The sequence below is a fragment of the Epinephelus lanceolatus genome, chromosome 13 (assembly GCF_041903045.1).
Source record: "Epinephelus lanceolatus isolate andai-2023 chromosome 13, ASM4190304v1, whole genome shotgun sequence".
NCBI lineage: Eukaryota > Metazoa > Chordata > Actinopteri > Perciformes > Serranidae > Epinephelus > Epinephelus lanceolatus.
The window spans coordinates 43967216-44255573 of NC_135746.1; the positions used below are offsets into that span (position 1 = coordinate 43967216).

The 288358-nt window shown below is 41.3% G+C and overlaps 2 protein-coding genes, 3 long non-coding RNA genes and 2 pseudogenes across 11 annotated transcripts in view; 4 read left to right on the forward strand and 3 right to left on the reverse strand.

Annotated features, from left to right (window-relative positions):
• Positions 1-2695: 2695 nt before the first annotated feature.
• Positions 2696-225794, reverse strand: opn5 (opsin 5). Of its 3 annotated transcripts, none has more exons than XM_033620292.2 (7): positions 225600-225794; positions 124674-124820; positions 68185-68304; positions 15933-16103; positions 13365-13699; positions 12991-13235; positions 2696-4560 (listed from the first exon to the last, which is right to left on the reverse strand). In XM_033620292.2, the coding sequence occupies exons 2-7, from the start codon at positions 124795-124797 to the stop codon at positions 4494-4496; spliced, it is 1062 nt and encodes a 353-aa protein (XP_033476183.1). In that variant the 5' UTR covers positions 124798-124820; positions 225600-225794; the 3' UTR covers positions 2696-4493. The 3 variants fall into 3 exon arrangements, with proteins under 3 accessions (XP_033476183.1, XP_078030239.1, XP_078030240.1); XM_078174113.1 differs by lacking the exon at positions 225600-225794 and adding an exon at positions 131846-132335; XM_078174114.1 differs by lacking the exon at positions 225600-225794 and adding an exon at positions 122060-122229 and having other exon boundaries at positions 124674-124811.
• Positions 29514-31362, reverse strand: LOC144466582 (zinc finger BED domain-containing protein 4-like; annotated as a pseudogene). Its single transcript, XR_013493188.1, has 2 exons — positions 30551-31362; positions 29514-30245 (listed from the first exon to the last, which is right to left on the reverse strand). The product of XR_013493188.1 is annotated as a zinc finger BED domain-containing protein 4-like (transcript).
• On the forward strand, positions 100690-102487 carry LOC144466507 (uncharacterized). Its single transcript, XR_013493101.1, has 3 exons — positions 100690-100742; positions 100854-100901; positions 102430-102487. It is a non-coding gene; the product is annotated as an uncharacterized LOC144466507 (long non-coding RNA).
• On the forward strand, positions 102743-103505 carry LOC144466577 (uncharacterized). The gene is made up of 3 exons (XR_013493187.1): positions 102743-102802; positions 103145-103237; positions 103461-103505. It is a non-coding gene; the product is annotated as an uncharacterized LOC144466577 (long non-coding RNA).
• LOC144466508 (uncharacterized) lies at positions 151232-154009 on the forward strand. 2 transcript variants are annotated; one of them, XR_013493103.1, is made up of 4 exons: positions 151232-151296; positions 151608-151762; positions 153170-153320; positions 153618-153672. It is a non-coding gene; the product is annotated as an uncharacterized LOC144466508 (long non-coding RNA). The 2 variants fall into 2 exon arrangements; XR_013493102.1 differs by having other exon boundaries at positions 153170-154009.
• An 8857-nt stretch (positions 225795-234651) lies between the features above and the next one.
• On the forward strand, positions 234652-235918 carry LOC144466494 (uncharacterized; annotated as a pseudogene).
• Positions 235919-264506: 28588 nt separating this feature from the next.
• The window catches only part of cd2ap (CD2-associated protein), a 260040-nt gene continuing 236188 nt past the window's right edge, over positions 264507-288358 (reverse strand). For all 3 annotated transcript variants that reach the window (XM_033619722.2, XM_078174115.1, XM_078174116.1), the window contains 3 exons: positions 278093-278304; positions 277639-277702; positions 264507-266269 (listed from right to left, as the gene is read on the reverse strand). In XM_033619722.2, coding sequence (XP_033475613.1) covers positions 266228-266269; positions 277639-277702; positions 278093-278304 — 318 coding nt within the window. In that variant the 3' untranslated portion in view covers positions 264507-266227. The remainder of the gene's footprint in view (positions 266270-277638; positions 277703-278092; positions 278305-288358) is intronic.

A 288358-nucleotide genomic window follows, 5' to 3' on the forward strand; every position in this document is an offset into this window, starting at 1 on the left:
TTACGGATGAGTGACACGTAGCATCGCTATGCTAACTAGCTTGCTATGCAAATCAGGCGTGCATGCGTAGACACGTCATGTGATCACAGGGGTCAAAAGTGTCAACTCCTGAAGCAACAACGCACCGTGTTACAGACGTGTGACACATATATAATATATAGGACAACAAAAGCAAAGATATAATGTATTTTTTAGAGCATTTATTGTGCAGAATGCAGATCTCAAAACTCAAAATTAAAACCCAGTACTGTATGGTGCAAAATGTCCCCTGGGATCTATATCAAAAGGTAATTTTCTTCTTTTAGCAAAATCCTAAATGACTGAGTTGTGTTTTTTCCACCTGGACCTTTATGCTCTGCCATTTCTCCTCTAATCATCACTCTGTAACCTGTGACAGGCTGCTATGATACTACAATTATCACACATTCACATATGGAGTTTTTTGTGGAGCCCCTAGCGTCACATAGGTTTACATTACCAAAGGTTTATGACAAACAAACAAGAATTTCTTTTGTTGGATAAATTAAATGTAAATCTTTAAAATAAATATCACCACCTTTATTATTGACTATATACACTGAACAAAAATATAAATGCAACACTTTTGTTTTTGCTCCCATTTTTCATGAGCTGAACTCAAAGATCTAAAACATTTTGTATACATACAAAAGACCATTTCCCTCAAATATTGTTCACAAATATGTCTAAATCTGTGTTAGTGAGCACTTCCCCTTGGCCGAGATAATCCATCCCACCTCACAGGTGTGGCATATCAAGATGCTGATTAGACAGCATGAATATACCAGCCTGCCCATACCATAACCCCACCGCCACCATGGGCCACTCAATCCACAACGTTGACATCAGCCGCTCACCCACACGACGCCACACACTCTGTGTGCCATCTGCCCTGAACAGTGAAAACCGGGATTCATCCGTGAAGAGAACACCTCTCCAACATGCCAGATGCCATCGAATGGCTTATGGTAGAGAAATGAACATTCAATTCACGGGCAACAGCTCTGGTGGACATTCCTGCAGTCAGCATGTCAATTGCACGCTCCCTCAAAACTTGCAACATCTGTGGCATTGTGCTGTGTGATAAAACTGAACATTTTAGAGTGGCCTTTTATTGTGGCCAGCCTAAGGCACACCTGTGCAATGATCATGCTGTCTAATCAGCATCTTGATATGCCACACCTGTGAGGTGGGATGGATAATCTCGGCAAAGGAGAAGTACTCACTAACACAGATTTAGACAGATTTGTGAATAATATTTGTGAGAAATGGTCTTTTGTGTGTATAGAAAATGTTTTAGATCTTTGAGTTCAGCTCATGAAAAATAGGAGCAAAACAAAAGTGTTGCGTTTATATTTTTGTTATTTTTTGTAGTAAGTCAAACCACTTTCCAGTTAATGTAACTGTATAACTGAGGTTGTCTGGAATCTGTCAATATCAGTGTGCTGTTGATTAAAAGCCGAATCTCTCAAAAATACTTTGGTTGATCTGCTGTTTATTTATGATATGCAACAAGTCACAAAGTGATTTGAACTTTTCCATTTATACAACGGAGAGACAAGTCTGTGATAACAGTTAAATGGGAAATTAGTAAACCATAGGCTACTTTGCAGAATAAGTTTGATCTGTCCTCATAACGTGTGAATCATCACAAAGCTGCTTCAATTCTTCCTCCATTTGTTTCATATCTGTGCAAATGAGTTCATAAGTTATGTAAACAAGTAGGCTAGCCTGTGTAGGCAAATGTGTGTGCAGACGATTTCCGTTACATTAATTCAGTGCTGTATTTCTCAGCACTGGGATGTCGCTCCAAGAAACAACTCACAGCTATGGAAAGTTCAACTCTTCTAGTTTCTTTCAATGTCCGCCCTATCTTGCAGTGAAGGCTATTTCATGAGCAATTGCCCACATCAGCCTCATAGCGTGAACAATTTGATTTAAGATATTGAGGTAGGCCTAACTCACATTTATACATTTAATACATTAATTCACCATTAACTCATCATTAATTAATGGTCCACACCATTAGCCTAATTAATTAATGGTTAGGTCACTATGACTTAACCCACTTAATATATCATTATTTAAAGGGCGATATTTAATTCATACATTAATTCATATGCGATCAAACTATGTGCCATGGATGGTGAGTTTGAGTCCTCAGACCCCCCTGGGGTCATTATTGTTTACTTACTACTTAATTAGGCTACTGTGGCCTTTTTTTCTTTAAAAAAAAAAAAACAAAACAAAACGTAATTGCAACGTCAAACACACAGACATCTTCAATCATAAATTGATTAATCATTTAACAGTGGAATTTCAGCAGGGAGGCCAAGCTGCAGGAAGCGAGCAAAAGCTATGACATCACATACGCGACCTCCTCCTGTTTAGTCTTTATAATTAAAAAGCTTATACCTCAACAGTTTTACCACAAAGTATGACTTTCTTGACCTTAAAATTATAGGCTAACAAATGATCTGTTGTAGAAGTGTTAAAAATAGTGCCTGAACAAGGAAATAAAATAGATAGATAGATAGACAGATAGATAGATAGATAGATAGAAAGAAACTGTGTAAATATATATATATATAGCCTAGGCTACATATATCTATATCTATATATATATATATATATATATATATATATATATATATATATATACATAACATGACGCGTTGTTGCTTCAAGAGCTGACACTTTTGACCCCTGTGACCACATGACGTGTCTACGCACACACTCTGATTAGCATAGCAAGCTAGTTAGCATAGCAATGCTACGTGTCACACGTCCGTAACACAACGCGTTGTTGCTTCAAGAGCTGACACTTTTGACCCGTGATCACATGACGTGTCTACGCCCGCATGTCTGATTAGCATAGCAAGCTAGTTAGCATAGTGATGCTACGTGTCACACGTCTGTAACACGACGCGTTATTGCTTCAAGAACTGATACTTTTGACCCCTGTGATTATATGACGTGTCTACGCACGCACTCTGATTAGCATAGCAAGCTAGTTAGCATAGCGATGCTACGTGTCACACGTCAGTAACATGACGCGTTGTTGCTTCAAGAGCTGACACTTTTGACCCCTGTGATCATACGACGTGTCTACGCACACACGTCTGATTAGCATAGCAAGCTGCCAAAATAGGCTAATTTGACGCGTTCATGTGTTAATGATGTGTACATGCACATGTGCACGCAAGTGTAGTGTACGTGTGGCGTTTGTAACGCGCTGTGCATGTGTACTGATAAGACATATAAATGCCTTGGTTTGACTGATTAGAGTCACATAACATCTCCTTGTGTGCAGTTTAACAGCTGAAGAGAATATAAGCTGGTGTGATTCTGTGTTTTTTTTTTTTTAGATAAATCTACCGTAGCCTGTACAAACGGTAAAAATACATCTTTAAGCTCAACAGTCAGATCCTAACCTTATTTGACATGGCACATATCATTGATTTTTCTGCTGTAATCTGCAATTCAGGGTTTAGACATATTGTTGAAAATATATTTAACATATGTGATTTTTAAAGCGGGCGGCACGGTGGTGTGGTGGTTAGCACTCTTGCCTCACAGCAAGAGAGTTGCCGGTTCGATCCCGGGCGTGGGAGCCCTTCTGTGCGGAGTTTGCATGTTCTCCCCGTGTCAGCGTGGGTTCTCTCCGGGCACTCCGGCTTCCTTCCACAGTCCAAAGACGTGCAGATTGGGGACTAGGTTAATTGGTAACTCTAAATTGTCCATAGGTGTGTGATAGGTGTGAATGTGAGCATGAATGGTTGTTTGTCTCTATGTGTCAGCCCTGCGATAGTCTGGCGACCTGTCCAGGGTGTACCCTGCCTCTCGCCCGATGTCAGCTGGGATAGGCTCCAGCCCCCCCGTGACCCTCAAGAGGATGAAGCGGTTAGAAAATGAATGAATGAATTTTTAAAGCATTTTCGAGCTTTTGTAGGTTTTGGATTCACAATAAATTATAGCTTCGTGTAGCTAGATGTGACTTGATTTTCAGTTGGAAAAACCTTGAGTTTTCAAATGTGAGTTGAGCTATTTTATGAGGCAAACATTGTAGTAAGTCAGTCAGAAATATGAGCATTTTTTTTTATCATAGCATTGACAGATGTGTCTGTAATACTACAAAAACAAAATCAAGATGCTCACAGAGGACATCACGTTGTAACCACTGAAAAAACAAGCCAACTCCACAGATTAAGGAAAACCTTGTGGGAAAGACGTGCTTCCAAGGAAGAGGAGGTGGGGAGCTGTGGGAAGCACACGGCGGTCCAGCATGGTTGTAGAGACAAGCAGCAGGACTCAAGAACCACTTGTAACAATGGTGCACTGTTGATAATGTAATAGCAGTGACAGGCAGCGTGTGATTCTGTGATTAAGTAAGTGTAGGGCACTGAGGGCAGGGAACAAGGCAAACTGTCCAAGGCAGATAGGGTAGGAGGATCACAAAGTCTAAAAAGTCTGTCTCACATCTCCACATGAGCTTCTTTGGCTGGTGGAGTGTCCCGTAATGAACCAGAGATGGTATAGAACCTGCAGGGACATAAAAAAAAGGAGCAAACAAGGACACCAGTAAGTTCTTTTTACGCTAAAATTCATGCAAATTCACTTGTAGCCACATTTTGTTTATGGTCTAATGACATTATTTGATTTTGAGCTGAGGTAGGGAGTTTCATTTTGATGTCAATGGGTCCCAATTTAAATATTAAACTTTGCGCATGTTGTAATTCAAGTGGACTGCGGTAAAAAAACAAAACAAAACAAAAAAAAACGTATGCACCTCCTCTTGGCCCTGTTTGCAGGCTTTAGAAAATCTAGCCCCCAAAGAGCCCTTGGGCATTCCTATTGGCTGTTCTACAAATGCAGATGCATGTGTATGTTCCTTCAGATGGAGAAAGCCTGATTCAATAACAAAGAATCCTACAAAGAAAGTTGCTGTTCCAGCATTGGCATAAACTGCTTACACTGCAAAGCAACCCAAAAAAGAAAGACAGACTTATCAAACAGAGAGTCTGTGTCCCAGTGTGAGCAGGTAGCAGGACTGAACCCAAACACAGATGAAACAGATGAGGAGACAGCAGGATGAATTCAATATTTGATACAGAAAATGAAAAAGTCCATAAACAGGTAGGAAGCAAAATGAAATCCAAGAAAACCTCCAAAAATGCTTTTAGTTTATAAAGGATTTGAATTTCAAATAAGTCATCAACCATCTATATGTGCTTAAAATAGCTGCTGAAATTAGCAAGGATTCTTTTTTAATATTTTTTGGGGGGGCATTTTGCCTTAAATTGACAGGACAGTTAAGCATGAAAGGGGGAGAGAGACAAAGGGAGTGACATGCAGCAAGGTGCCACAGGCCGGAGTCAAACCCAGGCCGCTGCAGCAAAAGCCATATATATGGGACGCCTACTCTATCCACTAAGCCACCAAAATCCTGTCAAAGAGGATTCTGCTTGCTAAATTTCACATGCCGCCTCTCTCTCCTTGGCAACTTTAGCGGTGTTACTTTTTTTTATGAAATGTATGCTCATATTCACTGTAGGCATTCATGAGCACCTCCAGTTCCACAGGTGTAAAATAAGTTGATTGCTTTTTCTCTCTGGTTGCCATGGTGACTCGAGGTATCGGGGCTCCACTGATGATGGCTTTTTATTGTGGTTGTGCAAGCACTTAACTCAAGGTGTACCTACTCAGAGTTGATTGAACTAATTCAAATCAGCTGTTCTGGAACCGGATACTAAGAGTTTCAGGATTAGACTCGGAGTTTGCTGGACCGCCTACCTGGAATACCCCTCTGACACTCAAACAGGGAAAACAGACATACTAACAAGGTTAGGGAGTAACATAATACAAGTAAGTAAGTTATGTACAAAATATGAGGAACAGTATCTTCTAACACTTAACCCATTTAAGTCCACCGGCAACAATAGTTGCCAAAGTGTATTCTTGTTATTTTCCACTTATAAATACATTTCTAAATACTATACATGTTTTGTATATCAATGATATTAGAGTAGACACCTTAGAAAATCATATTAAGAAAAAGTTTCCACATACTTCCTGTCACATGGCGTTGTTGGGTTCCTGACACATCTTACTGAGGGCATGGCGACCACAAACCCCCACAAGTAAAGGTGATTTTCATATTATAATAATATTTTTTTTGTTGACATATGTATATCTACTTAATCATAAAAGTCTCTAGAATCATCCAAACAACAGAAATATTAAATTGGATATATAGTTTTTTCTGTATGTAATCATTTCTCCAAGCGGCAACTATTGTTGCTGGTGGGCATATACCTTGTCAGTAGATAATAATGTTAGCTAACATTACCAGCATTACAAAGGGCTAATATTTGGTAACAATACAGTTTTTGATAGTGTTAGCTTTAACATTTGGTAACCAACATTACTAGTGTTTGGTAGCTAGTGCTAGCTAACTACCTAGCTAACTAACTAGCTAGCTATTAGTGCTGGCAATGTTAGTACTGACTGTGTTGCACTGTGTGGTAGATTAGAAGGACTGAATGATGTCAAATACAGGGAGAACATCTTTAACACTATTGTACATGAACAGGGATATAGAATTGGAATTGTTTAAACAATACAAAAAAATTTAAAAAAATATCCATTTCAAATTGCGTTAATTTCACAAAATGGTTGCCCCTAGTAGCCATGGGAGCAAACTCTTTCGTGTTTTCCACAGAGATAAACCAGGAGGATTAGAGAGGTATACTTTTGCAGAGGTTTTGGACATCCTTGATGCAGATGATCCCTCTGCAAAAATCACAAGCATTTCAGTTGTGCCAGAGTCTGAGAATAATGCCCGTGAAACAGACTGTGACAGCGATTTTTCTGATGATGATGATGTGACCTGTGATCCCAAACGCCTACCATCTAGGATGCTCAAAGGAGACTGCTTTGTGTCTGATGGTGACACGCAACTACCCATCATTGATGATGGACAAGAACCTGAGTAGCTATGTTTCCATCCAAAAGTGATTCGAATCATTGGGAAATGCGCATTAAAAGAAATACGAATCCTGTGTGTTTCCATTAAATGTACGGACTTTGGTGAAAACTACGAACTCACACGAGTTTTCCGCAGAACCGAAAACAAAACAAGTCTCACATTCTTCTTCTTCTACGTTTTCTGGTGGTTGGCAACCAGCTTGTAAATGCATTACCGCCTTATTAAGGCTAGAAATGTTCTTAAGTTTTTTGATGACAAAATTCATGAATCAAATTGTTCTCACACTGAATTACATGTTGTTTTTTGTGCTCTAATTCACTTTTCACCATTAGAGGGGTAGATACAAGGTATGTGCCCACCGGCAACTATAGTTGCCGAACATTCAAATGATATTTTGAAAAATGGAGGAAATAACTTTAGAACACATTCATATGGGACTCAGTTAACATGATTATATGCATAAAAACATTGAGAAAAATTTGGGCACAAATGGGTTAAAGTTAGTGATGTGACTTGCCGTGCCGAGGCTTCAAAGCATGTATCGAGCAATCCAGGAAGTGTTTCCACGATGCGCGTATCGAGGCTTGTGTCGTTTCAGACGAGTGACGTCACTGGTGACGTCCGAAGCCTCGCTGGCCGGCTGTACCACGTGACTAGTTCGGGAAGTGGTTCAGATCTATATAAACAAACCACTAATTGTAATAGCTTTTTTGTCCAGTAGATGGCTTATAGCAAATGAAGCATCAAGAAGCTTTGCCCTTGAGTGAACCAATTTGATGAAAAGCTTCAATGCTTCATGAAGCTTCATCTGCCCATCACTACTTAAAGTTTAAATTGGTGGTATTCTTAATGCAGTTACTGTCTTTTAAAAACATTAATTAAAGGGATTATTCTTTTGTTATTTAGTTGCTGAGCAGATGAACAGACAGGGCACTGTCATGTGTTTCTGGCATGGCAAGATAGGACCTATACAAATTAGCTCAGCAAGACAAATTAGAAGTATTCTGAAAGTACTCAAGAGTATTTGAGTAGTTTAGCTGATATATGTGATGTATGCCATCAAATGTAAACAAACTGACCTGGCAAGCACAAATGACATGGAATATATTGCCATATCCAGCACCTTGGCTCAGCAAATGTCATTTAATATGATTGGTGTGTATAGACCTTCTGACATTATGTTTTATGACCATTTTAAAAACCAGCTTAAGGAATTGGATACAAAGGCGAATGTATAGTTATTGGTGATTTTAATTTGAACTGGGCATAAAATGCGGCGAAAAAGAAGCTTAAAGCAATGACAAACCAATTTGAACTAACTCAAGTAACAAATGCACCCACTCTCAAATAACAAATACTTCAAAACCACAAATTGATCTAATTTTTAGAAAATCCTCAATCTTCTCACTTCTCACTTATTAGATCACAATATGACACTAATTGCAAGAAAATTAACAGAAAGCAGATTAATTTATTATTTATTTAACAGGACATAAAAAATACACCTATGGAATAAGGACATGAGATATAAATAAATTTAAGGAAGAACAAGGCCATATTGATTGGAGTGATGCTTTACACCCAAATGATCCAGAACGTACAATAAATGGACTTTAAGACAAATACACCACAACTTTGAAGAATAAACGCATTAAGAGTAAACTACCTTGGTTAAATGAGCAACTGTGGGATTTGATGAAAAAACATGATTTTACTTTAGCACTTAAGTCAAGATCAATTATTGACGGACGAGTTTTTAAAAGACTTCATAACAAAGTAGTCAATGAACTGAGAAAGGCAAAGACCAGTTTTATTATGGATATCATCAGAGAAGGAAAGGGTAATAGTAAATTAATATGGAGAATATGAATAAACTAACAAAGACGACATTTAACAAAATCAGGGAAAGGGGTATGAACTAAAAGTACAGGGAATTTTAACTAATGATTTTAACAAATATTTTGCTGCTTGGTGTAAGAATTAATCTAATACCAATGCCAAATCCCACTTAACCGGTTTTTAACATAACTGGAAGTTTTCCAAGGATAGATCTGTAAAAGCCTGAGTATTTTAAAGCCCTCACAGGCAAAGACATGTTTGAGTGGGATTCAGCATTTCAACAGTGAGACAATACTCACTCCTTCAACGCTCCTATTGCACACTTGGTAAGTTTGTCAATAAAACAGTCAATTTCCTGAATGCATGGAAGTTTGCAGTTGTGGCTAGTTTTCAAGTCAGGTGACACAACTGAGGTGGTAAACTATAGACCCATCTGTATGTTGCCTGTTGTATCTAAGATCACCGAAAAAGTGGTAACTGAACAATTAACTGACTTTTTAAACCTAGGACAAGCTGCACTTCATCCCATGCAATTTGGCTTCAGAAAAAAACTGCCGACTAAAAATGCTATTTCATTGAAAAATCTAATTAAAGTTGGACAGTGGTAGTGCTATAAGAGCTGTATTTTTGGACTTGAGAAAAGCATTTGATACTGTAAATCATAATGTTCTTTCTAAATTATCCACTTTTAATTTCTCTGTTGATGCAATGAAATGGATGGAGTCCTATCTCACTATGAGAAGGCAATGTACTAGAGTTGGGAAAAGGACCTCATCGTTTGTTGATTGCTCTGTTGGTGTTCCACAAGGCTCAATCTTATGACCTATTTTTGTTTAGCCTATATGTTAATGATCTGCCACTCACATGCCCTGAAACTGAAACCCAAATGTACGCGGATTACACGGTCATCCTCACACATGGGAAAGACGGATGTGAAGTGGCAGCCAAATTAACAGCAGCTACGGCCAAAAATTTTTCAGCTGGCTCTCCAGGTCTTGTCTGACAGTAAAATTGTTTGCTTGTATTTTTATATTAGGAAAAATGGAAGTCAGCCAGATATTGTCACAAAAGGAGAAAGGATCCAGACTGTGTCACATTTTAATTATCTATATTTAAATAATCACAGCTGACCTTTAAGAAACATGTGAAGCCGGTGTATAAAACTGTAAAATTCAATCTAAGAAACTTTAGGTTTACCAGATCCCCTAAGATGCAGCAAAAATATAACTGCACTCAGTGATTTTTTTTTTTTTACATATTTCTCAATGCATTACAAGTTGGTCACAATCTGGAAAAACCACACTTGCCCCACTGCAAATACTTTACAAACAAACACTCAAGGCACTGGACAAACAACCATCGTGCTATCACCACTGTAAGCTCATTCAAAGGCATAATCTACTGACCTTTGACAGCTTTGTGTGTCTTGCTGATGCTAGTCTAGTGTACCAAGTGATTAATGATCTGGCTGCTCCACCTTTAAAAGAGTTCATACAATTGCGCTCAGACAATGGGAGGGCATCTAGGTCGACCAACAAAGGCGACTGTGAAGTACAGCACAGATTTACGGAGTTTGGTAGATCAGTCTTCTCTGTTAGAGCTACAAACTGCTGGAACTCAGTACCAAGTGAGATAAGACAGTGTAACAGCTTTGTTGGTTTTAAATTCAAGATGAAATCATGGCTAAAATCAAACCAATTGTGGCATTGGTGGCTTAGTGGATAGAACAGGCGCCCCACATACAAGGCTGTTGCCACAGCAGCCTGGGTTTGACTCCAGCCTGTGGCCCTTTGCTGCATGTCACTCCCTCTCTCTCTCCACCTTTCACACTTGACTGTCCTATCGATTAAAGGCAAAATGCTCAAAAATATCTTAAAAAATAAATAAATAAACAAAACCAATCATGTACCCATCACACATGAACTCAAGCACTTGATCTAACACTGAAATATTGTTATACTGTATCTTAATGTTATTGCTTTATTGTTGTTGTTGTTGTGGTGTCTTAGTGTTGTAGCTTTTTTGTTGTTGCTTCTTTTATTGTTGCTCTGATTTGTTGATGTATTGTCTTGCTGTTGTTATTCCTGAAGCTGTTGTGTGATGAATATGTTCTCTTTTGTAATTGTGTTTTTTATACAATAGTGTCTTTTAGCAGAGAAATTATTCTCTGTTTCCTGCCCAGGGACTACAGATGAAAATGAGCTTATAGCTAACTCTGGGAGCTGTGCACTGTCCCTGTTGAATAAATAAATAAATGATTAGTTTAAGTTACCTAATGGATGTTAAAAATTACATTACATTTTAGGGCATGTATTAAGTAATCTGTGCTGGAATACATTTTAAAAGTAACCCCTTCAACACTGCACACTAAATACACAAGAGAAGGAAGTTGTTAAAGAGTGCTTCAGCTCCCTGACCGTGGTGAGATATGTTCACCTCCAGGGCCGAAGTAACTTCAGGGTTAATCCCCACTCACTTTATAGGAAGCAACACACGGGAGCTCCACTTTGCCGTCTTTATTTACAGAAACTGTGACTTACACCGCACATTTACAACTAACTTGACCTTAGAGACCTTTAGATCTTTGCGTCAAAAGGGGTCAGCTGAGGTGGTTTGGGCATCTGACTAGGATTCCTCCTGAGCACCTCCCGCTGTTAGGAGGCCCCGGGGTAGACCCAGAATACGCTGGAGGGATTACATATCTCGTCAGGCCTGGGAACGCCTTGGGGTTCCCCGGGAGGAGCTGGAAAGCGTTGCTGGGGAGAGGGATGTCTGGGGAGCTTTGCTCAGCCTAATGCCCCCGTGACCTGGCCCCAGATAAGCAGATGAAAACGGATGGATGGATTGATGGATTGACCACCTTTTAACAAGCCGTGCTCCTACACCCACTCATGGCATCCCCATGGCATGACTTGGCTTGGGAAGCGGAGGGTCCCCATCCGGACCAAATATGGAGCATGGAATGGTAGCTGGAGAGGTGCCCTGGGCCTGGGGACCTGCGCTGTTTGTGCATGTGTGTGTATTTCAGACCTGTGTGTAATTGATAATTGAGTGGAAAAAACTGAATTTCCCCTCAGGGGATTAATTAAGTATATAAGATTGAGTAAAATAGAAACTGCCCACTGCTCCTACCTTTAGTTGCACACATTACAGTAATATAATGAAATCAACCTTTCAGCCATGTATTAGTTTTAATGTGAAAATGGCAGCTTAAAAGTACAGGAGTAAATATAAAAGTATTAGTTTTACTGAAGTAGAGCTGGTTTTAACTTCTTTAGACATTTAGTTACTTTAGTCATCAGTAAGGACTTGACCCGAAAGTTGGCTACCACAGGGGCAGGCTGAGTCAAATGATTAACCTCTGAATTTTTTTAATGTAATGTTGTAAATAATCCATTACCTGCCTTTCTGCTCTTTTTAAATCAAACTCTTTTATGTCTTTAACTCAAAAGCTGCATTATTAAGCTGCACTGATCAAATTCACTTCAGGAGATTTAATTACAGCGGTTAAGTAAATGAATGTGCAAATTCATAAGTAAAATTCAAGTAAGAACAACTGAAGCTCATTGTGTTTATTTTATTTTCAATCAAAATAAAGACTGAAAGGTGTAGGTTTTTCTACATCAATTTGGCATAGTGGACAGAATCCCAACAGAGATGGACACTGGGTGAGTAAAAAAAGAATTATTTTTCTTTTCCTTTATTCTACCCTGTGTGCCACCTAACAGGATCAAAGAACAAGACAACGTTGTACTGAATTGAATATTTGACAGAAGTATATGTGAATCAACTAAGTGCTGTTTTGCAGATCGTTTAGGTTGTTAATTTGGTGTAGCATACTCTTACTTCCCACTCCCGGTTACTGACCAGTAACACAGGAGTGTTCTGTTAAATTGAGGTTTTCGGGTGTCTCTGTTTGAGGGTCATCAAGATTTTATTCATCAAAATGAAGACTGATGAGAGTAAACATTTTTCTCTATCATAATTTAAATTAGGACAATCATATTTTTGTTTTTTTGCTGGTAGCCACACAACTGGTGAATGGGCCAGTGATAATAAAACATGACTGAAACAGCTGCCTAAACTAACACTATGCTTATCAACAGTTTCAAAAGAATAAACAAAGATAACACATTCTGTTTTACCTTGAATTTCTACAATGCCTGCGTTTCTTCAGGATCTTAAAGCAGGAGGATTTTGTGCAGGAATTTTTCAGGTCCACCACCTGGTAAATGATGGGGTTGTACATGGCTGCAGACTTGGCCAGCAGCGTGGGAATGACAGACACAGGAATGGGCACCGAATCTGGCTCACCAAATGCTGACACTACAGACACCACTGCATAAGGGATCCAGGCTATCAAGAAGCCTGTACAGATCAGCATTGCCACCTGAGAGAGGATACAAAGCAATTTTCAGATCACTACTTTATCCTTCACAAAATTCCCCCAGAAACAATACTGAAATGTCTCCTTTGCTCTACTCTCTTTGCCACACTTTTACTCCAAACTCTAACCAACCTTTGTGAGTTTCATTTCAAGGCTGTGGCTGTTTCTGATGCGAGCGTCAAAGTTCGAAATCTCCTTTGCAGAGGACTTGACCTTGAAGATAATCATGACATAAGAGAAGACAATGATGCCTGTAGGGAGGACAAGACAGAAGGACAGGATGGCCATGACAAAGATCTGGCCGGACACAGAGGCTTGTGCCAGCCACCAGTCCAATGTGCAGGAGGTCCCAAAAGGCTCTGGGGCGTAGTTTCCCCAGCCGATCAGGGGCATGGTGGCCCAGAAGGCTGCATATACCCAGACAAAGGCCAGGCACAGGAAGGCGTGGTGCCGTTTTAGCCATGTACCTAACAGTGAAGAAAATTACAGGAACAATGATGGACTAGTAGTGAAAGGGACAATAAAAACCTTGTTTTAAAGCTTAAAATTCAAGCCAAACTCTCTGACTCCAATCTCATCTTCTTACTTTGACTTTAGCCTCAGTGTGTGGATCATGTACACTGATCAGTCAAAACATTAAAACCAATGGCTACCTGACACACTTCACCATTGCAGACCAAGTACACCCCCAAATGGTAATAGCACTTCCTATTTGCAGTGCAGTGCAGTGCAGTGCACCATGTCACAACATAAAAACTTCTCAGGAATGGCCTGAAAGGGTAACATAGAGCTTAAGGCATTGACCTGCCTTCCAAAGTCCCCAGATCCCATTCTAATCAAACACCCATAGGACATGCCGGTACCCCACCTCCCAACCCACATGATTCAAAGGATCTGCCACTAATGCCCTGGTGCCAGACACCACAGAACACCCCTCAGGGGTCTGTGTCCATGCCTCGACAGGCCAGAGCCAACTCCAATCCAAGGGGGCCCTACCATGGATTGGGGGTATCTGCAGTACTACTAATACTCCATCAGATTGGGATCTCAGAATTTTGGAGGACAGATTGATGCCTTGAGCTCTTTGTTACCTTCCTTGGGCCATTCTTGAGCAGTTTATATATATATATACAGTACAGGCCAAAAGTTTGGACACACCTTCTCATTCAATGCGTTTTCTTTATTTTCATGACTATTTACATTGTAGATTCTCACTGAAGGCATCAAAACTATGAATGAACACATGTGGAGTTATGTACTTAACAAAAAAAGGTGAAATAACTGAAAACATGTTTTATATTCTAGTTTCTTCAAAATAGCCACCCTTTGCTCTGATTACTGCTTTGCACACTCTTGGCATTCTCTCCATGAGCTTCAAGAGGTAGTCACCTGAAATGGTTTCCACTTCACAGGTGTGCCTTATCAGGGTTAATTACCTCCAGGCTGTGTAAGGGCTATTTGACCAAGAAGGAGAGTGATGGAGTGCTGCGGCAGATGACCTGGCCTCCACAGTCACCGGACCTGAACCCAATCGAGATGGTTTGGGGTGAGCTGGACCGCAGAGTGAAGGCAAAGGGGCCAACAAGTGCTAAACACCTCTGGGAACTCCTTCAAGACTGTTGGAAAACCATTTCAGGTGACTACCTCTTGAAGCTCATGGAGAGAATGCCAAGAGTGTGCAAAGCAGTAATCAGAGCAAAGGGTGGCTATTTTGAAGAAACTAGAATATAAAACATGTTTTCAGTTATTTCACCTTTTTTTGTTAAGTACATAACTCCACATGTGTTCATTCATAGTTTTGATGCCTTCAGTGAGAATCTACAATGTAAATAGTCATGAAAATAAAGAAAACGCATTGAATGAGAAGGTGTGTCCAAACTTTTGGCCTGTACTGTATATATTTTTTTTGGTTGAATAGTGTATTGTCCTGCTGGATAGGGGGCCAGCGCCAATGCCATGAGGTGGGGTACCTGTAACAGTATTTGGGTGGGTGAAGTGCCTCAAGTGGCATCCACATGAATGCCAGGACCAAAGGTTTCTCAGTAGAAAATTGCATTGTAACAAAATGATCAATATTATTCACCTTACAAGCCAGTGGTTTGTGTTTGTGTTTTAACTCAAATTCGTGTAAATCTTTACTCCCTGATCCTTACATTTATATGACGATTATCCTGAACTTAACCAAATCCAAGCAATAGTGAATCAGTTATTTTCCAGTTCAAGGAACATGTCTGTTCAAATAAATTACATTGGACGCAATATCATTGTATTTCAGTTTATATTTCCTTAAACAAAAAGTTAGGAGAGTTCATATTTCAGTTTGACTTTAAATTAGCATAACATATGCAACCCATAATTCAGGTCTAGGGTCATTCACATGGGGGTCACAAGATGCCCAAGGGTTCCTTGAATGAATTCGAGGATTTATTTCATTTCACTTTGTAATTACAATTTATTTCATTATTACATTTGGCAGTATAATGATTACATATTATCTAAGAATGAATATTCCAGTCATCGGTTTGGGTCTACATTGTGGACAGCTGCTAATGTTATTCAAATCAAACTGCCAACCCATACATACATTTGTGGCTGCTGGCAAGAACTTGTAACACTGTAACTCACCCTAAAGTCTGTCTGGATGGGTTTACATGGAATTTAAATGTTTAGGAGACTCTGTTAAAGGACATCCTGACATACCGTATCTGAGATGACAGATCTTGAGGTATCGGTCCAGACTGACCAAGGTCATTGTGATGAGGCTCCCACAACCAAAGAAAAAGCCTGCCCAGCCGTAGAAACGACAGCCCTCCCAGCCGAACAACCAGCGATGAGACAAACTAGAGACAATGAAAAAGGGTTTTCCTGTCACTGTAGGGACAGAAAGGGGAAAGGGGGAAGCATCAAACAGAAACAGGGGCCGGGGGGGGGGGCAAAGACAAAAAGACAAGAGAGTTTAATTTTCTCAGATAACTAATAACTATAGATAAGTGTGGTTTTGTGGAGTACTTATCCATAGTCAGTGTATCACATACAGTAGATGTCAGTTGGTGCTCCCCCAGTTTGGAGAAGCAGGCTGGAGTCTGACGTGGAAGCTATGTACCGCTGTGGAGGAGTCTGCAACAAATGTTACTCTAGCCACCTAGAAAAATCAGTATCACTTCAATTGTATGCTATATTGAGGGTATTTTCACAACTTTACAATTTCGTTACAAGGCTTGTTCCAACAAGTAAGCCGTTAACGGCTTCAGTCTCCCATCTATGATTTTGTTAAAGCCACCACACTCCACTGGGAAAAATTAATTTTAGCTCCCTAAACACGAAAGCTGCTCTTGTAAGTCTGAACTAACCATTTTAAATGCAACAGTCAGACAAAAACATGAACAAAATAACTGATCGAAGCAGCAGTAGACCAGCAGCTCCTGTGTTCAGTAGATGGCATTGCTCTGGCCTCTAACACTACCGTAAGAAACCTTGGAGTAACATTTGATCAAGATTTGTCTTTTAATTCTTATTTAAAACAAACCTCACGGGACTGCATTTTTTCATCTGCGTAATATTGCGAAAATTAGGCCTATCCTGACCGAAAAGATGCAGAAAAATTGGTCCACGCTTTTGTTACCTCAAGGCTGGATTACTGTAACTCTCTATTATCAGGTAGCTCTAATAAGTCCTTAAAAACTGTCCAGCTAATTCAGAATGCAGCAGCACGTGTACTAACAGGAACTAAGAAACAAGATCATATTTCTCCTGTTTTAGCTTCTCTGCACTGGCTCCCTGTAAAATCCAGAATTGAATTTAAAATCCTACTGTTAACTTATAAAGCTCTAAATGGTCAAGCTCCATCATATCTTAGAGAGCTCATAGTGCCATATTATCCCACCAGAACTCTGCGCTCGGAGAATGCAGGGTTATTCGTGGTCCCTAAAGTCTCCAAAAGTAGATCAGGAGCCAGATCCTTCAGCTATCAGGCTCCTCTCCTGTGGAATCATCTTCCTGTTGCGGTCCAGGTGGCAGACACCGTCTCCACATTTAAGACTAGACTTAAGACTTTCCTCTTTGATAAAGCTTATACTTAGGGCTGGCTCAGGCTTGCCTTGTACCAGCCCCTAGTTAGGCTGACTTAGGCCTAGTCTGCCAGAGGACCCCCTATAATACACTGGGCACCTTCTCTCCTTCTCTCTCTCTCTCGTGTCCTATTACTGCATCTTGCTAACTCTGCCATTCTGGATGTCACTAACTCAGCTTCTTCTCCGGAGCCTTTGTGCTCCACTGTCTCTCAGGTTAACTCGTATTGCAGCAGTGCCTGGATAGTGTGACGTGTGTGGTTGTGCTGCTGCCGTGGTCCTGCCAGATGCCTCCTGCTGCTGCTGTTATCATTAGTCATACTTCTACTGTTATTATACACATATGATTATTGTCACACATGTATACTATCAGATAATAATATATTATTATTAATTATAATATTATTACTTTCATTAATATTGTTGTAAGCTACTGTCATTACCGTCTGTCCTGCATCTCTGTCTGTCTCTGTCTCTCTCTGTCTCTCTCTCTTTCTGTCTCATTGTGTCATACGGATTACTGTTAATTTATTATGTCGATCTGTTCTGTACGACATCTATTGCACGTCTGTCCATCCTGGAAGAGGGATCCCTCCTCAGTTGCTCTTCCTGAAGTTTCTACTGTTGTTTTTTCTCCCGTTAAAGGTTTTTTTGGGGGGAGTTTTTCCTTATCCGCTGTGAGGGTCCAAAGGACAGAGCGATGTTGTATGCTGTAAAGCCCTGTGAGGCAAATTGTGATTTGTGATATTGGGCTTTACAAATAAAATTGATTGATTGATTGATATTATATTCTCATTTCTCTCAATGGAATGTGGCTTTGAAGAGAGGAATATCTAATAATATTAGGCTGTGAATATATTCTAAATATGGCATACACTTAAACTGAAATAAAAAATTTTAAATGGAGCATATTTTAGGTGGGGCGGTGCAGTGGTGTAGTGGTTAGCATGGGTTTTCTGCAGGTACTCCGGCTTCCTCCCACAGTCCAAGGCGTGCGGGTTGGGGATAGGTTAATTGGTGACTCTAAATTGCCCATAGGTGTGAATGTGAGTGTGAATGGTTGTCTGTCTCTATGTGTCAGCCCTGCAATAGTCTGGCATCCTGTCCAGGGTGTACCCTGCCTCTCGCCCAATGTCAGCTGGGATTGCGACCCTCAAGAGGATAAGTGGTTACATAAATGGATGGATATTTTAGGTTGCCGATCCCTCATCAACAGTACATTACTTAGCTTCCAAATCAAACTCCAGCCTGCTTCTACAAACTGGGGGCGTGCAAACTGACATCTACTGTATGTAATATACTGACTATGGATAAGTGCCCCACATAGTAAATGAATGAATAAAGTTTGTATTATTTTGTGTTTCTACTACATTATTTATATTATTGGGAGCAGAGGAATATGACATGCAACAAAGGTCCAAAGGCCAGAATCATACCAGGGACATTATGGTAACATGGAATGCACTGTAACCACTCAGCTACCAAGCCACTCTAGAAGACCAATTTGAATAATTTTAATAATCAGATTTTCAGACCTTCAACAGCACATTATATTAATCAGTAAGAAACATCTACTGCATAATGTTGGAGAAATTATTGAATACTGATGGAATAAATCCATTTTTAACTTTTTTCTACAATTTTTGAGACTTAAACTTAAATAAATCAAAATAAACAACCCTCCCTATTTTTAATGATCAGGTCGATTGAGCCATATCCCCAAAAACTTTACTCTCAAATCATCATAGTCTATCCATCATCAATTGGGAACATTGGGGAAATCTGTTTGAGAACGTGTTCCATGTATAATTGATGCTGCTAATGCTTTTGTTTTGACATTTGTGCATTGTAAAATAATGATATCAAAGCAATTTTGTCTCACTGCTGGAAATCTGCAAAAAGAAGGAGTCATGGTAGAGAGGAAGAAATGTCTCAAAGTGTGGCCTCATTTTGTGAGAAAAGATGACAACAGTGCAGCTTGTAAGGTCTGTAAAATGGTCATATAAACATGGGCTTAAATTCCAGGTGGGCCATGTATTTGACACTCTACACATGAGTGCCTCTGCTTCCCAACAGAGAAGCATGTCGGTTACTGAGGGTAAATATCCTGTGTTGTAATAACATTAGCAGTATGCAGGCATGCTTAGCAGACTGTTTCTTTGACCAAGAAAACCTTTGTGAAAACGAATACAGTACAAATATTCTCTCATGTCATCTACACTGTGTTCTGATAATAAAAGAGTTGAATTGACACTGACAACTTGTGCAGGCCTACTTTTTTCCACACAGCACACTAATCAGGAATCAATAGGGGATTCATCTTAAAAGCTGCATTGCAAACAAAAGCTCTTCACCAGTTTATAGATACATTTTAGTTGACGTGCTCAATACTTTTATTTTTTGATATTCCACTTAACTGCAGATAACTTTGTATTTTTATTTTATTATTTACAGATTGTGATGTTATGATTTCTTTATCTGTATAGTTTCATTACGTTAATAACAATGTCTGGTGTAAATGTCATGTGAATAGCTGCATTGGAAATATGTCCAACTGTGTGAGTGTGTTATAGTGCTGATGACAAAAGCCCCTTTCTCCCTCCTCAGTGTCTTCAAAGGAAAAAAAGCAGGATATGACAGCTTTTGTCTCATTAATGAACATAAAAGGGAACTGATAAAGGGGAGAAAAAGGACTGCTGATTGTTGACATTAACACTAAACAATACCAGTAATTCTTGTAGAAAAGGTTTAGAAGGTAATAGTCCTATCTTCAGTGTGAATGCTATGGTGCCAGTGATATTTCCATGGGACTTGGGTCAGCTTTATCCTTGAAACTGTGTAAACCCTTGTTATTTTTTATTGCAGCAAAGCACAGTGGCTTTATGGTTGTTGTAGTATGTGTCGGATGTGGGCCCTCACCCTGAAAAGCTGGACAGGCCAGGGCCATGTGGCATTCCAAGTCCAAGTGCTACAAAAGGGGTAAACATCAAAATCTCTCGAGGCAAGACTGCATGAGATGCAATGAGTCAAATCTTTTCCTGGAATCAAAGAAAACCCAGCGGGGCATGCACACGGTTGCTCACATGTTTGGAGGCTTAACAGTATTTACAGATTGTGAGTCACGGCAATAACAGAAACTTTCAGCTTAACAAATCAGGCAGTTGTTTTGTTTGCCCTTTGGCTTGTCTAGCCCATTACTGGTAACCATTGCTGTTATTCATCTTCCAGCTCACATGGAAAGGATTACTGTGTAAATGGAGAGTGAGTACAGAACTAATGTTTGTATCTACAGAAGGCTCTGACCCTGTCATTCCCAGCATGCATGCACAGTTTGTTTGGGGTGTGACAAACTTCATGTATGCTTCCTCCCTGCTTCACTTAAGGGGATTGCTCCATTTTCTATGAGACCTTTTCTTCCAAGATTATCTCCAGTGTTTCCTCAACATTTATTCAATTGGTGAAATGTTCCATCATGCAATCTTAAGAAAAATAAAACCATCCACATTAGCTGTCCTTGAACAGTGTAATACGATTTGATTAAACCTCTGAACTCTAACAATAGAGATGGTCTGCCAGGGCCTTGATTAATATTTCTGCTTATCGTGATATCATTTCTTGGTGTATCTTCAAATGCTTTATATCCCTAAAATCTGTACAACCCAGGTTAAACGGTTATGTAAGTCAATAAACCATAATAATTGATAAAAATATTGAATTTGTCATTAAAAAATACATAAAATATATATAATATCTATATCCATATATACACATATACATATATATATATATATATATATATATATATATATATATGTATGTATGTATGTATGTATGTATGTATACAGAAATCAGATGCTTCGTCAGATTTTAAAGCTTTATAATATATATATATAATATAAATATAACATCATTCATTTCTCTGACGCTACTACACATTTTTGCACCACACTTAAAGTCACTATGAGGATACATTGTGATGACACAGAAGACAGAAGCCTCAGTTTTCTACTGAAAAAGAATGAATGTTATAGTTGTTATGGATTATGGATTATGTAAACTACAATGTTCCTCGGTCATTACCAGGATATTCCAGCATAATCACAACGAAATACTGCCTTTGCACCACATGTAAGGTAAGGTAACATAAGGTGATGATATAATGACAGGAAAGACAGAAGTCTAGGCTTTCTGTGAAAAAAAAATAATGTTCTAACTATTGAGATTTCTATGTTAAATTGATATATATATATATATATAATCTACCTTTTTGTTGTTCAGACCTACAGTTTACACAGCTTAATTTTTTTAAAATCAGAATCAGAAAACAAATAAAACTTGGGAGTCATACACCACAATTCAGTTTAATAAGCTGCCAGGACACTATTGTAATCCTAGGTATTCTTTCTTCTTCTTCTTCTTCTTCTTCATTTTCTCCTTCTTCTTCTTCTTCTTCTTCTTCTTCCGAGGAAATCATACTTCCCATGGGTGAAAACTCACCAAACTTTGCACAAAGGTCCAGTCTCATGCCAGATATCCTCAGCTGTAAACCCAAGCCAGTAGTCCTGATGGTGGTGCTACAGCAAGCGTCTAAAGTTCAAAACTCTGAAAATTCATAACAAATCAACCATACGTGCTACAAAACTATGTTACTCAGATTTTTGATTTATCAAAAATTGAGCCTACACTGCATCAAAATGTATGACTAAATGGTACTGTAAACATATACATGCAAATTCTTGCTAAATAAATCTTCTATGTTCATAAAAAAAGACAAAATTCTAGAGTCATGGTAGATGATGTGTGGCAAATTTCAGAATTTTATCTCAAAAACTGAATTTTTGACAGCATTTTGAATTTTGCTCCAATGTGAAAAATTGGAGTCAATGTAAAAATGGCAATTTTAAACATCAGTTTTTCACTTATGGAGCAAATCAATCATTGTTACAAACAAATTACCAACATCTCCATGCTGTCTAGATGCAATATGTGTATTTTCAGATTTTTGTCTTATTAAGTGAACTTTTTACAGTGGTTTCAAATCTGCCTTTCCATGCACGGATGGCTGCTTTCCTACACAACAATGAATGGCTTACTCAATTTGTGAAGCCACTGTTGAGTTGCTTTTTGCCAATTAGCTCAGAGCAGTAGATGAGTGTCTTAGGTTCCAGAGGTTGCGGGTTCGAGCCTCAACTGGTGCAGAATCCACATTGTAATGTAAATATCTTCTTGTGCTCCAGCTTATTGCTTAAAATTGCCTGAGCGTTACTCATCACTGTGCAGCATCTTCAAGTCTTTTTTCTGCTAGAAAATCTGCCTTCTCATGCTTGAAAATAAATCAAACTTTGCACAAAGATCCAGTGTCAATATTTCAGTGTGAAACCATGTGAGGCTTCTCACTTTGCACATAGCTCAACTAGTTAAACATCAGTTTTTCACTTATGAAGCAAATCAATTATTGTTAAGATAAATTACCAACATCTCCATGCTGTCTAGATGGAATATGTGTATTTTCAGATTTTGGTGGGGTTTTTTTTTACAGTGGTTTGAAATCTGCTTTTCCATGCATGGACGGCTGCTAAACCTACACGTCTGGCTTAGTCAATTTGTGAAGCTACACATGAATTGTCACTGACTAATTAGCTCAGTGAGATAGAAATTGATTCTTAGTCTCAGAGGTTGTGAGTTCAAGCCTCAGCTGATGCAAAAGGCAGATTGCGTTGCTAAATTCCTAAATGTCTTCCAGTTCTTCTGCTTGTTGCTCAGAATTGCCTAAAAATGCCTGGACCCAACCCACTGCTGCGCAGCAGCTATAATCTCTTGTCTGTCTTCACTGCAGTATGAAACTCCACGGATGTTGTGATGTATCAGATCAGTCTCATCTGCTGCAGGGTCCAATCAATATATCAGAATCAGAATGCTTTATTGTCATTGAACATTTCTGTACAACAAAATTCTCATGCAACCCCTCAGTGGTGCGACATAAAAAAACAACACAAGCAAGACAGTATAAAAGAATATACGAATATATATATATATATATATATATATATATATATATATATACTAGTTAAACATCAGTTTTTCACTTATGAAGCAAATCAATCATTGTTAAAATAAATTACCAACATCTCCATGCTGTCTAGATGCAATATGTGTATTTTCAGATTTTGGATATTCATGTATATATATATATATATATATATATATATACAGTACAGGCCAAAAGTTTGGACACACCTTCTCATTCAATGCGTTTTCTTTATTTTCATGACTATTTACATTGTAGATTCTCACTGAAGGCATCAAAACTATGAATGAACACATGTGGAGTTATGTACTTAACAAAAAAAGGTGAAATAACTGAAAACATGTTTTATATTCTAGTTTCTTCAAAATAGCCACCCTTTGCTCTGATTACTGCTTTGCACACTCTTGGCATTCTCTCCATGAGCTTCAAGAGGTAGTCACCTGAAATGGTTTTCCAACAGTCTTGAAGGAGTTCCCAGAGGTGTTTAGCACTTGTTGGCCCCTTTGCCTTCACTCTGCGGTCCAGCTCACCCCAAACCATCTCGATTGGGTTCAGGTCCGGTGACTGTGGAGGCCAGGTCATCTGCCGCAGCACTCCATCACTCTCCTTCTTGGTCAAATAGCCCTTACACAGCCTGGAGGTGTGTTTGGGGTCATTGTCCTGTTGAAAAATAAATAATCGTCCAACTAAACGCAAACCGGATGGGATGGCATGTCGCTGCAGGATGCTGTGGTAGCCATGCTGGTTCAGTGTGCCTTCAATTTTGAATAAATCCCCAACAGTGTCACCAGCAAAACACCCCCACACCATCACACCTCCTCCTCCATGCTTCACAGTGGGAACCAGGCATGTGGAATCCATCCGTTCACCTTTTCTGCGTCTCACAAAGACACGGCGGTTGGAACCAAAGATCTCAAATTTGGACTCATCAGACCAAAGCACAGATTTCCACTGGTCTAATGTCCATTCCTTGTGTTTCTTGGCCCAAACAAATCTCTTCTGCTTGTTGCCTCTCCTTAGCAGTGGTTTCCTAGCAGCTATTTGACCATGAAGGCCTGATTGGCGCAGTCTCCTCTTAACAGTTGTTCTAGAGATGGGTCTGCTGCTAGAACTCTGTGTGGCATTCATCTGGTCTCTGATCTGAGCTGCTGTTAACTTGCCATTTCTGAGGCTGGTGACTCGGATGAACTTATCCTCAGAAGCAGAGGTGACTCTTGGTCTTCCTTTCCTGGGTCGGTCCTCATGTGTGCCAGTTTCGTTGTAGCGCTTGATGGTTTTTGCGACTCCACTTGGGGACACATTTAAAGTTTTTGCAATTTTCCGGACTGACTGACCTTCATTTCTTAAAGTAATGATGGCCACTCGTTTTTCTTTAGTTAGCTGATTGGTTCTTGCCATAATATGAATTTTAACAGTTGTCCAATAGGGCTGTCAGCTGTGTATTAACCTGACTTCTGCACAACTGATGGTCCCAACCCCATTGATAAAGCAAGAAATTCCACTAATTAACCCTGATAAGGCACACCTGTGAAGTGGAAACCATTTCAGGTGACTACCTCTTGAAGCTCATGGAGAGAATGCCAAGAGTGTGCAAAGCAGTAATCAGAGCAAAGGGTGGCTATTTTGAAGAAACTAGAATATAAAACATGTTTTCAGTTATTTCACCTTTTTTTGTTAAGTACATAACTCCACGTGTTCATTCATAGTTTTGATGCCTTCAGTGAGAATCTACAATGTAAATAGTCATGAAAATAAAGAAAACGCATTGAATGAGAAGGTGTGTCCAAACTTTTGGCCTGTACTGTATATATATAAAAATAGTCACCATATAAAACATGGTCGTAAGTGTAAAACTTGCAGTCTGTATTGCACATTTTATTGCATTTGTTAAATAAGTTATTGCACATATTAGAGTCTATTGGTTGCTGTTCAGCTCCTTGATGGCACAGGGATAGAAGTTGTTCAGGAGTCGTGAAGTGCGGGTTTTAAGGCACCTGTAGAAAATAGGTGCGCTGCTGTGCCTTCTTCATGAGAGCTGTGGTGTCTGTGGACCATGAGAGATCCTGAGAGATGTGTGTACCCAGAAATCTAAAGTCACTGACCCTCTCAACCTCGACTCCTTTGATGTGCAGGGGAGCAGGTTCCACACTCCTCTTCCTCAAGTCCACTATCAGTTCTTTTGTTTTACTGGAGTTTAGTGCCAGGTTGTTGTTTGAGCACCAAACTGTCAGTTTGTGGACTTCGTCCCGGTATGCTGACTCATCATCATTTTGGATCAGCCCTACCACTGTTGTATCATCAGTGTAGCACTTAAGTTTACTGGGACCAGAGTCTAGATTCAGGTAGAGTGGTTACTAGTACTAAGAATAACAGACCACAGACCAGTGAGTGATTTTTAACTGCCGGCTTATTTATATAGAGAATTATTAGAAGAAACAATGATCATATGTTGGTACCAAACATCTCACATACACACATGCAAAGATAAATTGTTCAATATCCCTTCAAACATTCAAAATGAAACCAAAATCTCAGAAAAATAAGGTTATTTATCCCTATTTATCTCCTTTATGTTTACCCAACCTATTTGAGTTGACATATAATTTTATATCTGCGTTTCTTATTGGTTGTTTAGTTACTGGTATCTCCTTTAAGTTTACTCAGTTTAAGTTCTCATTTTATCTCAGTTTAGGCCTATTTATGGGTTTTAGTTTTTCTACTTTCTCTTTAGTTTGATTAATCAACTCTATTTAAGCTTTAATTCACTTTTACACGACCCATTCATGTAATACCAATTTGGCACACAATGAGGAAAAAGTGAATAAATAAAAGAAGAAAAAAAAACAACAGTTCAATAAAATAAAAATTACAACTCAATCTCAGAGCTCACAGATCAATGTAAACAATAACTCAAATTTCCACAGTTTGGTGTATTACCAGTCTTTCGGTTATGTCCTTTATCAGTCCATATGAAATTCACTGTGTTGCTGCAAAACCTGTCAGTTTTGTTCTACCACGATCCCAGTGTCAGAATCAGTGTCTTTGTCCACGGTGTGCAGGTGAGTTTGCAGAATAGGTGATTCTCTGCTCCGACTCTCTCTCTCCTATGGGTGGCTCGCCATCTTCTTGCCACAGCTCCAGGTGTTTTCACACACCGGCGATCCCAACTAAAAAACCTGGCCAAATCCTCGTTCAGAAATGAAATAAAACAGAATCCAGCAACACGGACAGCAGGTGAATACAATATCCTCCCAAAAATTAAAGGAAACCAAGGTGTTGAATCTCAAAATACACTTCTTTTACTCCTATTTACTTTCTCCTTTCCTCTCGTTCTCGACTTTTCCGTCTCCCGTCTCTGGTGTTCTGCTCTTACTCTAGTTATTCACCCTCCCTCCAGCACGCGGCGCTTACGTGCTCGGCTGTTACCGTGATCGACTGTTACTGCTGCACTTGTTAAAGGAGCAGTACATATAAAATTAACAACAGTTTGAACAGTGACTTACTTTTATAACATTTTGTTACTTTAAACACAATTATTATTGTATTTGCTTACATTTAGTATTGATCTAAGCTTCTATTAGTTTGTTTTCATATTTGCCTAGGTTACACCAGCAAACTTAAATATGTTGTTTGTATTGTAGGTTCGTGTACAATCAAAAGTGTACAGTGTGTACAGGACTGGGGATAGCACACACCCTTGCGGAACTCCAGCGCTGAGGGTCAAGGCAGGAGAGTGGTGGGATCCCAACCTGACAGTCTGGGGGCGGTCTGTTAGGAAGTCTTTGATCCATCTGCTCATGCTCTCAGCAACACCCAGATCGAACAATTTGTCTACCAGTCTGCTGGGTATAATAATACTGAATGCAGAACTGAAGTCTACAAACAGGATCCTTGCATATGAGCCAGGGTGTTCCAGGTGAGTCAGTACAGAATGAAGAACAGTGTTAATGGCATCCTCTGTTGACCTGTTGGCTCTATATGCAAATTGATATTGATCAAGGGAGGGTGGGAGTAGTGATTTAACATGTGTCAGGACCAACCTCTCAAAGCATTTCATCACAGTTGAAGTAAGTGCTATTTAAGCTGCTGATGTGTGTTTTCTTCGGGATGGGTACAACAGTGGTGGATTTGAAGCATTTTGGAACAGTGCATGTTGCCAGTAAGAGGTTGAAAATGTTCATGAATACCTCTGCCAGCTGATCTGCGCAGTCTCGGAGCACTCTCCAAGGGATGTTGTCTGGGCCCACAGCCTTCCTGGGGTTGACTCTGCTGAAGACTTTCCTGACATCCTCAACATTCACAGAAAATGCCGGTTTGTCAGTGGCAGGTGGTAGTGCAGGTGCAGAGTTGGTCTCAACCACCTCAAATCCGGCAAAAAAGTGGTTGAGCTCCTCAGCTAGTGAGTCGCTGCTGCTGCTGGGGGCTGAATCCTTGTTGCCCTTGTAGTTGGTGAGGTGTTGTATGCCTTGCCAGATGCGCCGGGGGTCTCTCTCATTGAAGTGTCATTCAATCCTCCTCCCGTAGGCGGATTTCGCCTCTCTGATGGCTCTCTTTAATTTGGATCTGGCAGTATTGTAGAGCTCCATGTTGCCGGACCTGAAAACAGAGTTGCGTTCTTTTAGCAGCAGTTTAACATCACTGGTCATCCATGGTTTATTGTTCCGATGGCATCTGGTCCTCCTGACACCTGTGATGCTATCAGTGCAGTGCTGGATGTAAAGCATGACTGTGGATGTATGCTCTGCTACATCATGGTGTTCAAATAAGTCCCATTGAGTCCTTTCAAAACAATCTTGGAGTTGCATGGCAGCGTTCTCCGGCCAGATCTTTGTATATCTCACAGTAGGCTTAGTTGTTTTAATAAGAGGTCTGTAAGCCAGGGTGAGAAATAGAGAAAGATGGTCAGATTGGCCTAGGTGGGGGAGCATGGAGACTTTATAACCGTCTCTGATGTTTCCATAAACATGATCCAGTGTGTTCCGATCTCTCGTGTGCGCCGCCATCTCACCACCAAATGGTCAATATGGGGGCATGTCAGCCGATAAAAGGCTTCTGTAAAGTCTGCTCTCATGTTTCCTCCCTCATCGCTCCTCAGAGCAGAAATAAGAGCTTTGAGACAGTCTTCAAAATGGTGCACCAAGAATGACCTCAGGTTCAAGCGAGGAGCAAGGACATGGCAATTAAGAGACTTGAGATACACCTAGAGCCAGAGGTGGGAGTAAGTCACTCATGTGCAAGTCACAAACAAGTCTCAAGTCATAACCTTCAAGTCTCAAGCAATTCCCAAGTCTCTGTGTTGAGAATCAAGCAAGTCAAGTCGAGTCCCTGCTATAAGTCAAGCAAGTCAAGTCATACAAAAATCTGATGATCTACCCCAGTTTCCACATTTAAACCAGTAAAGACAATGGTACACAAGTTGAGATTTATTTCAACATTAACAATAACTCAAACTATTGCAGCCTGCTTACAATTACCTAACTTACTTAACTGCTTATTTCCCCCTTCAGGAGGGTCACGCCATTTCTCCATGGCCTGTTAAGGCATCTGTCTAAGGTACTTCTCATTCACATTTCTGTGCACAAAAAAGTATTGCATCATCAACTGAATAGTACATAAAATAAAAATAAGTATATAGAAATAAATAAAAACATATTGCCTGAAATGTAAACATTACTGACATGACAAAACATTACATCAAACCATGAAAACTTATTCACATAATGGTTTTAGTATGCCACGTGCTATTCATGTTATTTTGTCCAGTTCATATCCACACTAGCAAGCATCTCTGCCACAACATTAAAGGAATATTTCAAGTTTAACTTGTCAAGTTTAAGCAATCTTATTTTTATCTAAGTGTATCTACAAGTACGCTAGATGTCCCTGTCATTTGCTGTCAACACCACCATTCCTCCCAGGTGTCAGGGTCCTCATGACAGGGACAGCAGTGGTTGCTAGCAGTGATCGCTAAATGAGGCTTCATGAACCACTGTCTTTATTTTCTGAAGCCACCAGATGGTGCTGTCTGGTCAACAAAGGTTTGAAAGCACATTTCATTGCCAGTCCCTCTGCCTTTACCTTTAAACCAAGAGCGCCATCTGGTGGGGTCAGAAAAAAAAGACAGTGGTTCACGAGGCTTCATTTGGCCATCACTAGTTGCTAGCTTGTTTGTAGATAGATGTGTGGCAAAGTTGCTAGATAGTGTAGATATGAACAGAACAAAATAACAAGAAAAGCATGTGGCATACTAAAACCATTATGTGAATAGTTTGAATACATTTTTATGATTACTATCTGCAACCTATTAACAGAATCAATCAGAACCTCTAGGTGGCTGTATACAAATGAGAACAGATCAAGTCAATCAGTCAATGGCCCTTCATGTTGTAGAACATTATTTGCCACACATGGCATCGGACATGAAAAAAAGGAATATTTCAAAAGCAATATCACAAGCACATACCGTAGGAAGTGGACTTACACAAGCCTCAAAGCTGGTAGCGATCTTGCTGCCTCGAAACATAAGTCGACTTACAATGCATTGCATTTGCAAAAAATTTTATTTGATAGTACTTTGTCACTGAGTTGTGAACGATGGGGTCGCATTATCACCCTGCCATGGCTGAACACACGTTCAACAGGTGCACTTGATGCAGGGACTGCCATAACTTTTACCGCCACCTTGAACAAAGAGGGGAGGGTGCGCCTGTTCATGGCCCAAAACTGAAGGCAGCTCTGCCCATCACAAATGTCCAAATAGTGGTTCAGCTGAATTTGGGGACTGGAACTTGAATCCATCCTCTGTTTTTTTGCGGTATGCTGATAACAGCCCAGACTGACGCTCTGGCTCTGATGGTGTCATTTGGTCCTGCTCATCGGTGGTTGGACTGGTCGTGCCTGCTTCTCTGAGAATCAAGTCTGATAAACAAGCAAAAATGATAGTCACAAAATATTTCTATCAAAATATTTTGTCCAATTCATTAACACAAATGTGGGAGGCAAAATATTAGGAACACTTTTCAATATAACATACTCCAGTACACCACTATCACCCACTACAACCTCAATAATAACTATAAAGTAGAATTATCACCTTTCTGACAATGTCAACAAAAACTGAAGTGCTCAGTGAGTGTATATCAACATACTGAAAATTTCTTTTACAGCTTATTTCTTCTTAGGTCTGACATTAAAATTGGGTTACTACTGAAAACATAACATACTTTTTATCATCACAGACACATCCTCCTTGATGTTTTCAGGGGCCAAAACATCATGGGTCAACCACATGGTGCCAAATGAAGGATCCAGCAGAGCAGCTTTTAGGTATAGAGGGTCAGAGAAGGGCAAGGTTGCTCCATCACTTTGGTCATCTGCCATCCTCACATTTACAAAGATCCCCCTGAATCTTATTTGGAGTTATCCTTGCAGGCTACGGATCAAGCCACCCAAGTAGCGCACGTTCTCTTTTTGATTTTCCAAGTGATGATTAAGAGAAAGGATACAGGGTACCACAGCACTTATAGTGACAATTCTTTCTCCTTGTGTGAGATCCGTGGCTTCTCCAAAAGGTTGAAGAACATCCACTAGTTCCCTTATCTGATTCCACTCTCTAGCTGTGAATACTGTCTCTTTGTGTCCCGCATCTTCAAGAACTGTAGACAGTTTCAGGTGGTCACAGTTGAGCACTGATTTCAGTTGCCTCAGTGTAGAATTCCAGCGTGTGGTAACAGAGGCAGGAATTCCACGCTGTCCAAACTCCTTCTCAAATTTGTCTTTGAAAGAGGTGCTTGTGTGGAACAAAGAGCTCAACCTGGAAGCTTTGGCGCTGAGTAATTTAGTCTCTTTAAGGCCATCACCTATAGCCAATTGAAGAGTGTGTGCAAAACACTGAAGTCTTGTCTGGGACTTTGCACTCAAGACATTTTCAACCCTCTCTTGCTCTTCCAGTCAGGTCGTTCCAAATGTCGAAATCATCAAGGTCGTCATCTTCATCTCCCTGTCCAGGAAAACATGTAGTGAACGCCTTTTTCATGTTTGCGGCACTGTCACAGATGATATGGTCGACTTTTTTCTTAATCTGATATTCTTCGCATATTTGCTCAAACTCTTCACAAATTCTTTCCCCTGTATGGGAACCTTTGAAGCAGTTGCATGCAAGCAACTGGGATTTCAACTTAAGACTGTCATCTTCGATGCTGATCCAATGTCCTATGACTCCAAGAAAGCCTGTCATCCTGTGGTCTGACCATATGTCTACAGTCACTGACACATTATCTGCCATTGCTAGTTCATTTTTCATCTTGATTTGCCTATCTGCCACCAGACTGTCAAGCTCTGAAGTAATTATTCTACGACTCACTGGAGAGTACTTGTTGTCCACTATTGACAAAAACTGATGAAAGCTTTGATGTTCAACGATGGACAATGGCATGTTGCAATTTATAATGAGGTCTGACAGTATTGAGTTTGTAATGGCTTTCTGCTGGGGATGGTTGCAGTTGTATAGTTGCACACCCCTCGATTCAATGAATTGGGAGATTGGAGGCTGATTAAGATCCAAAGTTGCTTTGGTATGGATGTACTCTTCATATCTGTAGACAGTAAAAAGAAGAGAGAGAGAAATATATTTAGCCCACATTATGATCTTCATTACATAGTAAATCATTAGAAATATAGTTTAGATCTATGAATGCAAGAATCAAATCAGATTAATATTAATTCTGGAACTGCAGACAATATAGCTAGGACACAATCAGGAAGTCTTCAATTTCTGTGAATTGGCTGTTTTAAAATGCACTGAAATTTTCATACATGAAAACAAAATCTGTTAATATGCAATATGAGATGGTAGCATGTGAAACAAATGGTCACAGTTTGTCACAATGTTCCCCTGTGATCTCCACTGAATAAGTCCTTTTACATTATTATCCAAAGATGATTATAGGCATACTTTTATAGGGCTTACGGCAAGTCAAATTAAAATGCTCACAATGGCAAATTTAAAAAAAATATTGCAAGTTAAGTGTCCTTAGAAAATATTGACTTTAGGATAAATTTATAATGTTAACAAAATCAATATTCTTCACTCCTCTTTTTTGAGGCTGCTTTACAATGTAAGGTAATAATGTACTAATAGCTTGATAAGTGAATATTACAAATTCAAACTAAACATTTACAAACCTGATGATTATTATTGTGCATGTGTATGCTATTAAGTGACCCTTAACAAGGCCTACATTTCATGGCTTTCAGAAACTTTCAGAACAAAAAAAACAAAAAAAAAACTTTTAACAATGAATTTTATTATCAGAAAATAATGTATGTAATTATTAATGAAGCAATGTCTGCCATGATAAAATCAGGTGTCTGGTGCCCTGCTGTCCGCCTGGTCATCATATCAAACCGTATATTACTTCATGTAACGTCACGTTAATCTTATGCATATCTTAAACGTAACGTTAGCTTAATAAGCTATATTAGCATTCATGTTAGCAACGTTCAACCTGATCTCACAGAAATACATGAAATGACCACAACCTCTTAACACCGCATTCCGTGGTGGCAGCACGTAATGGGTTGAAATTACGTGCTGCCACCACGAAAACAATGCCAATGTAAAGTCAATTAGGGTCCTCTCCCGTGGTGGACACACGGATTCCCTGATTCAATCACGTCACGTCAACCTCGTTTTCCTCAATGATATCTTTAACATTCCTGTATACACACAAAAACGCGGAAGTGTTCTTGATATTAAAACGGCAAATACATTCCCGTTATAATTTCCCACCAATAATAATAATAATAATGATAATAACGTGATAGTTCAGCTGTTCTAGATATTTGTTATAGCCTATTCAAATGTTCAATCACAAAAACGCCGTTTCTAGAGAACTTGCTAAAATATCTGAAATGAACCATCATGCCTACTTTTTCTTAACATATTTCATCTAGGTGCCGTGTCATTACTAGTTCAGCTTTACTAGACATTTGATATACTCGGTAGATGTATCTTTTTACGACCCTGTTTTACAACAAGCCGCAAAAAACCTACCGTCCCAAAAACGCTGTTTTTAGAGTACTATCTAAAATAACTACGATTAGCCAATATCCTTGCTTTCTTTCTTAACATAGTCCATCTAGGTGCAGTGTAATAACTACTTCGGCTTTACTAGATATTAGATTTATTCAGTAGATCTAGCTTTTTACAACCCTATTTTACATGCCGCAAACGAACCTACTGTCCCAAAAACACCGTTTCTAGTGTATTAGCTAAAATATCGAAAATTAGCAGACATCTTTACTTTTTCTTACCATAGTTCATCTAGGTGGAGTGTAATAACTAGTTTGGCTTTACTTGATATTAGATATATTCAGTAGATATATCTTTTTACAACCCTATTTAGAGCCCTACTTTGGAAATCAGAAGAACTACAACTATGTTGCTGATATGTATCAAACTGCATGGCGCGGTCCCAGGGAATTGTAGTTTTTTAAAAATCTAAGTGTTTTTCCCAGATTTGGAAGTTGTAAATATTGAATTGAGAGTACACTGTGAACTTTAAGGGGATGGTAAACACATTTGTGAAATCAGATTTTAAATATCTAATTTCTAAATGGGTGAAAATTAATTTTATCCATATTTTATCCATATCTGACAGCACCCACAGTTGTTGACTACACTCACATGATAGCTGAGGTCAAGAGCTCTCTATAACAGTTGGTCCCATGTCTGTACCCCCTTTCATTGCTGAGTTATAAGCCCTCAAACATGCACTGAGGTCAAGGTTCAAAGGTCAATGGCTGAAAGCAGGAGCCATGTAGAATCTTCATACTGACATATGTTACTCTCCAGGTTGAGACCTTTCCAATGATGTATTTGGTTTAGCTCTACGACAAAGTTTAGATTTTTTCATTTTTTGGACACAAGCCATGCCAGGTGTAGTTTCAGAGAGCACTTTGAAGGCCCCGTGTATAAAATGAGTTTTGTTTGTTTCTTTGCTTGTTTTTATCTTTTTCACTGTAGATAGTTACTAAAATGAGTCATCCTCAGACAATACAATACTACTAAAAAGTAAAACCAATAATAACAATAATGAAATAAGCAAAAATAATATTAAAATCATATTGAAATGTTAAAATCTATTTACAGAGTGGAATGGTAGCCTAATAGATAACTTAGATAATATTTATTATTGTTTAGACACTTTATTATTGCTTAGATACTATTTAGCCTATTATTGTATTTACTTTTAGCATGTTCTACTTTTGAGTAGTTTCTGAGAAGTTATGATAAAAAAAATAAAAAATTACAGACTATAGGAGACAACCTCTTCAATGTCTCACGTCAATTAATTAACATGATTTGTCAGCTGTTTATAATGCCTTTTTTTTTTTTTTTTTTTTTGCTGCTGTCTCCAGTTGAGAGTGGTGATTTGCTAAATACATTCTACAATAATAATTAGATTAACATTTGGTCTATAATATTGTTGGCTATATTACGCATTTTAATAAAAAAAAACAACGGAAGAATAAAAGAAATAAACACCGAAATAATTACTTTTTTTTTATTGATACTCCTCTCTGACACACACACACACACACACACACATTGAACACGTGATTGAATGAATGAATGAATGAATGAATGAACATTGGAAGTGGTTCAGCCGCAGTCCCGCCGGCTGGCTCACATTGAGATTACATTTGTTTTTTATTACTAACAAAATGTTTTATATTGACCGTATGAATGGTTTCGTTTTCAAATAAATATTTGGAAACAAAAATATGCTTTGGTGTACTTTTACAGAGTTTTGCAATATGTATATAGCCTACCTGTATCAAAATGTATAATTTTCAGCAGCGGTTTGTGTGACAGCTGCCACAGTCGGATGTATAACCAGCAGGGCAGCCGTTCTGTGGCGCTGGCTTGGGGTCCACTCTCCCCTGGTGGAGTGGAGGGTGGCCGGGTTGCCAGGGGCAGACGGCTCCATGTGATGGTGTTTCCTCTCTGGTTCTTCCGTGCTCAGCCTTATTTTTATCTTCTTATTTATTTATTTATTACTGGCGTTTGGATTCAGTTACGGCAGACGGATGGCAATCTGAAATGGAATGAAGCCCACAGACGGCGGACAGCAGCTACAAAACAATAGTGGAACGCGCCCCATCCGCCCACAGCACAATGCTCTTAAAGCCCCACGCTATCAAAAGCTGGCAAAATACATTTATTTTATTTTATGGCCTTGACATTAACCTGTCATATTGTTGAGTTATCAAGGACACTTCCGCGTTTTTGTGTGTATACAGGAATGTTAAAGATATCATTGAGGAAAACGAGGTTGATGTGACGTGATTGAATCAGGGAATCCGTGTGTCCACCACGGGAGAGGACCCTAATTGACTTTACATTGGCATTGTTTTCGTGGTGGCAGCACGTAATTTCAACCCATTACGTGCTGCCACCACGGAATGCGGTGTTAGTAGGTCGTGGTCATTTCACATATTTCTGTGAGATCAGGTTGCAAACGTTACCTTTCTAGTTAACATTTGACCCATCTGACCAGCCAATAAGTTAGCTAAAGACACTTTTACTGCACATTTTATTGAGAAGACATATACATTAGGTAGCTTTTTAGCCACATTAAGTTTAAGCTATGTTATTGTTAGCTAACGTTAGTTTCTAACAGCCATAACAGCTAGCGAAAAGGACACATTTCACGTAGCTTACCTTTCTTTGTGGGTTTTGTAGTGAAGGATGAAGTTGGATGTTGTGGTGGTCGTGTCACTGATTTTTGAGCTGCAGACCTTGCATACCGCTGTTCTCTTCTTCATACTATCATCGACAACATAATCCTTGAACCCAAACTGAATTATCTTTGGTCTAGCCGCCTCCATGATTGCTGCTCCTGTGTTGACCTGCTGACCGCTGTTGGTCCGTGCAGCGTGCTGCGTGCATTGCACTGTAAAATCACCTGATCGTGTGAAAACATAATTTCTCTAGCAATCTACCTTTTAAAAAAGTTGCAAAAAATGCAGATATTTAAAGTAAAAAAGTCAAGTCCTTTTGAGTCATCTGTCTCAAGTCTAAGTCAAGTCTCAAGTCATGAAGACCAAGTCAAAGTCAAGTCGAGTCTTTTATCAGTGTTAGTCAAGCAAGTCTCAAGTCCTCAAATTTGTGACTCAAGTCTGACTCGAGTCAAGTCATATGACTCGAGTCCCCCACCTCTGCCTAGAGCCTAATCTTGACACCACTGGGAGCAATTTGGAGTTCATTATCTTTCCCAAGACTACTTCGGCATGCAGACTGGAGGAGAAGGGGACTGAACCGCTGACCTTCCAATCAGTGGACAACACGCTCTATCTCCTGATTCACAGCTGCCCACTGAATAAATGCAGTTAACTTTTTTCAAATAAGAAAGCTTTTACTCTGAAACACAGTTTTCTTTATATTTTGGTTTGTTTGGTTAGAAAGTGCCCATCAACACCTGTTAGCTTTACTGTCAGTTATGTTTTATATTGAATTTGGGTGTTGGACGGGCCTGAAAAAAGTGCCACCCTTTCACGCATCAAACTTAAATCTATTTTGCATCAAATCATGACCAAAAATCAGGACCAAATCATGACATACTGAAAGGTTCCCATTATTGGTTTATCGCAACAATGCACAAACTATGTAGTACAAATACTCATGTCTATTTTCCCCTCTTTGATCATGCCTCTGTGTGTGCTTTTTTTAAAGACACAAAGTCAATGAAGTTCTGTACAACTGATGATAGCAATCAGCAACATCCAAAATTATCACCAGTTTCTGTATAATTTTACATGGCTGAAATAAAATGGTAGCAATTAAGATACTACATTGATCAAATGTCATCATGCAGATGACATTTTTGCCATTTCATCACTGGTAGCAGCATAACCTCTGCATAGCTCACACTGTATAGTATCAATACCTGCAGATGACAGCTGCAGTAGAACACAGTTGTGTAGAATGAATGTAAGTGTAATGGCTTTTAAACAGAATTAAGTTTAATTAATACAGAATGATTAATCAAAGGTGTAGTTTATAGAAACTTTATTTTAGTGTTGTTGAAAAGATTTCAATATCATGGATGAATATTTACCTGATTTGCACAATGTGGCTCAGGCCTTTGAATTCTATCTTCGCCCGTATTTATTTGTGACGGAATATACGCACAAAGAATGGACGAGAGAGAGAGAGAGAGAGAGAGAGCGAGAGAGAGAGAGGGGCAGCAAAGGGTTTTTATTTTACCATTTACATATACATTACATCTTGCTGATGCTTCTTATTATTACACTACTCCCCTTTGCTGCTGCAACGCTGCAAATTTCCCAGCTGTGGGAATAATAGATGATTATCTTATTAGAAAAGACAGTGTATAGGGGCTTGTACCATAACTAACATTACCATCGTCATTCAGTGCCAGTAGGTATCTAATTGAAGAACAAATATGGGGATAAAATATAAAAATATATTATAGGTCATATAATACCAAAGCATAAATACATTTTTCCACCACGCACACACACTGTCAGCTTGTTGATATCACTTATTTCATTATTATGAATGTCAGATGATGAAAATGGAGAATCTTTTATAATCAGTGTTGAATTAGTTGATATTTTGCACCTCTCAATTGTTTATTGATTGATTGTTATTGCCGTTATCCTGCCATGCTTTCATGTGTAATGTTATGCAATGTTAACAACGTAACTTTAGCTAATAGCCTACCTCCACTCATCTGCAGCAGGTAAATCCATTCTTGGAACAGCCGTTTTCTTTTGGAAAATCTCTTCAAGAAATAAAGATTTCTACTCCTCTTTGACAGGTAGTCGTCATTCCAGTGGTCAGTGCAGACCTGCAGGTCTGCATGCTCAGTGTATGGACTGTAGTGTTATGATATATTTGTAGCACAACTAGCCAAAACCTCAGCATGTCCATCTCCGCCAAAGAGCCTCAAAGAGGTGCTCAGAGTGTAGCTCATCATTTTGTCAGCACAGGTCGGAAATACACAAACACAAACCGCTCTTTACAACACTGGCATTTTCCATCTGTGGGCATAGAGTCACAGTACCCACAGGAACACCAACAGTCTCCCAGCTTCATGGCCTCGCAGCAGCTACCCTCCACTACCTTTTTTTCTTCTCTCTCTCCTTGTCTGCTCCTCATCCATATCCTCCGGCTTACATACATATGGACAGCAGTCAAATTCAAAAACCTCATCCACATGACTGAAATCCAGTATATAATCATCTATGATACTGAGAATCTTTTACATAACACTAAACTGCATTTACTGTAAACTACTCTGGTTATTATACTCTCTCCAGATCTCACACATGTTTCTACTGTTATTTTCCTGCAACAAGTGACATCTTGTGATATTTCAGAAAGAGACTTCTCCTTCAGGAGGCAAAAACAAACAGACCGGATCAAGGTCGAGGAAAGGTAAAGAGACATTTCAGACACTGACAATAATGTGAGCCGCACTGTGGCAAAGATGAACACTTTTCATGGACATACAGTCCCCCACTTGCCCTGTGTGCCTCCATTGCAGCTTGTTCCATGCTTATACCAGCACTCTACTGGTGGGATGACCCATTTTTCAATAACACTAGAGTTTTTCTCAATATGCCATTACAAGGTATGTTTATTAACACTTATTTTGAGCCAGGACCAGTGCATATGTAGCTACAGGGCAAACAAATGAGCAGTTAACCTGGCTTTACTTCCTGGGGACAAATTATCTTTGTTGACTTGACAGTGTCTGCATAGAGTGGAGCATACACAGGTCAAAATCCTGCACTGATGTAACCTGATGCCAGAATCCATACAAGCCAGACAAACAGCATAAAGGTCAAAGATCATTAAATGCCACTAATAGTTTATAATAATTACTATTATGAAATAATTTTTGCGATCAACACATGTATACAATAGACAGCTTCCACCTTTCAGGCTGCTGCTGTGTCCCAATTTTTAAAATCCTGAGAGCTCTTCATAGTTCTGTTTTTGCATTTTTTGAACTCTTTCTTGGGAAGAAACAATTTAATGCAGAAAGTCATTTGACTTTTACCTTAAAAGATCTCTGATCATTAGGATTTTGTGGTTTCTAGAGCTGCACTCACATCATATTGGAAAAGCCAAAAAAACAAGATATGATCTCATTACTGCTACTTCGAATGATTGTGTTGAATTAATCTCTTCATTTACTGCAATGTCTGCTGCTTAAGTTTTTACACTTTGATATATAAGACACCTCCTCTGCTGGAGGATGAGAGAAACAACATGAAAAAAAACATTGGTAACACTTTACAATAAGGTACACAAAATTAGAGTAGTTACTGAGGAACTAATGAGTAGTTACTGAGGAACTAAGGTACACAAATTTAGAGTAGTTACTGAGGAACTAATGAGGAACGAATGAGGAACTAATGAGTAGTTACTGAGGAACTAAGGTACACAAAATTAGAGTAGTTACTGAGGAACTAATGAGGAACAAATGAGGAACTAATGAGGTGCTACTGAGGAACTATGGTACACAAAATTAGTGTAGTTACTGAGGAACTAATGAGGAACTAACTATTAGTTAATGGTCAGTTCTTCATTAACTCATGATAAAATTTCATAGAGGAGTTAATCATGACTTAATGATTAGTGAACTAGTTACTTCATCAGTACAGAATCATTACTCAATAACATGTCCATTAGTTAACCTTTTTATGTTCTAAAGTAAAGTGACACATAATGAGTAGTCTTTCATTACTTCATCATCATCTTTACAATTAGTTCCTTAACAAAAAAATCACAGACAGCAGGATTCTTGAGAAGAGTTTTATTCATTATTTTCAGACCACATACACATTAATATGACCATCCATGTTATTCTTTACGATGATGCCTTAAATGTGCTGACACACCAAACCGACATCAAAGAACTAGCGAACTAGCCAACTATTGCGTCATCTACGTTGCCTCACGTTGCCTCATGTAGCCCTGTGTCAGTTGCATTTGAACACACTACAAGACTACATCCGATGGCCAAGTAGCACTGACGTTCTGCGCCTGCATGAGAGGAAATAATGCAAAAAGGGAAACCGGAAGTCTGAGGAATGCATGAGATAAACAAAGTAGCGGAGTGAGAGAGTGGTACATCCTGTCAGCCAAGGGGTTTCCTATCTGTGCAGCCGAGTTCCACGGACTATTACATCCATGATATGAGAAGTGTAAGAAAGTGTGCTGTCATCCTTGACAGCACACTTTCTTACACTTCTCATATCAACCACATAACCCGGTCAGCTTACTTCCATCTCCGCAACCTCAACCGTCCACAGTCTCGTCACCTCCCAGCTTGACTACTGCAACTCCCTCCTGTTCGGCCTTCCACAAAAAACTCTCCATAAACTACAACTGGTACAGAATTCAGCAGCTCGCATTATCACAAGGACCCCATCCACTCACCACATCACACTGGTCCTCCAGCAGCTCCACTGGCTCCCTATCACATACCGTATCCAATACAAGATTTTACTGCTCACCTTCAAGGCCATTCACAACCTAGCCCCTCCATACCTGTCTGATCTCCACACTGCCACACCTGTTCGCACACTCAGATCCTCTTCCTCCATCCACCTCTCCGTTCCCCCCGCCCGTCTGGCTACCATGGGGAGCAGAGCATTCAGCTGCTCTGCTCCACAGCTCTGGAATTCACTCCCCCTTGACCTCCGCAACACCACATCTGTCAATCTGTTCAAATCCAAACTCAGAACACATCTGTTCAGACTTGCCCATTCCACCTGATCATATGCATTACACTATCTTACTGTCATCCCCTCTATTTTAATGTATTGTATGATGTGTTATGATGTTTTGTATGCTGTGTTTTATCTTTGCTGTAAGGCGACCTTGAGTGGCTTGAAAGGCGCCCTAACAAATAAAATGTATTATTATTATTATTATTATTATCCAGGCAGTCCCGCTGTTTCCTCTGCAGGCTCCACTTCACTCAGCTTTACTCAGCTGCCCAACAAACCCACTGTTTCTTCCCACTTTAACCTGAATAACAAACAGGGACTTGGTGCTACGGTTGGATCCAAACGGAGAGCTGGGGCTAGCTGGGAGGCTAGCGGAGGCTAACTGGTTGTGCTTCCCTCTGATCATGCTGCGGCTATTCAGGTTAAAGTGGGAAGAATTAGATTAAGAAGAAGATTAATAAAGTTATCTATCTATCTATCTATCTATCTATCAATTAATCAATCTTATTTATAAAGCCCAATATCACAAATCACAATTTGCCTCACAGGGCTTTACAGCATACGACATCCCTCTGTCCTTTGGACCCTCACAGCGGATAAGGAAAAACTCCCCAAAAAAACCCTTTAACGGGGAAAAAAAACAGTAGAAACCTCATGAAGAGCGACTGAGGAGGGATCCCTCTTCCAGGACAGACAAACGTGCAATAGATGTTGTACAGAACCAGGGGTGAAAATCCCATTTCATAGTTGGGGGGGGACAATAAACAGTAAAATTTTAGAGAATAATTCCAGGGAGGGACAAGGAAAAAAAGTTGTAGCCTGTCTTTTATACAGCATCTTTTACCGCAATTTGACGCTTTAATCTTCTCTCTATCTTTCCAACAGGCAAAGTGAATGTCTATACTAACTAAACTAAAACTAAACATTTCCTGCAATTAAACTGGTAAACTGTTTTATAAACAGTGTGCTGTGAGATCTGCCGTTGCGCACCTCACAACCGTGCGTAATAGTCGCGCGTAATGACCGCTCCTCGTCTGCACGTCTTTGATGTTTGTCTCACTGACAGGAGGAGAGTCTACAGACAGGTACCCATTAGCTACGATCCGTCACAACCGTGCGTAATAGTCGCGTGTAATGACCGCTCCTCATCTGCACGTCTTTCATGTTTGTCTCACTGACAGGTGGAGAGGCTACAGACAGGTACCCATACGAGCCACTCCGCCACAACCGTGCGTAATAGTCGCGCGTAATGACCGCTCCTTGTCAGTTAGACTGCACACCATTCATGTTTGTCTCACTGCCAGGTGGAGAGCCTACAGACAGGTACCCATTGCTCCGCCACTGACTGCTCTTGTCCTGTCCTCTCCCTCTTCTTTCTCTCCTGTCCTCTCTATCACTAAACTCTGAGCTTAATCATTAGCTTTTAGCTTAGCAGCACTCATAATTGAATAGGCTTTTGAACAATGCAGGAGAAATGTTGCAGACAGTTTATATTATCAGCCTGGGCCTGGGGCAGTAAATGGGATGTGTTGTAACATGTGTAGCCTAAGTTAAACTGTGTCTGTGTGAGTGAACATCTTACCCTGCGATGCGCGATGTGGGCAGCGGTTCCAGCCATACGCTGCTACTGCTGCCAAGCAGCCCCACCCATTGGAAGGAGTGTGGGATAACCACTACTAGGGGGGGACTAAATCTTTTAAGATTTAAATAGCACATTATTGCGCGATTATAATGAGCACCGCTTACATTGTGCTTTCAATAAATACTACTGCATTGTTCAAAAATTATTAATTGTGTCTCAAATGATTCTAGGGGGGTACAGCTTTACTGAAGGGGGAGTCATGCAAAGTGCCAACGGCAAAGTGCCAACGGTGCGGGACACACCGCAAAAACTAGGGCGACAGACGTTCACCGACGGCCAACTGTCAGCTTGGTGTGTCAGGGCCTTTAGAAATAAATATGGTAGTGTGTCACATTTTAGGTAGGCTAAGCTTAAAGAATTTATCATGGGGGCTGCATGTAAAGTAGGCTACTGTATACTGATCACACCGTTGTTCACAGTACAGTTGTTTGAGGTGCACAAAATTTAGAGTAGTTAGTACGAAACAAATTTGAATGAATGAGGAACTAACTATTAGTTAATGTTCAGTTCTTCAGTAACTCCTAATCAAATTTCAGAGGAGTAGTTACTGAGGAACTGAGGAACTAATGAGGAACTAAATAGCCTATTACTTAATCATTACCTACCCTTTTTGTGTACCCTAGAGTAAATTGAGACATCAAAATGAGTAGGTAATGATTCAGTACTCATTACCTATTCATTTTGATGTCTCACTTTACTTTAGTCTAGCACCACTACAACCAGCAGGTCCATGCCGAAGGCCCAGGGCCCAGCAGCTGGATGCATGTGTGGCAGGATATCGCTACACTCCCCGCCGTGAGGGGCAGTGTGGCAGATAATTAGTGAGCGATCACCTATAAACAGACCCGGTCGGACCCTTCCCCTTCCTTTCCGCTTCCTCTTCCTCCTTCACGGAGCCGACAGCAGTGTGTGGCCGCATCTCGCTGGTTAGCAGATCGAGTTTCAAAACAAAGCAGTGTGGTGTTACCGGGCTGCGGGCTTCCTCCTCCTGCCACTGTGTGACACCTCAATCCTGCTCTCTGCACGGCCGTCATTTGCCACTGTGAGCCTCGCTGCTGTTTTGGTTCTTCCCTTCTGTGTATTTACTTCTTTGGTTTGGCTCTTCTGAGACTCCAATCGCCTTAACTCGGCGCTTTGATTCGGCTCATATCTGACTCTATCTGTTTCCACTAACGGCGGCCAAAGCCGTGGCAGTACAGCCTGAACAAAAGTTGCCAACATGATCCAGGAGAGGGCGTCCTGACCCTCTCATAGATGCGGAGCTATCCCCTCTGGAGGTGCTGAAGGCCCAGAGCGGCAGCGGTTCCTCTGGTGGTGGTTCCTTGTTCACGTTTTTCTGGTTTGCTGTGTCACGGGTGCGGTGTAGTTTTTTGGATCCCTCCCCCTTTTTCGTTACCGCTGTCGTGGTAAGCCCCAGCCCTGTCCCATTTTCCTTTTGGTAACTCCTCATACCACTCCTTATGATTAGATTTATTATTATTTATTAAGTCTGTTGCTCATTTTAAAATAATTGTTTAATAAAGGTATTTTTATAATTGGAAATCACGCTCTTGTCCTGTGGGATCTTTTGAACTGTGTGCCTTTGTTTCAAATTGAAGATTGGTAATTTTCAAATCCTGTTTATATTCTGGGGTGAAAGCCCCCAGGTGGCGTTGTCTGCAACTTTTCCACACCGCTCACCTTGCCACACATGTATCGATCAAAGGCTAGCGGGACATTATCAAAGTAGTGGTGGGTGAGTCTAGGACCAGAATCTACTCTAAAAACCCCGTGTTTAAAAACCAATGTTCAATAAAATTATATACTACCTTTAATCAAGCTAAAGTAATCTGGGACCCACAATGTAAACCAAGGGGCCTACTTGGCGGGCATTTAAATATTCTGAGCATCTTGCCCAAGAGTGATCAAGTCCACCATTTATTAAGTAACTCAAACCTGGACTTATTATGCTTGTCTGAGACCTGGCTAAACACCAATTCCCTGATGGCTGGGCTGCATGTACCAGGCTACAATATTTTTAGGAATGACCGGGTAGGGAGCAGTGATGGAGGGGTAATGTTCTATGTAAGGGATCACCTAAGGTGTAATCAGATAAAATGGACCTGTGCACACAACCTTGAATACATCGGTCTTAAGATAGTTCTCTCTCCACAAATGTCTATAACTTTGATTGGATGTATAGACCTCCAACAACCTCCAGTGTTTTTTGTGAGGAGTTGCAGGCTCTTCTCAAGGAATGTGATACCACAAATGAAATTATACTGTTTGAAGATCTAAATATTAACTGGCTAGATAAAACTAATAGGAGACATTTACAATCACTATCAAATAAATTTAGCCTTTCTTAGCTAATCAAAGGACCCACCAGATTGACTGCTTCTTCAGAATCATGTATAGACCTTGTTTTCACAAACAAACCTGAGCGAATTCAAAAGACTCTTACTCACTGGTTTGTCGGACCATAACCTAATTTTATTTTCAAGAAAATTATCCAAGAAGAGATTCACTTGCCCCCAGAGAAGACCTGAGCAAATGAGAATACCGAGGTGGGAGATCCCAAATTTGACACAGGCGCTGAATAACATCAGTTGGGCTGATCATCACACCCATGAACATGTCAGTGACAATTGTAACACTTTCATGTCTGTGATTCAAGAAACAGTGTCTACATTCTTAAGAAAAATTAAAGTAAAACCGTCAAAAAAGAATCACCTTCCCTGGCTAAATGAAAATATATGGTCACTGATGAAACAAGGAGACCACGCTCTTAAAATATCACTTCAAACTAAAAGGGTAAAAGACAGGCAGATATTCACCTCGCTCAGAAATAAGGTCATCAATGAAATCCGAACTGCAAAAGCAAACTTTTTCATCAATATAATGTAATGCAAGAGGAAATGCCAAAAAAAACTTGGATGAATATTAAAAAACTGACAGGAAATTATGCAGTAAGTAGAGAAATTAAGGAGCTACAGTTAGGGAAAAAAATAACTCATGATCAGAGGGACATTGCAACAGCTCTCAACAATTATTTTATAGATTCTGCTGAGGATTTGGCACAAGGCTCCAATGATCAGACGCACCAAATTTTATCAATGCAGCTGAACATTGCTGCACCTGTTTTTGATCTATGCATTGTGTTCCAGTCACAGGTTGACAAGGTTATTTGTGGTCTCAAAAGCTCTAAGGCCAAAGACGCATTTGGTATGGATGTAACATTTCTGAAAAATCAAAAGGAATCTCTCATAGCTCTGTAACTGTAATTTCATTTTCTTTGTGTATTCTTTGTGTTTTCTCTCTGCTCCCCGCTGCAGACAGAAGGGTGTGAAACACACCGTAAGAGGCGTTCCTCAGGTATAAATGCTTAGGCTTTCCTATGCTCAAGGTCTTTCGTCATTCTGACCGCTCGTGTGATGACTGACCTTTTCTTTGCAAAGAAAATAAAAACCTTGTCGGCTGGCAGAAGTCTCTATTTCATTATTCATCAGCAGCAGAGAATTTCCACAACAATTTGGTGTCAGAAGTGGGATCCCTCGAGCATTCGTCTGGGACGGAGCGCGGACAGTGACAGGCCATCCTGGAAAGAAAAAGATTTCCAGCCTCCAACCTCAAATCCTCTTATGAGAAGGGAGGACTGACCGCAGACGTCCCAGATTGCAATTCAGCAAAATTCATCTGGTGAGCACTGAAATATTGACATTTAAATTATTTCTTTTTTTTTTTAAATTTGGGTTTTTAATTTGGCATTACATTTCCATTTCTCATATTATCCACAATTGACCGGCTTTTGTCGCTTGTAGCCTAAACGAAGCGAACGGCTTTTGTCGCTTGTAGCCAAAACGAAGCGACCTGCTTTTGTCTCTTGTAGCGTAAACAAAGTGACCTGGTATTTTTTATCACTTGTGGCCATAACAAAGTGATCCTTACAGAGACGTCTGTATTGTAATAGTCGTGCACGACCTCCACATTTGGAATGGGGAGATTTCCGTCGAGGTTGGACCTCCGGAGGGGCCTGTTGTGGATGTTATGAGAATGAGAAGGAAATATGGGGATAAAAGTCCAAAATATTTAAATGTCTGGACAGCTGAGTTTTAGATTCCCAATAGGGGGATCCCTCAGTTTAAAAAAAAATATATATATATCAATATTAGAAGAAAAACTGAAGGGAAAAGAACAAGAAATGAGAAGGAAAAGGAGAGTTTCTGTTAAAAAAAAAAGAATGTTTACAGATTTGGAAAGGAGAAGCTTTTCTTGTGAAAAAGGTGAAACCAATGAAAAGCAAAATTCACACACGCAAAGAACACCAGACTCGCAGATCTCCTCTTCTTTGTTTCCACAGTTGGCGGCTTTGAAGCTGGATCCAGATCTCAACGGCAACCCACCATTTCGTTCTTCATTCAACACCTAGAGTGGCCTTCAACTACCTGATGAGTCAAGCAATTCTCCAGATGTGTGGGAAATTCATCTCTTTAATTGTTTCTTAAACGGACTAAAACCGGACATTGCCTCAGCTGTTGAAAGTTCCTGCATCAGTTGGAATGATGCACGCCTGTCCAAACTTGGCAGATGTGGGCATGTATGACGTATACATGCCCATGACCAAATACACTCTAAGATAAAGAAAAAAAAGAAGAGACAACACAGAAGGAGCTTCACATGGCAGCAATAACCATGTATAACACAGTCCGAGAACATGGACAACCAGGTCATGAACATAGAGGGAAAGAACACGGCCGACACAAGAACTGGGGAAGAAAACCTCCAAGTGATGTCTGTTTCCTCTGTGGCCAACGTGGACATTGGAGACGTGATTGCCACAGAAATACCTCAAAACTCTACAGTAGACAAGTCAGACTGAAAATGGTTGAGGGTTGTTGGAGAGAGATGGACTCCCGCTGACAAGCCAAACCAACTTGTGGGGCCGGAAGAAGGTACTGCACCACACACACACACACACACACACACACTGAGCCGATTAATACACAAGCTATTGAGAGTTCAGACAACACATATGCAATTGCTTATGTGTACTCTATTGGTTCACCAGGTCAAACAATTAGAGAAAACATTACTATCCCTCTCAAATGTGCGGATGAGTCAAATACAAGCTCCAAACATGCATTCTTGGTCTCTGAAGTCTGCCCCATTAACCTGATGGGCAGGGACTTGATGTGCAAATTAGGCCTTTGTCTGATCTCAACCCCAGAAGGTGTCAAAATTCACAGACTATCTGATCTGCAACCAAATTTTTCACACTCCTTTGTCCATCACACCCAAAACCTGAGATATGCATATCAGTGAAAATTGCAATCATCAACAACCTCTGAGCTTGTTAAGCTAGGAAAACAGTTTTAACAACTTCAACAGATTTTATGACATCAGAGGACCTGCACTGCACCTCTCATGTGTCACCAGGACCTGATGAGCCATATGAGGAAGGTTGGTTGAGGGAGAGATTTGACAAACTCACATTAACACACATTTATTGAACACAACACAAATGTGCTATATCAGTCTCTCTCACACCAGCTCAATGTATCATGTACACCATGGACCATTCAGTCCCACACATCACATTTGCAAAACACACATCAGATAACTGGGAAGATTTGGGCCCATTTATAAAATCATATCAGCGTGCAGCCGATTGGCAAGAAACATCTGATCGATCTATTTTATTTTCACCAACACTGCAGTGCTACTCTAAAACTTTTACATCTGTTGTGCACACTCAAAGAAAAATCCAGCTGGTACCTAAAAGCACTTCTAAATCTTTTTGTTTTTTGTCCGAAGAACAACCTACACAGCCCTACAGGAGGTCCCTAAGACACTGTGGGCTGTCCGTAAGTATGATGTTGGCCTCATCAGGCTGACTGAGAGTCAAAGCTCTATTGAGCCTTGTATTCCTTTAGCCCTTAGCAGTAATGATTTTATGAGCTTTTTTAATGACAAAATTCTAACTATTAGAGGCAAAATTCATGACCTCCTGCCCTCAGATGGTAGGCCTACCTATCTAACCTCAAACACAGCTGTAGAACCTAATATATATTTAGATTGCTTCTCCCCAATTTCTCTTCAAGAATTGACCGCAGTGATTTCTTCATCTAAATCATCAACGTGTCTCTTAGACCCCATCCCAACTAGGCTACTTAAGGAGGTCTTTCCTTTAGTTAACACTCATATATTAGATATGATCAATATATCCTTATTAACAGGCTATGTACCACAGTCTTTTAAGGTAGCTGTAATTAAACCTCTCCTAAAAAAGCCCACCCTGGATCCAGAGGTGTTAGCCAACTATAGACCAATATCTAATCTTCCCTTTATGTCAAAGATCCTTGAGAAAGTAGTCGTAGACCAGCTGTGTGATTTTCTCCAGGATAATAATTTATTTGAGGAATTTCAGTCAGGATTTAGAGTGCATCATAGCACTGAGACAGCTCTAGTTAAAATTACAAATGACCTTCTGATTGCTTCAGACAAAGGACTCGTCTCTGTTCTTGTTTTATTAGATCTTAGTGCGGCGTTTGACACAATTGACCATCAAATTCTACTGCAGAGACTGGATCACTTAATTGGCCTAAAAGGTTCAGCACTAAGCTGGTTTAAATCTTATTTATCTGATCGTTTTCAATTTGTTGACGTTCGTAATGAATCATCCTTACGTACCAAAGTTTGTTTTGGAGTTCCGCAAGGTTCTGTGCTCGGACCAATCCTATTTACTCTATATATGCTTCCTTTAGGTAACATCATTAGAAATCACTCTATAAATTTCCATTGTTATGCGGATGATACACAGTTGTATTTATCGATGAAGCCAGAAGAAAGTAATCAATTAACTAAACTCCATAACTGCCTTAAAGACATAAAAACTTGGATGAGCACCAATTTCCTGATGTTAAATTCAGACAAAACTGAAGTTATTGTTCTTGGCCCCAAACAACTCAGAGACTCTTTATCTGATGACATAGTTTCTCTAGATGGCATTGCTCTGGCCTCTACCACTACCGTAAGAAACCTCGGAGTAATATTTGATCAAGATTTGTCTTTTAATTCTCATTTAAAGCAAACCTCACGGACTGCATTTTTTCATCTGCGTAATATTGCGAAAATTAGGCCTATCCTGACCCGAAAAGATGCAGAAAAATTGGTCCACGCTTTTGTTACCTCAAGGCTGGATTACTGTAACTCTCTATTATCAGGTAGCTCTAGTAAGTCCTTAAAAACTCTCCAGCTAATTCAGAATGCAGCAGCACGTGTACTAACAGGAACTAAGAAACGAGATCATATTTCTCCTGTTTTAGCTTCTCTGCACGGGCTCCCTGTAAAATCCAGAATTGAATTTAAAATCCTACTGTTAACTTATAAAGCTCTAAATGGTCAAGCTCCGTCATATCTTAGAGAGCTCATAGTGCCATATAATCCCACCAGAACACTGCGCTCTGAGAACGCAGGGTTACTCGTGGTCCCTAAAGCCTCCAAAAGCAGATCAGGAGCCAGAGCCTTCAGCTATCAGGCTCCTCTCCTGTGGAATCATCTTCCTGTTACGGTCCAGGAGGCAGACACCGTCTCCACATTTAAGACTAGACTTAAGACTTTCCTCTTTGATAAAGCTTATAGTTAGGGCTGGCTCAGGCTTGCCCTGTACCAGCCCCTAGTTAGGCTGACTTAGGCCTAGTCTGCCGGAGGACCCCCTATAATACACCGGGCTCCCTCTCTCTCCCTCTCTCTCTCTCTCTCTCTCTCATCTTATTACTGCATCTTCCGAGCTAACTCGGCCATTCTGGATGTCACTAACTCGGCTTCTTCTCCGGAGCCTTTGTGCTCCACTGTCTCTCAGATTAACTCATACCGCAGCGGTGCCTGGACAGCGTGACGTGTGTGGTTGTGCTGCTGCCGTGGTCCTGCCAGATGCCTCCTGCTGCTGCTGCCATCATTAGTCATTAGTCATACTTCTACTGTTATTATACACATATGACTATTGTCACACAAGTATACTGTCAGATATTAATACATACTTTCAACATATTGTACCACAGTAGCCAGAACTATAACTATAATATTATTACTTTCATTAATGTTGTTGTAAGCTACTGTCATTACCTGCATCTCTCTCTCTCTCTCTCTGTCTCATTGTGTCATATGGATTACTGTTAATTTATTATGCTGATCTGTTCTGTACGACATCTATTGCACGTCTGTCCGTCCTGGAAGAGGGATCCCTCCTCAGTTGCTCTTCCTGAGGTTTCTACTGTTTTTTTTCCCCGTTAAAGGGTTTTTTTTTGGGAGTTTTTCCTTATCCGCTGTGAGGGTCTTAAGGACAGAGGGATGTCGTATGCTGTAAAGCCCTGTGAGGCAAATTGTGATTTGTGATATTGGGCTTTATAAATAAAATTGATTGATTGATTGATTGATCAAAGACTGTGAACCTGTTGACATCACTCCAAAATCAAATTTTAGGCCTTGCAAGACTCAATATCCACTTAAACAAGAAGCCATCGATGGCATAACACCAGTCTTTGAGTTTCTTAAAGCAGCAGGAGTAATTGTTCCCCGTGATGACTCTCCAGTGCGCATATCTTTGTTCAATTTTGCTCCCAAATTCAACTGCTGTTTGTAAATGCCTTGCTCATACTAACAACTCAGATTCTGTCTCTCTAGGAAACACAAGAGCCAATGCCGCTGCAAAAAGAGCTGCACTCCAACCCACTATCCTTGATACTTTGTTTGTTCCAACTCCAGTCTCTATTCCCAGCTCTCTTACAGCAATACAGTCCTTTGCCACACCACAAGAAAAGACGTTGTGGAGACGCTGCAGTGCCACACAGAAAGAAGCAGTGTGGCGGGGAACCAATGACAAACCTTGCCTGCCCAAACATTTCTTTCCTCATTTTGCAAAATTTACACATGGATTGGACCATGTGTCAAAAGGGGGGATGTTGGATGCCATAACTCAACACTGGTTCACCAAAGGGTTTTCAGTTCATGCGCAGAAGTTTTGTCAATCATGTATGGTTTGTGCAACAGATAACGCAGGTAAAACCAAAACAATCACACACACTGCTCACCCACCACCAGACAGACCATTCGAACATCTGAATACCAACTAAACTGAGCAGCGATAATGGTTCACACTTTGTCAATTCTGCAATAATCCAAATCAGTGATTTTCTTGCCATTGACCTCAAACAACATTGTGCATACCGACTTGCCAGTGGAGGTGCTGTCGAAAGAGAAAATGGCACTCTGAAATCAAAATTGGCTAAGTGTCGTGAGGAAACGGGACTGCCATGGACAAAAGCTCTGCCTATTGTTCTAATGCATTATGAGAATGAGAAAAAGGTCCAGAGTGAACATGAGTCCCTTTGAAAGTCTTTTTGGGCAGACCTCCATCCCTAGGAGTGGAGCCCGTAACCAGGCCACTCCCCTCCACTGGCCTATGTGAGGATGACATGTTACAATATTGCAAAAACTTATCTTCCACTCTCTCTCAAATCTCTCAGCAGGTGAAATCAGCCCTTCCACCACCAGCTTCCACATCACTCCATGATTTCCAACCTGGCAACTGGGTGGTGATAAAGGACCTAAGAAGGAAACACTGGCACTCCAAATGCTAGCGAGGTCCATTCAAGGTGTTCCTGACAATGCGTATAGCCACTGCAGGAAGGTCCCTGAGCCAACGGAGGAACTCAGCTGTCGATCCGAGGACGGACAACGCGAGGATGGACAACGCAAGAACGAACAATGCGAGGACGAACGAGCTCATCAGAGGACGACACGAAAAATAACTCCATGAATTCAACAGACACCAACTAGACGTGCAGGACTAACAACGCAAAACCTTTTCCCACCAGACTACACCATGCACCACCTGATCCTGACCCTATCATGTGATCTTGTTTCTTGTATCTTGTTTTTGTTTTGCTTTTTCTTTCTCTCTCTCTCTCTCTCCCCTTCAATTTTTATATACATATTTTTTATTTCCTTTCTTTTCTTTTTTTTGTTTTAGTGATTAATCAATGATCAAAAGGGGGGATTGTAATTGTAATTTCATTTTCTGTGTATTCTTTGTGTTTTCAAATACTTCAGAATGTCTAGACATCTTAACCTCACACCTAGATACAAAATTCTGCAGGATACGCCAAGTGTGAAACACACCCTAGGGGGTCAGAGCCAATACCTGCGGCAGACAAAAGAGTTTGAAAACAATGGGTAGGGGCGCTGCTCCCCGCCGCAGACAGAAGGGTGTGAAACACACCGTAAGAGGCGTTCCTCAGGTATAAATGCTTAGGCTTTCCTATGCTCGAGGTCTTTCATCATTCTGACCGCTCGTGTGATGACTGACCTTTTCTTTGCAAAGAAAATAAAAACCTTGTCGGCCGGCAGAAGTCTCTATTTCATTATTCACCAGCAGCAGAGAATTTCCACAACAGCTCCCAGCATTATAAACACCTCTATAAATGAAGGCATTTTCCCAGATTCCTGGAGGTACGCAGTCATCACACCAATCCTTAAATCAGGTAATCCTGCAATAACCAGTAATTACAGACCTATAAGCATACTTCCTGCAGTTTATAAAATAATGGAAAAACTAGTCGCAGAGCAAGTCATCAAACATCTGAACAATAGTCTATACATCCTAAACTAAATGCAATTTGGCTTTAGAAAATATCATTCCACCGAGACGGCCGTATGCTTTCTCTTGGAAAACATAAAATCCAAGTTGGACGCGGGTGGCGTGATTGGTGCTGTTTTTGTTGATCTTAGAAAAGCTTTTGACACTGTTGACCACCAGATACTGCTTACCAAGCTATCCTATTTTAATTTTTCTGTGAATGCCCTGACCTGGTTTGAATCATACATCTCAACAAGGACTCAGTGTGTTAGGGTACAGGATGTAAGATCAATGTCACATGACAACAGTCTGGGGTACCACAAGGGTCAGTTTTGGGACCACTGCTCTTTAGTTTATTTATCAATGACCTCCCAAGTTGTTGTCCACCAAATGTAACATGTCAAATGTACGCTGATGATGCAGTTTTGTATGTTCATGCAAAAACAAAAGGCAAGCTGCTCAAGAACTGATTAATGCCATGACTAATGTATATCACTGACTCGAGAGTTCACATTTGCACCTCAACAGCTCTAAAACTGTTGGTATGTACTTCTCAAAAAAGGCGAGTATCAACAGTGACCCTAATATTTTTGTACAAGGTAAAAAGATCGAGGTAGTACAGGAATTTAAGTATTTAGGAATCATTCTTGATTCACAACTTTGTTTTAAACAACAGGTGAAAAAGACTGAACAGAATGAAATTTAACTTGTCCAACTTTAGATTTATTAGGAATAACCTAACCCCAGAGTCAGCCAAGCTATACTTTGATGCCATGATTATGCCACACGTCTTATTGCATAACAAGCTGGGCCACGGCCTGTAAAACAGCTCTAAAGCCAATTGAAACAGTCTATAAACAGGCTTTAAAAGTATTAGATAAAAAACCTAAATCCTTCCACTATTGCCAGATATTGAAGAAACATGAACGACTAAATTGGGACAACATAGTAAAATACACTGACTCTGTGTTAGTTTATAAAGTTTTTCATGGTCAAGCTCCACCTCCACTACAAGACTTTGTCAAAAAGAACTCAAACAGGTCATCCAGAGCATGCTCTAGAGGTTACTGTGTTAAGTGCTTTTGGACAAGTAATATTCTCCTACCGTGCATCCCAGACCTGGAACACAATATCAAGTACAATACGTAAACTTCTAACTCTCATTTCCTTTACAAAACATCTCAAAGCATGGCTATTGGAAAACCAGGACTGTGATCATTAACTATGTTTAAATTGTTTGTATTGTTTATTTGTCTGTGAGGCAAATTGTTGGGATGCCATTGTCAATTTTATGCAGTAGTGCGTACATAATACACCTATGTATGCTAATTTTGTGCAATATTTAGATGCACACCTGCATTCATGTGCTATGGGCATTGTGCAATTCAATCTAGCACTTTACTATTTGGTGCAATTTTGAGCAATGTGCAGTATAACAAGTACTTCGCCCTTTTGCACTTGACACCTTAGCAATCATCACTTTAACTAGCACTCAAGCACTTTATAAACAGATATCTAAAAATTCCATCATGAAATGGTGGACCACGGTCCAGACCTGGGACCTCATTTATAACCACTGTGTATGCACAAAAAATGACTTAAAATATGCCTATGCAACTTTCAAAGCATAAATTGGGATTTATAAAAAATAAAAAATAAAAAAAAAATGGAAACAACTGGACCCTACAAGGGGAAATAAATAAACTGTGATCTGATGACAATTCACTTAATTATTTAAACTCCATTCAGTTTAGAAAACTTGCTTGTTAGAGCTGTAAGAGATTTTTGTTATTGTGGTTATGTATAACTTAATTCAGTTATGTTGCTTGTCACCTCACAGCAAGAAGGTTCCTGGTTCAATCCCAGGAGGGAGCCCTTCTGTGCAGAGTTTGCATGTTCTCCCTGTGTCAGTGTGGGCTTCCTCCCACAGTCCAAAAACATGCAGTAGGGGTGACCCCGAATAGTCGATGATTTGGTGATTTGATTCGGAGAAGTCTGATTGGACTGCCAACCTCACCGTCGCATCGTCGCAAAATGTGGTTATGTAACAAGACCGTACCATGCTGACTATATGGGGTGCTCACTGCTGCTGAACATCTTGATTTGACATAGAATGTACTTGTTTTCTAGTAATTCATGATAAATAGCCTATTTTGATACAAACATCAGCCTAATTTCTGTTAATAAAAAATTGAAAATGACGTGTGCGTGTTGAACCCTAAAGTCCAATTGGGGGACCTCTAGAGCTGCTAATAAATGCCTGGTGTGTATCAATACACTGATCAGAAGAATATAGTGATGTTGCCCATCAAATTTAACTGCAGAACCTCAGCTACAAGGCTGTAAAAAACTTTTTACATGCCCTAAACACAGCTGAAAGAACAACTAAATAAACAACAACAACAACTAACTCCAACAACTCCAAACAGCACCGATATCCCGACCCACTCAGTCCAAATCACTCTCCCTTTAACCATCACAGAGCTACAGCCCAAAGAACAACAACAACAGAAATCTCTTTGCCAAAATATATTTGTAATATGGCTCTTACCTTATTAATTTCACCGTAAAATCCGCATTCTGCTGTTGATTCACACTCCGTTCGCGTACAACCGGAAGTTGTCCGTCATTCAAATTAATCCAGGCAGAAAAACAGGTTCCGGGGGAACAAAAACAATGACCACTCACAGCAGCCGACATCTCCCCACAACACATTCTGCTGACTCTGATTGGCTTACATTACTGTCAATCTCGTTTTGGTGGGTATAGCGCATTCTATTGGCTCTAACGAATCAAACAAGGTGTCAATCACTCAAATCGGCCAAGCCGTCACAGAGATACGGGCCTCCAAAGCTCAGAATAGAAACTCAGGTTCAAATGTAGTAGGTGCATATTGGTCAGTTTGGAGTGGGAAATAAGATTAAATAAATGAAACAGACAGTTCTATGTGTATACCATAAACATCAGGAGGGATTTACAGAAACAAAAAATTAAAGATATAGAATTGTACATGACAAAAATCACATGGAAACATGGTACAATTTTGGAGAGCTCGTCTGAATTTTCTGTACTAAAACCTCTCTTATATTGTTCTGCTTCACTTTATCAGAATCAACCTTTGCAGAGTTAATGTTCACATATTGTACTATGATGTGATAGAGGTTTAGAGCTGCTGCTGCTGCTGCATCATTCCAAAGGGATACTTTGCATTTTTTTTTTTTGTAGGCGAACCTCAAAATATTTCATTTGTGCTGTGTGCCATCTTCATTTACTCTTCACATATAACACATATACTGATATTTACACATCTTAATAAATCTCACAAGTGTTCCCTTTACCATGACACCAAAAGTATTCAAATAGACCTTGTGGTTGCAGAGATATATTCATTTCATTATGGATATGCAATTTTCGAGCAGAGGCCTATAAAATAGGGTCAGAGTTTAATTAATCAGTAGGCATAATCATTACTATGCATGAATAAATCACCCAGTTGCTCGATCCAAATAAGCTGAGTTGAGTGAGCGCGCTGCAGGACCATCAGAGCGGTTACACCCCACCTTTCCAAAACCCCACCTTTCCGAAAATAGACCTCCATTCTTCGTAATGGTGGGGTTTCTCATTTTTTCTAAAGGCCCCGTTATTCCAAATATTGGGGACAACGCCCGCAGTTCGTCAACAGGTGCCTCCAATCAGCCGCACACTCAATCACAGATCCAGCCTCCCCCTACAACTACCGCTCCACTCGGCTTATTGTTGTCATGGATAGGCCTACATCGTTGCTTCTAGCTGGTGATATGTTTTGATAAGGCTTTAAAATTGTAGCCATGGGTAGTCTATATGCTCATTATATCACAGTTAAGAAACAATCAGATTGACTGATTTCACCTTTCCGTTTTATAAATGCATTTAATATATTTACTCCGACCAGAAGCCAGATTATCACTAGTCTGTCTGACCAGAGGGGGGGACAACACGTACAGTACAGGCCAAAAGTTTGGACACACCTTCTCATTCAATGCGTTTTCTTTATTTTCATGACTATTTACATTGTAGATTCTCACTGAAGGCATCAAAACTATGAATGAACACATGTGGAGTTATGTACTTAAAAAAAGGTGAAATAACTGAAAACATGTTTTATATTCTAGTTTCTTCAAAATAGCCACCCTTTGCTCTGATTACTGCTTTGCACACTCTTGGCATTCTCTCCATGAGCTTCAAGAGGTAGTCACCTGAAATGGTTTCCACTTCACAGGTGTGCCTTATCAGGGTTAATTAGTGGAATTTCTTGCTTTATCAATGGGGTTGGGACCATCACTTGTGTTGTGCAGAAGTCAGGTTAATACACAGCCGACAGCCCTATTGGACAACTGTTAAAATTCATATTATGGCAAGAACCAATCAGCTAACTAAAGAAAAACGAGTGGCCATCATTACTTTAAGAAATGAAGGTCAGTCAGTCCGGAAAATTGCAAAAACTTTAAATGTGTCCCCAAGTGGAGTCGCAAAAACCATCAAGCGCTACAACGAAACTGGCACACATGAGGACCGACCCAGGAAAGGAAGACCAAGAGTCACCTCTGCTTCTGAGGATAAGTTCATCCGAGTCACCAGCCTCAGAAATCGCAAGTTAACAGCAGCTCAGATCAGAGACCAGATGAATGCCACACAGAGTTCTAGCAGCAGACCCATCTCTAGAACAACTGTTAAGAGGAGACTGCGCCAATCAGGCCTTCATGGTCAAATAGCTGCTAGGAAACCACTGCTAAGGAGAGGCAACAAGCAGAAGAGATTTGTTTGGGCCAAGAAACACAAGGAATGGACATTAGACCAGTGGAAATCTGTGCTTTGGTCTGATGAGTCCAAATTTGAGATCTTTGGTTCCAACCGCCGTGTCTTTGTGAGACGCAGAAAAGGTGAACGGATGGACTCCACATGCCTGGTTCCCACTGTGAAGCATGGAGGAGGAGGTGTGATGGTGTGGGGGTGTTTTGCTGGTGACACTGTTGGGGATTTATTCAAAATTGAAGGCACACTGAACCAGCATGGCTACCACAGCATCCTGCAGCGACATGCCATCCCATCCGGTTTGCGTTTAGTTGGACGATCATTTATTTTTCAACAGGACAATGACCCCAAACACACCTCTAGGTAGTGTAAGGGCTATTTGACCAAGAAGGAGAGTGATGGAGTGCTGCGGCAGATGACCTGGCCTCCACAGTCACCGGACCTGAACCCAATCGAGATGGTTTGGGGTGAGCTGGACCGCAGAGTGAAGGCAAAGGGGCCAACAAGTGCTAAACACCTCTGGGAACTCCTTCAAGACTGTTGGAAAACCATTTCAGGTGACTACCTCTTGAAGCTCATGGAGAGAATGCCAAGAGTGTGCAAAGCAGTAATCAGAGCAAAGGGTGGCTATTTTGAAGAAACTAGAATATAAAACATGTTTTCAGTTATTTCACCTTTTTTTGTTAAGTACATAACTCCACATGTGTTCATTCATAGTTTTGATGCCTTCAGTGAGAATCTACAATGTAAATAGTCATGAAAATAAAGAAAACACATTGAATGAGAAGGTGTGTCCAAACTTTTGGCCTGTACTGTATCCCGGGTTGCAGCCGGGAGTGCGGCCGGGAGTAGGGATTTCAGCACCATGGACAGCGCGCGTAAGAAGACTTGACAAGCGTCTCCTTTTAAATGTGTTTGCTGCTAGCGATATTATACATAACAAATGAAGACAGTGACATATTTTCAATAAAAAACAATGAGTTGAACGTTCATTTCAAGCTTTTGTAGTACAACGAATTTCAGAATTGCGTTGAGTGTAGCCGGAGAGCAGGCGGCAGTGTTTGATGCAGGAAACTTGATATGGACTTGAAAATCAGTTTCAGACTGGGGGTGTTTCGGAACGGTGGTGTTTCGGAATGGAGGGCTGTCCCCCATCAGAGCAGCATCGAGGCCTACCGGTGATTAATGAGTGAGATAAGGAAAAGGATGGATGGAGATGAGTATGTCCTATTATTCGTTTACCTGAAGTGTCTGGAAACAAATTTCACCGCTAATTGTTTTCTTGATAGACTCCGATTTTTTATTTGGCTACTTTTTGTCCGATGTGGCCAAACAATTGAGAGCGGTGATGCACGATCCGTGTGGATGAACTTGTATGAACCTGAGTTGATTAATGAAGTAACTTGAAGTCAGAAAGAAGGAAAACTGTTTCTAAACCTTTTGATGATGTTTTTTGATGTTTATTTGTTAATGAAATGGCAAGTTCTGACGAGTCAGAAACGATTCCTGTTAAAGACATGGATGATGCTGCAGCGTGTCTGCGCTCATCTAGAGCATCATACCTTGATGAAGTGAAAGGAATAAAGATGAAGATAAAATGATAACCCTTTTACTTTTATTATTATTAACTTATTATGCCAACTGAAGAATTAAATATGTTTATTTGGGTGTTTTAGCTCTTTTCTCTGAAGTGGAAACTGACGCAAATGAGCTCATTAATCAACGTGGGGTAAAACAACATGATTCGACAATTAGTCGGCTAAAGGAAACATCTGTCAAATCAGATTAGACTATGAAAATTCTTAGTCGGGGACACCCCTAACATGCAGGTTGGGGATAGGTGAATTGGTGACTGTAAATTGGCCCTAGGTGTGAATGTGTGTGTGAATGGTTGTCTGTCTCTATGTGTTAGTCTGGCGACCTGTCCAGCCCCCCCGCGACCCTCTAGAGGATAAGCGGTTACGGAAATGGATGGATGGATGGATGGATGGATGGATGCTTGCAGGCAAATACATAACACAAGTTGAACCATTTCGACATAGTTTCTTGTTTTTTTTTTTGTTTAATATGATATAGATGACCACAATGGCTGCTTAAGCAGTATTGGAGGATTATGCCATTGGCAGGCTTTGGGTGGAAAGAATGTTCAGCGAGCCTGAGGACTCTCTGGCCCCTGATGATGACTGGCTTATGAGCCGAATTTAATACCCATTCGCAGCTGTCTTGTGTGCTGAACTAGGCCCAACTCTAGAGCAATCAATGTCCAGAAACATAGCAATACCAGTTACTTTACAGGTTTCGACCACTTAAGCCAAAACCTGTAAAGGAGCCTGGTCTGGGATTTAACAAGCACTCCTTAATCCTCATGATAACATCAATGTGGGATGGCATAATTGGAATGTCCCAGCAATACATACAGTTTTCCTACACTGCCAGTTAACAGGCCAACATCAAAGTGCAATTTACAGGATAACATAAGTATAACAGCCAAAATAAGGGTCTTTTTCTGGACACGTTGTCCCCAACCTTGCCTCTTGCCAAATATCAGCAAGGACAGGCTCCAGCTACCACTCCGACAACCAATGGCTCCACTCACCTCCCCATCCGGCTGTGTCAGCTGCCCCCGCCTGGCCGACAAGGTGCTGGAGCTGGAAGGGAGAATTTCCACGCTCTACGGGATCCAGGAAGAAGAGAAGCCATCATGACACCATCATCTTTGGACCAGCACAAACCAACACAACAAGTGCCTGCCCGGCTTCTCCGGCCGACTCAACTCCGCCAGCCACGGTGGCTGTCCTGTCCGCTGCCTCCACTCCGACCGCTGCTGCCGCCTCTCCGGCCGCCTCCCCTGTACCTGCTAAGACCCCTGGCTCCAGCTTGGTGCCAAACCCAAAGCCCCAGTCAGCTCCACTCCGTCTCACCCTGAGACCTGGGTTGTGGTTGGTGCTGGGGATCACAAAAAGCGGGGCGGACTCGCCTCTCGCATCCCCACAAACACTGATATCCACCTGGAAAATTGGTATGCTATTCTCAGTGTGCATGAATTTCCTCCACTGCATAATACCACGGAGACCCGGTTACCTCCTCCTCTACCGACGGGACTTGGATCTTTGTCACCACCGGACCCACTTGGGTGTCCTGCTCGCCCCACTCCTCATCGCTCACAGCCGAACTTCACTCCGGCTCCGCAGCGCTCTGCTGCTGCAGCTGCCGCCACCTCTCTCGCTGGTTCCGAGCAGGTGGCTCATCACACTGGGAGACGCAGCACAGCCGCTCCTGCCTCCTGCTACTATCCGGGAAACGAGCACCGCTCCGGACCTCCACCTTTCTCCTCTGCACGCCCAGAGACATCCACCGACGCTGTTCGCGACAGTCCAACCATGCTTGTTGACGGGTCATCTATGGTCCGACACATGCACATCAAAGGGGGCCGCACCTCCTGTCACCCAGGTGCGCTCATTAAGGACATAAATAGCTCCACCCTTCAACTTCTACATCATCACCAGTTTGTATCAACTACTGTCCTGCACGTCAGCACATGTGACCTCAAGCTTCAGCAGTCTGAGAAACTCAAATATTACTTTGTCCGCCTCATAGACAGTATTGCACACACAAACAATCAGTGCATCATTTCTGGACCACTTCCCCCACCCTGTTTTGGGGACATTAAATTCAGCTGTCGGAGGCAGCTGCACATCTGGCTGAAGGGTTACTGCTGCACCAGAAACATCCCCTACGTCGACAACTTCACCACCTTTCATAACAGAACAGATCTGTTTAAATACGATCGTCTCCACCCAAATCATGCAGGTTCATGTCTATTATCAATGAACACTGAACTGACACTTCGCTCCGACAAGGCACTCGGTGCATGAAGGCATGGCAATCATAACACACCCTATCCTCCACTCTCAGTCTCTGCTCCTGATGAGAACATTGTTCTCATTACAAATGGTCCTCATAGACACCGCCTGTCTACTTCCTGAGGGAACTACAGGTCAAAAAATTTAATAACTATCAAACCAAACCCCAAAATAAGTATAAATCCGAAATCAACAACAAATGCCTCTGATGAGTCCAGTGAGCAGCTACTCAACCCCCATGTCTTCAAATCAAGATGTGGCTTAGGATTGATACACTTAAACATAAGAAGTCTGTGCAACCAGGTAAAATTAGACCAACTAAAAATTCTTATTTCACAGACTGACCCTGACATCCTGGTCATTACAGAAACCTGGCTTAAAGACAACATCCATGACACAGAGGTTTCCATACAGGACTATAATTTACACAGAACAGACAGAGTCGGAAGAAAAGGGGGTGGTGTGGCTGTATATGTCAAATCATGTTTATCTGTTACTGTTTTAAAAACTGTCAGTACACCTCATTCTTTTGAATTCATCGCTCTGAAAATCAACACACCGAGTAATAATTCCATTAATGTTGTGGGTGTATGCAGACCACCTTCAGCTATCCCCAGTGCAATCGCTGAAATAACCGACCTACTCTCTCAGTTCAACAATTCAGAAACACTGGTTTTAGGTGACTTCAATTTAAACTGGCTATCACCCGACTCAGATGGCTTAAAAGAGATGTGTGTCAATTTAAATCTGATGCAGCTTATTAATGAGCCAACCAGACCTAACCTGAAGGCCCCCTTAAAATCTACCCTGATAGATTTGATTCTGTGTAACAGGAGGGATAAAATAACTGCATCTAGTGTTTTTAGCCTTGGTATTAGTGACCACTGCCCTGTAGCCTGCGTCAGAAATACTAAAACACAAAAATCACACTCTAAAATCATCATCAAAAGAAACTTTAAGCACTTTAATGAGGAAGCTTTTCTCCGCGACCTTGCCAACAGTAATTTACATCACACATCTGACTCATCAAATATTGATCTGGATCTGGATTATTTCACAAACTGCTTTCTGTCAATCATCGGTAATCATGCACCCTTCAAAAAACTCAGGGTTAAAACAGGTCAAGCCCCTGGTTCACTACTGAACTATCACAGTTGCTCAAGGCACAAGACAAAGCCTGGGCCTTAGCAAGGCTCACCGGTGAAGCTGCGCATTGGCTAACATTTAAACAATTACGAAATAAATGCATGTCCGCCTTAAGAAAAGCAAAAGCCAGTTAACACATAGAATTAATTTCCAGCTCTAATACAAACCCATCAAAATTTTGGAAAGCAGTAAATATAAAGAAAAACAAGTCATATGCATCCATTCCTTCTCTTATCACAAGCAATAACTGTCCAGTAGACAAACCATCTGAGATCTGTGATGCTTTTAATGCATATTTTACTGCTGCTGGAAATCAATTTGACATGTTGTATTCTGGTCTTGCTTTTAATAGTCAGCCACTGTCTCACACGTCCTCAAACCACACCTCTCTGTTTACACTGCAGCCTTTCACTTACCCCACTGTTAAAGACGCTCTTCAGAATATAGACTGCAGGAAATCAACTGGTGAAGACAACATTGATCCTTATTTTTTAAAGCTCTGTGCTCCATTTATTGGAAACCACATCACATACCTGTTCAACCTCTCAGTTACTTCTGGAGGTCAAGGGTGGTTCACAAGGGTGGTGATAAATCAAACCTCAACAATTATCGACCAATCTCCAAACTGCCCTGTCTCGCCAAGGTTTTGGAATCTCTTGTCAATAACCAGCTCAAATCATTCCTGTCACAAAACACTGTGTTATGTCCCACCCAATCTGGTTTCAGAGCTAAACATAGTACCATCACTGCAGTCACATCATTTACAAATGACATTACATGTGCTCTGGACAAAGGGAAATATTGTGCCGTCCTTTTTGTTGACCTATCAAAAGCATTTGATACAGTCGACCATGATCTGCTCCTACAAAGACTAAGTAATATTGGCTTCAACCTCAACTCCCTTAAATGGTTCAAAGATTATCTATTCGACAGACAGCAATGTGTAACATTAGGAAACAACTGCTTTACATTTCTACCATTAACAAAGGGTGTGCCACAAGGTTCAATACTGGGTCCTGTCCTGTTTACCATTTATATTAACAACATGACATCCTCTCTAACAAATTCTAACGCCCATCTTTACACCAATGATATCTTTCTTTACTGCACCTCAAACACTGCACACTCAGCCATTGAAAAAAAAAAACTACAACATTCACTTTTCAATCTGAAATTAGTTCTTAATGCAGACAAGACCAAATACATGATATTCTCAAGAGCCAGAAATATTACAGATGACAGTTTACACATCACCACTTTTACAGGACACAGTATTGAAAGGGTTTCAGAATATAAGTATCTGGGCATCTGGTTGGATCAGAAACTAACATTTAAATTCCATATTGACATACTGGCAAGTAAACTAAAACACAAAATCGGATACTTATATAGACACAAATTAAATTTCCCCTTACTTTGTAGGAAACAGATCATTGAGGCTGTATTTTTATCAGTTCTGGATTATGGTGATGTTATCTATAGACATGCTTCTGCCTCCGCTCTCACTTCATTGGACTCAATCTATCACTCTGCACTCAGATTCATCACCGGTTCCAGTTACTCCACCCATCATTGTGTCTTATATGATAAGGTGGGATGGGCACCGTTATCTGTGCGAAGAGATATGCACTGGCTACTTTTCATTTATAAAGTTTTGAACGGCAGCATGCCACCATACCTCAGCATTTTATTGAACTGGTTGCATAGTAATTATTCTACACGTTCAACTGATTGCTTAATGCTCAATGTTCCCTGCGCTAACACTGAATTTGGTAAAACTGCTTTTAGTTCTTCTGCAGCATCATCCTGGGACATCTTGCAATGTACACTCAAACTCAACACAATGGTTACTATAGGCCAGTTTAAAACTATGATTACCAACTACTGTACTTTTGAATGTAACTGTTTTTAAAGGTGTTCGGTCTGTTGTTGTTTGCTCGTTCTTTGTGATTTTTAATTGTTGTTTGTTGTGCTCTCGACATCATTGTATATGAGGGCTCGCCCTCAGTGATTCCTTGAGATTTAAATAAAGGTTAAATGAAAAATGAAAATGAAAAAAGGACTGCGTCATGGCGTTTGCATATGTGAGTGTGTTTGAGAGACAGAGTGACAGAGAGGGAAGGAGAAGGTGAAGTTAGTAATACCCTAGCCCAGCAATATATTGAAATCTTCATGATGGTGACAACAAACTTGGTCGCTAAAAAGGTAACATTATATCTGGCAACTCACAATTCATATGATAGATAAGTCAGAGTTGTTGCACTTTTTAAGCACGCAGTAGATGCCAATAGCACCACTGCAACCCATGGTCAATGGGTAATGCTAGCATTATTAGCTAAGGCCTTGACATTTCCTATTGCATAAATTAGCCTAGTGACTAACAGATTTTTTTCTCTATTCACATGAAGCCAGGATAAATCACACACAAGACTTAAAAGGCTATGTTGTGGAGGCTCGATTGTCTTCACAATTCATTGTTTTTTTTATCTGTGGAAGAAAATAAAATAAAAGCTTTGTTTCCATTCAGCAAAATGGTTTAAGTTTACGATATTAAATAGGTGACCTGAGTCACTGCAACCTGTAGTTACATTTCCGAGGAGGTTCCCATTAGTCCCTGCATGACAAGTGAAGGCTGCACAGCCATTGGCCACTATCATAGCGTGTTATAGTTTTGCAGTGAATGAACAGTGGTCATAAAAAGAATGTCTGCAACAACAGTGTGAGGGAAAAATTCAGGAACTGTCCTATATTTTGTCCTCATGGGACTCTGTCCTGTCTCTCCCTATTTATTTCAAAAGAGCAACAGCCGACATCAGTCACTCCAGGAACTGCCCATTAGTTCGACAGCCCATTGGTTCAACGTCCCATTGTTCCAACCATATTAAACTCATTGTTCCGAAGTCCGTTCCGAAATCATCATGATGCCCTGTGGTTAAGGTCTGGTTAGGTTTAGGCACAAAAACCACTTGGTTAGGGTCAGGAAAAGATCATGGTGTGGGTTAAAATGAAAAAGAAAGTGACAAACACATAAGCCGTGAGCCTGCTTCGCCTCAAGCTGGTCACGGCGCACCATACGCCCGCCGCAAGCCGTTCAGCACCGCGGACAGTCGGACTAATGGGATGTTGAACCAATGGGCTGTCGAACCAATGACATGGACCCGTCACTCCAATCAGCGGTATAACTTTATTGCTCACTGACGGACAGATTTTTGTTTTTATAGGGCTTACCTTGCATTCTGCGATCCAGAAAAAAACTGTAAAGTGATAAAGAGAAAAGGGACTGCTCAAAACTCTGTTTTAACTTTTTCCAAAAGAGGCACTATTTATTTATTTAATTCAGAAGATTCTGTAGGCCTTAGGTTCATTGTGCTAGGACTATTTTTTTTTTACAGTAAAGATAATTATTTGTTTTCCATACAAATGCCATACAAGTTCAAAGTGTCTGTATATTGAAAGTACACTTTGAAAACTGACAATGATGTGAAAAATTAACTAAAATGCAAGATGAGGATTTTATTTGATAGATTTAGGGAGGGTAGAGTATAGGACACAGTGTAGACATTATGTGGTTCGTACCTTTGCTGGGACAGAATTTTGGTAATTGGACCTCTTTCTATCTTTAACTGAATAGCCCTGCTTCAGGTATTCTCTTCTCTAAGGGATACTCAGTGTTGCACTTCCTCAAATGTGTACAGCACTATGCAGAGTTTTCCTAGAATAAAATGTATAGACTCATACAATAAGTAATCCCTCTTAATAATCACTTCTGACCCACTAGAGGTGAGTAGTGGTGTATTCATCTGCGGAGACTCTACCCTCTGTCTGGATTTCCTTATTTTCTTCTTGTTGTGCTGTGTGTGGGACATTCCTGGTCACAAGGCGCAGGTGAGTTTTGCGACTTTACAAAAAGGTAGCGACCAGGGGCCAGACCATAGGCATCATAAATTCAAAAAGAAGCTACAAAAATTGAGGACACAGCACAGAAAAAATGCAAATATAGCAAGGGGATACACCAATTTGGGGTTGGCCTTTATTTTCACTTTAACAGGCAATACTGTTTACAAACAGTAACTGAGAATCCAATGACTAAACACAGTCCAATTTTCAGCTTCTGCTTTTGGGCTGAATGAGGACCAAATAAGACAACTAAACACATCCCAATTTCAATGTCTGTTTTGGGCTAAATCAAGGCTATGACAGGCCAACCAGATTTAGCCCAAAAAGTCTTTAGACCTTTAAAGTCACATACAGATTTTAAAAAGAGTGGTCAAAATGGATGCAGGAGAGGCTGGGATATCCTGAATTTTAGTCCCTAATATGGGTCAAAATGCAAAAAAGCTGATTGAAGTGGAATAAAGACCAGAGAACGGCGATTAATAAACACGCTGTCAACCAGTCACATCACCAGAGCCACAAAAGACATTATTCAACTGAGTTGTGTTCCCCCATGACAAATACAGTGACCTCTACATTAAGAACCAGTTTCTCTTTTAGTAGCTGTAGGAAAAATGTGTTAGCCATTGTTCCATAATGTGGCAGTGTCTACAGAAGAAAGAAAAAAATCTAAATGTCAAAGCATTCCTCTAGGTTCAAAATGTGTGCTGACAAAGTCAAGTCATTCTTAAAACAGAATCACTTTACAAAAGTTAATAATAGAAAAAGACACTAGATTTAAATTGATACCGGGTATGCATTATGAATTGGAACAATTAAGTGGGGACAACAGTATTTTGAGATGCAGTACAAGATCATGAATAGGTTTGCTGAAATAGAAAGACAAAATGAAAAGCTTAATGAAAAGCCAGCCAAAAGACATCCCCATCTTATCAAAAATGGAAACAATTATGGGAATGAAAATCATCTTATTCCTCTGACACCCTGCAAATGAGTAAATTAACAGATGAAAATGCAAAGAGTAACCTTGTGCAACAAGAACTGAATTGGGTTGCATTAAAGAGTAGGAATAAACAACCCATGTGGTCGTATGGGAAGACCTACTAATAAACTGCACAGATAAGCCAGTACCTGATATGCCAAAATCGAAGATGGCTAGATTAACAGTCATGAGCTCAGGAGGCTTCAACTTGGTCTTGCGTTTGATGGTCATATAAATGACATAGCCATTCCCTGTTGCGGACATGATTCCTGTAAAAGAGAGAAAGAGAGAGGGAGTTTGACCATTTGCACTTCTGAGACACCAGTCACATTTCTTTTTTCACACATCTGAATGCACTCGGGGTGCTTTAAATTGAGTTGATCAAGTCTCAGAGATGGGAGCAAGTGATTGTTTTGCAAGTCACAAGTATGTCTCAAGTGTTCAAGTCCAAAGTTAAGTCCCATGTTAAGACAGCCAATTCAACTTACAAAAATCATAAATGCTTTTTAAAATTTGTATTTATTTGTTAAAACAACTTTTTTTTTATTTTTTATACTAATAAAGCACCTTGTTTCCAACTTAAAGTCCACGGCATGGCACAGGAGCACAACAGACAGCGGTGCATGCAGCACAGCAGCACACAACACACTCACTATCACACCAGTTTACATGGCATATGCCCATATCAGTCAGAATGATAACTTGTTACAATTTACAAGTGCAACGTCAGTAGGCCACTCTGTATTACAGTTGTATCTATTGTGCAAACTGGTGGCCGGCACTGAGTCTCCGCATTTTACTTAGTCTTGTAGTGAGTATGGATATTAGACGATTTTTTTGGAAAAAAAAAACAAAAAGGCAGCAGGAAGAGAGCAAGTAGTATATCCCAAATGGTGTTCAATATATACACACACAACTGTCCGTTTCGGTTTTTCATTTATTTCCCACTCCAAACTGACCACACACCAGGGGTGGAAGTAATGAATTACTCACGTTACTGTAATTAAGTAGATTTTTTGGGTACGTGTACTTTTATGAGTATTTTTTTTAAGTGTGTAATTTTACTCATACTTCAGTACAATTTACACCATGTAATCTACTTTGCTACTTTTAAAATCATAAGTCGCTACTGAGTACACCCACAATTTGAATTGATATTCAAACCTTTCATCTGCATCTTTGTAGCCAATAAGGCTGTCCGATCGCGACCATGCCAATTAATCTATGACATAAGGAAAGGACAACTCTACTGCAGCAGGCACAGGTGTCTGGCGGTAACATACCTACACAGCGGAGTAGAGACTAAGATTTGGAGACAAAGAAGCCAAAATGGAGACAGAGGACAACGCTGTCAACAGTGAAAATGATGAAGAAAAGACGGAGGACGAGTGGCCGTACCTGGAGGAATTGTTAATGTACAGAGGGAGAAAAGGAGACAGCGTCCAGACACAGTGAAAACTTTGTTTGACCTCTACGGTGATATCAGCTTACAAGACTTCAGCGTCTAATCTCAAAAAACACATTAAGAGGTAAATAAGAGGTTTTACAACTACACTTGATTGATATTGCTTTCTTATTTTTCATGCGTGTTAGGGTTATTAGTTTGGCTAAGATAAGTCTGCAAAGATATTGTCACTGCCATTGGTTTGCCTTATATTAAAATAAGACGGAGCTAGCTAACGTGTGCACATGGGTGCATGCATAATTGAGCTACAATTCTTAGAAATATTTTTAGCTTAATATTTGGACAACCACCGTCATTACAATAAATTAAATCTGTAGTCATTTAATACTCACAGGCCTACATTCAGCAGGCCTATATTTTGTGCTAGAGTGACGCTATGTTATATGAAACATTAGCCATGAAAATTAACCATGTCATGTTAGCTTGTCAGTAAGGGTGGGTAAATAGTGCTCCAAATTTAGGCTAACATTTAGCATGGAAAACAGGGCACAAGCAAGGGGTCCCTTGTTCTCTTACTTCAAGATACCTGAATGAAAATGTTTTCGTATGATAAGCGTTACCCTTTTACAGACACATCCACTACACTTTCCCTTGCAGTTTTATGCAAAACCCATGCGGTTATTTTGCTTGCGGTATTTATGTAATTTCGCCTATTCTATTTTATTATTCCTGTATACTGGGGTCCTTAAACAGTATTACAGTTGGATAAATTGGGGCTGACTGGAAAGCTGTGACTCTTGTGGAGTCAGTGAGCCCAATGTATTCATGTGTATGCCATGTGTTTACACTCTTGCCTCATAATAGTCATATCATTGCAGTAATTTCACTGTATAAGGTGAGCTGTTTTTGATTAAAAAACCTGGCACACAGTGCTGAGCTGCATCTCAAATTAATCTTCAGGTTCCCAGCTCTCAGTTGACATATAGCACTAGAGCCCGACTGATGTATCAGTTGATCAATATCATTGGCCTGATAATGGTCTATCACAGTGACATGGATCTTAATCAGTATTGGCTTATATGTTGCCCGATATGTTTTTTTTTTTTAACATAATGTGGATTGTTTTTATTTGTTAGCTCTATGGGAAGCATTTTTTGTGTATTTGATCCCTTTTCTTAATTTAGTTTTGGTATATACATATATTTTGCTCTCTTTGTTTTTTTTAGGACCTGACTGATACTGGATTTTTTAGGCTGATACTGATAAAAGGGAGTTAAAATATTTAGATACTGATACATTGGTCGATACTCTTTTTACAGATAGTATACAGATTACAGAATTTAGAATATATATAGAATTTTTTGCAATGATCCTTTAAAATTGGTTTACGTTTGTAAATAAATACAGCAATATATCTGCAAAGTTTAACCAAATTTACCACTCTTTCATACTATGCTAAACAATCAAAGATTAGTTCAAATTGTTACTCTGGTTGAATGATTTTTTTTAAAAATGTGTTTTCCATTGGTGTTAATCACAGTGATGTAATGAAGTAATGTTTGAACCTGATGTGTGATAATATTTATCTCTACAGAGGAAATATCCATCAAAGATTGAACAGTACCATGACATCACTGTGGCAGCAATGTCTTGTCAGCGAAAGACCACAGCCACACCAAACAAGTTCTCAGCAAATAAACAAGCCAAGTTACCAGACATGATGTTGAGAGCTGCAAACATACGTGTTCCTCAAGCAACTGTTGACAAGCTTGTCATCAATTTCATATGTGAGGGTCTACAGCCATTTGCAGTGGTAGAACAGCCAGCTTTCAAAGAATTTGTTACCACATTACAACCTCAAGCCAAAGTCATCTCCAGACCCACTGTCCGTGCCAGAATCTCTGAAGCTGCTGATCACGTGAAGAAGACTTTGGTTGCAGCATTGGATAAAGTCAAATTTGTTGCTACCACTACTGATTGTTGGTCAGCTCATCAGAAAAGTTACCTTGGGGTCACATGCCATTGGATAGAGGAAGAGTCCCTGGAAAGAAGATCTGCAGCACTAGCGTGCAAAAGATTGAGAGGGTCTCACACATTTGACATGCTTGCTGGTGCTCTTGATGATGTTCATTCCCAATACAAGATTAGAGGCAAAGTTGTAAGAACCACAACTGATAGTGGATCCAACTTCATCAAGGCCTTCCACATGTTTGGGGCACAAAATGATGCAGAAGAAGATAAAGATGAAGCAGACCCAGATGCTCTTGACCTGACTGACCATATTGAATACCATGATGCAAATGCGATGCTTTGGAAACATCAGCGATGTGCATGTCACCTGCTAAACCTTGTGGCAACAACTGATGCTGCCCTGGCAGAGAGCATGAATGACATGACTACAAGACTCTCCCATGCAACCTTTGCAAAATGCCAGGCCATTTGGAACAAAACTGGCCAGTCTCATTTGGCAAATAAAGTGGTAGAGGACAAGTGTGAGCTACAGATCATTCGTCCCAATGCAACACGGTGGAATTCAACCTACCTTGCCACTGAAAGGATAATACGCATCACTGATGAGAAGGGGGAAGATGCCATCAGAAGCATTTGTGAGGAGTTCAAGGTGAAAATGTGAGTGAAATTGGACACCTACCAATATGGTTGCAAATTTTGTGCATTTTCTTCTCTTAATAATTGAAAAGAACACAAAACATATTATGCTCAGTTTAAATTTTTTTTTAAACAATTTTAGCGGTACATTAGTAATGTGAAACATTAATTCATGAGCACAAACAATTTAAACAAACAATAATAAAACAATAAGGCTCTCACTTGAAACAGCTGCTCAAGTCCACCTGTCCTTATTCAGCCAATAAGGCTGCCAAACAAAACAATGTCAAATGTGGCGCTGTTTCTGCCATTTTTGGACTAACAAGGCAGACCAAAGCAAACCTTTGCCCTCCGGAGAAATGGTATACAAAAAATACATTATTGGTTCATGAATTTTTAACCAGCTAAATTCTTAATGGCAATTAATAGATTAATAATTAATCACATATAGATAACATCCCTATCATCCATGTTTCCAGTCTATACCTGTTATAGTCATGGTGGGCTTTGTTGTTGTATCTTACAGATTGAGTCCTGCAGAAGTTGCATTCCTAAGGGAGTGCTGTACCACCATGAGGCCACTGGTGAAAGCTTCAAACATCCTCCAGTCTGAGTCCACTTCCAGTTCCTTCATGGGATGGCTGCTGCCAGTAATCCACCAACTACTGTCCAAACTTAGCAGGCTGGAGACATCAAGCAAGACATGCGTGTCACTCATCAGAGCCCTGTAAAATGGCCTTCAAAAGCGTTTTGGACCGATGATGGAGGATCCAGAGTTGGCTGCAGCTGCAGTCTTCTTACCCAAGTTCAAGACTTCCTGGACTGACAGAGCAGATGTAATAGAGGCTGGTAAGGCCAGATTTTTTTCAAAGATTCACATGATCCCATTTTTGTGTATTGTTATGTTTGAACACATGTATAAGTGAGTATACTTAATAACATCTCACCTAATAGGTTGTCAGTTATTGATGGTCTGTCCTTAATACTAAAGAATCCTTTTTGTGAATTATCTGATTTATGTGTGTGTGTTCAGGAATATTCACTGAAATTTAAATAACAAAATTGTGTTTTCTACTTGCAATTACAGCCTCAACATACATCAAACAACATCTTGAAACAACGGAGCATGAGAGTGAGGATCAGCAAAGAGAGTCATCTGATGAAGATGATTTCTTCTCCAGACCAATCTCCGGAAGGCTGCAAAGTCCAGCTGAACTTGATGGTTATCTTGTTATACTCTGAGTAGTTTTTGAGAAGAGTACTTTGTACTTAAGTATTTTTTAAACACCAGTACTTTTACTTGTAATTGAGTACAATTTAAGCAATGTAACAGTACTTGTACTTGAGTACAAATTTTCTTTCCACCTCTGCCACACACACACACCATCTAAATGTGAAGCAGATTTTCTCTTCTGTGCTTTGGAGGCTCTATCTCCACAACGGATTGGTCGATTTGAGTGATTGACACCTCATTTGATTCCTTAGAGCAAATAGAATGACGCTATACCCACACGAGATTGACAGCACCGTAAGCCAGTCAGAGTCAGCAGAATGCCGTTGCGGGGGAGGTGCTGGCTGCTGTATGCAGTCATTGTAATGCTTCCCCCTGGAACCTAAAGCCCGTCAGGTTCGCCCAGATTCATTTGAATGCAGCACAACATGTTGGTCTACCAGGATGTACCGTGTTTTACGGGTAGAAAAAACTTTTCACAGCAAAACAACAAAGGTAAGAGAAATTTTACAACTATCATTCGGCAAAACGATTTCTGTTGTTGTTGTTCTTTCACCTCTTTCTCTCTGATGCTTTGGTGTAGTGTGCTTTGGCAGATATATGTGGAAATGGCGGAGTCTCTGCTTTCATTTGAGGTGTATGCTGTGTGTTTTGCATAATGTGGCGTCGAGTGAGAGCCCGAAATATGATGAGTGGGTCAGCACATCAGTGCTGTATGGAGTTTGATTTGTTGTTATTCATTTAGTTGTGGTTTGAGCTGTGTTTGGGGCATGTAAAAAGGGTTTATGCAGCCTTGTAGCCCAGGTTCTGCTGTTTAATTTGATGTGAAACATCACTATGTTCTTAAGATTAGTGCATTGTTTCACACTGTGTTTGCAAAGTCGTTCTCAAAGTCCCCCAAATGGGGGACGTTCAGGTTTCCAACAATTTGGGCAACCCAATAAAAGAAGACGAGTGCTCGTTCTTTGTCAAAATATATTAAAATCACGTGTTTAATAGGGAATTATTCAAGAAAGTTTTCTGGGGGAGAAACCCCCGGACCACTGGGTAAAAAATTGTTCCCACTTAAGCCTGAAGCCCCGAATGTTTTCAGCTCCTAGCAATGCCCCTGCTATCCACCTACATGAACAAAATATATTTCATATAATTTTTCCAACTGGCTCTCGCAATGCAACATTAGGTCCTCTTGGTCCTCTCCTGCAACTTGATTGGATGCTGTCAGAATGATTCAAACAAAGTGGATCTGGGGAGTTAAAGGGAAATTTTGGTTTATTTCAACCTATTTATTTCTCCTATTGTCCTAAATTTGTTTCAAGTGACTAGTGACATAAAAATAATAGTTAGCATGTTAGCCGTTAGCCTAGATACAGCTGGGGCGCATAGTAGCGTCAGGCCTGTTAAAACGTAAGTGAACCGGCATACTTCAAGTGCAAAGTTAGTCCACTAAACAAGCTTGTTTTCCACAAAGACCGCCTCATATCGTTAGGATAAATGTCAGAGAACATATAGAAAACGACATATAAACGTGTTGTCTTACCTTACCGGTGTGCTGCCATGTTTGTTTACATTTAGCTCTGCTTTCCAAAGCGCGGCCGAAATATGGTGAGCTCTAGATAAAGCCCAGCTGGATACTACTCCAGGTGGAGGTGTCTCGTCCTCAGTCACATCCAGACCTTGAAAATAAGGCTGCAACCGGTCCCATTCGTTGCAACAGAGGCATTCCTCTTCTGTGGGCATTGGGGCACAGCATTCACAGGTACACCACCAATCTCCAGAGCTACGCAGCCTTGCAGCAGCCATTCCTCCTCTCTCCTCCTCCGTTCTTCAATTTCACAAAGCTCTTCGTCAGTGTATGTATTTGCATATTTAAGGGCAGGGCTTGCCTTGGTCCTCCACATCTCCACCCTTTCGTACAAATATGGTTACTTCTGCCACCATCTGGCAGTTTCAGTTTACACAGATCCAAAGTGTCTTTCAGTACAATGAACACATGATGTTGTAATGTGGGCTGATAGAAATATGACAGTTTGCCTCATTCTTGAACAACTGAAGTGTAAAATTATGCCTTATGTTGACTAGCTTTATGTTACCATAACATATGACACCATATAATATGGAACAGTGTGAGAGTGTGTTTTTTTGTAGCTTGTAAGAACAAATAATAAATCAACTGATAGTGTGTTATGTGAAAGGGGCTATTTGCATTTACAAACCCACAGAGAAGTGTCAACTCTACTTTTTAGCCACTTGAAGCTCTTTTTTTTTAAGAAAAAGTATATAAGATTAAAAATACTTTATGTAGTGTACAACTTTACTGCCACTCAGATTAAAGTAATTCCCTGCACAATGGCAGTTTTAGGGGGGGGGGCCAGCAGGGGCCAGTGCCCCCGTAACTCTGAGTCCGGCCCCCCTCTGTGAACGCATTTCTAAGTGGAATACTGAGGAATACTGACATCCACTTCGTGAAGCATTCTTGAAAACACCTGGAAAACATCAGTAGAGAATTGTGTGGCTATATTTAAGACTGAGCCTGCACGACAACACACAGCACCATTGAAGTAAGCTCTGAAAATGTTTTCTTTCTCATTTGGCTCATGGTAGTTACATCATGTTGATGTAGCAATGTGAAATAAGATCCGGAGTTTTCATGGGTGTTTTATTTTGAAAATTGACTGGATACTCTCGTCCGTCTCTTCTGGGCCTGACCTTCCTGTTTGACTCATTTGGTCTGTGCAAATTGTTGTGCCGTCGTGCGGAGTCCGTCAGAAATAGACCTTAGGTGTATTTTTAGCGGAGTGGAGTGCCGAGCCACTTCTAGGCCGTGGCTGGTGGAGCAGCTTACATTGACTTGAATTTTATATTATTGCATTTGCTAATATTTGCTCTGGCACCAGCGCCTCAGCTGGATTGCGCATGCCACAGATCCAGTGGGTTGCCATAAATGTAGTCTTGCCACCAGACAATCAGAGATCTCCGCCTTCTGATAGTCTGGGGACACTCCTTTCTAAAGTGTGTTTAACACACTGGAGAAAACGGCCGGCAACAAAGCAACGCCTCTTGCATTTTTGAAAAGAACACGCCCTCCCGGAAATGTGCGCTCCCCCTTTTCTCGTCTGCAAGGACACAAACACACAGAGAGCTTGAAAATGGATGCCGAGAGATATAACTCTGTTTTATCAAACGTGTGCTCAGTCCACAAGATTGTGGAAATGAAGGACTTACAGTGACTTGAGCCATTTTGTACCGCTACACGTTTCTAGTCGGACTATGTTTACAAGCACAAAAGTTCAGCGAGCTACTGAAGGACCGCCCTGCGGATTTACTATTGGTTCTGCAACATAGGGAGTTTTTTTAAACTCTGAAATTGTATCCGCCCATCTAAACACAAAATCAGGGAGAAAGTCATCAGTCTTTAGTTAAGCAAAGCGTCTAAAGACTGACTTGTGAGTCTACCATAAATGGGCCTGTCCCAGAGGCATTCAACTACCAGAGGGCTTTTGAAATCTTCTTTTCGAAGCCGCGTAAAATGAAATGCTATGATTCAGGGTGCCATACTTGCAAATCGTGAGGGAGGGACGGGGAGAGAGGGAGGAAAGTGTTTTTTTCCACAAGAAACAACACCTGCCATATATAGTGTTAAGGGGCTGTAATTTTTGTCAACATGTCACTTACACTATATATATATATATATATATATATATATGGGATTCAACATTGAGAACACCTGACTTTACTAGAATGTTGCTGCATGAGACCCCTTATTATTCAGTAATGGAAAGCAGCACATCTTTTTATTTATCATTTTAAAATAAACAGTGCAATCTTAAATAGACATTGTCTTAATCTGTCCTATTATAGCTTGCACATGCCTTTCTTTAGCAGAGCTACACAGAAATAAATGCAGGTACATCCTCAAAATCTTTTGCACAACACTACTATTACTACCACAATCAGTTCACTAAGTAGCTCAGCAACAGGTGGGGAAAAACTCATTTTCTAACACCCAGGTTTTCTAAATGTTCTTTTATTTATTTTATTTTTATTTTTTTTATCTTGGCCTGGGTTTAAGGCTTATAACTCATAAATGTGGTGCCCTGTCAGCTGCTTCCCAATAACCTTGTTTGATTTGCATAAATATCTTTGTCACTGCTGAATAAACCTTATTCATTCCATTTTTTTACATGGTCACTTGAAGTTAAATAGCAAATTAAGTTAATGAATTGCACAATGAGTGTACTGTACACCACCTAATTTCCATGCAATCATATGATGCACTGCGTCAGGAAAAGACAGAAAATCTAAGCGAAGACGTGGCTCTTGGATCATTCCCACATGGAGAAAAAAAAGGAAGAATGGATCTTCAAAATGAAACAACATGCAGGAAATTTGATTTGACAGAAAATAAATTACATCTCTCCTAAAACATATTGTGCTGCCCCCGCTTCCTCTCTCCATCTCTTTCACTCCTCAAATTTTATGGAACAGCTCTATTTTTATAAGTGAAATCATAAATTGTCTTTTAAAGAGGGTGAAGTTTCACGCATGACCATGGGAACAGAATTATCAGCTGATCCTCCCAGACCTCCATCACATTAACCTCCTGATTAGTCTGACTTCCTGTTTGCTGAAGATGGCACAGGCAGCATATGCTATCTGTGTCTTGACTGCTAACAGCACCAACACTGGGGCATGTCTAAATCTGTAAAACAGGCCAAAAAGACACATGCATGGGGGTTGTATTCTTGGATTCATTGATATAGTGTTCTTACAAATTGTCATTGTTTATTACTGTCAAATGTGGTCTGGCTGACCTGTATACCCACATAGCAATCCCTCACAGCCTCTCTGTTCTTCTGACTGTTGTATTAAGGTTTTATGTTTCCAGTGAATTCCTGCCTGTGTCTCAAAAACGGCACCAACCAGGGTTGCTAGGAGATTCCTGATATGTGAAGGTGCTAGGGCTGTATACTGCAGCCATTTTATTTACCAGGCTTCATGTATACAAGCTGTACACACAATTGCTGTCTACAAATTCATGCTGATTGAAATAATGCTATTGGCTAAATTTCCATGCTGACGTAAAAAAAAAAAAAAAAAAAACAGGGGAGAGAAAATAGAGGCAATAACAGCCTATTTATACTAGGGTCTATGATTGCTCATATTCAATACATTTATACTCTATCACCACCTCCACTCAGCCCACTGACAGATATAAGATTTCCTGTGAAGTGTTTGTGTGGGATCTGTATTTACTTATTTACTGTATTTATCTGTATTTCGCAGTTGGATGCTTCTGTGTACCAGTCAAGTTGCACTTAAGTTCACATTCCTTGTTGGGATTCACTGGACCAGACGATTTGTCATTTGTGCAGATCTAAACTGGACATGTAAAGGTTCTTTGTTATTCAAACAAAACAAAGCCATTTGGCCCTTATCTCCTCAGGATGTCCCATTCTCACACCTAAGTGAGAGACCAGTTGTCAAACTTGAATGGACAGTACTTTCACAGTTACATGTGACTCTGTGATGTCACCAGGCAAACTGCAGGAGAAGTTCTGCTCTCCCCTCTCTCCGTCCTCTTCCTCCTGAGCAGTTGACTGGCTCAGACTCCTGCTTTTTTTCTCCTGAGCCGCTGACCAGCTCAAACCTCAACCTGGAGACCAGCAAAGTAAGCGTGCCAAACACAAGGTTTTTAACTAACTTTCCAGCACGAAGGAGAACCAAGTTGATTTAGCACCCCAACGTCTAACTCGGAAAGGACCCAAAGTGACTGACTTCCTCAGATCTGCACCTTCGGAACAAGGACACAGCAAAGACAGCTTCTGGAACCACAACTCTTTCCAGCTTTCATCTGCTGGCTGACAAAAGCAAGCACACCACAAAGCGACTACTCCTTCCATCCATTCAAGGATTGGTATGTAACAACTGGGCATAGCATTATTACAGTTGCACAGACTAAGCAAGACAACAACCAGACATGAAAGATTATGGCAGGAATTTACAACAGTAAATTTTCTTGCAAGGATTTGTTGTTTCTTAAAGTTTTAACTTTGTCAATTGTGATTTATTGCTGTTTATTGAGTTATTGTTGTGATTGTTTGCAGTTATTGGTTAGTTGGCTTTGCCAAAGCTAAGAGATGTTAGTTTGCTAATGCTTTTCACGGACAGTCTTGCATGCGACTAAACATCCTCTGTACTAACCCAGAACCTTTCCAACACAAATCTCATACACATACTCATGCACTCATTGGCTTTCACCAGAGCTACACCCAAAGAGGTAACTCAAAGTTCCCGCTTCTTTTCCCTTGTCTTTGTACTGATCCCCCGATCTGAAGCCAGCTTTGATTCGGTCATCTTGTAGTTCACTGCTGTCAGCCATTTCTCTTCTCTGGTAAATGGTAAATGGACCTGCATTTGTATAGCGCCTGTCTAGTCCACCCTTTCGCCATACAAAATGATACTACTCGGTGTTTTTTTAAGTCACTCACACACCAAAGGAGCCATCATCAGGAGCAATTTGGGGCTCAGTATTTTGCTCAAGGACACTTTGGCGGAGGAGCCAAGGATTGAACCGCTGATCTTCTGATTGGTGGACGACCCACTCTACCTCTGAGCCACAGTCACCCCACACACACATATACACACTATGCTTGTATGTAGTTAGATAGTTAGAATTTGTGTGTTTGTTTGTTTGTTTTGCTTTCTTTGTGAATAAATATATTTGGAATCATACCTGCTACACTAGAGTGAATGAACAGTCAACCTCTGCTATGTCAAGAACTCTGAAATCCTTCCATCTTTACTGTTAATATGGTAATTGTGATTATGGTTAATAACTTAATTATTAATCAAAATTCAAAATTGATAGTTTAGTGAACTTTATGAGACTGATATCATCACCTGGCTATCATTTTTTCCCTTTTCAGAAACACACCACAAGGTGATTTAGGTTAATTAACATAATTAATGATTATTAATAATAATTATTAATTATTTCCAATAGCCAATTTGATACTTTAATTTAAGATCTATTACAAGGTTAGGCCCTTGGTGAGGCATAGATCCCAACAACATGGATATTTCACGAACATCTTCCCCCAAGTAGCACAGAAGATCTAAACAGTCAGCCCAGCTTCAAGATTAGTGTGACCTATTCAATATCTGACCAAATGTCTCTCCTTCTGTTCCTCAGTTATGATGTAGAGTAATGGCCAGAAAAGTGTTTTGAACAACATTATGATGTAACAGTTACATTGACCTTTGACCTTTTGGATATAAAACGTCATCAATTCATTATTTTATCCTTTTAGATATTTTTATATTTTTTTTTCCATAATTAGCATATGAATTTTTGAGGTATGGTAAAAAACATGTTTATTAAGGTTACAGTAACCACCAAAATCTAATTAGTTACTTGTCGCTGTTACTGGGGGTGACCTTTGTAAGCCCTACAAAGTTTTTTCTGGCTTTGAATATTTAGGTTTAACTTTATCTCTAATGTCAAATTATTTTGTTAGTTATCATGAGTTATACACTTTCTAAATATTTAAACTTTACAGGTGTTATGAGTTTGTTGTCCATTCACACATATTGTTTTTTGTCCTTGTCATACATTTCTTACAATATACACAATATATAACAATTCTTATTTTTCACTGTTGTTTCCGGTCTACTTATTTGGCACTGAACCTTTTTTGTTGTTACTAAATATGACACTTATTTATACATTTATGTCATTTTCATTTGCAATTTCTGATTAAGGGCCAGCTGATTAAGGGGGGCGATAAATTACAACAAATATGACTGGAGGTGAGCCACCAAGTTTAAATGTGAGCACTTCAAAGGAAGAAAGGTTTCTACAGGCTATGAGGCCATTTGAAATGTTTCTTGAAGATGGTAACAAGGCCATCACCTCGACCACAGTTCCTTGGTCGGGTAAAACAGTATGGCAAGCCGTTTTAACATTTAATCGCTAAGTCTGACTATCCGGAATAACCAGTATAGATATCAACAACATCATTTTGACTAATTGTAATGTCATTGTGACTAGTATGCATTTTAATTGAAGATATCTATGACGTCATTCTGACTAGTCAAAACTACAGTTACAGATATCTATAACGTCATTCTGACTAGTCAAAACTACAGTTACAGATATCTGTAATTCAGTTTTGACTAGTAACATTCAAACTATTTTTGCCATTAATGTGTATGGAGTTTGTCATTATAGATATCTCCAATGTAGTTGCGGATATCTGCAATTCTTATTGCGGATATCCGCAACTGAATTGGAGATATCTGTAATTCAGTTGCAGATATCTACAACGTCATTTTGAGTAGTCATAATTCAGTTGCGGATATCTACAACGTCATTTTGACTAGTCATAATTCAAGTTCAAGATATCTACAACGCCATTCTGACTATCTGAAACTTAATTCAAGATATCTAGAAAGGACCATGTAGATATCTTCAATTGATGATAATTAAAAATATCTTGAACTTGAATTATGACGCCTCTCGCCCAATGTCAGCTGGGATAGGCTCCAGCCCCCCCGTGACCCTCAAGAGGATGAAGCGGTTAGAAGATGAATGAATGAATGAATGAATTATGACTAGTCAAAATGACGTTGTAGATATCTCAAACTGGAATTACAGATATCAAGGAATCTTATACTGAGAAGAATCAGATTTAACAGTCTGTGCTGGGTTAAAACTAACAGAAACACAAAAACTCATAAACCAACCATAACTGTCTTTATTATTGGCTGAGAAACTCCTGAAATTTTCGGATGACACCACAGTCATCGGTCTAATACCGGACTGTGATGAATCTGCATACAGAGGTGGAGCAGCTGGTCCTCTGGTGCGGTCAGAACCACCTGGAGCTGAACCCGCTCAAGACTGTGGAGTGGACAGTGGACTTCAGGAGAAGCCCCCCAACACTGCCCCGCCTCACCATCCTCAACAGCACAGTGTCTACTGTGGACACCTTCAGGTTTCTTGGTACCACAATCTCTCGGGACTTGAAGTGGCCCACATAGACAATGCCCGGAAAAAGGCCCAGCAGAGGCTGTACTTCCTGCGACAGCTCAGGAAGCTCAACCTGCCTCAGGAACTGCTGATCATGTTGTACACAGCCATAATCCAGTCTATTCTCTGCACATCCATCACCATCTGGTTTGTATCTGCAACCAAACTGGACAGGAACAGACTGAAAAGGACAATCAGGTGTGTAGAGAGGATTATTGGGATTGATCTTCCCTCCATCGAGGACCTGTACAGGTCAAGGGTAAGGAAACGGCCAGGAAACATCACTGTAGACCCCTCACACAATCTGTTTAAACTCCTCCCCTCCAGCAGGCACTACAGAGCACTGTTCACCAAAACCACCCATCACAAAGACAGTTTCTTCCCCCAGGCTGTCGCTCTGATGAACACCTAAACAGTCACAGAGTGGCAGGTCAAACAACATTGCATCCTTGTATATTGTATTTTGTTTTTATATATATTTTTTATATTTCATGTATAGTTGTATATTTTTTGTATATTGTATATTCTGTATATTCCACTTCTTGCCTAAATTTGTGTACTTATGTCATTTCTGGTACATTGAGAGCTAGTCTACCGGAGTCAAATTCCTTGTATGTACACACATACTCAAAAGCTGCATTAAAAGTGCATGTAACTGGCCCTCAGTTCATGCTGTTGATGCTTTGCAATTTAAGCAGGTCAAATACAGCAGTACTCTGTCACAAAATTCAACAGTTTTTAAGTCAGCTTTATTTAACTTCAAGGTTTGTGTTGCTTTCTCTCAACAGTGGTCAAAAAAATACTTAAATCACATCATATCTTGATGAACGAATTATTCAAGTTGAAAATCTTTACAGATGTGTATTGTATAATTTGTTTAGAACACAATGAAGTAACAAATCATCACCCTATTGAGGGATGGATTCAAAATCAGAATGAAAATCCAAGTAAGAAACTGAAATCACAGGCTGATCCAACTTGCGTGAATTTTATCACGGCAACTCATAATGTGACGCAGTAGTGTGTATGGCCCCCACGTGCCTGTGTATGAGTTTGCGGATGGTGTCCAGGGGAATCTCCTCCCAGACATGGAACAGGGCATCAGTGAGCTTCTGAACAGTCTGTGGCAGTACTTGGCGGCATCGGATGCACCAACACATAATGTCCCATAGGTGCTCAATAGGATTTAGGTCAGGGGAATGAGAGGGCAAGTCAATGGCATCAATGCCTTACTCATCCAGGAACTGCCTACACACTCTGGCCACATGAGCTGGGCATTGTCTTGTACCAGGAGGAGCCTAGGGCCCATAGCACAAGCGTAAGATCTGACAATCGCTCTGAGAATTTCATCCCAGTACCGAAAAGCAGTCATGGTACCGTTGGCTATGACATGAAGATCTGTGCAACCCTCCAAGGATATGCCTTCCCGGACCATCACTGTCCCACCGTCAAACCGGTCGTGCTGGATGATGTTACAGGCAGCATATCTTTCATCATGGCATCTCAAGACTCTTTTATGCCTGTCACAAGCACTCAGTGTGAACCTGCTCTCATCTGTTAAGAGAAAGGGGTGTCAGTGGCAGACCTGCCAATTCTGGTGTTCTCTGGTGAATGCCATTTGAGCAGCATGGTGCTGGACTGTGAGCAAAGGTCCCACTAGAGGACGTCGGGCCCTCATGCCACCCTCAGGGAGTGTGCTTCTGACTGTTTGGTCAGAAACATGCACAACATTAGCCTGCTGGAGGTCATTTTGTAGGGCTCTGGCAGTGCTCCTCCTATTCCACCTCACACAAAGGAGCAGATACCAGTCCTGCTGCTGGGTTGATGCCCTTCTATGGACCTGTCCAGCTCTCCTTGTGTAATGGCCACTCTCCTGGTATCTCCTCTATGCTCTTGAGACTGTGCTGAGAGACACAGCAAACCTTGCGACTGCATGTATGGATGTGCCATGCTGGAGGAGCTGGACTACCTGTGCAACCTGATTGGGCTGCAGGTAAGATAAGATAAGACAAGATAAGATACACCTTTATTGATACCACAACTGAGAAATTCCAGTGTTACGGCAGTCAAGGGGAAAGAGTCAGATTAAAGATTTAAACATTTGAAAACTTAAAAAACTAGGCAAGCAAAAAAATCACAAAAAATACAAGAAACAGCAATAAATAATAATAATAATAATAATAATGAGCAGTGGATATAAAAGTGAGCAATGGATTAAAGTGATTTTAGTACGTTTTTAGGGAAATGTTGTAAATTTGCAACATTGGGCATAGTTGGGAGCAGAACTTCTGTGTTTGTACTCACTTTGTCTGAACAGATATACAGAACATTTAAGTATTCATTTGCAGGGTTGATTGCTTACTTAGCCCCATAACAGTATATATCATGAGTAATAATCACACAACAATCATAGTTTTATGAATAAGCATTTATAAATAAAAATATTGGGAAAAAAATAGCTGCTGAGCTCACTTTATCACTTTTGTATTAGCCTCTGTTCATCAGTTAGTTTGAACCAGCTGATGTTATTACACTTTGGTGTAGTGGTGGGCAAAGCAGTTCTTTAGATGTTACTGAATCACTAAAGGAACACATACATCCCCCCAGAGCACTTACAGGTTTACATTCAAGACCATTCGCACCTGTCCCTGAACAATGCAACAGGCATCCCCCCAACAAATCCAGAACATTCAGAACCTGTTTTTCTATCTCCTAATGCTACAAACTGCTGCTTGGGCAACACTGAGAAAAATAGCTCAGGATCATTTAGAAGTTAAAAAACAAACAAAAAACTACAAAGATACAGGGAGTTTCAAATACTGCTATAGATGTTGGAGTTTCAAATACCCCATACAATTTATTCATGTGTTTAATTATTTTATTATTATTTAGAGCTTAGTTACAATGAATCATCTAATACTTTAAATTTCTACTACATTTTTTTTCAATTTGTGACCATGTTAGAAGTGCAGTGACCTTATGTAATGTGTAAGGAAGCACAGGCTATTTTGACTACCACACTGACCCAATGTTGTAGAATTACAACATAGACATAACAAGCTATAAATCAAATTTGATGAATGTTTTCCAAAATAACTAAATATGTACATGTTCTAGACATTGTAATAAACACAAAAAAAATTTAAGGAATTTTACTTCCTTTAATCCTGACAAATCCAGTCATGCAAAAAAAGGAGATGAGCTCAACGGGAAGTTTGCAGGTAGAGTGAGTTCATGGCCAGATGACCAGACCTATAAACACTTCTTCTATCCAATAGCATTGTGAGGACAAACAATAGGACCCATTAACTATGTAAATGTGGTCTTGAGAAAAAAAAACATTTGCAGGCCTTTTTTTAGAATTGTTAAAAGTGATGTTGTAAATTTGCAACAGTGGGTTTTACAGGGTTAATAACCTGGTGTGGAATCAGTATGAGGTATGAATATGTTTGACAGTCAGCAGTTGCATTGCAATTTCTTATTCTTTGATGTTACTACTGTAACATTTTTATTTAGACATACTTGTCAAAGACTACTTTTTTGTAGTCCAGATGTTAGTGTGGGTGAGGTGCTGGTCTCTGTGAGAGTGAGATGGTTTATGTGATCCTACTGCTAGTTCTAGGTCTTAGGATGAGCTTAGGAATGTTTGATGTGTTTCTTAGCTCTCTGTACTGAGAGTTTTGTTCTTGGGGAAAATGAGTGTATGGTCCTACAGGTCTGTTTTTGTCTCATTTTTCCCCCTTTCCCTTTCTCCTTTCAAAAAGGCTCTATATTATCTCTTCATATAATGTTTGGCTATGGCTAATGTAACAGAAAGCTGAGGAGCATGTCTGTTTTGTAATAGTTTCAGGTTCCCTCACTAATGCTGCTGTTGTTCTCCAATCTCCACCCAACTGGTATGATGAAGCATTCACTGGAAAGGTGATTTCATTTTTACCTCACCTCAACTCTCTAAACTGTGCAATAGATCCATTATTATAAGTCTTGCAGTCCCTTTTCTAGAATGGCCAAAAGCAATGTCATTGTTTATGAATCCAATAAGAAGAAAATGTTCTCCCTTTACTCACAGAATTACTTTTTTTATGGATAACTATTTTCTCTTTGCTGCCAATAGCACAGAATATTCAAATGAAGCTCAGCGTAAGTTCAATCAGGAAAGACCTTTCTGTGCTTATTCATTCACAATTCTCCCTCTCTCACTCCCACTGCTTCCTCCAATCAGCTGCCACCGGGCGTGCACTCTTCTAGCTGTCCTGTCGTAATTAGCCACGGCCTCCATCAGCCAATCAGTTTCCCTAATTGGATACGGATCTATCACCCCCCTCATAGCTCTCAATCTCGAAGGGGTCTAATCGCCAAAGACTTTTCACATTTTCACATTTCATTCTCATGTGCATTTGTAATTAAATATTTTCTTTCCTAACCAAAAAACGTGTCTCTCCTGATTGAACTATAGTTACATCAGATCACGCTCCATTGTTACTTGACCTCTCATTCATTCTCTTGTCCCCCCCTTTATTTGAGATCCTTAAGAGGTTTTGCATTAATTCCAAAGTTATATCCTGGATAATACTTTTATATATTTTATTTAAGGTTTCCCTAAGTACTAATACTAGTACTAGTCCCAGTAATTCACACCAGGTAGAGGATCTCGCCAGGGGTGCCCCTTATTTGCTTTGGCAATCGAACTTCTGTCTGTTGCACTTAAATCTGTTGGTTTTGGTCATGAAATCCTCTAGGGCTGTACCCAAATATTCGGATATTCGAATATTCCTTTCTATGGGTACGTATTCTTGATGAAAATTTGGTATTCGATATTCGTTTTTTTATTTACTTTTTTTTTTACATATTTTTTTGGTGCTAAATGTAGTCTTTTTGTTGTTGGTAAATGTAGGTTATCAATAAAAATCAAAACTTTTACATTGTATTGTTAAAAATGTGAAAATATAGTATAGCCTTCCAATGGAGCTTGTGCGCACGGCATGCTTGAGCGCATCCATCTGAGGCTGTGGATCAATGCCAAGTTTTACCACTTTATCACTATTCCCTCTAACTTGTAGCTGTTTTTTCGTTATCTTTTGAATTTAATATAAATTATGGAACCGTTTTTGTCAACATTTGTTTCCCCCGTTTTGTACAATAAATTATTGTTTAAAGTTTCAACAATTTTCTTTTGGAGTGCGTGACACAATTGTGTTTTGAAAACAGCCGCGGACTGTCACCCGCTCAATGCATCAGTACCTTCAGATGCCATGACAGTAATAGCCAATAATGTCAAAATATCATTTACAGACCGATTTAACAGATGATCACTGCTGCCTGACCCGCAGGTCCATTTGCGGGTCCCGCAGGTTATGGGTCAACCCGCACATCACTACTCAGCTCAGTCTATAAAGGCTGTATACACAACAGTAAGGCTATAGACATTATATTCTATTCAGGCCGGCAGAACCAGCAGCGCATTGGCTCTACAGTGCACGGCACTGCTGATTAACCATTTATTGCAGCACAGAGTGTCTGCCAGCAACCAATTACTTGCAGAGGCTTCCTACAACTTGTTTCAACAGTTCCGATTTAATCAGAAGACAAATTAAACAGGATGACTAGCCAATGTGAAAATCAAAAGAAAGCATAGAATAATGTACTGAAGGAGACTGTTGTGCCATCACATTTTTTTGTGGTTTGAGAGCAAAGATCCGGTCGCTGTTGTGCAAAACTCCGCAATACAATTAGGTAAAAAAAAAACCCGGAGTCCCGGAGTCCGCTTTTTGTACCTCTTCAAATGTCTGTCCGTCTTTTTACGCAAATCTTTTTACTGTACAATAAACAAACTTGAAATTTGCTCTTTTTTATGGAAAGGCAGGAAAAGTCCTGCATGTAACATTTGGTTGGACAAATTTATGGAAAATGACATTAAATGATATTTGTTGTTCAACTTTATGTCCAGGTATCTCTGTATAAATAATAAAAGCTAAAATGAATACACTTTTTACTACAGTTGTGACACTACATTGAACACAATTTCTGAAGTGCTGGTGAGTCGAGCTGCTATCAGTTAGCTGCAAACTTACCACTGTATAGCTGTACAACTAACTGGTAATGCATTCCAACATAAACAGTCAGATGTCAGATGAAGGACAATCTATCCTAAAGGAATATAATTCAGTTTTATTTAGATATTGGATGGAAAAATGTCAATATGCGCTGGATTATGCCTGTTTTCCTTTTTTTTTTTAAGATATTTTTGGGGCCATTTTTGCCTTTAATTGATAGGAAAGCCAAGCGCGAAGGGAGTAGAGAGAGAGGGTATGACATGCAGCAAGGGGCCACAGGCTGGTGTAGAACCCGGGCCGCTGCGGCAACAGCCTTCTACATGGGGGGCCTGCTCTATCCACTAAGCCACAGACACCCCCGTTTTCCTTTTAACATGATGCCATCTTTGACTTCAATATTCTATGTTAAAGATTATCTAACATGTGTTAATCAGTGTGCATGAATTAAGTAACTAAGGAGTAGATATTAAAGCCACAAGCAGCATTAATCGGGTCCAAGCAGTTTGCAAGAATTTGAATGTTTGTTTCTTTTTAAATTGACAAGAAACAAAACTCTTGATATTCTTTAACATTATTGTTGCTGGTCATCACTATATGCTAATACTCTGTTGACATTCATTCAAATTAACACAAGAAATTTGTGCTCTAGATAACAGATCAGTGCTCAGTGAATTACCTCCTAAGCCCTATGAGAAGCTTTTATGGCAAGGCTTAACTATACAGACTAATAAGCAATGATAACTAACACATCTTTGGGGTCATCAGGTAGGAACCTCCTTTCACCAGTGTTTCCTCTAGTTGGTCCCACGACACCTCCAGGAGGCTAGACAGTGATCTCTGGCATCCCAGAGACACTGCCCTAATGCCACCTCTCACTCCTTCCCGCACCGACCCAACAACCTCCTTTACCTTACATTACACATGGCTTTCTCAGCCCAAACAGCACTGCCACCTTCAACAAACTCACACTGAAAAAACTGACTTTTTGGTGCAGTAAACTTTATTAGAGTAACTGTCATAATTTCTACCTTGTATTTTTAAGATTCAGTGAGAACTAGAGTTTCTTAGGTAAAAGAAAATATTTTATTAACGTAATACATTTATTATGGCAGAAGAGTAAATTTTATTTTGGTTTCCTCATACTTTTTAAATGTTTAATAGCTGTATGTACATAAACCTAGAAATACTAAATAAACTTTACCTGAATGTGAAGCACCTTTGAAGCCGCGCAGGCGTGTTTTGACCGGGTTGACGCCCATGCACGACGCATGCGCAGAGTACTCTCCGCCAAAATACAGAAAAGGACGGCTCCGACGTTACAGGATCAAAGAGCAAGGTGGCTTCTCAAAAGAAGTACAAGTTACAGGATCACAGAGCAAGGCGAGCACGCACGACAGTCATTTCGCAGGTAAGTTATGACCTTTCTGTTTTAAATTTGTGATAACACATGGGTCTACGTGTAGTTTGATGCAAGATATGTTCCTGTTACCGTTTTTCAGGATAAAAAGAACTTAAGTTAGGCTATTAAAAAGCACTAACATAACATTATAACGTTTATCAACTGATGTCAGCATAGTAGAACATGGTTTTGTTCTCTATAAAACTTTTGGTGACGACATCGAAGTAACATCAAGTTAACTAACGTTAGCAACAGGCCAGAGGCCTGTGAATTAACGTTAACTGTTATGCATTGAGAATGAGGGAGAGAAACCGATGAATGTTTTAGAGAGAAGTTGTTTAAGTATAAATAAAAACGTCCCAGACTAAGTTTTTAAAACACACGTTTACTGACTGAAGCGCCTCAGGTCTTTGAGAGCATCAGCGTGCGGATATAAAGAGACTTCGCCGGCGGGCGATGGTGACTAGCGGCTAGTTAGCATGGCTAGCATCGTTAGCATGGCTGTGCCATGCGGTGTTGTGCGAACACAACACTGCATGGCACAGCCGTGGATACTTTCGATACCAAACGTGTCCGTTTTAGTATCGATACTCATAATAAAGTGTCTATATTTTCACCAGTCTACACTAATTTGGGGTTAAAAATTTTTTTCGTCACAGTTGACAATTATTTCACTAGTTTTAAGACCTATTTTCCGCTGATTGTGTGCGGTTGTGGGCGAGCTACGGTTGTGTAAATCAATGCGCCCCGCGCGTGGCTGAACTCAAGTGACTGCCACCACTTCGGAAACACTGCATGGCATGAATAATATTTTACTGAGCATTCATGTTTTTGTTGTTCACTGAAAGACTCGATTGTTCAATACAAGTTTAAAGTTCTACTCGCAAATAAATCTGTTGAAATATCATGTGTTAATTGTTTTATTTAGCATAGACAAAACAAAATGTTCATTTACGTTTGTTCGTGATACGGTTTGTTTAAATTGCCCCCAATTTCCAGTAAAATTCCTAAGTTCCCATTATTCCTATTTGGAATATTTCCAATATTCCCCAGCTTAAAAATAGTATGGAAAGTTATTGGGAATTTACTGGGAATTTTCTGCCCCTTTGCAACCATAATCTGTAATTTGTCAATTTAAAAAAAGTCTTATTAAAATATGTTTCTATCTGTCAACAAGAAGCAACGCAGAACAGAACATTCTCATCTTTCAGGCAAGTAGAAAATAATGTATGCATAATATAATATTGTTTGTTATATCCCCTTATTCATTCCTCCATAATGTAAAAAAAAAATTGTGGCTTAATGTTTTAGACCATTGTTTTAATATCACAAATTGTGTCTGTTCATTTTCAGGGTGCCCTTATTATTTGGAGGAGCCAGTGGACTGAGTGGACAGTTGAGTTGAGGTCTAGGGAGGAGAAAATCATCAGGGAGAAAGAGTAGGCCCCATGTGGTATGAGATGGTCATGCAAAAAATGCAATTTTAGGTCATCAAAACGTTTAGAGCTCATAAAACATTATAGATTGAAGCATCCACACACTGGTCAAGGCCGGTCACTACCCTGCTGGTACGCAGATTGTCCTTGTTTATTTAAAGGTTGGGGGGCACTTCACGCACATTTGTCGAGAAATCATACACAGACTGAACAGTCAGAGCAGATAGTTTCATTTTCATGTCTTGTATGTAATTCATGTAGTTTTAACACAGAGAGGCAATATTTTGAACACCTCGGGACTCATCTGAAAAAGAACGAAACTGTTAATTGTGTTTTTAAAGATTGTGACTACAGTACGAATATATATTCAACTTTTGCTTCACATAAAAGTAGGAAGCATAATCCTCACTGCATTAAAGATTTTAAAAATACTGTACTTACGACAAATTCAAGTCAGGCAAGTGAGGCAACAGAGGATAGTAGTTTGATTGAAAGTGAAGTTACTTCTGATGAAACATTTGTCAAAGAGGGTGAAGATTTAGTCCAGGTTATTGTTGATGAGCTTGGTTCCTTATTGCTTAACTTAGACTGTATATTCAATGCGCCTAGAAGATGTATAGATGAGGAGCTTCAATTTATAACTTGTTCAGCATCTGCACCTGTTATCAAAAATATTGTCCATAGCACATTACAAAACCATAACGGCAATGTTGGAGAAGTGGTAATCACAGATTTGGTAAAAAGCCTTTGCCAGTTAAATCCTCTCAGTGTAGCCTTTAGTGAAGAATGCCCTCTTGGCATGGCATACAAGAGAAATGGGTATTTAAAGGAACATTTCTCTATTGTTGAACCTGTAGAGTATATACTAGATGCGAAAGAGGGAAAGACCTTTCAATATATACCAATTTTGTAATCCTTGTCACAAGTTCTGAAAAATAGTGACATCCAGGAGAAGGTTTTGAAAAGTGCAAGACATTGTGGTTCTCCATGTCAGTATGCTAGTTTTCATGATGGTTCCCACTTCAAGGAAAACACATTTCTTTGTGGAGAGGAGTTAAGGCTTTCACTTCTACTTTACTGTGATGATTTCGAAATATGTAATCCATTAGGAACCTCTTGTAAGAAGCACAAGGTAACAGGTGTTTACTGGGTGTTTGCTGATATTCCATCTGTATTAAGGTCTGCATTATCATCTATTTACTTAGCTGTTTTGTGCAAGGCAGATGACATTAAGAAATGTGGTTATCCCCAAGTGCTAGATCCATTATTAAGTGATTTGAAAAAACTTGAGGAAGATGGACTTTTTGTGCCCTGTTTAGGAAAAATAATAAAGGGCACTGTATTTTCTGTGATTGCCGATAACCTTGGTGCCCACTCAGTTGGGGGGTTTGTTGAAAGTTTCAGTGGGTCACACATTTGCAGATTTTGTGTAGGAGAGCGATCCCAGTTTCAGGAATTTCAGGTCAGGACAGGAGCATTCCCAGGTAGAACAAAACAGCAACACAAGTTGGACATTGAAGCAGCATTGACTAGTAACACCCATAGTCACGGAGTTAAAAGACAGTGTACAATTACTGAAAGATTAAATCATTTTCATGTGGCAACAGGTTACCCACCTGATGTACTCCATGATTTACTTGAGGGTATTGTACCTGTAGAACTGGCATTGTGTTTGGATATTTTGATAAAGAAAAAATATTTCTCTCTTGAAGAGCTCAATAGAATAATCAAACAGTTTCCATACAAGTGGAAAGACAGGACAAATTGTCCCCAAGCTATACCACCAACCTTTGCCTCCCGTAAAACCATTGGTGGTAATGCAACTGAAAATTGGTGCTTATTGAGGCTACTTCCACTTATGATTGGCTCTAAAGTACAGGAAGAAGAACAAGCATGGCAGTTGTTGATGACACTCAAAGATGTTGTTGAGCTGGTTATGTCACCTACCCACACAGATGAAAGCATTGGTTTCCTCGATAGCCTGATTTCTGAGCACAGGCATAGATTTAGCAGTGTTTTTCCACAAGCGAACCTGATCCCAAAACACCATTTTGTAGAGCATTACCCACAGCTCATTAAATCATTTGGCCCACTAGTGTCCTTATGGACAATGAGGTTCGAAGCAAAGCACAGCTTCTTTAAGAAGGTTGTAAGACAGACTAGCTGCTTTCGGAACATTTTGAAGTCTATGGCAAACAAACACCAGTCCATGATTGCATGCCATCTCCATGCTTCAGTTGTAAAAAATCCTGCCGTGTCAGTATCCAAGATGTCAAGAGTTCCATTAGAAGTTGTAAATGAGAATATACAGGAATTTCTATCACAGAAATTTCCTGAAGAGACAGGTGTTAATTTGACCAACCAAGCAGAGTTTCAGGGCACCAGTTACCATGTTGGCATGATGTTGGTATATGGCTCCACTGCTGGGTTGCCTGACTTTGCTGAAATACTACAAATCATCATTGTTCAGGACACCTTAGTGTTTGTAGTGAAATTGCAAAGTGCATGGTACTCCGAGCATTTTAGATGTTTCAAGTTGGAGTCCACAAGCGTAGTCAAAGTAATTGAGCAGTCACAACTCACTGACACATACCCATTGGCTACCTATGCAGTGGAAGGCGATCGAATGGTTTCCCTGAAACACCACATCTGCTTCTCAAACTAGGTAAAGTAACCTAAGTCCTTCCTACATGTCTTTCTACTTATTCGTTCAGTTGACTGTTAGAGCTTCACTGTGAGGAAGCAGATGCCATTTTAAGATGTTAAACAAGATACTGGAACTTTTTGTGGAAAAAAAATATATAGGACACAAATTAATATTATTTTAGGTTTTTGATATTGTCTGAAAAGTGATAATTCTACTTTAATTTTATTATTGATGTCATAGCTCCAGTACACCAGCACCACTCACTACAGCCTCAATAAACATAAAATAGAATTATCACCTTTCGGACAATGTCAACAAAAACTGAAAATGTAAAAGTAGAATTTACGGCAGAGTTGTTGCATTAGATTGCATGGATGTAACTAATGAAGTGGCTGGTGAGTGTATATTTACATCTTAAAACATGCCTGGAGTGGACCTTTTTAAATAGGATGAATCTGGATTATGACTTATTGTTATATAACACCTTGTCAGGACTTATTTGTGTCCTTATTCCAAATTTAAACTTAAAATTAAAATATTATTTTATACTTTGTCTGATTGAATTAATCAGGCTATCGTGAGGAAATATATGATTTGCTGTTTTATCACACCCTGTCTTTGTTTTTTTTTTCTCTTGCAGTTCTGCTTGCCCAAGACTGTGATCATGTCTGCCCCAACTCACCTACGTGTTATTATTGAAGAGACACAAGTTCAGAAGTTAACCCTACCACATGGAATCCCTAGCACTGTAGACGAACTTTTGGCAGCTGCGCAGAATCATTTTCAACTTGAAGGGAGTTTTACTGTAATGCACATGGACAAAGACTTTGATAACCAATTCTTCACTCTAACATCAACCCACTGAGCAATAGATGGATATTAGACGTCTAGTTATTTTTTAGACCTAATTTCAACCGTCTGGATTCCATCTATTTTTAGACGGAATTTAGACGTTGCACTTTAATCCAGTATTCGATAACTATTAATTAAAAAAACAACTGTAAGGTGCATAACTGATCTCCAAATACTTAACTAAAATAATAATGATAGCCGTTGAGCGATATACAGTATAGTATAGATATAGTCGAGATTTAGACGTCTAGATATAGACCGAATCTAGACAATTGAATTTAATCCATTATTCAGTAGTTGTTTATTTAAAATAATAACTGCACGTTGCAGAACTGATCTCTAAACATTGGACTAAAATCATTTTAATAGCCATAATCGTTATAAGGTGTAGTTTAGATGTAGACGTCTAATATCCCGCATTTCAACGTCTATAATTAGACCATGTTTTGTAATTATATATTTTTTTATTTTAATATTAGGAGAGAAAAAAACAAACAACAATAATCTGATGGAATAGCCAGCTCTTTCTATGTGCAGTGCCCAAGTACAGCTGTGGGAGGCAGCAATTGCTTTTTCGTGGGTCGAGCTCGTCGTTGTAGCATTGTAGCCTTGTTTACACCGTAGCGTGACCGGTGTTTTCACCTTATCCGGTCAAAACGTATAAATCCCAAAAAATCTTCGGTTCATCTGGAAGCCCGGGTCCTGCTGAGCACTCAACAACAAAGTTGGTCGGTGAAATTCCATTCGATTATTTAATATCGGGGTTTTTTTTTTTCTCCGTCTCAGTAACGCTGGCTGTCGCCATGTTGCCTGCGCTGTTGACAAAAATGCAGCCACCTTATTGGTGTATCACGGTCACGTGACGCACCGTGCAACCACTTCTGGGAAAAATCTTATTCCGCTCAGAGCGAAGTAGTCCGTGATAAAAGTTATCGGCATGGCCGCAAGGCCATGAGATCAGCAACGAAAAAAAAATTTGGTAGCTCTGCAAGACCCCTGCTTTACACCCGTATGGAGATCGTACGACCATAACATGAAAACGGCTTCACCTTGTAGACTGCGCAACTTCCGGCTGAAGAATACTTGTGCACATTGACTCGACTCAACTTTGCGTCCGTCGGACTGAAAGACCGTCGAAGTTTGTCGAAGAAATCGTCGCTTTCTGCGAAAAAGAGGTGGGTGCTGAAGGACATATTATAGAAAAACTGTTTAGTTTTGCAATGTTTGGTCCCGTCATGCATTTAGCATTTGCTTGCATGTAAGCCTAGTGTGTTGGTTGCTACCATGAGGGCTAGCTTGTTGCTAGCTTAGCCAGCGTGGGCCCAACAGCATCGACTACTCACTGCTAACTTGGCGTTCAGTGGCTTGTTTTTCTTTCAAAGGTGTTCAGAGCAGGCCCTTAATAACAGACGTCTGTTGGAGACAAGGTTGAAAGCTTCTAGTTAGGCTAATTTCCAAACATTTTACTATTTAACTTCGAAAATGAAGTATATTTTGATGCCAATACTTCATTACTTTTACTCAAGTAATATTTTGAATACAGGCCTGTAGTTGTAAGAGATTATTTTATGTTGTGATATTGATTCTTTGAGTGTGTGGCACATTATAACTTGCAGATATTTTTCCTTTTGTTGTGGCCCAGAATGTAACACAAGATTAATTAGTATCAATGGGAATTCATTTTGAGGTAATGGAGCCCAATTCCATGTGATTAGGCCAAAATACATGAATATCAGTAAAATAAAAAGTGAATTAAGCACTTATGGCCCAATTAAAATACAGCTACATGTATGTGGCACATGATTGCTTGCAGATCAGGTATTGGAGCTACTATACAGTTCTGGGGGTAAATGTTTACCATTGTGTAAATTGTTTAATACATATTATGTATTCATACAATGACATTGAGCTATGATAGCATAAGGAATACATCAGATGCTGAGGTTATCTACTTACATTAAAATACTGGGTATCTTCTCAAAGTTGTCTAATAGATCCCAGCATTAAAGAATACAAAAAGCAATATTATTATTACATAATTGCATTGCCAAAAAAAAAAAATATAATGAAAATGCAGGCCAACATCATTATGAAAATACCCTTTTAAAGCTCTAAGATGTTAACTTGATGTCACACTCCCTCCTCAGCTCTGCTCAGCCCTAGCTCATGATAAGAGAGTGTGTTTTTGCAATACCTGATCCTTTAACTACAGAAGCTATTGATAAGCCACACGGTACATATGTGCTGGGTTGGTCAACCAAATTATAATATTCATCCTTATTCTTTTTCCTCCACGGCAGCACCATTGCATCTTTCTGCTTGCTGCTTCATTGAATATCTCTTCACTTACTCCCTTCCAGACTGTATATTTTGTTTAAGGAGTAGTTCACCCCCCAAATGACTTTTTCTATTGATTACTCATGCCATGGAGACTTGGATTCAGTTATATTGTTTTGTTTTTTTTTCACGTTCCTAAGACAATCAAATGATTGTCTAAATATATCCCCATTGATTCTGGATGTTTAGGTCCCCATCCGGAATCACTGGAGGTAAATTTACTCTAAACAATTTTTACAGTAGTACATTAAGAAAATCGAATAAGTTATGCCACATTGCTCGTTATCTTCTGAAAAATATTTCAAATTAGCGTTCAATACTGATCTTTTTTCCTTGTGTTTTCTTTCCAGCCAAATTGAGTATGGCCTCTAATTATTTGAAAGATTGGAGAAGAAAACGAGCTAGGATAGGTGATTTCTTAGATGATTTTGCCAGTGATGAAGATGTGTCACAGGAGGACACACAAGAGGAGGGTGGGGCAGGTCAATCTGGCCAGCTGCCAGATGAGACCTTAGGAACTACATCATTTGAAGCACAGCATTTGGAGGACATGCAAGAGGGTAGGGCAAGTCAATCTGCCCAGCTAACAGATGAGACCTTAGGAACTACATCTTTCGATACAACCATGGAAGAAGAGCCTGATGCACAGGAGGACTATGGTTATAGGGAATACCCAGACAGAAGTGACGAAGAAACCGAGCTTGTTGACTTAGAATCCCAAACCGAAGAGGAACTGTCAAGCCTAAGAGAGGATGTGGCATCTTGGGCCATAGACATAAAGCAGACCCACAGTAGTGTTAATAAGATACTAGCGATCCTCCGCAAACATGGCCACAATTTGCCCAAAGATGTCCGCACACTATTGCAGACTCCATGTTTTGTGGAGAGTAAAAAGAAATGTGATGGGGACTACATTTACTATGGATTGGAGTCAGGCATCCGCAAGTACCTTGAGCAATGCCCTACTTTAACAGGAGCAGTCATCTTGGACATTAATATTGATGGCGTTCCCCTGTTCAAATCGAGTCAGACACAGTTTTGGCCAATTTTGGCCAAATTTGACAAGTCTGACCCTTTCATTGTGTCTCTATTTTGTAGGAATGCAAAACCTGAACCGGTAGAGGATTATCTACAGGATTTTGTACAGGAGTTGGTAGACCTTCAGGAAAAGGGCATTGTTCATGAAGGGATCCGGTTCGAGGTCGAGATTAATGCCTTCATCTGTGACTCTCCTGCAAGGGCTTTTGTCAAGTGCATCAAAGGTCACAATGCGTAACAGGCATGCGAACGCTGTGAAGCTTTGGCCAGCCATGTGGATGGCAGGATGGTGTACACAAACCACACACCTTGTGAAAGAAGAACTGATGAAAGATTTAAAACTGTTCAATACACTGTCCACCAAAAAAAGCTACGCCCCTCATTAGGACTGGAGTCGGGTGCGTCAGCCAGTTTGTCTTGGACTACATGCATGTGGTTTGCCTAGGTGCAGTAAAGAGGCTTCTGACATTTCTGATTAAAGGTCCTGCTGAGTGCAAACTACCCAAAAGGTTAATAGAACAACTATCCAGCCGATTAATGGCACTCAGAGGGAAGATGCCATCAGAATTTGCCAGGCAACCAAGGTCAGTAGTGGATCTGGATCGGTGGAAAGCCACAGAATTTCGGCAGTTCCTACTCTACACAGGCCCAATTGTGCTGAAAGACATACTGTCACATGACCAGTACCACCACTTCTTGTGTTTGACAGTAGGTATATCTATCTTGCTTGAGTCGGATCCTGAGCAGAGAGAAGCATATCTGGAGTACTCAAGGGATGTCCTGAAGCACTTTGTAGAGAACTCTGTTGAGTTTTATGGCAACACCTTTTGTGTGTACAACATCCACAGCCTGCTGCACCTGTATGAAGACGTGGAGGGTTTCAAATGTTCCTTAAATGACATATCAGCATTCCCCTTTGAGAACCATTTGCAGTCTATCAAGAGAATGGTTCGAAATGGCCAAAATCCAATTGCACAGGTCACTAAAAGAATTGTAGAAAAGGAGCAGGCAAAACCAATACAAACATTGTCCCACAAGAGGTACTATGTCTCAGACAAAACTCGAGACAGTTGCTTCATCCTGGAAGATGAGATCGCGTTTGTGAGGGAGAAGAGGGCTGATGGCAAGCTGGTGGCTGATGTTGTCACGCTGGATGATGCAAATGATCTGTTTGAAAAACCATGCAAGTCGAAGATCATCAACATTGCCTATGTGGACAGATGAATGGATCAAGCACATCGGCGGCTGGTGGATAAGAGAGAAGTGATGAGGAAGGCTGTTTGCATTCCACATTCAGAGGGATTTGCCATCTTTCCTCTGTTACACGCCATGGACTAATTGAGCATTACAACTACAGCACTACATTGAACTATGGAAGCTTTACAACGAAACTTTTCGAAATGGATAAATTGATACTTTGACCAGTCAATTCAACACCTTTAGTGGGCTTGCACGAATGGAGGACTCTAGCAGTCACCATAACGGACTTGATAACGTAGCAGAACATACCATATAGGCAGCAAACTGTTCAGAGACTAACAGCTGGTAACTCGCACAGTCACCCATTCCTTTGTAAATAATACTTATGGACTAAAAGTAGAAGAAATAAATGAGCCTGCACCATTGGAGAAGGGCCCTAGTTGCAGAACAAACCTGTCAACAACCCCTGCAGCACAGCAGACTATTATTGGCACATTAGAGTTTGAGAGGATACATCAAAGAGCCCAGCTGACACGCACCTTCAACCACCTGCAATGCCGAGACCATGCTGGCAGCCCAACGACAATAATTGTCTGTTACAGCGGTAAGGGCAAAAAAGAGGTATGACATCGCTGATTTGCTGTTCTCAAAACATGTAATTGCCTCAAAATATTAACAACCCAAAGATGTGATTGTAATAGAACATTGCAATATCACAATTCTGAAAAAAACACCATCAAAAAGCCTTCTCTACGATTTCAGAGAAAATAACCCTAACCCACCTAACCCTTGACAGCCATTCAACACCAATTTCAATATGTTGTAATCTAACACATATTTATAGAGTTACAGCGGGCAGCGGCTTATTTAGCAGATGTAGTGGGCCAATGTGCATCTGGCCACTTATTTTTCTTTTCCCCTTTTTCAGCATTTCCATTTTGAAATGTGTTCACTATTTGTCTACTATTGCATACAAAATTTCATATCTTTTTCTGTTTGAATATCAGTAAGGAATTGATGAGCACAGATTAATTGTATATTTCAATTCACAGAACATGTCACAGCGGAAGACAACCCGGGTCGTTAAAAAGAAGACCTTTCCTGACTTTGTTGAAGGTAGGCGTCTGTTGTATTTTAGTTGGACATCTCACATAATGTACACTTTTTGACTACTGATTGCTAGCTTTGTTTTTTAAGTCTATGCACATGCCGTCTGTTTCTAGGTCCCACTTATCCTTCACCCCCGAAGAAATTTCGGAAGGAGTCCAATACAGTGGCCTCAAATGGTAATTTAAAATACATCTTTATTCACCAAACAACCAACAGAATATTCATATATGTGCAAAGTTGATTGTGATTATGTTTGTGTTGATTCTGAGTAATGTCAGCCTTTTTCTTTTTTTCTCCCTTTCAGCCCCTGGTCCATCTCAGCAGCCACAACGGGTAAACGTGACTACTTCCACCACCACTGGTAACTATCAATGCTAACGTATTGTTTTCCATGTCCAACTATAATAAGCCATGAATGTATTTGTCTGTCATTGTTAAACAACTATACAGAATTGGTTGAATCTTGTTACAGGTCCTAAAGATGCCCTAGGCAAAAGAGCCCTACCCCAGCCTTTTCCACGTGAGTAATTTGATTATGGCCATATATTTTTTAAATTGTCTTTTATGATTATCTTTATAATAGTCCTTTTTAATATCAGTATTGAAAACCCCAGGATATCATTCTCCCTCCTGCCCCCCGAAAATGTAGAATAAACTCCCGTTGCACTTAGAACAGCAGAGTCACTCCTAGCTTATGCCAGTGGTCTGAAGACTTAATGCAAACTCCACTCTAGCCCAATAGTGCTTGCCCACCCTTGATGACCACACATATCTTGGATATTATTAAAGGGGAGAATAAAGGATAGCGTTGAGTTTCCTTTTGTGTATGAGTGAAGTTGAGCTGGCATTTTTATATGGACCGATGTCAGGCAATGTTTTACTTTGCACCCTATCGTAAAGGAAGCCATTGTGTGTATAGCTTTGAGGTAAAGATTAATGATCGTTTCATTCTTCTTTAATAGGTTTTCTGCAGAGTGGTCTAGCTTTTTTTTGATTATTTTTTCTATACATTTTATCCAGGGCTGCCCCTGACCAAATTGGGGCCCTAAGCGAAATTTTATTTGGAGGCCCCCATCCCAAATGTATCATAGGTACAAAATGACCATACAACAACTTGCCATTTAACTTGACAACCTTTACTGGCAATAACAAATGTACTGTAGATACAGTAGTTTGGCTGTATGAGTCAAATAAAATAAAAAATTCAACCTGAAATAAATAAATAAATATTAAATAAAAATAACTTCAAACTGAAATAAATAAATAAACAAATAGCACAAATAGCCATCAATTACTCATCAAAAGAAAGTAACTTCCACCACCTCAATCCCCCACCCTTGATGAAACACTGAAAATAAAATAAAAGAGGGAGACAGGTTTTTCCTATTTAATCTTATTTTGTTATATTTCTCCCTCTCCCCTCTCTGGAGGCGTCAGATCTCCCTCAGCCCTCCGCCTCTCCCACCTTAATTAAACACTGAAAACAAATAAAATACAGAGACATTCTTTTCTATTTTCATCTTATTTAGCTATACAGTATTTCTCCCTCTCCCCTCTCTGGGAGCACCCCAAACCTCGGGTCTCCCCCTTTGTGGAGCCCGCCCGCCCTCCCGTCCCCGCACATACTCCTGAGGCTCTTTTGGACGACATGTCGACAACTCTTCACCTGCTGCAGCTCTGCAAGTGCCTGCCAGCGCACCCCTCTGATTGTTCAGATGTCGAGTGCTGTTAATCATTGCAGCGACGCATGGGCGGTCAGGTCTCTTCTCTCCTTCCTCGAGCTGATTCTACGCGCGCCTCATGGTAGCGCATGTGCGCATCCATTGTGCATATGCGCAAATGCATCCCCTCGCGCAAAATGTGGCCCCCCATGGAAGATGAGGCCCTACGCACAGCGCGTGTTCTGCGTTTAGGGAGGGGCGGCCCTGATTTTATCTATAAATGTTGATTATTGATGTTACCATGTGCTCTCCTTGCTTTGTACAAAGCCCTCTGGATTAAGAGGATCAGCTAAATGCCAGATTTGTAAAACAATTTTATTTTTGTAGGCCAAGAGTACCCCTACTCTGAGGATTTGTTCGACGATCCACCTGAAACATCAGCAGATCTTTCAAAATGTAAGACTAAGGCAATTTTCAAATTGTATGAATTCCAATCATTGTTTTATCAAAGGTGACCATTTCTTTTCTCCCCCTTTTATTAGCTTGGCAGCCATCACCCGACAGTTCATTAACACAGATATCCTGTGAGTTTGTAATCTTGTCCTCTTTATTTATATTCTTTTTTTTGTTCTATCTATTAATACTTCTAATTTAAATTAATTCAAACAATATACATCTATAATAATTATGTCTTCCCCAGGCGGGTCACCAGCCACTCCAAAAACAATTTTGACGGCACCTCTGCATTCCTCTACACCAGGTATAAATTATATGTTTATTGGACTCAAACTATCCCCCTGGTGAATAGATATTTTAGATGTAAAGTAATGCTATGCTGAATATAATACTTTTTGTATCTGTTTTTGATCCCAGCTATGCAAGGTCAGACCACATCAGCAGTCCCTGAGAGGAGCTGTTATAGAAAAAAAATCAGAACACAATGTTTTAATAAGTGCAGCAAATACACGGGCACCATTGTGTACAACTAGTGAAATTATTAAATTACTTATCCCCCGCCCCCAATAGTGAATGGGGGTGGCAAGACTTCAAGTCCACGCATGCAGCCAGGGCTGTTTAATTTTTGTATGTGTTTCTCTCCCAGCAGATGATAGCGCTCCAACCACCCCAGTAGTACCTGGGAGGGCCCGTGTTAGACACCGCAGTCCTGTGATGACCCGTGCCCGGACCCCACAGGGTAATCCTTAATGATTATAGCAGCGATCACAATGTTGATTGAAATTAATTGCCTTTGCTGCCCCCGCCCCTGTGTACATTGTAATATAATATATTGTAGTAGACATCTGAAGTTGCAAATTTTCAGATTATGACATTGTTTTTAAGCCTCTACTGAATATACCGCAAATGACAAATGGTGTGAGTGAAAAGGTTTGATTTCAATGGGCTTTCTCTCCCAGCAGATAATCGCTGGCACACCCCACCAGTTAGAACAGGAAGGACACAAGGTATGTCTTGATACAGCAGTGTTCAGAATGGTGCCTGTGTAAGATAGAAAAAATCTTAACTACTTTATCCTCCACTCCCAATAGCTAATAGTGGTGGCAAGAGGACTCCAGTCCATGCATGTAGCCAGGACTGTTTTAATTTTTATGTGTTTCTCACCCAGCAGATGATCGACGGCAGAACACTCCAGTATTAACTGGAGGGGCCAAGACCCGTGTCCGGACCCCACAGGGTAACATTTACTTGATTAAATCATGACTGGAATTAAGACATTTAATTGCTTTTGCTGCCCCTGTCCTGTGTACATTGTAAGTGATTAGACATCTGAATGTGAAAGATGTCAGATTAATGACATTGGTTTTAAGCCTGTACAGAATATACCACAAATGACAATTGGTGTAAGTGGAAAGGTTTGATTTCAATGCGCTTTCTCGCCCAGCAGTTCATCGAGGGCAGACCACCCCAGTGGTCCCTGGGAGGGCCAATACGTGGGCTCGGACCCCACAGGGTAAACTTTTATTGATTATAGCAGTGGGATTTTAAACTTGTGAAACAGGTTATGATTTTGTGTTTAACAGCCAAAGTGAAGCATTACACTCAGCATCCATTTATTGTTTCGTTCTCTGATTTTGCAGCCAGGAATAGGGTTTATTCCTACCCCATGACGGAGAAAGGTAAGAAAGGAATAACTACTACAATACAAAATGCTCTTACGTAATGTTATTGATTGTTAATAATTAATTTCTTTTCAAACAGAGTTCCAGCGGGTGGTAGTCGAAACCCTCATGGCGATCCTGGACGAATTTAAAAAACCTGAACAAGGGGGGGGACAGCGAGGATGAGGGTCTCACTCAGTTACCCCTAATGACCGTGGAGGAGGTCGAGGGAATGTCGAGTGAACTTCAAAAGCGCCCAAACATTAAACATTCACTGGTAAGTCAAATAGAGATGCTAAAAATAATACAAAATCCATACATTTGACACTCTTGATAATTTGATAATATCATACAGATAAAATCAATGTCTCGCCTTGGTGGGTAGGATCTCAAGACCTGCACACGTAGGATCCTGTCCAGGATTGAATAGAAATTGAATTTTTCTAACGTGAAACTGTACACAAGACAATATAACAGTCAATGGTTTTAATATGCTAGTGTATTATTGGTGTTTCTTATCAATAGTCTTTATCGTGAATTGCAAGAGTAAGCAGTATAAGATTTTTCTGTATGTTTGCTATCCTTTTCAGAGTTTTCAGCAATGCAGTGCAGAGGCAATACAACCTGATGGGTGGAGGACGTCAGGGAAAGAGGGCTCTGAAGAAAACGGCCTTCTTTTCTGTTGTTCTCGGTAAAAGAATATCTCTGCAAGTTATTAGTTATTCTATGTCATATGTCATATAACTGACACAATTATAGCATGAAGCAATAAAAAAATAAATCCTTCTGGACAATACTAGCTAATTCCTACAATTACCACTGTAAAGTCTTTTTTTTTTTTTTTTGCTTGTTTGCAGAGGCTGTTCGCGTTGCCTTCCCACAGGCGACGGAGGAACAGGTTGGCGCAGCAGTAGGAGACCATTTGAAGCAGGCATCAGCACGATGTGGTGGGGGGGGGGGGGCTACAGGAGGCCAAGACCATCACCCCGCTAATTTTTTTTTACAACGCCTCGCAAAATAGTTAATATAAAAGAGAGTTTCTATCAATAAAAAATCACTTTATTACTTTATACTTTTGTGTTCATTTTATTTTTTGTGCAGCACGAGGCATAGGTAATATAAAAGTTAAGTTAAAATTTATTTAAAAGTAGTTAGTAATAGTTTTCTATCACACTGGTTTTTTTCACTTTATTACTTTATACTTTTTAGTTCAGTTTATTTTTAATTGTATTTGTATTTTGAAAAGTTTCCTGTTTTAATGTTTTTATTGTCGATGGGTCTGATATTAAAAAACAATTATGCCCACTCCATGATTGTAATGGTTATATTCTGAATGAAAAATGTACCGTGATTGCAATTACAGTTGACTGATGATTGCCAAATGTAGATCAGTGTTAAATTATGAATAAGCATGACAGAGTAAAAATGTATTGTAAAAGGTCCAGAAAGAGAAACAACATTGCCAAAATAGTCAGAACATCCTGGGAGTCCATGTATCAAGGTAAGCATTGCAGGTAAAGTTTGGTGTCTTTGTAGAGAATCTGGGTCTACAGTACTTTTTTGGCTATTTAAATGTTTCTTGTGAATATCTTCATAAATTGACAAATTGTCATTAATGTATTAGATGTTTATGAAAATATGCATTAATGATATTTTGTCAATTTATTAAAATATTGACTGAAACCATTGAGCTTTTTTTTAGGTCTGTTAGACGTCTAATAGACGTCTACTCTAAAAATGGTCTAACAGTGGTATAGAAATGAAAGTTTATTAGACGTCAAAATTTAGACTAGACCTCTAATAGACGTCTAATCAACGTCTAAGTCTATACCTGGGTTTATATTTGGTATAAGCATGAACGTCAGGTGAACGTCTAAAATGTAGACGTCTAAATGTAGACGTCTATTGTATGTGATTTAAACGTCTAAGAGGTCTATATATACAGTATATAAGTTGTTTAGACGTCTAAAAAACTTTCATTTCTATACCCCTGATAGACCAATTTTAGACTAGACGTCTAAGGAACATTTAGACGTATATTAGACGTATAATAGACCTAAAAATGCTCGGTGGGAACTGATGTGGTTAATGACAAGGACACAATCAAATTAGTTAAAACTGAACCATCTGTTACTTTGACAATGACTCCTATCAGTGAGCCTTCAGCTTCCTCCACTCCAGTACTGGATCAGTCTTTTCAAGATGACAGTTCCTCAGCTAGCTCATCCGACACCATCATTTTACAACAACCAATTTTGTGATACCCATCTTTTCATATAGTGTTGAAATGATCCTTGAAGCAGGAAATCAAGCTTATGAATGTGATGGCTCACTCCTTCAGAATCCAAGTATCTACTCTGACATACTTGAGAAACTTGCTGAAGCAATCTACCACTACCAGGCCTATCCCAGTGCTCTTCAACAACTGGAAATTGTAGAAGCTTTGCTTAAAAAGCACCCATGCTTAAGGGAGCCTGGAACCTCATTTTCAGGCACATATGGGTGGCAGCAATGTCTCAAAATGAAGATGGCCAATTACCGATGTAAACTGAAAAGGCGCAATGTCCCTTGTCCTGAGCTTCATATCAACTCCTTGAAAAGAAAGGCCCCTGGTGAGAGACATCCTGCAAAAAATTGCAGGAAACCGAAGAGAGCAGAGGTGAACTACCTTCCTCCACATCCAAGTGGAGAAACAGACGACAGTCTGGAGAGGGAGAGACAGGAGCTCCTTAACGAGGTTAAGAAGAGGAACAACGCTAAGGTGATTCAAGAAAAAATGGCCAAGACATTCTCCTATCGAAGACTCGAGGTTGTGAGTGGTAGTCCTGCTGCTGCTGACTTCAAAGACAGATGGCCTGCTTTGTTTTGTGAAGCTGAGGTAGGTGAATCTGTAAAGCCTTAAATATTTCACCTGCTCTATTGAGCTTCAACAATAATTAAATGAATGAATTTTTGAATGAACTAATGAATTTTCGAAAAAAGGAGTATAGTAGCACATTCAGGGTTGCTCGATTAATTGAATTTTAATCTAGATTACAATTTGGGCTTCCAACGATTATGAAAACAAAATAATCAACATAAAACGATTATGTGCTTCTTGTCAGTTTACTCTTGTTGTCTCGTGTTGCAAATCAAACGCACCCGGAAGCCGTGCGTCCGCAATACTTCTCCTCTCCTCTCCAGCCAGTCAAGTAGGTGAACTACGAGTAATGCAAGGGGCAAGTGATCGCGGAAGATTTCAAAAACAGCTTGCAGGAAATAGCAGAGGGAGAGCAAGAGAGGTTGGTCTGTGTGTGCGCATCGGGGCCGAACTCCGCCGTGCGCGATACTACGTTGTTTAAAAAAAACAATGACAAAGTTATCACGTGCGCCGCATATTCGTGATTTCAATTTTGACCAAAATAATTGTGATTATTATTTTTTCCATAATCAAGGAGTCCTAAGTACATTTCAAGCATACACTTGAAATTTGTTTTTATAATGTATATTATGGAGTACTGTTATGATTGGACCCATGAGAATAATGAAACTTGGAACACTTGTCAGTTAAAATTGGAAGCCAAATAAATGTTTGTTTGCGTTGATCATTGTTTTGTTTTTTTGTTTTTTTTTAAAAAAGCGTTTGCTTGTTCATTCCACCATTAGTATCTACAGGGTTAAACGCCCTATACAGAATTTACCCTCCCTTCATTTTGCATTAGACTATTTGGCTAGTTATTGATGTACTTGTGAATCTTTTGTCCATTCAGATCAAGGAGGAATTCAGGAAAATAACTACAATTCCCCTGGAGCAAACCTTCATGCACAAACTTGACCACTACACACCAAAACTTACTACGCTGATGAAAGCCAAGGGAGGTGTCGTGGGGACCAAGATGAGGCCGTTCCTGGGCAGACTGAGTCAGGTGTGCTTGTTTTGCTTGTTAATAATTTTTTTACAGGGAGATGGACCTACTTTTTCTCTCACTCTCTCACACACACACACACACACACACACACACACACACACACATACACGTATAAAGCACAAACCTCACACTTCAGAGATTCAATGCCCCTGCATGCTCTGGCTCCATGCACTTAAAGGGAAATTTCGGTTTATTTCAACCTGTCTCCTATTGTCCTAAATTTGTTTCAAGTGACTAGTGACATAAAAATAATAGTTAGCATGTTAGCCGTTAGCCTAAATACAACCCAGGCGCACCTAGTAGCGTCAGACCTGTTAAAACGTAAGTGAAAGGGCAACCTTCAAGTGCAAAGTTAGTCCACTAAACAAGCTTTTTTCCACAAGACCGCCTCATATCGTTAGGATAAATGTCAGAGAACATATAGAAAACGACATGTAAACATGTTGTCTTACCATACCGGTGTGCTGCCATGTTTGTTTACCATTTAGCTAAGGCTGCAACCGGTCCCATTCCTTGCAACAGAGGCATTCCTCTTCTGTGGGCACTGGAGCACAGCATCCACAGGTACACCACCAATCTCATAGGAGACAGGTTGAAATAAACCGAAATTTCCCTTTAAATCACAAGAGCTAACATATGCACTTGTGTTGTCACTTGACAGTTCATTGTGTATGTATAATGGTTATGTTCATGTTCTTAATCTGTTCACAGAAACAGAGCATTGAGATGAGACGTGAAACCGTTATCCGCAGCCTTATACTGTACCTTGGCGAGAAAGAAGAGGAACTTTTTAAAGACTGCTTGGTATAGCATTAATAATTTTTAAAATAATTTGTAATGACACGGGTTAAGAATTTTATGTTATTTAATGTTCAAGTTAAGAGGAAAGCAGACAAAGGAACAGAGATATTCTTGCAGCGCTTGACAGTGGGAGCATTTCACTCGCATTTGCAACTAAAATTGGTGTGTGCGAAATGTAAAAAATATTTAGGGGCATGTGCACATAAAAAAATCAGCCGAAGCAGCCTATATTTCTGTCAATAAAAAATATGATAATCTAACCGCAAATGTTGGAGGAACTCCAGCCGCCTTCCTTCTTCCCCATGTGACACGGTTATGGGCGGTTTTCCAAGCCACTGTCGGCGCAATGAATATAAGTCCCACTGTCGGTAGGGTGGAAATAAATCAAAGTGTGGAGGAGACGGACCGGGTTAAGCGGCAGACCTCTGGGGAAGCCTGCTCCGTTCTCCTCGCAGTTAGGGACCGGGCAGTAGGGCTGGGCGGTATACCGGTTTGTACCGAAAACCGGTATTTATTTTCGTTATGATATGAATTTTTCATATACCACAATACCGGTGAATAGCCCAAACAATGTCCGGAACGTGCGCGGCGGGAAAGTGTTTCAGCGGGGACCCATTTCACCGCTGCCTACCACAGGCACCCTTGAGCGGGTGAGAGTGAGAGCATAGAAAAGTTTAGAGGCGAGAATGGCTGCCGGAGAGAGTCCTGAAAGCAAAGCAACTGTATGCGATGACCCAGAAGAACTCGTACCAAAAAGAGCAGTGTTTCCCCTATATGCAACTAGCAGCGGCGCACCGACGTTTACAATTCTCCTCTGTCCTCTGTATCGCGCACGGCGGAGTTTCGCCCCGATGCGCACACACCCACACCCACAGACAAAGCACACACACACAGGTGAGCACACTAGAGCACGGCTCGGGACGCATTTTCCTGACTGAAGACGACCCGTCCCAGGTCCGAGACAGTTACGGCCAGGCTCCACCGGGCACGTCAGCAGCGCGACACGTCTGCAGCGTGAGTCTCGTAGCAGCTCGCCCCCCTGTTAATCAGCGGCTCCACCGGCAACGGGAGCGGCGCAACAACCCCCGTCTGTCGCAGCTCTTCTATTTTTGTCGCGCTACGCTCTCCTACGCGACCCTCCACCAAATAAAAACTACATGAAATAGTGTGCTAAACGAGCACAATGTGTTTATAAATGAATAAACCATTATCAGAGGTGATATATGGTGACTTTTTTCATGCATTTACCCATGTTTATCCGTGACATTGTGTAAATGTCTGTGGCGGACATTTGAAAGCGAGTAGATGACCAACCGTACAGTAAACTTGTAGATAACTCAAATATAGCCTATGTAATAACTTAGGTGGAAAATGCGTTAACATTTCATGCAACCTACATGCAGCCTCTCGGCTCGGCAAATGGTAAACAACCCCGCTGGCTTCTCTACGTGTTGCTTCCGTACGCAGTCAGTGGAGCCCAAATGAATGGAGCGGAGCGTGTGTTGCGTTCAGGCGTTGTCAGGTAAATAACAAATTCCGGCACTTGAATAGGCCATAGCACAACACAGCAGCATGTCAAGTTGGCTGAACCTGAGCAAAATACCATGAAATACCGTGAAACCGATATGATTTTTCTTAAAACCGTGATATGAAAATTTTGTCATACCGCCCAGCCCTACTGGGCAGGGTGGAAATAAGTCCTGCAGAGTTTCAGAGGACCTGGAGAATGTTTTAGGATAGTAATAACATTATATGTGATAATCATATTGCAAAGAAAATTTTATATACATATATATATATATATATATATATATATATATATATATATACAGTACAGGCCAAAAGTTTGGACACACCTTCTCATTCAATGCGTTTTCTTTATTTTCATGACTATTTACATTGTAGATTCTCACTGAAGGCATCAAAACTATGAATGAACACATGTGGAGTTATGTACTTAACAAAAAAAAGGTGAAATAACTGAAAACATGTTTTATATTCTAGTTTCTTCAAAATAGCCACCCTTTGCTCTGATTACTGCTTTGCACACTCTTGGCATTCTCTCAATGAGCTTCAAGAGGTAGTCACCTGAAATGGTTTCCACTTCACAGGTGTGCCTTATCAGGGTTAATTAGTGGAATTTCTTGCTTTATCAATGGGGTTGGGACCATCACTTGTGTTGTGCAGAAGTCAGGTTAATACACAGCTGACAGCCCTATTGGACAACTGTTAAAATTCATATTATGGCAAGAACCAATCAGCTAACTAAAGAAAAACGAGTGGCCATCATTACTTTAAGAAATGAAGGTCAGTCAGTCCGGAAAATTGCAAAAACTTTAAATGTGTCCCCAAGTGGAGTCGCAAAAACCATCAAGCGCTACAACGAAACTGGCACACATGAGGACCGACCCAGGAAAGGAAGACCAAGAGTCACCTCTGCTTCTGAGGATAAGTTCATCCGAGTCACCAGCCTCAGAAATCGCAAGTTAACAGCAGCTCAGATCAGAGACCAGATGAATGCCACACAGAGTTCTAGCAGCAGACCCATCTCTAGAACAACTGTTAAGAGGAGACTGCGCCAATCAGGCCTTCATGGTCAAATAGCTGCTAGGAAACCACTGCTAAGGAGAGGCAACAAGCAGAAGAGATTTGTTTGGGCCAAGAAACACAAGGAATGGACATTAGACCAGTGGAAATCTGTGCTTTGGTCTGATGAGTCCAAATTTGAGATCTTTGGTTCCAACCACCGTGTCTTTGTGAGACGCAGAAAAGGTGAACGGATGGATTCCACATGCCTGGTTCCCACTGTGAAGCATTGAGGAGGAGGTGTGATGGTGTGGGGGTGTTTTGCTGGTGACACTGTTGGGGATTTATTCAAAATTGAAGGCACACTGAACCAGCATGGCTACCACAGCATCCTGCAGCGACATGCCATCCCATCCGGTTTGCGTTTAGTTGGACGATCATTTATTTTTCAACAGGACAATGACCCCAAACACACCTCCAGGCTGTGTAAGGGCTATTTGACCAAGAAGGAGAGTGATGGAGTGCTGCGGCAGATGACCTGGCCTCCACAGTCACCGGACCTGAACCCAATCGAGATGGTTTGGGGTGAGCTGGACCGCAGAGTGAAGGCAAAGGGGCCAACAAGTGCTAAACACCTCTGGGAACTCCTTCAAGACTGAAAACCATTTCAGGTGACTACCTCTTGAAGCTCATGGAGAGAATGCCAAGAGTGTGCAAAGCAGTAATCAGAGCAAAGGGTGGCTATTTTGAAGAAACTAGAATATAAAACATGTTTAATATTATATAATAATATTAAACATGTTTTATATTCCATTCCTTCTAGTTGAAGAAACTAGAATATAAAACATGTTTAATATTCTATTTTGAAGAAACTAGAATATAAAACATGTTTTCAGTTATTTCACCTTTTTTTGTTAAGTACATAACTCCACATGTGTTCATTCATAGTTTTGATGCCTTCAGTGAGAATCTACAATGTAAATAGTCATGAAAATAAAGAAAATGCATTGAATGAGAAGGTGTGTCCAAACTTTTGGCCTGTACTGTATATTAAAGACAAAATTAAATTGCAATACTTTTTCAAAACTTGATGATTTTACCTTTCTGTACATTTTGTATAAAAATTCATTAAATAATTTTGTTTGTAAATGTCTATTTGCATCACGTTTATTAAGGAAGACACATTTTTTGTTCAATTTACATTGTGCCCCTAAAGTTCTTTGTGCGCTCCTTACTTTTTCAACTTAGAAGCACATGTGCTCCTTGGGAAAAAAGTTAGCATCAAGCCCTGTATTGTGTTCATTCTTCCCTGATAATGAAGTCACTTTGAATGATTCACACAATTCTATTATTTGTTTCTCAATAGAATTATTCTTTTTTGTTGTACATTGTATGTAGGAGGACAGCCGGAGTGATGTCAGTCAGCACATCCTCAAAATACTCGTCGTCCATGGTGCTGATGAGGATCCAGTCGATGTATCCATCCTTGTCGAAGGCCATGAGATTTTGCCAGGATGCAACAGTACTGTGAAAGCTTGCTCACTGCTCATGGGACTGATTCATGCCCTCAATTTGGCATACCCTCCCACTTTGCGCTACACTTTTGAAGTATTTCAAAAACTCTTGCTGGAGCTGGATGGAGTTAAACTGTCCCCAAAAGTAAACACCTTGAAATTGAGGTTGCTTTCCTAAATGCATGTCATGACAAAAAATGTAGCATCATGCATGGACCCTTTTTGAGGATGTATCATGATGCATGGACCCTTGTGGAGAAATGCCAAGAATTAGCACAGAGTTCAAGTTCATCTTGGCTTACTAGTGGGAAGTTGCCTGTCATAAATGTTTTTCATTTTTTTGTCAAATAAGGTATCTGTTAATTACAGATAAAGGGTGAAGGAAAAGTTAAGATTTTATTCTTCATCGAGAATGGTTAGACACCATAAGCTGTTCATTTTTAATTGACTCTGTTGATTTATTTCATGTTTTAATTGCATTCTTAAAAGTGCACTAGTCTAGAGGACTGGTTTGAATGTTGAAATTGTACTGTTTCAGAGTGTAGGTTTGTAAGATTTTAATTGCATATTTGAAAAGTGGTATTCCAGATCTAAAGTGTGTTGGACGAGTGTATATTGTAATACTGTGTATTTGTTTGATGCCAGTCAAGCCAACTTAATTTGGAAACATGGATATCTGATTGATAAATATGCCATATTTCTGTACTTAACTGTTTCAGAGGGTTGTAAGGTTTTCCCTGCATATTTGAAAAGGGCTATTCCAGATCTATGTTGGATGCAGTGTATATTGTGTATTTGTTGTTTAATACCAGTCATACCAACTTTTCAGTTGTATGATACAAATGTGGTTATTTTTCTTTGAAAAATTTTTTACTTAGTCTACTTTAAATAGCTTTTGCTGGAGACACGTCTTTAATTTACTGTTGGTACAAATTCTAATGCAATACAATTTAATGCACTTTTACTGTTAACGAGGTACTTGTACATTCGTATGTATGTATGTATGTATGTAGGTAGGTATGTAGATAGGTATGTAGGTAGGCAGGTATGTAGGTAGGTATGTAGATAGGTAGGTAGGTAGGTAGGTATGTAGGTAGGTATGTAGGTAGGTAGGTATGTAGGTAGGTAGGTAGGTAGGTCACCACTGCTCAAAGCTTAAGAGACTGTTTTTATGCTGACCCTCTCCCAGAAGTTGTTTTGAGCTTGTTTGTGTGTGTTAAACGTTCTTGAATATGTGAGTATCATATTCCTGTAATGAACGTTGGAACTCTGTTTCAGAGGGTTGTAAGGTTTTCACAGCATATATGAAAAGCACTGTTCCAGATCTGTACTATATGTACAAAAGTATTGGGACACCTGCACAACCTAATGCAATATTTATTTCCAGTACAACAGCTCTGCCATAAATTCTACTTTTATGAAGCTTCCACATGTTCAGTTTTTATTGACATTGTCATAAAGGTTATAATTCGACTTTGTTTATTACTGAAGTTGTGGTGGATGGTGCTGGTGTACTGGAGTGCATTTTATTGACAGTGTTCCTAATGTTTGGCCCCCTTATGTAGGCTAATGGAATGGCCAAAATATTAGGAACACTTGTCAGTATAATACACTCAAGTACGCTTCATAAAAGTAGAATTTATGGCAGAGCTGTTGTACTGGAAATAAATATTGCATTAGATTGTGTAGGTGTCCAAATACTAAATAGTATATTGGATGTTCAAATAAACACAAGAAGTTTGTGCTCTAGAGAAAGGATCAACACTCAGTGAAAAACCTAAGCCCTATGATAAGCTAATATGGCAAGGCTTAACTATACAAACCAATGAGCAGTGATAACTAGCATGTATTTGGGGTCATCGGGTGGGAACCTCCTTTCACCAGTATTTCCTCTAGTTGGTCCCACGACACCTCCAGGAGGCTAGACAGTGATCTCTAGCGTCCCAGAGACACTCCCCTAATGCCAGGTCTCACTGCTCCCCTCCCTGCACCAACCCAGTAACCTCCTTTACCTTACTTACGCATGGCTTTCTCAGCCCAAACAGCACTGCCACCTTCAACCAAACCCAGGCTCCGTACATGCGAGCTCTAGGTAGAAGCAGGGCTGATACTACCTTTCCTAGCACATTCACCACACTCTATTTCACACGCTACATAGCAGAACTACAATATAAGCTAAAGTTAAAGGAGCTAAATAAACTTACAGGATCAGCAAACACACTCACCTTGCCGCATGGCCTCAAACAAAATGGATTCAAATAGGCCACTCCCACACTTAAATAACCTTCCTCTTCCTGGACTTCCTCCTTACCTACACATGGCTCTCTCAGCCCAAACAGCACTGCCATCTTCAACCAAACCCAGGCTCCGTACATGCGAGCTCTAGGTAGAAGCAGGGCTGATACTACCTTTCCTAGCACATTCACCATACTCTATTTCACACTCTACATAGCATAACTACAATATAAGCTAAAGTTAAAGGAGCTAAATGAACTTACAAGGTCAGCAAGCACACTCACCTTGCCGCATGCCTTCAAACAAAATGGATTCAAATAGGCCACTCCCACACTTAAATACTTCCTCTTCCTGGATTTCCTCCTGAGAGGAAGTGGATCTCTCCACCTGATCTCAAGGAGTTATGTGCCCTGTTTAGTAGTTCCCCCTGCTGGCCCCCAACTGACATTACTTCTTCTCTTATAGATGAACTGGCTACATTTAATTGCTTCATCTGACATTTCCCTCACTGTCTTCCTCAAACTCTGTCCCCGCACTCTGAGTTCCCCCAGGAGCGAGACAGCTGATCTTGCTATGAATCCCCTAAACCCCACTTCCACTGGACAAATCCTAGTCTTCCATCCTCGCTGCTCAGCTTCTGCTCCTAAGTCTGCATATCTAAGCTTTTTTCTTTCATAGGCTTCTTCCACTGAGTCTTTCCTAAGGAACTGTCAGCTCAATGAAATAAACTATCCGTTGACTCACTGACCGTATACTGTGCAATATTGTCTGTTCTGTCTTTGATGCCAGTCAGGCCGTTGTTAAGTTTATGGCTGCCCGATAAAAGATTGGGCGATTGCATCCACAATTGTAGTAGACTGACTTTGACAGTCTTGTTTGTTGAACTGTTATAAAAAAAAATAAACGGTTTAATTGTATTGTAATTTAGTTGTGTGATATGTGATAAATATATATTAAATGCATAGAGTATTGGTTAAATTTATTTGGTAACATTTATCAAAAGAAAATTGGCAAAAATTACATACATTCAGTGAGTAATATATCTTAATGCAAACAAGTAAATTAAAATGTCAAGCACAGGAAAATAATTAAAATCTACTTATTTACTTCATAACAGTAAATACTACAGATATATAAAATTTACTTAAAATTTTGAGGAAAATGATTTTCCTGCCTATGAAAAAACAAGTAGACTTTACTTAATTTGTTTAAATAAATATAACTTTAAACTTGGATGTAATTAAGTAACATTTACTTGATATCTTTACAACTGTTATGTTTTGTGGTAAGTAAAATTTACTTGATAATGGCAAGTGAGTGTTACTTGATATCGCAGCATTAAATTTTACTACAGCATTTGCGTGCAAATACTTACAATAGATTTTTTAAGTAAATCTTATGAGTTATTTTTTTCAGTGCAGGTTCGGTTTATGCGAGCTCCAGGTAGATACCGTGCTGATACTACATTTCCTAGCACATTCACCATACCCTATTTCACACGCTACATATCATAACTCCAATATAAACTAAAGTTAAGGGAGATAGAAAAGATTAACTCACATAATCAGCAAACACACTCACCTTGCTGCATGGTCTCAAACAAAAAGGATTCAAATAGGCCACTCCCACACTTAAAAAACATTCCTCTTACTGGATTTTCTCCTGACAGGACTGATTGGTGGATCTCTCCACCTGATCTCAAGGAGTTATGTACCCTGCCTAGTATGTCCCCCTGCTGGCCCCTAACTAACATTATTCCTCCTCATCCAAATCCACTGACTAGATCTTGGTACAAACTATTTCCTGGGGAACAGCAAGCATTCCCCCTAAATCTACTTGCATTTCCCAATTACAAGCACCTTTGAGGCGGCCACACCCTTGCCTCCTTACTAACTTATCACTTCTGTATTTCTCCCCCTCACAAACAAAATATGCTTTAAGGTTGCAGTACCTAAACACAATGGGCATGATGGGTCCCCATTTAGCCACAGTTTTAGGTTCTGAGGGGTTGTGCGTATGCGCCCATGCGTGCAGCCTGTCGCAGTCGCTCCTGCTTGTTTTCTCGGTTTTCTTACTTTTTTGCTTTATTAAGTTTGGTATTTGTGCTGGCTTTTTGTGATTGTCATTTTGAAACTGCGCCCTCTCAAAACATGCTGATTGAGAGAGTTGTACTCATTTTCCTCACCCTGGAATTACTTATTTCATTTGGACCCGGCACCATTGCGCAACAACTTCATGGCCGCATTGTTTACTCCAGAGATCAGCTGATCGCGCTGAAGCCGGCCGGCTTGGCGGCCAGAACATCGGAGATACCAGCTGAACTGTGGAGGAAAACACACAGAGGATGCAGGGGAGGAAGTAAACAGCGGCGGAAAAAAGCAGGGTTGAGACAACGGAGGCTTATGGAGAAGAGAAGATATAAGCCGTGTCTCCCCTCTCTCACCATGGGAGACGTGAGGTCACTGGCAAATAAGATGGACGAGCTGACAGCGGTCGCCAAAAGTCAGAAGGAGTACCGGGAATGTAGTCTTATGTGCTTCACTGAGACATGGCTTCACCAGGACATTCCCGACAACAACGTCTCCATCAGCGGCTTCCAGACTGTTCGGGCCGACAGGGACTGCACCGAGAGCGGTAAGCGCAAAGGAGGGGGGCTTGCTGTTCTAGTAAATAACCGCTGGTGCAGTCCTGACCATATTTCCATTAAGAAACGTATCTGTTGCCCGGACATTGAACTGTTTGCTGTTGGACTCAGGCCGTATTATTTGCCCAGGGAGTTTTCACATGCAATTATTGTAAATGTTTACATCCCCCCCTCTGCCAACCCAACGTCGGCATTTGACGTCATTCACTCCGCCATAGCCCGCCTGCAGACTAAACACCCGAGTGCCTTCATAGCTATCTCGGGTGACTTCAACCATGTCACCATGGCAACAACATTGCCCACATTCACACAGTATGTGAGCTGCCCTACCAGAGAGGAGAGGACACTGGACTTACTGTATGCAAACGCCAAAGATGCATACAGCTGCTCCCCCCTCCCCCCTCTGGGTAGGTCAGACCACAACCTGGTGCACCTCAACCCCTGCTATGTATCACTCGTCAAGAGCCAGCCTGCGACCATGAGGACAGTGAGGAGATGGTCGGAGGAGACTTATGAGACACTGCAGGGCTGTTTTGGTGTGACAGACTGGCAGGCACTCTGTGAGCCACATGGGGAGGACATCGATGGGCTCACAGAATGCATCACGGACTACATCAGTTTCTGTGTGGACTCCACTGTCCCAGCCAGGACTGTCCATTGTTACCCAAATAACAAACCGTGGGTAACAAAGGACATCAAAGCCATCCTCAATGCAAAGAAGAGGGCCTTCAGTGCTGGTAACAGGGAGGAGGTGAGAACAATACAGGGGGAGCTGAAGATGAAGATCAGGGAGGCTAAGGAGAGGTACAGAAGGAAGCTGGAGAGGAAACTCCAGCAGAACAACATGAGAGAGGTCTGGAGTGGAATGAGGACCATCACTGGCTTCAGGACCAACAACCACAGAGGAGTTGAAGGCAGCATGGACAGGGCCAATGAACTGAATCTGTTTTTTAACAGATTTGACACTGCTGGACCTGCCCATCCCCCCCCCTGACTCTTCTGCTGTCTGTCTTGGTCAACCATCTCCCACTCCGCCCTCCTCCCCCACTCCTCCCTCTCATACCTCAACACCCACCTGCTTGACCCCCCATCCTCCTCCTCACACCTCATCCCCCCGTGGTCAGACTGACTGCTCTCTCCATCATGCGGACTACACCCCTCCCCCACGTGTCGTCACCTCCACAATGTGCTTCACTGCTGACCATGTGAGAAGACAGCTGATGAGACTCCACTCAAATAAGGCTGCAGGCCCTGATGGTGTCAGCCCCAGTGTGCTCAAAGTCTGTGCCCCCCAGCTATGTGGAGTACTTCAGCATGTCTTCAACATGAGCCTGAGTCTCCAGAGGGTCCCCTTGCTGTGGAAGACATCCTGCCTCGTTCCTGTGCCAAAGACATCACGTCCCAGTGGCTCCAACGACTACAGACCCGTGGCATTGACCTCCCACATCATGAAGACCCTGGAGAGACTCGTCTTGGAGCAGCTCCGGCCCATGGTCAAGCCACTTTTGGACCCCCTCCAGTTCGCCTATCAGCCCCGACTTGGAGTTGAGGACGCCATCATCTACCTGCTCAACCGTGTCTACGCCCATTTGGATAAGCCGGCGAGCACTGTGAGGGTCATGTTTTTTGACTTCTCTAGTGCGTTCAACACCATCCGTCCAGCTCTACTGGGTGACAAGCTGACAGCAATGCAGGTGGATGCCCCCCTGGTGTCCTGGATTGTAGACTACTTGACTGGCAGACCACAGTATGTGCACTTGCAGCGCTGTGTGTCAGACAGAGTGGTCAGCAATACCGGGGCCCCGCAGGGGACTGTCCTCTCTCCCTTCCTCTTCACCCTCTACACCACGGACTTCAGCTATTGCACTGAGACCTGCCATCTTCAGAAGTTTTCTGATGACTCTGCTATAGTTGGATGTATCAGCAAGGGTGATGAGGATGAGTACAGGGCTGTTGTGGATAACTTTGTCACCTGGTGTGAGCAGAACCATCTGCAGCTCAACGTGGCAAAGACAAAGGAACTGGCTGTGGATCTGAGGAGGACCAAGACACCGGTGACCCCTGTTTCCATCCAGGGGGTCAGTGTGGACATTGTAGAGGACTATAAGTACCTGGGGGTACACACTGACAATAAACTGGACTGGGTTAAGAACACTAACGCTCTCTACAGGAAGGGCCAGAGCCGTCTCTATTTTCTGAGGCGACTGAGGTCCTTCAACATCTGCCGGACTATGCTCAGGATTTTCTATGAGTCTGTGTTGGCCAGTGCTATCCTCTATGCTGTTGTGTGCTGGGGCAGCAGGCTGAGGGTGGCGGACGCCAACAGACTCAACAAACTGATCCGCAAGGCCAGTGGCGTTGTGGGAACGGAGTGTGACTCTCTGATGGTGGTGTCAGAGAGGAGGATGCTGTCTAAGCTACGAACTATCTTGGACAATGTCTCACACCCACTCCACCATGTGCTGGTCAGGCACAAGAGTACTTTCAGTGGGAGACTCATACCACCAAGATGTACCACTGAGTGCCACAGGAAATCATTCCTGCCTGTGGCCATCAAACTGTACAACTCCTCCCTCTGAGTGGCCCTGAGACTTTTTCACACACTGCAATAATTTAATTTAACTTGTGCAATAACCCCATTCACCCTGACTGTATATATTCTGTTTGTGTAAATAATCTTGTTCAGTTTACAATATATGTATATGTATATATATATATTTATTCACGTTTATGTTTGTTAATAATTCCTGTTTATTTAACTATATATTAGTTAATACTATTGTTTAAATTTCTTATATTTTCACATATCTTTCCTCTCTTGCAAGGAGCACCTGTAACATAAATAATTTCCCCTCGGGGATCAATAAAGTATTTCTGATTCTGATTCTGATTCTGGTAACACATCGTATGTAGCCCCTACCAGGAATCTAATACAATTCTCCTCCATATTCCACATGTCCCTCCAACTAAGCTTCTTCTCTTCACTTTCCCAATTCAACCACTGTCCCTGCTTAGCCTGGGCCACTACCTTTGCACCCCTTAATATCTCCTCCTGTCTACGTATCTGTTCCACAACCAGCTTGCTTTTATCTTTGGGACCTGCTTTATTCAATACTGGTTTGCCTGAGCCAAGTCCCAGGCCTCCATGGCCAAACTGAACATTACCTACAATCTCTGCATGCCTAAGAGCTGCCTCTGCCTCCTGAACTGCCAATCTTGGCTTCCATTTCCTCCCCTTGGTTGGATTTGGAACCACACTCCTAACTACCATGTCCTTACTCCCAGATAACAACAGCTCTGTTCTGACCATACTACATTTAAATTCCTCTGTTAAACTAGATACTGGCAGCTGAAGTATCTCTTTTCCATACAATGCAACACTACTTAAGACACCTAGGAGTGCCCAACCACTTCCTAATATAGGAGCTAACTGACCTTTCAATTCTCTCCACAATGGATATTGGAATTTCATAAATTGACAGTGGCCACATTAACCTGGCATATATGAATCTACTGTCAGAAACATTTGGTTATGACCTGTTGTAAAACGTTTCACATGACTACATATGTATTAGATTTTTTATTTTGTTAATCACCTGGAATGCATCCCAAGTCTATTAATACACAAATAGTCCTGTTATGTGAAAAGTGTAACTACAGTTATCTTGGAAAATGCAAAGATTCAGACTACCTTCAGGACTGCACAAACAGGGTTTGAAAACTTTGCATTCAAAGACAACAACCTTATTACTTAAACTACTCAGCAGGTCATTGTGGATCACAGATTTTTTTTTTTTCTTCAAAGATTATTTTTAGGGCTTTTTGCCTGGAGAGTGACAGGAAAGTGGGGAGAGAGATGGGGTATATGTGTCAACTCAGTCACAACACTGAATGGTGAAAACTGAACTACGAATCCCTGAAGCTGATTATGAGATATAATCTTTTCGCATTTGTGGCACCCTCTATTGGCAGAATATCCCAAGACTGTTCAGCGAGGCTCAGACAGCATCTGCACATGTGCACCAACTTTGGTTACAAGAGCTTAAGCCATTTTTGATTTATGAGTAGTTGTTTAATGACAAATGTTTAAAAATGTACAACTTAAAAACAGTTTGACTTGTTGAAATTTCCTTGATAGATTTAGATAAGCAATTGCTGTAGATTATCCTGAAAAAAAATCGAAGTTCGAAATATATTCGAATATATATATTTTTTATAAGTTTGAACCTAAATTTGATAATTCGAATATCATTAATAATTAATGAATACTACCAATAATGTTGTATATCACGGCGAATCCCGCTCGGGCGGAGATGGCTCGTGCACAAGCCGGGCCAGAGAGGGACGCAGCGATGGAGGGAGAGGCGCCGACGGAGGGAGAGGCGCCGACGGAGGAGCCCACTGCGCCAACACCACCCACTGCGCTGTCTGCGATGTGTGACCTGTTGGGGGAGACATATAGGGAGAGTGTTGCACCTGCTGCGTCCCTTCCTACCCTTTTTGAAGAAGAGATGAAATGTAACCAGAATGAGACACCCCTCCCACTTGTGGTAGATGATATTTCTTATCCCGTGCGAATTGGCCATTAATATTACCAACGTCCTGTGGTAAAGTGACATTACCCCACGTGCCCATGTAAAACTAATCCCGTCCGAATAGTACTTAAGCCATATTTCAGATAGTCAGTCAGTGAGTGTCATTTAGAAGAAAAAAAGAAAGAAAACAACAGAACTCCAGCAATGAGTGTGCTGCCTGGACCCCTAATTAGTAATTTCTGCACAAAAACATTTTTTTCCCTTGAGATTAAATATAGTTGACTTGCTCTCAACTTTCTCTACTCATATATTTTGCTTATTATTCTTGATATCTCTTAAATATACTTACACTCATGTAGCCTTTATCTAAACTAAGCACAAAAAGTAAAGACATTTGTGTTCGGTAGCTTATTTCTTTGTTGTAACAATGCTTCTTGGCAATAAATCCTATACCACTGGAAAGCCTGTTTATTTTCCTTTTAAATGGTGCCACATTTGTAAGGAACATGCATTTGTGAGCAGCAGAGCTGAGTATGTGGGTTGTGCCCATGAAAAATATGCCAAATCTTCTCTACAAATGCCAAACAGCGTTTTTTGCTGTTGCTATTTACTCTTGTTTGGGGTTGTTTGGTGGATTGGATGATTGAAGTCTGAAGAAACAAGACATATTGGCAATTTAACAATCCATTCATTTAACAAACAGGAGCCTCAGTAGCATGTGGAAGAACCATACACAGCCACAACAGCCTGGCACCTTCTCCTCATGCTGGTCACCAGCCTGGTCACACACTACTGTGAGATGGCATCCCATTCTTCAACCAGCATTTGTCGCGAGTCAACCAATGTGGTTGTGTTGGTCACTCTGACACGAACAGCACGCCCAAGCTGATCCCACAGGTGTTCAATGGGGGTGAGGTCAGGACTGCTGGCAGGCCATTCCACCCTCTCCATTCCTAAATTCTGGAGGTAGTCTCTGATAAACCCCACTCCCCATTCGGTCCCAGACTGTGGAGATATGGGATTGCCACTGGTTGCAGAATTTCATCTCGATATCTCTCTGCATTAAGATTGCCTCAAATGATGACAAGCCTCATTTTTCCAGTGGGGGAGATGCCGCCCCACACCATCACACTTCCTCCACCAAAAGATGTTACTCTATAGGTGCAGCAATCAGCAAGGCATTCTCTGTATCTTCTCCACACTTTGACCCTATGATCCAACTGCTCTAGGCAGAATCTGGACTCATCGCCGAGTCGTTCCTCCAAATGTTCACGTTCCAGCGCATGTGTTCCCGACACCAGCGCAAACGGGCCTGACAGTGAAGGGCAGTCATGACAGGCCTCCTGGCAGCCCTATGATCCTGGAGGTGGCTGTGTGCAGTCTGTTCCAAATTGTCAGCACCTGTGGGTACCAGAAGCTCAAAACAAGAGTCAATAGCAACAGCAAAAAAAAAACTGTTTGGCATTGGCAGAGAGGATTTGGCAAATTTTTCATGGGTGCAACCCACATACTGAGCTCTGCTGCTCATCCCACAAATGCATGTTCCTTACAAATGTGGCACAATTTAAAAGGGAAATACACAGACTTTCCAATGGTATGATTTATTGCCAAGAAGCATTGTTACAACAAAGAAATAATCTACCAAACACAAATTTCCTTACTTTTTGTGCTTACGTAGTTTATTTATTGTCTCCATCTGAACATTTTGTGCCACAGAACACACTGTATTATTTTTCATCTCATACATTACACTTACATGGTGTTGCAAGGTGTTACAAAGTTTCTTATTTTTTTAGGAACCATTGTATGCTTCTTTTACAGTCAGCCTAAGCAACCCCACTCCTTAAAGACAGCTTCCTGTATGTCATGTAGTTTTGGACCACTCAAAGCACTTTATGCTACATGTCACATTCACCCACTCACATAAACATTCATACACTGGTGGATGAGCCTGCCATGCAAGGTGCCAACCTGCTCAACACGATCTAATCTAATGCTCATTCACAACGTATTCGCATCCATTGGCACAGCTTATGGAGGCAGTATCTTTGCCAAGGACTGCATGCATAACATGACAAACAAAACTGAAAAATTGAACTGAACTGCTTCTCAGTGGTTAAAATTGTACATCTTTTCTAAAATGAATGTACAAGAGTCACTTCAAACATTTATTGCCTGCCACAGACTTTTATCATCTGTTCTCTTCCTTACTGCCTCACAGCGAGATGTTGTTGAAAACACATGGTGGTATTAAGCCTGACTGCAGCAACACTTGACATGACTTTCAGTAAAAAGATATACAATAAAACATGAAGAGATGAAGAGAAAGCAATCTTTGCAATCAGACTGACCTATGACACAGATGTAAAAGGCTGCAACAATATCCGCCTCTCTTGAGAGTCTCGAGGCGAAGGGGTCACCATGGAGGAGATAAACAGGGATGTACGGAGGGTGCGACCATGTCTCGTTCTCCATCACTGACAGCAGTGGGAAATGTCCTGTGAAGTGGAGGAAAAGGCTAAGACAATGAAGCTGCTTCCTCAAATGAAAAACAATTCACACACACAGGCATCAGGTAAACACATAGACCGCGGAACCGGGGTGGCCAGGGGGGCCATTGCCCAGGTAACTTTTGTACTCTGACATAGAGGGCTGCATTGGGATTGGGTTCCGCCGAGTCCCGCGGGTCCCCATTAAACAGTAGAAGAAGAAGAAAAAGAAGAAGAAGAAGATGTAGCCTAGCGACAGGATGTCAACACAGGAACTTGGTGCACATCCATGAGCGTTTCCACTCCATATTTATTCATAAATGGACAAATATGCCCTGAACCAGCTTTCATACCAATTTGCCGCTTGCTCCACCTGTCTGTCTGTCTGTCTGTCTGTCTGTCAGCTCCATCTGTCATGAGACAAACATGAAAGAAGACGTACAGTTTATTGTGTTTCACTGGCGACGAACTGTCATTACGCGCGACTATTACGCACGTCTGCGCGCTCTTTATAACTCCATATGTGAACCTATATTGCATAATAAAAATTTGCGCCCTCATTATTTTTAACCGCCCCCTCAGTAACTTCATCCTGGCGCCGGGCTTGCCTTAACCTCAATCACTGCGTGATTATATAAAGGTAGAAAAATAAATAAATGCAGAGGAGGAGAAAAGAATATGAAACAGCCTTTATTTCATTAAAAACTAAATGAAAACAACGAAATAGGAGCGCTATTCCTGACCAGTGCGTCAAAAGACATGCAGGCCAGGGAAATGAAACAAACAACCCATGAATCTCTTTATTAATAGCCTATAAAATGATGTGTTTTCTCCTGCAGGACGGGAGAAGACACAAAATCAATGCATCTCAGTGCTGACTTGTGATGATAATGAATATGATGTTGATTTAGATTCAAAGCAGCAAGATGAGTTTTGGTTGTGGTTGTGGACTGGATGTACTTTGTTGTTTGCTATAGTTTCATCTGTGCGTTTATGTGTAAATAGGCTTGGCCTGTTGTGTTTGAATGTTAGAGTGGGATCAGAGAGGTTAATCTGAGCAAGCATGTGTTCGTGTTCATGCGTGTACTGTAGATGTGACTGTGTGGCGTCGGAATAAAAAAAGTGCTCCACAATGTTATCTAATACATCAGTAATATTGTCTGTTTCAATGCATATATCCCCCCACCCCCTCCGCGTGACTTGAAATTATGGCCCCCCCTTGTTCAGATGCGTTCCGCGGTCCATGGGTAAACAGGACACATGATTATTACATTAATGAACCTATATTAAGGCGTAAGGCGTAAAATCATTCATAACATCTGCTAGTGTCCAAATGTCGTTGACTGTATTGTCCAGAGTGGGGCACTGACTTATGCACTGGTGGTATGATGTACATTGTGGAGCGAGCACACACACACACACACACACACACACTTAAGAATAGCATTAATTAACAACTAACAAACTAAAAGTATCTCACAGTACTACTCCTATGTGCTGCCACCCACCACCCATTCCCGTGAGATATGTGTTGGGTCCATTTACTTTTTATATCCCTGCTCACTGTTCTACATTGTGCTAGTTCTGCTACTCAAGATTCAATATCTGTCCTCCCTCAGAGAAGTAAGAAGACCTGGGAAGTTATAATTGGCACCTGCAATTAAGGTAACAGTCTGATTAAACTCTTTAGAAGACTCTTTAAAAAATATGTTCTTGATAATTTTTAGACTTGACAGGGGCAGGGTCAGTTCACTGACACAGTGTGAAAAGAAAACATAATTAGGAATGAGATTAACAAAATGCTGTGTCCAACATGTCCAAGCTGTGCAATATAATGGTCATCAACCTGGTGTGCACAAAGCAACCCTGTAACTGTACAGGGCATTATTAGACATTAGATGATTCTGCTAAATATATACGTACTGTATAACTTTTTTTTAACCAAGTATAAGTCTCACTGAGACTAAAAATCTCTTTTTCAAGAGGGACCTGGCCAAGTGGGCAACGTGTTTGACTTTAGAATATAAACACAAGCAGTACAGACAGACAATACAACTGTCACACAATACACAAGTGAACACAATATCCAGTTAAAATGTATTACAAATGCAGATATAATACATAAAAAGACAGAATTGTCTGAAATGATTTCAGTGAACAATTTGGAGCAATCACAATGAGGGCAACATTTTCTCAGTCTTCTGTACTGCACTTAAATGTACTTTAATGTACTTAAATTTCCCCATCATTATCAGCTCCAACAATTTCAGGTCCCTCTGAACGACATTTCAGGAAGAAGGAATGCTTTTCTGCCTAGTGCTGTTCTAACCCTGCAGGGGACCAACATTATTAATACCAACATTGTCAGAGTGACCTTTTAGGCCCCTAGTCCTCTTAAACTGATTGATGCTAGTTGTGCAAGATCTACACATATGACACTGGATGAGATGTGCATCACTGTCCAATCAGATGAGAATAAGATATACCACATAGTACATGTTATATTGTAATATTCTACATTTACAACTTTCTAATGTTAGTTAGGAGCTCAACTGTATTACTGTACCACAAAGGTAGGCTACACAATGTGATGTTTCATTTACTCAACTTTTTGTCTCAATTACAAGGTTGCTTTTGAGGGCTCCTATTTGTAGAACAAATTAAACATCAAGATGCTGCACACACTGTATTTTTAAGATCTTTCAATTGTAACATGACAAAGAACATTAATAGAGAGACACCAAAGAGTGAAGTGAATATATTTCAAGTCTAATCCTGGTTGCACTACAATTCAAAAATTCAGTCTGGCGCTATGGGAGACGGCTGTCTCTCCAGTAGCTCTTCAGTTTTAGCTCTTTTTTCCTATCTTTGCTACCTTTCTGCTCTTCTCACAAAGACATTGTGTGTTTTATACATATCCCATGGATATTTTTAACTTTCCAACACCACCAGGAGCCAGTTTTCTCACTTATTCAAGAGAGGAACTACTGGCTCTGAAAACAAAGAGACAAGCTGGGATACAACACCCCATCCCGGAAGGCTAGGCTAGCGGACAATCGGAGGCGCTACAAACCATCCATTCCCTCTGTGATCATGGGGAATGTGAGCCATTCCCTCTGTGATCATGGGGAATGTGAGCTCACTGCCGAACAAGATCGACGAGCTGTCCGCACTTAACAACCAGCGGATTTACTGTGAGAGCAGCTTGTTTATCTTTACGGAGACGTGGCTAACCCACCTTGTACCGGACGCTAACGTGGACCTGCTGGGATTCACTGCTGTGAGAGCTGACAGAGACACTAAAGCCTGCGGGAAAAACAAAGGTGGGGGACTCATCATGTACGTTAACAACCGCTGGTATAACCCAGGACATATCTCCGTAAAGACGGTCTTGTGTTGCTGGGACCTTGAGCTACTAGCCATTAGCCTGCGGCCATATTATCTGCCGAGGGAGCTTAGTCACGTGATCACCATCTGTGTTTACATCCCTCCGAGAGCGGACGCAGCCACTGCATGTGAGAAGATACACTCCATCACAACAAGGCTGCAGACACAGCACCCTGAGGCATTTCTGATCATTTCTGGGGATTTTAATCATGAAACTTTGGACTCTACATTGGCTGCTTTCCACCAGGTTGTGGACTGTCCAACAAAAAACAACAGGACAATTGACTTGCTGTATGTTAATGTGAGGGATGCATACAGAGTCACACCCCCCCCAGCTGTGGCTGGACAGCAAACTGGACTGGACAACCCACACTAACCATCTGTACAGGAAGGGACAGAGCAGGCTGTACTTCCTGAGGAGGCTGCGGTCGTTTAACATCTGCAGGAAACTCCTGCGGATGATTTACCAGTCCGTGGTAGCCAGCATCCTCTTTTACACTGTGGTGTGCTGGGGGGGCAGCACATCCAAGAAGGACAAACTGATGGACATTACGGGCGATGCCAGTCACTCTCTGCACACCGTCATCGGCAACCAGAGGAGCCTGTTCAGCTCCAGACTGCTCCTTCCCAAGTGCAGGACTAACAGACTTCTTTGTCCCTCAGGCCATCAGACTGTACAACTCCTCACTCGGGGGGAGGAGGAGTAACAGGAAGACAGAGGACGGGAAGGAGCAGTAACCAGAAGCCAGTAGCCACCATTTTAAGGAATATAATAAGGAATTACTTATTTATTCCCCGTATATATCATATCTGTATCATATATCTTATATTTTACAAATTGTTTTAACTTTTTTACGTTTTGATACCCTGTGTGCTCTTTACCCTGTGTGCTGCTATCCAATGCTGCTGGAATCTTTATTTCCCTGAGGGAGTCTTCCCAAGGGATTAATAAAGTTCTATCTAATCTAATCTAATCTAGGGCGTTTTCAGATGTAGCCCAAAGATGTAATTTGTCATCTAGCTTTTTTTTTGAGAATTACTCAAATAATGAGCTGCACAACTCATATCCATAGCAACAGAGTGTCTGGTCTAAATCATATCCATAACATGTGCTATTCTTGTGAACAGGCAGTTGTTGGCCAAACAGGTTTCCTGGGCTGCTGTTACCACATATGGCCTATCAGGGTCGGGAGTCACATTATGCTCCTGTTAGTAAGGGATGTTCTTCTATAAAAACTAACACACTGACCACAGAACCCAGTGCTCTCCAAGATGCAAGGAAACAATAGCGTAAAGAGGTTGCTGTGTCTTGCTTTTCAACTGCTGGTTTGTTCATTATTGTTGTAATGTTCATGATTTATAACATGTGATGTTATGATGTTATAGTTGTTCCACATGTGATGTGTCTTAGGTTGTAAACAGACATTGTTTTACTCAGTCCACAAGGGGGCGTTTTAGTTTCACTGTTTGGTGGAGACTGCAGAAGCAGTGACGTAATCAGAATCAAGATGGCGGCGATAACAGAAATGTAAACAATTGTAACGGAGACTTATAAGTTCACTAAAGAGACTAAAGGCTACTTTTCTGTGTCAGAGTTTTATTCTAGAACTTTACACTGGCAACAAGGATTCAACTTTTATTCCCCCGCCCCCTCGAACATGGCGGCTGCACTGCCGTCGTTCCCTGCTTTTGATATCAATGAATATCAAAACTCATCCATCCGATGGAAGAAGTGGTTACAGCGCTTTGAAAACTTTATAGTTGCTCTGGATATAAAGGATGATACAAGGAAATGTGCAATGCTTTTACATTATGCTGGGGATGGTGTACAGGACGTCTTTGACACACTTACTGACACCAGAGAAGCAAAGGACTATAAATGTGCAAAAGACACACTGAGTGAGTACTTTTCCCCTAAAATCAACATTGCCTATGAGACTTACAAATTCAGACAAGCTAAACAACTAGCAGGGGAAACACTTGATTCCTATCACATAAGACTACGGCAATTAGCAGCAACTTGTGATTTTCCAGATGTGGAAAGAGAGATCAAAACTATGATCATTCAAACGTGCACGTGCAATAAATTGTGGCGTCAAGCGCTACAGAAACCAGAGATGATGTTGACTGAACTCCTGTCACTCGGCAGAACTATGGCTCTTGCTGAGATTCAAGCATCAGGAATGGAACAAACACAACAAGGTGCAGCACAAGAAAATCCACGGGAAGACGTTATGGCTGTTGAAATGGGAAGGGGGTGGGAAAGAAAAGATGCTACAACTGCTCTGGTACTTTTCCCCACCATGAGGGAATGGTGTGCCCGGCACGGGGGAAAATATGCAATGCGTGTGGAAAACAAGGACATTTTGCCAAATGCTGTCACTCTAAACGGCCACAAAACAGCATCAGATGTAGACATGAAGTGTATTATGTACACACCGGTGGAAGCAGCAGCACTACACCTCAAGCACCAGGTACTGCAGACACAGAGTCTTCTGAGGAATATGTGTACACAGTTACCCAATCAAAAACAAATCTCCCACATGCAAAGATAAAGGTCAGTGACTGCAATGTAAAAGTGATGCTTGATTCTGGGGCAACTGTAAACATCATTGATGAAGTAACTTATCAGAGACTGAGACATAAGCCCTCACTCATTAAATGCACAGTCCCCATCTTTCCTTATGGTTCGTGCACCCCACTGCCTACCCTGGGAAAATTCACCTCACTGGTGGAATCCAAATCAGGGTTCACAAACGCAACATTCCAAGTACTCCAAGGCAGTAATGGCAGCTTACTTGGCTATGACACTGTCAGTCAACTGGGACTAATCAAAGTTGCTAACACACTCCACACAGCTCCACAGCAGCCAGTGCAGCCTACGACAACCTCAAACCAGACAGATGTGAATGCAGTAGGTGATCTCCTCACTGAGTATGCTGACCTCTTTCATGGGTTGGGAAAATTAAAGGGCGTTCAAGTCAAGCTGCACATAAGGAAAGACATTCCTCCAGTCACGCAACCTCACAGAAGAGTACCGTTTCATGTCAGGAAGCAAACTGAAGCTGAACTACAACGCTTAGAGGAACTTGACATCATCGAGAAAGTGGACGGGCCCACTCCATGGGTTTCTCCAATTGTTCCTGTTCCAAAGCCAAAAGACCCAGAAGGAGTGCATGTTTGTGTGGACATGAGGACACCAAATCAAGCCATCGAATGAAAAAGACATCTTACACCTACAGTAGATGACATAATACAAGCGCTCAATGGAGCAAGGTTCTTCTCAAAACTGGATTTAAACTGTGGGTATCATCAGCTGGAACTGGAGCCATCATCATGATATATCACAACATTCTCCACTCATGTAGGACTGCAACGCTACAAAAGACTGAGTTTGGGAGTTTCCTCGGCAGCAGAGGTATTTCAAAATGCCATTCAGCAAGCCCTGGATGGTATCCCAGGAGTCATCAACCTGAGTGATGACATTTTGGTGTTTGGCAGAACGAAGGCTGCCCTTGATCAAGCTCTAAGGGCAACATTTCAGCAACTTAAGGAGAAGAAACTGACTCTCAACAAGGCCAAATGCTCCTACGCACAAACCACTCTGGACTTCTTGGGCTACACATTCTCAGATGGAGGTTTCTCACCTGATCCCTAGAAGGTTCTGGCACTGCATGATGATGCTGCCCCAACCAATGCCAGTGAGGTCCGCAGTCTTCTTGACATGGCAAATTACAGTGCCCGCTTTATCAAAGATTTTGCCACTATAACTCAACCTTTGAGGGAACTTACCAAAAAAAATGTTTCCTGGACTTGGACAGAGGAACACCAGAAGTCCCTTGATAAAATGAAACAAAGTCTAACAAGTCATGCTGTCATGACCTACTTTGATCCGTATAAACTAACTGAACTGGTGGTTGATGCAAGTCCAGTGGGTCTTGGGGCCATGTTGCCACAGAGAAGTGGCCCACATGAAACAGCCAGAGTGATAAGCTATGCAAACAGAACCTTGTCCCCCATCGAGCAAAAATATTCACAAACAGAACGTGAGGCTCTCGCCATTGTGTGGGGCTGTGAACATTTTCACTTGTATCTTTATGGGGCACCATTTACCCTTGTCAGTGACCAAAAACCTTTGAAATGGATTTTCAGTAACCCCAAATCCAAGCTGCCTGCTCATATAGATGCTGGAGTCTACGTCTTCAGCCTTACAACTACACAGTCCGATACAAATCTGGCAAGGACAACCCAGCAGATTACATATTACGCCACCCCGCACATGTGTCATGTCTTTCAGGATGTTTCAAACACTGAACAACAAGTGGAAGAATATGTGAACTTTGTTACTGCAAATGCTGTCCCTAAGGCAATGACACTAACAGAAATTCAGAATGCAACCAAAGCTGCAAAGCAGCAATTCTTTACAAGTCAGGGCAATATCACTTGCACACGAAGGCCACCAGCGGCTGGTCAAAACAAAAAAGCTGATCAGGGAGAAAGTCTGGTTCCCTGGCATTGACAGACAGGTAGAAACCATGATAGCTAGCTGCATCCCATGTCAGGCCGTTGTGCCCAATCACACACAAGAACCTCTCCGCATGTCTGACCTGCCATCATCACCATGGGAAAAAGTTGGTGTAGACTTCTATGGTCCATTCCCCTCTGGTGATTACTTTTTGGTGGTCATTGATGAATACTCCAGGTATCCAGAGGTAGAGTTTCTGCAGTCCACGTCAGCCAGAGCCACAGTTCCTAAACTTGATAAAATATTCTCGACACTGGGAATTCCGCTTGAGGTCAAAACAGATAATGGCCCACCCTTCCAAAGCTCAGAATTTGCAGATTTCGCAACATACCTGGGCTTCAGACATAGGAAGATAACTCCACTCTGGCCTCAGGCCAATGCAGAGGCTGAACATTTTATGCGCACCCTTGAAAAGGCTATACGTGCTGCACATGTTGAAGGCCGCCCATGGAAACAGACTCTGTACGCGTTCCTCCGCAATTACCATGCCACACCTCACTGCTCGACTGGAATAGCTCCTGCTGATGTGCTGTTTGGGAGGCCCCTTCGAATCAAGCTACCTGGATCTCCTCTTCCCTTCCAGTCTCCGACTGATGTGCCACTACGACAGGCAGATGCCCTGGCAAAGAACAGGATGAAACAAAATGCTGACTGGATGCGCCATGTTGCTCCTTTGGCTCTGAGAGTGGGCGACATGGATGGTCCTGTGTTGTCAAAAGAAAGAAGGGGAGCTATGCCCTGCCTACAACCCCGACCCATACAAGGTCATTGCTATCAAAGGTTCCATGGTGACAGCCAAACGCAACGACCATGTCATCACCAGAAACTCATCCCACTTCAAGACTCTACCAGCAAATGAAAATCACCCCTGTCAGTCAGGTGGTTTGGTGGACGAGATGTCATGGACTGGACTGAAATCCTTCCTGAACGAACCCCAGAACCCTTAGCCTCTGACCCCCCTGACCCTCCTGGGTCACAGTCACCTGTGCGCAGATACCCAGTCAGGATGAATAGAGGACCCCCATCATACCTCACTGACTTTGAATAATGTGGACAGTTTTCAAAGAAAAAAAAGAGTAAAGAAAGGAGGGTTGTAATGTTCATGATTTATAACATGTGATGTTATGATGTTATAGTTGTTCCACATGTGATGTGTCTTAGGTTGAAAACAGACATTGTTTTATTCAGTCTACAAGGGGGCATTTTAGTTTCACTGTTTGGTGGAGACTGCAGAAGCAGCGATGTAATCAGAATCAAGATGGTGACGATAACAGAAATGTAAACAATTGTAACGGAGACTTATAAGTTCACTAAAGAGACTAAAAGCTACTTTTCTGTATCAGAGTTTTATTCTAGAACTTTACAACTGTCATGCGATGTAACCTGGTCTGCTCTGTTTAATAAAGTAACTCAAACCATTGCCTCTCCATTGTGCATTGGCATCAAGCTGTAACCTCTGGAGTTGAAAAATGAAGCTGACACAGAACTCCCAAAAACTGCAGTTGTTTGAACGGCCACTTGAGGCTGAGCAGGACAGAGGCAGGCAGGGTTGGCAAGGGGAAATAAGTATACTGGATGTAAATAATCAGGAACAGGTGAAGTGAGCTGCTTTGATGAGGTGTACATGACTGAAGCTGAGTCGCTGAAAAACCAGGATGAATGGGAGGCGGGTCACTGGGCAAGCTGAAATGAGCAGGTGACCAAAAACAAAACCTTATGTTTAATCTCAAAATGGATTTAAAAAACTGCTTCACAGATTGCATATAGGGGCAAGTGTCATGGCGGCGGAGTGGAAGCCTCGCGGACTCCACTCTTTTTGTTGATGATCAAAACTTTCAGATCAAACTTTTCAAACCATTAGAGTTCCCTTTCTGACGCGTCAGTTAGGGGGGAACATCTTTACTAAAGATTAAACAGAAAGATCCCAAGGCAAGCGCAATATCCGAGATGGATGAGATTAAGAAATCGCTGGATGCTGAAAGAGGTGAAAGGTCTGGTGAAGGAAGAGGTGAAGAGTCTTAAGAAACTGATCAAGGAAAAAGATGATAAGATTGCTGCCCTGGTGCGGAGAGTCGACGATTTGGAACAATATACACGCAAGGATAATGTGGTGATTAGTGGATTGACAACCAGACACCGCTCTTACGCATGAGTTGCCAGCGGGGAGTCAGGGGGCGAGGACGCTCCGCTGACCGAGCTACAGACTCTCGAGGAACAGGTGATTCAATTTTTCCACAGTAAACAAATAGCCATTCAAAAGGAAAGTATATCAGCCTGTCACCTATTGCCAAAGAGAGCCTCAAACAGAGCAGGACAAATGGAGCCAAACATTATCATGCGGTTTGCAAATCGGAAACACAAGACGGATCTTCTGAGACAAGGAAACAAGCTGAAAGGGTCAAATGTCTATATGAATGAGCATCTAACGAGAAAGAACGCGGACATTGCCAGATGTGCGCGTTTATTGAGAAAACAGAAAAAAATCAAATCAACGTGGACTAGAGACTGTAAGATATGGATACGTACGAATGGATCATCCCCCGAAGAGGAGAAATCCATTGTTATTCGGGAGATTGAAGAACTGGAAAAATTTCAATGAGACTGAATGGACAAATTGAAATAATCACAGTGAAAGTTTGTCGCTGTCTGTTCAGATTTCATTGCAGGAGTAGTATGGATGTTTTATGGGAAGTTTATCGGCAATAGAAATTTGTTTGGACTGTGCGTGTATTGGTTGGCCGACAGTGACTGGAGCTTTCTTCCGGGTGAGCTGGGGACTTGGAGTGGCTTGGAGCTGCAGGCCTGTCGCGAGTATTAACAAGGGAATGGGCCTATGGAATTGCCGTGCTAGTTGCCCTAGACTGCTTTTTTTTTTCTCTCTTTCTTTCTTTCTTTTTTCCTCTTTTCCTGTTGCAGATGTTGGACTGCGGGGACATTGTGGAGGTACAAACGAGTGGAACTCTGGAAATGAGTGAGTTCATTGTCAGTGTTTTGGATATTTCATTTATTTATGATTTACTCTTACCAATTGTGGACTATGAGAGTGACGATCAAGATGTAACGACTGGAGGAAATGATATGACCACTCTTCTAAATTCATATCTAGATTTTAATTATGAAACATTTGATTACTCTGGGAAAAGAACACGACATGGACTGTGACTTAGACCCAGAAACACATTTTTTTCATACCATGCAAAACAAATGTAGGTATTATACTGAACAGCAATTCAACGTAAAGGTTAAAATGATAGGTGTGTTCTCAATTATACATATAAATAGCAGAAGCCTAATTAAAAATTTCTCAAAGGTATATGATTTTTTGGGGATGTTGAAAACCAAATTTAGTGCTGTAGCTGTTTTAGAAACTTGGTTGAGTGACGGAATAGTAAAAGATTATGAATTGCAGGGGTATCGCATGTTTTATGTTAATAGGAGAAGAAAAGGGGTGGGGGCGTGGTCCCATATGTTGATGAGACCCTACAATGTAAGCAAGTGAAAAATATGTCTAAAGGGATAGATGACAAGTTGGAATTTATAACAGTAGAAATTGAGATGGAGAAAGCTAAAAACATAATCATAAGTTGTGTTTACAAAGCTCCTGTATGTGGAATAGGAATTCTTAAGGAACAAATGATTGACTTGTATGAAAAAATAATTAATAAGAAGACTGTATTTGTATGTGGGGACTCACTAAACCAAGTAGAATTACTAGGTCCATTGCAACTCTAATGGACAATATTTATTCTAACATCATTGATGCAACTGTAGGGGGGTTGTTCATCCAAGACATAAGTGATCACTTACCAATTTTTACAACTTTTCACTATAATCTAAGGGGAAATCCTGGGGAAAAAAAACAAACAACACTTAGATTGAGAAATACAGAAACGGTGGAGTCATTAAAAATGGATCTGATGAGACAAACCTGGGAATCTGTTCATGTTGCTGATGTAAACGAGGCTTATAATTCATTTTTAAGTATATTTAAAGAGTGTTATGATAGAAATTGCCCCTTGAGAACACATAGTGATAGAAGTAAAAAAAGAAAATAAGCCACGGATATCCAAAACCCTACAGGATGCAATTAAAAAGAAAAATATACTATACAGAGAATTTATAAGAAGTAGAACAGAAAAAGCCGAAAGAAGATATAAGCTACACAAAAATAGATTGACAAAGATAATTAGGATAAGTAAGGAGAATCACTATAGTAAATTAATGGAAGATAGTAGAAACAATATCAGAGAGACTTGGAAAGTAATTAACAGCTTAATTAGAAAGAACACTGGAAAAGCTGATTTTCCCCAATCCATCTTAAAGGGAGATATTCATATTTACAATGAGGAAAATGTTGCAAACGAATTTAATAGTTTTTTCGTAAATGTAGGACCGAGTTTGGCAAGTAATATTGTACAACCAATTATCACGGATGAAGTAAGTAACCTGACAGAAATAAATGTAAATAGTATGTTTCTTACAGCCATTCATGAAACAGAAGTTATGGGGATTGTCAGTGCGGTCTACAGATAATAATGGTTTTGACATGGCCTTAATTAAGGACACTATAGAAGGTGTGGTTAAACCTCTGACCTATATTTTTAATCTTTCACTCACAACTGGAATCTTTCCAAATGAAATGAAAACAGCTAAAGTAATTCCCTTGTATAAGTCTGGGGGAAAAGATCTTGTGTCAAATTATAGACCAGTTTCTTTGTTTCCGCAATTTTCAAAAATTCTGGAGAAACTATTTGTTACAAGATTGGATAGTTTTATAGAAAAGTATAACATCCTGAGTGAGAACCAGTATGGTTTTAGAACAAACCAGTCTACTGGATTAGCACTCATGAATCTCATGGATGAAATAACCACCGCCATAGACAATAAATTATACACAATGGGAATTTTTATTGATCTAAAAAAAAGCCTTTGATACAATCAACCATGGATTATTAATGCAAAAGATGTACAAATATGGCGTCAGAGGGGTAGCTCATTCCTGGTTATGTTCTTATCTAAGTGATAGATGGCAATATGTCTCTTGTAATAAAACCGATTCTGTAAAATGCGGGGTCGCACAAGGGTCAGTGATTGGGCCAAAACTATTTATTTTGTATCTGAATGAACTTTGTAAAGTGTCGAAATATATGAATTGCATCCTCTTCGCAGATGATACAAATTTTTTCTGTTCTGGGGAACAGTTAACTGATATAATAACCACTGTTGAAAACGAGATGAAACTGGTAAAAAAAAATGGTTTGATGTAAATAAGTTATCTTTAAATACAATTAAAACAAAATTTATGATATTTGGGAATCGAAAAATAGATACAGTAGTTAAACTGAGAATAGAGGATACAGAAATTGAAAGAGTGTTTGAAACAAAATTTTTAGGTGTCATTATGGACCATAAACATAATTGGAAAATGCATATCAATCATGTTAATTCAAAATTAGCCAAATCAATTGCCATATTATTCAAGGTAAAGGATATGTTGGACCAACATGCTATGTATATTCTGTATTGTTCAGTGGTTGTCCCTTACATAATGTATTGCCTAGAAATATGGGGGAATGCATATTCTACCCATACTAAACCTATTTTTATCCTTCAAAAAAGAGCTGTAAGGATTATCACAAAATCAAATTACAGAGAACCATCAAATGAATTATTTATTAAATTAAGGGCTTTCAAATTTATGGACTTAGTGGACTACAATATAGCATTGATAATGTACAAAGCATATAACAACCTGTTACCATGTAAAATAGTGAGTATGTTTAAAAAAGGGAATGTAGGTATGAGCTCCGAGGGAAACGTATGATCGAGAAAATAAAATCCAGGACTAAGATAAAAGATCTATGTATTTCTGTAAGGGGTGCAAATTTATGGAATGCTCTTGACGACGAATTGAAGATGTGCCAGTCAATTTATGAATTCAAACGCTTGTTTAAAAGTAAGGTATTTGAAAAATATGAGAAATGTAGTTGATGTTACTGATATCATTCTGGAATTATATTTGGGATTTTTGTGTAATATGGTATTATTTTCTGTTTAATGTTTTAAATGATTTAATCTGAATAAGGTGATCATGTAAGAAGGGTAGGCGAAAATAAGCGTTAGCTTCAGCCTATGCCTTTTCGGTTTGGTAATTTTCTAGTTATACTGATATTTTCTGTTAAACTGTGTATTTTTGTTAAATGACCTGACCGAAATAAACATTTTCATTCATTCATTCATAACCTCTATTTAGTGCCTCTGCAACATTAATAACCATATGTCCGCAGCGCAGGAGGTGAATTCTCATTGTGTTTAGTGTAGTTTATTATATTAATTTGACATAAAAAACATCAGCTGGTTCCCTTCATGAACGATTTTGGCACAGATATTTCCATTTTTACCTGTCTGCACTAAATTTGTGCACCACTTTGTGCAAAGCCTATGCTCTTATGTCTAATTTGCAAGTGTTGGCAATGTTTTTTGTGTTGGTGTCTGGCACCTCATTGTAATAAGGAAATCAATCCACCACTCTCTAAACTCTCCTCCCACCGAGTCCTGCTAGCTAACCAGGATGAGGTTTTCAAATGTTAACATTAGTGAACACCACGAAAAAAGATTGAGAAGATGAGCACCAACTGAACTAACATCCTGCTAGCCATTGTACAATGAACTCACTGAGTCTTGCAGATATAATCTGTAAAACAACAGAAGCAAAATCTACACCCAAAACTACAGTTAAATCATTTCACAACCGGAAACCATTAATTTCCAGAACCATCCCGGATGCCATAAACACAGACACTGCAGCCTGTCTGGAAACATGAACAATAATAAAACAAAAGCCTACAAATAAGGCAAAAAAGTGGAACAATTACAAGTGGAAGGAGCTGACATGATCACATTTCACTGGAGTTGTAACCTTGTATGATTTCATAAGGCACATGATTGACTGACAAGTACATTAATTTCACATGAGGAGAAGAGATAATTTTGTCCAAGATTGAACAGCTACCTTATGCCATCTCACCAGGGGCAGGGCTTAATTTTTTTTGGCACTCAGCTCAGGTGCAATAAAGGCTGAAAGTTTTTGTAGCACAGGCCATAAAATTGGAGCACAAGTACAGAAGTATGGCGTAGGTCTACTGTAGCTTGAGGCTATTTAAATTCAGTGTTACGGGGAGTAAAAAAGTCATTTGATGATCTTTCAAATGAATAAAGAACTTTAAAATATGCAGACTTTGTTTTTATTATCTTTAGGGTTTTTATAGTATTATTATTATTATTATTATTAGGGCCCGAGCGACGACAAAGTCGTCCGCGGAGGACCCTAATGAAATCGCGCTGTTTGTTATTAGGGCCCGAGCGACGACAAAGTCGTCCGAGGACCCTATTGAAATCGTGCTGTTTATTATTATTATTATTCTTGCGACATTTCCTGTCCCAATTTCGCCTCTTTCCCAAATTTGAAAATGCTTCTAACTTTCCACATTTGTCCGGCCACATCCGAAATTCGATATTTTTGGGCGGTTGCACATGGTCGGCGCAAAATGCCGAAATAGCGCCCCCTACAAATTTTCAAAATACCTTCCCCATTGGGGTTAGTTTGTCGTAGGCAAACGAAATTTGGTACACACATGTATCATACCCAGACGCACAAAAAAGTCTCTTGACGTCATGGTAAAATCCCAACAGGAAGTCGGCCATTTTGTTTTGAATTTTTTCGTTACGGCGATTTCCACAACTTACATTTGAACGAACTTGTCCTAGGGATTTCGTCCTATTGACTTCAAAGTTGGTACAGATCATTCTGAGAACATGCTGATCAAAAGTTATTAAAAGCTTTTCTCTATATCAAGGGGCGTGGCCGCTAGGGTGTGACGAATTTCGAACGGCTCTCCCGCCCACATACTTGATCTCAGCAGCTTCAACCTTGCTGGACATGATGATGGCTCTGCCCCGAATGCCCCGATATGTTAATATCCCACCTTACTCATAGCACCCCCCAGTGGTAACAGGAAGTGACCAGTTTTTACTTTAACATGTACTAATGCCACAAACTTGACCGCATCAACTTCATTCCACTTCTAATGCATGCAGAACAAGTTGGTGAAAGTACCTTATAAACGCTGTGAAGCTACGTCTAATGGTGTCCATGTGGCGGCGTGGCGACTATCGATCCCTCGCCACTAAATACGTTTGGCTTTTTGATGGCTTCAGCAACCTTGTTTCCTCATGAAAATTGATACACAGGTCAAGAATGGCAAGCTCTTACATGTGATAGGGGTGTTGCCCATGGGGGGGACAAAATGCTTCTACGCACATAAAAGTCTCTGGCACCAATGGTCTACTCCGAACAGGAAGTCGCCCATTTTGATTTTGACTTGTCACCTTGGCGTGATTTCCACATGTTGTATTTTAACGAACTAGTCCTAGGGATTTCATCCAATTGACTTCAAATTTTTTACAGATCATCCAGAGACCATGCTGATCAAAAGTTATTAAAAGCTTTTCTCTATGTCAAAGGGTGTGACCGCTATGGTGCCTCGCTCGCCACCAAATATGTTTGGCTTTTTGATGGCTTCAGCGACCCCATATCCTCACAAAAATTGATACACAGGTCAAGAATGGTGAGCTCTTGCATCTGATAGGGGTGTTGCCCATGGGGGGGACAAAATGCCTCTATAGCGCCCCCTTGAAATTTTCAAAAACCCCTTCACATAGGGTTTTTTTTGGAGTTGGAACATGAAAATTGGTACACATGTGTATGTTGTCCAGACGTACATAAAAGTCTCTGGCACCAATGGTCTACTCCAAACAGGAAGTCGGCCATTTTGATTTTGACTTGTCATTTTGGCGTGATTTCCAGATGTTGTATTTTAACGAACTAGTCCTAGGGATTTCATCCAATCAACTTCAAGTTTTTTTACAGATCATCCAGAGACCATGCTGATTAAAAGTTGTGCTCTGCATGTCTGTAGGTCAAAGGGTGTGGCTGCTATGGTGCTGCCATTGTTGATGCATCGCCATGCATATTCAAGCAGCTCTCTCTCCCACATAATTCATCCAAACTGCTTCAAAATTTCTGTACATGATAAGAGCTCCGCCCTCAACGCATCCATATGCTCGTAGGCAATTTTGCTCATGGCGCCCCCTTGTGGAAACAGGAAATGCCGTCTTTTACACTGACAAACACCAACCTCAAGCTCCTGACCTGATCAACTACATTTTGTGGCCACATGACAATCAAGTTGATGAATCTCCACAGTGAAACATGTGTCCTGTCATGTTGCAGGCTGCCGTGGCGGCATCCTTCGCCACGGAACATCAACTTGGTATAAATCCTTCATGCATTGACCGATTTACTTGAAATTTCACGTGTTATGAGGGTCCGCCCCTGAACGCACCTGGCCACATCTGGTTATGCTTGTAGCGCCACCTGGTGGATGAACGAAATATTGCGTTTTTTAGCTCCTGCCAGGTTTTTTCTCCCTTCTAGCTTCACGCCACAGCCCTCACGTGCCTCAGGCCCCCACGGTCGCATGGGGGAGCGAGGGCCTGATCATAGCTGCTTGCAGCTTTAATTATTATTGTTATTATTATTATTATTATTATTCCGACATTTCGTGTCCCAATTTCGCCCCTTTCAAATTTTCAAAAACCCCTCCCCATTGGGGTTAGTTTGTCGTAGGCAAACGAAATTTGGTACACACATGTATCATACTGAGACGCACAAAAAAGTCTCTTGATGTCATGGTAAAATCCCAACAGGAAGTCAGCCATTTTGTTTTGAATTTTTTCATTACGGCGATTTCCACATCTTAAATTTGAAGGAACTCCTCCTAGGGATTTCGTCCGATCGACTTCAAATTGGCTACAGATCATCCTGAGAACATGCTGATCAAAAGTTATTAAAAGCTTTTCTCTATGTCAAGGCACGTGGCCGCTAGGGTGTGACAAATTTTGGCAACTTTTCGTTTTCTTGCCATCGAATTTCGAACGGCTCTCCCACCCACGTACTTGATCTTAGCAGCTTCAAACTTGCTGGACATGATGATGGCTGCGCAAATCCCACCTTACTCATAGCGCCCCCCGGTGGTAACAGGAAGTGACCAGTTTTTACTTTAACATGTACTTGACCGCATCAACTTCATTCCACTTCTAATGCATGAAATATAAGTCACACCTGGCAAAAATTTTTATAATCTATTGGTCTCCTGAATTTCCACCACTAGGTGGCGCTATTATTAAGGAAAATGCGTTTTGGCTCATAACTCCCATATACTTTGTCGCACATTCAAAAACCTTATATCCACGCGTTCAGTGAATTATGCTGAATCTCGTGATATAGGCCACGCCCATTTCCGCCTACCTTTTTTTTTTTTTTTAGCAAATTCGCAAAATGTTGCAAACCTACTTTTTCGAACTCCTCCCAGGCAATTTCACCGATTGGCGTGAAACTTTGCACACAGCATCTGTGGACCCTCCCGACAAACAATTATTAAAAGAATTTTGATATTCCAAACAATACTCAAGTTATTAAATAGCAACTTCCTGCAGAGTTCGTTCTAAACAGAAAGTGCTGCATATCTTCACATTGGTGTATCCGAATAACATGAAACTCAGGTTACCACTTCCCCATGAGCCCTTGAGGCTCTGTCCAAAATTTCGGGTGAGGACCACAAGGTGGCGCTCTTTAAATTGAAGTATTTTATATCTCAACATCGGTTGGGCGGATTAACACGAAACTTGGTATAATTATTGTCAATGCCCTCCTGAGGATACCTGATGAAGGACTTACCGATCCGCCACTAGGTGGCGCTCTGGTGGCCGTCTAATTTAATATTTGGCACTGTGCCAACACCATAACACTCATGGAAATAAAATTGATAGGGGTGGTATAAACTGGCCCCTGTAACTCACACACCAAAAATGACCAGCAGGTGCCGCTATTTTCAATGCAAAAGCGTTTATGGCTAATAACTCCCACATAATATGTCGCACATTGTTAAACCTTCTATTTACGTTTTCTCTGAATTCAGCTGAATTGTGTGATGTAAGCCAAGCCCACGGTAACTTTCCATTCGCTAAATCGTGACAAATGAAAAACGTACTTTTTCGAACTCCTCCTAGGCGATTTGACCGATTTGCACCAAACTTTGCATGTAGCATCTGTCAACCCTCTGACAAAAAGTTATTAAAAGAATTTTGATCGTCCAAAAACTGGCCAAAATATAAAACAACAAATTCCTCACAGAGCAGTCCTCGCCTCGGACCCTATTGTTTTTGCTCCGTTTATTATTAGGGACCGAGCCCTAAGGCAGAGGACTGCTCACAGAGCAGTCCTCGCCAAAGGCGAGGACCCTATTGTTTTTGGTGTGTTTATTATTATTTTTTTCTTTCTTTCTTTCTTTCTTCCGCCGCCTCTTTGAACTGGAATTTGACCCCCTAAACATGCTCAAAAACTCACCAAAATTGGCACGCACATCAGAACCGGTGAAAAATTTTAGAAAATCATGACATTAACCCCTAAAGTGCCAAAATGGGCTCTCTAGCGCCACCTAGGCACACAAAAATGGCCGCCACGGCCTGTAGGAACGTCGTAGAAACATGAAACCAAAAGTGGCGTGTTCGTCTCATGAAGGCCTAAAAATCACGCGCTGACACCACTGACCTAAATCCAACAGGAAGTGAGCTATTTGCCCTTTCAAAGTAAGATTTTGCCTTAAAACTGCCTTTCCTAAAAAATCTTCTTCTCATACAGCGCTTATCCAATTGGCTTCAAACTTGCACAGATGACAGATCAACTCCTTCTAATCAAAAGTTATTCGTAACTTTTCCATTACTCGCTTAGTTTGGATTTTATGGCCTCCATAAGGTAAGATGTCAGAAAAACGTCCTGACGATCTTCGAAAGCTGTCCCATAGGAAATGAATGGCAGCAGGGGGAAGAAAGACACCAATCTTAGGGCTTTTTCTAGCATTTACAGCGTCTCCATACTTTGTGTTACAGACTCCATTCCAACTCTCAAATGTTGCCACAGGTCTCATCTATTCACTCATGTTTTCATCTTTTCCATATCTTTTACCGTTTTTCATCTGTGCCTCTCAAAGTACCATGAGCAAAAGTGGAGAAATTCTCAGTTTACAATGGGTGTGTATTGCACGGAATGCTGTGAGCTAGAGTGGAGAGGGCTCTAAAAATCGTCTAAAACTTTTGTCTTTAACTCACTGCCATGGCCACAATTTTCACTGTACACACACAATTTATACCACAAAACGTAGGAAAATTTGTCCAGCTCACAGATATGTTGACATGGAATCTCTCACACGTACACATTTTTGCTGAGTGGCTCCAAAGCGAAGGGAGCGCTGATTTTTTTCTCATTCACTCCCATGTAAACTCAGAGGAGAAATTTCTGGAAACAGCTGGGGTGCAACACATTTTAAACTCGCTCCCCTGACCACATTTTTGACTCGAGAAATATAAAACGCGACACGTGCGTTCACGAGATGTGGCTGTCTCTCAAAATCACTTTATTTTCTTGCTTGGACCAACGGTTTGGGTATGCGAAGCATTTGTTCGAGGAGTTAAATCCCTTTATAAACAGCCTTTGGTGATCTGCTCTCCTGACGTGTCTGTGTCTGCCACAGGTACGGGCAAGTCATTAATCGCCATGACAACGGCTGCACACACAGACACAGCCACAGGGTTCTCTGGTCTGTGTGTCTCACAATCTTTAAAGGACAGATTACAGCAGCAGAAACTTCATTTGAAACAGAACACACACATTATCAACCCCTAAAGTGCCAAAATGGGCTCTCTAGCGCCACATAGGTGCACTAAACTGGCCACTGCAGCCCGTAGGAATGTCGTATCAAGATCAAACCAAAACTGGTGTGTTTGACTTACAAATCATGCGTTGACACCCATGACCTAATTCCAACAGGAAGTGAGCTACTTGACCTTTCAAAGTAAGATTTCACCTCAAACGTGCTCTCAAAAAAACACATCTCCTCCTACATTGTTTATCGTATCGCCTTCAAACAGGGACACGTGCCAGCTCAACTGCTACTAAACAGATCTTCTTTATAACTTTATCTCTCTCACCATTACTTTTTTTTGATGACTGGACCAACGGTTTGGGAATGGGAAGAATTTGTTCGAGGAGTTAAATCTCCACTAAAACAGGTCTCCTGTGTGTTCTGTCTGTCTCTCTATGCTCTTCTGCTAGGTGCACTTACTTAATTACCATGGCAACCGCTGTCACACACAAACTCAAAGAAACATGATGTCTGTGCGTGTCTACATCTTACATGCAGACATGACAGGGGCAGCATCTCCATTTTAACCCTTCAAGTGTCACAGTTTATAGAGGAAAATATTCCATTTTCATTTCAACATTTCAAAAGGCTGTGGCTTGAAAGTGGTGAGAGATAAAGGCATACTGTAAATGAGAAAAATATTCATCATGACCCAAAGTTTGTCACTGGAGTAAATTCACTCATCTAATTTGCATATTGTGGTGTCATTAGGCGGTGACCATATTGGATTTCATAAAGCTCAGTAAAACAACATTTTGAACATATTTACACAGTAGATTTCTTTTGTTTTGTGCTGTTTTTGTCATTTCATCCTCAAAATAAAGGAAGAGGAATCTGATGGGAAGAAATTCGCTCATTTAATTTGCATATTGTGATGTCACTTCTCCATACCTACAGCTACAGAAAGCATTCAAACATCAAAACGTTCAGTTCTGTAAGGATTTTCTGATGTTTGTGGCAATATGTTTGATATTTCTAAATAATTCACAGTGACAACATAATCTGGGGGCCGAAACGGGCGCGAGTGCGAGGTCCTGCCAAACGCTGCTTGCAGCTTTAATTATTATTATTATTATTATTGTAGTGATTTAATGACAAGAGCTTCTTTGACACTGAACTGAGCTCGGACTTGCACTAATATTATACTTGTGGAAAATTCACACATCAATACTGTCTGCAGGAAAGATTTATTCCAGTAATATGATATATAACATACAGTACAGGCCAAAAGTTTGGACACACCTTCTCATTCAATGCGTTTTCTTTATTTTCATGACTATTTACATTGTAGATTCTCACTGAAGGCATCAAAACTATGAATGAACACATGTGGAGTTATGTACTTAACAAAAAAAGGTGAAATAACTGAAAACATGTTTTATATTCTAGTTTCTTCAAAATAGCCACCCTTTGCTCTGATTACTGCTTTGCACACTCTTGGCATTCTCTCCATGAGCTTCAAGAGGTAGTCACCTGAAATGGTTTTCCAACAGTCTTGAAGGAGTTCCCAGAGGTGTTTAGCACTTGTTGGCCCCTTTGCCTTCACTCTGCGGTCCAGCTCACCCCAAACCATCTCGATTGGGTTCAGGTCCGGTGACTGTGGAGGCCAGGTCATCTGCCGCAGCACTCCATCACTCTCCTTCTTGGTCAAATAGCCCTTACACAGCCTGGAGGTGTGTTTGGGGTCATTGTCCTGTTGAAAAATAAATGATCGTCCAACTAAACGCAAACCGGATGGGATGGCATGTCGCTGCAGGATGCTGTGGTAGCCATGCTGGTTCAGTGTGCCTTCAATTTTGAATAAATCCCCAACAGTGTCACCAGCAAAACACCCCCACACCATCACACCTCCTCCTCCATGCTTCACAGTGGGAACCAGGCATGTGGAATCCATCCGTTCACCTTTTCTGCGTCTCACAAAGACACGGCGGTTGGAACCAAAGATCTCAAATTTGGACTCATCAGACCAAAGCACAGATTTCCACTGGTCTAATGTCCATTCCTTGTGTTTCTTGGCCCAAACAAATCTCTTCTGCTTGTTGCCTCTCCTTAGCAGTGGTTTCCTAGCAGCTATTTGACCATGAAGGCCTGATTGGCGCAGTCTCCTCTTAACAGTTGTTCTAGAGATGGGTCTGCTGCTAGAACTCTGTGTGGCATTCATCTGGTCTCTGATCTGAGCTGCTGTTAACTTGCGATTTCTGAGGCTGGTGACTCGGATGAACTTATCCTCAGAAGCAGAGGTGACTCTTGGTCTTCCTTTCCTGGGTCGGTCCTCATGTGTGCCAGTTTCGTTGTAGCGCTTGATGGTTTTTGCGACTCCACTTGGGGACACATTTAAAGCTTTTGCAATTTTCCGGACTGACTGACCTTCATTTCTTAAAGTAATGATGGCCACTGGTTTTTCTTTAGTTAGCTGATTGGTTCTTGCCATAATATGAATTTTAACAGTTGTCCAATGGAGCTGTCGGCTGTGTATTAACCTGACTTCTGCACAACACAACTGATGGTCCCAACCCCATTGATAAAGCAAGAAATTCCACTAATTAACCCTGATAAGGCACACCTGTGAAGTGGAAACCATTTCAGGTGACTACCTCTTGAAGCTCATGGAGAGAATGCCAAGAGTGTGCAAAGCAGTAATCAGAGCAAAGGGTGGCTATTTTGAAGAAACTAGAATATAAAACATGTTTTCAGTTATTTCACCTTTTTTTGTTAAGTACATAACTCCACATGTGTTCATTCATAGTTTTGATGCCTTCAGTGAGAATCTACAATGTAAATAGTCATGAAAATAAAGAAAACGCATTGAATGAGAAGGTGTGTCCAAACTTTTGGCCTGTACTGTATGTACATACACGATTTGAACTGTAAACATAACATAACACATAACAATAACGGAACGATCATTGATCAATCAGTTAGTCAGTAGAACTTGTTAAGGAACTTATTATTTATTGTTGTTCTTTCTGCCCTCAGTCAGCTGTGTTATGGTGCTGTCAGGATGTAAATCTGCTCAGGTGCTTTGCAACAGACAGTGCCTTCTCTGGTTTTTCCACACCTTTGTGCTGGGCCACGGTGATAAGACTCTCACTTTTCAGCTCCTGTAATGTTGCGCGGATGGATGTGGACTTAGTGATCACTCCTGCCAAAATGTTCTTCCTGAACGAATAATCCTTGTCCACTTTCAGTGGGGTCACCACATACTGTTGAGTAGTATTTGAGTACTGGTGTTTATGTTGCTCCTCACCTTCCTTTGTTGTAGCTGTCTCCCCTGCTGAAAAAAACAGCTTAGACCAGTTTAGGGTGGTTGATGGTTTTAGATGGTTTTAGCTGGTTTAACAGGCTGGTTGATGGTTTTAGATGGTCTTAGCTGGTGGGTTTAGATGGTTTTAGCTGGTAAAACTGGCTGGTTGATGGTTTTAGATGGTCTTAGTGGGTTTAGCTGGTTGATGGTTTTAGATGGTATTAGCTGGTTGAACAGGTTGGATGATGGTTTCAGATGGTCTTAGCTGGTAGAATAGGGTGGTTGATGGTTTTAGCTGGTTGATGGTTTTAGCTGGTCTTAGCTGGTTCAATAGGCTGGTTGATGGTTTTAACTGGTCTTAGCTGGTTCAATAGGCTGGTTGATGGTTTTAGCTGGTTGATGGTCTAAGCTGGTTGAATAGGGTGGTTGATGGTTTTAGATGGGCTTAGCTGGTTGATGGTCTAGAAGCTGGTTGAATAGGGTGGTTGATGGTTTTAGATGGTGTTAACTGGTTGATGGTCTGAGCTGGTTGAAAAGGCTGGTTGATGGTTTAAGATGGTATAAAATGGTTGATGGAATAAGATGGTTGAACAGGCTGGCAAAGCTGGACCAGACTCGTCAACCAGCCATGTTACGCTAAGAAGGTAGGGTGCTGCTGTAAATTCATCTAAATCCTAAAAGACACTATCTACCACCCACCTGATGAATCTCACATGAATTAGGGCTGGTGGTAGCACCTCACGACCGAAGAGTCCTGAACATCTTTTCCCCCAGGCTCAACCAGCAAAAGCAACCTCCCCTGAGCTTGCCAACAATCCCCCCTAGCTAACACTATTTCCAATAGCAATGCCTGAATACTGTCAATGTTCCTTTATTACATGTGCCACAGTCTTTCCAATTGGATTGAGTAAGTAGCTTAAGTGTTACTGCACCGACCAGACTGCTGCGATTGTCAAATGAAAACAATAGTTTGGTAGATTATCATATTGTCAACTACCAGATTGTCAATATTTGTATTTATAGTTGACCGCACATTGTAGGGACAATCTGTAAAATGTGACAATAAATCGATTCCATGTTCCAACACTGGAAGCAGTACTCCTGAGCTGATCCCTGCCCATTAGTGTATTTTTTCTGTGGCCAAAGTGTTAAAATATGGCAGCTGGAGCTGTGTTGCATCTACCTAGAGGTCAACTAAAATCACCTGGGAGGATGGGCTTGAGTGTGACTGGCAGACACTCCAATGCCTTCAAAGGAAAAGTCAAATTACAACTGGACACAGCAAAAATTGCAGACATTCTTGGTGAGCACCAACTTGGAGGAAATAACTTGATACATTAACCCAAAAGTCTTTGTGTTCATATATAATCCAAAAAACTTTGACCAAAAAACTTCAAAATAAAGGATGCACACCATTGTGCCATGCGCAAGCCATATCCGAAAGCTTAGGCCGATCTGACAAACAGTCAGAGAGATGCGAGCCACAGACAGACACACAGGCGCTTCTTGCTTTATAGATAGATAACCAAAACAATTTAAGCCTATAGGCCTTTTGCGCAACAGCCATTCTGACAGCAGATACTTTCACATGTGAGCCAGACTGACCTATGTGTAAATTTGGAAATACAGGCCGGGCATTTTATTTATTTATTTATTTATTTTCTATTTAACACAATAATAACACTAAAAGAGCCAGGAGAAAACCAACATTTGGGGAAATTAGCTTGTCTAATAACTTTTGCAGAGTAAGCTACACTGACATAGTACCATCAGTGCATTTTGGCACTTTTAAGGAAGAAAGCAAGTCAACTAGCTGGTTCAATGTTAAATGAGCTAGCTAGCGAATTTAAAGGTTTTGAACAAGCTAATTTCCCAAAATGTTGGTATTTGCCTTTAAGGATCAAAATGACAATAGTAGCAGTGATGCATCCTTAATTATCACTGTTTCCAGATCAACATTCTCAGATAGCAAAAGATGTTAAATCAACATTGAGTTATGGTCAAAAAGGTTGATTTTTAGTTAAGGTTTAAAAATCAATGGTTGATCAACCTTCTAAATTTTTATGTTGAAAATATATCATTGAATCCACATTGTATGATGGTTGAGATTGTAGATTGAAATGCCAACACTGAATCAATATTGTTTTACTAATGCTGTTTCAATCATAGACTGAACTAGGTGAGACCATATAATGAGAGGGTGGGGGGGTCTCATACATTTTAATTTAAACACCTTTTGCTGTGGACGTACCTTTTTACTATGTTAAAGTCTTCTGAAGGTTTGTGTGTAATTTATAATGACAAAGACATCTAAAAGGTGCTTTTGAACAGTGACAGCAAGGAGTGGAACAGCCCAACACTCCAAACTTTAAACCTAGTGAAATGGTACATCCCAGGTAACGTTAAACAGCCGCCAAGAAGGAGCTGGGTTTGCCGTTCCGTTTGCCAAGAAGAAGAAGCAGCCATTTTCTTCCTCCTCCCCTTTGCCCATGCTCGGCTACTGCTCAAGTAAGTTGGGAATATTACTGATTTTATTGATTCTACGAATGATAACTGCCGCTTTTGTGCTTAACGGAGTTTATTAAATTTTTTAACGTTTTGTTTTAACGTTACCTGGCACATTTCGAGCATACAGCATCAGTTTAGCCACATCAGTTTTAGCTAACAGTGCATTTTGGCTAACGATAACTTCCCAGATAGCACACATACATCTGGCCGACGTCGGCCTGAGGATGACACATCGGCCCTGAATTTATGACGTCTGACAAGCGTCGGCCGCATGGGCGGATATCTTTAAATTTAATACTCTTTTGTCCCAGCTCATCAAACGTCTCTGTTACGTCGGCTTTGGGTCGGCCCAGTGCCGTAGAATGTCTGCCCACATACGGAAGTCGCCGCAGAGGCGGGATTTCATCTCCGCGATGTTTGTTCGGAACTGAGCTCGCACACAGCATCTCATTGCAGTTGGTTTCAGGTAAGCTAACTGGAATAAACTGGCAGAAAATAGCTTTGTTGTTTCTTCTGTGACCGTTAAAAGAGGTTCCTGGTGAGTGGCGAGGCACGACTGGGTGTATATAGCTTAGCACATGTCCCCACCAACTAACGTTATCTTTCGTTAGCTGTTAGCTAGTTTAGCGGTTTAGCTCATGTTATGCTAACAGGCTACAACTGTGGTGTTTTCATTTTATTTTCCCTAGTTGACGTTATCTGCTCATCTGGTTATCGTGAGCACTCGTTTTGGGTTAAAGTGGAAATGCCCGGAGCTGCCACCCGTGGTCCCGCGGCCCCCCGGCCTGACCTCCGGGGCCCTGGACATGTGCTCAAGTGTCTGGGAGAGGAGCGGAGAGGAGCACGGAGGTCAGGCGGGGCGGGCCGACACTGTGTATCCCAGAACGGGTGCTGAAGTGTCGGTGAGACCAGCAGAGAGGAGCGCGGAGGAAAGTTGATGTTGACACTTGTTAAACGTTAGCTTGCTAGCTCGCTGCTGCTGCTGCTACTACTACTCAAATCCATGTTCACCCACACCTGTTCACACTGTGCGGACTTGGGACACAACAACGCGAAATTCCACACCGTGTCCGTACCGCGCCTGTGTGTATGGTTTGAGCGCGGAAAAGCGCTGCGCAAATATTCCGCAAATCCGTCCCACATTTCCGTATCGCGGCAGTGAGAATGAACCTTTATGCTTTCTAAGATAGCAGTGAGGACCGGTGAGGACGCCCTGTGCTAAGGTTACTGTAGGACAGTGTGTTTCAAACTTGGGGTCGGGACCCCACGTGGGGTCGCCTGGAATTCAAATGGGGTCCTCTGAAATTTGTAACAAGTGAAATAAATAAATGGAATAAATAGAATAAAATAAAATTATAATAAAAACCACACATAATTTAAAACAACTGTATACTGCATTTTCATACATGAAATAGCCTAAATGTAAAAAAAAAATAAAAAAAATAAAAAAAACTATTACATGATTGAAAAATCAATTTTCGCATAAGATTGTCTGTGTTTTGAATGTCTTAAGTCTTTCTAACTGTCACTCAGTATTTTGATGTCAGTAGTGTGATTTAATTTATGGAGGAAAGTGAAAAAACAGCAGATGTTTTTGCTTTATTTTACGTTTATTCTATTTTCAGTTTATATTTGTTTTGTTTGTTCATTACTACTGTGACTACATGCTACTAAAATGCTGATGAAAAATCACATGAGGCCATAATGATATGTGTATAGCAAATTAAAACAGTAAAAAGCAATTCACTGGCACTGGACACTGATTTACATTGATTACATTACATTGATTTTGTCAGATAAATCTCTTTATTGCAACAATTATTTTTTGTGGTATTGCAACATAAAAAATTAACCCATTCTGTTTTTCTTTCAGCCTCCAATACAAGCCACTTCCAAGAGGAGCAGAAGTTACAGCCAAGTAAACAATTTGGATGTGTGTATATATATATATATCCCAACAGATATAGCAGGATCCAGTTCGAGGCAATACACCCCCCACAGTCGCCCTCAACATCCACAAAATGGTATGTGATAGCACTCCTCACTAATAACCACAATTTATTAATTTAGAGCATGTAAAATAAAATTATTTGAACAAATTAGATTAGTCTTGTTTTTGTGTATCTGTTGGAACCTTTGTTTTTCCTACCTCCAGACATCTTAAGAGGGAACTAAAATATGTATAGAAATGTTTTTTGTGATCAAAACTAAAGTGGGCTGAGGTGGGGATTATATGTGGGTGGCCATGGCAGACTTGAAGTTAAATAATGCCTTTCAATGTGTGCAGTGATTAAGGTGCGTGGATGCTTGTTTTATACTAGGTGTTAAGCACACAGATGCAAGGTCAAAGTCAGTATACCAGGCAGCTTTTGAAAGGCAAGTCTATTTCAAATTGTGTAATTCCTTAGTAATTTGCAAGTTTTACTTTCTCTCTTACTAACAATTTTCTTTTTTTTTTTTTAAGACCTTTCCATCGAGAAGATAACCACAATGCTCGCTGAAGTAGTAGTGGTAGTAAAGGAAATGTCAAGAGATGTGCAGTTCATCAAAAGTGAACTGGCAGATGCCAGATTTACGCCAGGTGGTCACAGGGGACCAGTGCCAGGCACAACCCTTGAGATGACTCCCATTGACCTGCCGATCATGAATGAAGACAACTTCAATGAGGCAGAATCATCACTGAAGAATGAATCAGTTTGTCAAAGTATGGTAATTTATTTGACAAACTGAACTGCAATATACTTAACACCTTACAATCTACTGCCTGTACAGTATCATAGGAAAAAAAACATAAACATAGGAAACAACTTCATATATCACAGCCCAGTATGAGCTAAGGGTGGGAATCTCTGGGTATCTCACGATTCAATTCCTTCCTTACCTGCCTAGGGACTATGGGTGGAAATTAGCAAAGCTGCTATAACCTGGCATCTTTTCTTGTTCCTACAAGATTAATGTTTATTTGTGCATTGTCCCTGTTTTAAATAAATACATTTCTATTCTATTCTATTCTGATTGAGAGGGCCACAATTCGATGATAAAATGATTCTTGATGCAAAAATAAAAGGATTCCAGTGTGGGCAGCATCATGATGACAACCACTTCTCTCTCTCATCTCTAGATTGCTCGCTTGGCTTTGGTTGGGGGCACCTCATCAGACTCTATGATCAGACGGATGCTGTCACCTGCCTTGACCAACTCCCTGGCCTGTCATTTCAACTGGGCTGGCAAAGGAAACAAGCAGCCATTCAGTTGAACAGTGATGCAAGGCTGCATGTTTGGTATGTTTGCTCACCTGAAAATGGTTTACTGGCAGGAGGTCCGCGGGGTCTTGCAAAGTATTAAAAGTTGATAAATCAATTTTGGGGAAATTAAGACCCTTAAAGTATTAAAAAGTCTTATCACGACTTAAAGAGGTCTTAAATTTTGAAGGTATTTTTCTGAATTAGCTGTCTAAAGAGTTTGAGTCCTCAAAAACATTGTGAAAGTGCGTGAATTTATTTGTTTTATTAAAAAACAACTATTATGTGTGCCAGAGCGCACTAGGGCAAAAATTCAGAGGCACAAACGACTTTTCAAAAGACCAGAGAGCACACAAAGTACACTCTGGCGCTCTCAGGGCATATCACGAATAAAAAAAAAAAAAGTAAAATAAACTTTGCCTTTGATTTATTCTCCCAGCCTATTTGAATTCTGTTGTATAATAGTGGACTATAGTCTTTATCACAAACTAAAACTGTTAAGTTAAAGGTGTCACTGATGTAAACGGTTACAGCTCAAAGTGGCGGTGAGGTATTGAAATTAACGTCAAGATTCCTGTGTATTCCCTGACTGGGTTAAGTTTAGGGAGGTGGTGTTTGTAGTTAATGACTATTCGCAGATTATGGATTTGTACAGCAGAGTGGCATATTTTCAAGTAAGAGGAAATTATAATATTAGACAAATACAAAGAAACACAAAATCCAACCTAAAGACACTACATTAATTATTACAGCTGCCAAAAATCTCAGACACTAAATCTGTCAATCATTTATTTTAATTTTATTTTTTATTCATTTATTTGACAGGGACAGTGCATGTTAATAAACAAAACTGTAAACATGCCAGAATTAGCCAAAAGGCTAGTTTTCGTCTATAGTACCTGGCCACATGTAAAGTTGGCATCCTAAAAATGAAAATAAAAGCACAGTTTATCACAATCATGTTCAGTAAATATGTTTGTTCAGCACACTGATATAAATGTATTCATTTATTTATTTATATCTCATCTCTTTCAGCTGCTGCTCGACAGTTTGACCGCAAACTATCCTACCTAGACTTGAGCAATACCGTTAAAAAGTGGCTGCGTTGTGCTCCAGAGCGGGAGGGAGGCATCACAAGGACGCCCCCCCCCCCCCCCCCATGTTCCCCCCAATGTTATTTTGTTTGTGAAACCTTTTCGTGATTTGGGGATGACAGACCTGGTAGTTTAAAGCTATAACAGACCTGGTACTGCAGTTTAAAGTTGTCATTTTGTGAAATGTTTACGTAAAGTTTGTGGAGATGACAGACCTGGTAGTTTAAAGCTATGACAAACCTGGTACTGTAGTTTAAAGTTGTCATTTTGTGAAATGTTTACTAACTTTTGCTGTCAGTGTGAAATGTTGACAGAATGTTTGTGGGGATGACAGACCTGGTAGTTTAACATGCTGACAAAGATACTGGTAGCTTCAAGCTTTTGTGAAATGTTTCCAGAATGTGTTTTAGAATAAACGGGAACATTAAAAACCTGTTTTCAATCTTTTTTCTTATCTTTTTTTTTTTCAGTTAATTTTTCTTAATTAATTAATTAATTAATTAATTATTTTTTTTAACTTGAATAATTATTAATAAATAAATAAATAAATATTCTAATGTTGAGGTATGCTTGGATTATTTGAATTGCGGTAGCCTAATTGGTGATCAGCCTTACCAGCTTACACCATCCTGACCAGCTAAGACCAGCCCGGCCAGTTAAGACCAGCCCGGCCAGTTAAGACCAGCCCGACCTGCTAGTCTGACCAGCCAAGACCAGCCTGACCAGCTAAGACCAGCCCGGCCAGCCAAGACCAGCCTGACCAGCCAAGACCAGCCAAGACCAGCCTGACCAGCCAAGACCAGCCTAACCAGCTCATACCACCCTGACCAGCTAAGACCAGCTTGATCAGACCAGCCAAGACCAGCCAAGACCAGCTAGACCAGCCAAGACCAGGTAAGACCAGCTGACCAAAACCTAGCTAAAACCATCAAACCATCAAACCAGCTAAGACCAGCTTGACCAGCCTAAGCTGGTCTAAGCTGTTTTTTTCAGCAGGGTCCCTGTTCACATTACTGTTGTGATCCAGTGCAGCAACACGCAGACATGCCTCCAGACTCTCCCTCATAAATTTCTTCCTCTTTGTGGCGTACTTTGTGTACAAAGAGTGAATACTTTCCAGCTGTCCCGTGTGAATGCCCAGGGTGGTTTTTTCCAGTTTCTTCAGGAGCTACTTGTCGAGCACTATCTTTTGCAGGTACTGAAAGGCAGCAGAGCTAGGGAGGAGCCATGGACGCTGACTCTCTTCCTCAGGGGTGACACTTTGATCCTCATCACTGATGCTTCCCTCACAACTCAACTCAAACTCATCATCATAGGAATTATCTTGACTCTCTTCCATTGAGGTTTCTTCCTCAGACTCTTCACAACCCTCACTGATAAGGTCAAGATCTTGCGGAGATGATGTAGCCCTAGCTGGGGAGAGGCCTTCCACAGATGTACAGTATGAGTGGTCATTGTTTATGACCTGGTTGGTAAGTATGTCATCTGTCAAAGTGCCTGTGCAAATGTACTGCTTATCGTCTCCCTCTTCTGTATCCTGTTGAAATGGATCGGTCTGGGTGCCGACACTGACTGTCAGGGTGTGCACACTGCCTGTCACCTGCTCTATCTCCTCACTGATGTCAGCCTCTGGGAATTTGCTGCTGGCCACCAGTTGCATGCATGCCTGCCTAACCTGTTAACACAAATGTACACTTTTTAGGTACCCAAATGATGTTATCAGCCTTAACATGAAAGACTTTGTACTTACATCCTGACTACTGATTTATTAAAGAATCATATACCTAAACACTTTTTGTTGTGTTGTTATTCTTCCGATAACCATGCATAGAAAACTATCCAATGTATCCCCTGTTTTGTTTCAGTGATGGTTGGGTGTAATATGTTTTGGTTCAATGTCCATACCAGTTCTGGCTGTAGTGCTTGTTGAATCAATATAATTATTTGGTGTTTTATTATCGTAAGATTAATGTGTGTAAACGCTGGGGATGTTTGCTTTGCTTCTGAGGGACATTAAACAAAATTAACAAAATTATAATGTTAATATCACATTTCTTGTAGGAGCCTGGGTACAGAATGTAGCAGCCAGAATCATATGTCATAATGTCACCAGTTCTTTTCCTCACTGACTTATTTTCTTTTCTACAGTTCTACTAGTTATTATTATTTTGTGACCATCAAAAGTATCAATGTACAGTTATTTCTAATGTCCATGGAGAATCATGCACCTCACTACATTAGCAATGTCCTCCTGATTTGCACTAATGTACAATGTGTTTTTACTAGGTGCTGTAGTAGGTAATAGTTACTAGTACTAGTTTTTAGAGACTGATAGTATCTGTCATGAAGTGTCTGTTGTGTGTTACTGCAGTTCAGGACCAATACAAAGTTCCAGTGCTATTTGCATAAATATTTACAATGTATGTTCAGTAAAAGGTAAAAGCTAGACTAGAATGAAATGCTGAATAACTGCCAAATGCATCAATATATTATTAGGCCTGCCACCGCTACTATTCTTGTTGACTTTTTAGTGTTATGGTAATGTTGGTCATGACTAAACATTAGCAGTAGCGAGCGGATAGCGCGAACATCGGCCAATCAAAAATGCTAATTTTGTTGTGAGCCAATTCCGGTCCAATGGTAAACATAACATCAAGTGAGGCCTCAAGCGGGTAGCTGGACGGACGGTCAACACTTTTGGTTGAAAAAGTAAATTATTGTGCCTTACGTGGTGTCGTGATGGCTCCGACATGTATATGTATATGTATATTTATTTTTTAATTTGTCACTAGACGCGTGTGACGGCTTTTCAGCAGCCGAGCCATGTGAAGGAAAGGCTAGCTAGAAAAAACTTTAGTGCATGACTTAATCAATTGGTTGATTAAAAGAAAATCTGAGTGTGTCAAACTAAATGTCCCCCAATATCTATGGGAGGCTAAGGCTGGTGCCAAATCAGGTTGATGGTTGGCAGTTAGCCAGGTTGACCCCATTGTCAAACATCTGATGTCTCAGTCATCACAGTGTGGTCTTGGCAACACTAGTCAGCAGCTTTTCTAGCCAGTTCAGCATGTTGACACTTGATTGCTGCTAGTTATTTGACATTGGGTTGGTGTGTCCTGGACTTAACTTGTACATGCCAGTGGGGTAATGTTCAGTCATATTTCCTTATATTTTTTATGGTTTACAGAATGATACCATTGCCACAAGGAGAGTTTGCCACCACAAAGCACCTGGCAAGTGGTCCCTTCAAACCAAATAAATGCCCCATGTTTGCATCTACAAGGGAATTAAGCACTAGACAACTGCTGTGTGTGGACATTTTAGGGTCCAGGCAGCTAAGCTGCCAGGACACTATTGTAATCCTAGGTATTCTTCTTCTTTCTTCTTTCTTCTTCCGAGGAAATCATACTTCCCATGGGTGAAAACTCACCAAACTTTGCACAAAGGTCCAGTCTCATGCCAGATATCCTCAGCTGTAAACTCAAGCCAATAGTCCCGATGGTGGCACTCCAGCAAGCGTCTAAAGTTCAAAACTTTGAAAATTCATAACAAATCAACCATACGTGCTACAACTTTCATTGTAGCCCCAATACTTAAGAAACCTTTGTACATTTAAACCTATTAAAAATTATGAAGTTCATCACTCTGTTTTTTTCAAAAACTGTAAAACTTCTTAAACCTATCTCCTCCCACAATTTTTGCTCAATTGACAACAAACTTGCTACAGAGCATCTTCAGACTGTCCTACAAAAACTACGTTTCTCAGATTTTTGATTTATCAAAAATTGAGCCTACAGTACATCAAAATGTTTGACTGTAAATGGTACTGTAAACATCTACATGCAAATTCTTGCTAAATAAATGTTCAATGTTCATGAAAAAAATGACAAAATTCTAGAGTCATGGTAGATGATGTGTGGCAAATTTCAGAATTTTATCTCAAAAACTGAATTTTTGACAGCATTTTGAATTTTGCACTAATGTGAACAACTGGAGTCAATGTAAAAATGGCAATTTTAAACATCAGTTTTCACTTATGGAGCAAATCAATCATTGTTACAATCAAATTGCCAACATCTCCATGCTGTCTAGATGCAATATGTGTATTTTCAGATTTCTGTCTTAATAACTGAATTTTTTACAGTGGTTTCAAATCTGCCTTTCCATGCACGGATGGCTGCTTTCCTATACAACAGTGAATGGCTTACCGAATTTGTGAAGCCACTGTTGAGTTGCTACTTGCCAATTAGCTCAGAGTGGTAGATGACCGTCTTAGGTTCCAGAGGTTGCGGAATCGAGCCTCAACTGGTGCAGAATCCACATTGTAATGTAATCATCCTCTTGTGCTCCAGCTTATTGCTTAAAATTGCATGAGCGTGACTGATCACTGTGCAGCATCTTCAAGTCTTTTTTCTGCTAGAAAATCTGCCTTCTCGTGCTTGAAAATAAACCAAACTTTGCACAAAGATCCAGTGTCAATACTTCAGTGTGAAATATCTGAGGCTTCTCCTTTTGCACATAGCTCAACAAGTTAAACATCAGATTTTCACTTAAGAAGCAAATCAATTATTGTTAAAATAAATTACCAACATCTCCATGCTGTCTAGATGCAATATATGTATTTTCAGATTTTTGTTTCAGATTTTTTTTTACAGTGGTTTGAAATCTGCTTTTCCATGCATGGACAGCTGCTAAACCTGCACGTCTGGCTTAGTCAGTTTGTGAAGCTACACATGAACTGTTACTGACTAATTAGCTCAGTGAGATAGAAATTGATTCTTAGTCTCAGAGGTTGTGAGTTCAAGCCTCAGCTGATGCAAAAGGCAGATTGTGTTGCTAAATGTCTTCCAATTCTTATGCTTGTTGCTCAGAATTGCCTGAAAATGCCCGGACCCAACCCATCGCTGCGCAGCAGCTATAATTCTTAATTTTTAGTCTTTTTTCTCACATGACATCTGATATTCAAAAAAAAGCCTTTCCTGTTAGTTAAATTTCTCTCTGTGTTTTAGGATGTTAACAGTGATCATGCCCAGAGCCAAATGGAGAAGACTGCTATCGGGGTCTATGTCATCAAACATGAGGAAGCAGTTGCCTCCAATCTATCAGAGGAAGTAGGGATCATAGCTGAGGGTGTCACTGCACTCCAGGACCTTAGAGATGTCGCTAGTGCCTCAGCTCTACTGTTTGGGGTGATCTACTTTTTGAACCTGAGCTACCCATCTGATCTCAAGTACACTTTTGAATTTTTTCAAAAGGTCATGATGAAACTTGATACCAAGAGGCTTTCAAACAAGGTCCAGGTGCTGAAGAATAAACCCCTTGAATGAGTTGGGATCAGTTGGGTGCTGAGAAATGAGGAGTTGCATAATTGTTTGCTATTACGTGCTTGATAAAACATATCGGACAGGGATGCCTAAAGTGAAGAAAAATTAGGGATTTCCTGAGATATGGGTTTTAGATAATCTGTCTATGTGCTAAAGTTCTTCCCTAGTTCTTTAGCAAGCTCAAGATTTTTTTTGAAAGATGTTTTGTCCTTAAAACAAGAAACAGGTCAACAGGTTAGGTCATTTCAGAGTTGTTGTTTTACGTGCCTGCACTTTTGTGGGTTTTAGATCATTGCCGCAGGCCTGCCACCTTTCTAGAGTCAGTATTTTACAGACCTTATTTTTGTTTGAGGACAGTTTGTTTATTCAGTTATGGAAAAATACATGTTCCAAGTTTGTAGTATTATCCTAGTACAGTGGTTCCCCAACTTTTCACACCATGTACCATTACAAACCAAACCAAATGTTCCTAGTCCCACCAAATACCAACACCATCTGACCTGTCAGGGCTAGTGTTGTCACTTGCATATTGGCTGTTTGTTTGTTTATAGTTTTTAGTCATTTTAATATTCCAATCAGGCTGCTTTTTTAATCAGTAACCAAAGAGTCTGACTCTCCCTGCATTTGTTGCTAGTTCATGTTGGCTGCCACGTCATTAACAGTCCATCCATGTAGGTCACATCACATTCACTCTATGTGGCTAGGTACACTATCCTAGTAGTACTGTAAATATCAAATTCCTGGGTTTGGATTTATCTTCCAAAACTACAAAGTGCACCTTTAAGCTGTTATTCTTTTAAAGGGGCGTTCACACCGAGCGCGAATTTGCAAATTCGCACATCAAGATTACAAAGTCAATGCAAAGACGCAATTAGACGCAAATTCGCGCCGAGCGGCACGATGAACGCAATAGACGTGAAATTCGCGTCCAATGCCTCATCGCTCGAGTTGAAAATACTGAACTTTTGAGGAAAATTCGCGTAACGCTGTGCCGCATAAGCCAATCAGTGTTGAGATTCTCCCGACGTCACTGGTGTCATGACGATCCTGGCGCCAACCCTCACCAACAGGTCCTCAAACTGGGCCCCAGTCAGCCTGAAGTACCGCTTAAAGCGGCTATCATCCAGACGGAGTTCCTGGAGGAGGTGGTGAAATGCCGAGTTGGATGCGCTTCTGCAGGATAGGGTGAACCCAAAAACGACAGCGTTTGGCCCTCCGACGCATCTGGGACTTCCAGAGCAGGTACAAAGCAGCAATGGTGGTTATCTCAGCCATGGTTGAGGAGAGAATGGCGGGCAAGATGTTGTTATCTAGTGAAAAAGGGCGGGCTCACTACTCGCGCAACTGACGCGATAACACGAATTAACAAAATGGTCCGGCGTCCAAACTCACGCGTTACGCGCGGCGCGTTACTCGCGTTATGCGCGAGTAATTCGACTTATGGGGAAGTTTACTCTTTGATGCAAGGAACAAGTGATTCTAAAGAAAATAGTGTAAAAATACAGTTAACAGATAAGTCTTGTAACTTCTAACTGTCCTTTAACATGTCTGCACTAGAAATATATTGTTAAAACTAAAATACCTACATGATATCCTGTGAAACTCCTGCCTTTACCTGTTGCTTTGCCTGTTAAGACTGTTAGTCTGAAGTTAAAGAAAGGAGGCCATGATATCCTCTGCAAAGTTTGTTGCACTTAAGCTGCTTCATAAATGCAGCATTTTTTTGTGTGAGGACGGTTTCCGTGACTTCTTTTGTTAATTACCAGCCATCTAACAGAGCCTTAAGAATGTTATGTCAAGTGGTTCCACGCAACTGTGTTAAGTAACTTCTAAGGTACTGTATTTCTAAATATGGACTCAATGACATCAAATAAGTTAAACATGAGTGAACTGAGTATATGTAACTTATGTATTATGTATTTTTAATCAGTTGATTTGTGTTCTAATTAAGTAATCCAGTTAAGTTATATAATTAAGTTGCATATATACAGTAGGCTATATCTCTATACACACACATGCATACATACATACTCATTCCTACATACACACAGGGGTGAAAGTAAGCAGCAGTAATATGCAGTTTTAATACCACTTTGTCTGTTTATTAATTGCTTTTAACTCGTTCCAAATTGCTTCTGAACTGTCCATGCTGTGTTTTGGTCCATGCTGGAAGGAGCCTTGCCCGGACATCTCACTCTCTCCCCCAGCCCCTCCCGTGGAAGAGGGTCCGGTGGTCTCCTATGAGCCCAGCCTTCGAATTGTGCAACACTCCATTAAACGTCTTTCAGTTCATCAAAAAATATCCCAATTAAAATCAGTAGAATAATAAGCACCTATGTTCCATGTTATTTTGTTTAATTTCAACAACACAGAGAACAGCTTGAACAAGCTGCATGTGAGCTAACGATCAGGGATTTCACCCTCAGCAGTAAGTGACTGCGCATGTGCGTCTACTTCCGAAACACAATGGTTGGGATACGTTTGATTTATTGTACTGGGATGTTTGATTTTTCCACAACTGAAATTTAAGAAAGTAAGAATAAGTGAAAATATCAATTCTTAGTACCATTAATTTGTCTACCTTGAAAAAAAAAAATCTAAATCTAAATTAAATTTAAAAAAAGACAAACTGAGGAGGTGGGAGAACAGGAAGGAGAGAGGGGGGTGGAAAGATAGGGAGCAAAAGAGAGAGACGGAAAAGGGAGAGACAGAACAAAAGGAAAATCTCACTGGCCATTGTCTTGCCTTAAGCCTTGAGAGTCCCCTATTTACCACTCAATTAATGGATGGGTATTTTTTTTTTTTTTTTTTCAACTCATCTTGGCTTCCTCTGGAGATCAGAAGCTCATCGCTTGTCCTCCATCCTCCACACATAGCATCGCCGGGTGTCACATACAAGTTTTGATATTCAGCCGATGTAGTTGTTCTCTTACTGTTCTCTCCTTGAGCAAAGCTGTGCAGACATGTCTGTCACCTCTCTGAAATTGCTCCACTCTTGTCTCCCTCTGGACAATTTCAGAATCAGCAGTTTCTTCTGGTAGTGATGCAGCCTGAATATGATAGCCCACGGGTGTTTTGTGTTGTCCTTAATTGTCCCAATACGGTGTGTTCTTCCAAAATCCTCCTCTTAAAGCATTAGGTCCCATTCTTCCTCACAGAGTTTAACCAAAAACGTAAATATTGGCAAATTATTTTCTTCTCTCTCCAGCACGTGTCTCAAATTGTTTTGATGATGCTGGTTTTCAAGCTGATCAATGTAGTCAATAGCGCACTGTAGTTTCTCAAGCTCCACAAGTCTATTTTCCCTTCTATGTGTGTGTGTGTGTGTGTGTGTATTTTGGTGTGTCATGTTTACATCATGGACAGGCTGCAGAACAGGTAAACAGTAGACAACACTATGTATGACAGTAGCACAGACAAAAGACAAACCTTAAAGCCAGAGTGTGTAGGAATTTCTCCCATCTAACGTTGAAATCATATATAGCATTCAAACGGATAGCGCACTCTAGCACCTCACTGTTTCAAACACGTATTGCAACAACAGCCGCTGTGTACCAAAAAGTTATGATAACATTGATGAAACCATCCGATACTTCATGGAGTATTCATTCAGGCTCCAACACAGACATACGTGACACGAGTTGACAAACCCCCTCCTCACCATGCTGGCTGTGTTTACAACGTAGGACTGTTGGGGTGGGTGTAAAAGGAAACAAACCAATCACGTCTTGTCTTTTGGCAACTGACGAGTGTCTCAACATCAAACACCTCATCCCTCTCCTCGCATCACTGCACCGCTGACAGCTGTTAGCCCAGCACTACTGCAGCATAACAAAGTCCCACTCTTTGAGCATAATGCAGGATCATGCATATGCAGCATCACCTTTCCCAGGTGGTGAGAGCTGCTGAAGGAGAAAGGTAATGCAATCACAGCTAACAGTGGCTAGCAACTAACAGTGGCACTTTCTCCTTCGGCAGCTCTCTCCACCTGGGAAAGGCTACCCCATGTTTTTTTTAATTCGCCGGTCACATTGCCCTTTTGATTCCCTTTGGCGCTTTCTTGGCAACGAGGATTCCATCTCCCGTGACACTGCATATGCATGATCCTACATGATGCTCAAAGAGTGGGACTTTGGCCCAATCCCAATTCCTATCTTAACCCTCAATCTTAATTCTCAAGCTCAGCCCTCAATCTCACTAGCCCTCAATACCAAGTGTTAAGGGCTATCTTGTGACTTTAAAATGGGACACCCCTCAAAGGCAAATACGTCTTAAGACTGTCAGGGGCAGCAATATGCCAAAACTCTGTCCAGTCTGTCAGTTCAAAGAAGAAGAAATATATGTCATCAGTAGTCGTCGATAAAAAGGCGTGATGAGTTTTATTTTTTTCAAACACTTTATTTCAATTCTTGTACAAAACAAGCAGTGACAGACATGAACAGAACAAATATGCCAGGGTTAAGAGAAAAGAAAAAGAAATAAAATAAACAAATAAATAAAAAAGTTCAGCAGCTCAAACAATTAAATTGTTTACATATTTTCAGAGTCTTTATAGCTTTGGAGTTTTTGGAGTGCTGAATGGTTTCTAAATATTGCTGCATTTCATTCATAAAAATTTTGAACAAGGCTTTTCTGTTACAAAATTTTCTCTTATGAATATGGAATTTCGCTAAGATAATAGATAGATTAATGATATAGAATTGTTTTTGTTTTGAAATGCTGACATCATAAAATCCAAACAGCACATCTTTGTACAGTAGTGAAAATAGAACATAAATGTTGCAACGAATATACTCGACAAAATCTTTCCAAAAAGTGACAGTAGGCTATAGGGGCAGCAAAACAAATGTACAGTTACCAAACAACAATCTTCGACAATGCCGTCTGCAGCTGTGCTGATTTCATATTGAAACAGAATGCTCGATCATTAGGGGAACAGTTGCCGTTGTGACTGAAAATTATGTTATGAATATGAACAGTTCACAAGTTACAAATTACTCACTCCCATAGTTTTTTTGGAGCCTGCTTGTTTTTTGTCTTCATTGGTGGCCCTGAAATGAATCAGGGCTTGTGTTTTGTCTGGTGGCCCTGAAATGGAACAGAGATAACAACATTACTTTCTTTTATTTTTTACTTTTCTGGGCTACCTGTCAGATATTCGTTAAATTATTAGTTTAGTTTCATGTAGTATTGCAAGTATTATCACAATGAATGCTGTAGTCAACATCCAGCAGAACTGGTGAGGCTGTTTACACGGTCACACAAGTGTTATCTGATGACTTTCATCCACATTAATGTTTCACTCTTTGGGTTATAAGTTGATATTCAACCAAATAACCTGTACCACAACAACCGACGTAACTTATTCAGCGGAAAGTCACCAGATAATACGATCACTAACGTCAACCTGCAGCTGTAACGTTACCAGCTGCAGACTCTACGGCTACAGGAGATGACACCGTCCGGTCATCTTACAAAAATGTCGATGCAAACATTTCACGTATATTAAAACAACTTAACAACTACATTATCACTGAGAAAAATGACTGAATGACAGCATCACTCCGTTATCAGAGAACCGGGGTTACGTGCCCCGCCGGCGACCAAAAATATGTGTGTTACGCTACAAAGAGGTCTATAGTCCATAAAATGATGTTAAACTAAGATAATGCAATGGTTATCATAATTTTAAAACAACTATTAACGAGGAAAATACTCACATTGATAACTCCGCTTCCTTACGCTTGTCGCCGCCATCTTGCATTGACTGAATCGTCTGTACTCGGCTGGGTTCGGCTGAGCTCGGTGGATGATACGCAAAGGATTCTGGGATAGCACTTACTGCCAAGGGTGGTCCTGGAAAATCTTAAAAGTGAGGGCCATACAGCCCTTATTCTTGGCCCTCAACTCAACACTCTGAGAATCAGGACAGCACTAGCACTTCGCGGGAGCGCGGATTTTTGAGACTGAGGGTTAAGATTGAGCGTTAAGATAGGAATTGGGATTGGGCCTTTGTTTCAAATTTGCCGGGGTAGTAGCAAAGCGCCTCTTGCTCCTCTCCTTCGGCTTCTCAGTCACGCAGCGCTGGCCTGGCTGTCAACGAAACAGCTGAAGGCGGGGCTATATGTCCCTTGCTGGCGGATGTATTCTCAAGATGGCGAAATGTTATGGAACCCCCCAGACGACTTGCCCGCACAATGTACAAACAAATCTGAAACTTTCCTTTTACGAGAATTAGTCAGATTATTGGTGGAGGTATTAATACACCAATGATGACATATTTATGAATGCAGACATCAATTTTTGCCAATAAACAACTGAAAATGTTACACAATGTCCCTTTAAGTGGTGACTACTTTAATCAACAGTATCCAAAACCGACAGTTTTTCTCTTACTATCGATAATTGCTCTGTTTCCCCCTCCCCACAGGTTAAGAGTCTAATTGTAATGTGTAATCCTTGACAGTACTTTATCTTTCCAATCACACAATAATAATACCCGGTCTGCATACTTCCACATACGTAACATCAACCACCTCCTCCCCTCCCTCACCCACCATACCGCTGCTATCCTTGTTCACAGCCTTGTAACTTCTTGTTTAGACTACTGCAATTCCTACTGCAAAGAAAGTTCGCTCCTTGGTACAACTCCCAAATTCGAAAATTAAAACAAATATCGCAAAAGTTTGAACGGAATTGGCGATTAACCAAACTGGAAGAATCTCATTTAGTCTGGGAAGACAGTCTCAAAACATATAAGAGGGCCCAAGCAAACTATTACTCAGCATTAATAGAAGAAAATAAGAACAACCCCAGGTTTCTTTTCAGCACTGTAGCCAGGCTGACTGAGTCACAGCTCTATTGAGCCTTGCATTCCTTTAGCCCTTCGCAGTAATGATTTTAAAAAACAAAACAAAATTCTAACTGTTAAAGGCAAAATTCATGACCTCCGGCCCTCAAACGGAACCAATCTGCCCTCAAACACAGCTGTAAGACCTAATATATATTTAGATAGCTTCTCCCCGATTTCTCTTCAACAACTGACCTCAATGATTTCTTCATCTTAGGGAGGTACCGAAATGAAAATTTGTGGCAGAAGCCAAAGCCAAATAAAATGAAACGCTTGGCGGAATACCAAGTACCGAATACTGAATGCCATTGTTTAGTTTTTCATTAGTTTCTGCAGATGAACCCCCTCCAGATTAGAGCTTGGATCGGGCCCAAAAAATCCAGCCCGACCCGGCCCAAGCCCGTGCATGTTATGGCCGGGACCGGCCGGGACCGGCCCGGCCCGTCCAGTTAACTGTAATTATGGGCCCGAGCCTGATTTAAACCTGACATTTTTCAATTAGTTGGCTGTTATAATTAAGAGTATTAAACCAAAAGGATCTTAACGAATGGCGCAACACGGAAGCATGATTATGTAATAAAACAGGTGTTTATTTTAGGATCCAGGTGGTGAAGGGCTGTGCGCGCACAATGTTGCAACATTGTAACTGAGGGCCGAATTCACAAAAGGATTGCGTGGCTTTTGCGGCCGCTAAACCAGTAAAAATGGAGCAAACACATACCGTCTAATTCACAAAGCACGCGCAGAGGGTGAAATGCTCCACTAACTGCGCTGCCAAGCAGATTGCGTCTTGGTGCTCCGGTGTTATTTGCACGTATTTAAATGAGGTAATATGCATATATTTGGCAGAAAAATTGCCCCTTTCTATGCAAATGAGCCTCATTGATAAACAACGTCTAATTCACTAACACCAGCGCTAATAGCCACACGCAGTTTGAGTGACGTAAATAACGTCTTTAGAAAGCTGGTGCAAACTGGGCGTTCCTCTGTGGATGCCTCTCACCCAGACTTTCCAGTGATCGTGGCAGCAGTGATTGTCTGTTAAATCAGTCTGTAAATAATATTTTGACATTATTATTATAATCATTATTACTTTAATGGCATCCGAAGATACTGAAGTGTTGAACAGGTGACAGTCTGCGGTCGTTCTCAAAACGCACTTCTGTCACGCACTTCAAAAGCAACTTTCAGTAATTTATTTTACGAAACGGGGGAAACAAACGTGAACAAAAACGGTTCCATAATTCAAATTAAATTCAAAAGATAACGAAAAAACACCTACAAGTGAGAGGGAATAGTGATGAAGTGGTCAAACTTGGTCAAATCCACAGCCTCAACCCATCTGACACTGTTAGACTGACTCACCAGCAGACATCACTAGATGAGGGTATACAGTATTCAGTACTTTGACAAACAAAGTCTGCCATTGTTCTGCCACGGTGTTCTTGGCGCAAAGCCAGCATTTATACTTTGCCATGTGTGGCTTATTGCAATCAGGGGCAAATCAGGGGCAAACTGCACTCAGCTGCCAAACTTTGTGGACGTGTTTGCGCTGGTATATCATTAGCACAATATCCTTTGTGAATAGGACGTTAAGATGGAGCAAGCTGTGGGTGCAAGTGAAGTGCAATTCAAGGTGCTATCAGTGGCCGCAGTTCATTCTTTGTGAATTCGGCCCAACGTTTGTTGTAACTTTAGGCTATGTGTCATACCACCAGGACGTGTGGAAAGGATGAAGCAGTTTTTCGGCAATTAAACCACCGTTTATTACTGAACAGTACAGGTTACTTTTGGCCGTAACAACCAACAAACAACAACTTAGCTGTAACTCCATCTGTGCACTCCTGCTCTCTCCTCCAGCTCGCTCATACACACACCAGCACGTGCACTCACACAGCCCTCCTCATCCCTGTCACACTCGCACCCCGCACCTCATTCAATCCCAAACATGCCATTAACTCACAGAACATTGACATTATAACAGAACATTTACTGCAGGGTCACTACAATACATAGCCTATAACATTATCAAATCATAGCTTAAAAAAACAACAAAAAAAACGCCATATCTGACCAGACCCGGCCTGGGCCCGTCAGAGGGAGGGGGGCCCAAGCCGTGTCGGGCCGGGCTCGGGCTTGGGCAGAGAATCTATGCTCTACTCCAGATTAGTGTTGTCACGGTACCAAAATTGGGACCCAGGGTACGATACCAGTGAAAGTATCATGGTTCTGAGTAGTATCACGATACCACAGCGGAAATAAGGCAGATGTGCCTTTTGTCATTTATAAAAACATAAATGACATAAATGACATAAATGACTTTTCTATAATACAGCAATGATATTTCAATGGAATAAATTACTTATTGACTTATTCATACTTCAAAAACGGCATCAATAAGTGATTAACATAGCGGGGATCGAAATAAAATAAATAAATAAAATAAAAATCAACCAAACATCAACCAGCCACCCTCCTCCCCTGACAAGTTCAGAACAGTCCCTTAAGTGTGGTGAGGTTTGTGGACCATTACCTGCCACAAAGAGAGAAATGTGAACGGCTCGTTTCTCCTCTCACACGTCACATACCTGTGTGCCGCCACGGCTTGGCTGTCCAGGTACTTCGGGGCAGTCATGACACTTCTCCATCACCAGTAAGCCATTATCTTGCGCCGCGGAGCACTATGGCCGCCGTATTTGACAGGAATACATTCCTGTCTGTGTCTGTGTCTGTGACCTCCGTTCAACCCACAACTGGCAGGATTCGCCTTGTTTCTGCTGCTGGTTGAAATCTGTACTCGCACAGCGTGCGCCTGAATGATTTCTTTTGCTCGCACAAAACTATTTTTAGTCGCAAATGCGAGTAAAATGCCCTCACTGTAGAGCTCTGTAGTGGAAAACAAATCACTGTAGCAGCATGTTGAGTGCCAGGTGGCCAGCGCGTGCCGTTATTGGACGGCGCATGGACACTCACCCTCTTGTGATTGGACTTTGAACTTATCCCACAGTAGTGGTACCGTGAGGTACCGTAGTACTACGGTACAACATTATGGTATCATATGTACGGTGGTGTTTTAGTACCACGGTCTACCGTTGGTACCAGTATACCCTGCAACACTACTCTAGATAGTTCAGTATTACATTCTTTGCAAACCACTTTTCTTCTATCACTCTCCAACACTTTGAAATATCGCCACACTGCCGACGTTTTACTCTGTCCGTCACTGCACGCTGTTTGATTGCGTCATCAAAACATGCCGCTATTATTCGGACTTGCTTTTCACTTATCCCACCGAATACTGAATGTGTGGTTTTTTTTTCAATATTCAGCCGAATATATTCGGTTACCAAATATTCGGTGCATCCCTACTTCATCTAAATCATCAACATGTTTCTTAGACCCCATCCCAACTAGGCTACTTAACCTCTTGGACTCCAGCCCCATTTTGTAGCGAAAACGCCTAAAATGACATACCCAAATTAAAATGACTGTAGCATCTGAACCGCTCTGACTACATGCATGCATGAGGTCTTGCCAGAAAGAAAACTCCCTGAAGTTTCTTGTGAAAGTGTCAGAAACACTCTAGGTGATACAGAGACAGAGTAATGGGCCTCTGAAATAGGGTTGGGTACCGAAACTCAGTACTTGAGTACCGATTCACGTCGGTACTACCAAGTACCAATTCACTTAAAATGAATCGGTGCCAAATTTCGGTACCTGAGGTGGAGGCAGAGCGAGAGCGCATGGCAAAAGTTAACGTGCAGCACTGTTCCTAAATGTTCTCAATAAAATGTTGAAACTGAGAAGTTTAGACTATGAGCCCGAACGACGCATAGTGCATCCAAATTCACACCCGTTCTTCTCTGTGGATTTTCTCCGTGACCGTGCGTCATAGCGAGAAGCCACGCATATCACATGAAACAGCGGAACTGTAGCTTGTCAGTAATCCATTGTTTTCACAGCGAAAAAAATTGATAAAGTTACAATAAAATTATGTATAACAGAGCTTTCATACAGCTTTGCACACACATTACTGTTGGATGGATTACTCGCGAATGCAGGCTCGCACAGAAATGCCACGCATATCACATGAAAGCGCAGGACCACACACATTATTGTGCCGTCATCCCATCACGCTATAAATCCAGATCAGTTGTCTACAAAACCTGATGAATTTCTTTACAATCCATTATACAGATCTTGTTATCAGTCACTTCATATAGTGAGGAATATTGTATCTTACCACATCTTAGGCTTGCGTGTGTTTCTCCCTGTCTATCCACATTTGTAGTCCGGCTTTCAAGATGCAAATATCTAAATATTGTCCAGTTGACACTCCATCAAACTTTGTATGACAAGACAAGCGCACTTCACCTTTGCGCACCCAGACAACTGCAGCCTAATTATGCATGCTGACAGGGCAGTAGTCACCATATACATTGAGGGGGACACGTGCCCCCCCACCAATGTCCAAAATGTCCCCCCCAATATATAACTGAAACTGAAAAACAAATAATATCTTGGAGGACATCATTGCACTTGGTTGACTATTTTGCTATTATCTTAGATGTAAATATTGCATGTTTCTTTCAGATGAAACACAGTTTTGACTTGTGAATGAGTCAATGGAATTTCTTGCAATAATGAAAAAATACTGGCAATTATGTCCGTCTGGCACAAACCACATGTTTTGGACAACTGTGAAGTGACAGAATGTCCCAGCATCATGGTTCTTATATTGCCAGATTCCAGAGAGTCTCCCCTCTTCATATATGGCAGAATATTTCAATTTCCAACTTGCTATGATGAGATACATGTAAAAATGTAAGAATTTAGGCACACAGATTTGTTTTTTTCATTGATATCAAATTAATATAAAATTTTATTTTATTTTTTTTTTATTAACCTTTATTTATACAGGTAAAATCTCATTGAGACCCAGGGTCTCATTTACAAGAGAGACCTGTTCCAGGTAGGCAGCAGCAGAACACAAAGTTACAGACTAACTGAACATACAGGAGACACAACACAAAACACAAACATTAAAGTAGTATAGTGCAAACTACAAAGTGCAAAGAAGAATAGGACTGGTTAAGCACATGTGCAGACCCCCACAGACTGTCTCATCAGCCTTCCTACAAGCAATTTGAAGTCCCCTAAAGGAATGAAGCTGGACAGTTTCAGCCTCTGCTGGAGCATGTTCCAGGTTGCAGGCGCAGCATAGGAGAATGTCTTCTTGCCAAGTTCAGTACGGACTGACGGGATGGCAAACGAGATGAAGTCCAGGGACCGGAGGCTGCTATCGGACTGTTTCCATGTCAAGTATGTGGACAAATAGGAGTGGAGCAGTCCGATGATGGATTTATAGATAAATAGATACCAGTGAGTGGTTCTGCGCATGGAAAGTGAAGACCAGTTTGTGAGAGAGTACAATGTATAGTGATGTGTAAGGGGTTTACAACCAGTTATGAATCTCAAGGCCCCGTGATACGCGGCATCCAGCAGTTGCAGGGAGTGAGTAGAGGCATTCATATATACAACATCACCATAATCCAGGAGTGGCAAGAAAGTGGCCGCAACAATACGTTTTCTAGCTTTAAAAGAGAAACAGGCTCTATTTCTGAAGAAAAACCCCAGCTTTAACTTCAGTTTCTTCAGTAACTGGTCAACATGACATTTAAAAGAGAGGCTATCATCCACTGTGACGCCTAGATATTTGTAAGTAGCCACAGACTCAATGGGGGTACCCTGAGCAGATGTAATACAGGGTAGAACAGCAGGCACCTTCTTTTTATTTGAAAAGAACATAAACTTAGTTTTACCTGCATTTAGAACTAGTCTGAGTTGAGACAATTGCGCCTGAATGGCGTCAAATGCAGACTGCAGATCTGTGAACACCTGGGCAACAGAAGATGCACAACAATAGACAACGGTGTCATCAGCATAAAGATGTACAGATGCATTAATATTTTGGCCCACCTCATTCATATAGATAGTAAAGAGAGTGGGTCCTAAGACGGAACCTTGTGGCACACCATTTACAGTGTTTAGGAACCCGGAGCAAAGACCATCGGACTGCACACACTGCTTACGGTTGGAGAGGTAGTTATAAAACCAGCCAACTGCATGATCTGACATTCCAATGGTGGACAGTCGCTGACGTAAAATACTGTGATCGACTGTGTCAAATGCCTTTGAAAGATTGATAAAAAGAGCAGCACAATATTTCTTGGCATCCATGGCTTCCAACATATCATTTATCACCTTAATGGTAGCAGTTGCAGTACTATGCTGCTTCCTAAAACCAGATTGAAAAGGAGATAAAATATTGTTCAGGCTCAGGTAATCCTTGACCTGGTCATTCACCAGCCTTTCAAGAACTTTTGCTAAAATAGAGAGCTTGGAAATGGGTCTATAATTATTCAATAAAGTGCGGTCACCCCCTTTCAAGAGAAGGAGCACGTAGGCGGTTTTCCACACATCAGGAATAACGTTGCTCTGGATAGAGAGATTAAAGATGTGAGATACCGGCTGAGCTATAATGTGCGCAGCCAAACGTAAGAAGTAAGGGGGAAGGTTATCAGGACCTGCTGATTTTCGAGGGTCTAGGTCTTTTAAGGCCGTAAGAACCTCTTTAACAGAAAAGGGGGTGAAAGAGAAAGAGAAATCTTGGCTACCCGTGGCTGGGCTGACGAGGGACAGAGCTGGAGGCTATAAAGTGTTTGTTAAAACAGTTCAGCATCTCAGATTTGTCTGATATAGGGGTGGAGTCAACAACAATATTGGGAGGCAGCTCTGAAGAGCAGGTATTGGCTGAAAGAGATTTTATGGTATGCCAAAATTTCCTAGGGTCGTTTAAGTTGTCTGTGGTCTGTGATAAATAGTACTCTTGTTTAGCTTCCCTAATAGCGCTAGTGCAGCTGTTACGAGCTTGCCGAAAAAGTAACGAGTCAGCCTCAAGCCCCGACTTCCTTGCATTGGCCCAGAGTTGATTTCTCTTGTGTAAGAGATCCGTCAGTTCAGCAGTGAACCAGGGGCTCTCTCGTCCCTTCACCCTGAACCGACGAAGAGGAGCATGTTTGTCCATAAAATAACTAAAACTGTCATAAAAATATTCCCATGCAAGATTTAAATCATCAATTAGTAAAATATGATCCCAGTTAAAATGAGAAAGATCATGAAGAAAAGCTTGTTCGACAAAGTGCTTAAGGCTTCTTTTAAGAACAGAGGCTTAGTGCGAGGGATTTTAGTGTCCCTAACAGCACCGATCACACAGTGGTCACTCAGATCATTGGCAAAAACTGCTGTAGCAGAATATTTATGTGGCATGTTGGTAATTAAAAGATCAATAAGAGAAGATTTGGTTGGGCATTTGGGGTTAAGACGCGTGGGGCGTTCAATGATTTGGGTAAGGTTAAGAGCCGAGAACTGGGCCTTAAAAGGATCAGACACTGGTGAAGACCAGTCCCAATTAAAATCACCCACCAGAACAATTTCTTTGAATTTCAGTTTAGATAACAGCTGCATTAAAGAGGATAATGTCTCTGCAGTGGCAGAGGGGGGCCTATAGCAACCAACAATAGTTAGGTGTTGACCACCAGACAAAGCAATACTTAAAGCTAAGATTTCAAACTGTTTACCAATAGATTTGGTGAGCAAGACTTGTGCAGCAAGACTGGATCTGACATAAATTGCCACTCCACCAGCCTTTTTAGGACGATCAGAACGAAAAATATTAAAACCCTCAATTGCTACATCTTTGTCCAAAACAGATTTAGAAAGCCAGGTCTCAGAAATGACAATTACATCTGCACCGGTCGACTCAACCCAAATTTTCAGCATATCCATTTTCATGTTAGAAAGCAGACTGCGAGCATTTACATGTATGATATGCAGACCAGACATATTCTTAAAATCTGATGGCGTGCTACATGTAACTGGGGGACCAGGATTTGGATGAATACCAGATAGCAGAAGGAGCATGAAAACTAGACATTTCCGCTTAATGCTCAGACCAATTGGGCCATTACAGAAATTAATAGTATTGGGCCTACCTTGTATGGCACCTGTGTGGTTCCATAAGGAGAACGCATTGGGGAAACAGCAAATATCCAAACCGCCCAGACAAGAGAGAAAATCGGATCGAGCAATATTTACGTGTAGTAGCCAATCAGCTGGCTCAGGTCCAAGTGAGGAAGTTGCACCACTTGTGATGGTCAGCTGCGGGCAAAAAGAGTCTGAGTTCCCGACCGCAGGACCGCCAAGATGCCAGGCCATGGCGAGGCAAAGAACGAGGGGCAAAATCACCATGACAGCGGCTAAGGGGCAGGTCAGATGACAAAAGTGCAGAGCGGTAATAGCTCCCAGCGTTAGCTCAGCCGATGTGGACCGGGAATGGGAGACCAGCAGCCCCCGGTGTCAGTGGTGGCAGCTCGCGGTGTTCGGCTCCTCGGGTCCCGGTGTCAGCGGCGGTGGCTCGCGGTGTTCGGCCCCTCGGGTCCTGTGTCAGTGGCGGCGGCGGCTCGCGGTGTTTGGCTCCTCGGGTCCCGTGTCAGCGGCGGCAGCGCGCGGTGGTCGGCTCCTCAGGTCCTGGTGTCAGCGGCGGCAGCTCGCGGTGTTCGGCTCCTCGGATCCCGGTGTCAGCAGCGGCGGCTCGCCGTGTTCGGCTCCTCGGATCCCGGTGTCAGCAGCGGCGGCTCGCAGATTAGCAGCAGGCTGGCAGCTCACATTTAGTTGTTCCTGTAAGCTGTGGGATTAAAGGTGTCCTAAAGAGCCAGAGTTTGTTCCGGGGACATCAGAAGTAGTTGTTTTCGGTTGGTCGGGTAGTTTAAAAGACTCCTGTTTAACCTCAGGCTGAATCACGGTTCAACCACAGAGACTAACTGACTGTGCTTGTACTGCTGTTGAGAGAGCAGCCTGGTGTGCCTATGTAAGGAGTCATTATTCTTCCCCTCCACAGCAGCCGGCGTGAACAGGGCCCCGCTGCTAATCTGTATCCAGTTCTCTTTATGCAGGCACATAGAAGGACATGGAATGATGGCAAATCTGGTTAGCCCAGATTGTCCTGAAAAAAACCAAGATATAGTGTATGTAGCCTTTATAATGACTGTGATATGAGCTTAAAAATAAAGGAAGTAAAAATACCCCAACAAGGCCTAGGGCCCATAGGGTTAAAAAGTACCAAAATAAGTAGTGATGGCCTCATGAAGCCTCATGAAGCATTTTCTTTATTTTCTGAGCCCACTAGATGGCACTGTTGGTTCAAAGAGAGAGGCTCAAAGAATGGCAATTCAGTGTGTTTTAAACCTTTTGTTGAACAAAAGGTGCCATCTAGTGGGCTCAGAAAATAAAGAAAATGATTCATGAGGCTTCATGAGGCCATCACTAGAAATAAGGTACCGTTTTTGTCCCGGTACCAAATTCCAGATACCGTATCGGTTCAATTATGAACAGTACCCAACCCTACTCTGAAGTCAGTAAAAAGTTGAAGATTTTGCCTAAAATAAAATAAAAAATGATTTTCAGGATGAATAACTGTCTGTGGCTTCATCTGAATAGGTAAATGACACTGTGGAGCTGTAGGTACACTATCAATGAACATTTGTTTCAGATTTGAAGAAAACTGCTCAAAGTATGACCATTCTACAGTGTTTTTTCCATGAAAAGATCAAGGCGGAGCTCCAAATGATAAGAGCGCTCACTCTGCTTCAAAACAGTACTATCAATGATCAAACAACACTCAGCCAGCTTCAAACATAGTACCTTATTGAAATCAGGTGTGATTATGATAGCTGATGTTGTTAATGACACAGAAACATCAATATCAATATCACCAAATAAAGCCATATGCACCATGAAAGTTATGATCCCATTTTCTAGGCGGTATATCTCAGCCAAAAAAAAGTGCTAGGACTGAGACTCTTACCTTTTATAAAAGGTCTAAGTCTCCATTCGCAGCTCCGCTCAAGATCATGAATAATCCTTTAACTTTTCCCCTCGAAAAACGGCATGACATGAATTGTCACTACTCAAAGTGATTTTGGACTTTGTGTGTTTAGGCTGCTCTGGTGCGAAATCCATAAGACATACAAGAAAAACGATGTCATTTTTGAAAAGTCGAGAGCTTCCTGAACCCGGCAATACCAAACATCATGTGGTTTGATGATGTAGTGTGCCTGGGAGATACCATTTAACAGAGGAGGGAGGGAGCGCGGACGTGGGCGTCCGAGCGGAGTGTTAAGGAAGTCTTACCTTTAGTCAACACTTACATATTAGACATGATCAGTATATCTATATTAACAGGCTATGTACCACAGTCTTTTAAGGTTGCTGTAATTAAACCTCTTCTTAAAAAACCCACCCTGGATCCAGAGGTGTTAGTCAACTATAGACCAAATTTCTAATCTTCCCTTTCTTTCAAACAAACAAGATGGGGGAGCGCACAGACGCAGCGGCTCAGAACTCTTGCAGTTGGTGTACTTTTTTCACATTGTTGGTGGCACTGTGTACTAATGTAGACCAATCTACTAAACCAGAGAATTTACTGCTGTTTACATCTGTGCTGTGTATATTCCCCGACGCTAATGCTAAGCTAGCGCTAGCATAGACTGTTATTCACGTTATATCATAATGTGAATTGTGCAACCAGAGGAGACAAGACCCTTGATCAGGTGTATACTAATGTAGCACATGCATACAGAGCTCAGGCGTACCCCCACCTGGGTCTGTCAGACCATGTATAGCTCTTGCTATGTCTAGGGCTGTACCCAAATATTCGGATATTCAAATATTCATTTCTATGGGTAGGTATTCGTTATGAAAATTTGGTATTCGATATTCGTTTTTTTTTTTATTTTATTTTTTTTTATTTATTTATTTTTTTTACATTTTTTTTGGTGCTAAATGTAGTCTTTTTGTTGTTGGTAAATGTAGGTTATCAATAAAAATCAAAACTTTTAAATTGCATTGTTAAAAATGTGAAAATATAGTATCCGACCAACGGAGCTCGACGCACAGCACGCTTGAGCGCATCCGTCTGAGGCTGTGGATCACTGCCAAGTTTTACCACTTTATCACTATTCTTTCTAACTTGTAGCTGTTTTTTCGTTATCTTTTGAATTTAATATGAATTATGGAACCGTTTTTGTTTGTTTCCCCCGTTTTGTACAATAAATTATTGTTTAAAGTTTCAACAAGTTTCTTTTGGAGTGCGTGACACAAGTGTGTTTTGAAAACGACCGCGGACTGTCACCTACTCAACGCATCAGTACCTTTGGATGCCATGACAGTAATAGCCAATAATGTCAAAATATCATTTACAGACCGATTTAACAGACGATCACTGCTGCCCGACCCGCAGGTCCATTTGCGGGTCCCGCGGGTTACGGGTCGACCCGCGCATCACTACTCAGCTCAGTCTATAAGGCTGTACACACAACAGTAAGGCTATAGACATTATATTGTATTCAGGCTGGCAGAACCAGCAGTGCATCGGCTCTACAGTGCACAGCACTGCTGATTAACCATTTTATTGCAGCACAGAGTGTCTGCCAGCAACCAATTACTTGCAGAGGCTTCCTACAACTTGTTTCAACGGTTCCGATTTAATCAGAAGACAAATTAAACAGGATGACTAGCCAATGTAAAAATCAAAAGAAAGCATAGAGTAATGGAAGGAGACTGTTGTGCCATCACATTTTTTTGTGGTTTGAGAGCAAAGATCCGGTCGCCACTGTGCAAAACTCCGCAATACAATTAGGTCCGCCGCCACAGACTGGGAGATATTCAGAGACCAGGGGACACTGACACGTGGGTCTCTGGATGAATTCACCTCTTCAGTTTAGGATCACATCAATTTCTGTGGGGACAGTGTTACATCTTGGAAGCAGATCCGTGTTCTACCAAATCAAAAAACTTGGATGACACATGAAGTGCGATTCTTAATCAAAGTCAGGGATGCAGTGTACAGATCTGGGGACAGTGGAGCATACAGTACAGCCAGGACTGCTCTGAGGTAGGGCACTAGATCTGCCAAGTTGGCATATAAAAACCAGATTGAAGCCAACTTTAACAAATCCTCAAACTCTCAGCAGGTGTGGGAGGGTATCAGGGCAATTACTGATTCAAGTCAAGTCAAGTCAAACTTTACTTATAAAGCACATTTAAAAAACAACCTCAGTTGACCAAAGTGCTATACATTTATTAAAATACAATCTAATCATAATCATACACAAATATAATTAGAATAAAAGAGGAAATAAAAGAGTAAACGATTAAAAGCCAAGTATTCTCACCTAGCTGGGACTGAACGTCAAGGAGAAAAGATGGGTTTTCAGTAATAAGATAAGATAAGATAAGATATACCTTTATTGATCCCATAATTGAGGAATTCCAGTGTTACAGCAGTCAAGGAGAAAGAGTCAGATTAAAGATTTCAAATTTAAACTTAAAAAACTTAAATAACTAGGCATGCAAATAAGTACAAAAATACAAGAGACGGCGATAAATAACAATAACAATAATAATAAAATAATAATAATAATAATAATAATAATAAAAATAGCAGATGTACCAGCTTAGCTGAGGAGCTCAGTGTCGTCTATGCCCGGTTTGAGAGGGATAACATGGACTCTGTATTGCCCCCACTCCTTTCTTATGACGCCGCCCCAGTCCTCAGCACCCTTGAAGTCAGACTCTGCCTACGGAACATCAATCCCAGGAAAGCAGCGGGACCAGATGGAATGCAAGGACGGGTACTCAAAGACTGTGCAGCCGAGTTAGCAGAGGTCTTCACTACCATCTACAACCTCTCACTGTCTACATCATGGGTAGCTGCACGATTCAAAACAGCCACAATAGTCCCTGTTCCCAAGCAGACAAATGTCAAGTGCCTAAATGACTACAGGCCTGTTGCACTCACCCCCATTCCTGCTAAATATTTTGAGAGACTTGTCATCAAACACATAAAAAATGCTATAACGTCCACACTAGACCACTATCAGTTTGCTTACAGGAAGAACAGGTCGACAGAAGATGCCATAGCTATTGTGCTACACACTCTGTTGCAACATCTAGAGCACAGGAACACATATGCAAGGCTACTTTTTGTCGACTTCAATCTCGGTCTTAACACCACATTATGCAACTGGACTTTGGACTTTTTAACAAACCGATCACAGTATGTTAGAGCTGACAGGTACATTTCATCCACTTTATTTACTAACACCGGGCCCACCCAAGGATGTGTGCTTAGTCCTCTGCACTACACACTCTTCACACATGACTGTTCACCCTCCTCACCATCAAATCACATAATCAAATTCGCTGACAACACTACAGTGCTCGGCCTCATCACTGATAATAATGAGACAGCATACAGGAGGGAGGTAGAACAATTTGCAGCATGGTGCAATAACCACAACCTGGCTCTAAATACAAAGAAAACCAAAGAAATAATAATGGACTTCCGCAAGAAGGGACAGCTCAGCCACTCTCCACTCTTCACTGGAAACGAGGAGGTGGAGAGGGTCTCAAGTTTCAAGTTCCTGGGTCTGACTGTGACTGAGGATCTGTCCTGGGGTAAAAACATCACCTCAGCCATAGGAAAGGCCCAGCAACGCCTCTTTTACTTAAGGAAGCTCAAAAGAGCTAAACTTCCCCAGGGACTCATGCTGAACTTATATCATTGCGCAGTAGAAAGTGTGCTGACATATGGACTATTAGTGTGGTTTTCCAGCTGCACTACGGCAGACCAGCAGGCTCTCCAGAGAGTGGTGAAATCAGCGGGGAAAATCATTGGGACTAGCCTCCCAGAGATTGCCACTGTTTTCACCTCCCGCTGCCTGCGCCGAGTGCACAACATCCTCCCTGACTGATCACATCCAGCACACCACCTATTCCAACTACTGCCCTATGGGAGAAGATTCAGATCTATCCGTGCCAGAACCACCAGACTGGCCCACAGCCTCTACCCCCAAGCAGTCAGGCTGCTGAACGGACAATCCAACCCCTCTGTCCCCCCACCCGATCTGTCCACCCGAACTCATAACACTACATTACCACAGTACAACAATAACTGAGATATGGACTTTGCACTGCTGCAGCACCCACTGCATCAGGATTTAGAGTGCATCATAGCACTGAGACAGCAAATTAAAATTACAAATGATCTTCTGATTGCTTCAGACAAAGGACTCGTCTCTGTACTTGTTTTATTAGATCTTAGTGCAGCATCCTGGATGAGCTCCAATTTCCTTATGTTAAATTCAGACAAAACTGAAGTTATTGTTCTTGGCCCAAAACACCTCAGAAATTCTTTGTCTGATGATATAGTTCTCTGGATGGCATTGCGCTGGCCTCTTGCACTACTGTAAGAAGTAATATTTGACCAAGATTTGTCTTTTAGCTCCCATTTAAAACAAACCTCATGGACTGTGTTTTTTCATTCATGTAATTTTGCAAAAATTAGGCCTATCCTGTCCCAAAAAAATGCAGAAAAATTGCTCCACGCTTTTGTTACCTCTAGGCTGGATTACTGCAATTCTCTATTATCAGGTAGCTCTAATAAGTTTTTAAAAACTGTCCAGCTAATTCAGAATGCAGCGGCACGTGTGCTGACAGCAACTAAGAAACGAGATCAAATTTCTCCTGTTTTAGCTTCTCTGTACTGGCTCCCTGTAAAATCCATAATTAAATTTAAAATCCTACTCCTAACTTACAAAGCTTTAAATGGTCAGGCTTCGTCATATCTTAGAGAGCTCATAGTGCCATATTATCCCACTAGAACAATGCACTCTGAGAATGCACGGTTACTTGTGGTCCCTAAAGTCTCCAAAAGTAGATCAGGAGCCAGAGCCTTCAGCTATCAGGCTCCTCTTCTGTGGAATCATCTTCCTGTTTCGGTCCAGGAGGCAGACACCCTCTCCACATTTAACACTAGACTTAAGACTTTCCTTTTTGATAAAGCTTATAGGAAGGGCTACCTCAGGCTTGCCTTGGATCAGCCCCTAGTTAGGCTGACATAGTCCTAGTCTACCGGGGGACCTCCTGTAGTACACCGAGCACCTTCTCTCCTTCTCTCCTTCCCTCTCTCTCTCTCTCCTTTGCTAACGCTCATGTCCTGTTACTGCATGTCACTAACTTGGCTCTACTGCATGTCACTAACTCAGGTTCTTCTCTGGAGCCTTTTTGGTCCACTTTCTCACAGGTTCATATCGCAGCGGTGCCTGGATGGTGTGACGTGTGTGGTTGTGCTGCTGCCGTGGTCCTGCCTGATGCCACCTACTGCTGCTGTTATTATTAGTCATACTTCTACTGTCATCATACACATATGATTATTGTCATATACATATACTATCATATATTAATATACACCTACAACATATTGTACCACAATAGCTGTAATTATTATTATAATATTATTACTTAAATTAGTGTTGTTATAAGCTATTATCATTATTGTCTGTCCTGCATCTCTCTCTGTCACTCTGTATCATTTTGTCATACGGATTACTGTTAATTTATTATGTTGATCTGTTCTGTACGACATCTATTGCACATCTGGAAGAGGGATCCCTCCTCAGTTGCTCTTACTGAGGTTTCTACCATTTTTTCCCACTTTAAAGTGTTTTTTTGGGAATTTTTTCTCTATCCACTGTGAGGTTCCAAAGGACAGAGGGATGTTGTATGCTGTGAAGCCCTCTGAGGCAAATTGTTATTTGTGATATTGGTGTGGCAGCGGGGTGTGGTTGAGTTGCTGGCTGCTGGAGGAGGGAGGGGGAGTGTCTCACCGGCGATCAGACAGCTGGACAGAATCAGGTAATCACAGTCAAACCATAAAAGCATGCTGGTAACCTGGATCTGGTTCTCTTGCAGTAGGCTGGGTCCAGAAAGAGAGTGGACGGTAGGGCCGAGAGACCGAGAAAGAGAGCGAAAGCCAGAGAGACAGAGAGCTGGAGCTGGAACCAGCTTCGTTGTGCACGAGCAATAATAAAGATTGTAAACTGTTAAGCTGACTGCCTTCCATCTGTACCCGTGCATTTGAGTGTGTGACCTCACAACTGGCACCTGAACAGGGACATGGAAGGCCAAACTCCCCAAACCCCGCTGGGGCTGGCCCTGCAACACCTGGGGGCCAGCCTGAGCCGGCCACTGTAGATCACCCTGCAGAAAATGACCACCAAGGATGACCCAGAAACATATCTGGCTATGCAGCTGCTGCCCCTGCTCTCCGGCGTGGCACAGCTCACCGCACACAGCTCATAGGTGGCCTCACGCCACGATTACGGGCAGCTGAGGAGGGCCATCTTGGACCACCTGGGCAGCATCCCGGAGGGACACCGCCGTCGGTTCAGAGGGCTAGCCTTCGACAGCGAGGGCCGGCCCTTCTCCTATGCCCAGCAGCTACACGACACAGCCAGGCGCTGCCTTCAGGCGGAGACCAACCCCCGATCTGTACACAGCAGTCGTGCTGGCGGAGGACCACCTCTCCCTTCCCCGGAAGAACATGAAGGAGGAAGCCCAGCCCCCGTCAGCCCCCGTGGCCCAGCCCACACCGGCCCCCAGGAGAAGAGGCCCCCCTGAATACACATATACACCCACAACTACACTACACACACCCCTACACACACACACCACTGATCCCACCCCACAGCACCAACCACCCAGCCTACGTGTCTGGTCGACCGGCACCCCGGGGGGCTCCTCAGACGCCAGGGCAGGGGTGCTGGCGGTGCGGGCAGCTCGGCCATCTCCATGCGGAGGGTCCCCTCATGGAGGTGGGACAGTTGGTCCGTGTTGCCGGACTGCCGGCTCTGCTGGACATGGGCTGCAACCAGACCATGATCAGCACTTGGTTCGACCCGGGGCATTGCTGGAGGCATCGTGGGTGAAGGTGAGGTGCGTGCACGGGATATTCTTGAGTATCCCCTGGTGTCTCTGCTATAGTGGAGCGGCTAAGAGCTGATTTTAGGTCAAATCGTTCAGTTGGTGATACAAGTGTGAAAAGTGGTATGAGCAGTCTTCATGGGTCATTTGACAAGAAAATTGCCGAAGCCAATTGAAATTTCAAGATGGCGGCCATTTTTCAAGATGGCCGCCACCTTAGTGGAATAATTCAGTGATGTAATTGTTTAGTCGGCGATATAGGCATGAAATTTGGCATGAGCTGCCTCTATGAGTCACATAACAAGAATATTCTCAGAGCCACTTGAAATTTCAAGATGGCAGCCATTTTTCAAGATGGCCGCCACCTTAATGGGGCAGTTAAGTGAGGTTTAGTTGGTGAAACAAGCATGAGAATTGGCATGAGCAGTCTCCATGGGTCATTTGCTTAGTACATAAAATAATCAATAATGCGGCTCCCCCACCATTGAAAAAATTCATACTCCCCTGCTCTGAACAGAGAACAAGAGTTTTAAGATCTGCGACGAGAGGAGACTGTAAAATCCCACAAAGAAAGTCATCCTTTGGTCAATCTGCCTTCTCCATCAAGGCCATCGGAGAATGGAATAGACTCCCTAGTGACCTGAAAATCAACAAGAATTATCGCAGTTTCTGCCTTGCCACAAAGAAATGGCTCCTGAGTAATCAATGTTGCCAACACTAGGTGGTGCTGTCTGATTTCCTGTCTGATTTTCGGTCATTATGTCTCGTTTTGCGTTTCTCTCTTCTGCTGTTTATCTGAGCTCTGTGTTACAGATATTTCTGTCATATTACCATTGTTGGTATTCAATCATCCCTGCAATCCCTAATTACCATTGTTGGTATTTAGGTTCATTATTGTTGTCCTCTCAGCAATAATCAGTTCTGTAACTTCTTTTTTTTTTGCTGCTACGAGCACTTTGTCGACCACCAATAAGAAAACCAGCACTTTATCTATGCACATTCCTGCCTTGCACTTTATATCAGGAGCTGCTACTTGAACTGCCTTTTAGTGTTTTGTATGTTGTTCCTCCCTGCACTGTAACAACTTGATCATTTTAAATGTGGAAACTGTATGTCTGTATTGTCTCTGTGCTGCCCACTGCAGGGGTGAAAATCCCATTTCATAGTTGGGGGGGACAATAAACAGTAACATTTTAGAGAATAATTCCAGGGGGGACAAGGAAAAAAAGTTGTAGCCTGTCTTTTATACAGCATCTTTTACCGCAATTTGACGCTTTAATCTTCTCTCTATCTCTCCAACAGGCAGGCATAGGACCTTCCTTAGCACTGGCTGAGTCCACTTGCACATGTCCAGATTTAAAACAAAATGATTGAAATCAAATTAACATGTACACATTGACAACAGTCAGGTGCGCCGTGCTGTTCAAGGTTTCGTTTTTTTTACCGGCAGTGAGATCATAAGTTTAAAAAATGTTTGAAAGAAAAGTAAAGGAAATGTATAATACTGAATATTTTGTTTGTTTACAACGTATTTTGAATTTTGAAATCTGTTTTATTGACCTGTTTGTAATAAATTACTTTTTTTGGACTTTAAACATTTATCTCAGCATTGCAAGTTATTGATAAGGAGAGAGTCAGCAGCAGCCACATGTAGAAAAGTGGATATACAGTGAATGTCTATACTTATGAGAAATGGCTTAACAACTAAACATTTCCTGCAATTAAACTGGTAAACTGGTTTATAAAAAGTGTGCTGTGAGATCTGCTGCTGCGCACCTCACAACCATGTGTAATAGTCGCGCGTAATGACCGCTCCGCGTCAGTTAAACTGCACGTCTTTCATGTTTGTCTCACTGACAGGTGGAGAGCCTACAGACAGGTACCCATTAGCTGCGAGCCGCTCCGTCACAACCGTGCATAATAGTCTCGCGTAATGACCACTCCGTGTTGGTTAAACTGCACGTCTTTCATGTTTGTCTCACTGACAGGTGGAGAGCCTACAGACAGGTACCCATACGAGCCGCTCCGCCACTGACTGCTCTTGTCCTGTCCTCTCCCTCTTCTTTCTCTCCTGTCCTCTCTGACTATCACTGAACTCTGGCTTTTGAACAATGCAGGAGAAATGTTGCAGACAGTTTATATTATCAGCCTGGGCCTGGGGCTTGTTGTAACAGTAAATGGGATGTGTTGTAACTTGTGTAAGTTAAACTGTGTCTGTGTGAGTGTACATCTTACCCGATGTGCGATGTGGGCAGCAGGTTGAGCCACGCTGCTACTGCTGCCAAGTACTAAGAGAGCAACTGAGGAGGGATCCCTCTTCCGGGACGGACAGACGTGCAATAGATGTCGTACAGAACAGATCAGCATAATAAATTAGCAGTAATCCGTATGACACAATGAGACAGAAAAAGAGAGAGAGAGAGAGAGAGAGACAGAGAGACAGAGAGAGATGCAGGACAGACGGTAATGACAGTAGCTTACAACAACATTAATGAAAGTAATAATATTATAATTATAGTTCTGGCTATTGTGATACAATATGTTGAAAGTATATATTAATATCTGACAGTATACATATGTGACAATAATCATATGTGTATAATATGTTGTCAGGTGTCTCTTCCCTGTAGGCATTGTATGCATCCTTCATGAGCTGTTACAGACTACATACTGTTATCTGATGTGCATAGCTTGTTCGAGTTACACTTGATGCTGAAAGAAACGAATCTGCTGTACCAGGTGAGGCTACTCCAGCCTCAACAAGGGCACTAGTCCATCCACTGTCTGTGAGTAGCATTCCGATAGATTTCAATGCTGTCATTTCAATATGCAAACCTCCTAGCATGATCACAAATTTGTCTTCTCCATATTGTTCTGGCCAGTGCCACTGGATCTGCTTAGCAAGAGCATAGAGTGGCTGGTCAGCAGTTATGACAGGCGTTTGTCCTGGATTCAGGAATGCCACTGTGTCACTAACTGTGTCCATGACATGCTCTACTGTTGCGACAGAGTGGGCTTGGTCTCGGAGGAGGGGAAGCAGTGATGACTTTAAAACCCATGCTCCTCCTTTGGGAAGCATGGTGGGCTGACCATGTTATATCCTCAGAAGCAACGACTGCTTGGGTTAGGCTAACTTTCTCCAGCCAGTCAAACTCCGGTGCCAAGTGTCTACTGAGTACAGTGAGGTCTGGCAAAGGCCGGTTGTCTACAGTACAGGGTTCCGGGTTTTTCTTGTTGAAGAAAGCTGGTTGGATGTTCGAGAAGGATTCAGGAATCTCAGGAACTTTGTTTGGTCTGTCATCTGAAAGTTGGAGTGGTGGCCTTATCTCGCCCTCATTGTTAAGGGTTGGATGTTGAAACATGGAAATACTTGTACCATGAAAGGATGTATTTGCCGTTGTTGCTGTCAGATTATGGTCAATGTTGTCCATAGCAGATGTGGTGAAGAGTCCCTTTAGCAGTATCGGTGGGCAGACAACCCCATCTACCATATACTGGTTCACCACAGATTCTCTCAGCAGTGCAGAAACTTCCAACACCCTGTCATAGGAGATGCAAATTCCATTCTCATGAAGTATGTCAATGAGTTGTCGCTTTTGTGTCTTCGCATACACCATCATCCCGATGTAGACAGCAAATGGAGTTTCACGGTCTTTTGAGTGCCTGTGAGTTGCTGCACCATCTTTGCACTTAGTGTTGCAATTGTATTGCAATAATTGTGCTATTGTCTGATCTGAATACCCCATGATTCAAATGTGACTTGATATCCACGCCATGTTCGATATTGCAGATGAACTGAAGAAGGGTTGGTGGAATGGATTCTTCTACAAATCCCTCATGGAACTTGTTGTCAACTTTGTCTTGTGATTAAGCATCTCTCTGCGTATGATGCTGGCAACCTTAGCTAGGTGAAGGGCTTCATCATCATTGTATTTGCTTGCAACAGACAGAACAGAGCTGATGTCCTTCTTGAAAGAAAGCAGTACATCACATCCTGTCTTGTATTCTTCTAGCTCAGGTATGCTTGAAAGCAGGTGCTCCTTCAGTCCAGTTGAATTCACATTTGGTGATTCAACACCCAGTTGCTGCAGTCGTTGCTTGTAAAGAGAGACAAGATCTTTAAGCTTAAACATAACTGGATCTGTGTCGTCACTTGTGGACTTTGTGTCTGTGATGTAGATGACAAGTTCTGAAAAAGCTAAATGATACAGATTATGGCTCCAAGAGTTCTGCTCATGCTTGAGGGCATTAAGATGGGCTTGCTCTCTGTTGTACAGTCCAATGAGACAGGCAGGATGGTATTTTAATTCCTGTGCAACAGATGGGCTCACTCTCTGTTGTACAGTCCAACGAGACAGGCAGAATGGTATTTTAATTCCTGTGCAACAACTAAGCTTTGCCAGAAGCTTCGTGTCACTTAGATTCCTGGCACATTCATTAAAGCCTTTCATTGACATTCATTGTCAACACATCTCTTATGAATGAAGCACAGTGCTTGCGATGGTTGGGATCATCTTGGTCTCTTGACCTTGATACCTTTGGTATCTTCTGTGTCTTTAGCAGCAGCAGAAGATGCTCTCTTTTGGGCCCTTTCCAACTTTGTGTTGTTGAACAAGAGTCTGCAGCTTAAATGATACCTTGCCTTGTTTCTTGTCAACATGCTTTCGATGCCATCACCTTGATCGAGTCGGAGTGGATTTAGTAAGATAGAGAGAGCATCGATCTCGGCAAACAATGGAACATTTCTTGCAATGTTACCATAACCAGTAAGATCACATTCTCTGTTGAATAAACTCAGTTGAAGAAGTTTTTCCTTCGTGTCCCCCTGACAAAGGCAACATTTGTCCCAGTTAGTTTTCTGAACAGTTATGATAACCTTTGTCATGTCTGCAGCAAAGGCTGAGGGTTTATTCTTTTGCCACCTTGTACCAAGCTCTTTCATGTATGGGATACAACTAGGTTCATGCCTTAGCCCTACACCTAGTCCGATCGTTCATCCAATGCCATTTAAATCCTGTGCGATCTGTACACCATCCGGTTAACTAAAACCCCGTTAAACTTGGCTCGGCTCTCCCGTGCTGGAGCAACCTGTCAATTCAGGTCCGGCTATCTAATTGATTTGGGGTAAATTAGATAACATTTGGGATACTGACTTTTAATTAGCTGACATTGAACCCCACGCTGAGTTTAACAGCAGTGATATATCACCAGTGTGCCCTGGTAGTGAAGATATTCACTCCTTCTGATTTACTTCTACTTCGTCTTTTTCATTGCATATAAAACATATAATAAAATTACACTAAATCCTCTTTACTGACAAAACCCAATATGTTTATACGAGAAAAGGGATCTTTTTAGGATCCAGTAGGTGGCTCACACCAGTGTCCATACTTATATTAACTGCTCCACTAAGGTGGCAGCCTGTCGGCCATTTTTAAAAAATGGTTGCCATCTTGAAATTTCAATTTGCTGTGAGCAGTTTATTGTTATTTGACCCATATAGACTGTACAGTAGGGAGAAAAAAAGGAAAAGAAGATGGATTTGTCAGATGAGGTAACTAATGGCAATGGTTTTTGTTTTCTTCATTTATATTACACTGCATGAATGTGTATTTTGACACTAGTTGATAAGCTGTTAGTGGATGTCTATAGACGTATAACCTTGCAGCCTCAGTCTCGTCCATCGCTCTTCAAAATGCTAACATTAGCTTTTTGCTTTATTTATCCAGATGTCAGAGCTAAAGCTAAATGACACACCTTTTTACCATCCAATAAATTGTTTTATTTGCTATGAACAAATATACAGACAGCTCGCCGGCAGAGCGGTGCGCTCTTGCGCCGCGGTAGCACATACACAATGAATGGGTTCGTTGGCAGAGGTCTGCGCTTTGCACGCTCTGTGTGAAACGGGCTTTACTCTGGTTTGATTTCTGCATTTGTCACTCTCTCGTTTTGCCTTTTTTCCTTCTTCTGAACGTCGTGGAGGTTGGGGAGGACCAGCAGGACCAGCTCCAGAGGCTTCGGAAGCTTTCCTGGGCCATTTCTTTGGGTTTTCAGTAGGGCCGTAACAGTACATGTATTTGTGTCAAACCGTTCGGTACGCGACTTTGGGTTCGGCACGACCCTGTACCGAATTGTTGGGCACAGGATATTATTTTATTTTATTTTGTTTTATTTTTATTCCGTTTTTGCCACTCGAACCACTTAAAATATCTAGTTCTCTGACGGACATAATTGAGTGATGGACCGAGTCCAACCGTAAATCTCCGCTTTCACTTTGTGCAGCTCATTCTCGCATTTTGACAACATGGCAAGTGAGCCTGATGAACCTGAAGACCCACCCGCAAACCTTAAGTCCTCCGTTTGGGAACACTTTGGTTTCAGGGTAAAATACGAAGATGGAAATAAACAAGTGGACAAGACAAAAGCAGTGTGCCGACACTGCAGAACAGCGGTTGGGTATGTACTTGGAAACACGTCTAACATGCTAAAGCATCTAAAGCGACACCACCCGAGTTTGAACGTTAACCGGCACGACTAGAAAAAGCAATCTGGTGCAAACTACGATATCGTCGTTTGTAGTGTAATGTACTGATTTACTGAAGACATATACTGTACCTTTTAGCTGACCTTTAAAAGATATGTGTTGAAGCAATATAATCTGTGCAACTGACAAATTACACACTGGTTTAATATTTCATGTATTCTTATGACACACACACACACACTCATTGAGCACTTAAGCATTGTGGTGGAGAAGTACCTAGGACTCACTGTGAATCATTTCTAAAAATAGCATGAGGATGGGTTCAGAAAACACTAGTGGAAAATTAGGGGAATTACAGCTTGTCCTGAGAATGACCCTAGTAAGAGGAGGCGGTCTTAGATCTAGGAAAAACATTACTCAGCAGAAATATGACACCATTATGGTGGAGAAAAAGTGACTCAGCAGAGGTGGGATATCGTTATGATCAGAGCCAAGTGGGAAGGATTAAGAAAGAGATGACTCAGCAGAAAATCTTTACGATAAAAACAAGTGCGCAAACAAAGAAATTTCAGCCTTGCTCCGGAGCTTGGCTCATTTGGGTTGTGATGTGTTTGTTGCCTGCGAGCACATTAAACTCAGTTGCATCTGATTCTACGTGTCTCCAGTGATTTTTTTTTACCTCTGAGTATTTGAGTTTTTGATATCTAATGGAAGATAAAGAAAGTCCGTTTGAGAGGAAAGGAGCGAGGTCGCGAGCTAACTGGCCCGGCTCGGGACCTTGACTTTTTTGATTCTACATTATTTGGCGAGCCAGCGTAGGAGGACGAGGAGGTCGGATCCTGAGATCGGGGGCGCTTGGCTGCACATCAGACGTACAGGTGGCCACCAGATAAGGTAAGCAGAGCCTTTTTTCTGCCTAAACCGGGTGCGTCTGAGGTGCAGTTGGGAGCCGCCAAGGTCGGAGGTATTTGACAAATTCCTCTCCTAAAGAACCTAAAATGTGATGTAAAAATTACTAACTAATAACACAACATTGGAACATAGCTGATATATTGCTGGAGACAACTGAATCTAGTGCAACACAGTGTGTGTGTGGAAGTTAGAGAGATAAACATGGAGAGTGAATGTGGGAGGGAGTGAGTGAGTGTGTGTATGTGTGTGTGGAATGTGGGGGAGTGAGCTAGAGTAACCAAGCAGGCAAAAGAAAGAGTGAATGTGTGTGTGCTGAATGTACGGTAACAAATGTAGTGAGGAAGGTAGTAAGAGTAAAGTATTTAAAGTATTAAGAGTATTTAAAGTATTTAAAGAGACAAAAGTGCACAATAAGAGAAGAAAAGAATCAGAGATACTCAAAAGCATATCCGTGGTTACCGCTATTGACTTGACAAACGCATCCTTTAAATCTGTGAAGGCAGGGGCGTTGAGCCAACCAATAGGCTGCTCGGGCGGAATGCAAAAATAAGAGAGTCAGAGGTACTCAAAAGCGAATCCGTGGATACCGCTAGCGACTTGCCACGCACACCTTTAAGCCTGTAGGGGCAGGTGTGTGTGAGTCAACCGTTGGGACAGCTTAGACGGAGAGCTTAGGGAATAGAGATTAAGAAAAGGCCTAAAGTAAAAAGCTTCTGTGGATACCGCCGTTTTGAGGAAAGTGACCTCCCAGCCAAGAAGGAGGGGGAGTCACCGTAGACAGAACGGGACTGAACGGGCAGAACGCTTAAAATGTTGCAACCAAAGAGATAAAGGAAAAGTAAAAAAGACAAAAAACAAGTCAAAACAGTTAACAGATCGATCAAAAGTGTAAAATTGTAAAAACCTAACTGTAAGCTATAAAGTTGCTGTACATACATTGTAGTATATTTAGAAGTAAGTTGTAGTAAACACAGTATAATCTATTTAGAGTAATGCACGAAGCGTTGTATAAAGTGTTGTAAATACAGTAAAGTGTTAAATAAAATGTAACTGTAAAAAGACTGACAAATCATTGGGAGACTGACTAAACAGAGAGCACAAAAGCAAGGGGTGAGGCATGCAGCCAGCACAGAGTGAGGAACACAGCCAATAGAAGTGGGCTTATACAAAAAACAAAGCTTTGTTAAAATTTGATAGTTTGGTTCTGACCTCTATTGGGTTAAAGGTCATTACAAAGAAAAAAAGACATTTTGGGGCCTGAATGTTTTATCATAATCTGGTATCTGTGTGTTTGTTTTATGTGATTTGTTTCACAGTTTTGTTACATGAGGTAGTTATTAACAGTGTCTCAGTGAAACAAAACCAGACAAGGGTAACCTAACGGTGCCAACAAAAAGTCCACGTTTCACTGATTGAACCAGTTGCTCGGGTGAACTCCATACAAACTGGTTGGCTGTTAAGGGGAGAATAAAAAAGAAATATCTGTTATTTTAATTTAATTTTATAGATAAATAAATAAGTGATAAGTATAGTCTCATAAATGAATAGAATAAGCAATAAAATTATAAATAAATTATAAATGATAAGTAGCTTTAGTTTATATGTATAGTTTTATAATAAATAAAATAAGTAATAAAATAAAGAAAAAGAAGTTGAGATCAAGCTGTTAAGAGTTGGATGGAAGAGGGTGACAGCAGTAGTAATGAAATTTGGGCTGAAGAATATTGCATGACTGATGGTTCAGTGGACACTAGAGGCATAAAAAACACATTTCGGGTTGGAAAGAAGCTACATAGACAGCGAAGGGGGTGAACAGATAGAGAGAATCAAACTAAGCTGTTAAATAAATCAAGTACATGGGCTCGCTGCTGCAACATTGGGAGATCAAATTAGGCTGACTTCACTGGTACAACATCGTGGACCAGAGATAACACAAATAGGGAGAGTAATAAGGCAAACACATACATTTCACCAGTGACAGGTTAAGAGGTGAGGTTATACATAACTCACAGAACACCTGAAATAGATGGAAGAGGGAAATGAAGGGAGAGTGAGAATAAGACGCAAGAACCAGGTCAGTATGATGCAGAAGAGGAAGTAGACGACGAGGGAGATCAGATATGGTCAGACACAGACTCAAGGGAAGAATACGAGGAGAGAGCAGTGAAGCTTACAGGATTAATGAAGTCATATACAATGCCATCAGAAAAAGGCAGAGAAGGACAGTACAGAGTCAGCACAGGTTCAGCTGTTAAAACTCCAATTGGAAGATGCATGACGTAAAACCAATGATGCAAAAAAAAAAAAAAAAAAGCAGAGAAAAAATCAACCAATCAGATGGTTCGGCAGCTTCCGCCCTTCCCCATACACACTCCAGATCTATTTCCGACCCCAGAGTGGGTTGATCCTCGCCCTCCCCATTGGAGTGGCTCGAGAAGAGGTACAGGAGGATTCAGAGGCAGGGGTGGGGGTCGTGGCGACCCAAGAGGGGGTCAGGGCGGTAGAGGGTGTTTTATTTGTGGAGCCACCTTGAATCTCCCTGTGTCTAAACACCAAATATCATCCTCAGCAGTTGAACTAACTGGGTTCTCGGGACAACCACAAAATCTGCCGCTCACCAAACCACTCACTACCACCATACTCCAGGCTGAACAGACATTTTCACGCAGATATGTTTCTTCTTTGTCATGCCCTGTGAATCTATTGGGGAGAGATGTGCTGCTCAAGTGTGGAGCTTCCATGCTCTGCACCCGGATGGGCTGATAGTGACCTTCCCAAATGGCTACACTGTGAACTGCTCGTTAACAACTGTGCATTCCTCCTTGCAAATGTTGTTATCAGCGGATACCTCCCCCATGGCTGAAGGACATTGAGCTGATATCTACTGGGGCCTTCTCGAGCCAGAAACCATGGAGACGCCTGGCATTGGCACTCTCTATCAGTCTTGGCGTCCCTGGGTTCAGTCATTAAATCCCTACACGCCTCCTCTCGATCCCCTCCATGTAACTCTTTATTATGACAGGAATGGCAACGAGTTGTATCAACAGGCATTTTATAATGAGATAGAAGGGAAATGTGGGAGATAACATCCACCTGCATACTGGTGGGAAATGGGGGAGTGGCTGCAGCTGTTGAACTGACCTCAGAGCAATTGCAGTGGTATGAGGCGGCGGAGGAAGCCTCCCCTCACATATCTTTGGCAGTACATCAAACATCAAGCCAAAGACTTGGGCCCTATGTGTAAAAAACATTATTCACAGATGGATGTTGTTTTAGACATCCAACGGAGGGACTGAAAGCAGCATATGCAGTGGTAAGACAGACAGAGACAGGGTTTGAGGAAGTGATTACAGAAAGTGTAACAGGAAAAGAATCATCTGAATTGGCTGAACTCCAAGCAATGATTGCAGCATTAGAATGGGCTGAAGGGAAAAGAGTGAACATCTACACAGACTCTGCCTATGTCGTAGGAGCGATCCATGTGGAAATGACACAGTGGATCAGATCTGACTTTTTAACAGCAGCAAAGACCCCCATTAAGCATGAGAAGGACATGAGGAGACTACGGGAGGCTCTGATGAAGCCGGCACAGGTAGCAGTGATTAAGTGCAAGGGTCACGACAAAGCAGGGACAGTTGTCTCCAGAGGGAATGACGCAGCAGATGTGGCAGCCAAAAGAAAGGCAGGATACAGTCAGCAGTATGTAATGCTACAAACAGAGAGAACAGTGCATGACCTCCTGCCGCCCTGTGATGTAAATATGTTAATAGCAGAACAGCAGAAAGCCTCTCCAGAGGAGCTCACAGTATGGAGAGAAAGAGGAGCAGTAAAGACAGAGGGTATGTGGGGGTCTCCAGACGGGAGACCTGCACTGCCCCCAGGGCTGAGGAGATCAGTCCTTCAAGAAGCTCATGGTGTGACTCACTGTCGGAAAACGCAAATGGCGCGATATCTCACTCATTGGTGGCACCCGTTTTTGCCAACGGTGATTGAGAATCGCATCCAAGAATGTAAGATATATACAGAATACAATGTTAGACCCGCGGTGAAACCACATCAGGGGAGATTTCCCCTCCCCAAACTCCCAGGTCAAGAGGTCATTAATGACTATACAGACATGCTGGAGAGAGTGGGAGGATACAGGTGTCTTCTGGTGGCAGTGGATGCATACACTGGTTGGCCAGAAGCCATACCTGCCAAATCAGAGGATACAAAGACAGTAATCAAATTTCTGATCAATCAATACATTCCTACACATGGGTTTCCCGAAAGAATCAGATCCGACAATGGAACCCATTCCAAAAACAGAGATCTACAAGAAGTAGAGAGAGCATTGGGACTAAAACACACATTTGGCACAGTCTACCACCCTCAATCACAGGGAGCTGTAGAAAGAGCAAATGGTATTTTAAAAACCAAAATAGCAAAAATAGTAGTAGATAGTGGAAATAAGCTTAATTGGGTGGATGCTTTACCGCTTGCACTAATGTCTATGCGTTCACAAGCCAGCCGAGTCACGCATCTAACACCGCATGAAATGCTTACGAGCCGGCTCATGCCGCTACCATACTTAAGAGGTCCCCATGAGGGACCGTCCCTGGAACAATTACAAGGCGAAATGTTTGACTATTTACGAAGTCTAACCCGTATCCATAGGGCTATCTCCCAGCAGGTGAAAGGCACCACAGAGGACAGAAGGGTCAAATCCCAGAAGACCTTCAACGCATACTTCCTGGAGAGTGGGTGTACGTCAAGGTGTTCAAAAGGAAGTGGGACCAGCCACGCAGAGAAGGTCCATACAAGGTCATATTAGCTACACCAACTGCCTTGAAAGTTGAAGGTAAGGACGTTTGGTTCCATCTTAACCACTGCTGCAGAGCTAACAACCCAGAGAGGGTGTCGACAGAGAGCACCTCAGAGGAAAACACCCCTTCCTCAGTCGCCACCTGGTAGCCACAGGGCTGAGGATGAGGGCCCAAGCGCAGAGAGAACAGAGAGAGGAGAGAGAGCAGAGGCAGAAAGAGAGCAGGGAGAAGAAAGCAGCAGCTCAGAAACAGGTGAAGATGGTAACCTGACTCAAGTTTACATATGTAGACAGAGACCAACAAGTACAACATTCCAATTGAAACACTAAAAACCTCATCAATTCTTGATTGGTTAGAAAAGTTCTCTGTTGGAAAAATCTTACAGACTATAGGAGTAATATTTGGACTCTGCATCCTTCCCCTAGTACAGATCCTGATAAGAAGGGCCATGAGAATGGCCACGGGACAATTTATTATGCTGATACAACAGCAGGAAAAGCTCCCAGAGAAAGGCGAATTGTGGAAACTAGATAAACCGTGGGTAAGATCCTATGCATCCAAAAGATTGAACAACGATTTATATGAAACCATGATTGACAATACGGACATATGTGAGAATATGGCTGACAATATAAACTTATATGAGCCAATGAAGGGGAACCTGGAAGGGGAATACGAGGTTGTATAGAGGGAGAGCCGATTCAGGGTAAGAAATAACCAAATAATTGGCAATAGATTCAGGAAAAACCTTGCTGTTACCAAACCCATACTAACAATCGACTGATTAACATATATAGGTTATCTATACCACAGGGCAATTAGGAGGAAAAGGAGGGAAGTGAATTGAACTAAACAATGTCCTTTCTAACACACAGATTGGTGCAGAGCATGGCCAGCATGTGGAGATCCCTGTATTCAAAGCAGCAGAATCCAGGGTTGGCCTACCAAGAGCGCCCAGCCATGTCAGAGGACCAGCCCCCATTTGAGCCCAGGCTAGGGATGACCTACAGCGGCAACTGGTCAACCACCACGTGCTGCAACAGAAGATTGAGATGCTAAGGGGATCAGGTGGCATCCTACCGGCGCCTGCGGATGACTGGTACATCCGCCTATGTGCCCGACGGACAGTAACTTGGCAGCATTAACAGCAAAGATAACTATGTACCTTGCTTACTGTACTCTGTATATGTGAAGTTATCATGTATTCACTGAAGAAAATACCAGTAACGACTGTAGTCACAACCACTGTATAAGAATGTCATTATGATTAATCATGCAACAAGAAAAACAAAGACATTATTAGGCTAGCTCTTATACTCTATATACATACGAATTATTCGAAGTGATAATCATGAATTGTGTGTGATACCTACGGATGACAAAAGGTGTGACAGATACTGCTGATAATCAATGAAGTATGACTTATGTGCAGCTCTACTGATGTTGATCACTGGAAAATGATTCGTGTGTGATAATAGCCAATCTAAATCTTAATGGTATGGGACTATGAAGTCCCAAAGGGGGGATATATATATTTCCTCCCCCTTGCTGTGATTTAAGATATTATATGGGACTATGGAGCCCTAAAGGGGGGAATGTAGTGTAATGTACTGATTTACTGAAGACATATACTGTACCTTTTAGCTGACCTGTAAAAGATATGTGTTGAAGCAATATAATCTGTGCAACTGACAAATTACACACTGGTTTAATATTTCATGTATTCTTATGACACACACACAAGCATTGTGGTGGAGAAGTACCTAGGACTCACTGTGAATCATTTCTAAAAATAGCATGAGGATGGGTTCAGAAAACACTAGTGGAAAATTAGGGGAATTACAGCTTGTCCTGAGAATGACCCTAGTAAGAGGAGGCGGTCTTAGATCTAGGAAAAACATTACTCAGCAGAAATATGACACCATTATGGTGGAGAAAAAGTGACTCAGCAGAGGTGGGATATCGTTATGATCAGAGCCAAGTGGGAAGGATTAAGAAAGAGATGACTCAGCAGAAAATCTTTACGATAAAAACAAGTGCGCAAACAAAGAAATTTCAGCCTTGCTCCGGAGCTTGGCTCATTTGGGTTGTGATGTGTTTGTTGCCTGCGAGCACATTAAACTCAGTTGCATCTGATTCTACGTGTCTCCAGTGATTTTTTTTGACCTCTGAGTATTTGAGTTTTTGATATCTAATGGAAGATAAAGAAAGTCCGTTTGAGAGGAAAGGAGCGAGGTCGCGAGCTAACTGGCCCGGCTCGGGACCTTGACTTTTTTGATTCTACACGTTGTTTAAAAAGAAAGAGTGTTTCCCTGACCATCGCGCTAAAGAAATAACTAACGCCATTGGAGTTGAGTAAAATTGTTTAAGCTACACTTTAGATATAAGCATGTTTTGTTTACTGCACTTTAACAAAGTGGGAGAGCTAAGTAAGTTCCTAGTAAAACTGAATCTGAGCAGGCTTTAAAGCTGACCAGCTGCACTATACTTTTTATTTTAATTGAGTAAAACTGTTTAAGCAGAAATTTATATTTATATTTTTCATTCAAAAAATGTGTTAAAAAAACAGCAGGATTTTATTTTTCACTTTTATATTTCTATTTTCATTCAAACAATGTGAAAAAGCAGGATTTTATATATTTTTGTTTCATTCAAAAATTGTGTAAAAAGAGTTAACTGCTGTGATGGTATGTTTTAATAAGGTTACCAATAAGTAAAAGATATTTAATAGTTGTCTATTTTTTTCATTACTGTACTGAAAAAACCAAACTTGTGTACCGAGGTAGGTACCGAACCGTGATTTTTGTGTACCGTTACACCCTTGAAAAATGGTTGGCATCTTGAAATTTCAATTGGCTGGGAAAATATTCTTGTTAAGTGACTCATAGAGACTGCTCATGCCAAATTTCTTGCCTATATCACCAACTAAACAATTACATCACTTAACTGTTCCATTAAGGTGGCGGCCATCTTGAAAAATGGCAGCCATCTTGATATTTCAATTGGCTCTAGCAATTTTCTTGTCAAGTGACCCATGAAGACTGCTCATGCCAACTTCCACGCTTGAATCACCAACTGAACGATTATGTCACTTATCCGCTCCACTACTAATTTCATGTAAGGAAAACAAGCATAGAGTTGAGGCTGGGGTTGTAGTCCCCATCTCACGTACCCCCTGGCATTCCCGTGGATGTGGGTCAATGGTGTGCATCCTGCCGCGAATGTCAGCTGGTTAACCCTCCGGCCACCCCAAAAGTGCTGTTGCACCCCCTCCCATTAATTGAGGTACCGTTTGATAGAATTGGTATGGACCTCATTGGGCCATTTGACCGGAGTGCATGGGGATATCGCTTTGTGTTGTGCTTTTTTATGCAATGCAATATCCCGAAGCAGTGCCGCTGCGTAATATCTCTGCAAAGAGCGTTGTGTTTCAACTTATCTCCCGAGTTGGGATTCCGAAAGTAATCCTAACTGACCAGGGCACATCATTTATGTCACGAACACTATGCGAACTGTACGAATTACTGGGCGTCCGCTCAATCCGGACTAGTGTGTACCATCCCCAGACCGACGGCCTGGTGGAGCGGTTTAATAAGACACTAAATTTCTCAATTGTTGGATCAATTAAGGTGTATCTTATCTTATCTTAAAGAACATGATTCGTAAGTTCGTGCACGAGGATAGCTGTACTTGGGATAAATGGTTAGACCCTCTGTTGTTTGCAGTGCGGGAGGTTTCCCGGGTCTCCACGGGATTTTCTCCCTTTGAACTCCTGTTCAGCAGAAAACCTTGGGGTGTCTTGGACCCGGTTAAGGAAAGCTGGGAGGAGGGTCCAAGCACCACTAAGAACGAGGTTCAGTATGTACTGGACCTGCGAGCAAAACTCCACTCACTGGGACAATTATCACAGGAGAATTTGCTCCAGGCCCAGCAGCGGCAACAGCGCCTGTACAACAGAGGGGCGAAACTGAGAAAATTTTCACCAGCAGATAAAGTGCTTGTATTGCTCCCATCTTCTAGCTCCAAGTTACTCGCCAAGTGGCATGGGCCCTTTGTGGTCACACGGCAAGTGGGGAAGGTTGACTACTAAGTGGTGCGTTCCGACAGGGGAGGTACAACACAGATCAACCACCTCAACTTCCTCAAAGCATGGAAAGAGGTGGCATCTGTTTCTCTGGCTACGACGGTGATCGAGAGGGCAAGCTGCAAAAACTTGAAAACTTGAAACAAAACATTGAGACCATAAAGTCATTAGGAAAATGTTTACTGAGGTAATAAATAAAGTAAGAAGTAGGGTCAATTTTGTAGACGTACAAAACTGTATAATAGACTTTGTTTTACAACCAGTGGAGTCCCAGATGGTACTAGGACTCACTCCAAATAATGCCGCAACTTGGTTTTGCGGAACACCATCTTGAAGTTGCCCTATTGCACAGGCCCTATCCAGATCTGTCAAACATGGCATGTTGATTTTTGCAGCAGACACCAACTGACCACTGTAGCAGGGCCAATACCCACAGCTGCCTGCAGGTTCCAGCAGCTCAAAACAAGAGTCAATAGCAACAGCAAAAAAAGATAGAGAAGATTTGGCAATTTTTTTTAAGGGTGCAACCCACATACTGGGCACTGCTGCTCATTCCACAAATGCATGTACCTTACAAATTCAGCACCATTTAAAAGGGAAATAAAAAGGCTTTCCAGTGGTATAAGATTTATTGTCAAGAAGCATTGTTACAACAAAGAAATAATCTACCAATAATCTGTGTATGTGTGTGTGTGTGTGTGTATGTGTGTGTGTGTGTGTGCGTGTGCGGTAGGGTGTGTGACGGAAAAACAGCCCGTACCAGAATGCACTGATGTCAGCTGATGTAACTCGCTAAACCCTTCCTACAAGCAGCAATTGACCAGTAATAGCTTAGCAACCCTGACCATAGGTTGAAATTCAGCACAGGAGATTCAGTAACAATTTGAAAGCCTTGGCATTCAAGCTTTGTTGTGAACTGCATAGTATAACGAGGATGGACAACCTTCATATCTGAGGACACTATGTCACTAACTAGCTAAGACAATGAACAATTACTACATTTAGAACTACTGGCTGTACAGCAGAAAATTGAAGCAGATTTTAGTGACAATACACTGCACTCGCAGAAATCTTGGATGGAAATATGGAAAGACCAGCCTCTGCCTAGGGTTGAGAACCAAAATTCAGTTCCAAACTACAACCGAGTCAAAAGCCCCGTTTCCACTGAGCAGTACAGTATGGTACGGTTCAGTTCAGTTCGGTACGCTTTTTTTTTTTGCGTTTCCACTGCGAAAAGTTTGGATGGTACTAATGGAACAGTTCCTAACCCTTATCATTTTTGGTACCCCTTCTGTTGGGGTACCTAACACACATACAGTACAGGCCAAAAGTTTGGACACACCTTCTCATTCAATGCGTTTTCTTTATTTTCATGACTATTTACATTGTAGATTCTCACTGAAGGCATCAAAACTATGAATGAACACATGTGGAGTTATGTACTTAACAAAAAAAAGGTGAAATAACTGAAAACATGTTTTATATTCTAGTTTCTTCAAAATAGCCACCCTTTGCTTTGATTACTGCTTTGCACACTCTTGGCATTCTCTCCATGAGCTTCAAGAGGTAGTCACCTGAAATGGTTTCCACTTCACAGGTGTGCCTTATCAGGGTTAATTAGTGGAATTTCTTGCTTTATCAATGGGGTTGGGACCATCAGTTGTGTTGTGCAGAAGTCAGGTTAATACACAGCCGACAGCCCTAGTGGACAACTGTTAAAATTCATATTATGGCAAGAACCAATCAGCTAACTAAAGAAAAACGAGTGGCCATCATTACTTTAAGAAATGAAGGTCAGTCAGTCCGGAAAATTGCAAAAACTTTAAATGTGTCCCCAAGTGGAGTCGCAAAAACCATCAAGCGCTACAACGAAACTGGCACACATGAGGACCGACCCAGGAAAGGAAGACCAAGAGTCACCTCTGCTTCTGAGGATAAGTTCATCCGAGTCACCAGCCTCAGAAATGGCAAGTTAACAGCAGCTCAGATCAGAGACCAGATGAATGCCACCCAGAGTTCTAGCAGCAGACCCATCTCTAGAACAACTGTTAAGAGGAGACTGCGCCAATCAGGCTTTCATGGTCAAATAGCTGCTAGGAAACCACTGCTAAGGAGAGGCAACAAGCAGAAGCGATTTCTTTGGGCCAAGAAACACAAGGAATGGACATTAGACCAGTGGAAATCTGTGCTTTGGTCTGATGAGTCCAAATTTGAGATCTTTGGTTCCAACCGCCGTGTCTTTGTGAGACGCAGAAAAGGTGAACGGATGGATTCCACATGCCTGGTTCCCACTGTGAAGCATGGAGGAGGAGGTGTGATGGTGTGGGGGTGTTTTGCTGGTGACACTGTTGGGGATTTATTCAAAATTGAAGGCACACTGAACCAGCATGGCTACCACAGCATCCTGCAGCGACATGCCATCCCATCCGGTTTGCATTTAGTTGGACGATCATTTATTTTTCAACAGGACAATGACCCCAAACACACCTCCAGGCTGTGTAAGGGCTATTTGACCAAGAAGGAGAGTGATGGAGTGCTGCGGCAGATGACCTGGCCTCCACAGTCACCGGACCTGAACCCAATCGAGATGGTTTGGGGTGAGCTGGACCGCAGAGTGAAGGCAAAGGGGCCAACAAGTGCTAAACACCTCTGGGAACTCCTTCAAGACTGTTGGAAAACCATTTCAGGTGACTACCTCTTGAAGCTCATGGAGAGAATGCCAAGAGTGTGCAAAGCAGTAATCAGAGCAAAGGGTGGCTATTTTGAAGAAACTAGAATATAAAACATGTTTTCAGTTATTTCACCTTTTTTTGTTAAGTACATAACTCCACATGTGTTCATTCATAGTTTTGATGCCTTCAGTGAGAATCTACAATGTAAATAGTCATGAAAATAAAGAAAACGCATTGAATGAGAAGGTGTGTCCAAACTTTTGGCCTGTACTGTATCTGGTACTAAAAAGGTGGAGCTGTGAACACTGCAGTTCGTTGATTGGTCAGTAGCAGATGGTCACTCTGCTCAGGGCTGAGTTGTGGCTGATATTGAGGCAGAAACCACTGTTCACATCATTGAGAGTTTGATGAGTAGACTGTAACTATAAAATGAAAGGATGTTTTGCTGCCTCACACCACCTGGAGTCGGAGAAAAAATAACTTCATTCAATGGGCCGGCTGCCGGGAGTTTGTAAATTAATGTTGATTTCAATGAAAAACATATATGTTTAATTACTATTATTTGCTGTTATTTTATATAGGGTCCTATGCATCTACAGATATTGTCTATCAACAGAACTATGCTGTAATAAACTCAGCAAAAATGATCTGAAAATTTCTGTTTGGTAGATTATTTCTCTGTTTGTTACGATGTTAATTGTCATTGTTTTTCATATGGGTGGGGAGCCTGTGTATTAACCTTTACAATGAATTACCTTAACAATTTCAATTTCAAGAAAAAAATATTGCCTTTAAATGTTGTTTTTAAATGTTATTTAAATTCATTTCTTGAAAATAACTCTCATATGAACCTCTGGAATTCAAACATGCATACATTTTGCAATTTTTGCTGGTGTCAAGATACAGTACAGGCCAAAAGTTTGGACACACCTTCTCATTCAATGCGTTTTCTTTATTTTCATGACTATTTACATTGCAGATTCTCACTGAAGGCATCAAAACTATGAATGGACACATGTGGTGTTATGTACTTAACAAAAAAGGTGAAATAACTGAAAACATGTTTTATATTCTAGTTTCTTCAAAATAGCCACCCTTTGCTCTGATTACTGCTTTGCACACTCTTGGCATTCTCTCGATGAGCTTCAAGAGGTAGTCACCTGAAATGGTTTTCCAACAGTCTTGAAGGAGTTCCCAGAGGTGTTTAGCACTTGTTGGCCCCTTTGCCTTCACTCTGCGGTCCAGCTCACCCCAAACCATCTCGATTGGGTTCAGGTCCGGTGACTGTGGAGGCCAGGTCATCTGCCGCAGCACTCCATCACTCTCCTTCTTGGTCAAATAGCCCTTACACAGCCAGGAGGTGTGTTTGGGGTCATTGTCCTGTTGAAAAATAAATGATCGTCCAACTAAACGCAAACCGGATGGGATGGCATGTCACTGCAGGATGCTGTGGTAGCCATGCTGGTTCAGTGTGCCTTCAATTTTGAATAAATCCCCAACAGTGTCACCAGCAAAACACCCCCACACCATCACACCTCCTCCTCCATGCTTCACAGTGGGAACCAGGCATGTGGAATCCATCCGTTCACCTTTTCTGCGTCTCACAAAGACACGGTGGTTGGAACCAAAGATCTCAAATTTGGACTCATCAGACCAAAGCACAGATTTCCACTGGTCTAATGTCCATTCCTTGTGTTTCTTGGCCCAAACAAATCTCTTCTGCTTGTTGCCTCTCCTTAGCAGTGGTTTCCTAGCAGCTATTTGACCATGAAGGCCTGATTCGCGCAGTCTCCTCTTAACAGTTGTTCTAGAGATGGGTCTGCTGCTAGAACTCTGGGTGGCATTCATCTGGTCTCTGATCTGAGCTGCTGTTAACTTGCCATTTCTGAGGCTGGTGACTCAGATGAACTTATCCTCAGAAGCAGAGGTGACTCTTGGTCTTCCTTTCCTGGGTCGGTCCTCATGTGTGCCAGTTTCGTTGTAGCGCTTGATGGTTTTTGCGACTCCACTTGGGGACACATTTAAAGTTTTTGCAATTTTCCGGACTGACTGACCTTCATTTCTTAAAGTAATGATGGCCACTCGTTTTTCTTTAGTTAGCTGATTGGTTCTTGCCATAATATGAATTTTAACAGTTGTCCAATAGGGCTGTCGGCTGTGTATTAACCTGACTTCTGCACAACACAACTGATGGTCCCAACCCCATTGATAAAGCAAGAAATTCCACTAATTAACCCTGATAAGGCACACCTGTGAAGTGGAAACCATTTCAGGTGACTACCTCTTGAAGCTCATCGAGAGAATGCCAAGAGTGTGCAAAGCAGTAATCAGAGCAAAGGGTGGCTATTTTGAAGAAACTAGAATATAAAACATGTTTTCAATTATTTCACCTTTTTTTGTTAAGTACATAACTCCACATGTGTTCATTCATAGTTTTGATGCCTTCAGTGAGAATCTACAATGTAAATAGTCATGAAAATAAAGAAAACGCATTGAATGAGAAGGTGTGTCCAAACTTTTGGCCTGTACTGTATTTATAATATAATGGTGATTAACGCTGGATCAAGGGGCCCCATTTTAATTTTTGCCCAGGGCCCCAACAGACTCTAGAATCACCACTGCAAGTTGGGCATCATTAATGAACAGCTTAAGGACATTGTTGACCTGATTTGTGCTCAGCAAATTTCCATGGCGCAGATCGCCTATCTGGATGTTCTCATCCAAGAATTTTTGGAAACCAGGAAGGCGCTATTTCCAGATATCAACCTAAACACCATTATTTGCAGCATTATCCTGGACTGATCCTGAAATTTGGATCAGACTATGAACTATGCGTTTTCAGAGCAAACATAGTTACTTCAAAAGATGTACAAGGCATCTGAAGAATTTCAAAAATCTGTGTTTGACTCTTTCAGAGAAGCATCAGATGTTTCAGGCCTTTCTTTCCATTGGGTCCGTGAGTCCTCCACCTTTGTAAATAAAAGATGGCTCACCATTTTACTCAGAGCTTTACAGTTGGCAAGTTAAAGGCACAATTCTCCATTTTGGCTTCACTGAAAGAAATAAAAAAAATCCTGTTCATGTGCAGTATAATGGGATAATTTACAGGAAGGGCCAATTTGTTGTCACTAAGAATGATGATTCAGTGGAGTTTGGTGAAATCATCCTCATTCTCGTGAAAGATGATTTTGCACTTCATTTTCTGACAAGAGTGTATGATGGGGAATTTCTTTCACACTACCACATGTACTCTACTTTTGTGTGTCTTAACAGATATGGCTGAATCACAGACGATAAGTGATGCCATAGCAGCAGTGCTTCCGGATCTTCCTGATCAAGCTGTCAAGTCAGTAGAAGATACTCTGGAGGTACTTGGTGCAGTAACGGCAGATGACTTAAAGTACACTACAGAGGGAGACTTGCTGCCACTATTAAAGCCCATACAAGCCAGAAGACTGGTTGCTGCCTTGGCCCAAAACGGTGAGTGTAAAACATTGCCACCACAGCACAGCACACTTCTCTTATAGGGCTGCACAAGTAATGTAATTTTTAATTTAATTTTTTTAATCATATCGAAATGCAATCTGTCAAATAAATGCAATAATTTTTGATAATATTTTGCAGCCCTATTATCTAGAAATGTATCAATATGCTACATTCTGTTACAGAGTAGAAAAACATTAAACGTTTAATGATTTCAAACCTCTTTTGTTGAACTTTTACAGACTCGTCCACTCCAACTCCAGCCCTGGAATGTTCCTCTCCAGGGTCTCTCCTTTCCTCTCCCTCTCCTTTCTCGGTCACTCCCTCACAAGCATCATCCACAGCTACATCATCACCCTCAGGAAGCTGTTATCCACTTGTGCCAAACTGGGCAGACACTTTTCAGATACCATGGCAGAAGCTCCCTGAAGAGTTAGTACAGAGTTTGGAAAGACAGAAAAGGCCAAGTGCACAACTACGACAAAAAATGATAAAGATTGTGGTCTCCGAGATGATGACGATTTGTAAGAATCCAACCAAACACAACACCATGAGATAGGAAAAAGGATGGTGGCCAGGTACCCATAGTCTCTTCAAGATGTGATTGATGGTGATGTTATTGGACTTGGATATCATTCCCTTGCAAAGCAACTCCAGGCAAGAGTTGAAAATGGCAAACGACCTGACACGCCAAAGATACACAAAGCAGTATCAGATGATGACACCGATGAAGTACCTGCCGAAGGATTTTTTCCATTGTTTTGGAAAAATCCTAAAAGCTGTTAGTGTTAGTAGTTTTAAAATTTCAAAACTTTTTTTAACAGTAAAATATCGAATTAAGAACATTTTTTAACTGTAAAATCAACAGTATCAATACATTTTTACCTTAAATGAAGAAAATGTTTCACCGTAATTTAACGGTAGAGTTTCGGCAACCACAGCTGCCTTTATTTTACCGTAAAAACAATTTCTTTTTTACAGTGAAAAGAAAAGCATTGCGTAGCGTCGGGCTAATACAACACTAAACCCCCGAGCTTGCCTGAGAAGGGCTAAATGCACTAACCTGCTATTTTTAAATATCCCATGGAGAGAGATTCTCACTGCAGCCCATTTTATTTTAAGTTATTTTGTTCTGAAAATGTTGGCGTGCAGTCTCGTTCTGTGGATGATAAACGGGGTGCAGACTTTCCTGTGTCACCAGTAATGAGGAAATACAGTGAGTGCTGGACGGAGCAATGAGTGGCAATAACCCCGCCCACATTTAAAGAGTCAAGGTAACATGTCTGGAGGGTACTTTTGGTTCCGAAGGTACCATACCGAAAATGTTTCATGGAAACAGGGCTAAAAATGGCAAGTACCAAGTACCCCTCAAAGAAAGTGAACTTTGGTTCTGCGTATTGGTTCCTGAACGACTACATATTAGTGCTCTTTCTGGACTGGATGACACTGCGCCGAGTGACACGTTTACTTTTTCTTTTGTCTAGACATTATAACAGTGATACTCAACTTATAGCCAAACATTACATTTAAAAGAACAATTAAAGCCAGTATGTTAAGGAAATATATTGAAATATGTTAGTTATGTTTGATTGTCATACCCATTGTCATGACAGGTATAGTATATTTAAAAAAAAAATGTTTGAATGGTATTAATTGAATTGTAACTCGGGAACTAAAAAGAATGCGACTGTCTGTGTTGTGGCCAGCAGCTATTTTATTTTATTTTTGTTTATTTTGTTGTTGTTGTTTTAATTTAATTGCTTTGTAAATTGATTTTTTGGGATAAAGGGGCAGATTAAATAAGATTATTCTTCTTTCTGCTCCCTTTCATTCAGATTTGGGAATTTTGTGTTTATATTGTATTGTTTTTTTCTTTTCTTTTTTCAATGAATGAAATAAAAATAAATAAATAGCTTGGCCCTGGATAGAGTGCTAGGTGCCCCCCCCAACCATTGTCAGTCTCATTGACAATGTTTGTTTTTTTCACTGTAAGTGTAAAGACAGTGCTAGAGTGCATAAAAAAAGCATCAAAACAGAGCTTGCTTGTCATATAAAATGCCTGGGGAGAATCCCCTAGAGATACACATTCACACTTTCAACTCATCAAAAAATGACGCTTGGTCAATAAGTACGGAGCATGAAAATAAGTACGCTTGTTACTACCATAATATAACGTCATGTGACATAGGTCATCAGTGCAGCATGCTCAACATACTACCACACTACACAACATGAAAACTCGATTGACTTTCACAGTGGACAAGAACAGTGGGCTCCCAGGTAAAAGTCTGGAGTATGTTCGACACGTCCAACTCAGTGACTTGTCCACTCTATGCAGACTTTCTCTCCCTTTATACAACTGTAGTTTCCCAGCGTGTCAACAAATGTTTCATTTCATTTTCATTTATTTATTTATCTCGTACAAATCGTATACAATAATAATTACAGAAAAAAAATAAAATAAACACAAAAAGTGGTTAAAATAAACAATCTTAATCAAAATGTAAAATAAATATTAAGTTCGAGAAGGAACAGAAAGAAGCACATGCTTATCTAGTTCGCCCCTTCTTTACAATATTCTGGCCTAACAAAATAAACTCACAAACCTAAAATACAATTAAAGTAATAGAAACTTAAAGCCGCTACAAGGAACTTTTAACTGGATATGCAAAAGTCTCTCATTTCTGCTTATGTCTGTGCGTGACCTACAACAGAAAATGAGACCATCGGTGTGAAGATAAGCTATTTCTATATAGTGTATATCCATACCTTTAGGAAACTGTCTCCGGGTCCGCCCCAGGTTGCTTCCAGGATGGCACTCAGACGGCACGTCATCTTACCGAGCTGCTTACATTTATAGTGACTCTTATAAATAGTCGCTATTCCTCCTCCTAGTTAAAATAGCAGCAATCATCGGGTAAAAGTTCTGTGAAAGCGCTGGACTCACCAACAGTCAGCCACGTCTCAGTCACACAGAGAAAATCCAATCCTCGGCAAGTCAGGAAATCCTTCAGGATAAACGTTTTGTTTGCTAGCGATCTAGCATTGACCAGCCCAATCCTGGCAGGAGCCGGCGGGTCCACGGCGTTTGCTGTCTGGGGAGCCACACACAGAGGCCGCAGGTTGCGCAGATTCACAAGGAGAGCAGGGGCCGCGGGGCTGGAACACCTCATCCAGGCCGACGACAGGTACCAGCCAGGCGTCAACAGGGTCCAGCGAGTGCCAAGAAGTAAAAAGGCGAGGCACCGCTCCATACTCAGTCCAAGAAGCCGTGGAAGTGCTCGCCAAACAGGCCTTCAGCCTTACCAGCCGACCGCTGCATTTACCCCGGCGGCGGTGGCACTTACGCCAGAGAGGTGGAACTGGGGCGCGACAGAGGTGAGCTGGGATCCCCGATTGGAGCGGGGGCCAAGTTTCCTGTCTTGTTGTTTCATTCATCCCCAAAATAAACACATGCGCGAGCCAGGTAAGCGTCTTTACGACAATACGCGCTAGAGCTCATGGGAAATGTAGGCTTCATTCCGGCAAAACACTACCGCTTTTGCCCACAGGGTCGCCAAAATCAACTCAAAATGAAAGTTCCTTGTAGGGGCTTTAATAAATACCAACAAAGTACATCAAAACAATTATATAATTAAAACTCATTTACTCATTTAAATACTAATTTTTATACCTATCATTTAACATTTTCTTATATCTGTATTTAAACTGCACACGGTTCTTGCTACTTTTAGTTTCCTCATCTAAGCCATTTCAAAGGGTAACTCCACAAACTGAAACACAAAAACTTTTCAGAGTAGTCCAAACAGAAGGTTGTTTTAAATTAAATTTGCCTCATAAATCATAATTTCCCTCTCTCCCCATGAACAATTTTTGAATGTTGCCTGGCAGTGCATTATTTCTTGCCTTGAACAAGATTACTGCAGTTCTCCGCTTCACTAAATCTATAAATTTCAGTCTGTGTTTTTATAAACAGTTGATTTGTATGCTCACAATACCCAACGTGATTATTATACTTATTGCTTTTTTTGTAATATACAAATCTTCTGTAGGGTGCTCTTATACGTATTTCCCCATACTTCCACACAATACATAAGATATGGTAATATTAATGCACAATACAGAGTGTAGCTTTTTCTGACACAGGATGCATCCCGGCAGTAGCTCAGTCCATAGGGACTTGGGTTGGGAACCGGAGGGTCGCCTGTCCGGACCAAAATATGGAGCGTGGACTGGTGGCTGGAGAGGTGCCAGTTCACCTCCTGGGCACTGCCGAGGTGCCCTTGAGTAAGGCACCGAAACCCCCAACCGCTCAGGACGCCTCACCAAGGGCAGCCCCCTCACTCTGACATCTCTCCACTTTGTGCATGTATAGGTCCTGTTTGTGCATGTGTGTGTGTCTTTCGGACCTGTGTGTAATTGACAAGCAAGAGTGAAAACATTGAATTTCCCCTCAGATGGATTAATAAAGTAAATAAACTAAACTAAACCAAACTTTATACAATATTCCAATGCTTCTGGCAATCTTAGTACACACAGTTTTTATTTGGGGTTTCCAGCAGAGCTTATGGTCTATTACAATACCCAGAAATACCAGAAAAAGTACATTATCAATTTCCACTTTGACATACGATTTCCAAATATCATAAATGTGATATACTCAGGCGCCAGCCCATTTAATGACTTAAAAACTAACAACAAGATCTTAAAATTAATTCTAAAATAGACAGGGAGCCAGTGGAGGGAGGCGAGAACAGGGGTAATGTGATCATGCTTTCAGGCTCCTGTTAAAAGCCGCGCTGCTGCGTTTTGGACTAACTGTAAGCGTGCAAGGGAGGACTGGTTAATACCAATATAAAGAGCATTACAGTAGTCCAAACAAAGTCATTAAAGGATACTACACTTTTTATTTTAGATAAAAGCGAATTTATCTGTTTATCAAGTTTAAAACCACTGTCTATTTTAACGCCAAGGTTGGTGACTATGGGTTTTAGATAGGGCTGGAGTGGACCCAGGTCTATAGGAGGGACATCACGGACCCGACTGGGTCCAAACACTATAACATCAGTTTTGTCCTCATTCAAGTTTAAAAAATTAAAAGCCATCCATGCCTTGATATCTTTTAGACATTCTAGTAGAGGTATCAGGGAGCTGTTATTATTTCTAAATTGCTCAAATTTAGTGATAACTTGTTTGTATCAAACCAACATTTTAATTTACCTATTTCTTTTGTTACCACATCCAAAAGCTGCGTCAAGTCCTCCCTAGAATAAAAAATGTTTGTGTTGTCTGCAAAAACAACAAATTTCAATACATTTGATACTTTACAAATATCATTGATATATAGAATAAACAATTTGGGGCCCAGTACTGACCCCTATGGAACACCACAGGCAATGTCCAGGCACCCTGACTTATATTGACCCAACTGCACAAATTGCTGTCTGTTTCCCATATAACTTTTCAGCCAGTCAAATGCCACCCCTCTAAAATCATACCTATCCATCTTTTTAAGGTCATGGTCAATCGTATTGAATGCTTTTTTTAAATCAATAAATATTCCCACTGCATGTTTTTTGTTTTCTATACATCCTGTTAAATCCTCTACCAACTCCATTAGTGCCATAGAAGTTGATCTGTCAGATCTGAAACCATACTGACTGTCCATTAACAAATTATGCTTTTCAAAAAAGTTGTCCAGTCTTAAAACAAAGAGTGTTTTCCAGTATCTTTGAGAACTGGGAAAGTACAGAAACCAGTCTATAATTGGTATAATGATGTTTATCGCCAGCTTTATATATGACTTTTGCCACTTTCATTTTATCTGGGAATTTACCTGTTTTGAATGATAAATTACAAATGTGTGTTAGTGGATCAGTAATTCCATCCATTAATTTCTTTACCAAGGTCATATCAATATCATTCCAATCAGTGGATGTTTTATTTGCACACTTGTTTACTATATCAATAATTTCTTTTTTTTTCTACACTTCCCAGAAAGATGGAGTGGGTGTTTCTCTCCTCACCTTCCTCACCATATCTCCTCCCTGTACTATTTATTTCATTAGCTAGTTTTGGACCCACATTAACAAAGAAGTTGTTAAATCCCTCAACCACATCATTCCTATTAGTAATTATCATGTTATTATCAATAAAATGTTCTGGATATGTTGGATTTGTTTGTCTCTTTCTTTTTTTTAAAGATATTTTTGGGGGGGTGGTAGTTAGCACTGTCATCTCACAGCAAGAGGGTTCCCGGTTCGATCCCGGGTGTGGGAACCCTTCTGTGTGGAGTTTGCATGTTCTCCCTGTGTCAGCGTGGGTTCTTTCCGGGCACTCCGGCTTCCTCCCACAGTCCAAAGACATGCAGATTGGGGATTAGGTTAATTGATAACCCTAAATTGTCCGTAGGTGTGAATGTGAGCGTGAATGGTTGTCTGTCTCTATGTGTCAGCCCTGTGATAGTCTGGTGACCTGTCCAGGGTGTACCCTGCCTCTCGCCCAATGTCAGCTGGGATAGGCTCCAGCCCCCCCGCGACCCTCAAGAGGATGAAGCGGTTAGAAGATGGATGGATGGATGGATGGATGGATGGATATTTTTTGGGGCATTTTTGCCTTTATAGATAGGACAGTTAAGTGTAAAGGGGGAGAGAGAGAGGGGTAATGACATGCAGCAAAGGGCCACAGGCTGGAGTCAAACCCGGGCCGCTGCAGCAACAGCCTTGTACATGGGCGTCTGCTCTATCCACTAAGCCACCGATGCCCCTGTTTGTCTCTTTCTAATAATACTATTTAATATGTTCCATATTCCTTTTGCATTACTTTTATTATCATCTCGTATTTTTGTATAATATTCCTTCTTCCTCATAATATTAAATCAACTTGTTCTTGTATTTCTTATATTTTTGTTCTGCCTCAGGCATCCTATATTTTATAATAACTCACAAGCTTTATCAACATCGTCTTCTTTGCATATTCCATTCCAGTTATAATTCATTAAATCATTTCTAAATGCAGATATAGTTTCCTCAGTTCTCCTTCTCCTGTATTTTATTTCATAAGACTCCCTTTTCTTCCTATAATTACATTCATAAATTGCAAAGACAGGCAGATGATCACTTATGTCGTTCACTAATAATCCACTCACAGAATTGCTTTCCATATTATTTGTAAATATACTGTCAATCAGAGTTGCACAATGGGTAGTTGTTCTGCTTGGTTTTGTAATCACTGGAAAAAGACTCATACTGTACATTACTTAAATGAAATCATCAGTCAATTTGTGCATATTTGGATTCAACAGATCTATGTTGCTATGTGTGGCATTTATTCAGTTTTAGGAAATCACGATGTCTAGAACGCATCAGTGGCTGCAGCTGACAGGGACAGCTAACACTAGCAGCAAAGCTAACAGGACATCATCTGTTAAAAGCCTCCCGTTGTCGGATACGACATGAAACTACTCCAGTTAGCTCAATAATGTTGTAACTAAGACATCCGCTGGAAAAAATATTTTCTTCATGGATGAGCACACGTTTGATAAAACGGAGTTAAATCTCTCGGCATCCATTTTCAAGCTCTCTGTGTGTTTGTTTCCTTGCGGACGAGAAAAGGGGGAGCCCACATTTCCGAGAAGGCGTGTCCTTTTCAAAAATGCAAGAGGCGTTGCTTTGTTGCTGGCCGTTTTCGCCGGTGTAGCCGAGATGCTAGCTGGTAGCACTGGCCTGGCTTGTAGCCCAGATGCTAGCTGCTATCCCAGATGCTAGCTGCTATCCCAGATGCTAAATGCTAGCCCAGATGCTAGCTGGCTGGTAACCCAGATGCTAGCTGGCAGCCCAGATGCTAGCTGGCTGGTAGCCCAGATGGTTGCTGGTAGCACTGGCCTGGCTGGTAGCCCAGATGGTAGTTGGTAGCCCAGATGGTACCTAGTAGCCCAGATGGTATTTGGTAGCACTGGCCTGGCTGGTAGCTGGTAGCCCAGATGGTAGCTGGTAGCCCAGACTGTGGTAGCCCAGATGCTAGCTGGTAGCACCGGCCTGGATGGTAGCTGGTAGCCCAGATGGTAGCTGGTAGCATCGGCCTGGCTGGTAACTGGTAGCCTGGGCTTGGCTCCCACTGCAGCTGAAGCCTGAGCCTGGTAGTAGTGGCTGGGCTGCAGGTAGCGGGACAGCTGTACATTGGTCCAAGTGCTAGAGCCTGTCTATGGTCTGCTTTCAGTCAACAGTGCTCTTCCAGTAATAAAACTCACTTGTGGATGTAGATAAAGACTAAAACCTTCACTGGTGAGGTTTTAAAAAGCATAAATGATGAGGATTGTGGAGATTTTTCATGGATTGTCACCACAGAAATGCTTACACACACTCTCCAGGTTCCGACGTTAAGGTTTTTTCCTACTTGCCCTGCCGGGCAAGTACTTCTCAAATCTACTTACCCCATCTAAATTCTTACTTGCCCTGCTTAAGAGGTTATTTTTCTGGCTGTGTGGTGCATATTTTCGCTCATGACTTATATCTTACATCAGCAGAGACGCTCAGCTGATGGAGGCAGCAGCACATAAAAAAGCAGCACACTGCAACTGGCCCCTCCGAGGACAGCAACAGGAGAGGAAAGACACGATTACAGGCCTGGAATTAAGTCATTTTTAAGGCAAGGCCACTTTGACCTTTGATAAATACAAATTTATTGGGGCACCAATGGCGCAATAACAATATGTGCTAACTACATTGAATGAAGACAAAACAATATAGGTGTTGAAAAACAGTACTGAGTTTATTAAAACTGGGTGTGCATGACTGGGGATATATCTCGTTTCTTGTTGTTTTGATTCATGTCCCTTATTTTTTAAGTCTTTGAAATCTCTTTATTCTTTTGTTATCTCCTCGTTATTAAGAAATTATTATTAGAAGAAGATTCTTTATTGACCTTTCTCAGCACATTACATACATTTGGCCGCAGTGCAGCGTCCGGGAACCAACTCCAGTTCTTTTGCCAATGCCAGTGGTCAGGGTCACTGACATGAGTATTCACCTAATATAGCCTACATATCTTTAATTATATAATTATTTATATGTCTCTATGTATATTTTTACATAAATCCCCAATATTTTATTTGACTTTAAAAAAAATCCTCTTCCTTCATTTAATTTGACAATGTTTATTGTATTGTATTGTATTGTATTATATGTATTAATTCTCTACAGGATCTTGTATGTTCTTTAATGTGTGTTCAATTTATTGAAAGAAAAAAACAAAAAAACGTTTTGGTGAACCCTGCAGCAAAGTGAACCCTCTTCCTCAGAGAGGATCTTTGCCTCCCAGTTTGTTCCTGGCAGCAGAGCAGAGTGAACCGTCTTCCTTCTCAGAGGATCTTTGTCCCATGAGAGCAGGCAGTGTAAACAACTTTCGCTGGCGATTTAACAGTCACTAGAAGCACATTATGACCCTTTGTAAAAATTTCTGTGTGGTACCTGTGTTGTACATGAGCTAACGTTAGCGGCTAAGGACTGAGAGGCTGTCCGGTATGTGTGTCTGTCTAAGGAGTGTCAGTACATTAACTTGTTAGCCGTAGCCTGGCTGTTTGTCATGTTAATGTTAAAAAAAACAGGACATGCTACACTGGCCGTATGGGTAGGAGGGGGATTACGGCACTGGCCGTTTGGCCGTGGTATAATTCCTGCCCTGCGATTAGAAAAAAAATAAATAAATAAATCCGAGTCGGTGCTGCTTGCCCGATCTGGCATGTCTGCGCAGGGTCTGCTGGCCCGCCGGCTATTTTTACTTGCCCCGGGCATTCAGGCAACCGTTAATGTCGGACCCTGCTCTCTGCTGCTGTCACAACCCAGGTCATCTCATACTGCCACTAAAGGGTCCCTCTGTGTGGCGGTGAATGGCGCTAACAGGTCATTGACCAATTGTCAGTATTTGACGAGATGGGAGTGAGACCAGGGTGGACAGAGGCCCTCGCTAAGCCCTGAATATCCTCACATCCTAGAAATGCCCCAGTGTACACCTGACTTGTGTGGGGCTGCTGCAACTGGGTCCTGGCCCTCTGTCTTTTAGCAAAAGTGGCCCCCAGGCAAACAAGTTGAGTATCCCTGCACTATGGGAAGAGTGATAAGAGTAGCAAACACACCAATCTGGATGAGACAGTGTACCCTATGACTGTTTTCTTCTCTGTTATTTCCCTATTACAGAGAGAAGAATTAGTGAAAACTCTGAATATGTTAAGCCTGAGATGAGGGAAACTCATCTGCTGGCTGGCAGGTTTGCTTCATTTAAGCCTGAAGCTTATCGCCCCTGAACGTGTAGGAGGAAGGAGAGACATGGCGTGTCCTTTTGTGAATAAAGTCATGGACGTTGAGGCACAATTTATTAAGAGGCTGTTGCATAAGGAGAGGGTAATTAGACCCCATTTGGATATCTTATCTTTCCCGGAGGAGGGTCTATATGAAAGATAGAACTTATCTGAACAATCTTCTCCATCCAGATATATCAAATATTACACACTGTGGATTTGCATTATCATCTGAGCAAATTCTGTGCATTACCCTTCAATTCTTCGGTTAAGGCAGTTTTTCTTTATAACATCAGAGATACTGAACACATCAGCAAGGCAAGGGTTTGTCTGGCCATAAGAAAAGTGACTTTGGCTCTGAAAAGCCTGTTTTTGTGGTTTTCCCTGGGCATAAATCAGTAAGGATCATCAAAGAGTAATTCCACAGAATTGCAGGTATGTCAGTGTTAATAAGAAATTATTCTATGTGGATACATTATACAATGCATGGCATAAGAGGGTTCCTAGAGAGGAAAGCAACCAGAAACATCAGTGAAGCAGCAGACAAAGCTTCCAGGTGGTTGTGGATCAGGAGGGGCGAAGCATGGAGTAGCACGCTGCTTGGACACAAGCCGGAGACTCATCAACCCCTGCTGGGTCGCACAGGTGAGGGTGTCTGATGATCTGAGACCCGAAACACCCTGTGACCCTGGGTTCATCACTAATGATGTGTCCAAGCTGCACCTTCTAGGCGTTTCCATTAACATGCAATGATTTATGAATACTTTTCATATATTTAAAGATTATGCGGTGTTATTGGCTGCATTTATGGGACTCACAGATTATGTGATTTGGAAGTCATTTCACAGCAATTCAACGATTCAATTAACCTAAACCTAATATTGTGAGAATGAAGTTAAGTAGCATAATTTCTTACCAGTCTGTAGAATATTTTTGTGTTTGATTTTGAGTTGCTGCCAAGTGTGTTTGGGCCCCATGAGATTACAGCTAAATAAGAGGACATAGCAAATTATAGATAAATACATGAACATTGTTAATATAAAAAAATGTGTCTACATTTTCTGTATATTAGACGCGCATTAACGCATCACATTAAATAACATCACTTCACATTACCCATTAACACGCTCTACAATCTTTTCCCATGCCACAGAGTTGATTGAGCTAAAGCTGTTCTGGAACTGAATACAGAATTTAGGTTGTAGCCACTGACCCGGGGCAAAGACGGCCTGCCCCCTGGCTCCGTGATTGGATAGTAAAGCTATATTCCTTATTGGATAGTCAAATCTCAGTGTCCCGATTGGCTATTCCTTTGAATGTGTCAAATAATAGTCAAAACTACTTGTACCGACTTGTACTTGTAGCTCTGATTTGTACTTGTAGGTCTGATCCGTAACTGTGGACTCAGTGCACTGTAAAACTTTTTTGTACTTGTGAAAATTTGATGCGTATCTGTAAAACTTTTTTGTACTTGTGAAACTTTGATCCATAACTGCAAAATATTTTCATCATTGTGCAAATCTTTTTCATTTGGTCACAAAATGTCATGCACAGCTACGGATCTCTGAACAGATTTGTTCAGATATTTTTTACACATTCACGGATTTGAATGCATTCATACAAAACTTTTTCACGCAGTTACAAAACGTTTCCACACAGTTACAATACATATGAAACAGATTTGTTTCCATGCAAGTGGAGCTGATCAGATTAGAACGATGGATGACAGGAGCAGCTGCTGCAGAGGTGAGTGAAAGCAAACTTTTAGACTCTGAGAGTGCGGCGCAATGATTAACCCCCTCAGTCTGCTGAGGGTTAATGATGATCACGTGGGGACACTTGTTAGCCTGTTCCAATGTGTGTTCACTGAATGCTTGGGAGGACTCTTGCCTTGCCTCTGCAGGATCCTTCCTTGGGAGGATCTTTGAGAAACACCCACTGTCTGTAAACTGTCCAACTTGACTGCGGTTTTTTGTCACTGCCTCCTGCTGCAGCCGCCTGCTCTTGTCTACTTTCCAGGCGAGGCGCAGTTCATCTCAAACAAGCTGAAGGACTCAGTCCTCAGTGAAACTCGGAAGGATCCTTGACATTGGAACAGTCCTTCGGCGGAGGTCAATGACATAGCGTCCTTCAAATTCGGCCTTTTGAGGATCCTTCCTTGACTTTGAGAAACACCCACTGACTTAACCCTTCCATGCATGGAATATTAAAGTCTCCTCCAGACATGTTTTGAAGTAGTAGCTACTTGTAATACCAATATTTTGTTTAACATGGTTTCCCAAATACTGGAGGAAAGTTCCAGGATTTCACCTTGACAGAATTTTATGACTTCATGAGAATTGCTTATGATTATGTTTCTGAACAAAATGCATGATTTAAAAGCCCACCACAGAAAAGATTCAGCTTGGGGCTGTCAGAGACTGCAGTTGTAATGGATGTTCATAATCATGCTGTGTGTCTGTGATTGATGTTGACGGTCCTTTTTTCACAGCACTACCCTCCCACATTTTTAATAAGTCCATTGGATATCAGTCATAGTAATGTTATTTATTCAGTATTTATATAGTTTGTTCATGTGAGAAAACAGTTATTGATTAAGACCTAATGCATAGCCAATAATAGCAAAGTATTTGTTTAATAATTAGTGTAATAGTAGACCTAATGCTTTTTGGGCATTTCTCTATTTTGTTACCTTTATCAAATGTCAAAGCCCAGTTCGTGGCAGAGAGAGGGGCTACTACTTCAGTAATACTTTACGTATAATAACGTCAGGAGAAAGAACAAAATTGATTTAAAAGGGATTTTTTTAATTAGATTATTATTATTTATTATAAAACAACCTAATGGGTTCTGTGAGCCCTCAAACAATAAGGCCAACGACAACCAACACAAGGGTTAATATAAACCACAAGGTTTTACAAGTGCATTAACATACCGAATAACTTACTCATGATTTCCTGAAAAAGGTAGTGACTGCAGTGTTTCTTATTTCAACCTGTCTCTCATTTAGCGTGTCTGTTTGTACCTGAAAGGTGAGCTCAGAGCAAAAAACGGCCATATAATAATTGCCACCATTCAAGAGCACAAAAAAAAAAACCCATAAAAAAAAACAAAAAAAAAAACCTGAAGGCAACCCAGCTGAGGCCATTAACATGTACATCAAACCGGAGTTTTTTCCAACTTGATTTGGCGACTGGACAGCATGGCGTGAAGAGGACATATTTTTATGGGGTGCCGTTTGTAAAGTGGCTCACACTGAAAATAACATCAACATTTTGCCGCAGTTAGCTTCTAACAATGTTTAAAAAAGTGTTGTGAATTTTTTAACGTCACCTTTTACCACATTTACAGCAATATTTGTTAACTTAGAAATATATTAAATAGTTAAATCTAAATATTAAATGTGGCACCTAAATGTTAAATGTTAAATCTAAATATTAAATCTAAATCTAAATGCTACATCTAAATCTAAATCTTAATGTTAAATCTAAATGCTAAATCTAAATCTAAATGTTAAATCTAAATATTCAATCTAAATCTAAGGGCTCTAGTTTCCTGGCGCGGCGCAGGGTGGCGCAGGGTGGCGAACCCCACGCAGAGCTAGTTTCGAGCAGCACAACCTGAGGTGCGCTCTGTTTGGTAGTTTGGCAGACCGAGGTGCGCTGAGATGGGTGTGGCAGCGCAGCAGGGGGAGGTGTCCACAGATCCAGCTTGGTGCAGTGATAGTTTCGTGCCAAAAGCCTTCGCCGAAGGTGCGCTAAAAGCTCGCCAGCTGAAACCATGTCTACTGTCAGCGCAGGGGGAGCGCAGCCAGTGTAAGCCGAAGATTGGCTAACCGGGGACAGTGCGCACACGTCACCAAAACCTCACAGGCAGGTTTCCAGAATATCAGGCACATTAACGATGCAATAAATAGCCACAAAAACCACTATTCAATGCAACTATCTGCAATCAGCACATAAATGTATCTCTATATCGACTGTCCCGTCACATCTGATGTCAGATCAAAGGGGATTGGCACCGTCTGGCACGTTTGGCATGCGTAATGGAAACCCAACCTGATTTGATTAGCAAAACTAATGAGTTCACATCCCTCTCAGCCAACCACAAACAGCCACAGCATCAGATAGGGAGTATATATTCAGCATCTGTCATCTTAGAAAAGTCAAAAGAAAACAAACAGAGTGAGACTGCGAGAGAGAAAGAGAGAGAGCGCGCGCACGAGAGAAACGCAACATTGATTTACAATTGTGGTGACCTCCTCCCAGGCTACCTTTGCATCATCAGCCCGTGGAGGTCTGCTCGCAGTTCCGTATATTCGGACACTGCGAGCTTGGACCTCCCGGACCAAAACATCAGTTTCCTCCTGGGAGAAGTTTGGGTGTCTGATGCTGCTACTCTCTTCTGCCATGGCAAATTGAGTAAACTCTAATTACACCTTCGCGCGGCGCATTTAAGGGCGAGGAGAGGGGCTCATGTGATTGGTGTGATGTGTGTAAAACCCACTCCACGCCTTCTCTCCTCCCTCTTTCCGACTTGCGCAGGTAGGAGGGACGGAGGTGGAAAAGAGGAGTAGCTGCACCAGGGGCACGGTGTGCCAAGCTTGCAAAATCCGCCTGGCCACACCCAGTTGGCGAAGCGCAGGTGCGCTGCGCCCCCGCCTCGCCTGGTCTGCGAAACTAGAGCCCTTTATGTTAAATCTAAATCCTAAATCTAAATGTTAAATCTAAATCTAAATGTTAAATGTTAAATCTAAATGTTCTGGGTGAAACTAAATATTTAGCTAATATGCAAATTCACACTGCTGGTCACCCGAAGTACCAAAATAAAAGCTCAAGATGGTCAGACTGTGTTTATAAAATCAAATAACGAATTAAAACCAACTTATCGAGGGAAATGAACACTTGAACATACATTAGTGTGGTAATAACTACCTAAAATAACAAAAAACATGTTTGGAGAAATTTTATTTGACGTGTACTTTGAGTTGTTAGTGTCCCTTTGGAGGGAAGCACCTTGTTGTTTACAAATACTTCCGGGTAGAAAACCAGCAGAGTTTAGCTACATATATATATGAATATCTCACATTTTTAACGTCACTATATCACCGTTTAGACTAATCTCATGTTTGTAAAGTCTATAAACACAATGATTGAATGGTTATGGTAGATTAGCGGGGCTAACCATTAGCTGTTAGCCCCGTTAGCAGTGTCTGTAATGACTCATTAAGTCTAAACGGTCCATGAAAAAAATATTTTTTGCGAGCGGATGTCTTAGTTATAACATGATTGAGCTAACTGAAGTAGTTTCATGTCGTATCCAACAACAGGAGGCTTTTAACAGATGACGTCCTGACATTAGCTTTGCTTCTGCTGTTAGCTGACCCTGTCAGCTGCGGCCACTCGTGCTTTCTAGACATCGTGATTTCCCAAAACTGAATAAATACCACACATAGCAACACAAAACTGCTTTGCTAGCTCAATCATGTTGTAACTAAAACATCCACTGGAAAAAAATATTTTTTCACGGACCGTTTAGACTTAATGAGTCATTACAGACACTGCTAACGGGGCTAACAGCTAACGGTTAGCCCCGCTAATCTATGATAACCATTCAGTCATTGTGTTTATAGACTTTACCAACATCAGACACTGATGGTTTTCTACCCGGAAGTATTTGTTAAGGCGATTCCCTCCCAAGGGACACTGACAACTCAAAGTACACGTCAAATAAAATTTCTCCAAACATGTTTTTTGTTATTTTAGGTAGTTATTATCACACTAATGTACAGTACAGGCCAAAAGTTTGGACACACCTTCTCATTCAATGCGTTTTCTTTATTTTCATGACTATTTACATTGTAGATTCTCACTGAAGGCATCAAAACTATGAATGAACATATGTGGAGTTATGTACTTAACAAAAAAAGGTGAAATAACTGAAAACATGTTTTATATTCTAGTTTCTTCAAAATAGTCACCCTTTGCTCTGATTACTGCTTTGCACACTCTTGGCATTCTCGCGATGAGCTTCAAGAGGTAGTCACCTGAAATGGTTTTCCAACAGTCTTGAAGGAGTTCCCAGAGGTGTTTAGCACTTGTTGGCCCCTTTGCCGTCACTCTGTGGTCCAGCTCACCCCAAACCATCTCGATTGGGTTCAGGTCCAGTGACTGTGGAGGCCAGGTCATCTGCTGCAGCACTCCATCACTCTCCTTCTTGGTCAAATAGCCCTTACACAGCCTGGAGGTGTGTTTGGGGTCATTGTCCTGTTGAAAAATAAATGATCGTCCAACTAAACGCGAACCGGATGGGATGGCATGTCACTGCAGGATGCTGTGGTAGCCATGCTGGTTCAGTGTGCCTTCAATTTTGAATAAATCCCCAACAGTGTCACCAACAAAACACCCCCACACCATCACACCTCCTCGTCCATGCTTCACAGTGGGAACCAGGCATGTGGAATCCATCCGTTCACCTTTTCTGCGTCTCACAAAGACACGGCGGTTGGAACCAAAGATCTCAAATTTGGACTCATCAGACCAAAGCACAGATTTCCACTGGTCTAATGTCCATTCCTTGTGTTTCCTGGCCCAAACAAATCTCTTCTGCTTGTTGCCTCTCCTTAGCAGTGGTTTCCTAGCAGCTATTTGACCATGAAGGCCTGATTGGCGCAGTCTCCTCTTAACAGTTGTTCTAGAGATGGGTCTGCTGCTAGAACTCTGGGTGGCATTCATCTGGTCTCTGATCTGAGCTGCTGTTAACTTGCCATTTCTGAGGCTGGTGACTCAGATGAACTTATCCTCAGAAGCAGAGGTGACTCTTGGTCTTCCTTTCCTGGGTCGGTCCTCATGTGTGCCAGTTTCGTTGTAGCGCTTGATGGTTTTTGCGACTCCACTTGGGGACACATTTAAAGTTTTTGCAATTTTCCGGACTGACTGACCTTCATTTCTTAAAGTAATGATGGCCACTCGTTTTTCTTTAGTTAGCTGATTGGTTCTTGCCATAATATGAATTTTAACAGTTGTCCAATAGGGCTGTCGGCTGTGTATTAACCTGACTTCTGCACAACACAACTGATGGTCCCAACCCCATTGATAAAGCAAGAAATTCCACTAATTAACCCTGATAAGGCACACCTGTGAAGTGGAAACCATTTCAGGTGACTACCTCTTGAAGCTCATGGAGAGAATGCCAAGAGTGTGTAAAGCAGTAATCAGAGCAAAGGGTGGCTATTTTGAAGAAACTAGAATATAAAACATGTTTTCAGTTATTTCACCTTTTTTTGTTAAGTACATAACTCCACATGTGTTCATTCATAGTTTTGATGCCTTCAGTGAGAATCTACAATGTAAATAGTCATGAAAATAAAGAAAACGCATTGAATGAGAAGGTGTGTCCAAACTTTTGGCCTGTACTGTATGTTCAAGTGTTCATTTTCCCCCGATAAGTTGGTTTTAATTCATTATTTGATACTATAAACACAGTCTGACCATCTCGAGCTTTTATTTTTGGTACTTCCGGTGACCGGCAGTGTGAATTTGCTAAATATTTAGTTTCACCCAGAACATTTAGATTTAACATTTAGATTTAGATTTAGCATTTAGATTTAGATTTAGATTTAATATTTAGATTTAACATTTAGATTTAGATTTAGCATTTAGATTTAGATTTAGCATTTAGATTTAGATTTAGATTTAATATTTAGATTTAGATTAAGCATTTAGATTTAACATTTAGATTTAGATTTAATATTTAGATTTAACATTTAACATTTAGGTGCCACATTTAATATTTAGATTTAATTATTTAAAATATTTCTAAGTTAACAAATATTGCTGTAAATGTGGTAAAAGGTGATGTCAAAAAATACACAACACTTTTTTTAGACATTGTTTTAAGTTAAATGTGGCAAAATGTTATTAATGTTACTTTCAGCGTGAGCCACTTTACAAACGGCACCCCATATATTTTGAAGTGGGGAAACTGCCTGACTGTAAAGCATTCGGTGTGATTTCACTTGCATAATATCAATGGGTTTTTTTTTCTTTGTCAAATAGCTGAGCGGCATTTACTAGGAGGTCATGAACATGAAACATAAGGAAAATACCGCAGAGATTCCGTTGCACCCAGTACATACGAAAAAAGAAAAAAAAAAAAAAAGTTCTTACTCACCTTTTGTTCATCGGTCATCAGTCATCCCGAGTGGCTTTTAATCCCCACAATTAAACTCTTTCTGTGATTAATCAGGCAGCAGTCAGTCGCCGTGCCGCTCCTGGAGCTGGACAGAAACAGTGTGTGAAATATTCCTCTGGTTTGGTTCAGTCCCTCCTCTGAGCCGCGGAAACGTGTTTTGTCTCTGCTGGTGAGCAGCAGCAGCATCTAGTCAGTCAGCCCGGCCCTCTCATCATTTATTTATACAGTCCACAAGCCCTTCGTGGTGAAAAGAATCAGAACTTCCGGCCGAATCTTTCACAACAAAACCCACCCAGTATTGTTTAAATTTGACTTGGACTCAGTGGACTTCACTGCGCTGTATCAAACTGTCCTCCAATTTAGTCTCATGAGGTGCGCGCTCCATATTTGGTCCGGACACGGGCTTGAGCTGGCGACCCACCGGATCCCAACCCAAGTCCCTATGGACTGAGCTACTGCCGCCCCATTATACTTAACATGTACCATTCGTATAGGCCACTCAAATAATACTTTGTGTATACTTAAAGTACACACTTCCAATACTAACATTATACTATTCTAATACTAAAGGTATACTACTGTTATACTTGAAATGCACTATTTTTATACTTAATACATACTCAAATTATACTTTGCCTATACTTACACTACTCCTACACTTACATTATACTACACTTATACTTCAAGGTATACCATGGCTATTCAAAGTATACTATTCTTATACTTAAATTATACTATTCCTATATGTACATTACAATAACCTTATACTCACATTTTACTTTTCTTATACCCAAAGCATACTCCTCTTACTCAGTGTACTACTCTTATGTTTACCGCATACAAAGGTATATACAGTAATTTATGAAAGTATACTTTGTATAATACTGTGAATAAACATACTGTTATACTAGTCCACAAGTCTGATTATTTACCTTGAAGACACTCGAGTAAATGTAGAAAGACATCTCAGACCTTTTCATTATTCAAAACAATCAACTTTATTTTTCTGAACTAAACAACTGAACTTGGGACTTTTTTTCATCTGAACATATATACTTTCCCATACCTACAAACACACTTTTGAACAAAAACAACAACTCTAATTCTTTTTTGAGGAATAGTTAATGTTATATAGCTATAGAAGTATACACCCACACGCCAGCTGTAGTACAGTACAAGAATACTTCATTTTAAGTGCAGGCAGGGCTATATACTTTCTATACAATATACTTGTAATATACTTGCATGTAAGTAAAAGTATAGGCAAAGTATGCTTAAACTTTTTCTGTGTACTTGTCAGTATAAACTAAGTATACTTTTGTTTAGTAGATCCCTGATAGTACATTTAAAGTAAACTGAAAGTATACTAACTTAAGTTTTAGTTTAAAAAAGGTATACTTACAGTATACTTAAAGAGGCAACAGATAGGATTCAGGTTTTTTTTTTAGCTTGGTGCCACCTAGCGTCAGCGCTGTCGCAACGACCAAATTGATTGTGGGGATCAGAGATAATCAATAAAATGTAGGCTGTAAAGCCACCAGTATACCTCTGTGTATATGTAGAATGAGAAGGTGTGTGGACACTCTGCTAAATAAATGAGTAAAGAGACCGAGCAACAATTATCAGATTTATCTGAAGAAAAAACAAATAGTAATGCAAATAATTATACCAGAATGCACAGTACCAGTACAACCAACTCACAGTAAATTATACCAATATTAACAGTATCAGTACAAACAACAGTAGACACGTAAGGGATAATGTATAGTGAGCCGGTGACTGTTGAAAAATAACTCCCGACAGGGGAATGGAACCCTGAGTGCAGCAGAGTTATTTTTCAACTTTCACCGGCTCACTATACATTATCCCATTTAGAACATGGTTTACTACTAAAACATTCAAATGTAACAACTGGCATCAATATTATTAAATTACTGGCAGAGTGTACTGACACAGGAGAGGCGTTCACCAGACAAACGGGAGCGGAGGAGAGGATTTTACTCCACTTCTCTTGGTCGGAGATGCTGGGTGCCCAGTAGCTGCGAAGGCTGTCCTCACATTTATGGCCAGTGACTGACATAAGCTCCCTGCTCTCCAGGACAGCTTGGGAGAACTGTGTGGACTAACGTTAACTGATTTTGATGCTCCTCAGTCTAAAGCCATTGCAGTGAAAAGTCCAGTGTTCACTTAGCTGGGCGTAACTTAGCTGGGCGATGTCCGTCAATAGCTGCCTCTGTGAGAAGAGAACAGAAGGAAGGGAGGGGGTATCACTGTCCAAAGGCTGCACTAAAATGGCAACGAGGATATCAGCCGACCAACACTCGCTACCCGGTCCCTGGTTGCGGCAATTTGCGATGCTGGCCAGCTAGGAGTTAACTAGCAGCCAGTACAGTACAGTCCTCTCTCGTCTAGCTAACATTTAGCTGTGTTACTTACTGATCCATTAGAAAGAAAGCTAGCTGGATATTGGTTTTGAAGCCTCTTTGGTCATGGAGCTCCCTCCATCTCTTGAACGCCTGACTGAGGTTTACTCTTGATTTTCCTCTTCTTTTATCACTCTCCTTTGCCTCCTCAGACAGAGGAGCTCGTTTTCTTTCGCTAGGCCGTTTTTCACTTGTCTCCAAACTTTGTCCGTCTGCCATTGTGCTCGTGACTCAACTATCTCATGCCAAGCTCCTCATAAGGACCAGCTCCAGTCCCTGATTGGCTGACCGACCAGTTTCGCAATACATGATGTGTCCTGCCGTAAAGCAGATTTTTTCCGCAAAATTTTGCCCCCGGTGGCAGAAGCTTATTACAAAGATTGCAAAGACACTAAGTAACCTATGTCAACGCTGATTGTCTGATTTTACTGTGGCCACTACCCAGTGCATGTTACTCAATAAAGAGACAAACTTTATGTTTAGCCCACGGCTTTATCGGCAACCGCCATCTTCCATCCCGCTCACAGCACCACAACAACAACGATGCTCCTGTTCCTCCCTTCACAATAATGTTCCTTCACAGTAAGAGTTTGTGCTTACTTAGCGAAATGAAATAATAATAAAATGTACACAAACAAGTCTGTATTTTAACAACCTCCCTCTCTTAAAAAAAAATTGCCAGAATAATACTATAGCCTTGTGACTTAGTAACACCAATAACATAACAACAATACAAGTCACTTAAAGCATTATTACCTTAGAACAAAATACAACATAACATTACAGCATAAGCCATATTATGTAACTTAAAGAGACTCTGTGCTTAACCAAGTTTCCAGTGTCCTTCATCAAGTGCCTTGAGTAACTGGAGAGCTGAAGCACCCTTTTTTGTAAGACAGTCCGCAAGTTGCTCTTTTGTGTTGTACCAAAGAATGCGCTCAACCTTTTGTGTTTGAGTTCTTTGATGCTGCTTATCTCCAGACGAAGTCTCTTCTCAGAGACCGACTTTGTGGACTTCAGTGCATCAGCAAGTGAATGATTGTCTGTGACACAGGTTATAGGCATGGCATGTTTACCATCACCAGAAGTCAGTTCAGAAAAGAGTGTGGCGAGAAAAATTGCATTATCAATGCCGTCAGACATTGCCAATGTTTCACCTGCAAGTGTGCTGCGCACAATCCTCTTGACTCTTTTTGATTGCCAAGAAAAGGGTGAGAATTTTCCATTTTCTCCCATCAGAGTAATGAAGTGTCTTTCCAAATGAGGCATCACTGAACACAGTCATCTTCAAGGCACTGTCTCTGCCCAAGTAGTGGAAGTTCAAAGATACCTTCTTGGACTTAATTTTACACACTATTCTGTTTGCTTCATGAATAGTCTGCACAGTTGCATTTTTCATACCTGACGCTAAGTTGCTGGCATCAAACATTATATCTGGCCTGCTCTGTCTTGCAACCCAGAGAATTTGGCCAGTTTTAGACCTGAGTTGATCCTTTTCCTTCTCACAGAGAGGTGAATCTTGCTCCACAGCTCGTGAGGGATCCATGGGTATTGGCTGCATGTGCTGACTGTAGCTTTCCTGGTGTATTTTCACTTTTCTGTGCACAGTCACAAAGTCTATTCCCACATAACTGAAGTTGTTATGTTCCTCACGCCCAACTTGGAATGCAGATCTGAGCTTAGGTATTACTGTGGTGGAGAAATCTTGTGTGCCCCCCCCCCCCCCTCCCCATATGAAGTCGTCCACATGGCAGGCGAGAACTCCAGTTACAGCACGAAAACAGCTGGATCAACTTGAGACAATTTTCCTCCTGCTGTCAGCATTATTTCCTTTACTTGGTTGTACCAGTAGAGGGAGGCATCAGCCAGCATCAGCCAGACCGCTTCCACAATGTTCCTTTACTCTCTGCCTCAGGAGAGGGGCTGATGTAAATGTCACGTGATAGTTTCATTCCCTGTAGAAATGCAGACTTTATATCCTGTCTTTGACAAATTAGTGCCACAAGTAGCCGAAGGGACTCCGTAGCACATGTGGGTGAGTCCTTTTGCAGCTCTGACACTTCAAACTCCTCAAACCCTCTGGCCACAAGCCGTGCTTTTGGTATTGGCCCAGTGAATGTCTCTTTGAGGGTGCACACCCATCTGGTGGAAATGCACTTCTATCCCTCATCCCTTACTTCCTCAAACACATTATTATCTCTCCAGCTCTTTATCTCCTCATGTTTTGCTTTGTCAAAAAATACATCAGTGGTTACAAACACATCATCACATACATCTTCAGCTACAAATGCATCCTCACTTATAGGTTTAGTTAGAAATGCATCCTCACTTACATGTGTGGTACTAGTGTCACTAACATTTGTTTCCACCTGGAGGTTCTCTACGTCTGACATGTCAGCTGACTCAGTAGTGCCTGCAACATTAGAGGGCTCAGTATATTGCAAGTTGTACCAGTGTTTATTTTTACCCGTAGCTTTGCCTGCACGTCCCAAGACTTTAGCTGTGTGAAAACTACCACTGTCTTTATCTCTGTATTTCACAATTTGTCCTGTTTTTAAACTGAAATCTGTTCTTTGCTCCGTACCACTGTCTGGTTCTGCACAGTCATTCATATGATGTTCTGCTTCAATCTGTCTTCCTCCTTGCACCTCAGTGACAGCGTGCTCTATGTCCTCTATGTTATTGTCAGCAGTCGCTTGTCCATAATCAAAGTCTGTGTCATTTTTGGTATCATCCTCTGTGACATGTTGATCAACATTGTCTGTATTCACTTTAAACAAAATATACAGTCTGGAAGGGAGTAAGTGAAGAGATATTCAATGAAGCAGCAAGCAGAAAGATGCAATGGTGCTGCCGTGGAGGAAAAAGAATAAGGATGAATATTATAATTTGGTTGACCAACCCAGCACATATGTACTGTGTGGCTTATCAATATATACTATCATCAAAATATACTTAATTTTCAAAGTTAAATAGTAAAATGTTTGGAAATTAGCCTTACTAGAAGTTTTTAACCTTGTCTCCAACAGGAGACAGGTCTCCAGCAGGCCCCTAATTACTTTCATGACAACACCTTTGAAAGAAAAACAAGCCACTGAACGCCAAGTTAGCAGTGAGTAGTCGATGCTGTTGGGCCCACGCTGGCTAAGCTAGCAACAAGCTAGCCCTCATGGTAGCAACCAAAACACTAGGCCTACATGCAAGCAAATGCTAAATGCATGACAGGGCCAAACATTGCAAAACTAAACAGTTTTTCTATAATATGTCCTTCAGCACCCACCTCTTTTTCGCAGAAAGCGACAAGTTCTTCGACGAACTTCAACGGTCTTTCAGTCCGACGGACGCAAAGTCGAGTCGAGTCAATGTGCAGTATTCTTCAGCCGGAAGTTGTGCAGTCTACAAGGTGAAGCCGTTTTCCTGTTATGGTCGTACGATCTCCATACGGGTGTAAAGCAGGGGTCTTGCAGAGCTACCAAATTTTTTTTCGTTGCTGATCTCGTGGCTTTGCGGCCATGCCGATAACTTTTATCACGGACTACTTCACTCCGAGCGGAATAAGATTTTTCCCGGAAGTGGTTGCACGGTGCGTCACGTGACCGTGATACACCAATAAGGTGGCTGCATTTTTGTCAACAGCGCAGGCAACATGGCGGCAGCCAGCGTTACCGAGATGGAGAAAAAAAACACCCGATATTTAATAATCAAATGGAATTTCACCGACCAACTTTGCTGTCGAGTGCTCAGCAGGACCCGGGCTTTCAGATGAACCGAAGATTTTTGGGGATTTATACGTTTTGACCGGATAAGGTGAAAACACCGGTCACGCTACAGTGTAAACAAGGCTACAATGCTACAACGACGAGCTCGACCCACGAAAAAGCAATTGCTGCCTCCCACAGCTGTACTTGGGCACTGCACATAGAAAGAGCTGGCTATTCTATCAGATTATTGTTGTTTGTTTTTTTCTCTCCTAATATTAAAATAAAAAAATATACAATTACAAAACATGGTCTAATTATAGACGTTGAAATGCGGGATATTAGATGTCTACATCTAAACTACACCTTATAACGATTATGGCTATTAAAATGATTTTAGTCCAATGTTTAGAGATCAGTTCTGCAACGTGCAGTTATTATTTTAAATAAACAACTACTGAATAATGGATTAAATTCAATTGTCTAGATTCAGTCTATAGCTAGATGTTGAAATGCAGTAGAGATTTAGACGTCTAAATCTCGACTATATCTATACTATACTGTATATCGCTCAACGGCTATCATTATTATTTTAGTTAAGTATTTGGAGATCAGTTATGCACCTTACAGTGGTTTTTTTAATTAATAGTTATCGAATACTGGATTAAAGTGCAACATCTAAATTCCGTCTAAAAATAGACGGAATCCAGACGGTTGAAATTAGGTCTAAAAAATAACTAGATGTCTAATATCCGTCTATTGCTCAGTGGGACGCTAAGACCCGTCCAACTTGGGTGTCTCACCTGAAGACTAAGCTCCTGCTGGTATAGCTCTTAGGGTCACTGAGGCACGCAAATCCCCTGACCACAATAAGGCGGCAATCCCTCAGGGAGGAAAACTGAAAAATAAAAAAATAAATAAATAAATAAAATAAAAATTCCGAAAAAAAAAAAAATATATATATATATATATATATATATATATATATATATATATATATATGTATATATATCTTCTTAACATTTATCTTATTGGATGGCCATTAGGCATCTAGACATATGAAATAAATTTGAACCTAATAATTACAATAACCTAGAGCAGAACATTTTATATATTTTTGTTTTGTTTTGTTGTCATTTTTTTGTTGTTTTTTGTTTTTTTTGTTAGCAGTTTAACAGATTTTTCTTCACTCTACTCTCCTTTGAGCTGCTGAAAGCTGCAGGAGTGAAAAGTTAATAAAAGCTTTTTAAAAATCGCTGTGATTATCAAAAAACAGCCTGCAGAACTAGAGGCTGGGCGGGGCTTTATGTAGGGGTCTGGCACACACAGGGCATTTGTCCTCAGTATGTGACATGCTGCAGGGACTCATCTCTTGCTGTGCTTGTGTGATTGAAGAAACGTTCGCACTGACAGGCTCACACTCTATGCTCACACTGCTATATTTACTTTAGTTTTTTGACGTTAACTATATATTAAGTATCTCACGACACGAGACGCTACAAGAGAGTTTAACGGAGCTTCACTTTACTGCTGCATTCTACCTCACTGAGACTGAGAAACCTGATGCTGGTGCATCTTGGCTCATTTGCATACTAAATAGTGATTGGGTGTTTACTGGGGCGAGGGTCTCTGCCGACTGCAGACAGTAGATCACACACAGCCGGCACACAGCACGGAGTGGAGTGGAGACAGATGAGAAAACGTTTCTGTTTTGCGCCTTTTTCGGCGGATTTGATTTGAGGGGGCAAGACATTTGTTTAAGGGGGTATTGTTTAAGGGGGCTCTTGCCCCTGCGTAGAACCGGCCTCGACGACATGTCAAAGTGGGGATGTCATCATCATCCCCACACTCTGAGATTGGGTACCAAGCCCCAAGCCCTTACGACACAGATTACAGCAAGGGCGAATGACCTGAGATTGAGAATAATGAATAAACTGGAATTCCGGCACCCCAGAAGCTGATTACCAAGGCAAAGGGACAAAGTACCCTCTGAAAGTCTGCTAGATGATGTGAATGCAATCTACTACAAATGATCCCCACAAGGACCATTACTGAGACAAATCAGATGATGTACACCACAGCACAAGGGTGATCCCAGAGATGCTTGGCTACAAGATGAACACCATGAGCTACACTCCATGGAGAAGAAGGCTGGGAGCCAAGATCAAGGCAACATGGAAAGAGGTTAGTCAACTCTCAGAGCTACAGAAAGGTGTGGGGAAGAAAGGGATCCCTAGGAAGTACAACACTTTACCTGAGGCACTGCAGCCTGCCAAGCAAAGGCTCACATCTCTGGCTACATGCCTAAAGAGATACACAAGAGAAGTAGAAGCCAGAAGAATAAATGTTGATGATGATGATAATGATGATGATGATGATGATGATTTTCTCACCTGGACCATCCAGTGGGTACTTGCAGTAGCAAGGTAACAACACAAAAATAGATCCACACAGGGCTGAAACGGAACAATACTGCAAGAGCCAGTTACCATGACAAAGGCGGACATTCAAGAAAGAGTATCAGGTATAAAGAGCTGGACAGCACCAGGCCCTGACATGATCCACACCTACTGGCTAATGAACCAGCTGCTGATGGATGGGATCTATCCAGAGTGGATGACCCAGGGACGGACAGTCCTGTACATGAAGGATCCCCAGAATGACATGATCCCATCCAACTACCGGCCAATAACCTGCCTCTGTACAACATGGAAGCTCCTGTCAGGCACCAAAGTGGCTAAGATGAATAGGCACATGACCCAATACATGAGCAAGGCCCAGAAAGGAATTTGTAGTAATATCAGGGGAGCAAAGCACCAGCTACTGGTCAATAGAGCAGTCACCCAAGACAAAACTAGACAGACCAGCCTGTGCACCGTCTAGACTGACGACGAGAAAGCCTACCACTCAATGCCACACACATGGCAACTGGAGTGCTTGGAAATTTACAACATCAACAGGACACTAACAGCCTTTATCAAGAACTCAATGGGGCTGTGGAAAATGACCCTGGAAGCCAACTCATAGCCAATTGCACAAGTTACCTTTGAGTACAGCATATACCAAGGTGATGCACTGTCCCCGTAACTGTTCTGCATAGACCATAACCCCCTCAGCCAACTCATCACAAAGAGTGGCTACGGATACCGGTTCTGAAGTGGAGCAACCATCAGTCACCTCCTCTACATGGACGACATCAAGCTATATACCAGGAGTGAGCGTACATCGACTCACTGATCCACCTCACCAGGATCTACAGCAATGACATCGGAATGTCATTCAGACTAGATAAGTGTGGTCGGATGGTGTCCAAGAGAAGGAAGACAATCAGAACCAAGGGGGCTGAACTACCACAGGGCAGCACTGCAGATGTTCAGGACACCTACAAATACCTTAGGGTCCCGCAGGCAAATGGGAACCACAAGGAGGCCGCAAGGAAGTCAGCCACAGCCAAATACCTACACAGACTAAGGCAGGTCCTGAAAAGTCAGCTGAATGGAAAGAACAAGGTCCAAGCCATCAACACATACCCTCTGCCAGTCACCAGATACCCTGCTGGTATAATAAGCTGGCCAAGGGAGGAGATAGAGGTCACTTATATCAAGACAAGGAAGCTTCTCAAAATGCATGGAGGGTTTCACTCCACTCCGAGACTGTACAATAAGCAGAGCAAGGCCAAGGACTCGTGAGCATCAGAGCCACTGACCAGGATGAAACAAGCAAGAACCAGGAATACATCAGGAAGATGGCCCCCAAAGATTAGCTGCTAAGTGAACACCTCAGGCAGCAGAAACCCTAGAATGCCGAAGAGGAGAATGTACCATCACGGAATGACAAGCCCCTGCACGGCATGTACCACCGACAGATTGAAGAAGTGGCCGACATCAAGAAGTCCTACCAGTGGCTGGAAAAGGCTGGACTGAAAGACAGCACAGAAGCACTAATCATGGTGGCACAGGAACAGGCACTTAGTACAAGATCAATAGAAGCAGGGGTCTACCACACCAGACAGGACCCCAGGTGCAAGCTGTGCAAAGATGCTCCTGAGACAGTTCAGCACATAATAGCAGGGTGCAAGATGCAGGCAGGAAGAGCGTACATGGAACACCATAACCAAGTGGCTGGAAAAGTGTACAGGAACATCTGCACTGAGTATGGGCTGGAAGTCCCATGGTAAGAATAGAAGCCACCTCCTATGGTGGTTGAGAATGACTTAGCTAAGATCCTGTAGGACTTCTAGATCCAGGCCGGCCGGCCCGTCCAATTAACTGTAATTATGGGCCCGAGCCTGATTTAAACCCGACATTTTTCAATAAGTTGGCTGTTATAATAAACGCTAAGGACACACCGAGCGCGTTAGTGCTGCTGGAAGTCCTGCGAGTGTACTCGCAGGCGCTTGACTGTCCACACAGGCAGCGCATTTCTCCAGCACTCTCTGTGCCGGTTAAACATCGACTCCACTCATCTGTTCCCATCAGCACTCGTTTTTTCACTTCAACAGGTAATTTTAAACATGGGTAAGTCCATATTTTCATCGTTTTTTATAACGTAATAAGTTAATGACAATTTGTCATTGCATGTCCATGTATTGAGCGTGTTGGGTAAACACTGAATGAATAGGGCATATTTTTTGGAGGCACGGAAAGCCGCTGTCCCTCCCACTTATCTCTACCACCCCCTCTCTCTCTCTTTCTGTATGTGTGAATTGCAACCCCCAACCTGTAGCCATTTCTCTCTCTCTCATATCTGACACTCTCTCTCTCTCTCATATCTGACCGGGCCCGGCCTGGACCTGGGCTCGGGCTCGGGCAGAGAATCTAAGCTCTAATCCAGACTGACAAACTAGTGATGGCTAACCAACCGGACATCATGTTGATGGACAAACAATAGAAGAGGCAGTGATGATAGATGTAGCAATTCCAAGTGAAAGCAACATCAGGAAGAAGGAACACGAGAAGCTTGAAAAATACCAAGGGCTGAAAGCCAGTGGTAATCGGAGCACTCTGGGCTGTGAACCCCAAACTGGGAGAGTGGCTTAAGCAGAATCCTGGTACAACATTTGAGGTCTGTCCAGAAGAGCACAGTCCTAGGAACAGCTAGGATACTGTTCAGAACCCTATCTATATCTATATACAGTACAGGTTTGGACACACCTTCTCATTCAATGCGTTTTCTTTATTTTCATGACTATTTACATTGTAGATTCTCACTGAAGGCATCAAAACTATGAATGAACACATGTGGAGTTATGTACTTAACAAAAAAAGGTGAAATAACTGAAAACATGTTTTATATTCTAGTTTCTTCAAAATAGCCACCCTTTGCTCTGATTACTGCTTTGCACACTCTTGGCATTCTCTCCATGAGCTTCAAGAGGTAGTCACCTGAAATGGTTTTCCAACAGTCTTGAAGGAGTTCCCAGAGGTGTTTAGCACTTGTTGGCCCCTTTGCCTTCACTCTGCGGTCCAGCTCACCCCAAACCATCTCGATTGGGTTCAGGTCCAGTGACTGTGGAGGCCAGGTCATCTGCCGCAGCACTCCATCACTCTCCTTCTTGGTCAAATAGCCCTTACACAGCCTGGAGGTGTGTTTGGGGTCATTGTCCTGTTGAAAAATAAATGATCGTCAAACTAAATGCAAACCGGATGGGATGGCATGTCGCTGCAGGATGCTGTGGTAGCCATGCTGGTTCAGTGTGCCTTCAATTTTGAATAAATCCCCAACAGTGTCACCAGCAAAACACCCCCACACCATCACACCTCCTCGTCCATGCTTCACAGTGGGAACCAGGCATGTGGAATCCATCCGTTCACCTTTTCTGCGTCTCACAAAGACACAGCGGTTGGAACCAAAGATCTCAAATTTGGACTCATCAGACCAAAGCACAGATTTCCACTGGTCTAATGTCCATTCCTTGTGTTTCTTGGCCCAAACAAATCTCTTCTGCTTGTTGCCTCTCCTTAGCAGTGGTTTCCTAGCAGCTATTTGACCATGAAGGCCTGATTGGCGCAGTCTCCTCTTAACAGTTGTTCTAGAGATGGGTCTGCTGCTAGAACTCTGTGTGGCATTCATCTGGTCTCTGATCTGAGCTGCTGTTAACTTGCGATTTCTGAGGCCGGTGACTCGGATGAACTTATCCTCAGAAGCAGAGGTGACTCTTGGTCTTCCTTTCCTGGGTTGGTCCTCATGTGTGCCAGTTTCGTTGTAGCGCTTGATGGTTTTTGCGACTCCACTTGGGGACACATTTAAAGTTTTTGCAATTTTCTGGACTGACTGACCTTCATTTCTTAAAGTAATGATGGCCACTGGTTTTTCTTTAGTTAGCTGATTGGTTCTTGCCATAATATGAATTTTAACAGTTGTCCAATAGGGCTGTCGGCTGTGTATTAACCTGACTTCTGCACAGCACAACTGATGGTCCCAACCCCATTGATAAAGCAAGAAATTCCACTAATTAACCCTGATAAGGCACACCTGTGAAGTGGAAACCATTTCAGGTGACTACCTCTTGAAGCTCATGGAGAGAATGCCAAGAGTGTGCAAAGCAGTAATCAGAGCAAAGGGTGGCTATTTTGAAGAAACTAGAATATAAAACATGTTTTCAGTTATTTCACCTTTTTTTGTTAAGTACATAACTCCACATGTGTTCATTCATAGTTTTGATGCCTTCAGTGAGAATCTACAATGTAAATAGTCATGAAAATAAAGAAAACGCATTGAATGAGAAGGTGTGTCCAAACTTTTGGCCTGTACTGTATATAAACATATACATATATACACATATATATATATATACACACACACACACACACACACACACACATATATACATTGTATAGATATATATATAGATATATATATGTAGAGACAAATGTTCTATTGTAACAGGACTGAAACGTATGTGTCATATCCTTGTCCCTCTTTATTACCGTTTAACATGTCTTGACTTGTACATACGCATGATCATGTTTTCATATGAATGGTACTCTGTTAAGAACAAAGTTTTGATATGTGGCAGAATTAAATATTAGTTTCAACTCTCTAACATGTAGCCATATTGCCATCTTGTGGCGGAGTTAAGAAGAGCTACCGTAAGGAAGTCCACTTCATATATATTTTTAATGAAGATATAATTAGGTATTATTAATCAACTTGTTGCATGACTATGTGTTCCTTCATTCTGTTTCTCATTATACAATGTCATTGAATTAATCAGAGTGTGTGTATTTGACATAGGCTAGCTGTTATCACGGCATAATAAGTGTATTTTGATTTAATGTTAATCTGTATGTTTAATTGGATGCTAAGAAACAATGTGGACCATAGTGGGAAGAGTAGGCATCACTCGCGCGTAACATATTAAAGTATACGACCTCGTATCAGGAAAGAATTAAAGTTTCCTCTGATTATATTTCAAAGGGATATATTCCTTGTCACGAGGGAAAACCCCCCTGATCAGGCTCGCCGCCTACTTTTTGATCCTGTCAAATACCCTGCGCCCGATGCAGCTCACTCTCTTGTCTTGCTCCTGTCTCTCGTCTTGTTTTTATGCTCTCTTAACTCTTGCTTCACTCTTGTTTCTTTCCCTCGTTTTGTCTTTCGTTAGCTACTCCATATTACTCGTACTGTGAGTCTGCCGTATTTATTCGCATTTTACCTTTTTGTAATGCGTAATTTCCTTTATTACGCTTTTGTGCTCACAAGCAAAGTTATTTTGAACTTTGAAATTTTATCGATCCAGTTTTCCTTTATCGCCAGTGTTTTCAACATTTTTACGCGTAATAGTAACTTTGACAGCAATGTCAAACGGCCAGCGATATTGTTGTCACATTATTATAAGTGAGTAACCAGAACGAAGCAGACCAGCACCTGTCGACCCACCTCTTCGCTCCAGATTCCTCGGAACCGGCTGCCCGCCACCTGCCACAGTGGTCCTCCATCCAGCCCAAAGGCCTTCCGCAGCGTGAACCAGCCACTGGGTACCCACAGGACATCGCAAACTCATCTGCTCTCCCGGCTATGAAACAGCTGTGCTATTCTGCTGGAAAGCTGCCGGGACAGTCTAGGGACCCTGAAAAAGCTTCACCTGTGATCCCCGCTGTTGAAAGTAGGCCAAAACTTCCATAACTTGAGTTAGCCACTGTGCGGTGAAGAGGGAGGTCGAACAGGAGGCTTAGTTAATTATCCCGATTTTAATTTAGGTTCCATTAGGTCTAAGTGAATGGTTTTGCGCATTACTGTGGTCCTCGTTTTTCATAGGCTGACTTAATGCTCTCCCACTATTGCCAAACTAAGTAAATCACGAGTGTTACTTCTCATGTCATTCCATATATATGCTGTTAATTTTGTGTTGTGTCATATAATCATCATTTGCTGTTCATTTATTCAGTTGTTACTTATTTAGTAAATAAATCTTCATTTATTGCCAAGTTGTTGTCTGCGTGTATCTTGTGGACAGGAACTGAGATCACTGTCTATTGAATTCATAACCCAGATACTGAGATTGATTCATTATTGATAAGCGTGCTGACAAATTAATAAGTAGGCTAATTTACGGAGTTATTAATTTGATTAGTCGCTTCCCTTGTTAGGAGGGTGGTGCCCCAAAATTCGTTATTACGAGTGCAAATATTCTAAAAGAGGTATTTCCCCTACAATGTCAAGAAATGGGTCTATATTCTGCGAATTGCCTAATTAACGGGCAGGCTGGAGTACAAAGCAAACTTACTCTCTCAAGTGCACATCTATGGAAGTCTTGTAGTGCCATCCGAGGACGAAACACAAACAATACAGTAATGTAATAATATAGCCTACATATATCTTAAAATACACAATAATGAGTCATGAAAAGTTATAAAATGTTTTTATTATTTAATTACACAGAAACCACATGGTAGGTTCTGTTCTCACATCTACAGCGTACTTTCACCAAAACTTACAGGGAAACGAGGCAGTACTTTCCACCTAAATATATACTAACAATGGAGACCGGGCTGGATTATGAAGTTTGCACTGTTTGCCTGTCCTTAGCCTGAAAGTACTAGGTTATTTCCCCAAAACTTACAGGGAAAGTAGACAGTACCGTCCACGTAAGAATAGACTAACAATGGGGACCGGACTGGATTATGAAGTTTGCACTGTTCTCCCCTCCTTAGTCTGTAGCTTGGCACTCAGATGTTAACCCTTTAAACACAGTTAGTTCAATGCTTCACAAGGTGACAATATTACCAGAAAATAATACAAAGACGAATCAAAGTGTTCCTGACTAAAAATAACAGAATTCCACTGGTTGTCTTATTCAAGTTCAAGTTTAGTTTTGTTCCTTCTGTTATAAATTGTTCAGTTTAGTTTTAATCTCTTATTGTGACAAATGCCCCTTTTAAGTCAGAAGTCAAGGCAGAGATCAGAGGGGTATTGCACAAAAGCAGAATAAAGAAACCCAGGATAACAGAGCAAGTGCGGCTTGTCCTAGTCTGATCGGCGCATTTTGGCTTAATTGGTTGCACAATTGCTGAGCCAGGATGAAAAGGTGCGGCCATGTCAAGCCAGGTGTAGATAGCTGGGATAAACACACGTTCACGGCATTCTTAAATAGACCACAGGATCAATCACAGAATCACCGAGTGGAAAATGGATAAGAGTCGCGCTTCCTAGCTCCTAATGGAGTCATATGAGGAGGTGAAACACATTATAAGAAAAAAATGTGTACACCAGTACTATAATCAAGGGAAGGGAGAAAGCCTGGTAAACAATCGTGGACCATCTTAATTACAATTAAAGGACTAACGGAGTTACTTACTTTTTAAGTCCACTAATTAACAGTTGTACACTTTGTCCATTTTATCTATCCACTCTTTATAAAGAACAAACTTGTCTGGGCAAAAAAGGACGTGGCAGCAGGTGAAAATAAAATACAAGAACATTTTGCAGGCTGGTAAGTGACTTTAGTGTAGACAAATGAGGTGATGAGATTAGGTGTTTGCTGACATATTGAATGTCTGTATGATTGCAGCAGTCAAAAAAAAAAAAAAAAAAGCCCATAAAACTGGAACGGGGGGGTGGCCCACCCAGCCAGGACCTGACCACAGCAGAGGAGCTGGCACTTGATTTGAATAAAGAGAGACTAGTGATGGAGGTGATCCAGGGAGGGACTGTGACAGACTCAGTCCCTGCAACAGAAACTGGCTGCTTCATACAAGGTACATATTGCAGTACTACTGCACATGGAACACAATCAAAAATATTATACTGTCTGACTTTGGATTTCACTTCTACTTTTGGAGCCACTAGAAAATGATCTGGCTAGTACTGTACATTTTATTGAAATCACAGGCTTGGCATATCTTGTCAAAATTCTTAATACATGTTCTCTTGGTACATGTATGTATATGGCAGGGGGAAGGCACATCTGCAGCTGTAGAATGCACATCTGCGGAGACGGTGTCACTGGACTCCAGAAGGCTTGAGGTATCATGTCAATTTTGTGGAAATATCCTGCTTATTTAGTCCATAATGGATATGAAGTCAGTGATGTGCTAATAGAAAATGTTATGTGTGTAACAGGACCCAGACACTGCACAGCCTCAGAAGCAGCCTGGTAACATTGTAAGTATTGGCTAAAGTAAATCTACATTATGCACAGATCCTGCTGTGCTAATTGACATTTCTTTTACAGAATTTTGTCAGAGCTCTATATGGAAAACATCTTGAGAGACAGATAGAGCTGGCAGAAGTAAAAATTCAAGTGGAGAAAAAAAAGCTGCAAGAAATGGAGCTTGATCTTGAAATTAAAAGAAGGACCCTTGTGAAACTGGACCTAGAAATCCAGAAATTAGAAAGTGAAGTGAGTATTTCAGTGCACACTGTAACCATATCTGTAATACAGTGTATTAATAGTTGTTACTTTTGCTTTCTATTTCAGGTTCCAAGCAGACAAAAGAGGACTGGGAAATAAAACAACTGAACACATAACATTGTGGTGTCCTCCCTTTTTCATGAATGTGCGGTATACCATTGATTTGGTGAAGTGGAATTTAAAAGATAACCACACACTGTGTGCTACCAATGCCAGATAAAATGCACATACACAGCAAAAAGTAACATACAAGATCCTTTATTGTGAAGAGAGGCTAAATTTGTTGATTTAACCTAAGTGGAAAAATGATGCAACATAAGTAGAAAAAACATGGAAATGCCGTAAAACACATGAATTTTTCACAGGATTGACAGTAAAACTACCAGATGAATCATTAGGATTAATATTAGCCTGGTTGTTAGCCTGGTCTGGAGCAGGCTAGCTGCAGAGAATAAATCGCCATAGTAACTTGACTGGGTTAAATTTGACCTGCTTTCATGCAACTGACTTGAGGCTAAGTTCAGCCAGGATAACCAACATATATCGGCTTAATCCCTTATCTTGGTTTTGTGCAATATCCCTCAGGTTCATGGGTGGCTCGCCATCTCTCTCATTAGGTAGAATCTCAAATCCATATGTAATTTTCCATAGGATCTCAAAAACCTCACCTGTGTAGAATCAGAGCTATTACTATTTTGCATCATCAACTTCAATTGTTTTATGGACATAATCAACATCACATAAATACATCACAGTAACACAAAGTGAGCAGATGAATAACTTTTAACTGTACAGTTTTTCTCAGCATGAAATACTTTATCCTGTCTTTACATTTCACATCATCAATCAATCAATCAATCAATCAATCAATTTTATTTATAAAGCCCAATGTCACAAATCACAATTTGCCTCACAGGGCTTTACAGCATATGACATCCCTCTGTCCTTATGACCCTCGCAGCGGATAAGGAAAAACTCCCCAAAAAAAACCCCTTTAATGGGGAAAAAAAACCGGTAGAAACCTCAGGAAGAGCAACTGAGGAGGGATCCCTCTTCCAGGACGGACAGACGTGCAATAGATGTCATACAGAACAGATCAGCATAATAAATTAACAGTAATCCGTATGACACAATGAGACAGAGAGAGAGACAGAGAGAGAGATGCAGGTAATAACAGTAGCTTACAACAACATTATTGAAAGTAATAATATTATAGTTATAGTTCTGGCTACTGTGGTACAATATGTTGAAAGTATGTATTAATATCTGGCAGTATACATGTGTGACAATAGTCATATGTGTATAATAACAGTAGAAGTATGACTAATGACTAATGATGGCAGCAGCAGCAGGAGGCATCTGGCAGGACCACGGCAGCAACACAACCACACACGTCACGCTGTCCAGGCACCGCTGCGATATGAGTTAATCTGAGAGACAGTGGAACACAAAGGCTCCGGAGAAGAAGCCGAGTTAGTGACATCCAGAATGGCCGAGTTAGCAAGATGCAGTAATAGAATACGAGAGAGAGAGAGAGAAGGAGAGAAGGTGCCCGGTGTATTATAGGGGGGTCCTCCGGCAGACTAGGCCTAAGTCAGCCTAACTAGAGGCTGGTACAGGGCAAGCCTGAGCCAGCCCTAACTAGCTTATAAGCTTATAAGCCTAACTAATAAGCTTTATCAAAGAGGAAAGTCTTAAGTCTAGTCTTAAATGTGGAGACAGTGTCTTCCTCCCGGACCGTAACAGGAAGATGATTCCACAGGAGAGGAGCCTGATAGCTGAAGGCTCTAGCTCCGGATCTACTTTTGGAGACTTTAGGGACCACGAGTAACCCTGCGTTCTCAGAGCGCAGTGTTCTGGTGGGATAATATGGCACTATGAGCTCACTAAGATATGACGGAGCTTGACCATTTAGAGCTTTATAAGTTAACAGTAGGATTTTAAATTCAATTCTGGATTTTACAGGGAGCCAGTGCAGAGAAGCTTAAACAGGAGAAATATGATCTTGTTTCTTAGTTCCTGTTAGTACACGTGCTGCTGCATTCTGAATTAGCTGGAGAGTTTTTAAGGACTTACTAGAGCTACCTGATAATAGACAGTTACAGTAATCCAGCCTAGAGGTAACAAAAGCGTGGACCAATTTTTCTGCATCTTTTCGGGTCAGGATAGGACTAATTTTCGCAATATTACGCAGATGAAAAAATGCAGTCCGTGAGGTTTGTTTTAAATGAGAATTAAAAGACAAATCTTGATCAAATATTACTCCGAGGTTTCTTACGGTAGTGCTAGAGGCCAGAGCAATGCCATCTAGAGAAACTATGTCATCAGATAAAGAGTCTCTGAGTTGTTTGGGGCCAAGAACAATAATTTCAGTTTTGTCTGAATTTAACATCAGGAAATTGGTGCTCATCCAAGTTTTTATGTCTTTAAGGCAGTTATGGAGTTTAGTTAATTGATTACTTTCTTCTGGCTTCATCGATAAATACAACTGAGTATCATCTGCATAACAATGGAAATTTATAGAGTGATTTCTAATGATGTTACCTAAAGGAAGCATATATAGAGTAAATAGGATTGGTCCGAGCACAGAACCTTGCGGAACTCCAAAACAAACTTTGGTACGTAAGGATGATTCATTATGAACATCAACAAACTGAAAACGATCAGATAAATAAGATTTAAACCAGCTTAGTGCAGAACCTTTTAGGCCAATTAAGTGATCCAGTCTCTGCAGTAGAATTTGATGGTCAATTGTGTCAAACGCCGCACTAAGATCTAATAAAACAAGTACAGAGACAAGTTCTTTGTCTGAAGCAATCAGAAGGTCATTTGTAATTTTAACTAGTGCTGTCTCAGTGCTATGATGCACTCTAAATCCTGACTGAAATTCCTCAAATAAATTATTATCATGGAGAAAATCACACAGCTGGTCTGCGACTACTTTCTCAAGGATCTTTGACATAAAGGGAAGATTAGATATTGGTCTATAGTTGGCTAACACCTCTGGATCCAGGGTGGGCTTTTTTAGTAGAGGTTTAATTACAGCTCCCTTAAAAGACTGTGGTACATAGCCTGTTAATAAGGATATATTGATCATATCTAATATATGAGTGTTAACTAAAGGAAAGACCTCCTTAAGTAGCCTAGTTGGGATGGGGTCTGAGAGACACGTTGATGATTTAGATGAAGAAATCACTGCGGTCAATTCTTGAAGAGAAATTGGGGAGAAGCAATCTAAATATATATTAGGTCTTACAGCTGTGTTTGAGGTTAGATAGGTACTATCTGAGGACAGGAGGTCATGAATTTTGCCTCTAATAGTTAGAATTTTGTCATTAAAAAAAGCTCATAAAATCATTACTGCTAAGGGCTAAGGGAATACAAGGCTCAATAGAGCTTTGACTCTCAGTCAGCCTGGCTACAGTGCTGAAAAGAAACCTGGGGTTGTTCTTGTTTTCTTCTATTAATGCTGAGTAATAGTTTGCTCTGGCATTGCGGAGGCCCCTCTTATAAGTTTTGAGACTGTCTGTCCAGATTAAACGAGATTCTTCCAGTTTGGTCAATCGCCAATTCCTTTCAAATTTTCGCGATATTTGTTTTAACTTACGGGTTTGAGAGTTACACCAAGGAGCGAACTTTCTTTGCTTTTTAAACTTCTTTTTAAGAGGAGCTACAGAGTCAAGTGTTGTTCGCAGCGAGCCTACAGCGCTATCGACAAAATGATCAAAGTCGGTACAGGAAACCTCTGTTACTGAGGGACTTGGTATTGAATTTAACGACGGAATAATCTTTTCCTTAAATTTTGCGACAGCACTATCTGATAAACATCTAGTATAGTAACTGTTGCTGAGTGGCGTGTAATCGAGTAAAAAGAAATCAAAAGTAATCAGATAATGATCCGATAGCGAGGGATTCTGTGGAAAGACTTTTAGGTTATCAATTTCAATTCCATACGTCAGAACTAGATCAAGGGTATGGTTAAAACAATGAGTGGGTTCATGTACACCCTGACTGAAGCCAATGGAGTCTAATAATGAGATAAACGCATGAATTATTAGCCTTTTAAAGAAGGGTGAATCACTCGCAACACTGCAGGACTCTTTGCAGAAAAAAATATATATAATTCATTGCACCGTGACGTACGTTTCGAGCTGTGTGCTCTTCGTCAGACGAGTCATTCATTCACCCTTCTTTCATCTATGACTATTGACTCAGCACCTGCCCTCCCACGGTGAGATGTGCATGCCTTTGGTTTGATTTTTTGATCTTATTAGCCTTTTAATCCATAACTTGTGATTATTAAGCATATTAATCAATTACAAATAATACGCATTTCCTTTTGAACAACAAAGTTAATGTTTTTAACCATTTGTTTAACGTTTTTCAACTTAACTATGAATAACAAAATCATGTATGCTATTAACACACATATTTCGAAACTGTAGGCTACACCAGTACACACACTGTGTTACGCTTGACTATTCATTGTTTTGTTTTGTTTTTTTTCCCTACTTGTCTGCATTGGTCTTCATAGCTTAGCGCCACAAAAGGGTGTAAGCTTCTTGTGAAGATTGATGCACTGTTAATCTTGCAGTCAAGTATTTTATACCCATAATGCGTGGTTGTGACCGTCACCCACCCTCCCTGGAGACTAGCCTAACAGCCTTTATTGGAAAAAACTTCTAATATGAGCCAGAGAGGGCCGTGATACACCAAAGTGTGTCAAGGGGAAAGTAAGGATACAAGGGGGAGGGGGCAGGTGCTTAAGTCCTGAGTTATATAGCAACAGTGCATGCAGAGAAGGAGGAAAAACAAACAAACAAATAAACAAACAAACAAAAAAAACAGGGGAAAAACAGGCAGTGTAGCTGATGTATTGTGGCCTTGAGGTGGTTGTGCTCCATGCAGATTATCAAAAATAAACATATACATGTCTATTATACTGTACTGAAAAATAAAAACAAAAGAGAAGTCTATACTGAACACCAAAATGTGAGAGTCTTGGTGGAGGGGAAAGCCCGATTGTAGAGAAGAGTTGCCAGCGCGGTGTGGTAGGTTTGAGAAGCAAGTGGGCCCCTTTGGAGTGATCCCATCGGTTCTTTGCGATGCGTCACAGAGCTGAAGTATCGAACATGCATGCGTGTACTTGAACCCTCCCAATGTGTTTATGAAAACCATCACCAGGGTCCAGGGCCAGCCCTGCGGGGGAAGGGGGGCGGTATGGCACCCCAAGACTGCAGGAGCGCCCAGACCCCAAGACCAGGGAGCCGCAGAGGCTGCAGGACACCACACAGGCCCAAGGGGCGGCAATGGCCGGCACCCCCAGAGAGCCAGAGACACACCCCAGACAGGCGGGGCAGTAGGGCCCGCCCACCCACCGCCCGACGTGGACCGCCCCCACCAACACACAGGAGAGAGCGGCCCACCATGAGCAGTCAATCCCCCATCGGGACCCCCTAGCAGAGGGCCCAAAAACCACAGCCGGTCAGGTAGAACCCCGGCAGGAACCCACAGAGCCCCCAGGGTGCCACCTGGCCCACCCACCACAGGGCCATGGGACCTCCCAGACACCGGGAACCCAGCAACACCACCATGATGTAAATGGGCTCCCTGGCTCCAACCCTCAGCCCAGGAGGGCTGGGCCCTACGAGCCACGCCATGCGTATCTACAGTGTGTGTAAACCCACCAACCCCCCTCTTACTATGATTCTCCGATCCCTGACGGAGAAACATTAACCCTACACCGTGAATGTGAATGTGAGTGCCCATAAGTGTGATGTGGTGCATTAAAATTGAGGGACATAGGAGACAGGTGGGGGCAAGGCTGATGGCTACAGCACACTGCTGTCCTGCAGCCCGTGCAGCCATAAGGCACCTGGAACCTGTTCCCATCTGTCGCACAAGATGTAGGTGTATGTGGTGCTTTAAAATTGGAGAACAGATAAGGATGGGCCGGGGGGCAGCATGGAGGGCTACCGGACACCACTGTCCCATAGCCTGCCCCATCATGAAGCCCCCCAATCCATCAGTGGTCTGCACCTCGAAGAGTGAGTGTATGTGGTGCATTAAAACTGTGGAATGTGTGGTGAGTGAACTAAATGTGGTTTAGGAGGCCAGGCCAGTGTAGGCCCGGCCCGAAGGCTGGAGGGATGGATGAGAGGGGCTAGAAGGTGGCGCCAACCAGACCCCGGCGCTGCGAGGCCCCCAGCGCCCATGGACAGCGGGCCAGGCGGGCCCCAAGGAAACCCAGCGGGCCCCCACCCAACCCCGCCCCCCAAGCAACTGCAGCGTCAGGTCCCTGCAGTGGTCCCGACCTGGGCCACACCGCCTGCAGCAAATCGACCCCCAGCAGAAGGACGAGGCGTGCCACCAGGGTGCACGGACGACGGGCCCCACCCAGCCCCCCCGAACCCCGATGCGCAGGAGCACAGGCCAACCCGCGACCCCACCAGTACCCCCCCAGACCACCACAGACCCAAAGCCGGACCCCCAGCCCACCCACCCCGCACCACTGGGGCGGAAACAGCCCCCCAGGGGGGACCGGCCACGCCGCCCCAGGCCCAGGGAGCACGAGGAGACCCCGCCCCCCCCAGGCACACAGGGCGAGCAGTCCAGACACACCCGCCCCCAGGGGAAACCGCCCGGCCCCGCGATCCCCCACAGAGCCAGGGAGCAGGCCCGGATTCAAGGGGGAGAAGGTGCACCTAACACATGCTTAAGACCTTGAGTTCTGATGAACCACTGTGGTATATTGTGGTGAGAGAGATAGAGGGATTAGGGGTTACATCATTAACAGAAACACGTTACATATTACACAACAGTCTTTCTTGAGTTGTAATATTTATATGTACAGGTGGCATATGCTCACAGGCTGAGTGGCACTATACAGACACGTTTAGTGAGTGAATAAATGGTGACCATTTTTCTGTGAAGTATGTTAATTGGTTTCTGTGGCCAGCAGATATTTTCTCCAGCGAAATATGTTCTACAAGGAGATTCAGCCAATGGTTGATGTTGAGGGTCTGTTTATCTTCCCAATTGACTAGGATTATTTTCTTGGCGATGGCGAGAGCTACAAGAAGAGAGTTGCAGTGGCTGATTGGGAAGTCAGTTGTCATCAGGTCACCAATTAAGCACAGGTTGGGAGATAATGGGATCCTGCAGTCCAAAATGGAGGAGAGTTTTTGAGTGACTGTTGACCAGAAGTGCTGGACGGGTGAACATAACCAGAGTGCATGAAAGTAGGTGTCTGCAGTGTTCTGAGTACACTGAGTGCATGTGTCAGATTGACTAAAGCCCATTCTATTCATCTTTTGTTGGGTGATGTGTGTTCTGTGGAGTACTTTAAATTGGATAAGTTGTATATTAGTGTGTCTTGTCATCTTAAATGTATTTTTGCATATCTGAGTCCAGAAGTCAGGGTCCGGTGATACACCCAGCTCTTTTTCCCATTTTAAAATTGGTAAATGTATAGAACTGGTCTTTGACAGTAATTTATAAATCTTAGAAAGGTTCTTCTTATTACTCGGAGAAAGCTTTGTAATATGTTTGGCAAATTCTGGTGGCTGCAAAGTGTCCTGAGGCGCTGGAATTCTCCTCTTGATTGTTTTTATCAATTGTAAATATTGTAGAAAATTTCCATTTCTTATTTCAAAAGTTTGAAATAAGTTTGTGTATGTCATAAGTATATTGTCTTGGAAAAGGTGATGGAGATGAGTTACTCCCTTCATCTCCCATGTGCTAAAATGGAGAGGTCTTTTGTTAATTTCAAAATCCGGGTTGTGCCAAATTGGAGAGAGCAAGCAAGGTTCTATCGGAGAGTTTGTGATTTCTAGTGTTTTCCACCAGGCTGATAAGGTGGAAGCAATCATTGGGTTCTTAAAACAGTTATGACGTCTGAATGTAGTGGTGATAAACGGGAGGTCAGACAGTTTTATATTGTTGCAGTCCGCCTGTTCTAGTTCGAGCCAGGAGTTGTAGTCTTCATTAGGATATAACCATAGGTATTGTAGCTGGTTAGCTAAATAGTAATGTTTAAAGTTAGGAGCGTCCAATCCCCCTTCCAATTTGTTTTTCTGAAGGGTGCTTAGGCTAATTTTTGCCGTTTTGTTCTTTGAGTAGAATTTTATAATTGCAGAATCTAATGACAGGAACCATTTTGATGTGGGTGTGAATGGAATCATGGAAAAAAAATAGTTAATTTGGGGTAGAATTTTCATTTTAACTGTGGCTATTCGTCCCAGGAGGGCGATGGGAAGATTATTCCAGTGCTTCAGGTCACCACAGATCTTATCTAGCAGCAGGCTAAAGTTCAGGTGGACCATGTCTGATAGTTTGGATGAAATATTTATGCCAAGATATCTTATGTTGCCCACAGGGAGAGAAAATTTTTGGTCTGCAGGATTCCAAGAGTTCTCCGTTATTGGCAGTATTGTCGATTTGGACCAGTTGATGGAGTAGTCTGAAAGTTTAGAAAAATTTGTTATGAGATTAAATACTTCATGTAAAGATGATTTCGGTTCTTGTAGATAAAGTAAAATGTCGTCGGCATATAGATTAATTTTATGCTCTGAATTGGCAGAATGGATACCTATGATCTTGCTGTTCTGACGGACTGCCATAGCCAATGGTTTGATGAATACTGCAAACAGTAGAGGTGAGAGTGGGCACCTTTGTCTGGTTCCTCTCTGCAAAATGAAGCTTTTAGATGTGATCCCGTTGGTGGTGACTGTGGCCTTAGGGGAATTATATAAGGCTGATACCCACTGGATAAATGACTCTCCAAAGCCAAATCCACTCAGGGTGGCAAATAGGAAGGACCAGTTGACCTTGTCGAAGGCTTTTTCTGCATCAAGTGACAGAATAATTGCTTTTGTATTAATGCGTTGTACTTTACTTATCAGATTAAGAACTCTTCTGACATTATTACTTGAGTGTCTGCCATTAATGAAGCCCGTTTGATCATTATGAATTATTGATGCGATTATTTTCTCCAGTCTAGAAGCAAGTGCCTTTGAGATAATTTTGATATCACTGTTGATTAGTGATAGAGGACGGTAGCTAGAAGGAAGTGTGGGGTCTTTGTCTGGCTTTAGTAATAATTTGATTGCTGCTGTATTCATGTGAGGTCTTATACCTCCGTTCTTTTTGATCTCTGTCACTGTCCTGATGAGAAGTGGTGCTAATATTGTCAAGAAATGTTTTATAAATTCGGCAGGAAAGCGGTCTGGACCTGGAGCCTTACCTGTTGGCATTTTGTCTAATGCGCTCTGCAGGTCATTAATAGTCAGGGGGGGCGTCTAAAATATTTCTGTGTTCCGTGGATAACTGAGGTAAATTTAGGTTATTGAGAAAAGCCTGAATATCTTCTGGGTTTGGATTGTTTACTGTTGAATATAAGTTATGGTAGAAAGAATAGAAAATCTGATTGATCTCGTGAGGAGATTGTGTGTAATTTCCGGACAGCCCCTGGATTGTTGGTATCAGAGATTTTTCTTTATTGCGTTGGAGCTGATTAGCCAAAAATTTTCCTGATTTGTTACTGTGTTCAAAATTATTATCTTAGTTGCTGTATGATAAATTCAGTTTTCTTTGATAGAATATTGTCCAGTTGCAATTTTGTACACTGTAATTGGGTCCATACTTGATCACTTGGATTGTTTGCATATTCCTGTGTTAGTTGTTTAATTTTTTCCTCAATGTTTTTTTTCTGCTTGCAATTCCTGTTTCTTCTTGTAGGAGGAGTATGATATAATTTTTCCTCTGATTACTGCCTTTCCAGCCTCCCATATTAAAGATGGAGATAAATTTGGAGAGTCATTATCTTCAAGAAAGTTTGCCCACTCCCGTCTCACCATTTTGTCAAAGTCTGGGTCTTTAAGTAAAGAGATATTAAAGCGCCATGTTGGGGGCCGTTTATGGATGGTTTCTATTTGCAGATTGAGTGATATTGGTGCATGGTCGCTGATAATGATCGGGTGTATTTTTGTGGTAATTTTTTGTGAGATGGAGTTATGTAAGAGAAAAAAGTCAATTCTTGAAAATGAGCGATGCACAGGAGAGAAGAAAGTATATTCCCTCTTCGATGGATATTTGAGTCTCCAGCCATTGCCAAGCCCAAAATCATCCATATATTCCTGTATTACCTTAGCTGATTGTGATTGCTTTATGTGTACTGAGTTACTAGATCGGTCTAATGAAGCATTTAGGACTGTGTTAAAGTCTCCTCCAATTATAGTTGTCGAGCTGTCTGATAGGTTAGATAGTAGAGAGAAGATTGTGTGAAAGAAGGCTGGATCATCATTATTAGGGGCATACAGATTAATGATTGTATATAATTTGTTAAAGATTTTTGTCTGAATAATGATGTAGCGGCCTTCTGGGTCTGTTACCGTGCTGTTTAAAGTAAATGGTAGTCTCTTGTGGACCATGATAGAGATACCTCTTTGTCTGTTGTTATAGCAGGATGAAAAAATTTGATTAAAATTTGGATCTTTAAGAGATTAACGACATGAAGGAGGGAAAAAACTAGAGAAGGAAAGGGAGAATACTGGGTGGGGTATGTGAAGTGTACATTCACACCCTGTGAGATTTTTTTTTTCCTTTTTTTCCTTTTCACTAAGTCAGTGTTGTGTTCATTATATATACATATATATCCATATATCCACATGTACATACATATACATCTGCATATATACCTACATACATACGTACATATATACCAGGGCGGCACGATTAATTGCATTGCAATCGCAGGAATGCTTAATTATCTGTTGCAGGAGAAATGTGTCAGAATACCATTTTGAATGAAATATACATATATATATTTATTTATTTATTTATTTCAAGAATAGTGCAGCCCCAATATATATATACATGCATACACACATCTTTTGGTCTTTTTTTTATTTTTTTTATTCCTTTTATAATACAATTAAGCTATGGTTCTACTTTGTTTTGTGGTTTTAGGGGCACTTATCTCACTTAGAAGAGCCATGGGGTGGTGGTAGAGTGGCGGAACAGCTGCCCATCTATGTATAATTTGTTAACCACAAGAGGGGTCCTATTTCCCTTCTGCCTGTGCTCTTTTAAAATGGGATATAACACTTTGCGCCTCTTGTTGATTTCCCTGGGGAACTGATCGTTCATACCGAACGAAGTGCCTTTTAGCTCTCATCCTTTACTCGTAACGAGCATTTTCTGCTGATAATGTTCGAATTTGGCGATGATCGGACAAGGACGCTGACCTCCTCGGGGTCCGAGCCTGTGGACACGGTGAAAGGTGATGTTGTTGACAGTCTCCGTCGGGATCTTGAGGGCCGTCACCATGAACTTTTTTACCTGGACTTCTGGGTTGTCTGGTGTGCTCTCCGGGATGCCAGAAATGATTAAATTGTCTCTCATGCTTCTGGACTGCACGTCGAGGACAGTTTCCTTCAGGAGTTTATTTTCCTTTTTGAGGAGATCTACATCTGAAGTGACTGCCGCTAAGGTGGAGCGGAGTTCAGCGTTGTTTTGCTGCAGGTCGCTAATCTGCTGGTAAGTGAACTCCAAGCTTACCTTCAGGTCTTTTATCTCCTGGTGAAGCATACCGAGCACTTCTAGCTTCTTGTTGATGGATTCCAAGACGCTAAATTCGGAGGATAATAAGTCTTGTGTATCGATGGCTGAGTTGGTCTTCTTCCTCTTATTGGGGTTGTCGGCAGGACCCTCCATGACGCACTCATAGTAGTAGTGATCGATAAACTCTTCTAGGTCCTCCACTCTGGCTGATGGTGCAGGCTGGAGTTGTCACCCGTTAGGTAATTAGGGACCGAGCCCTAAGGCAGAGGACTGCTCACAGAGCAGTCCTCGCCAAAGGCGAGGACCCTATTGTTTTTGGTGCGTTTATTCTTTATTAGGGACCGAGCCCTAAGGCAGAGGACTGCTCACAGAGCAGTCCTCGCCAAAGGCGAGGACCCTATTGTTTTTGCTCCGTTTATTAGGGATCGAGCCTCTTGTTTTTGCTGCGTGCGTTTATTAGTGACCGGGCCCAACAGCAGTGGACTACTCACAAAGCAGTCCTCGCCAAAGGCGAGGACCCTCCCTATAGTTTTTGCTGCGTTCATTCTCACAGACCAGTCCTCGCCGAACAGACCAGTCCTCGCTGAACTGGAATTTGACCCCCTAAACATGCTCAAAAACTCACCAAAATTGGCACACACATCAGAACCGGTGAAAAATTTTAGAAAATCATGACATTAACCCCTAAAGTGCCAAAATGGGCTCTCTAGCGCCACCTAGGCACACAAAAATGGCCGCCACGGCCTGTAGGAACGTCGTTTGCCCTTTCAAAGTAAGATTTTGCCTTAAAACTGCCTTTCCTAAAAAATCTTCTTCTCATACACCGCTTATCCAATCGGCTTCAAACTTGCACACATGACAGATCAACTCCTTCTAATCAAAAGTTATTCGTAACTTTTTCATTACTCGCTTAGTTTGGATTTTATGGCCTCCATAATGTGAGATGTCAGAAAAACGTCCTGACGATCTTCGAAAGCTGTCCCATAGGAAATGAATGGCAGCAGGGGGGAGAAAGAGACCAATCTTAGGGCTTTTTCTAGCATTTACAGCGTCTCCATACTTTGTGCTACAGACTCCATTCCAGCTCTCAAATGTTGCCACAGGTCTCATCTATTCACTCATGTTTTCATCTTTTTCATATCTTTTACCGTTTTTCATCCGTGCCTCTCAAAGTACCATGAGCAAAAGTGGAGAAATTCTCAGTTTACAATGGGTGTGTATTGCACGGAATGCTGTGAGCTAGAGTGGAGAGGGCTCTAAAAATCGTCTAAAACTTTTGTCTTTAACTCGCTGCCATGGCCACAATTTTCACTGTACAGACACAATTTATACAACAAAACGTAGGAAAATTTGTCCTGCTCACAGATATGTTGACATGGAATCTCTCACACGTACACATTTTTGCTGAGTGGCTCCAAAGCGAAGGGAGCGCTGATTTTTTTCTCATTCACTCCCATGTAAACTCAGAGGAGAAATTTCTGGAAACAGCTGGGGTGCAACACATTTTAAACTCGCTCCCCTGACCACATTTTTGACTCGAGAAATATAAAACGCGACACGTGTGTTCACGAGACGTGGCTGTCTCTCAAAATCACTTTATTTTCTTGCTTGGACCAACGGTTTGGGTATGCGAAGCATTTGTTCGAGGAGTTAAATCCCTTTATAAACAGCCTTTGGTGATCTGCTCTCCTGACGTGTCTGCCACAGGTGCGGGCAAGTCATTAATCGCCATGACAACGGCTGCACACACAGACACAGCCACAGGGCTCTCTGGTCTGTGTGTCTCACAATCTTTAAAGGACAGATTACAGCAGCAGAATCTTCATTTCAAACAGCAAATACACATCATTAACCCCTAAAGTGCCAAAATGGGCTCTCTAACGCCACATAGGTGCACTAAACTGGCCACTGCATCCCATCGGAATGTCGTATCAAGATCAAACCAAAACTGGTGTGTTTGACTTACAAATCACGCGTTGACACCCATGACCTAATTCCAACAGGAAGTGAGCTACTTGACCTTTCAAAGTAAGATTTCACCTCAAACATGCTCTCAAAAAAACACATCTCCTCCTACATTGTTTATCGTATCGCCTTCAAACAGGGACACGTGCCAGCTCAACTGCTGCTAAACAGATCTTCTTTATAACTTTATCTCTCTCACCATTACTTTTTTTGATGATTGGACCAACGGTTTGGGAATGGGAAGAATTTGTTCGAGGAGTTAAATCTCCACTAAAACAGGTCTCCTGTGTGTTCTGTCTGTCTCTCTATGCTCTTCTGCTAGGTGCACTTACTTAATTACCATGGCAACTGCTGTCATACACAAACTCACAGAAACATGATGTCTGTGCGTGTCTACATCTTACATGCAGACATGACAGGGGCAGCATCTCCATTTTAACCCTTTAGGTGCCAGAGTTTATTGAGGAAAATATTCCATTTTCATTTCAACATTTCAAAAGGCTGTGGCTTGAAAGTGGTGAGAGATAAAGGCATACTGTAAATGAGAAAAATATTCATCATGACCCAAAGTTTGTCACTGGAGTAAATTCACTCATCTAATTTGCATATTGTGGTGTCATTAGGCGGCGGCCATATTGGATTTCATAAAGCTCAGTAAAACAACATTTTGAACATATTTACACAGTAGATTTGTTTTGTGCTGTTTTTGTCATCTCATCCTCAAAATAAAGGAAGAGGAATCTGATGGGAAGAAATTCGCTCATCTAATTTGCATATTGTGACATCACTTCTACATACCTACAGCTACAGAAAGCATTCAAACATCAAAACGTTCAGCTCTGTAAGGATTTTCTGATGTTTGTGGCAATATGTCTGATATTTCTAAATCATTCACAGTGACAACATAAGCTGGGGGCCGAAACGGGCGAGAGTGCGAGGTCCCGCCAAACGCTGCTTGCAGCTTTAATTATATTTGTTTGGCTAGTTTGTTTGTATCTAATCTAGCAGCTAGGCGCCGCCATGTTGAATCTCAAAATCTCACAGTGGTCTCGCGGTCTCACGCTGCCATCCGGTCCTCTCTCCGGCTGAGCTTCTATTCATTGTTAATGACATCCATAACCAACTGTTATGGTGCAAATGTATACAGTACACTACTAACCCAAATACAAACGGCAACAACCTCAAGGCCAAACAACTGTAGCACTTTACAGTTATGAGTAGGTTGCAACGGCAAGTTAGTGTGGTATAACTGTTAGAGGGAAGCACACACTTTACACGGTGGGCACCGATATCATCTGCAGCACGAGCTAACATCGCTAGCTGCGTAAGCATGAACTCACCAAGACACTGATAAACGTGGTAAAACTCCAATCGCACAGGTCCTCAGTTCCTCCCTCGCGTCTCCTGTGAGTATCTCTGAGTGTTAGCTTTGTGTTTACATCAACATTTCACACCGTATACATTGTGTAATTTCACTCGTTTCTCTTTGTCATCTGCTCATGTCATTCCTGCGCCTATGAGTACAAGCTCCTCGCTGAGAGGTGGGACTTTCTACCTTTAACCAATAGAAAGTGTGCACCTCCCTGTTTGACCAATGACAGCTGGTCTAAGCAAAGTGACACTGTAGGCTCGTTCGAGATGAACTGCGCCTCGCCTGGAAAGTAGACGAGAGCAGGCGGCTGCAGCGGGGGGCGGTGACAAAAAGCCGCAGTGAAGTCGGACAGTTTCCCGACAGTTTCCAGCAGCCTTCAGTCCGTACAGGAAGTCACAGACACACTTACATCCTGTCTGGAATGATGTCAGTTCATTAAAAAAGTGATCAGACCCATTTATCAGTTTGTTTTCACCATCAGTCACATAACATGTTTTCTGTTCACAGAATAAACCTTCAGGTCAGACAAATACAATCTTAATCTCTAGAATTCAACAAAAATGAGTAGTTTATCTAAAACGTCATCTTGTTGAGTTGACATCTGAACCAATCAGCTGTTAGATCAGGTGAGAGCCAGGCGGCGCAGTCGGTGGAGAGCAACTGCAGCGCCTGGCTCTAAAAACTGCGGCCGCCTCGCTCTTGCGGTTTTATCGCCGTCCACTTTTGTAATACGTCAGAGCAAGTCGGGATGAAGTCGGACACAAAACTAACCGGCATGCATTGTGCACCGATCGCCGGTGATCGAATCTGCGCAGGACTGGCTCATCTCGAACGAACCTCTTGTTTGATCAATAAGACTATGCCAGAGCGATGTAGTTAGATTGACAGGTAAAAACAAACAAACATTCAAGCAACTTGAAGACAACTGAGGGATGATACGGGAATATTGTAAGAAATAAACTACTTGCAGAGAAAGTATACTGCACTTTCTCTGTAAACATATATATATTCGGGATGAAACATTCAATTTAATCATGTTCAACTATGTTTTCTTATTGTATGCTAAAATTGTCTGATGACATGTTGCATGGTATTAGTTTGTGACAGAGAAAGTACACTGTACTTTCTCTGTAAACAATGTCAAACATTACCTGACCTATGTCCCTCTAATGTTACAGTAAGGGACCCAAGATTAGGTGTTTGGTTCTCTTCACTTTCATGTCACAAACTAATACCATGCAACATGTCAACAATGATTCTAACAATGATTTAGGGCTTTTTGATATTTTGAGTCCAAGATATGCAATATGATCCTGTACAATTTTTATTGGGCAATTCGGTAAGGCTATATTTTTACCAATAAACATAAGCTCACTTTTGGCCCAATTTATTGTATAACCAGAAATTTTATTGAAAGAACTGATATATTGAAAAAGATGAGAGATACCCTCTTTGGGATTCAATAAAGTGACAAGTAAGTCATCGCCGCATAAACCAACAAGAGATTCTGATGTACCAACTGGGATAGCTTTGGGGTGACTTCTTATCCTAATTGCCAAAGGTTCTAGTGATATATTAAATAACAAGGGAGACAGGCAGTCACCTTGTCTCACTCCTCGATGTAGACTGAATAGCTCCGATTTCATATTATTTGTTATTACAGAGGATTTAGGAAAGTGATAAACCATTTTAATCCAATCCACGAAAGTTTCCCCAAAACCAAACCTTCTCATAGTTTCAAATAAATATGGCCATTCAATGGAATCAAAAGCTTTCTGAGAATCCAATGTCAGGACAGCTCTTTTAATATTATCACTCTTATCAGAATACAAAATATTCAACAAATGTTGCACATTAAAAAAAGAATGCCTACCAGGCATAAAACCAAGTTGGTCTGAATGGATAATTGTTTCTGTGTGTTTATTAAGTCTAGTGGCTAATACCTTTGTAAAGATTTTATGGTCAAGATTGAGCAGGGAGATGGGCCTGTAGTTAGCCAGGTCGGTGGGATCCTTTTCCTCTTTCAATATGGCACAAATATTTGCCTCACAAAGAGAGGGTGGAAATGTTTTATTTGTTATGGAATCATTGATCATCCTAAGTAGTAAAGGTGCTAAAATATGATGGAATGCTTGATAAAACTCAGCCCCAAACCCATCTGGTCTAGGGCATTTACCTGCAGGAAATGACTTGATTGTTTCGACTATCTCAGCCACAGAGAATGGTCTTTCTAAAGACTGCTGGCTGGTCAGACTTAACTGACGTTGAATTAAAGGGTTAAAGAATTGCAAATAATCTTCCTCTGTTACAGTGGAAGTTGACATATAAAGATTAGATAGAATTCTTTAAACTGGTTATTAATCTCTTGTAGATCTGTGAGTATTTGACCAGTATTTAACTGTATTTTATGAATAACAGTTTTAGCCATCTCTACTTTAAGTTGTCTAGACAGTAACTTTTGAAGTTTATCACTTAATTCGAAATGTTTTTGTTTTGTTTTTAAAAGTATACTCCCAATTTCACTTTCCAGAAATGAACTGTATTCCCTTTTTAATTTTAGAATCTTATTGTAGTCATATTGAGATAGCGATGTTTCATATGCTTCTTCTAATTGGGTAATTTCCTGTTCAATTTCTGGTATTCTATTCAATTTTTCTTTTTTCTTGGATGACAATAATAGCAATAATAAATCCTCTCATTGTAACTTTAAGTGCTTCCCAAAGAGTAGAATCTGAGATTATCATTAATTTCTAAAAGGTCACTCAGTTTTTTGGTCATGTATTCCTTAAAGCCTGGTGTTGACAGGAGAAGAGGATTAAATCTCCAGTTAAATTTAGGTTTAGATGCAGGTATCTGCAGCTGCATTTTAATGGGACTATGGTCGGAGATGAGTCTAGTATGGTACTGTATATTACTAATATTGGATACTGAACCAGCTTCCACTATGAAATAGTCAATTCTTGTGAATGACTGATGGACATGTGAATAGAATGAGTACTCCTTTTTGTCAGGATTTCGTGTTCTCCAAATATCCACCATGTTTCTGGATTTGATCAAATTATTTAATAGTGGGACTGTATTAATTGTTGGTGGAGATGTAGGAGATGATCTGTCTAATGAGGCATCCAGATAGCAATTAAAGTCTCCTCCAATAAAAAAATTAGAAATTCCATCTTCAGGGAGAAGTTCAAAAACCATGCGGAAAAAGGCGGAATCATCTGAATTAGTACCATATATATTCAGCAAAGTAATCGGAAATGTACTAATCTGACCAGAAATTGTGAAAATTGGATCTATAACCTTGGACTTAAGTAAGACGGGAGTGTTATCCCGAAACAAAATAGCTACTCCTCTTGCTCTAGACATAAAAGGTGCATGGTATACTTCCCATCTGGGCTTTAATTTATGTTCAGTATCTTTTATTGTATGAGTTTCTTGAAGAAATAAAATATCTGATTTCAGTGAATTCAAGTGAGAAAACACCTTTCTACATTTCATATTAATTCCAAGGCCTCTCACATTCCATGAAGTTATTGTAATTTTATCTTTTATGACTTTAGACATATTCTGGAGTAATCATCTTATCAGAAGTCTGATGTTCAAAAACACATGAGGTAAATTCATATAAAGATGATCTTGAACCAAGGCAAGACTGAGATACCAAGCTAAGAGACTCTCCTCACACTCTAACACACACACCGTGACCACCCACCCCACCCCACCCCATAGAAAAAACAAAAAATACCCCCCAGTCACTGGGAAAAGCGAGACGAATTGCCCGCAGCCGAGTCTCTCTCCAAATACCATTCAGACACTCCATGGTGGAAAGACTAAACGTAATGACAAATGATGCCCGCCGTCCTTCAGCGGAGATTTAATTAAGTAGCCTACATAAACAATCAGTCAAGGGTCTCCATTTTTACCCCCGGATGAAAAGGCCTTATCCCAGTCAGGGCTACGGTTTGAGCTCTTGTTCTATAAAGGACTTGGCATCCTGTGAGAAGGTAAAGACTTTTACCTGACCCTTGTAGTGAACATGCAGCTTAGCTGGAACCCGCAGGCTGTATTTCATCTCTTTGGCTCTGAGTGTGCTGGTCACCTTGTGGAAATCCCGTCTTTGTGCCATCACCTCCGCAGTGTAATCAGGACAGATGTAGATCAGCTGATCGTTGTAGGCCTCCATCATCTTTTGTTGTCAGCGCAGTCGTAAAATTAATTCTTTCTCTTGATAGAAATGGATCCTGGCGTTGATGCTCCGTGGTCTCTTACCATCCTCTGGTTTGGGCACAGGTATCCAGTTTCCCAAAGTTGTTCGTCCCGAGTAGCTTTGGCAGCAAGCCTGTGATGAATTCTGTTGGTCTGTTGCTCTCTTTACCTTCTGGGATGCCCACTATTTTGATGTTATTGCACCTCGAGCATCCCTCCAAGTAATCAATCTTGGTTAGAAGTTTTTCGTTGGCCTTTTGCATGTCTGCGAGGCGCATTTCCAGAGCGTCAATACGCCGCTTGTGATCAGAGAATTGTTCATCAGCAGCATCCAGTCTTTCAATCAGGGTTTGTTGATTGTTCATAAGGGTTTCAATTTTACCATCGAGGAGATCGAATTTCTTATTTATTGACTCCACAATCTTTTCAGAAAACTTTTCCCATTCTCCCGTGGCATCAGGGTCCTGATGAGCAGCAGCTGTGTCAGGTTTTGCATTCTTCACCTGGCCACGCATGTCTGGCGTTTTACCGTTTCTGAAGCGCACAGTCTGATGCCAGTTGCAGAAAAAGTGATTGAAATAAAAAATCAAGTTGAGCACTCTAATTTCTTCACCCAAATTTAAACTTGGACGATCGGATTTAAATACAAATGTATATTTCCACCAGGAGTTCTCTTGGAGTCGACTACTCCCTGTGCATGCCCAGTCATGGACGAAATTTTTTTGGAAACCGGAGCCCAAAAAACTTTGGTTTCAGAATTGATTTTTGCCACAGCTCCTGCACTGAATTCCCCGTGAACTACAGAACTCACATGTTGCTTTGCAAGCGTACTAGGCTGATGAGTAGAATTTAAGAAACAGGCTAAATGACATGATGTTGCACACTCTTGTACAGTAGGTGGCGGTATGCACCTTTAAATTGTTTGCAATCCGCCAATCGAGAGAAGAAGAAAAAAAAATGCTTTTCAAGCTGTCATTCCGATTGAGACTGGCCAATAGAGACGTGTCTTACAGTTTTCAGTTTAGGCCCTGCCCACCAGGTTCAACTTTTTACTCGCAAAACTTTTTGACTTGCAAATGAAAAAAAAAAAAAAAAAAAGACTCGCAAACAAACTTTAGGATTTGCAAACAAAACTTTAGGAATTGCAAACAAAACTTTTGGATTTGCATTTTTTAATTAATCATTTTTAACTTGCAATAAAACATTTTTTGATTGCAAAACCTACTCTGTTTGACTGAATAATAAAGAAACAAATGTAGCTCCATAGATACTGTAAGAGACTGAACACACCATCACCCAGAGCTGATTTTACTGGAAGCTGTATTTCCCCAGAAACTTGCTCTCCTCTGAAAAGTCAATCTTTTTTTCACTCAATATTTCCAAAATTTGCTCCAATTTTAAGACTTCAAGGACGCCAAAGTCTTCAGGTTCACTGTGAAAATAAGTGGTGCACAACTCAAACACAAAGACAAGAAGAAAGTCTGTGACAGTAAATAAAGATTATATTTATTCATTTTTGAAAAGAATCTCAGCTCATGCAAGAATACAGCTCTTGTAAACAAAATCACTTGAAAAAAATGTTATATGCACACAGATTCTTCCTCTCTTGATGTCAAACTCTGGAATGTACAATTTGTGAAAGTTAAGCTATATTACGGATATTACATGAAGAGCTGTCACCCAAACCCCCTGGTCCCTCTTTCCCACAATGTGATCATTTCATAGCCCAGCCATATGGTTTAAGAACTGCATGCTAAAAGGAAGTGTGTTTTATGTTAGGCATTAACATATTGCATGAGTGCCATGCTCATTAAGGTCAGATAAACAGTATCAAGTAGGTCAAAGCACTCTGGAGTTCAGAATTTAACATCATGTACTCGGTTAGCAGGTGCCAGCAAAAGCAAGCACACACAGAACACATGGAAGCCTGATGATGTTTCAAAGCAATGTAACACTTCTTTAAGACATGTGTGAGACATGTAGAAAGAGATTTAAAAAAAAAAAGAAAGAAAAAGAAAACAAGGAATAACAGTAATCTGTACTTGTGGTACATAGTGGTAGATGTAAAACAGTTAGATAACATTTGAGTTGGAAATGAAACCTGCTGTAAATATTGTGATCAGCACTCAGAGCTGAAACCTTCCTCTAAGCCATACAGAGACCAGAGGGGGTTACACTTGTTACTTTCTTAAAAGTATCCCAACACCAAGATAAGCTGTTTATCAGCTCAGAACCACACTCAGAGCCCAAGGCTACAAGTTAGAGTCGACTGAGAGCAGCTGACATCGTGCTATGCATTAACTGAACTTACCTGCAGTGGAAAGTATCCACTTCTTAATAGCGATTAGGAGCCAGAGGGGCAACAATAGTTCTGTACCACTGAAAATGCTTTCAGAAAAAATCAGCAGTGTACAGTGTCGACTCATTTCCTTTTCCGTTCTGAGCTTCATCTTAAAGCTGGAATGTGTAGGATTTGTAGATTTTAGCCTGTTATCAAACAAGATTATAAGTCAGCCATGCTAGCATTTGAGCTCAACGCTACAATGCTCCAAGAGATGTTTTGAAACAACATGACCTTTTTTTTTGTTTGTTTGTTTGCAAAGAGAACTTAAGTTTGAGTGGATTTTTTAGCTATAAAAAGTCAGACTCAATATGAATACTTGACTCAGCACGTCTTTGTCATAATTGGAAAAATGTAATTGTTATGAAAACTGTTATGTGTTTGTATAAATCTATTTCAGAGAGGCCAACGTGTTGTTAGTTTTATTTTTAATTTCACATATTTACTATCAGCCTGAAAAATTAAGTGTTGGTCGGGCAATAATGTTAACACAGAGATGTTAACAGATATAAGGATTAACTTAGTTAAGTGTGTACTGTAAGGATGCTAACATTTGCGTTTTTACCAATAAGTGCAGCTGAGGCCAACGGGAATGTCATTACTTTTGCAGGTTTTTGGTAGTGTGGTATTGGACTATATTTCATATATTTCAGACAGGACTAAAAACTGACCAATCAGCTGACAGACAGATAGCAATTGCTTTCTTGAACTCTGACACTAGCATGGCTGAAAAGCCACTGGCAGACACAGATTGCACTAACTTGCATACAAAAAACCATCCACCAAGTGAATAATTTGAAGGGTTATACAATCACATAAAAATAATTCACATTAGGGCTTTAACTCTTTGTTTCTCAAACAGAGTTAGGATACGGAGAATGTGAGTTTATTTCAATAAAATTGCTGCTCTTTGCTTCCAGTTAGCTTCACTTGTGTCCTTAATGTGGGAAGAAACACAGACTAGAAGACAAATGTACAATAAGGACAGGACGACTGATGAGTGCTGTGCATACTCATGCATAACACATTACAGAGCAGAAAGACGAGGCCTCTCTTAGATCATGATTCACTGTGAATCAGAGAGGGATGGGAGAAAGGAGAGGAAGAGGCAGAATGGGCCGCAGCAGGGATTAGAGGGATGATGGCCACATTAAATGCAGGTTGCAGAGATGATGATGTGATGTATTGGTCAGCAACCTTGATAAGTGAAGAGGGCAGCCTCTCCTTCCTCTCTTCTCTGTAGTTTTTTTGTATGTGGATTGTGTGTGCATTACCTGCAGACTCTGACTATGGCTAAACCTCTGAGAACACTCCCAGCGGGTCAAACAGTTTGACAAAAATAGAAGAGACCAGCATAGAAGAGGTCCTCTACATAATATTTGACTAGGCATGTCAGTAGACTTAAAAAATATAGATATACAATATCATGCTGCAATATTTCCAGACACCATCGTGGTATATGTAAGCTCCCATTACAAACATTTAATATAATTTTGAATTTAACAGGCACAGTAGTGTTACCCTGGATAGGAATGCTAGAAACCATATAAAAGACAAATGAAAGCACAGCTCTCTCTCAAGTGCCGCAGCCTTGAAGTGGAGTACTGCTGACAGGCGTAGTGTAGGAAAGAAAAATCATACGCCATGAGGATCAAAAGATGTGAACTGAAATTTATCATTTTCTCATTTTTAAAATCGACTATTTGTGCACCATAAAAAAATATGAAAACAAGCGTCCCCTGCTTTATACAAGTCAGTAGTACTGAGAGCAAACTTCCTCCCTAAAGGGCTCGAAGAACGCTGGAGTGACGGGGAGAGAGCAGGAATGGCAGAGTTGTAAGTCCAGCGCAGTAGTCTGAAGTAAGGCCTCGGTTTTTTTTTTTTTTTGGTTTTTTTTTTTGTATTGGCAAAATATAAAACAGTGAAAAGAAAAAAGAGAAACATATACATCTGTAACTTAATTACATCTAGCTTGAAAATGTTTTATATGTGCAAAATGTAAATCTTACAAATATGGGGAGAGTTTATATTCATAGATCACTGAAGAAAGATTGTGCTCAAGGTGTTTCATCTGATTCCCCACCCTCTCCCCATCCATTCAACTATTCATCCATCACCACCTTCCTGCTCTCTGGTTGGTTGGCAGGCCAGACCTTCAGGCTTGCTGTTCATTAGAACGTGGGCTTCACGTGGAGTGGACAGTTCGCTTCAGTTTTTCTATCTCCATCTGCAAGAGCACAGTAACACAACCCAATCAGTATGAAGATTGGAATACTGTAAAAGTACACCAACTCTGGTAAAGTGACACCAAGTGCTGTAAGTCCCAATCAGCCAACATCATGGTGGAGATGTACCACTGGGTAGGGGATTTTTTTAGTGGCAGGGATTAGGAGAACTGGAATGACAATGAAGCCACGTGCTGGAGGAGAATGTGAGCTGAACAGCCAATGTCTTTGTCAAAAAATGTTCAAGAAGCACAATGAGTCTCTGTGTTGATAAAGAAACTTGACTTGTGTGGCCAGACCACTGTCTAGAGTTTTTTATTCTAAAGTTTGAATTTGGATCAGTGCTCACTGAGTCATGACTATCAATCATCATAAGACTTCATCCTCAAAGATTTCCAAAGAATTTCACTGCATACACTAGAGCAGCCCAGCCGAAGTTAACCACCAAAGGTCCACAACTTATTATAACCTCATTTCAACATGAAACAGCATGAATACATACAGAGCCAAGTTCAAACTAGAATTATTATCTTGCCATTGTATGACTCTGCAAACCAGTCAAGTTTCGATTAAAACATGGATGCTTCACACACATCTTCCCCGTGGCATCTCAGAAGATCTACACAATCAGCACAATTTTAAGGTAAGTGTCACCAACTCAGTATCTGACCAAATGTCTCCCCTTCTGTTCCTGAGATATGATGTTGAATAATGGGCAGAAAAGTGTTTCTGTAAAACACAATGATGTCACAGTACACAGCGTCAGAGCACAAAAGGTTTCTTACAATATAGTCAATTAACTACATAACGTGAAAACACCAACAGTAGCACTCACCTGTTTATGCAGTGGTGTAAAGCATAACTCCTTTTTTCAAAATAAAAGCAGGCTCATCTATGATCAGACTTATGTAGCTTGTGTTGGGTAATAATACCAACTACTAACACATCCCCATTAAAACCACACAAGTTTAACCTGTGAATTAATAAATTTTACCACAGCAGATAAAGATGACAGATTTCTGTATTATACACAAATAAATAAATAAAAATTACTTGTACATTCAGATGCCTTAGCTGTCATGTTTACCGAAAACATTCTACTAAAATGCAGCTGCATTTCATAATCATCTTCACCTGTTTGTCATCTATAATATGTACAATGTACCAATGTACCACAGTTTCTCCACATCATTTATATGAAATCAAAGTTTCATTGTAAAACACATATTGCTTCCTGGATCAGTATTGCTCTATGCAATGATGCTGTCTCCTGAGTCTTAATTTGCTTACTTATAAAACAGTATGCCATGTCTCCTTTTTACTTATTAGGTTTTGGGGAAATGAACCAGGTTCCAGTTCATCCTAAATGTTTGATACACCATCCAGGCCTACAGCCTCACTGTTTGAATCCATACACCCTGCAAAACATCCACAACTTAACAGGTATAACTATGAACCCTTGAGGCATAGAACTGAAGAAGAGTGAGTTTTTATGACATGTAATAAGATACAACTGTGTAAACTCAATTCTGAACATTAAGGTTTCATTATACCAAAAAACCCACTAATACAGAAAAGACAAATACGTTCTTCGTCAAAGAAACTTTATTTTTAGCAAATGTAAAAAATGAAAATGACAAAAAACTGTGTGTCTGTGGGGAGAGAAAGCTCTGTTTAGCCTGGACTTTGTTTTTTTGTTTTTTAATTAGCAGACCTTATGGATGCAAAAAAATGCTATATAACACACTAAAGAAGAGAGAAAACCCCAAAAAGCATAACAGGTCCTCTTTAACCCTTTGAATATAAAATTTAATCACTTCATCATTTTGTCCAATTTTTGAGTTATGGCCAAATACATGTTTTGTGAGGTCACAGTGACCTCTGACCCCCAAATTCTAACAAGGTCATTATTTAATCCAAGTGGATGTTTGGGCCAAATCTGAAGAAATTCCCTGAAAGTGTTCTTGAGGTATTGAATTCATGAGAATGAAACGATGCAAGGTCACAGTGACCTTGGCTCTTGACCACCAAAATCAAATCAGTTCCTCCTTGAGTCCAAGTGGACATCCTCTCGAGGGGTCTTGAGATATCGTGTTCACTACAATAGGACGTACAAACGGACAGACAACCAAAATCACGATGCCTCCGGCCATGGCTGTCATCGGTGTGGAGGCGTAAAGAAGAATTGTTCAATACACTTATTGTCCATTTGTTCCAAGAGTTGATGATTACATGGATACCATTCTCATGTCTGTATAGTAATCTAGAGTCTAGTCTATTTTAGCATAAGACTGGGTTGGTGACCTGGGGTTAAAATAAAATCCAGATTAAACAAACAAGATCTAACATGTTAAATGGTGAGCTTTTGAGGTGCTGGTAGGTACTTATCTTTATCCTTTGCTTCATATTCAGTTAACAAAATATTCCTTTAGAGTCAAACACTTTTCCTCCACATATTATGGACAGAAGAAGACAGGCTCTCTTCACAGTATAGACAAAGCTTGAGCAGGTCTAAACAGAGATAAAGTGTATATCAAATGCACTCTCTTCACTGATTCAAATATGACCCTCTGACTATTTTGAATGATGCTAGATTCTGATATGAAAGGCAAGGAAGGAGGAAGGGAAAGAGAGAAAGCAGTAAATCATCCATGTGAATCATTCTCTTGGTCCTGTACAGTAACTCTAATCTACTGCAACCACTTTGGCTACACAAATACACTGCCTGGCCAAAAAAAAAGTCGCCACCTGGATTTAACTAAGCAAATAGGTACGAGCCTCCTATTGGATAATTACTGCATGGGCGATTATCTTTCAGCTGGCAACAAGTTATTTAACCCCAACTGGTGCAATGAGCTGCTTCTCATTTCCTAAACAACCATGTCGAAAGACACATCCCGTGGTCGTGGAAAAGATGTTAGTCTGTTTGAGAAGGGTCAAATCATTGGCATGCATCAAGCAGAGAAAACATCTAAGGAGATTGCAGAAACTACTAAAATTAGGTTAAGAACTGTCCAACGCATTATTAAAAACTGGAAGGATAGTGGGGACCCATCGTCTTCGAGGAAGAAATGTGGCCGGAAAAAAATCCTCAATGATCGTGATCGACGATCACTTAAACGTTTGGTGAGATCAAATCGAAGAAAAACAGCAGTAGAACTCAGGGCTATGTTTAATAGTGAAAGTAAGAGCATTTCCACACGCACAATGCGAAGGGAACTCAAGGGATTGGGACTGAACAGCTGTGTAGCCTTAAGAAAACCACTAATCAGTGAGGCTAACCGGAAAAAAAGGCTTCAATTTGCTAGGGAGCATAAAGATTGGACTCTGGAGCAATGGAAGAAGGTCATGTGGTCTGATGAGTCCAGATTTACCCTGTTCCAGAGTAATGGGCGCATCAGGGTAAGAAGAGAGGCAGATGAAGTGATGCACCCATCATGCCTAGTGCCTACTGTACAAGCCTGTGGGGGCAGTGTTATGATCTGGGGTTGCTGCAGTTGGTCAGGTCTAGGTTCAGCAACAGTATGTGCTCAAAGAAAGAGGTCAGCTGACTACCTGAATATACTGAATGACCAGGTTATTCCATCAATGGATTTTTTCTTCCCTGATGGCACGGGCATATTCCAAGATGACAATGCCAGGATTCATCGGGCTCAAATTGTGAAAGACTGGTTCAGGGAGCATGGGACATCATTTTCACACATGGATTGGCCACCACAGAGTCCAGACCTTAACCCCATTGAGAATCTATCTCTGGGATGTGCTGGAGAAGGCTTTGCGCAGCGGTCAGACTCTACCATCATCAATGCAAGATCTTGGTGAAAAATTAATGCAACACTGGATGGAAATAAATCTTGTGACATTACAGAAGCTTATCGAAATAATGCCACAGCGAATGCGTGCCGTAATCAAAGCTAAAGGCGGTCCAACGAAATATTAGAGTGTATGACCTTTTTTTTTGGTGGTGACTTTTTTTTTGGCCAGGCAGTGTATTTGAAGCTCTTAAGTCCCAAGGAACAACAAATGTGGTGGCAACCTTTTAATGCTTTTCATTAGCTCTTTCTTTCTTTGGTCTGCGTCTCTTTCTAAATATTTGTGGAAATAGAGATTAACTGTCGGGGGTAAAACAAATCTGCAGTTACGTTTCTGTGTGTGTGTGTGTGTGTGTGTGGGGACTGTGTATGCCTGGGGCTCTCTGTAGGGGTTCTCTCATCCTGTGGTTTGATTTGTATTGGCATCATGCTGGGATGGCCTAAGCTGTGTCTACCGCTGTTTCACCAGAACAATCTAATTGTCAAAGCTGTTATGCTGGGTCACACCAGAGCACAGAGAGGCAGAATGAATGGCAAGGGAAACTCCAGGGACCACTAAAGCCCCGTTTCCACCAAACATTTTCGGTATGGTTCCTTTGGAACTGAAAGTAACCTTCAGACATAGGCCCCGTTTTTACGACGATTTCAACTGAAAACGGTAAACTTTAGTTGCGTTTTGACAGATCGTTTACACAACAGCAGCGTTTTGGGTGCCTGAAAACGCAACGTTTTGAGAACGGGTTCCAGAGTGCAACTTTTTGGAAACGGTAGCGTCTCTGTTGTCATGTAAACTTGCAATATGTAGTTGCTCTGAAAACGGAGACTTTTCGCACATGCGCATTACAGTTCCAGTCACTAGGCATGCCGACCGTCACAACAACAATGCTGAGCTCTGTTTGTGCTGCTCACCCTGTTGATTTGAAGTGAAGTGTAGATATGTTACTGTAGCAACTCCACCTCGTCGTCCATCCAGACAAAGTTATCTGTACATGCTTTCGCCATTGTGTCTTCTTTGTTTTGGTTTGTAATCACAGCGTTGTAGAGGAAGGCGCTTCAGCGCAGGCGCATGACGTCATGCCGTGGTGTTGCTTTGCAAATATACACTGCCACCCACTGGCCTGGGGTGCATACTACAGCGTTTCCAGTAGATTTTGCGGCTCTGTGTGAACGGGGATCGTTTCAATAACGTCGTCATATAAACACAGAAGTTTTTTAAAATGCAAAGGACAGACTTTTCCGTTTTTAGAAAAACCGTTGTCGTCTAAACAGGGCCATAGACTTCTTTCCGCTGCAAACCGTACCTTTAAATGTGGGCGGGGTTATTGTCACTCACTGCTCCATCCAGCACTGACTGTATTTCCTTATTATCGATGACACAGAGGCACGCCAACATTTTCAGAATAAAACAAAACAGGCTGCAGTGAGAGTCTTTATCCATGTTATATTTAAAAATAGCGGGTTTGTGCATTTAGTTCTTCTCAGTCAAGTTCAGGGGCGTAGTGTTGCGTTGGCCTGACGCTACACGACCCTTTTCTTTTCTCCGAGTGAGGATTAATATATGCAGTTCACATAACCCAGCTGAAATTAATACACATCAAGGCTTGAAGATCCACTCCTTAATAAAAGTGTATGTCATATAAAACTAAAGTAATGGTCAAAGTTGTCATATGGAATATTGAAGGTGTATTGATTGAGTCACGTTGTCAGCTTGTTCATTGAGTGACATTGCGAGTTAATGCAGCAAACCATCCTTTCATTGCATATTTACAGTTTACTAATTAAACTCTCCACGATATGAACAGTGGCTTCTCCCTGATAACCAGCCACAACTCAGACCTGAGTGGAGTGACCGTCCGCTGCTGACCAAGCACCGGACTGCAGTGTTCACAGCTCCACCTTTTAGTACCAGATCTGTGTGCTAGGTACCCCAACAGAAGGGGTACCAAAAATGGTAATGGTACGAAACGGTTCCATCGGTACTATCCACAACTTTTCACAGTGGAAACGGAAAAAAATCAAACCGAACTTAACCATACCATACCGTACTGCTTGGTGGAAAAGGGGCTCAAGGTGAGCATGATGGCAGCCATGTGAATAACAGAGGTAGCTGACCTGGCTGAAAGAAAAACACTGGCTGGAGCTCTCTGTTTTTCTTAAGTAGTATAATGTGACAAAAACTCAAATAAAACATGTTAAAATGGCTTTTTTAGATGTAAAATGATGACTGGAAATCAGATTTTTCATTTGCTATTGTTAATTTGTAACTTATATCACTATCACTATAACATGAACTTATTTGAACCACTGCTGGTTTACTTGAACCAACTGCCAAATACATTTTTCTAAACATGATTGTAATCATTCCCTTCAGCATCACCAAGAACCCTCTGCTACAAGGCAAGAAGCCAACACTGTCATTTAGAAAACTCCTCTATGGGATTATCTCAACATCCCTCACCCGACTTCGCATTAAACATTCAAAAATTGGGCTTTCAGTTCTCTGTCTCCACACATTTCTAGGAGGCTCTAAGTAGGGCTTGGTATCCCCACTGTTTTCTGCATCATTTCGATTTCCATTCACACGGTTCCCACTCAATTCCCTCAACTGTAGTATAAGTGGAACCACAAGGGCAGGTAAGATATGTCAGAGCCTTTGCTTCCTAAGTGCCTACCTCTCTCAGATCCCAAAACTCAAGTTTTAAACACACATTCTTTTTTTTATTTTTCATTAAAGTCTCAAGCTTCTGTTGAGATAGCCCTAAAGACATGGCTATGACATCAGGAGGGTTATTTCTTTTTAATTGTAGAAGGCTCTGTCACATTACTCATAACAAGTAATGCCTACCATACACAAGAAGACTTGTAAAACCATTGCCTTACATCTAAGGACAATGTGCATGATTCACTGTCTTGAGATATGAGATGGTGTCAGACCTTATATATATAAGTTTATTTAAAGGCGGGGCTGCAACTAAATCTGCCCACTGTTTTTCTCTTCTCTTTTCTCTCATGGTACAAATGGGACAACATGTCAGAGAGGCACCGTTGTACACTTTCTACCTATGTTGCCGCTTCCTGTGTGGTGCGAGAGAGAGCACATCTGTTGGTTAACAGTGGTCACATCATCGAACTTTACTATTTGCATGAGCCAAGACCAAAAACTTATCACATTAAATATGCTTGGTTTTATCAGAACGTCTAGACAAGATAAAGACTGACTTGAGACAGTTCTGAGTTTTATGACCATTTTACACCAAACCATCAAGATTGAGGGAACATGCCACAACCTTAGCAAAACTCTCCTGATTTTAATCAACACTGGAAATTTGTCTGCAACAGTGACACTGCTTGAAAAGTAATTTGGTGTCACGCCTGTATAAACTGAACTCCCTGCAGATTTTTTTTTTTTTTTTTACCTCTGTTGGTGCTGTGGAGTCTGTGTGGGTCACCATTTTGTTTTGCGCATGTGGGTGACCCAATTCACCATGCTTTCAATTATTTCACTGTTGAATAGGTGGTGGTAACACACCAAGTAGGGATATGTACTGAAACTCATTATTTAAGGGGCCCTGGGGCCAAGATATTAAAGACCGTGGTACTGATGAGCTCCCACATTAATGGTTCTACTATCGGTACTGGAGACAGAAGATATATCTCTTGTTTATTTAGGTTACATAAACATTATCTTGTACAGTTTTTTTTCACCAACTCCATTTCTAATTTGCTATAATATTAAGACATTCGTCACTGATGTATTTTTGCTATTTTTGCAATCCAGGAAAGGGCTGTCTGTATCGGAGCCTCAGAGCCTGCTGCATGAGCAAGGGGTGTATGGAGTTGGAACAGTCTCAAAATGAATAAATGCAGTGGGAATTAATAAATGCACAAAAAAGGATTCACAAATGTATTTGGGGATTTATATATATATATATATATATGACTTCCCTGCATTTGTGTGCAGCCATGTGTGTTCTGATGGAGACAACAGCCCCTTTTCCACCAACATTTCCATGAACTTTTATTATCAGGAATTTATTTACCTGGGTAAAAGAATTCCTGGTAATCTGTGAGGTTTGCGTTTCCACTGCACCTCAAAGTTCCGGATAATTTATTCAAATTAGCATGATGACCTAGATGATTCAGCATGTGCCCTGTATTTGGCTCCGCCATTCCTGTCTGGTTACGTGCTGGTAAAGAGTTGGGGCTGTTTGTCTCAGCCAGCAGCTAAGTTTTAGAGTATTTTAAGATAAGTGTCAAACTAAGTTAGTCTACGTACAGAGAGCTGTCATTTGAGCTTATTAGTAACAATTCGCTATCAGCTGAACTAGCTGTCCTTGTATAAGACATAACGTTAGTGTCGGTGGATGAGAGACTGTGGACGGAGCATATTGAATATCGCTGTCTGCACGTTAACATGTTCATGCTTACTGAACACATGTATGGATAAAGTATTGGCTTCTTACTCGCTAAGGTTTAATGTCACTTACAGTAACGGTAGGGGCAGCGGCTGCCCCTACCAGGAAGTGCGGAACGCTGCAAGTGTGTGTTCCACTGATCAGTGTTCTTCGGCAAACAGCCCTGCCCCTCAAGAACTCTGGGTAATCTGAAAAGTCCTACCCCAATACTAGGTACTTTTTCCAGGGTAAATTTGGGGTTGAGGGAAAGCTTTTTACCCGGGTAATTTCGGTGGAAATGCACAGAGGTTTTTCAAAATTCTGGGTAAAAGTTCCTGCAGTGGTAAAAGGGCTAACTTGCCAACAGTTTGCAGGGCTGGTGTAGAGATGCATGCCCGGGGACACAGCAGTTGCCTGTTATCAGACTTGCTTCCAGATGGTATATTTCAACCTGCGCATAGTGCCCACTAGTGACGGCCGAATGAAGCCTCATGAGTCATTAGGGCCCAAGCACCGACCTCAGTGCCAGGACCCTATTAAAATTGAAGGAATTATTATTACTAGTCCATACCCACTGAGTGCACAGTTGCCCACGTACAGTTTCACGTGGTGTGTGTTTGGGATACGGGTCATAGGAAATTGCAGATTAAATAGTCAACTGAACCCATTAAGAAGAGCAATGTATTCAGACAGCGTTTTTGTGAATTTGATATTACGATTGCTTTATTGAAAGTACAGTAGTACTTTGGCCAATTGATGTAATATTGCTTCATTCACATCCTCCCATGACCCTCTACCACTGTGCCAAATTTCACATGGCTTGACCAAGTCAGTGAGGAGAAAAACGTGGAATAGACACACAGACAGACATACAGACAGACAGACAGACAGACACACCCACAGATAGCGAGTTTTCGTTATTAGTAAGAAAGTAAGATTATTTTTCTGACAAATAAATTGCCTTTTTGGGGGCTTTAACATACTCAAAAACTTGCCCATTTTTGTGTCCGCTTCAGTCCTCGTGTAAATTATGGTGTGATATTGCTTTTGTTTATGGGCGGGACAAAGTGACTTGGCCACCCCCTAAACAGCAGCCCCCGCGGCATGTTTCACCGACATGCACGAAAATTGGTACATACCTGTATCATGCCCAGATACACAAAAAAGTCTCTTGGACCCATTGCCTAAACCCAACAGGAAGTTGGCCATTTTGTATTCCGCAGTCTTTTTTTTTTGGCGTCGCACGTTGTGATTTAACGAACTTGTCCTACAGATTTAATCTGATTGGCTCCAAACTTGGTTTATGTGAGCCTGACTACCTTGTGACTACAAGTTATAACAGGATCTGCCCAATGTTGAATGGTGCGCCTGCTGCAGAGCGTTGAATTTTGAGGTCTTGCCATGAAAAACAAAATTGCTATAACTTTGGCGTAAATGGTCCGATCTCCACCAAATTTCACATGATTCATATTAGTCCCAACCTGATGCCATTTACATAACCATATTTCCTGATAGTCATAGCGCCGCCTATTGGCGACAGGACATTACATGTTTTACACTTTAATGTGCTCCTCCTGGCAGGTTGACCATATCCAGCTCAAATGTGGTCATAAAGGCCTGAAGAAATTGGTTATGTTATATTGTGAAGATGTTGAAATGCCACCAAACGGGGTGGCCATAATGACATGGTGAAGTTGGATGTTTCGCCAAAACACAGGAAATGGCATTAACTTAAGTGTACTTGGTTCAATCTGCCTGAAACTGGACACACTTCTTAAGAGTCTAGGCCTGGACATGTAATATGAGTTTCCTCGATGGGTGTGGCAAAAAGGCTTGGCGACGCTCTAAAGTGCAGCCCCCACCGCATATTTTACCGACATGCATGAAAATCGGTACATACCTGTATTATGCCCAGATGCACAAAAAGGTCTCTTGGACCCATTGCCTAAACTCAACAGGAATTCTGCTATTTTGAATTCTGTGGTGGTCATTTTTGGCGTTTTAACAAACTTCTAAAGATTTAATTGGATTGGCTCCAAACTTGGCTTATGTGAGCCTGACTAACTTGTGACCAAAAGTTATAACAGGATTTGCATGCGGTGTTTAACTTTGAAAAATTAACTGCCGTGTCAGCAGGCGTCCTGCCAGCCCCCCCGAGTTGCGTGAAGGTGCGAGAGCCCGTTCATCGCTGCTTGCAGCTTTACTTTTTTTTATTTTCTGAGCCCACTAGATGGTACTTTTTTGTTCAACAAAAGGTTTAAAACACAGTGAATTGCCATTCTTTGAGCCTCTCTTTCAACTAAGAGTGCCATCTAGTGGGCTCAGAAAATAAAAAAAATGCTTCATGAGGCTTCATGAGGCCATCACTAGTGCCCACAGGCAAGAACAGGCTCACAGAAAACACTGCCTGAGGGCTCTAAAAGATCACAACATGTCTCAAGCAAATTCATGGACCACTGGTGTTTAAATGTTGATGAACAGGACAATGATAAAATTAACTTGATCCTGAATTCAATGATCACAATCGCACAAAGACTAGTCTGAGTGGGCGGAAGTTCGCTGCATAGATCAGCCTCTCAATCAGCCTCTCATTGGGCGGAACGAGCTACCCGCTGAAGTCCTGCCCTACCACCTCCGGTTGTGTAGCAGTTTTCAAGCGCACCGTTGCTGTGGCACCGCCAAAAACAATTGTGATTGGTTGAAAGAAATAAAAAAAGCAGGGACGTTTTTTTCTCCAATCTTAAAGTGAGAGTCGTCGCAGCCAGACCTTTCTTTTCTTGAGAAAGGTCTGGTGAGCGAGACTACATAAAGACTACAGTTCCTGTATTTTTCCATTAAATGTATCAGGTAAGCTCCCTAGACACAGCCAAAAATGGTCCTCTGAAGCTGTGAATAGAAAAGCTGGGCTTTTGCTTCTCTGCTGACTGCTTGGTCTGATCCTAAGATCCCCTAAGATACTGTGTCTTCAGCCACCTGTCAACCATCCTCACCACTGAGGTCTCATGGTCAGCGGTTAGAAGAGGCGTGTGTACTTGTCTGTTATGCAGTGTGTTAATTGTGTGCCAGTCAGTGTGCTTGTTCTGGTCTTTATCAATATTTGGCTAAACTATTGAGAGTAATGAATGTAGACAGCCCAGCGTGTGTTGCTGTGGAGATCAATGTTACCTGCAGAGCCACACGCTTTAGCCTTTCGTCATCCAGCTCTCCTCGTAGCTCAGCTATTTCTTTCCTGGAGAGAAACCCACACACATACACACTCATTAACACATGTATACTCCTGCAGCATTTTGAAATTGTTCAAACCCATGAAGTAACTACTATACGTTCTTTGGAGATTAAAAAATCCCAAACAAAGGTGAGCTTAAGTTCTACAAACAAAACCAATGTTAGTGCATTAAGTATCATCATGAAGCACTGCATCCTAAATAAGTGAACTGGGTTGATGGTTAATGTTCAGTGAGCCACATTACTGACTGGATTATTGTGTAATGTGTCAAACAAATGTACAGGATGTATTTTTTGAAAGACACACTAAGATGAAAATGCATCAGCACATTTTTTACTGCTTTTTATGCTAGTATACTGACACCCTGTTTTAATCCACACTGAGTGTTATTACATTTGCTGGGCCTTGAGCAGCTCCACAGACAGCAGCAGCTCTTTCATCTGGTTCCTCAGCTCATCCAGCTGGGAGCTGGGCTCTTCAGGCGCCCTGCTGCCCTGCAATGTGCTGTCTGAGCTCAGGGCTGCAGTAGGGGTTGGCTTGGCCTCTGTGCTGACCGTGGTGAGCCTGTGGAGTGACGGTGACTGGGATAAGGTGTTTGTGGAAGGCTGTGAAGATAAAAAGAGGGAGAAAATGGAAGACAGAGTTAGACCAACAGGTTCAGCAAATACAATTAAAGAGAAACAATACTAAATTAAAACTGCAAGCAGCTGTGACCGGGCCCTCGCTCTCCCGCGCTATCGTGGGGGGCCAGCAGCACGCATCACTGAAGCGGTTATGTGAAAACTCAGAGTAACTTAACTCTGACGTGGTGTGACGTTTCATCTTCCTACTCCAAGAAAATCCCTATGGGGAGGGTTTTTTGAAAATTTCAAGGGGGACTACAAAGGCATTTTGTCCCCACCATGGGCAACGGCCCTATCAGATGTAAGAGCTCACCATTCTTGACCTGTGTATCAATTTCGTGAGGATATGATGTCGCTGAAACCATCAAAAAGCCAACTGATTTGGTGGCGAGGGCGGCTGGTCTTGTCATACAAAGTTTGATGGAGTGTCAACTGGACAATATGGAGATATTTGCATGTTGAAAGCTGGACTACAAGTGTGGATAGACAGGGAGAAACACACGCAAGCCTAATACGTGGTAAGATACGATATTCCTCACTATATGAAGTGACTGATAACAAGATCTGTATAATGGGTTGTAAAGAAATTTGTCAGGTTTTTATTTTGTAGACAATTAATCTGTATTTATAGCATGATGGGATGACAGCACAATGATGTGTGGTATCATTGGAAAGCTCTGCTCCTGCACTTTCATGTGATATGTGTGGTATTTCTGTGTGATGCTGCATTCGCGAATAATCCATCCAACAGTAATGTGTGTGCAGAGCTGTATGAAAGCTCTGTTATACATAATTTTAGTGTAATTTTATCATTTTTTTTCGCTGGGAAAACATTGGACTACCGACAAGTGCTTGGTCTTGTCGGAAATCTATGATATCACTGTTTCACGTGATATGCGTGGCTTCTCGCTATGATGCACGATCGTGGAGAAAATCCACAAAGAACAGGTGTGAATTTGGACGGACTATGTGTCATTCGGACCCATAGGGTTAAAGAGCCTGTAACCGTAACAACTACAACTATGTGGCACAAACTCAGCACTTTGGTTATAAATAATGTCGGGCTCAGTTCCGCTTCGAACAGAAATATGTGGCTGTGCCGCACTCTAACACACACACACACACACACACGAACACACGGAAAACTGGACATTATCAGTTTATAAAAAAAAAAAAAATCTGGACACCCCGGACGGGACGTGAAAAGTGGACATGTCTGGGCAAAAGAGGACGTTTGGTCAGCCTAACGCCGTTAACGTTACCTAACACAAAGAGAAATGTTAACGGCTCGTTTCTCCTCTGACACGCCACATACCTGCGTGCCACCATGGCTGGGTTGTCCAGGTACTGGCCAGTCATGACACCAACCAAAGAGGAAATTACTGGACCTGGAGACGGTAAGCCGTTATCTTGCGTTTGTCAGCTGCTCTCATGTTCCCTCCTTTTGTGAAGGTCTTGTTGCCGTCCTCTGCATACCAGCCATCATATGCCCCACGGTGTATTCCCCGACATTTGTTCGGAATATTTCAAAACGTCTAGCTTTAAATGAACACTGAAGTTGCGTCTTGTCGCCATCTTATCTGTTTACAATCAGCTGAGAGTGCGCAACTGCGCATGTGCGGTCTCTTGTTTTTATGACGGTAGCGTCATGAGCAACCAAAGACCACCTCGTGGCAAGATAGTTATCTACCAGTGTTCATAAACAAAAGAATATTGGTCATGGCTGAAATAAAGATAAAGATCGATAATTAGGTACAGTTAATGCATTCAAGGTCTTCTGACTCTTTAAAAGTTGACATGGTGTCTCTAGCTCAAAGTATGAGAGACAAGAAGAGGTTGAAAGTCGATGAGTTTTGAAGAGGATTTGAAGATTTTCCAATTTACTTCCATTCACACTAATTAGACTGCCACCAGAGCGCCACCTATTGGCCGATTTGCACCAAATTTTGTACAAAGTCTCATTGGGCCTTGGAACACAATCAGCAAAAGTCCAATTTTTTGGACGATCAAAATTCTTTTGATAACTTTTTGTCAGAAGGGTCCACAGATGCTTCGTGCAAAGTTTGGCGCAAATCAGTCAAATCACTTAGAAGGAGTTTGAAAAAGTACGTTTTTCATTTGGCGCGATTTAGCGAATGGAAAGTTACCGCAAAAGTGGGCGTGGCTTACACCACACAATTCAGCTGAATTCAGAGAACACGTAAATAGAAGGTTTAACAATGTGCGACATATTATGTGAGAGTTATTAGCCAAAACCGCATTTGCATTGAAAATAGCGCCACCTGCTGGTCATTTTTGGTGTGTGAGTTACAGGGGCCAGTCTATACCACTATACCTATCAATTTTATTTCCATGACTGTTATGGTGTTGGCACAGTGCCAAATATTAAATTAGACAGCCACCAGAGCGCCACCTAGTGTCGGATCGGTTAGTCCTTCATCAGATATCCTCAGGAGGGCATTGACAATAATCATTCCAAGTTTCGTGTTAATCCACCCAACCGATGTTGAGATATAAAATACTTCATTTTAAAGAGCGCCACCTGGTGGTCATCGCCTGACATTTTGCACAGAGCCTCAGGGACTCATGGGAAAGTAGTTCATGTCATGTCATTCGGATACACCAATGTGGAGATATGCAGCACTTCCTGTTTGCAACGAAATCTGCAGGAAGTTGTTATTTAATAAGTTGAGTATTGTTTGGAATATCAAAATTCTTTTAATAACTTTTTGTCAGGAGGGTCCACAGATGCTGTGTGCAAAGTTTCATGCCAATCGGTGAAATTGCCTGGGAGGAGTTCGAAAAAGTAGGTTTGCGAATTTTGCGGTAGGCGGAAATGGGCGTGGCCTATATCACAAGATTCAGCACAATTCACTGAACGCGTGGATATAAGGTTTTTGAATGTGCGACAAAATATATGGGAGTTATGACCCAAAACGCACTGTCCTTGATTAAAGCGCCATCTAGTGGTGGAAATTCAGGATGGCAATAGATTATAAAATTTTTCGCCAGACCTAACGCGTGTGCCATATTTGGTGAGTTTTTGAATTTGGGAAAGGGGCCAAATTGGGGATTATATGCGCACAATAATAATAATAATTAAAGCTGCAAGCAGCTGTGATCGGGCCCTCGCTCCCCCATGCAGCCGTGGGGGCCTGAGGCATGCGGGGGCTGTGGCGCGGAGCGAGAAGGGGAAAAAAAACCTGGCAGGAGAGAAAAAAACGCATTGTTTCGTTCATCCACTAGGTGGCGCTACGAACGTAACCAGATGTGGGCAGGTGCGTTCAGGGGTGGACCATCATCACACGTGAAGTTTCGAGCAAATCGGACAATGTCAATGTATAATAGGGTATTTCCTGTTTCCACAAGGGGGCGCCATGAGCAAGATTGCCTTCGAGCATATGGAGGCGTTGAGGGCGGGGCTCTTATCATGTACAGAAATTTTGAAGCAGTTTGGATGAATTATGTGGGAGAGAGAGCTGCTTGAATATGCATGGCGATGGATCAAAAATGGCAGCACCATAGCAGCCACGCCCTTTGACCTACAGACATGCAGAGCACAACTTTTGATCAGAACGGTGTCTGGATGATCTGTAAAAAATTTGAAGTCGATTGGATGAAATCCCTAGGACTAGTTCGTTAAAATATAACATGTGGAAATCATGTCAAAATGACAAGTCAAAATCAAAATGGCCAACTTCCTGTTTGGAGTAGACCATTGGTGCCAGAGACTTTTATGTGCGTCTGGACAATATACATATGTGTACCAATTTTCATGTTCCAACTCTAAAAAAACCCTTAAGGGGAGGGGTTTTTGAAAATTTCAAGGGGGCGCTATAGAGGCATTTTGTCCCCCCCAAGGGCGACGCCCCTATCAGATGCAAGAGCTTGCCATTCTTGACCTGTGTATCCGTTTTCATGACGAGATGAGGTCGTTGAAGCCATCAAAATGCCAAACGTATTTAGTGGCGAGGGATCGATAGTCACCACGCCGCCACATGGACACCATTAGACGCAGCTTCACAGCGTTCATAAGGTAGCTTCACCAACTTGTTCTGCATGCATTAGAAGTGGAATGAAGTTGATACGCTCAAGTTTGTGGCATTAGTACATGTTAAAAAAAAAACTGGTCACTTCCTGTTACCACCGGAGGGCGCTATGAGTAAGATGGGATATTAACATATCGGGGCGTTCGGGGCGGAGCCATCATCATGTCCAGCAAGTTTGAAGCTGCTGAGATCAAGTATGTGGGCAGGAGAGCCGTTCGAAATTCGATGGCAAGAAAATGAAAAGTCGCCAAAATTTGTCACGTCCTAGCGGCCACGTCCCTTGACATAGAGAAAAGCTTTTAATAACTTTTGATCAGCATGTTCTCAGGATGATCTGTACCAACTTTGAAGTCGATAGAACGACATCCCTAGGAGGAGTTAATTCAAATATAAGTTGTGGAAATCGCCGTAACGAAAAAATTCAAAACAAAATGGCCGACTTCCTGTTGGGATTTCACCATGACGTTAAGAAACTTTTTTGTGCGTCTCGGTATGATACATGTGTGTACCAAATTTCGTTTGCCTACGACAAACTAACCCCAATGGGGAGGGTATTTTGAAAATTTGTAGGGGGCGCTATTTCGGCATTTCGCGCCGACCATGTGCAACCGCCCAAAAATATCGAATTTCGGATGTGGCCGGTCGAATGTGGAGAGTAAGAAGCATTTTCAAATTTGGGAAAGGGCCGAAATTGGGACACGAAATGTCGCAAGAATAATAATAATAAACAGCACGATTTCAATAGGGTCCTCGGACGACTTTGTCGTCGCTCGGGCCCTAATAATTAAAGCTGCAAGCAGTCATGAACGGGCCCTCGCAGTCCACGCGCGTCGGGGCATGCTGCCATCGGGGGGCCTGCACCTAGATGTCTTGTCAGCTGTAATAAATAAAAAAAATAAACGTTATCTCTTACTCACATTTCCAGTATACAGGTAGGCACCCTACCCACGGATGTATTTTTCCAAAAAGTAGAAGCTGAATACGTGCCCAATAGTTCAAGGTCTTCTGACTCTTTAAAAGTTGACATGATGTCTCTAGCTCAAAGTATGAGGGACAAGAAGAAGTTGAAAGTCGATGAGTTTTGAAGAGGGTTTGAAGATCTTCCAATTTACTGCCATTCACACTAATTAGACTGCCACCAGAGTGCCACCTATTGGCCGATTTGCACCAAGTTTTGCACAATCCCTCATTGGGCCATGGAACACAATTAGCAAAAGTGTTGTGGTTATAGGACTGTATTTGGTCAAGACATGAAAGACTGTCTGTTTTGAACACCATGTGCAGGAATTTGTTGTTTTATATTTTGGGCGTTTTTTGGACGATCAAAATTCTTTTGATAACTTTTTGTCAGAAGGGTCCACAGATGCTTCATGCAAAGTTTGGTGCAAATCAGTCAAATCGCCTAGGAGGAGTTTGAAATAGTCTGTTTTTCATTTGTCGCGATTTAGCGAATGGAAAGTTACCGCGAAAGTGGGCGTGGCTTACACCACACAATTCAGCCGAATTCAGAGAACATGTAAATAGAAGGTTTAACAATGTGCGACATATTATGTGGGAGTTATAAGCCAAAAACGCTTTTGCATTGAAAATAGCGCCACCTGCTGGTCATTTTTGGTGTGTGAGTTACAGGGGCCAGTCTATACCACCCCTATCAATTTTATTTCCATGCACTTTGCACTTTCCTTAATAATAGCGCCACCTAGTGGTGGAAATTCAGGACAACAATAGATTATAAAATTTTTCGCCAGGTGTGACTTCTATTCCAAGTTTGGTGAGTTTTGGGGTATGTTCAGGCAGTGAAAAATGCGATCATATGGGCGGAAGAAAAAAAAAAAAAAAAAAAAATCGGGAGAAAAACAATAGGGACCTCGCAAGTCTCCTGCTCGGGCCCTAATTAAAGCTGCAAGCAGCTGTGATCGGGCCCTCGCTCCCCCATGTAACCGCGGGGGCCTGAGGCACGTGGGGGCTGTGGCGCGAAGCGAGAAGGGAGAAAAAACCTGGCAGGAGCAAAAAAACGCAATGTTTTGTTCATCCACCAGGTGGCGCTACGAGCATAACCAGATGTGGGCAGGTGCGTTCAGGGGTGGACCCTCATCACACGTGAAATTTTGAGCAAATCGGACAATGCATGAAGGATTTATACCAAGTTGATGTTCCGTGGTGAAGGATGAAAAGCCATAACCGTGGCAGCCTGCAACATGACAGGACACGCGTGTCACTGTGGAGATTCAACAACTTGATCGTCATGTGGCCACATAATATAGCTGATCAGGTCAGGAGCTTGAGGTTGGTGTTTGTCAATGTAAAAGATGGCATTTCCTGTTTCCACAAGGGGGCGTCATGAGCGAGACTGCCTGCGAGCAAATGGAGGCATTGAGGGCAGGGCTCTTACAATGTACAGAAATTTTGAAGCAGTTTGGATGAATTACGTGGGAGAGAGAGCTGCTTGAATATGCATGGCGATGGATCAAAAATGGCAGCGCCATAGCAGCCACGCCCTTTGAATGGAATGAAGTTGATGCGGTCAAGGTTGTGTCATCAGTCCATGTTAAAAAAAAAACTGGTCACTTCCTGTTACCACCGGAGGGCGCTATGAGTAAGGTGGGATATGAACAAATCGGGGTGTTCAGGGCGGAGCCATCATCATGTCCAGTAAGTCTGAAGATGCTGAGATCAAGTATGTGGGCGGGAGAGCCGTTCGAAATTCAATGACAAGAAAACGAAAAGTCGCCAAAATTTGTCTCACCCTAGCAGCCACGTCCCTTGACACAGAGAAAAGCTTTTAATAACTTTTGATCAGCATGTTCTCAGGATGATCTGTAGCCAATTTGAAGTCGATCGGACGAAATCCCTAGGAGGAGTTCAAATTTAAGTTGTGGAAATTGCTGTAATGAAAAAAATTAAAAACAAAATGGCCGACTTCCTGTTGGGATTTTACCATGACGTCATGAGACTTTTTAGGCGTCTCGGTATGATACATGTGTGTACCAAATTTCGTTTGCCTACGACAAACTAACCCCAAGGGGAGGGGTTTTTGAAAATTTGTAGGGGGCGCTATTTCGGCATTTTGCGTCGACCATGTGCAACCGCCCAAAAATATCGAATTTCGGATCCGGCCGGACGAATGTGGAAAGTTAGAAGCATTTTGAAATTTGGGAAAGGGGCGAAATTGGGACACGAAATGTTGTAATAATAATAATGATAATAATAATAATAATACTAATAATTAAAGCTGCAAGCAGCGATGAACGGGCCATAGACATTGCATGCAGGGGTGACTCTGCATATCCTTGATACATTGCTGGAATGACATATTTCACATTTTGTATCACTTCCTCTTTCCACTAGAGGGAGTTGGAGAGCGCACTAATTATACATCATGTTCTTGTACATCAAATATACACCACAGCATGTAACTTTCAGATAAATCGAAAAATAAGTGTTTGATGAGACCTACTTCCTGTCGCCAATAGGTGGGTCTATGAGTATCAGGCAATATGGTAATGAAAATGTGTTCAGGGCGGCACTAATATGAATCATGTGAAGTTTGGTGGAGATTGGACCATTTATGCCAAAGCTACAGCAATTTCGTTTGTCATGGCGAGACCTCAAGATTCAACGCTCGGCAGCGGGCGCACCATTCAACATTGGGCAAATGCTGTGATAACTTTTGGTCACAACGTAGTCACGCTTACATACACCAAGTTCGGAGCCAATCTGATTAAATCTGTAGGACAAGTTCGTTAATTTACAAGCCCTGGAAATGGGCAAAAATGCACAAAAGTGGCACAAGTAAATTCAAAATGGCGGACTTCCTTTTTGGGTTTGGAGCATGGCTCCAAGAGGCTTTTTTGTACGTGATAGAGTGTTACACATGCCTACCAAGTTTCATACATGCAGGTCAAAGCAGCTTTGGGGGCTGCTTAATTGAAATATTCTAGGGGGCGCTGTTGAGCCATCTTGGTGCATCAAAGCACAAAAATCACATCAGACAATAGGATTTGCGACCTGTGATCTGTATGCCACATTTGGTGAGTTTTCAAGCATCCCTTGTCCCTTCAAAACAACATTGTGTTTAATGGCGAACAAGGCGGCGCCCAGTGACAGCGTTTGATGAAAACTCAAAAGTTTCATTTTTAAGTATCATCAAGGTCTAAGAACTTAGACCAGCAAGTTTGAGGTGGGTCTGATTAACCTGCTAGAAGAGGGACATCAAAGAATGTATAAAGTAACTTTCTGTTGCCAGTAGATGGTGCTATGGCGGTGATTCAAAATTCCTCTGTAGATGTGTTCAGGGCTGGACTGTCATCATATGTGTGACGTTTTGGCAAGATATTCCCACGTCGAGTCAAGTTACAGCAACGTTTATCATCATGGCGAAACATCAAAGTTCGTTGCCAGGCCATGGCCACGCCCTTCGACGAAAACTCACAGTTTCCACAATAAAGCGTCATCAACGTCTTATGACTTTTTTCACCAAGTTTGAGATGGATCTGGTCAATTCTATAGGAGATGTACATTAAAGTCTAAAACATGACATTTCCTGTTGCCAGTAGGGGGCGCTATATTTATCTCTAATTATTGACATGTAGATGTGTTCAGGGCGGGACTGGCATCAATCCTGTGAAGTCTGGGAAATATTGGAGTTATAAACTACTTCCTGTTTAATGGCGAGACCCCTAACTCTGACGCCATCCCACGGTCACACGCATTGATGAAAACTCAAGCTTTTGATAATTTTTCATCTTCAAGGTCTTTGGGGTGGGACACACCAAGGTTTGAAGTCGATCAGATGAAATCTCTAGGACTAGTTCGTTCATTTATGACCCCTGGAAATGGCCAAAATACACCAAAATTGCACAGTAAATTAAAAATGGCCGACTTCCCGTTGGGTTTAAAGCATGCCTCCAAGAGGCTTTTTTGTACGTCTGTACGTTTCATACATGTAGGTTAAACTAGCTTCAGGGGCTGTTTCCTCAAACTTTTGTAGGGGGCACTACTGAGCCATTTTTTGGAACCCGTGAACGAGACCCTTAAGATATCATTTTCAAATTTGGGAAAGGGACGAAATTGGGGGCACGAAATGTCGCAAGAATAATAATAATAATAATAAACAGCGCGATTTCAATAGGGTCCTCGGACGACTTCGTCGTTGCTCGGGCCCTAATAATAATAATAAACAGCGCGATTACAATAGGGTCCTCGGACGACTTTGTCGTCGCTTGGGCCCTAATAATAATAATTAAAGCTGGGGGGGGGGGGGGGGGCAGCAGCGTGCATCACTGAAGCGGTTATGTGAAAACTCAGAGTAACTTAACCCTGATGTGGTGTGACGTTTCATCTTCCTACTCCAAAAAAAACCTCTATGGGAAGGGTATGTTGAAAGTTTCAAGGGGGCGCTATAGAGGCATTTTGTCACCCCCCCATGGGCGACCCCCCTATCAGATGTATGAGCTCACCATTTTTGACCTGTGTATCAATTTCATGTGAATATGATGTCGCTGAAGCCATCAAAAAGCCAAACATATTTGGTGGCGAGGGCAACGTCATAGTAGCCACACCCCTTGACATAGAGAAAGGCTTTTAATAACTTTTGATCAGCATGGTCTCAGGGGCTGAGGCTGTTGAGCAACCAGGGGCTGCAGGGAGACCCAGAGCAGGCATGGATTGGTGGTGTAAATGTGGGGTTTACTGGCCACTTTATTAGGTACACCTGTGCAATCTAATACAATCCAATACAACAGCTCTGCCACACATTGTACGTTTACAAAGCTTTTACATTTTCATCTTTTGTCAGAAAGGTGATTATTCTACTTTATTGTTAAGGTCGTAGTGGGTGGTGCTGGTTTACTGGAGTGCAATATATTTAAAAGTGTTCCTAATATTTTGTCCCCCTCACTTAGACAACATTAGGAGACCACCCCAGTACACCACCACCATTCACTATGACTGCAATAATAAACAAAGTAGAATCACCACTTTCTAGA

Bases quoted from the DNA above. Each gene is read 5' to 3' on its own strand.
- opn5 (XM_033620292.2), bottom strand. From the start codon at position 124,797: ATGGAGAACGAGACATGGTCGCACCCTCCGTACATCCCTGTTTATCTC. The intron at 13,700-15,932 runs GTATGTCAGGAT...CTTCACTGTTAG, and splicing joins GATCTGTCATCTCAGATACG to GTACATGGCTAAAACGGCAC. The intron at 4,561-12,990 runs GTAAAACAGAAT...ATGTCCCTGCAG, and splicing joins AGGCATTGTAGAAATTCAAG to GTTCTATACCATCTCTGGTT.